This window comes from Aethalodelphis obliquidens, unplaced genomic scaffold, assembly GCF_003676395.1.
Source record: "Aethalodelphis obliquidens isolate GAN/ISIS:26980383/991018 unplaced genomic scaffold, ASM367639v1 scaffold33, whole genome shotgun sequence".
NCBI classification, from domain to species: domain Eukaryota; kingdom Metazoa; phylum Chordata; class Mammalia; order Artiodactyla; family Delphinidae; genus Aethalodelphis; species Aethalodelphis obliquidens.
In genome coordinates this window covers 10266333-10554690 of record NW_020837977.1, presented here as the reverse complement: position 1 = coordinate 10554690, position 288358 = coordinate 10266333, and the positions used below count along the sequence as shown (strand labels likewise).

The following is a 288358-nucleotide window of genomic DNA, read 5'->3' as shown; positions in this document are numbered from 1 at the left end:
GGCTCTTTTTTAGTTAATCAGATCTGTGTTCAAATCTTAGCTCTGTTTCATATTATCATCCGTTAAGCGCAACTGGCTTATTGATTCACTTTTCTCTCAAATGAGGATGATGCATCTCAAACAACTGTTATGAAGACAGTATAAGAGATAACACAGAAAAAATGCTTTAGCACAGTTTAGTAAGAACTTGATAATTCATGGCTATCACTATAGTCCAGTTAATGAAAAAAAAGAGATTTTTAATACCTATCTATTTATGATAACTTACCACATATTTGCCATTTAATATACAATAAAGTGACAGCAAGATTAGCTGAATTCCTCATCCTAGAATTTTCTCTCCATACCCATTTTCAACCTCCAGTTGGGAGTAAAGATTCTCTACCAATGAGGCAGAACGTGAAGCCACTACAGATCCTTAGCTAATTGGCAATAGGATGGTGGGTTGATAGACTGCAGGAGAATGGAAACACAGGGATATTCATGCCTTCACTCATTTTTTATTCCTCATATGTGTATTTACTAAACAGACATGTATGTCAGATACTGCTGGGTTCTGGAGTTAGAGCAATTTTTTTTTAAAAAAGAGAAAGAAAAGACAAACTTTTAGTGAAAGATTATATTCTTAAGTTTTTTGGTGCTAGGGGCTACTTATTGACCACTTTAGGACCCTATTAAGAAGCTCTCAGAAATAAAAACTAGTTTATTGCAGAAAGCCAATGAAAATATAACATCCAATAGATATTTTCTGGTCAAATATGTCTTTAACTAGAATTAACCCAGAGAATTAAATATCTTGAGAGTAGAGTAGACAGGATAAAGGAGAGAGGGCTTGCTGGGCCCTACCTTCCCCGGGGAGAATAGACTAGCTCTGCCCTGTAAGTGCAACAGGGAAGCAGATGCCTTGCAACAAGAGGGAAGCTTTCTCCATGATCAGAGCTGTCTGAGGACCGAAAGGGCAGCCTAGGAAGGGCTAAATCAATGGACACAGAAGCAGTTGGCTGACAAATGCAACTACCATTTTTTTTAAACTACCATTCCTTTCAACTCTGAGACTTTTTGGTACACGGGCCTCTCACTGTTGTGGCCTCTCCCGTTGCGGAGTACAGGCTCCGGACGCGCAGACTTAGCGGCCGTGGCTCACGGGCCCAGCCGCTCCGCGGCATGTGGGATCTTCCCAGACTGGGGCACAAACCCGTGTCCCCTGCATTGGCAAGCAGACTCTCAACCACTGCGCCACCAGGGAAGCCCTCAACTCTGAGACTTTTATCAATGAGATGTTTCACATTGAGAGGATGTTGCCTCCAAAGTTTATGCTGAGAAAATAGACACTTGGGATATATTTTTGATACAATATTAGACCCAGTATGGACAGTGGAATTACCCAAGCTGCCACATAGTGTCAGACAAAACGGAAGAGAACTGAGTTAGCCTAGCAAGTCTGTTAGGGCCCTCGGATCAATCTGGCACTAAGGCCCAAATAGAGTTAACCATCTAGAGAATGGCTGCTTTAACTCCGGCTTCATTATGGATTGTAAGCCTGTCACATTTCACTTGTTTCATGACCATCATCTACAAGCCACACTAAAAGTTAATTAGCGAAACAGAATCGTCACTGCGACTATAGGATGCAGAGTCTAGAATCAGGAATGTAATGTTCGCCATGGAACTATCTGGCGAGGCCACAAAGACAGGAGGAGTGCCTGACCATGAGAGGATGATGAATGAAAGTTCCCTAAGCAACTCTTCTGTGGTGAGCTCACAGTAAAAGAGGAAGAGCTGCGAGGGCCAGTCACAGTCAGCACAACTCCAAACAACGTGATCAAACTGTAGAAACAGGGCTGGAAGCCAAGCAGTACATCAATCAGAAATAGAGCAGCTAATGTTAAACACGTGACAGTTTTATAGGCAAAGAGCTTCAAGTACAGACATTGACAGGGCCTAAAAATCCCACGTGATTCCAAACGTAAGGACACTGTGGTAGACAGAGGCAGCTGCCAATGGTGACTCAGGGTCACGTCCGTGCTCCTGCCCTTCACTGCTCTCTACTAAGAGATCTTACCTCTCTCTGAGATGAGAGATGGCACAGGGTTGGGTTCATCACAGGGTACCTCTCCCACCCTGGCCATGATGCTGGTCCAGGGTTGGACAACGGCCAAACCCTTAACTAGGAAGCAGACTCCTTATTGCCTCCGGAATTGCAGCACTGGAGGCAGAGGATTCTGGAGTGGCCTGAGCCTTGTTCTCCACCACTGGGGAAAAGCTCCTGAGATACCCTGTGGAGGCAAAAATGAAGTCGACCTGTGCCCAAGTTCCAGTGGCTTTCAAATCTCAGACTGATCCTATGCCTGCCCTTTCTGCAGTTTGTCCATACGAACCAACGCATTCTCTTTGGCTTTAATTAAAGTTGGGTACTGTCCACTTGAAAGCAGCCTAATGTCTATCATATGTGTAACGAGTTTATGGGAGAGACACAGCTCTCTGGGGGAGTAAATGTAAAACATTTTTTTTAAACTATTGCCTTGAGCTCTACTGCATTGAGTGTCCCTCTCTTACCTTTTAAAGATATGGGCAAATTAACTGCCTTTCAGTTTTTACAGGGGTCAGAACACTTTTTCTGTAAAGAGCCAGATATTAGCCAAATAGCCTAATATTTTAGGCTTTGTGAGTCATATATGATCTCTGTTGTATATTCTGGTTTATTTTGCAATCCTTTAAAAAAATGTCAGGACTTTCCTTGCGGCGCAGTGGTTAAGAATCCGCCTGCCAATGCAAGGGACACGGGTTCAAGCCCTGATCCAGGAAGATCCCACATGCCGCGGAGCAACTAAGCCCGTGCACCACAACTACTGAGCCTGCGCTCTAGAGCCCGCGAGCCACAACTACAGAGCCTGAGTGCCACAACTACTGGAGCCCACGTGCCTAGAGCCCATGCTCCACAACAAGAGAAGGCACTGCAGTGAAAAGCCCGTGCACCACAACAAAGATCAGGCCCCACTCTCCACAACTAGAGAAAGCCTGCGCGCAGCAACAAAGACCCAACGCAGCCAAAAATAAATAAATTTATTTTTTAAAATAATAATAAAAAATAAAGAAAAAATGTCAAAACTGTGGGCTGGGGCTGGATTTGGCCCGAGGGTTATTAAAACACTTGTGGTTTTTTTTTTAATTGAAGTATAGTTGATTTACAATGTGTTAGTTTCTGGTGTACAGCAAAGTGACTCATATTTTCATATTCTTTTCCATTATGGTTTATTACAAGATACTGAATATAGTTTCCTGTGCTATACTGTAGGACCTTGTTTTTTATCTATTTTACATTGATATATAGTAAAAGTTTGTGTCTCCTAATTTATCCCTCCCCCCAACAAAACACTTCAGTTTTGAGCTTCAATCTCACTGTTGGGAGAGGCACCCTGCCCCCTGAGTGTCCCTGCACGTTTCTGCTGAGCGTGCTAGACTGGCAGGCTCATGTGTCTTCTGACACTGAGCACAGACAACTAAGTCACATGGACAACTGAGTCCAGGTGACTACCAGGTAGCCCAGCATGATGAGCAGAGCCAGGATTAGGGCGAGGCAAGCAAGGCACCCAGAGCACCAAATCTAAGGAGGCTCTCATGCTTAGGTGCCAATCCTGCATTTGCACAAGACTGAATCCTTCCCTAAATTGTGCCCCGTGGGTGCCATCCCTTGCCCCATCCTTCTCCCAGCCCAGATGAGCACCACCTAACGGCTCATTCTCAAGAAGAAGGAAACTGGCTTTCTTGCTCTTTCCTACAATGTTTACAGCTGGCTCAAAAAGCACTAGGTGTGGGCTTCCCTGGTGGCGCAGTGGTTGAGAGTCTGCCTGCTGATGCAGGGGACACGGGTTCGTGCCCCGGTCCAGGAGGATCCCACGTGCCGCAGAGCGGCTGGGCCCATGAGCCATGGCCGCTGAGCCTGCGTGTCCAGAGCCTGTGCTCCGCAACGGGAGAGGCCACAACAGTGAAAGTCCCGCGTACCGCAAAAATAAATAAATAAATAAAAGCACTAGGCGCTTGGCCTTGGGTCCTTCTCCTGGACCATAACCCACTGCATGTATCCGTATTACCTCAGCCCATGAATCACCCCCATGGGACTTGCGGGCAAGGGAAACCAACAGGGATATGCTGAGGTTCATGCTTTTATTGTGCGGTGAGTAATAAAAGCCATTTGTCTCTGCCACAGGAGTCTGATGTCTTCAGCCAGCAGACATGAAACCTATCAGGCTAACTTGTTAGCTTGCAAGGTAAAATCAGACCCTTCACAGCTACGGACACTCACATCTGATGCCAAACCCCCAGCCCATCCATACTCATGTGCATCTCAACCACAGGATGGGTGGCGGCTCTAGGACTTGTAACGGTATTGTCTCTCCTTGAAACCTTCTCTTTCCTTCTTTAAGGCTGGAGTTCAAGGCAAGGAGGATGGATTAGGGGGTTAGAAACATGTAACTGAACTGCCTGCCTGATGATGGTGTTAGGAATTCCTTGTTTCTCATTACTACTGATGAGACTTGGTTCTGTCTGATGCTGGTGGTCTCCAAAGAGGCTATGTGTGTTTCTTGGGCTACTGTCAGCCTCACTCAGCTCCTTCTTTCTGAGAAGCCCCTCAGGGAGGAGGAACCTAGACCCTCTCACCCATAGATGTGGTAAATGTCTCTTGATGGGAGTTGTCTTCTCACTCAACCTAGGTAATTATACAGTTCCTGCCCTTCTTTAACTTCCAAATTCCTTCCCAAGGATCCCAAAGAACCTCTAGATAACTCCTCCATAGCCTCTGAGAGCTGTGGAATCCTAGAATGGGGTGGCAGTTACCACCCTCCTCTACCTGGGCACTCACATCCTTCAAACTCTGCCCACACAGGCTGCTCTTGTAGATTCCTTGTCTTCAGAAACCTCCAGACAAAAGCAGATATTCATTTCTATGTACACATACTTCCTCACATTCTACGGATATATTTCATGCTCTCTCTAGGCTCTGACCTTGCTCCACTAAAGGGACAATGCAAGACGCACTTTGGGTTCAGACTGATTCTCTTAAAGCCCCAGCCCCTCCCTGGGCTTGAAAGAAACCACCCCCTCTCCTGCCCCCAGGAGGAGAGGAGGTGGCCACTGGCTCCAAACACCGTTTCCCCTATGGTCCCTCCTCAAGCTTCTCCTGACATAACTGTGGGTGAAGAAAGGGATTGCTAAAATAAATTAAAATTTGGCAGTGTCGGACAGTAGACTATGGGAGAATTAGCACCCTTAATTCTCAGCTTTGGGCCTTGCTGCAACTCCAGAATAATAAGGAAGTTCCTATTGAATATCCTGACACAGGTATTTGTAAGACATGGGTCTTTTAAAACCACGCCAGAAAAAATCGTAGGCGTTAACTTTGCGTCATTGTTAGGGTCCACTCTAAACTGGATCCACAACAGGAAACTTGGTACTATTTTCATGGGTTTTTAGTATATATGATGATAGCACAAAGGAAAGCTGGTCTCTAAGGGAAAATTTTCAGGAGAAATTTAGAGCCCATTCAAACATATTAAACAGAAAAGACAACTTCATCAACTGGAAAAACAAATGTTTCCTTACCAGAAGGATAAAACTATTTTCTGACTCGATAAGAGTGTTTACAGTTAACTTCAACGTTCAAATTGCTTTATTGTCTTGTGCACCAATGGTAACACAACCAAAAACATCTTCTTGTGTAGTTTTAGGGTTGGCCTTAAGGGGTCTAGATCTTTAGAGCAGTGATTCTCAAACTTCAGCATGCGTGTGTCAGACCCCTTTGGAGAGCTGGTTAAAACCCTAATTGCTGGACCCCAGCCCCGGTTTCTGACTCAGTAGCTACTGTTGGGGGCAGGGGAGGGAGCCTGAGAATTTGCACTGCTAACAGGTTTCCAGTGATCAGTGCTGCCGATCTGGGAATCACATATGAGAAACACTGCCTAGGTTATCATTTTCTAGCTCAGAGAGCATCCACTGTGTCCAAGCCAACCTGTCGTTTCTTTATGAAAATAGTTTTACGGTAATGCAATCACATTCACTTATTTACTTCTTGTCTGTGGCTGCTTTCTTGGTGCAACTGCAGAGTTGAGTTGTTGCAATAAACTTTAAGGCCTTCAAAGCCTTTTTTGGCCCTTACAGAATATTTCCTATTTGGTGCTTTATAGAAAAAAATGCTGATCTCTGGTCTACTACATCATCATCTAGCCCTAGTAAACCCTGCCACATCATGTCCTGGCCTGAGGATAATTACAGAGTATAATCCTATAAGGGTGTTGCCATGACTGGGGCCTATTTCACTAAATGTGCAATTTCATAAAATTTTATAACAACTTCGACTTTGCATGGGTCATTTTACAACTATATATAAACTAAAGATATTTGCTCAAAACCCTGCTTTATATTCAGGTCATTATTTTAATTCCTTGAATGAAAAGGTTTTTTTTAAAAGGTCTCCATACACCTTGGAAGATAAAGAACTATTGAAAATATCTATGTTACCCAGTCACAAAGGAAAATTGGAAGGATACAGCATTTATTATGGTGGAGTTGCATCTCGTGCAGAGTTATATACACAAGAAAAAAAATCTCATGGAGTCAAAATTATGCTTGGAAATCAAAGTCACCTTTAAAAAATACGGTATACAACATTTACAGACCATGTTGGAAGCAGATTCTCAACGTGTCCAACACAGCCAGTTTTTCCTTCAGTGTTCAAACAGATGGCTCAATCTTTGGGTGAGCACCAGATGAAATAGTTGGCTTGCATTTGAGGCCATCTTGTATAAAAAAATACTTATCTTTAAACACTAGAATCACACTCTGCACAGTGAGAAGCTCACGCTACAAGGCACAAAGAATCTATGACCAACTGAGGGAGCTCACTTAGTCTGGGGAGTATTCAAGAGAAATGGTAGTCAGAAGTGACTGCATGACTTAAACCCTCAACCTCTCTCTTTCCCTCTGGCCCAGCACATACACTTGGACTCATAAAACTTGAATGTGCCTCTGATGGGACTCCCCTATGTTCATGAAGACACTCGTAATAAAATAAAGGTCTTTGAGGGCTTCCCTGGTGGTGCAGTGGTTAAGAATCCGCCTGCCAATGCAGGGGACATGGGTTCGAGCCCTGGTCCGGGAAGATCCCACATGCCACGGAGCAACTAAGCCCGTGTGCCACAACTACTGAGCCTGCGCTCTTGAGCCCGTGAGCCACAACTACTGAAGCCTGCGTGCCTAGAGCCTGTGCTTCACAACAAGAGAAGCCACTGCAATGAAAAGCCCTCACACCGCAACGAAGAGTAGCCCCTGCTCGCTGGAACTAGAGAAAGCCGGCACACAGTAATGGAAGATCCAACGCAGCCAATAAATAAATAAATAAAATAAAATAAAATAAAATAAAAAATAAAGGTCTTTGAATGGTGGTTCATATCCCACTCCTGGTACCAGATTCTGTTATTGCTCTGCTCAGGTTGTAAATAAAAAACATGCCCAGCAGAAATAGAGACACAGATGTAGAGAACAAAAGTATGGACACCAAGGGGGGAAAGTAGCGGGCATGGGGGATAGGGGAGGGGGATGGGGGAGGGGGATGAATTGGGAGATTGGGATTGACATGTGTACACTAACATGTATAAAATGATAACTAATAAGAACCTGCTGTATAAAAAAATAAAATTCAAAGAAAACAAAATTACTTAGAGATAATGAAGATAAATCTAAAATACAGTCAACTAAAAGAGTTGAAACTGATGCCTCTGTGAAAGTCGAAATGGGGGAAAAGGTAGTGGACTGCCTTCTGTTTTCATAGAAAACCTTATAACTTGTTATTTCTTTAAACCATGCATATGTATAACTTTTGTTTTTAAAAGCATATAATAAGTTTCCTGATGGCACGGACCATGAGAGTATTGTTCTATTAAAATCCCCAGTGCTCTACCTGAAAAAAAAAGAAACATGCCCAGGTAAACTTAAAGGAAAATGATTTATTTTTAAGATATATCAGCATCACTAACGGCACTAGTACTTTGACAGTATCATCTCTGTTTATGTCAGGGCTTTTTAGCTCCAAATAATCCTAGCTAAAAAGCTTATTGGATCATTTTGTCACCATCCACCATCTCTGACCCATGACCATGGCAAAATGCAAACACTCCTACGCCATTTAGACAAAGCTGCCATGGGCTACTTTCCTCTGACAAAGGCAACTTAGCAGGCTGTCACTTTAAGGCCCCAACCTCATTTAGTACAAATACCAAATACCAAGCCCTTCCAAATGATCACAAAGATTGTTTAAAAGCCACGTTTATTCTTCACAGTAAGTTCACATGAAATTGTTTTTAAAAAGATAATACCTGGTTTAAAAAATTTTAAGTTTTTTTTTTTTATTTATTTGATCTTAGTTCCCCTACCAGGGATCAAACCCAGGCCCCCTGCAGTGGAAGCACAGAGTCATAACCACTGGGGCGCCAGGGAATTTCCTGTTTTAAGATTTTTAAGTCCAAGTTTACTTTCATTTCAAATATTAAAATATTGTCTAAATTGAGCCTCGCATAAATCTTGTGAAGATAGGTATTAACCTTACTTTGCATATAAGAAATTGAAGAGCATAATTAAGTCATATAACATGTAGGTTAGAGCTGGACTCTAAACCCAGGTCTCTTCTGATTCCAGGAAGCTGACTTGGTAGGTTTCTTGATAAGTAAATCAATGGCTAACTTTGGCATAATCATTACAGGGACATGAAAAGTATTTAAAATAGTACACAATTATTTTAATTGTTGAATGTGTAAGTCCAGAATAGGATAAGTAGCAGCCCGGGAAATAAAAATTTTACAGTTTTAGCAACGTGTGTAACAGGGCTAGTGAAAACTAGGAATGCCATCTATACCTATCTTGCTGAAATAGGATAACAAAAGTTTAAAAGGCTCCTGGTAAAATCGCCTTTCCCTTAGCATATTATTCATCTAACTAAAGCAAAAAGATCGAGTAAACAATCTGCATAAAGAATCACAAATATAGTTGTAGCTTAAGAAGTTTAGATTCATTAGATAAATGGATAGTTTAATGTGTGAATATAAAATTAATGTAAGGAATTAAGTATAGTTACTCATACATCATTATTTGACTCAGTTTAGTAAAATGTAATTGTTTCCTACATTTAGTGTTTATGAGTGGAGATTTTTTAAATTGACCAAGCCACATTGCATTATAGCATCTGTCAATGATTAAAGAAACATCTCCCCATTAGTGATTTAGGACTTCACGATCTCCTAAAGGCTACCATAATTTTCCTTTGAGATCTAATGAACATACATAACACAAAAAAATCTTCTGTCCCAATTTGTGTCAAAATCTGAAACTGCTCATTTATACCCAGATAAAATGTAAAATATCTGATCTAAATTTACATAATATTTTATTAATCAGTAAAGTTATGGTATTACTACCTACACACACTCGATATATTTATTACCTGCATCTCTACTTGCATTGAAGATCCTCAACACTTGGGACTTTCCTGAGCACTGGAGGACATTTAGCATCCCGGCCCCAGCACACTAAGTCCCAATAGTTCGGTCCATTACTATGACCATAACAAAGGGTGGGCATGAACCGTAAACGTGCCCCCAGACATTGTGAAAACCCTATACCACTCTCCTCATCCCCTTCAAGAACCACTGTGATATGGGCTTCCTTGGTGGCGCAGTGGTTGAGAATCTGCCTGCTAATGCAGGGGACACGGGTTCGAGCCCTGGTCTGGGAGGATCCCACATGCCGCGGAGCAACTAGGCCCGTGAGCCATGGCCGCTGAGCCTGCGCGTCCGGAGCCTGTGCTCCGCAAAAAGAGAGGCCATGATAGTGAGAGGCCCCCGCTTGCCACAACTAGAGAAAGCCCTCGCACATAAACGAAGACCCAACACAACAAAAATAAATTAATTAATAAACTCCTACCCCCAACATCTTCTTAAAAAAAAAAAAAAAAAGAACCACTGTGATAGATATTATAGCAGACCTGGACAAAGTTGACAAAGATAGCTAGTTCTTTGGAAGAGGTTTCTAGGAGACTAGATATATTCAATGTAAGACGTAGCTGGGAATTTTTTCTATACTAACGTATAATTTGACTTGCTGACTTCTTTACTATTGAGCTGGGTTTAATTTTGGAGTAATACATCCCTACGATATTGATTAGGAATAATGAATATCATTTATTCTAGTAGATAATTGTGTTCATTTAAGTTACAGAAGGGTTCTGAGTCAGAACTCAAAACTCGGGAATACTTTTCTCTCTTCCACCCCACCCCCAATCATCACACAGGACCTGGACCTCTTTTTAACTTGAAAGAATAAAATATAATGGAAAATCAGGCTACCTCTATAATTTTCACATATCATTTCAAAATTTTTCTTTAAAAAAATTCAGATTTAATAAATTACTAAGTCAAATATTACTGATTTTATAGAGGACATTTATATGTTAGTTTTAGACATACTTTTGGAAAATTGTTATGCCTTACATATCACAAATATATTACACTGCAGAGCCCTTGCACAATTATTTATAAGAACTACAAACCAGAAAGCCTTAACTGTAAGACTGCGTGGAGGCAACTATTAAAACACATGTGAATCTGAAATCTAAAAAGTAGGTAGAGAATCAATCTGCTTTCATCCTTTTTCTTCAATAGTTCATCTGCAAAAGAGGGGGTGGAGGTAAAATTTCATAAGAAAACTTTCAAATCTTCAGCTGAAATTGCAACCACTCCTGAGAGAGCACACAGGCACAGAATCTTTGTATTGAAAATAAACCAAAATATCCATTACATTTGTGTACTTGATAGTTATACATCATAATGTACATTATAGATCCCTGTATCTACATATGCACATAAACTGGCTATATTTACTTTAATAATGAGATTGCTGCTGTAGAGCAAATGATACAATAAACGTTCAACTATTTTGAATGGTTGCTATTTCTGTTTTAGAGTCTTCATATGTCTTCATTGTTTTGAAAATGTAGACAACTGAAATTAAAGTCATTACCATTCCTCTATGGTAAGTACTGATGACATGAACACAAACACTTATAAAAACACACTATGCATTCCTTTGAAACAGGTGAAGAAAACTAACAGCCATAACTTGCTAAAACGTCATGTAAGATAGCTGCCTTTCTCCTGATGAGTTTTGCTTCTACAGCTGTGAATTAATATTTTTTAATTTGGAGAATTTATAAATATACAGGAAATGTGTGACACCCATTAGCCAAGCCTCACCAACCAACATAATTCCATGTTTATGTAATAGTAGAAGCTGTAATTTATAACATATACCAAATAACAATTCAAGCTTATTACAACTATCAAAGGCTTCTTCATCCTAAAACATTTATGCTTTTGAATAGTTGCTAGCTCTAAAATGTTTATGTCCGTTTTAAGTATTCAATTGATTAAATTTAAACTTTCTCCCCGGCGGTGCCTTGAGAAATTTTTGAATTATATTCTTGCCCTTTTAATATATTTTTACTTGGAGCATGACCTAGATTCTGGGTATCTGGAGAATCCGAACATTTGTGGGTATATGTGTTGTCGAAATATTTTAAAACAGGTAATACTACTGGGGGCTGAAATAAAAAAGAATTTCAAGGTTAAGAAACTTCAAATCTATAAAGAATATCTGCTATCAAACAGGTGGCACCAGGCTGGATGCTATTTAGGGCACCCTGACATTTATAACGGGAAACACTTCAGAAATAAGCCCAAGGGCAAAATGAACACACTAAAAATCATACAAAAGCTGAGTAACTAATAAAACAGCAAAGATATTCAACTAAACATCAAAGGTTTTGTATATAAGCTTTTGCTCTGAATTTCAATTTGAGCAGTTTCTGAAACCAGCTGGTTGGAGGAAAGGGGCTTTCCTGAACTGAGCAAAAAGTAACATCTCTCACAAGACCTTTAGATCTTAGAAGTACAAGGACTAATTCATGGTTTTCAACCTTGGCTGTATATTAGCATCACCCCAAAGCTGTTAAAAAATACCCATGCCCTTGCCCCGTCCCCAGAGACTGGTTCAAGTATCTGGAGTGGGGACAATGTTATGTATTAAAAGCAGGCAAATAATCCTAATGTGCAGATAGGGTTGAGACCCGCTGAACTAGATGCAAGGATCAGAGAAAGCGGATCACAATCCAGGAGTCTGATGAGCTTTCACGGAAATAAACTCATCCACGCTAATATAAAAAATACGAGTGACTGGAGTATTGAGACTGAGCACATTCTCATTCTGGTTAATTCAAATGGGCTTAAGATAAAACAAACTCAACTTGTCTCTTTAGTCCACTAGGAATTTAATAAGAGTAATATAAGAAAATTCCTAACTGGCCAATCCAGCAAGTCTCTGTTCAGCCTTAGAGAAGGATCCAGAGTTCAACTATCAAAGACCAGTCCTTCCAGCCCTCCTCTGGACTACACTCGCTTCTGAACCTCATTCTACGTTAAATGTCTCTTTTCTATATCTTCTCTCTCTAGGATCCATCCCACTAGCATCTAAACATCTCAGTCTCTCCTGTCTTAAAGCACGCGTCCCTAGATCCCTCATCAACACCCTCGCCCACAATCCTATTCTTCTAGTGTCCCCTAGCTCAGTGTCCAACAAGCCCATCAGTGCAGCTGCTAAGGATCCTGGGGGTCTCCCCTCACAACGAATCACCATGTCCTTCTCTGAGAATGCATTAAAAAAACTCTCAAACGTGACACCTCTCTCCATGCCCACTGCTTCTTACCAAGTCCAAGCCACCATTGTCCCTGCATTGCAAGTATGGTAATAGCCTTATAATGTGGTACCCTCCAATCCATTCTTCTCTCAGGCCCATTCTCCACATGGTAGCCTAAGTAATCTCTTGGGCAAATTACCAATTACCAAACCCATGTTTCAGTCTTTCCTTCCTTCCTTCCTTCCTTCCTTCCTCCCTTCCTTCCTCCCTCCCTCCCTTCCTTCCTCCCTCCCTCCCTTCCTCCCTCCCTCCCTCCCTTCCGCAAAAGGGATCTTCGTTGCCGCGTTCGGGATCTTAGTTGTGGCATGCAAACTCTTAGTTACGGCATATGAGCTCTAGTTCCCTGGCCAGGGGTTGAACCGGGGCCCCCTGCATTGGGAGAGTGGAGTCTTAGCCACTGGACCACCAGGGAAATCCCAAATCCACTTTTTTTTAATTAACAGACCTCATAGAAGTATTGAGACCAAATGAATACTAAACAAGAGCAATTAGCAACTGTGAAGCATAATAAATGGTAGTTATTATTAGTTTATTAATGTACAAATACTTAATAGCAATTGAACTATTTGCATTAGTAGAGGAAACAAAATATTCAGGGACTAAAAGGGCCTACAAAGTCTTGTTTTATCTGGCCTCCACCAACATTTCCGTCTCATCTTGGACTCAACACATCAGCCTTACTCTTACTTAGCCTTTACAAAGCTGTTCCTTTTGCCTGGAATGCTCTCCTTGCCCCACCTGGCCAATAAATGCCTGCTCATCACTCAAGTTCTGGCTTAAACTTTAATTTCTCCATGAAGCCTATCCTGACTCCTCCATCCCCCTTCCCAGACAACATCAGGTCTCCCGAACCTCCTGTACTACTTCCAGGTACATCATATTTGTAATGAGCTGTTCCATGATCTTCCTTCCTTCCCACTAGACCATGAACCCCACAGAGAACCATGTCTATAACTCCATCCATCAGCACCATGACTGGGACAATATAGGTTTTCAAATGTTTAATAACTAACTTTAATGACCTAACTGAAACATACCCTTAAGCATCAGCATGAGTTGGTAATCGTTGGCATTTCTCCATCACTTTGTCTCCATTGAGCTTCACCAACCAGATTAAGGAAAGTATCTTCTTTTTCCTAGTATTAAACTTACATTTCTAACATAAGTTATGGAGGTGACAAACCATCTGCTTGGCCTATATTGCTATGACAACACTAAGAAATGGTATAATGAAGGAAGAAAGTGTATCTGCTCTCCCATCCTGTATCATAACTAATAGCTCAGTGATCAGGATCTTAATTTAGAATACATTTTTCTTTAACTCATTACCTCCTACCAGCCTACACTTGCTACTTACTATCCAATCAGAGTGAGAAAAAATCCCTGTAGATTGTCATCCCCAAGAGTTTTACTACATACATTTCCACAAGAAGTTAAATAAAATACTAGTAGTCCTTAATACCAAGCCCCATAAGTATCTTCATCCAGAAGTCTTTATACATTGTTTATCATCCTTCAGTAAAAAACACTCGTTTTTTACTGAATTTAACTCTCAGTGGGACCGGAAACACTTGGATTTCTTCTCACTAGGTACATCTTGCTTTAATTCCATGTGTGTCATGTGAATCTAATTTTTTTAAAAAGACCTTATATTGCCCGGAAGAATTTGATACATTAAAAAAATCAATAAAATCAAAACTAAAAGTATAAATGCCCATGTAAAGAAAGTTTTACAAAGCTTTATTTTTACATATGAATTTCCTTAAAGCAGTACACTTTTTCTCTGAGTTTCTACATGGAGAGGTAATGATTCTTTTTCCCTTAAAATGTTATCTCCTAAAACGGAGCCCTGCCTTCTAGCTCAACTCTTTCAGTCTGCCTTAGGCTTTTCACTCTATTTTTTCATTCATTGGTAAGGTCAGGGTGACTGATTTTCCATGTATTGCCTTTTTCCATTTCTTACCTACCAATCTTCTAGTGCATTTATCTTAAGCTAAAATTTTCCCTTTTTTCCCACCAATCACAAGATTACTTTTTCTTCTGAAAACGTAACTGGATATCTGAAATATCTGTGTCCTAATAAACTATCCTTCCACTTGGAATATTTAAACGTGAGAAAATGGATACTTACGCAACTCATATTTTCACATTAAAGTCCTTATCGGAAGAGAATAGATTAGAAAAGAACCTCGGGAAACAGGCTAGTCCCGAAGCCATCAGTAATGAGGAGGCTTGGAGCTAGGCTTCAAGGTGGGCTTGATAAGAAGGGGGCAGGGCAAGAGGAAGCACAGCTTTGAAAGTGACCTATGCTGTTGTAACGTACGAAATAAACACGCTTAGGAATGAAGAGACAAAAGACACAACTAAGTGGTCAAGGGTACAGCAGACCAGGTAAGCGCTGAAAGAGTTTAAATGGTTAGGAAAGATTGGCAACAGCCCAAGTGGGCAGAGAAGCCTCCGTGGAATAGCCTTGAAGAATAGATAGAATTTGGTCATTTGAGAAAAGAATGCATTTACTGACGAGTAAAGATGTCAATTCAACTAAAAATAAGAATGTCAGATCAATCAGAAGAGCAGGATAGGTTACAGAGAATATTGAGAACATCATAATAATTTAGATTTGACACAATAAAAGTCACTAAAGGCTTAAAGCTAGGAGAGTAGAAAATAAAAATATATAATTATTTTGGCAACTAATTGGTCACTAAGAGGACCTCTGAGATTTAAATCTCAAACCTGGGGACTTCCCTGGCAGTCCAATGGTTAAGACTCCATGCTTCCACTGCAGGGGGCATGGGTTCAATCCCTGGTCAGGGAACTAAGATCCTGTATGACACGCAGCGTAGCCAAAAACAAAAAAACAAAACCAAAAAAACCCCCAAACCTGACACTTATTTGTTATATTTAACTCCAGTTATTTTATTTTCAACCTTCAGTTTCCTCTGTAAAATGAGTACTAAAATCCCAGCTCACTGGACCGTTGGGATGATTAAAGGAGATTACACAAGTAAAAGCCCCAGTACATGGCCTGGAATGTAGTTAACGCTCAAGTAGTGTTAAATGTTACTAAGAAGCAGGTGGCAGTAAACCAGAAGTACAGTAATTAATCCAAACAAAAGAAGACTCAAAATACCAAATACCCACCCCCTCGACATGGAAATACTACCATCATTGTTAATTTACCATCATAACTCATTCGTAAACACTCCCCAGATGTTCGGCACACACAGTATTACACTCCATAGTGTGGCAAACACTAAGAAAACCTAAGAAATACTCCCTCCCCTTACAGATCTTGATCTCAATAAGAAGTAATATACTTATGGAAAGTAACGGACCATAAATGACAGGTCCCAAACCTAAGTAAGTACCATAGCAGTTAAGAGAAAGAAAGAATCATGGGGTGAAAAATGACCACAGGGGTGTAATGGATTTGAATAAAAAGCAGTGGGAAATACTCTGTACAGTGTGCAAGTTGCAAATATTTTTATTAAAGAAATGGGCATATCTCTTTAACGTGTTAAAGAACTTCTGTAAGTCCAGTAAGAAAAACCAAATCCTTCTCCCCCTACCAAAAAATGAAAAAGGACACAGACAACTCACAGAGAAAACTAAACAGCTCTTAAATACATAGAGAGCTCCCTCTCAATCATAAGAGATCCATTTTTTTAGACCACAAAGCGCTAAATATGAGATAACACAGTTGGAGAGAATGAAGGAAAGCAGGAAACCGCATAACCTGCTGGTGAGACAGGAAACTGGAATAATTTCTGAGGAAGCAGGAACTATCTAAATTAAAAGCCCTCACAGCCTTTGACGTAGCAATTCTACATCTAGGAATCCATTCTACAGATATACTTCAGTAGCAACATTTATAGAAGCAAAGGATTATAATCAAAACACTGGTTAAATAGACAGTGGAACATTAGAATGTTAACAATGTGAAGCTGTGAAAGAAGGAAGCTACTTTATACAGGGATCTAGAGTAATTTCTAAGAGACACTTTAAGTGAAAAAAGTAGGGTGCAGGGCGTTATCTTACTTGTGTGGGACAAAAACCATGAAAAAGTTGGTAAATTTATAGACTATCCTTGATGGGCACACAAACTTAGTAGCAACGGCTGTCCCTGGTGAGGGGAACCAGGTGACTGAGGTTCAAAGGAAGAGTCACTCATCACTGGATGCCTATCTTGAACATGTTAAAAAATTCCAAGTGTATACTTCCTACCATTCGAAACAAGAGAAATAAATTAAAACATTCACTGTTATCAATATTGTCCATTTGTAGGATGGACAGATGACTTGCATCTTCTTTATGCATTTCTATAATTTTCATAAGAAAATGTTTTAAAGGAGATGAGAGTGTAAAGGAGGAAATTCTAGATAAGAAAGAATATGAGCAAATCTAGAGGGGAGGCTGAATACAGAATATTTAGGTTATAATACACAGGCAAGCCTAAATAAAGCAGACTTTTAAATTAAGAGTTTTACAAACTTTATTGCACTGATTAAAATTCTAGGTCTCCATTTCATATTTCTAAAAAAGACTGTTTTTGAAACGAGATATACAACTGTGCCTCACATATAGAAAGGCTGTAGTAATGCTGCAGAACGTATGAAAGATTAGGTTGGGGGCTAAGCTCTCACGGCATTTTTGGTGCTGGACAGAGCAGTGCAAACTAATCCATAGGCCTTTGTTGACATTAAAGCAGAAAAACGACCAAGGTACTGTTAAGATTAATCTGACACAACAGAATGTGGCTACTCTACAAGTAAAAGTAGCCAATTTCTGGCCACAGGCATGTTTCTTGTGGCTCAGGTAGCGTTTTAAGGGTCTGGAAAAGCAACCAAGTCCAGAAGCTCTGATTGTTAAAAGCCCACAGTACACGTGAGGAAGACGTGGTTTCCCTCTTTAGACAGGCTGGGCACTCTCCATGTTTTCCTAGGTTGTGGCCTAAACAGACTCACTTCTTTCACGTACCTACCTCTTCTGGCCTCCAGACAGAGTTCTGGATTGCTAACAGACACCCGGGTGAAGTCACTGGACTGGAACGCTGGTGGTGGGAGACGGGAGGGCTCAGCAGGGGACCCAGGACGACGCAGGCTGCCCGTGAGAGGCAGAGGCCGGGAACTAGGCCAGGCCACGCAGTCTAGTCCTGGCTTCACCACTTATTAGTTCTGCGACCTGGGACTAATGAATTACTTAACTTCTGTCTCATTTTCCCCCATCTATAAAATGGAGACGTAACAGTACCTACCTCACAGTTGTTAAGGATTAAATGAACAAATATTTGGAAAGCACTTAGCACAATGCCTGGCACAGAATTAGTTTTTGTGAAATTTATTGCACGACCTCAGTTCTAAGAGAAATAAAAATTCACAGACTTTACACTTGACAGGTACAGCAAAGGAGAGGGGAACTCTCAAAGATGACAGTAAATGGAGATTTAGAAGGTATCTACACAGAGGTAAATGAAGACAAGACATGAGTTCTTCAAGGGTCAACATTTAGACAAAAATCAAATAGCTGAGGACTTAGCCTCAAAGAAAAAATCCCTCTGACTGGGTACAGAAAGATAAGTCACATAAAGTGTGACTAGAAAGGCACAGTGTCTTGCTTGAGAATCAAAGACAAGAAGAAAATCATTTCAAACTTTCAGTAACAATAATTCCATCTTATACTTGTACCAGTAATATATATATGTAATATTCTCCTAAAATAATTCTGTAAGAATCAGGATATTATAAGTTAATTTTAACTTCATTCAATGGAGCATTATACCCCTTTCTCCTGCTTTTTGAAAAAATAAAAACCAAATGACAAAATAAATAGGGCAATTTGCCTAGCATTAATCAGCCAGAAATAAACATGCCAGAAAAGAAAAAAAATACAGCCTGAAATTTTTCCTATTTGCCCAACGAGTTAAATAGTACCCTCCATTTATTTTTTACTGATTAAAAAAAAAAAATTTCTTTGTTCATTCTCTTAAAAAAATATTTGAGCATTAAATACGAGCCAGGTACTACTACAGACTTTCTCGGTTCTCAAAGAGCTAAGTAGGGCACAGACACTGGTAAATATAATTTTAATCTAATTACAATGCATATATGTACAGGGGCACTGATCCAAACCCAGGAAGAAGCAGGTGTGGTGCTGGGAAGGAGATGAATGGAAGATGCCCGGGAATTAGTCGGATAACACACTTGCAGGTAGTGAGGAGAAGGTGCCAGGCAGTGTGGATACAAACAGGCTTTAGCGAAATCAGTAATGCTTATACCACAAAAATGCAATATCCATTCAATTTTAATTATGTTACCTTTTATTATTTTACAATATATTTCAAAAAATGCTGTTACAGTTGCCTTAACTGCTCTATATATAAGACCTGGAATCAAAGAACACTGAGAATTAGAACACACAAACATCAAGCTGTAATACCTACTTGTGCTGAACAATTACTATCAAAAGGATGTCGTTTTTTAAATAAGCAGATGTGTGGCAATGCAAAATAAAATACAAACCTGTTAGAACAGTAAACTTTGTTTCAATGGCTATAGAAAGGAGGTGGGTTTGTTTTGTTTTGTTTTCAACACATCTGGTCTGGCAGCAAGTTGTACTATGCATTTAAAGCAATACATGCCCTGAAAGCTTATATTTTCAGTTGTGCGCATCACCTGAGTCAGAGGCCAGGTGAAAAAATATTACTCTCCATACCCTCAACACCCCTCCCTCTATAAGGTCACAATGTTCTTGAACTCAAGATTCTGGCTGGCGAACTATTTTACAATAATTCTTCTCCAGTGGCACTGGATGCTTTTAGTTTTCTCTAAAAGAGAAGCAATGAAAATGCAAGGAAACCCTCCAGGGTCCAATTTTCACTTCACATTCTCCAAGGAGTTAAATAGCAGCTCTACATGTTGACGAAAAAAGTTTTCGATTTCCTCCTATTAGTTTTTAATCATATTAGCATTAAACTTTATCTGGAGTTAGTTGGATTTCCAAAAGAAAATTTTTTGTTGCCAAATATTTCAGAAATTTAATAAAGCATTACATATATGTAATTAGCTCTTAAATCTATACCAAAAATATATATGTATATATATTTATATTTATTTATCTTACCTTTGCTGAAGTCCTGTTTTTTTCTGGCAGAAAGTTTAAGTGGACGGACAAATGCTGGCTTTCTTTCTTTATAAGCAATAATTTGAGTCTTTTTTCCTTTTCATTCAATATGACTGCATGTTCGTAATAAATTTACAAAAAGCAATACAAGGAAACACCTACTGAATAGGCATCTGCCAAGTAATTCATGTTTTAAGGTCAGACTCTACCAAATAGCACTATGGCATTATAGGCGTTCCATTTTTGTTTTCTTTTTTCAAGTTTGTCAGTTCTTTACTACTTTTTTTCTTCTTCTTCTTAGCAGGGGATAGTGTGTAATCACAAAGTAAGGCCTAGAGACCATTTACAGTCACTCCCAATATTAGGGTGGACATAATTCTCAAGAGCTGATATAAACCAAACTGAACAGCAGTCAACTAGAACCACATTTGGTCACATTCAAATGGTCTCCAATAACACTTTGCTGATATACATGTTTCCTTCTCGACTGATTTTGTGTTAATCTTTTAAAAATTATAACAACTAAGACTGCCAAGTTTTTGTAGAGTTGTATTTTTAGGGGTCTGTTACGTTGCAGTGAATATGTTTTAATTCACAAAATGTCACTAGTGACGTCCTTTCTATAAACATGGTTGGCAAAATAAAAAAGGCACAAAAGGGGAATTATGAGAAATGCTTTCAAAGCAAGTATCTTTTCATGAGAAAGAAAGAGTACCAAAGCAAGTATCTCTCATGAGAAAAGGCAAAGTGTTCAGTAATTCATGCACAACTTGAGCTAAAAAACAAAAAAACAAAAAAATCTTCTCTTCAGATAGGTCCTGAGGCTTGAGAAAACAAGTTTTCCTAATCACGTGCTTTGTGTAAAATAAAATGTAAAGCTGCACAAATACATGTTTGGTTTAATGGTGGACCCATGTTTTTTAAAAAGTGAGGCAATTTAAACAAAGGAAAACAAAACCAAAACACCTTCATAAACAAAGCAATTCCACCTGTAGCCTGTCCTTTTTACCACTTAGTGGGGTAAAATGTCCAGTAAAATGCAGCATTCTTAATCATGTAATCTAGAAACTTTTCATGATAACTTATTGCAAATTGCACTTGACAGTTCACCACAACAATGGAAAACTGGCCCCTTGTTCGTTTACACAGTCCTTGAGCCCCAAACTGAAGTCACCAGTAAAACGATCTGGATAAAAAGTTTGCAGCTGTGCTCAGCCAGCTAGCTCCACCCTCTGGGTGTGAGCCCACCCGGGACACTGCTTTGTCCTGCTCCTTTGTGGGACTCTCGTCCTCAGGCAGGTAGTCGGGCAGCTCTGTGTTCTGTTCTACTTCCACAGGCGTGTCTTGGAACGGGACCAGCATCTGATGCAGAGAGCACGTTAAGAGTTGTTACAAAGTCAACCTAATTGATATAGGTATATGTCAAACGTTAAAAGTCAACTTTACTTCTCATTCTCATCACCATATTTATTCTCAGAGGTTATATTCCTTTAAAAAGTATCCTCTTCTATGAAGGTAGGCCCAATTGTTGAGCACTGTGTAAGCACAGAAGGAAGAAGTAGACGTGAAAATTCTGATGCTTTTCTCCTGAGGCTCCAGGAATAAATGTTCAACCTCTATTTAAAGACGACAAAAACAAGCAACCGGCTGCTATGGGGCCCTGAAGGGCCAATGAACCTCCTTTCTGTGGAAACTCAAATGAGCTAAAGCCATACAGATTCCTCTTCCCTATCACAAAGCCAGTGGAAAGAGTAGCAAGATGCAGAGATTATCACTATATATACCTGCCCAACGATGGGACTGGATCTTTATTTTTGGACCGGCAAAACCAATTAAGGGTAAGAAAGTATTTAAAAACCAATGCAAGGAAACCACATATCCTTTATTTCCAAATAAAATCAGCAAGACATCTCCACTGACATCAAGAACAGAGTCTGAGAGATTCTGAAATCCACTAAAGATCTCTCTGTATTTCTAAAAGTGTTAACTGTTAACCAAAAAACATTAGGATAATCTGACTCAGCCACATCGCTATATACTCAGCAGCTGTTAGTCTAGAAATACTAGCAATCTGCTGGCCACAAGGGATAATCAAGAGGGAGTCAAGCACAAAGCAAACTCAATCGAGCTTTTACCTCTTCTCCACTTTCGCTTTTCACGACTTGCTGAGCCTTCATAACCTTGGTTGATGCTATCGCTGATGCCAAAGCCTAGGCCAGGATAGAAAGACAACAATTTTCAACACCGATGTGTTTACCCGTAACCTCAAGCATATTTAGCCATTTAAAATACCAACCTCTGCTTTCAGATCTGAACGGATTCGCACCACACATCTTTGAACAGCCATTTGAAAAGTAAAGCTAATAACGCCTTTAATTTTTAACAAAGCTTCTTCACACAGGTTTCTCCGAGTCTGAAAAAGTAAAAGCAAATTGTTATTAAAACTAGCAAAATAATAAGGGAATAAATCAAATCAAACAACACTGAACTAGTCTTTATATTTGGGGGAAAGGAGGGAACACAGGGCAAGGGAAAGCTAATGTCCCTTTTTCAATTCTACAATCACATATTTGAGGGCACAGAAAGGGTGGTGCTTAGTCAAGTTTATGAAAATTTATAAGATCCAACAAAATAGTAATTCCTGCTAGATTTTTTTCAAGCTTCATTACTAATATTTAATTTTAATCATTTTAATCAGAAATAAATTTGCCAATGTTAATTTAAATCTTAAACCAAACAGAATGGAAGAATAATACAGAAAACATGCTGAAAAGCAGAGTTTCCTCAAGCTCAAGGGTAGGCAAACTATGGTCCAACAGCTGTTTTTGTAAATAAAGTTTTATTGGAAACACCCACACCTATCTGCTTACATATTGTCCAAGTCTAGTTTCACCCTCTAGCAGAGTTAGTAGTCATAACAGAAACCATATGCCTGCAAAACCTGAAGTGTTTACTATCCAGCCCTTTAAAGAAAGGGTTTACTGACCCCTGCTCTAGCTTAAAAACCTCCAGGGATAAATTCTAACAGACTGAAGTTAGAATTAGTGAGCATTCAGTGTATGAGTCACTATTTTTTAAATCACTTGGTATTTATATCACCGCATCCCTCATTCATGGCATTCTCAGTGGTTACCACTGCATTCTCAAGGGTTATCAATATCCACTTTTTGGTTCTCATTTTCCTCTTGACAACACAATATAACATACGCCCTTCAATGCTTCTTTGACTTAATAATACATTGCCCTGGTGTTCTGCTTACACCACTGAGTATTTCATCTCTGTCTCATTTTATCTCCAAGGTCCAGTGCTAAAACTAAGTGATTTTCTTTCTACTTCATCCCTCAGTAAACTATTCAGATCACTTCAACCATCACTACTATGTAGAAGCACAGATGTCTACCTCCAATATGACTTTATTTTCATTTGTCTACAAACACATCCACGTGGATAACAAGTGGTCATCATATACACAAGATCCAAAGAGAAAATGAATTAAAAAGTAACTGCAGTTCTCCCCATCCCTCCCTCCCTCCTCCAACCCATACATCAAATCAACATCTCTAAATTATCCTGTTTCTGTATTGAGACCAGACTCCGATTCAGTACTTCTGAGGGGACAGGAATCAGCAAAGGACACCAAGTCTCTGGGTCATAGCCTAGGAAGCACTGCCTTCAATTACCTGATTCATTCTTTTCTATTGAATAAAATCAGTCTTCAAACTTATTCCCACATCCTTCAAAACAACTCACATCATTGTTTATCTCCTACTTAAACTATTTTTCCACTTCTGCGTTTCAACGCTATTCAGGCAAGGGTCTTGCATACAGTGGTGCATGGCAGCGCACGGGGCTCATGTACTGCACTGTCCCTTCTGCAAAGCGCCTTTGGTGGATTAGTGCCCAAAAGGTCCATGTTTATCTCTTCCACATATTCAACACCAGGTAAACTTAACAGTGAACGAAAGTTTACATAGCACATACAACATGAAAGTTAGGATACTACCAGTCTAATCTGTTTCCTTATTTTAAATGTGAGGAAACCAAAAAATATAAACGTTAAGCAACTTTCCTGGTTTATCACAAGAGTCTGACATTAAATTCCAACTATGTGTGACAGTGAAAAACCAGACTCATGATGCCAATTCATCTTTATTTTAACACAAATTAACACATTTGCAACAGGTAAAGGGGGGTGTCCAATTCCAAGATGTAAACATGAGATCTTCAACAGAGCAAACAGATCAAGAATTAGCTACAAAGGATGAGTAACTTCTTGATAGGGATAGAAGGTCAAGATTAGGTTTTAAGAATCATAAGCAGATAAAATTAGGAATTGGGCAAGGAGGTTGATGGGTCAAAGTTAACTGCCTGGCAATTGCTAGGAGAAGGGTCGGGGCGGGGGGAGAGAAGAGAGGGAGAAGGGGAGGGGAGCGGGAGGAAGGAAGAGGAAGAGGGAGGGGGAGGGAGGGAGGAAGAGGGGGAGGGGGAGAGAGAGTGTATGTGTATCAATTCGAAAGATGTAGATAGTAGCCTCTCTCCAATTTCTGAAGACTCCATAGTAGCATGATTTGCAGCTGAGAAAATAAAGCAAAGGGAAAAATGCTTGTGACAATCCAAAATCAGGAATATCTTTCTAAAAGCCTTGATACATACACTAAAATAATGTACACTGCTTTCATTACTAGTGAGAGTAGACACGTTTCCCTGCGTAGCTGTCCAAAGCAGCAGTTAAGAGTGGGGTTCTGCAGCTAGACCCATGCTGCCTAGATTCAAATCCCATGTCCTTCACTTACCACTTCTACACCAGGAAGCTATTTAAATTTGGTGTGCTTCTGTCTCCTCATCTGTAAACTGGGACTATAAGTAGACCTTATAGTTTTAAGAAAAATAAATGAGTTAACACACCAGAAAGTTACCTGCAAGTACTGCAATAAATGTTAGCTGATACTATTTACTGGAAATTACATCTCTTCCAGGAATTTCCCATTTTCCTGTTGGATTTTCTTTTGTTGATTTTTTTTAATATATATTTTTAATTTTTATTCTTTTTAACTGGAGTATAGCTGCTTTACAATGTTGTGTTAGTTTCTGCTGTACAACGAAGTGAAGCAGCTCTATGTATACATATATCCCCTCCCTCTTGGACCTCCCTCCCACCCTCTCCCCCCATCCCACCCATCTAGGTGGATCACAGAGCACCGAGCTGAGCTTCCTGTGCTATGCAGCAGGTTCCCACTAGCTACCTATTTTACACACGGTAATAAGGCCACTAACCTGATGTCAATTATTCATTACAAATATTTTCCTACTTGTTTTTACGTTTTAAGAATACATTTGACAAAGCAAAAACTTTACTGTTAAACTAGAGCTCTTTCCTAAAGCAATTTCTTCCACATCCTTTTATTACTCTTAGGTATCTTCTTAGTTGTCTATGTGTGAAGGCTTGACATTCATGGCTCCCTTTCTTGGGAACACACACTCTTCCACAGATATCCACTGGCTCACTCCTAAGTTTTGGCTAAATGTCAGTTTCTCCAAGAGGATTTTTAAACCATCCTATTTAAAACTATAATCCACCATCCCACCCCTTAGCGATCCCTAGCTACCTTCCCTTTATTTCTGTCCATGGAACTTACCACGTCTACTATACTATAAAACTTGACTTGTTGATGGTCTCCTCCAACTATGAGATTAGCTTAATGAAGTCAAACATAGGATTTATGAGAACTTTTGCTTATTTTGGTCACCGCTGTATCCCTGGTGCCTAAAATAGTGCCTGGCACATACTAGGTGCCAGGTTATGCCGCCAAAACATTACAGTACAGTTTCAGAGTTAACCTGCGTTTTTTTTTTTTTTGGATTTTAGCAATTACATTTTTAAGATATAGTGGCCTATATATATATTTTTTAATATATTTATTTATTTATTTACTTTTGGCTGCACTGGGTCTTCGTTGCTACACACGGGCTTTCTCTAGTTGCGGGGGCTACTCTTCATTGCAGTGCACGGGCTTCTCATTGCAGTGGCTTCTCATTGCGGTGGCTTCTCTTGTTGTAGAGCATGGGCTCTAGGCGTGTGGGCTTCAGTAGTTGTGGTGCATGGGCTCAGTAGTTGTGGCTCGCAGGCTCTAGAGTGCAGGCTCAGTAGTTGTGGCACACGGGCTTAGCTGCTCCGCGGCATGTGGGATCTTCCCAGACCAGGGCTCGAACCTGTGTCCCCTGCATTGGCAGGCGGATTCTTAACCACTGCGCAACGAGGGAAGCCCCCTATGTGGCCTATATTTTTGTGTGTGTGAGCTTTGTTGGGTTTTATTATTTGGTTTCTGCTAGCTTTAAAAAGGAACTGTACTGTTTTCATTAACATTAAACAAATGGTACTGGTGACAATTTATCCATCTTAATATCTTTCATTCAATTAATTTACATTTACCAGAACCTGCTTTCTAGAAACTTTTTGGGATCTTGTGGCCCCAGTTTTGATAAGATAGTTGTTAACTTACTTGGCAATGTCATGGATGATATGCATATGAAAAGTTTTCCCCAACCCCTGTTTACTGAATCCTAAATCCTGAGGGCTAGGTGCCCCAATACCACAACTAGAAAAAGCTGTGGATAATCCAATGTAACCTACCTGGCACAGCTAAAGAGATAAGTGGTAATCCACCAGTTGCCACCCCTCAATATGTGAAGGTATATAACTTATCACTGCTCAAGATAACTTCAGGGAGACCTGCAATTCCAGTCAAGATGGAGTAACAGGGACCAGATTTACCCTCAAGGCTTAAACAACTAAAAATACAGACAAAATAAAATGAATAAAACAGTGATTTCCAGGTGTTGGAAAGCAGATGCCCCCGAAAGAAGGAGAGCAAATGAAGTGAGGCTCACCAGCACAGCAGCGGATTGCCTGGAAAATTTTTAGGCTGCAACTCACAAAGCAGGAAGCCAAGCAGAACCAGCAGTCTCCCCAAGTTGAGGACACAAAGTTGAAAATTCAGGGAGGTCAAGGCAACTATAATTCATAGCACAGAGCAGGAGAGGACACAGTTGCACAAAGGGGGCCCCGCAGAGAGAAGACACACACCAGAGTTCGGCAATGGGTTCCCCTCTGGTTTTCAGCTGAGTGATGAAGGGTGCACGAATGTGAGGAAACAACCAGGCTGGAAGGGAACAGAAGGAACCATCCTGTGTACTCACACAGGGCTGGGAACACTTCCTGTCCCCATCAGCCAGAGCAGAGAAAACTGATATACACAGGGCATAGACAGAGAACCTAGAAGAGTATGGCCTCAGTAGTGTAGTAAAATTATCCCTAGGTTAAACGGTGCTGTAGTCTGCCTACCAGAGCTTAAAGGCAAGACTCAAAAACATCTAATGTTTGCAAGTAACCTAACTGATCCAGAACAGAATTCAAGAATATTTAAAGGCTTTGCATATAAATACATGCGGTATCCCAATATGTAAAATTTGTAATATCTGGCATCCAATCAAAAATTATGAGGCGTGCAAAGAAGAAAATACAACCTATAACTAGAAAAATCAACCTACAGAAACACACTCAAAAATAACACAGATGACTGAATTAGTTGACGAAGACATTAAACAGTTATCCTAACCATATGCTGTATGTTCAAGTAGACAAAGTATAAACTGTTAAGGAGATATAAAAAAGGCTCAAATCAAACTTCTATAGATAAATAAAATAATGTCTATGGTGAAAAAAAACACTGGTTGAGATTAACAGCAAAGTAAATACCGGTAGAAGAAAAATTTAGCAAATATAGCAACAGAAACCATCCAATATGAAAAAGAAAAAAAGAATGAAAATGAAATTAACAGAGTATCAGTGAGCGATGGGACAACTTCACATGGTTGAATATGTCACAGGAATCCCTGAAAGACAGAAAAAGTACTTGAAAAAATAATGGAAAAAATTGCCCAAATTTGCTGCAAACTATAAACCCAGAGATCCAAGAAGCTGAATAAACATGAAGAAAATAATACCAAGGCACATCATAAATAAACTGATCAAAAGCAATAATAAAAGAGAAACTATTAAAACAGGCAGAGGGAAAAAGTAAGATACATTACACATAGAAGAACAAAAAAAAGAATGACAGAATTCTGAATAGAAACAATATAAGGGAGAAAACAGTGGGACAATATTCATAAAGTATGGTAAGAAAATGAACTGTCATCTAGAGTTCTATACACATAAAAATATCTTTCAAAAGAAAAATACAATAAGGACTTTTCCAGATACACAAAACTCAAAGAGTTAGAGACTTCAATATCCATCTGACTTTTTTTTTTAATTAATTAATTAATTTATTTTTTTGGCTGCATAGGGTCTTCATTGCTGTGTGCGGGCTTTCTCTAGTTGCAGCGAGCGGGGTCTGCTCTTAGTTGCGGTGCACGGGCTTCTCACTGCGGTGGCTTCTCTTGTTGCAGAGCACGGGCTCTAGGCGCACGGGCTTTAGTAGTTGTGGTATGCAAGCTCAGTAGTTGTGGTTCGCGGGCTCTAGAGCACAGGCTCAGTAGTTGTGGCACAGGGGCTTAGTTGCTCTGCAGCATGTGGGATCTTCCCGGAGCAGGGCTTGAACCCGTGTCCCCTGCATTGGCAGGAGGATTCTTAACCACTGCGCCACCATGGAAGCCCATCTGATTTTCAAAAATGGATAGAACAGCTGAACAGAAGATCAACAAGGAAGAAGACGACTTAACACTGTAAACCAACTAAACCTAACAGACACTTGTAGAACACAAAGGTATATACATTCTCAAGTGCACATGGAACATTCGCCAGGATAGATCTTTAGGCCACAAGACAAGCCCCAACAAGTGTAAAAGGATTGAAATCATGCATATGAAATGAGATCAGAAATCGGTTAACAGAAGGAAATTTGGGAAATTTATGAATATACGGAAATTAAACAACAAACTCCTAAACAACCAATGGGTCAAACAAGAAATCACCAAAAAAATTAGAAAATACTTTCAGATGAATGAAATGAAAAACTACATACCAAATCTGACGGTATGCAGAGAGACAGTAGTGCTTAGAGGGGAATTTATAGCTATAATAACTACATTAAAGTAGAAGAAAATCTCAAACCAATTACCTAATATTCCATTTAAGAAACAAGAAAAAAGGGCTTTCCTGATGGCACAGTGGTTAAGAATCTGCCTGCCAATGCAGGGAACACGGGTTCGAGCCCTGGTCCGGGAAGAACCCACATGCCACGGAGCAACTAAGCCCATGCGCCACAACTACTGAGCCTGCGCTCTAGAGCCTGCAATCCACAACTACTCAGCCCATGAGCCCATGTGCCTAGAGCCCGTGCTCTGCAACAAGAGAAGCCACCGCAATGAGAAGCCTGCTTGCTGCAACTAGAGAAAGCCCATGCACAGTTACAAAGACCCAACACAGCCAAAAAAAAATTAAAAAGAAACAAGAAAAAGAAGAGCAAACTAAACCCAAAGCAAATGGAAGGAAGGAAATAATAAAGATTAGAGCAGGGGAAAAAAAGAAATAGAGAATGGGGGAGGGATGGATAGAAAAATCGATGAAAATACAATTTGGTTCTTTGGAAAGAGCAACAAAATTGATAAAGCTTTAGCTAGACTGACCAAGAAAAGAGAGGAAGAAGACTCAAATTACTAAGAGCAGGAATAAAAGAGGATATATTATGACCAATCTTACCAAAAGAAAAGGATTATAAGCGAATACTATGAACAACTGTATGCCAACACATCAGATAACCTCTATGAAATGATATATTCCTCAAAAGACAAAACCATAGGGCTTCCCTGGTGGCGCAGTGGCTGAGAGTCCGCCTGCCGATGCAGGGGACACGGGTTCATGCCCCGGTCTGGAAGGATCCCACATGCCGTGGAGCGGCTGGGCCCGTGAGCCATGGCCACTGAGCCTGCACGTCCGGAGCCTGTGCTCCGCAACGGGAGAGGCCACAACAGTGAGAGGCCCGCATACTAAAAAAACAAAAAAAACAAACAAAAAAAAGACAAAACCATAAACTGACTCAAGAAAATATGAATAAACCTATACAACAAGTAAAGCAACTGAATTAATAATCAGAACATTTCCCACAAAGAAAAGCCCAGGACCAAATGGCTTCACTGGTGAATTCTACTAAATGTTTAAAGAAGAGTAACACCTATCCTTCAGAAACTCATCCAGACACTTCCCAAATCCTCTTATGAAGCCAGGATTACCCTGACACCAAAACCAGAAAAAGACAGCACGAGGGAAAAAAAGACTACAAACCAATATCCTGTATGAATACAGATGCAAAATGCCTCAATAATATACCAGTAAACTGAATGCAGAAGCACATTAAAAAGGTTATGCACCATGACCAATTGGGATTTATCCTAGGAATGAAGGGCTGGTTCAACATACGAAAATCAACTGATGCAACATACGATATTAACAGAACTAACTCATCTCAAGAATAAAGACAAATAATAAGCAATTTTTTTAAAAAAAATGGACAAAGAATGAACAGACATTTCTCCAAAAGAGAAAATCTGTGATAAATTAAAGACATACACAATAAACCCTAAGTCAACCACTAAAAATGGCCAATAAGCATGTGAAAAGATACCATCATTGTAATTAGGTAAATGCAAATCAAAATCACAATAAGATACCACTTCACACCCACTAGAATAGCTATTTTTTTAAGAAATGGAAAATAAAAATGTTGGCAGGGATGTGGAGAAACTTGACCCCTCACACCTTGCTGATGGGAATGTAAAAGGCAGTGGCCACTGTGGAAAACAGTCTGGCAGTTGCTCGAAAAGCTAAACGTATCATCCAGCAATTCTACCCTTAAGAATATACCCAAGAGAACTGAGGACATATATCCACACAAAAACCTGTACATAAATGTTCATAGCAGAATTATTCATAATAGCCAAAAGGTGGAAATAAGCCAAATGTCCATCCTCAGCAGACCTGTACTACTTACTATAAGAAATGTTAATGGAGCCCTTCAGGCAGAAGGAAAATGATATTAGACGAAAATCTGTATTTACACAAAGGAATAAAGAGCCCCAGAAATGGTAAATACGTGGGTAGACAGAAAATACTCTTATTTTTTTTTTTTTTTTTTTTTTTTTGCGGTATGCGGGCCTCTCACTGCCGCGGCCTCTCCCGCCGCGGAGCACAGGCTCCGGACGCGCAGGCTCAGCGGCCATGGCTTACGGGCCCAGCCGCTCCGCGGCATGTGGGATCCTCCCAAACTGGGGCACGAACCCGCATCCCCCGCACCGGCAGGCGGACTCTCAACCACTGCGCCACCAGGGAAGCCCAATACTCTTATTTTTTAATGTCTTTAAATACTTGTAAATGGTTAAGATGGATGGTAATTCTATGCTAAGTGTAATTTACCACAAAAAATTTTTAATAAAAAAAAGAGAATATTTAATGTAGTAACAAAGTAGTTTGGGGTTTATAACATATGCAAAAGTAAAACATATAACAAGAACACAAAGGCAGAGATAAGGCAGATGAAAGTATAGCGTTATAAGTGTCTCATGGTGATTAGTGTTAACTGAAGCTAGACTGATAAGTTAAAGATAAGCCATGACAAAACGAGAGAGTGGCATGGACATATACACACTACCAAACATAGACAGCTAGTGGGAAGCAGCCGCATAGCACAGGGAGATCAGCTCGGTGCTTTGTGACCACCTAGAAGGGTGGGATAGGGAGGGTGGGAGGGAGGCAAGAGGGAGGGGATATGGGGACATATGTATATGTATAGTTGATTTACTTTGTTATACAGCAGAAACTAACACACCATTGTGGAGCAATTATACTCCAATAAAGATGTTAAAATAAATAAATAAATAAATACGATTAAAGACATGTTAAAAAAAAGTTAAAGATACAGAAAATAAACCCTAAATAAAATTCAAAAATAAAAAAAAGATACACAAAATAAACCCTAAATCAACAAACATAAAAGAAAGGAAGGAAAGAGAATTAACGCAAATAAGCTAACAAAGGAGATAAAATGCAATCATAAAAAACTTTCAATTACTCCAAAAGGCAGAAAAAGAGGAAAAGAGAACACATGGGACAAATAGAAAGCAATTAGCAAGATGGTTGTTTTAAATCCAGTCAAATCAATAATCATATTAAAGGCAAATGATCCCAGCATTCCTGTTAAAAGGTAGAAATTTTTCGACTGGATTAAAAAAGCAAGGCCCAACTATATGGTGCCTATAAGAAATCCATGTGAGATACAGACACAAATAGAAGATACACACTATAATCAAAAGAATGCTTGAGCAGCTAATATTAAAAGCAGACAAGGGACTTCCCTGGCAGTCCACTGGTTAAGACCTTGCCTTCCAATACAGGGAGTGTGGGTTCGATCCCTGGTCAGGGAGCTAAGATCTCACGTGCCTTGTGGCCAAAAAACCAAAACAGAAGCAATATTGTAACAAATTCAATAAAGACTTAAAAAATGGTCCACATTAAAAAAAATATTTAAAAAAAAGGGGAAAAGGTAGAATGAGTTGAGAAAAAACTACACTGTACAACTACTACTGTATAATACTTTAAAAAGACAGTACAATTGGTGTTACATTTTCCTTAAACGTTTGGTAGAATTCACCAATGAAGATATCAAGGCCAGAAATTGTCTTTATGGAAAGGTTTTTAACTACGAATCCAATTTCTTTGATAGACACAGAGCTATTCATTCAGGTTATCCATTTCTTTTTGAGTGAGCTTTGGCAATCCATCTTTCAAGAAATTTTCCTGTTTCATCTACATTATCAAATTTATTGGCATAAAGTTATTCAAAATATTCACTTATTTTCCTTTCAGTGTCCACATTAAAAGATCTATAGCAATGCTGTCTCATTTCTGATACTGATATTTTGTGACTTCTTTTATTCTTGATCAATTTGGCTAGAGGTTTATCAATTTAATTGATCATGTCAAAGATCAGCTTTTGATTTCATTTTTCTCTGTTTTCCATTCCACTGATTTTTTTGTTTCTTCTCTTCTGCTTACTTTGGATTTAATTTGCTCTTCTTTTTCTAGTTTCTTAAGGTAGAAGCTTAAGTCACTGAGACCTTTCCCTTTTTGTATATATTCAGTCATTTGGTGCTAATGAATTCCCCTCTAAACTCTGCTTTAGCTGCTTCCCACAAATTCTGATACTACATCTTTTTAAAAATATTTATTTATTTTTGGCTGCATTGGGTCTTCGTTGCTGCGCGCAGACTTTCTCTAGTTGCAGAGAGTGGGGGCTACTCTTTGTTGAGGTGCATGCTTCCCATTGTGGTGGCTTCTCTTTGTTGCAGAGCAAGGGCTCTAGGCACGCGGGCTTCAGTAGTTGTGGCACACGGGCTCAGCAGTTGTGGCTCACAGGCTCTAGAGCACAGGCTCAGTAGTTGTGGCGCACGGGCTTAGTTGCTCCGCGACATGTGGGATCTTCCTGGACGAGGGCTCAAACCCACGTCCCCTGCCCTGGCAGGTGGATTCTTAACCACTGCGCCACCAGGGAAGCCCCACATTTTCATTTTTATTCAGTTCAAAATACTTCCTAATTTCTCCTTTGATTTCTTCATTGACCCATGGATTATTTTAGAAATGGGTTAGTTTCCAAAATTCTTAGGGGGTTTTCCAGGTATCTTTCTGTGATTGATTTCTAACTTGCTTTTCATTGTGCTCAGAGAACACACTTTGCTTGGTTCTAATTCTTTTAAATCAGGACTTGTTTTATGGGACACAATATGGTCTATCTTGGTAAATGTTTCATGTGCACATGGAAAGAAGGAATATTACCTTGCTGCTGAGTGGGGCTTTCTATAAATATCAGTTAGGTTAAGTTGATTATTAGTGTTGCGTCTTCTATATCCCTGTTGATTTTCTGTATACTTGTTCTATTAATTGAGACAATGGTATTCAAATCTCCAGCTCTAGTTGTGAATTTATTTCTCCTTGCATTTCCGTCAGTTTTTGCTTCATATACTTTGAAGTTCTATTACTAGGGCATAAATATTTGCAATGGTTATGTCCTTTGAATAACTGACCCGTTAAGCACAAAATGCCCCTCTTTATCAGAATAAAATGCTAATATTAGGACTTAGTCTTTTCTTTTTAATTTATTTATTTTTATTTATCTATTTTTGGCTGTGTTCGGTCTTCGTTGCTGCATGTGGGCTTTCTCTAGTTGTGGCGAGCGGGGGCTACTCTTCATTGCAGTCTGTGGGCTTCTCATTGTTGTGGCTTCTTTTGGTGAGGAGCACAGGCTCTAGGCATGTGGGCTTCAGTAGTTGTGGCACACAGGCGTAGTAGTTGTGGCTCGCGGGCTCTAGAGCGCAGGCTCAGTAGTTGTGGTGCATGGGCTTAGTTGCTCCACGGCATGTGGGATCTTCCTGGACCAGGGCTTGAACCCGTGTCCCCTGCACTGGCAGGCAGATTCTTAACCACTGTGCCACCAGGGAAGCCAGGGACTTATTCTTAAAGACTGTTAGCAGGTGACACTGAGATAACCAGTTTACATGATTTCTCTCTCGCATGTTATGAACCATGTGTTTATAAAAGTCTTACCGTATCATCAAGACCATCTATATGCAAAACCACTGTTTTGGCACGTTTGTTTGTGGTTCCCAGAAAAAACTGAGCTTTCCTTCGACGTGAATTCATTTCATTGAAACTATCACCATCTGCCATATTGGAAGACTGAAGAATTTCATAGATTTCAGAGGCCAGCAGTTTTGTTTCTCCTGGAGTTGTAGTCCTTGAAAAGAAACATATAAATTAACAAAGTAGTCTTGCCACTTCTACTGATTCTGTAATTTTATTCCTCAACTTGGCAAAACCTTGTTTTCTTCATTCTGATCTATACTTTATTTCTAGAGTCACATAGGCTACATCTACTTAGATAAACAAAACAGGTACAGACCACAGACTGGCAAAAATGGTTATAGGAAATAAATACTCCCACCATCACTATTTTTAACTTCCTTTATTTCATAGTTCAAAGTGTCATCATTTTCATACAGTAATAAATTCCTTTCTGGAAGATTTTCAATTTCTATCTACTTAAAACCAAAAATTTTTTAAAGAATAACATAGTCAAATCAACATGATGGTCCCACTGTTGTTCTAAGTATGTTTTTCTGGTAGACCTCATAGGACTAATTTTATTGCTGCCCTTCCTACGAAACAGTTAAGGGAATACCTCTATAGACACAGATTTCCCTTAAAGCTAAGTAAAATTTTGTCTTAGGCAGAATGAAATTTGCAAAAGCATATAAGCAAAAATGAAGTAAAAAAGATTACAAAAAAATGGTTCTGGGGCTTCCCTGGTGGCGCAGTGGTTGGGAGTCTGCCTGCCGATGCAGGGGACACACGTTCGTGCCCCAGTCCAGGAGGATCCCGCGTGCCGCAGAGTGGCTGGGCCCATGGGCCATGACCGCTGAGCCTGCGCGTCCAGAGCCTGTGCTCCGCAACGGGAGAGACCACAGCAGTGAGAGGCCCATGTACCACAAAAAAAAAAAATATATATATATATATATATATGGTTCTGAAGAACCTAGGGGCAGGACAGGAATAAAGATGCAGACCTAGAGAATGGACTTGAGGACGTGGGGAGGGGGAAAGGTAAGCTGAGACGAAGTGAGAGAGTGGCACTGACATATATACACTACCAAACGTAAAATAGCTAGCTAGTGGGAAGCAGCCGCATAGCAGCTCGGTGCTTTGTGACTACCTAGAGGGATGGGATAGGGAGGGTGGGAGGGAGACGCAAGAGGGAGGGGATATGGGGATATATGTATATGTATAGCTGATTCACTTTGTTATACAGCAGAAACTAACACAACACTGTAAAGCAATTATACTCCAATAAAGATGTTAAAAAAAAAAACGAAGTTACTTCTTGATCTGGGCACTATATGAGGTATCACAAATATCTATGCATGTTGCTGTTCAACAAATTAATGATAAATAATTATTGCCTTATTTTTTAAAAATGCTTTTAAAACCAAAAAGCCAAGAGCATCTACAGATTTGGAAGCAGGTATCTTAGTCTTTAAAAAAAAAAAAACAACAAAAATTACTATTCAAATAATGTGATTCAAAACATTCAAGTACAAAAAGTCTAGAGTTATATGGTACAGTTGGCCATAAGCCTAAGAAAGACTGTATAATTAAACAAGTATTAGTTGCCCTAAGCTTCTTAAGCAAGTGAAAATTGAAAGAGCTGATCATGCCCTGGATTTAGTTCAGTCTTTAAAATATGACACCCGAGAAAAGACTATCTTGAAAAGCTCTTTCATCTAAATAATTGGAATTCTGCTCTCAGTAATTTACTATTCCATAATGAAGTATATTGATTCCTCACCACTTTTTCTAAATAGTTATCTATATTGAAAATGTTCAAAATGTTATTCATAAAACACAACTGAAAGGTGAACTCTGATCTTCATTATATATCAAGAATAATTTTCATTTTGAATGTATTTCCTCACTGGTCATAAACACCAATTCACTCTAATCCTATATAGATGCTACTAATATCATTTTATACCGCCTATAAAAGCCAGTTAAGACTTCCATATACTTCATGAAAGCAGTGAATATACTATTTTAATGTTAAAGACTTGCTATCATCTTTTGAAGATCTTCACAACTTTTCCTTTAGGAGTTGGTTTTGCTTTTTTTTCCTGTGGTGTTCACTAAAAAAAGTGTTCTTATAACATTTATGCAACTCAGAAAATCATCCTTCATCTTTCAATGCAAAACCAATCCTAACTTTAAAAGGGTTCTAAGAAGGCAGTCAGCAACTCTGCTTAGGTAACAATGAAGTCCAAAGGCAGGAAAACTATGATCCTTGAGCAAAAGTCCATCATTTACATATCATCTCTGGCTGCTTTAACCCACAAGGGCAGAGCTGAGCGCCACAACAGACTGTGAGCCCAACAAAGCCTAAAATAGTTACTATCTGGCTTTTTATTTTACAGAAAAAAAGTTGCCACCCTCTGTTCTAAAAACTTTACAAAAAACAACATAAAAATCAAGGCAAAATGGAGCAGCATTTTCAAGAATCACAAGAAAACAAAAGGTGAACCATGGATGCAGTCCAGTTTTCCTTCAAGTATCAAGGTTACAGAAAAGGAATTTTAAACATGAAAGAACTCAAGGAATATTAGAGTCTTACTTGAGCAATCTACTAGAGAATTAAGCTTCAACCAACAGACATGACTAGGAAAACTAGCAAAAGGACTGATGATGAGCATTTTACACATTTAACTGTAGATCTAAATTTAAAACTAAAGTGGAAAAGAGAATAGAATATATAAATGTTCTGATAAAGTAGAAATAATGCAACTTAAAAAAAGAAAGGAAAAGGGAGAAGAAAAGGGAAAAGTAGAAAAAGTCTGACTATGGGAGTGAAAAGATTACCATTAAAACTAACAAGCAAGATGGTGAAAGTTTAAATAAGAAAACAGAAAACTGAGAACATTTCTTTAAAGTATAAGTACAAAGGTAGCCACTATAACAATAAGACAAATCAGAAGAAATTTTCAAGATAAAAGAAGAAAACAGCAGGCACAGAAACACAACTATTATAATATACATGGTAATTACAACAAAAATGGGTTAAGATGAAATATATCAGTAACAGCAATAAATATAAATGGACCTAGCTCACTAATTTAAAAGATTTTTTATTTTATTTTTACTGGAGTATAGTTGATTTACAATGTTGTGTTAGTTTCAGGTGTACAGCAGAGTGATTCAGTTATACGTATACATATATTCATTCTTTTTCAGATTCTTTTCCCATATAGGTTATTGAGTAGATAGAGTTCCCTGTGCTATACAGTAGGTCCTTGTTGGTTATCTATTTTATATATAGTAGTGTGTGTATGTTAATCCCAAGCTCCTACTTTATTGCCCCCACTAAAAGATTTTCATTTTGACTCACAAAACAAGACACAACTAAAAGTGATTCAAAAATAAAGGAATGGGCAAGTGTAGATAAGGCAAATAGAAACAATGAGAACAGGAATTGTGTACTGATATCACACAAAGTAGAATTCCAGCCCCAAATCCAAGCATTAAACATGACAAAGGACACATTTTTTTCTCCTAAAATACATACTTCACAATGACTATATATAAGTTATGAAGACATATATACCAAACAACAACATGTATGGAGAAAGAATAAAGCAAATGTTAAAATAGTAAAACAAGGGACTTCCCGGGTGGTCCAGCGGTTAAGACTCTGTGCTCCCAGTGCAGGGGGCCTGGGTTTGATCCCTGGTCAGGGAACTAGATCCCACATGCTGCAACTAAAAGCCCGCATGCCTCAACTAAAAGACCCCTGCATGCCACGACAAAGATCTCATGCCGCAACTAAGACCCAGGGCAGCCAAAATAAATAAATATTTAAAAAAACAAAAACACAGTAAAACAAATGGTAAAATGTTAAAATTCGGGGACTACTGGTGTACTTATCTAGGCATCAGTGTACTGTTTGTACAACTTTTCTGAAAGTCTGATGTCATTTCAAACTAAAGTTTAAAAAACTATGTATGTATAAACATATTTAAATGAAAACATAAATGGCATTATGGATTTTCTTTTTTATATTTTTGAATTTTTATAAATAAACCACATACCGCATACTTGTAATAAGATTTTAAAATAGAATTTTAAAGAAAATAAAAGAACACAGAAGAAAGGCATAAAGAAATGAAGCACATACTTTTCATCCAAGATTTTAGCAAGAAGAATAGACCACCATTACTATGGCACTGTTTCAAAATCTAGAATTTTAGGAAGTTCTCTAGATGAAATGAGGTATTTTAAAGTTGAGATGCCACATTTTATTAAAGTGACTTTTATTTATAGCATACTTCATGTTAGATATTCACAAGTGCCTTTATAAAATACATTTTGTATCAAAAGTATTACTCCTGAAATACAAATTAACAAATGTCTTAAACTTCATTTAGATATCTTCCTAGACTGACATTTTGAAAATTCTCTTCACAAAGGGATCCAGGGTTAAAAATAAAATGTAAAGAGGTTCTAACCTCTAAGGACAAGTTTTCATTTATGGAAGATTAAAATTAGAACACAATGCCAGATTCATTTTGAGTGACAGAGAACTTAAAATTCTCTTCACAATTGAAGAACTGAAAGTAACAGTGACTTTGAAATCAATCCAACTGTTGATCTGTAAGCACCAATTTGACCTAAACATTAAGTCAAACCTGCTGTTGAATAACTTGCTAAAATCTCAGCAAAATTTTGTAGCAAAAAATAATTTGGTGATAAAAGGGCAAAAATTTCAATACACAGAATTTTCCCTATTTTATAAAACATTGCTCTCTGCTTCTCATGTTAAGAATAACCTCCACTCTCCCCACCTACTTCTGCTTTCTGGTTTCCCCTCTGATCACTCCAGATGAAGGTTTCTCTTCAGTCAATAAAGCAGCATCCCTCCACAATGGATTTTCTTTGTTCTGTAGGTCTCACTGGGGTATGGGAAGATCCTTTTGCTGCTTCCCTAGTTGTATAGTTCCACAGAATCATAGCTAAATCTCCCCTAACTCAGTACTCCTAAACAGAGAGAAAAACTGATCCGAATCCCACCCTGACTGCCTAGCTGTCATGGGGCAGCCACATCAATGAAAACAATTGGGGTATATAGTTTAGATCTCTTGTGCTATGGCTTACCAAGATGACCTATACAAGAATGGAATAGTGGTAAATCAATCATCTGTATCTGCCAACACAGACGTCAAAATGCAAAATAATGTCTGAAGAACATATTTCTACAGTGTCAAAACAATTATGCATATATAAAACTCACCCTGCTCTATATGATAAAAACTTTTCCTTTTGATTTTTTAAGAATTTTTAATACAGGTACCCAAAAGAAAAAAGTAAATGAGGAGAAAATAATAATGCCAGAGCAATCTAATTTCTTACAAAAGGAAAATGAGGGACTTCCCTGGTGGTCCAGTGGTAAAGAATCCACCTTCCAATGCAGGGGACTTGGGTTTGATCCCTGGTCAGAGAACTAAGATCGCACATGCCGCGAGGCAACTAAGTCCGCATGCCACAACTACTGAGCCCGTGTGCCACAAACTACAGAGCCCACGTGCCCTGGAGCGCCAGCATTCTGGAGCCTCCTCGCCACAACTATAGAGACCATGTGCCCTGGAGCCCTGCACCACAACTAGAGAAGAGAAAACCCGTACGCCACAACTAGAGAGAAGTCCACGTGCCACAACAAAAGATCCCGTATGTCTCAACAAAGATCCCGCACGCTGCAACTAAGACCCGACGCAGCTGAAAATAAATAATAAATTAAATGAATAAATATATAAAAAAAATTATGTCCAAGCCATGAGATAATTCACAACACAAAGCTAAACATGCTGAACCAAAACCTGATTCTAATACTTCAGTCTTAATGTTTACAAGCTAAAACACATAGTTCTATTGACCTTCTGATAACAGTAACTGATAAATTCTAAGATGATTATTTTAGTAAACAGAGGTGACTTTTAAGAAAGCTTGAAAGGTAACCTTCAAATCTGAGATCTCCCACAGCCGAACGAGCTGGAAAATATATATAAAAATTATTACATCATATCTCCACTTTTGAGGGGGGTACAGGACCAAATTATAATGGCGTATGCAATGAATGCATACCTGTTTTACTGCTGGAGGAGCCAGCAACGATCACCACAGTGTCCTAAAAAATATACATCATTTGTATTAAAGAGAAGCTGCTTGTGGCAACCGTGGAGACACACTGCTTTCCTCTTAAAGGGAGACACACTGATCTCCCTTTAAGAAGGAAACCTGCCCTTTGGCTACAGGGAGTAGAATAGTAGAGCCACCAGCAGTAGTGGCTTTGAGATCTCTCACACCATTCAATCCTTCATTCCAAGGCCTGACCGTTCCCAGGGAGACCCCACTCAATGCCTGGGCAGCAGGGGCACAATAGGGCCTGGCCATTTCTGCGCAATACAAGACTCATCTACAGGGTGATCCTCGCTTTGGAGCTCCCCCTCGAGCTGTCTGTCAGATTTGCATTGCAATCTGAGACTCCTTGCCCCATTCGGTTTCCTCTTCACTTTCCTTTTACAGATGTCAGATCTGCATTGCAGTCTAACGACTATAGTCCAATCCTTCTTCATTCCCTTCTACCTCTACAGACAATATCTCACAATAAACCTCTTCCATTTCTAACTCCATCTCAAGATCTCCTTCCCAGATGACACTGCAAGATAATGACCTGAGCTGACATAATACTTCTCTTATAAAGATACAAGTTGTTGGTCTTCCCTGGTGGTGCAGTGGTTGAGAAGCCGCCTGCCAATGCAGGGAACACGGGTTCAAGCCCTGGTCCAGGAAGATCTCACATGCCGCGGAGCAACTAAGCCCGTGCGCCACAACTGAGCCTGCGCTCTAGAGCCCGCGAGCCACAACTACTGAGCCCACGTGCCACACTACTGAAGCCCACATGCCTAGAGCCCGTGCTCCACAATGAGAGAAGCCACCACAATGAGAAGCCGGCGTACCACAACGAAGAGTAGCCCCCGTTCGCAGAAACTAAAGAAAGCCCGTGCACGTGGCAACAAACACAGCCAAGAATAATAAATAAATAATAAACTAAATAAATTTATTTAAAAAAAAAATACAAGTTGTCTCCCTGACGTTAAGATGTTACGGAAAACCCCGAACTTTCTGGCCAACCCAATATTTTAGATGTATCTCTCATTTACAGATACACACATACATATGCACATACCACAACCTTAGACAACCAAGCTAAGAAATTGTTTTATAGGTTAAATCTACAGTACCTCTAAAACTTGCTCTAAATGTTTAACGCTCAAATTTGAAGCATATTTTAATATCAACATTAACTTTTCATATAATTTCTTACATTTTAAAATTTTTACCACGTATTTTCAGCTTCAATAACCAAACCTGTTAAAGAAATACACAATCTTAAGTTCATGATATGAATAAAATAATCCTACAGAAGGCTCCATATTATGCTTAATCCTGTCACGATTTCCAAAAGAACATGCCAGTTAAAAATAATTACATGGGGGCTTCCCTGGTGGCACGGTGGTTGAGAGTCCGCCTGCCGATGCAGGGGACACAGGTTCGTGCCCCGGTCCGGGAAGATCCCACATGCCGCGGAGCGGCTGGGCCCGTGAGCCATGGCCGCTGAGTCTGCGCGTCCGGAGCCTGTGCTCCACAACGGGAGAGGCCACAACAGTGAGAGGCCCGCGTACCGCAAAAAAATAAAATTAAAAAAAAAATAATTACATGGCATTAAAACATACTAGGCACAAGAACAATGCAACCTCATATTTTATACAACACTTTAGAATTTACAGAGCATTTCTACACGTATCATCCCACTGAATCGAGCACTTTGACGTTGTTACTGCAGGTGTATGAATAAGGAAACTGAGGGTCAAAGAGACCATTTGTCTCAAGTCAGAACTGCAATCCAAATTTTACTAATGCAACTGACCTCAAACCATAGGTAATGATTAATACAACTGATGCCAGTCAATATTTTCTAATATTTATTCCTAACTGATCACCTGAATAAAAACAAAAAAAACCCTTCAGTCTCTAACTTGTCATTATTAAAGATCAAGACACCTATCAGGGGTAGCATGATTAAAAAAAAAAAGATTATTAAAATGAAATTTATCTAGAAGCCAAGAACACTAAAAAAAAATACACTGCCTTGGAAGTCAGTTTGGATGGCGGTCCACTGATATAATTTAACTTACAGTGCTTGGGAATTATAGAACTTTTGTGAGCACTCAAGCCAAAGAAACTGCAAGTTTTAAAAATCAGTAAATTAAATGGTTATTTATTATAGTCTTAAAGGCAGTCATGTCTTGAATAAGATCAAGATACAAAGTAAACTAAGATAAAACCTCAGAAAGCATAGTTTTTTTGCTTTCAGACACAGTGCAAATAACAAAACACTTAATCTTCAATTTCTAGCCTTCTACAAGGAAATCAGCAAGGCCTAGGAAAGGAGCAAAACCAGATGTTCCCAGAGGCAACACAGCTGAAGGACTACAGATAAGAAACTCAGCCTCTCTGTAATTTTCTCACCCATAAAACTATTATCTGTCTAACCTACCTCAAAAAGCTGTAAATAGCAAAATGAGATGATAGATATAAAAACCTTCCTAAGATGAAAGGTACAATTAAAAACCACCCATTTGCTAGAATTCAAATTAAACGGCCCTAAATCTCTAAGAGACATCGCAATGATTCTCAGGAAAATCTCACCAAAAGCCCTTTTTCTCATGATACAGATCAAGGTTCTTTGGAGTAAGACTGCGAGGAAGTAAGAAAAGAATTATGTACTATACTATAATGCTGCACATTTCCAAATGCCACCTGTGTTGCACTACTAGCAAATCCATTTACATCTACTTCACAAAACTTCATACAAGGTAGGACTGTCTCTTTTTAGAAATATTATTCATAAGTACAATGTGTATCAACATTTTAAATAAAATTTGAGCATTTTCATAAGGACTACTGTTAATATCAACGTTTAGAAATAATCACAACACTGACCATCAGAACATTTTTGAACATATAACCCACGAAAGTATGCCGTCACATTAGAGTACAAATTTCAGTAAAGTAACATGACCCACTTTTCTACTCCATTAGGAGACACTATCTATTGTACTTACTTCTGTATAACACTTTGCAAGCTTAGCATCATACCCAGCTCTCCTTTCATCTTTTCTCTGTTAGCACGGCACTCTGCCAAGTATCGAAGAGCCTACAGCGAGAGCAGGAATAGGTCAGTCCACATGCCAGACTACTCAAAATTAAACCCACTACTAAGCTACTGCGAGAGGAAAGAGTGAAAAACAGGGCTTTGCTTTTTAGAACCAATTGGTTTTGAATGTTTAGAAACTCTTCTTTAAATGTGATAAGCAGAGCAGTCCTCTAGGGGACAAAAATATTCCTTTGAGCTGCAGTAGCTGAATCTGCTCTTTGAAATGAAGGTTCCCAACTTATCTGCAAGGTCAAAATTAGGCTGTTCTGGTTTCATTTTCACCACTTCATCTTGACAAGGATACAAGGAACTATAGTCCATTTATTAATTTCAGGGAGCAGTTCCAATAGCCATCATTTCCCTAGGTGCTTTTGACATATTAATTAAAATAAACTGCTGAGAGGGACAAAACATACAACCCCCTTTACGGAATGAACTGTTTCTAGTTGTATAAAACACCTTTAAAATGACTTTTTTTTTTAAACTGAAAACCAAAAGATGAACTCACTCTCACAAATTCCTATCCTGTGAATTTAACTTTTCTAGGATGCTTTTCTCTTAAGATTTAAAGTACATTTTTGCAAGTATTTCCTTCACATGCTGATTCTTGAGGGATTTTATTAGCTGTTCTACAAACTTCCTAATCTCTGATCATTCACTGCAGACTTTAGTACCTGATTCGCAGGGGAATACCTCTGTGAACTACACCATCCAAAGCTGCCCCCTCAGTTCACTGACCTTCACATTTCCTACTAGTCCTCTACACTACATTTCCAAAGTGCCTGGTCCTTACCAAAAATGGTACTATCCATGAAATTACAAATCCAACAACCTGTCTCTGACTGCAATCTCCTATCCTTTCTGTAACTAGTCTTACCTTGATTTTCACTTTGGTCCATATAGGATTAACTGCCAAGGGAACTGCCCTCCCTTCATAAAAAAACTAACAAACAGGACAACTGGATGAGAAGCAGCATAGGACTGGAATCCCTAAGAGAAATGATGAGGCAGATCCTACAACTGCCCCATCTTACTGCTTTGGAAGCAGTTCCAGACTGCGGCACAGGGAGAGGGAAGCCCAGTGAAGTCCAGGGGTCTTGCCAAGCTAGGGAGACAGAGATGAGAGCTGGGGAGGTTAGGGTGGAGTAGTATAATAAAAAATACATGTCTGGTCTTCATCTAGTCCCTGGCATAGAGTTCCTAAAACCCTTGGAATTTTTTGATAGGAGTTTGTTATTCATACGGAGGCCCTTTAGATCACACTTGGGTGAGTTCATGTTAAAGAAGTGAGTTAGGCTGTGTCCCCTAGATGGCCTCAGGATGCAGCTCTCACTAGAAAGACCAAGTGACTAGAGGGTGGGAACTTTCAGCCCCACCCACTGACCTGGGAGGTAGGGAAGGGCTGGAAATTGAGCTCTATAAAAACTCTTGAACAAGGAGATTCAGAGTTTCTGGCTTGGTAAATACATCCACCTACCAGGGTGGTGTGCCCCAACTCCACAGAGACAGAAGTTCCTGCACGCAGGACCCTTCCAGATCCTGCCCTATGTGCCTGTTCATTTGTATCCTTTATAAAAATCTGGTAAATGCAAGTAAAGTGGCTTCCTGAGTTCTGGAGCCATTCTAGTAAATTACTGAACTGAGGAGGAGGTCACTGGAACACCCAATTTATAGCTGCTCTGTTAGAAACATGGATGACCTGATACTTGCAACTGGCCTTTGAAGTGAAGGCAGTCTTGGGGAACTGAGTCTTAAACCTGGGGAATTTGATACCTAACTCTGAGTGGTTACTGTCAAAATTACATTGTTGGTCACCCAGCTGGTATCCACAGAGGACACTGACTGGTGTCAGAAAATACCCCAGGCAGCTAGAATTTGCAGAGCAGAGTAACAGAGAGGAGGGATCAGCACAGCAAGACAGCTCCAGAGATCTACGGAGGGGTCCCCAAGAATCTATGGTTGAATGCTGACTTGCACATGCCTGGAGTAAAAGACCAAAGGGCCTGGGACTAAAACCACCAGAAAGTAGGGAGAACCATTCCTGGACCTCACACTGGGCTGAGAATAGTTTGTGACACCACCAGCCAGAAGTGAAAAGACCTCACAATGCAGGAGGAATCAGGGTGAATCCTCAGAAGAGCATCCCATTAGGAGTCTTGAAAGGATCAAACTGATCCCAAGTAACTTAAGGGCAACCAAGAACAAAGCTGAGGAATATTTATAGGGACACCAAAAACTCCAAAGCCCATACGATAAAATCTGCGATGTCTGGCATCTAATTAAAAACTACCAGACATGAAAAGCAGAAAAATATGACCTATAATCAAGGGGGAAAAAAAAAATCAATAGAAACAGACCAAAATATGACAGAGGCAAAATGAGAAATAAAAGCATTAAAACAGCTATTATAATTATGCTCCATATGCTCAAGGATGGGTAGAAACACCTAAGTATGGTGAGAAAAAAAATGGAAGATATTAAAAAGACCCAAATGTAACTTCCAGAGGACAAAACATAATGTCTAAAATGAAAACCACAGTGGATAGGATTAACAGCAGATTAGGCACTATAGAAAAAAACATCAGTGAGCTTTAAAATGCAGCAATAGAAACGATCCAAAACGAAGGACTGCGAGAGAAAAGAAAAAGACTTAAAGAAAAAAAAAGGAACAGTGACCTGTGGGACCACATGAGGTATCTAAAACACATACAACTGGAATCCCACGAGAGGAGTGACAGGGAAGAGACAGAAAAAACTTGAAAGAATGATGAATCACAATTTCTCAAAATTGATGAAAACTGTAGATCCAAGACCAACAAATCCCAAGCAAAACAAGAACAAAACCAAAACGCGAAGAAAACCATCCATATTAAGCACATCATAATCATTTGCTGAAAACCATTGATAAAGTCACAAAAGAAGCCAGAAAAAGGCTTATATATTATATGGAGAGGAACAAAGGTAAGAATCACAGCAGTCTGCTCATTAGAAATAATTTGAGCCAGAAGATAAAACAACATCCACGGGACTTCCCTGGCGGTCCAGTGGTTACTTCCAACGCACAGGGCACAGGTTCGATCCCTGGTCGAGGAACCAAGATCCCACATGCCACTCGGTGTGGCCAAAAAAAAAAAAAAAGAAACATCTTGTAAAGCCCCAGGGGGAAAACGCCAAGAGCAAAACTGCATTACAGGGCTTCCCTGGTGGCGCAGTGGTTGAGAGTCCGCCTGCCGGTGCAGGGGACATGGGTTCGTGCCCTGGTCTGGGAAGATCCCACATGCCGCGGAGCGGCTGGGCCCGTGAGCCATGGCCGCTGAGCCTGCGCGTCCGGAGCCTGTGCTCCGCAACGGGAGAGACCGCAACAGTGAGAGCCCCGCGTACCGCAAAAAAACAAAACAAAACTGCATTACAAAAAACGTTAAACTTCTTCAGGCGGAAAATAAAAGACACCAGTAGAAATACAAATCTGTATTAAGAAATGAAGAAGGGCTTCCCTGGTGGCGCAGAGAGTCTGCCTGCCGATGCAGGGGACTCAGGTTCGTGCCCCGGTCCGGGAGGATCCCACATGCCGCGGAGCGGCTGGGCCCGTGAGCCATGGCCGCTGAGCCTGCGCTTCCGGAGCCTGTGCTCCGCAACGGGAGGCCACAACAGTGAGAGGCCCGCGTACCGCAAAAAAAAAAAAAAAAAAGAAAAAAGGAAGAACACCAGAAATGGTAAATATGATGGTAAATATAAAATACACTTGATTTTTAAATCTTTAATCTCTTTAAAATAGCTTAGAGTAAGAGAAAATAAAATACTGTAGATTTTTTAAACATACACAGAAGTAAAATGTGTGACAAAAAATAGCATAAAGGATGGGAGAAGGAAATGGAAATATACGGTTGTATGATTCTCACATTATACATGAAGCAGACTGTAACAAGTTAAAGATGTATAATGTAAACCTAGAGCAACCACTAAAAAAATTAAAAACAAAAAGGTATAGCTAATAAGTCAACAGCGAAGATAAAATGAAATTATGAGAACACCAACATATTCTTCAACCTCTCTGGGAACTCTGAGCCCCTGGCTCCCTCTACTCTCTCCTTACTAGGTCCCTCCATGACTTGACTTCTCTTCCTATTTAGCCCAGCACCTACAGTCTACTGTTTCAACTACTCTCTTGCCAAAATCCTAAACTTCCTTAATTACCAACTTGCCTGGCCAAGAATCAACCTCAAACAAATCCAACTATCTGGCTCTCAGGGCCTATGGCAGGCCTGAAGCAGGGTGAAAAAGGCGTTTCATAAGCTGTAAGCCTCATATCAATTCAGCGTTAGCAAACTAAGCAGTCCCTCAACGCTTGTGAACAATCTCACCATCGTCCTCAGTTAGCAACCTTTCCCATTTTCTGTACCAACTGTGAGAGCCTTCTCCTCAAACCTTTCCCACTTCACCAGCCCCTTGCCTTCTGAATTTAAATAAGTTCAAGACTAGTCTATTTAAAATAAACAGCCCCCTTCAACCCCAAGTCTCTGTCAAGAGACCAACACACTCTCTCCTCTCACCCTTATTCCAATTCTCATTGAAATAGGACCCAAACTAGGGGCCACGCAAATTTCCCCATTTGTTACTACTGTTCACTCATACCAATGTCTGTTTTGCCTAAATAAACGTCATTCTATGAAGGTAAAATAGGAAATCTGTATTATGTACTTTGATTTCTGAAAAGAAACAGCCTATATTATTTTTCTGTATGAACTTGTGAAATTACACTAAATGGGAATTGATCATGGGTCCTTAAGTAAAGGACAATGAGTTTAAAATTTTCTATGACAGTAATTTTCTTTTAAACTTTTTGCTGTGAAAATTTCAGAAGACACAAAAGTAGAGAAAATGTGTGGTGACCCCCATGTATCCATCATTCAGCTTCAACAATTATCATCCACTAGGCAATCCTGTTTCATCCATCTCCCCCGCCGCTAACCACACTGGAGCATTTTATAGCAAATCTCACAGAACATAAAATTTCATTTGTAAATACTTCAGTATATCCCTAAGAAGTTAATGTTTTTTAAAAAATTAACTTAATGATAATACTATTATAATACCCTGCAAAAGCAATAAGTGGTTCTTTAATATTATCTACTGTCTTGTCCACGTTCATTTCAAGTTATCTAAAAAATATGTTTATGGTTGATTTGTTCAAATTGGGATCCAAGTCAGGTCCACATATTATACCTGGCTGATATGTCCCTTAAGTCTCTCTAAATCTGTAACAGTTACTGCTATGCCTTTCACACACCCCAACTGCCTTTTTAATGCAATTTATTGTTCACTGAACTGGATTATTTGTCTTGCAGAAATTTTCACATTCTGTATTTGCCTGATTGCTTTGTATTGTTCTTTATCATGTTTTTCTAGCCCCCACATTCCTCATAATATGCTAGTTCCTTGTACATTATTAGCTATGATCCTGTATATTTTCTCTTTTCTTCTCCTTTATCTTTCCTTCCCATCTTGTATTAAAACAAGTGCCACATCCATCTACTAATGAACAGATAAACAATCTGGCACACCTATATAATGGAATGAAGGAACCATAAAAAGGAATGAAGTACTGATACATGCTACAATGTGGATGAACCTTGAAAACATTAGCTCAGTGAAAGAAACAAGTCACAAAGACCATATATTATATGCTTCCATTTATATAAATATATACAGGCACTTTTGCCAGAGATATACGCAAATACAAAGAAACAGGAAGTCACGGCTGCTTAGGGGAAGAGAGTGGGGCTGAGAAACAATAAGAGCAGAGTTTCTTTCTGAGGTGATGAAAATGTTCTAGAATTGATGGTGGTGATGGCTGCACAACTCTGTGAATACACTAAAACCCATCGAATTGTACACTTTAGGTAAATTGCACGGTATGTGATTACATCTTAACAAAACTGTTACAAAAGAAAAACAAAACCGTAAGTGCCTCTTTGAGTGTCTTTCTGTATTGATATAATATAATCCTTAAGATTTCTTCTTAAGTGAAAAAAGGAAGTTGCAGAACATTCCATGCATGTAGTATGCTACCATTTGTGTCAAAGAATAAAAACAATATAGTATGCTACCATTTGTGTAAGAGGACTACACGTACATGTTTGCACATACAGAAATACATACAAACTTACTATTATTTGCTCTACACTTTTAACTTTTTACCATGTCATCTAATACTTTTTTCAAATTCTCCTTAATTGCCAAATTGTAACACTGAGACTGAAATTACTAAAGGCAACTTACAAGCAGAGCGGAGTGGACGACAGGGGGGTTGGGATGGTCCATAAATAAAATAAGGCCGGGCAGACATCCCTGATCCTGGACAATGGCTCTACGGTTTAATGGATCTGCTGCTAGATCCCGGAGCTGGTTAACTACCGAGAGAGCATCAGGTTCTTCATTCATGGTGGAGGAGGACGAATTCATCTTCTATGCCATACACGTGAACAAAATCTTCTTAAATTCTGTAGAAATGGTTGGCAAAATTAGTTCTAGACTGGTGAGGTGTATTATGGCATTTGTTAAATAATCAGAATCACAGCACTTTCAGAAAGAAACAGATGAATCTAAATCACAAAAACTTAAGCATTTGGCAATTCCAGTCTGAGAACATAGAAAGCTAACTAACAACAACAACAAAAAATCAAGTTATTTATGTGTGCACAATGTTTAAAGAACACATGTCATCCTCGTTATTCCAATAAACTTTTTAGCAATACATATTTTAACACCAAAGTCACAATAAACAAGGTCTTTACAGTTCAAACTTACAACCTTTGCTACACTTCTCAAACTGTAACACTGCCAGTGTTTTTTTTCCTCTAGAACACTTCTGGAGCCTAAGACAAGTGTCTCCGAGAAAAGTGGCTGGCTGACAGCTTTTTTTCTAAATCTTCTGTGAACAAAACCCAGTTTACTGGGTTTACAAAAGATAACATCCCTTAAGAAGGAGGGAGTCAAAGAAGGTCATGAACAAAGAAGCCAAGAAGGGGATCTTGCCCTGTGCCTCAGGCCAGTGGAGTCTGCGAGATCAGGGTGGATCTGAACCGAATCTAACCACACCTGTCCGTCCCTGAGTGGGCCAAACTCAGAAGAATGAAACAGATTTTGAGGTGAGGTAATTCATTTGGCAGATAAGGAAACAGTCACAGAGAAGTTAAATAATTTGCCCCAGGTGACAAAAGCCAGTTAGTATAGAACTGGGCTGAAAGCTTATTTATTATCTCCTAAACTGGTCAGCAGTCGTTCCACTTCCCATACCTTCCTTTTAAACTCAGCATACCTTTTTCCCACAAAAGTAAACAAGATATTTTAGAAAATGTAACATAATAAACATACAAGCGGAAATACAAAATAACAAGGAATAATTTTCACAGATGCAGAAAGTTAAAAATAGTAACTTCCATTAACCAAGTTACACGATATATTTCTTATTAGGAAGAATATAAAGGTGTTGGGGGAGGAATTCCCTAGCGGTCCAGTGGTTTAGACTCCGTGCTTCCACTGCAGGAGGCACAGGTTCAATTCCTAGTGGGGGAACTGAGATCCCCATGCCATGCAGCAGGGCCAAAAAAAAAAGAATATAAAGGTGTAAATACTTTCCACAAAGTAAAGAGTTAGTTTAATGCTAATTTCAAAAACCATGCCAACTGGGGGAGGTGGGCTGGGAAATTATTCTGTAACTCCAGACAGCCTACTAAAGTTATTTGGGAGGAAAAAGGTAATAAAGCTGAAATGGTCTTCCCATATATTGAAATATACAAAGATATAAAGAGTAGAGCAGTAGTACGGGGTGGGAGGTAGTTGAGAGACACTTCTCCCAGGAAAGCTGTTTATACTGTCCATCTAAGAAAGCAGGCTCTACGTGAATCAGACCCTGGCTCCACCACTTGGTAAATGTGATTTTAGGCAGATCACCTAAACTCTTTGTCTCAGTTTCTACATCTGTAAAATGGGATTAGTCATAGCAGCTATCAAATGGTATACTGTCCAGATGAAATAACAATACACGTAAAAGGCTTAGGTGACACATTCTAAGTGCTCAATAAATAATGGTTGCAAGTTACATGGAGTCAAAAATCGATGAAAAATAGTAAGATTATTCAATAAAGGGTATTGGAATAACTTCTAAGCAATTTAAAACCACTGCTAAGATCTTTAACTCGTAACACATGGGGAAAAAAATCGTATCCCAGATAAAATACTTTAAAAGTTAAATTTTTGAAGTTTTCAAGCAAGCATAAAATAAAGGACTCAGAGAAAACAAGGCTTCAACAGGACAGTATTTGGCAGATAATTTTCTCAAAATGAAAATACAGTTACTTCAGCAATTTTAAAAAGGATTTAACAAAAAAGCAATAGACTGAATACTGTACATAGAAATAAGACGGAAGGGTTTGCCTCTTAGGTGCTTCTATTATCAACATCCTGAATATTGCTGTTTACAAGCCAGCTTACGCATCATGAACTTTATGTCACCAGCACAAATCCTGTCAAAAATGAAAACTGCAGAACCAATCACTGGCCCAAAGGTCCAAGAACCAAGTCACATTTAAGAACCAAATACCCAGAGTAATGGCCTTTTGCTTACAACACTGGCCTTGAAACTGGAGCGCTCCATTCTCATCTAAGGAGTACTTAGAGAACCACTCAGTGGGAACGATTCTGAAAGTTATAGCCTTTCCTGCTCCTTTGAGATGAACAAAAGCCAAGAGTTAAAACTTCTAACCTTATCAGCCCATTCAGAAGGAGAGGGCTCAAATTAGGATCTGCCCAGGAAAATGTAGGGAACACAAGGTATACCTTTTACTTTCTCTTTTGTTTAGTTCAATTCGGGCAAACAAATCCTTATGACAATGAACGCACCCCAAACTTTAACAGGCACTCTGATCACCTAAGGGATCTTATTTTAAAAAGCCAATTCTAATTCAGTAGGTGGGGCGAGGTCTGAGAGTCTGCATTTCCAACAAGCTCCCAGGTGAGATCTATGCTGCCAGAATGACGCTTTAAAAAGCTAGGAGTTAAGTGATAGATGGGAGGCACCTGTAATTAGGCAGCTGCCTGATTTTCTTTCAGCCAAGATGTACCATTCAACTCAAAGAATTATTTAGCTCTCATATACAGAGTTTAATATAAATACACAGAGCTACACAACCACAACTTAAATCCATATTCAGTTAAGCGACTTTTTTAGAAAATAACGTAAGCAGTGACATCAAATCTGGCTTGCCCTTTACTAGCAACTAACTCTTTGGGAAGTTGGGTTACCTCCTTTGAGTCTCAGCTTCCTCTCATAATAATCCTGAGTGGTTGTCAGGATCAAGTAAGAACTTCAGATGGTGCTAACAGTACCAGCAATTAGCAAACAAGAACGATACTTGATCCTGTGGGAACCTCTATTTGGCCATGTGTTGGGGTACACACATAAGTACACTACCACGAAAGGAGGTGCTTAGGCACAAACGCCCCCAAGAACTGTTTTTAAAATACAGAGATGTGAACGCTGGTCTCGCTTGAATGAAGCCGAACCCAACCATGTCCTTCTGCTCTTAGTAGACACGCAGGAGCATAAAGCTAATAGAAAGTTACTAAACAACAACCTGGAGGGATGAGGAAGTGAGATGACACCCATTAATAATGTGAGGGTTTGTGAAAATCGGACGTGCAGGAGACGGGGAGGAAGTGAACAAAGCTAACATTTTCCCAGGACACGTGGGAGTAGAGCTTTAAAGCGCCTGGAGGGACGCACTGCCTCAAGGCAGGCAGCGCGCCCCGCCCAGGCCGACTGGCCGCCTGCGTGCAGGGGCCGCTTTCTGCGGCCTTCCCGGCTCCACCGCTTTGTCTGCCGTCGCTGGACCCTACTTACCGCTCCAGCGTTCTAGGAATCCGGAGACTGCCGCAGCATCAGGGCCACACCGACGGATAACGTAGAGGAACCCAGCAGGCGCGGAGCGAGTCCCTCCTTTCGCAGACGCGGCCTCGGCGATAACAAACGACCCTGCTGACTTTAGGAGCCATAAAAGCTAGGACGCTGGCAGGGAAAGGCTTTACGGACTCTCCCCCATGACTCAGCCACCTCGGCCGGTTCTGCCCTCCCATTGGCTAATACCATTCCACGGACTGTAAAACATCCAATCCGCGAAGGCCTTCTTAAACTAAAGCGTTCATTGGTGAACAAGGGACATGCCCGAAGCGTTGAGCAGGAGGGTCTAGGGAGAACCCGGGAAGAGTGAATTGGACCAAACGACTCTCCGTCCATTAAGCGCTAAGCAATGAAACGTGGTTCCCCCTGAGAAACCGCCGCGCTTTCCCGACTACAATTCCCAGCGTTCCTGCGGTAGAGGAACCTGTCCCCTCCGGCCTTCAGAAATTCAAATTGAACGTAACTTCTTCAGCAACTCTTTCAGTTCCAATAGGGCAGCTTTGTAATATTTCACTAGCTTCTGTGAGTCTTAATTCAGAATCTTTTCAAATTTTTTTCTTTTTACTGAGGACAGTAGCACTGTCTTCGTAGAAGCGCGAAGGTAGCAAAGTACAGTTTTTTGTTTCTTTTAAATAGAAACTTCTTTTTGGAACTTTTTTTTTTTGTAAGGAAAAAGAGCCTTATGATCAGGGAATTTTCTCAAATTCGTGAAGAAGTATTTTTAAAACATTGTCTTCTATTTAGTTTATCAAAGTAAGGGTTTAAATTCTTGTTCTATTCATGGCAGTCACTGAAGTTTTTGTTCTGTTTAGGTATAGGTTTTATATTCTTTAATATATCTCTAAATGTAAGTATAATTTAAATCCCACAGGCCAGTCTGATTATAATGCTTCCGTTGCACTCAATAACCTCACTGAAAAAATTCTGAATTCTCTTTCACAGTTTGATTCTGCCACGTACCTCCCATATTAAAGTCCGAAGGAATTTGAGAGGCCTCTAATGGAGAAAGAGTGTGAGTATAAATATCCCCGGCTGTACAGTAGTCTCTCCTAATGTTTCTCCAATACTTTGATTCGTCTATAAGTGAATTTAAAAACCAAACGGTTACTTCAGCCCAAATTCCTTTGCCTTCACTTGTTCTTCCTTATCCTTCTCTTCCTCCTAATAAGCTCAAGCAAAAAGGGGCAAAGTTGAGTAGAAAAGATCTCTTTCACACCGTTTGACCTATAGCAAAAACACATCTGGCTGGTTTCTACTTTCCAAAGTCACAAGAGAGAGTGGTAGTAAGTGAATACTGAATCTAAAATAAAAAGGAGAAGAGAGATGGTGCATGATGTCCAGTGATAGAAGCACCAGCCTCATTTGTAAAAATCAGCCAGACCAATTAACTGCTGAAACTGAAAAAAAAAAAAAAAGAAAGAAAGAAATAGGAAAAAAGGAATCGTAAATGTAGAAAACTGTAAAAAATATAAGAAGTACAAAGGGCAGAGTCAGGTTAAACATAGCCCATTTGACTGAGTAAATTAAACTTTGTTCAGTGTTGTTATCAAAAACAATAACCCAGGGAAATAAACTTGCTGTTTTTGCTGAGGTTAATTTGTATATTAGAAAAGGAAAATTTGTTTGGGGTTTTCCCAACTAATTATTGATATAGGTTTTTGGCACCAGTCAGAATATATGTTCAATAGAGTTTTTGACTTTTAGAAGTTCACAATCTAAAGTTAAATATAGTCACACTTCCACATATATACAATATATTACTCAGCCATAAAAAAAGAATGAAATAATACCATTTGCAGCAACATGGGTGGACCTGGAGATTACCAAACTAAGTGAAGTAAGTCAGAGAAAGACAAGTATCATGATATTGCTTATATACAGAATCTAAAAAAAAAAAAAGACAAATGAACTTTTTTACAAAACAGAAACAAGGCTCACAGACTTAGAGAATGAACTTATGGTTACCAGGGTGGAAGGGTCGGGGGAAGGGGTAGGTTGGGAGTTTGGGATTGACATATCACATTGCTATACTTCAAATAGATAACCAGGGACTTCCCTGGTGGTGCAGTGGTTAAGAATCCACCTGCCAATGCAGGGGACATGGGTTCGAGCCCTGGTCTGGGAAGATCCCACGTGCTGCGGAGCAACTAAGCCCATGCACCACAACTACAGAGCCAGCACTCTAGAGCCCATGAGCCACAACTATTGAGCGCACGTGCCACAACTACTGAAGCCCACACACTTAGAGCCCGTGCTCCACAGCAAGAGAAGCCACTGCAATGAGAAGCCCGTGCACGACAACAAAGACCCAACGCAGCCAAAATAAAATAAATAAATTTATTTTTTTAATTTTAAAAAATAGATAACCAACAAGGACCTACTGTAAAAAAAAATAATAAAAATATAAAATAATAAAAAAGTAAAAAAATAAACATTTGTAGCTGGAAATAAATAAATAAATATAGTCACACTTCTGACTTTACAGTATCAAAAAGACCAATTCTTCCTAGCAAAACTGCCATTACAGAGAGTAGGTGACTGACATTAAAAAGCAGGGAGGGCTTCCCTGGTAGCGCAGTGGTTGAGAGTCCGCCTGCCGATGCAGGGGACGAGGGTTCGTGCCCCAGTCTGGGAAGATCCCGCGTGCCGCGGAGTGGCTGGGCCCGTGAGCCATGGCTGCTGAGCCTGAACATCCGGAGCCTGTGCTCCACAATGGGAGAGGCCACAACAGTGAGAGGCCCGAGTACCACAAAAAAAAAAAAAAAAAAAAAAAAAGCAGGGAATGTTAGGGAAGGTGGGAGGGAGGGAGACGCAAGAGGGAAGAGATATGGGAACATATGTATATTAACTGATTCACTTTGTTATAAAGCAGAAACTAACACACCATTGTAAAGCAATTATAATCCAATAAAGATGTAAAAAACAAAAGCAGGGAATGTATTCACAAAAAGTAATTACCAGTTTCATAAGCACTACGGATTGTAAGCCACAGGAAAGTCTTTTAAGGTTTTAAGAATTTATATCCCCATATTAAAAATGTATGAACTCAACACCAGTGAAGTTATACTACCTGCCATTGTGAGTCATTGCTTGTGTTTAACCTCAGGCAGGACACAGCTGGAATGTCAAGTTTCTTAATGGCTGTGTTGCTTAAGACACATGAATCACCTAATGGCAGTTTTATTAATTCAATTATTTAACAAACATTTTTGTAACACATACAATGTGCTAGAGACAGTTTTAGCAATGGGTTCAAAGATGAGGAAGAATATAATCACTGCCCTCAAAGAGCTCATGGTCTAGTGCAGTGGTTTCCAAAACTTTTTGATCAAGCATCCCTTTAGGTTAAAAAAATTTTTCTGAGCACATAGCTCTGATATATGTATATGTATTTATTTATTCACAGATGCTATACATATACTGATGTAGACTTTAAAATATGTCAAAATAGAAAATTTTAAAGGATGAGAAATAATTATAAATAGAAGCACTGAATATAAAATTGTATCCATTATTACCTCATTTACCAAAATATTAAATTCCAGATGGATTAAACACTCAAGCGTAAAAAATAAAATATTAAAAATCCTTTAGGGGGGCTTCCCTTGTGGTGCAGTGGTTGAGAGTCTGCCTGCCGAGGCAGGGGACGCGGGTTTGTGCCCCGGTCTGGGAGGATCCCACATGCCACGGAACGGCTGGGCCCTTGAGCCATGGCCGCTGAGCCTGCGCGTCTGGAGCCTGTGCTCCGCAACGGGAGAGGCCACAGCAGTGAGAGGCCCGCGTACCCCCAAAAAAAAAAAAAAAATCCTTTAGGAAAATTTTGGAGACTACAGCAAAGAAGTAGGGGAGACCTTAAACGAAAGTGGGAACCAAGAAATTTTTATAAAAAAGAAGAAATGGTCATATTTGACTTGTTTTAAAAAAACAGGTTTTTTTGGTATGGAAAAAAGATACATAAGCAATGTCAATGATAATAGATTTGGGGGTAAATTTGCAACTCGGTGGGCAGATAGTAACATTCAAAAATTGATTACAAATTGGAAGTTCCCTGGCTGTCCAGTGGTTAGGACTTGGTGCTTTCACTCCCGTGGCCCAGGTTCAATCCCTGGTTGGGGAACTAAGATCCCACAAGACACTAGGCCAAAAAAAAAAAAAAAATTGATTACAAGTTGTCAAGAAGGTCGTAAATAACCCTATGGAAATTGGGTTAAGAATATAAATTGGTATTTAATCAAGAGAAAATCCATATGGCCAATAAACAAGAAAAGACATTTAAATTCACTTGTAATAAGGGAATGCAAATTAATATAACAATGGGAATAATCACTTGACGCTGATCAGACTAACAAAAATCAAAATGACACAAATTTGCTGGTGGGGATACTGGGTAGGAAGAGGACTCTCAGGTAATGCTGTGAAAATGTAAATTATTACAGCGTTTTAGAACGCAATCTAGAAAAATCTATTATTAAAAATAATTCATATTTGATACAGCAATTCATTTCTCAAGAATCTAAACCACAGAAACAAAAAGCACCGGTATATAAAGACAGTAAGAACAAAGATGTTTATTGCAGCATTGTTCATGTTGGAACAACAACAAAAAAAACCCTGAAACAACGCTGACAACATCCAACATCAAATGAATGCATATCAATAGTGGAATGTTTTAGTAAATGATGGTATAGCTAAAAAACGTGGACCATTATGAAAACTATATTAGAAAGTCATTAAGAAAAGGAAATTAGAGCTCTAGGAAGAGACACAATGTTTAGTGATAAAAGTAAGATGCTTAAAATTATATGTCGTATGATCTGATTTTTGAAAACAATAACAAATATCCTACACATGTTTATATATCTTTACATGTTATTGTGTGAACATGGAAAATATATACAGAGATATAATCTAGGTTTTCATCATATATTACATGAATAAATAGCGTAGGATCTGGGGGACTAGGAGCCCACCACACCAAGAAAAGCCAAAAATAAATAAAGTAACTTTGGGAATTCCCTGGAGGTTCAGTGGTTAGGTCTCTGCACTTTCACTGCAGGGGGCCCGAGTTAGATCCCTGGTCCTAGGAAAATAGGTTCCCACAAGCCACGCGACACGGCCAAAAAATTAAAAAATAATAAGGTAACTTTACTAGGGGGTTGTAAATGTAGTTTTATACATAATGCATAAATTTGCATTAAGTAAAATCATATATGTAATAAAGTGTATCTATGTGTTAGGTTAAAAGGCAAAAGGGTATTTAGCAGTTCCAAGGAGCTATTGTACTTTTGTAAGTATGAGAGTGACAAAATGGGGGTCACCAAACAGTCTGAGGAAGATACATAGGAGGCGGGAGGCTGGTGGGGCAACCAGTGAGCCCTACTTAGTGCCTCAGTGTCTGTAGGACCTAATTCAAAAAAGCTACATGGTGCCGTATGGTTCAGACAAATCTGAGTTTGACTACTTGCTGGCTGTATGACTTTGTACTAGTAGTCACTTTGCTGCTGAGGACCTCACTCTCTTCTAAAAAACAGAGATCATGGCACCTGCCTTCCAAGATTGCTGTGGAAATTAGTTAAAATAGTGTAAGTGAGAGCACCTAGACCAGTATCTAGAAGATGTTCCATAAATGTACATTTAGTCCCATGTCTCTCTGTAAAAAATCTGCTATCTAGAAAAGATCTGATAAAAGCTAATTTATAATGATAAAATTCAAGAGTGCTTGAATACTGGGGGGAAAAAAAAGAAATGTCACTGGTTACCTTTAGAGAATTTGAAGGAACCAACTCATTTTTCTGAAAACTGCTAAATAAAGAGAGAATCAAACCAAGCATTAAATTTGCCTTTCTTAAATGTACTACACTTCAGTGTAACAAAATTGTTGACATGAGATTATTCTGAAAACTGGTAGCTATTAAGAAATAAGCGTCAACCTGCTTTCCTTTACAAACATGCCTCAAGGTAACCAATTAGCTAACAAATGAAAAGGGATGATAACACATCCCTTTGTGTTACTGTTTTGCAAACCATAATCAGATCAGGGATCTAGGCAGTGATCATCAATAGCTGTTAATGTTACAAAAAGAAGCACGTGAACATTATGTAGCTTCTGATGTAAGAATACACCACCACATATGAAGTATTCTTGCCAAAAAATTGAGCCTAAATCAGATCAAGCCTTTATATCTAATCAGCAGTTTACAGAAAATAAAAGGAGACAAAGGAATTGTTAAATGTCGCCATAGGAATGCAATCAGCAGAGTCGTGAATGTGGGAAATTTCTATGGGACAAAATTCTCAGTTTCTTCACTAAAACAAAACAAGAAATAGTGGGGTGGGGGGGGCGTGCTATGTAGATTAAAACAGATTTCAGAGACTATCCACAAAATGTAATGCGTGGCTTTGTTTAACATTCCAATTCAAAGAAACCAACAATAAAAAAAATAAAAAATAAATGAGACAACCAGGTAAATGTACACACTGAATTGATGACATTAAGAAATAATTATTAATGTTTCAAGCCTGATAATAGTATAGATATGTTTTTCAAAAGACTCCTTCCTGGCTCTTTCGCTGCCAGGGGCCCAGGTTCAACCCCTGGTCAGGGAACTAAGATTCCGCAAGCCACATGGCGTGGCCAAAAAATAAAAATAAAAAACAAACAAAAATAAAATAAAAAGACTCCTTATCTTTTAGGGATACACACAGAAATATTTATGTTTGAAATGACATGCCTGAGATTAGCTTCAAGAGAATCAAAGAGTTTGCTTGTATGAGGCCTTGTGGTTTATTCCCTGGCATCACCTCTAAACAAGAAACAACAAAAAGAGTCAAAGAGGCCAAGAAAGAGCATAGGTAAAACCCGTAGGAATAGGTGGCTGGTTGTTGAAGCTGTGTGATGGATATATGAGGATTCATTGTACTGTGCTTTTTACTTTTGTGTACGTTTAACATTTTCCAGAATTACAATTTTTTTTAAATAAATTTATTTATTTACTTTTGGCTGCGTTGGGTCTTTGTTTCTGTGCGTGGGCTTTCTCTAGTTGCAGTGGGCAGGGGCTACTCTTTGTTGCGGTGCACGGGCTTCTCATTGCAGTGGCTTCTCTTGTTGTGGAGCACAGGCTCTAGGTGCACGGGCTTCAGTAGTTGTGGCATATGGGCTTCAGTAGTTGTGGCCTGTGGGCTCTAGAGCGCAGGCTCTGTAGTTGTGGCACACGGGCTTAGTTGCTCTGCAGCATGTGGGATCTTCCCGGACCAGGGCTCGAACCCATGTCCCCTGCATTGGCAGGTGGATTCTTAACCACTGCGCCACCAGAGAAGTCCCCAGAATCACAGTTTTAAAAACAAAACCATTTAAAAACATAAATAAGAGCTCTGTGGGTCAGTGTCTATCCCAAAATCTGGTTTACAGAAGGAAATATCACAATCTCTGGAACGCAGTGACCTTTTGACCTATTTGGATATACCTTTAAGGATTTACTGTACATCAGATCACTGATGTGATGTACACTGATCTGAGAAAAACAGTTTCAAGGCTTAGAATTACCAAATTTATCCAATAGTACATGATTAAATCACAATAGCTTAACAAATTCTTCATTGGACACCGTGGTAAAACACATTCGTTTATACTGAGATTTACATGACTGAAGCAGATTTAAACATTATTCTCTCTTAATACCTGCCTTGAAGCCAATAGCCCTGAACTATTAGGCATTAACCGGCATCTTCTGACTGTCCCCTAATGTGAGATGATGTTGGCCCACCAGTTAGCTCTGACCAGTAGTCCTGCAGCTTCATCTCTCCTAGACACATCCAGCCTCCCTTTGTCTTAAAGTGTCCCTCACATGGGTACTTCACTGTCCTACCCAGTGGTCTTTTACCAGCTAGGTTTTCCTAGATTCTAACTCAGGACCTCTTGAGGCCCATTTCAGTGTGATATATTTTTTAGAGACAGGCAATCAGAGCTGTCAAAAATCAGAACTAGAGAAAGGGTCTCGATTTCCAAGGAAAGTATTGTGTAAGGCTTGCAGCTTATTCAACCTGTCTCACCAAATAGGGCTGTCCTTAAACCTAATACGAGAAACAGACTGATGGACATATTTGGACATTTGTCTGTCCCTTACTTTACTAATATCAGGGTCACAATCATATGAACTGACTGTTTGTCCTTCGTGGTTATTAATTGGGGCCTTGTGATAAGGCATGCATTGCCCATTTATTTTATAAATGTTACACAATCAGTCTTCAGGGCTACCCTTTGAGGATGACTATTTTCCCCACTGTCAGGAGATTGAGGTCAGGAAATTGAGACCTGCAGAGACTTACAGTTGGTAAGTGCAGAGGCGTATTTGAATATAGGTCTGTTGGACTTAGAAGCCCACAGTCTTTCTACAATAGAATTCTGCCTCACTATCAACCAAAATGAACAAGTGGGAATCTAACCTCTTGTTAAATCTCTGCGAGGAAACTGGCCCACAGCTGGCCTTGGTCACCTTTCTATTGCCTAATATACACTTAACAATGATAAATCTCTTTGCCTAAATAACAGCATTATAATCGTTTAATTTCCTGTTAGGAATCTGGAGGCATATAAAGGTCAAGGGACTTTTTCAAGCCTGTATGTTGAGTAAGAGAGAACTCTGCTGTTTTTTTCTCCCCTATATAATAAATACTTCAACTAGCAGATGAAATTTCAGTTATTCTGGATTCTGCCAAGAAAGCTAAGCCATTAATTTGGGTAAAGAATTCCAGGATCAGATACACTAAAAAGAAAAGTCTATTGTCTTCTAAAATCCCCAAATGGATTGCCCTGTAACCTTCTACATTTTAAGAATTAGCTATACAGAACAACCACCTAAGTTTCTGGGAAGGAGCCTGGGTGTATGTATTTATTTTTTATTTTGTAATTTATTTAATTTTATTATACAACTTAACACATATTAAATATGCAAAAGTTATTGAAATACAGAAAAGAATACAGAAAAGTAAAACCATAATTCTACCACCCAGAGAGGAACACTATTGACATTTTGTTATATATATCCTTCCAAAGAGTTTTCTATGCATATTACAATATATTCATATTTGCTTTTTAAATCAATATGGAATCATATTTTATACATTTTTAATAATCATGGCTCTCTATGGGTATAGGTATTTTTAAACAAATTCCAAAGTGAAATTTAAGAACCACTGATCTTATGGAGTCAGAAACTGTATTAGTTATCTATTGCTTCCTAACAAATTACTCCAAAACATAGCAATTTAACACAGTAATCATTTATTATCTCATAGTTTCTGTGCATGAAGAATCCATGTGTGGCTTAGCTGGATGTTTCTGGCTCAGGGTCTCTCTCAAAGCTGCAATCAAGGTGTCAGTGGGGCTGCAATTATTTCCAGGCTCAAGTGGGAGAGAATCTTTTTCCAAGTTCACTCATACGGCTGTTAGCAGGATTCAGTTTCTTATAGGCTGATGTACAGATGGTCAGAGGCCTCCCTCAGTTTTTTGCCATGTGGACCTCTCCATAGGACAGTTCACATCATGGTGGATGGCTTCTCAGAGTGAATGAAGGAGAGACCGGGAGAGAGCAAGCAAGATGGAAGCTACAATCTTTTTGTAACCTAATCTTTGAAGTGACGTCCCATCTTTCTTACTGTAGTCTATTCATTAGAAGGGAGTCACTAGGTCCAATCCACCCTAGAGGAGAGGAAATTACACAAGAGCATGAATACCAGGCAGAGATCTTTGGGGGCCATATTAGAGGCTGCCTATCACAGGGATATAAACAAAGAATTAAAAAACAAGGCAGCAATATATGTGCACCAGGAGAGGTTAGATTCAATGATATCCCAGGAGCAACTAGTACACCCAATATCTAGATTTTGATTTCTAAATACCATTCCAGGACTCCTTGAAGAAATGGAGAAATGGCTGACTCTAATGCTGGGGCAAGAAAAGTACAAGATCAGCCTGGAGCCTCTTGTAGTTCAAGAAAAAAGATGATCAAAAAGCAAAAAAGGGGCTTCCCTGGTGGCGTGGTTGGGAGTCTGCCTGCCGAGGCAGGGGGACGCGGGTTCATGCCCCGGTCCGGGAGGATCCCACATGCCGCGGAGCCGCTGGGCCCGCGAGCCGTGGCCGCTGGGCCTGCGCGTCCGGAGCCTGTGCTTGGCGACGGGGTAGGCCACGGCATTGGGAGGCCCGCGTACCGCCAAAAAAAAAAAGCAAAAAAGGAGGGACTTCCCTGGCGGTCCAGTGGTTAAGACTCCGTGCTCCCAATGCAGGAGCAGTTCGATTCCTGGTTGGGGAATTAAGATCCCACATGACGCACAGCACAGCAATAAATAAATAAAAAAAAATAAAATTTAAAAAAACAAAAACAGCACATGAGCCAACCTAAGAGAGCTTCCAATGGTCAAGCTAGAACAATTTGAGCAAAAAAATAAAAATCATATATAGAATATAAAATGAAGTATAAAATAAATATACATGCATATTTATAAACAAATTATTGAATACAAATAAATAAATGGGGGTGGAGAGAGAGATGAATCTTCTTTACAGAAGAATTCCAAATAATTTGTATAGATATTCTACTCCAGGGGGTGAAGCTTAATCTCTTACTCTCCTTCAGTGTGAGCTGGATTTAGTGACTTGCTTCCAGAGAATAGGGAAAGAGGGGGAAAATGCCACTTTACAGTGGAGAAGCTAGCAAACACTACCATGGTCCAGGTGATTGGGGTTAACATCAGCAGTAATTAAGTCATCATGTACCCCTGATATGATGTGCTGAGAAGGGCATTCCACCTATATGGTATTTTTCCCAAAATTTATAATCCCAGTCTAATCATAAGAAAAAACATCTGACAAATTCAAATTGAGGAACACTATACAAAATACCTGCCCAGACTCCTCAAGACTGTCGTGGTCACATCAAGGTTATGAAAAACAAGGAAAGACTGAGAAACTCTGACAGACCAGAGCAGTAGTCTAAAAAGACATGATGACTAAATGCAGTGTGGCACCTTGGATTGAATTCTGGAACAGAAAAAGGATTAGTAAAAACTGAGTTAAGTCTGGAATTTGTACCAGTGTTGGCTCCTTAGTTTTATAAATGTATTATGATAATGTAAGACGTTAGCATTAGGGGAAACTGGGTGAGGAGTACACAGGAACTTTTTGTACTCTTTGCAAACTTTTCTGTAAATCTAAAGTTATTCCAAAATAAAGTTTATTAAAAACAAAAAGTAAAGCATCCTACTTATAATTTTTTTTTTTTTTTGCGGTACGCGGGCCTCTCACTGTTGTGGCCTCTCCCGTTGCGGGACACAGGCTCCGGACGCACAGGCTCCGGATGCGCAGGCTCAGCGGCCATGGCTCACGGGCCCAGCCGCTCCGCGGCATGTGGGATCTTCCCGGACCGGGGCACGAACCCGTGTCTCCTGCATCAGCAGGTGGACTCTCAACCAATGCGCCACCAGGGAAGCCCCCTACTTATAATTTTAAAAGTGTGATGACTGGAAGATTTCCCCCTAGGTTAGCTTCTGGCTGAGCTCATTTCAAACTCTCTTTCTCTTCCACTAGCTAAATACTTCTAGTGCTAGGTGCCACGGGACACATCCATTTGTGAGATGGAATAAAGCACGGCTAGGAGTATTCCTGGAAGCCATTCCAACACCGGGAGAGTCAGCAATAACTTAGGGAAGTGGCTCAAATTCATCTCAACTCTTTTTCCCTCACCCAGATTCCCCAAATGCCCACGGCCACTTCAGGGTACCTAGGATGAAGGGAAATGTGAAAGAAAGGAAATTGGAACGGAAAAAAGCCTTAACCAATCCCTGTTGAGGAGAGCTTTAAGACATCTTCCTTTTAAAAAGAGTCGAAAGCTACATGTGATAAGGTGAACTCGGTGCTAGGGGCCCATCTTGGGTCTTGGAAAGACCTGTTGCAAGTCCTGGGGCCCGGGCAGAAGCTTCATTAGCTTAGCAGAGCTCCACTCTGGGAAGATCTCAGGAGAAACAGGTGAACTTTGTCAGAAATGCCGCCATGCTTTGCTCCGCCCCTTTAGCTCAGGAGATGCTGCTCTTTCATCCCAGCCCAAGCATTAACTCTTTCCGGATGTGCTGAGAACCCGGGGCAGGCGTAGGCAGGTCTCCCAGGCCCCTCCATGTCTCCATTATAACATTTGGTTATATAAATTAAGTTTGTTGTTAGCCTGTAGGCTCACTGAGGGCGTGGTTCAAAGCTTTTTAAAATCTTTGTACTGTCATAGTGGGCCCCAACAAGCCCTTGTTGAGTAAATGAATTAATGCTCTTGCTGAAGGAGGGAAGCCCTCGCCAGGGAGAGACTGGGGGTCCCAGGATAAGAACATCGGCGCTCCGCTGTCTGCAGACTGACCTCTGGGATCAATTACAATGGGAGGGTAAGAGATGCAGCTAATCAAGCCAATCAGCAACAGCCTCTTGAAAGGCCATACAGAAATAGGTTTCTCATTCTACCTGTGAATCTTTTATCAGTACTACACACGTTACCATGCTTAATATATTGTTAGCTATAAATGTAATAATCATATTTTCATGACAGAATGGTTTGCAATCCAGAGTGTCCTAGGATATTCAGCTATTAAAAACCATGTGTCCCAGCTATTAAACAGATGCTGGAACTGAAGACTCAGTAAAGTAAAATCGTCATCCATCAGGCACTTTGTACAACCCCACACCGTCACTCTCTCTAAAGACAAACACACCGGGGATACAAAGTCTGTAAAAGGCAGCAGAAGATAAGCCGGGTGAGCACCAAGTCCCTACAGCGCGGGATGAAAAAGCTCCACACTGGTTAGCTTAACAAGGGCTTAAGATTCACAGCTTCTTTCAAGGTAATGCACACTTGCGGCTACATTCATCATGTGATTCTCCCTGCACGCCTAGAGCTTCAGGTTTGCAAGGCACTTCCCAGGGCAGGGAAGTGAAAACGAAAAGCAAGGTGCACGAGCAAAGCGCACGCCCCCAGCCGAGCCCCGCGCGTGCGCACACTGCGAAGGGCCGCTCCAGGCGCTTCCGGCGGTCGTCTAGCTTTCCGCTCCCGCTCTCAGTGCCCGCCTCAGGGCCGGAGGAAACCGCTGATTGGTCAGCCTGGCCCGGGCTCGGGGCGGAGATCGGGTGATTGGCAGCAACGCCCTGGGTCAGCCAAGCTGGAAGCCGGAGTTGCTGCAAGGGGTGCGTGGCTGCCGCGCGGCTGAGGTAAAGTGGGGCTAGCGACTCTGGAAAGCGGTCGGCGTGGGGTCGAGGAGGCGTCCCCGGGCCAGACGGCGGTGGGAAACCCTGGTGACAGGGTAGGCGCTGAAGGAGCCGGGCTCGGGCTTGCGGGGAGGCCGGCGGGCTCCGCGGACCGGTTGGGTGTCTGCGCCGCTGCTGGAGGGAGGCGGAGAGGATCTGGGGCAGCCAGGGCGGCTGAGGACCCGGGTGGGGCTGGAGCTTAGGCGGAGCAGAGGGAATTTGGCCGACTTGCCCCGAAGGCTGGCACTCACCCACCCCGCCGCTGCGCTTCCCCGTCCCCGGGCTTCGGTCGGTCGTCCGGAGCCCGCAGTTGGCCCGCTGGCCGTCTGGAAGGCCCTTGGCTGCGGTTCCCGTGGGTGTTGCTCTTTCCCGGGACCGGCGGCCGGACTTGGCGGGCGCACCTCCCGGCCAGGCCTCGGGGATTCGGAGGGAGGAGCACGCCTACCGGGCGGCCGGGGAGACTCAACCAGCTTCCGCTGACCGGCGTTACCGTTGACTTTCCGCCGCTCAGGACTTTCCCCATGTCTTCCTGACCAGGACCAGGATTTGCATTAAGCCCCAAGGGGAAAAAACAAAAATCGACCTTTGGACATTTAAAAACACATTTTTTTTATGGAAATCTGCAAACTCTACAGAGGTCGAGAGAATAGGGTAAAGAAGTCGGTGTACCCATCACTCAATTTAACCAATTCAACAAGTATCATTAAATGGCCAGGCTTGCTCCCTCTCCCCGGGTTATTTTGAAGTGTATCCCAGACATATCTTTTCATCTCTTTTACATATTTCTCATGATCAGTAATCATACTTTTCCAGTCATTTGCTTTCTAGAGAGGTTGAGTAAAGTGAGGCACACTTGAAGGCGTAGACAGCGTTAATTTAGTTTGCGCTGCAAGAATGTGGGCAGTTCTCTGACGATGCAGTTTCATTACCTGGTGCTCAGCTTTTCAAAATCACTGAAAACAAAGGTTTTCAAATAATCTAGTTTTGTCTGTAGCTTTACTGCTTTTGAGTAGCATTATGTATTGATTATTTATTAAAATCTTTTTTGTATTGATAATTTATATTTACCGAGGTTTTGATATGTATGAAGCACTGTGAAATTGTTTCCACCTATTCATTTAACTTTTACAACAGCTGTGTGAAGTAGGTATTATCCCATTTTACAGGTGAGGGGAAAAGAGGCTTAGAGAGGTTAAGCAATTTGCCTGCGATCACACTGATGTAAGGGGCAGGGGGCTGAAATTTAGGATGCTGACCCTGGTCACTGCAAAGTTCTTGCTCTTTTAACCACAATTGAATGTCCTAAGAATTGTGGAGTAAATTAACTGCTGTGGGAAATTCTGTTGAGCTACAAATCCATAATGGGGGGAGAAAAAAAAACCCTGGGTATTTATGCGTACAGTAGTAAGCTAGGTATTTTTGTTTCTTGGAAACAATAAAAGGTTAATACAATTGAATTTAAAGTTATGAGCAAAGTATATAAGTGTAGTTCAGTAAATAGAATTTAAAACATTTATTTTATAGAATATGTCCAGTTAAAGAGGAAGGGAAAAGGGAAAAAAAATATGTATCAATGAATAATCGCTACCTCTTTCGGCACTTAGCATATACTGGCAATGTATACTGGATCCTTTAATCTGTATCCCTCATCTTTTCTATCTTATATTACTTCTTAGAGAGCATCTTCATCTTCATCCAAGTAGTTTTAGAGGAGTAAGGTCTAGAAAGAGACAGCCGGGCTTGTTCGGAGGACAGCAGAGAAGACCTGTTAAACTGGAGTTTAGGATTCCTACTGTAGGGGAGTAGTTCAAAAGTCTAGAAGTAAGGTTAGACTCACACATGGAGGAACTTGAATGCCAAGTTGAAGGAGTTTGAATTTGAGCAAAGAAGTGACATGATCACAGTCTCATAAGAAGATAGTGAGCTGGTCCTGTCAAAAATGGCTTCACCTGAGATGTGAAGCAATTAGTGAATTAACCTGGTGGAAATAGAAGTTGGTAACCGGTGAATGTATGGATATAAGGAAAGGAGTGGAGAAAAAAAAAATACTCTGAAGGAGAGGAAGAGGGACTTCGCTGGAGGTCCAGTGGTTTAGACTCTGCACTCCCAATGCAGGGTACAGGGGTTCCATCCCTGGTCGGGAACTAAGTTCGTACATGCCCAGTGGTGCAGACAAATTAAAAAAAAAAGAGAGGGGAAGAGACAGCATGGTACAGTGGTGCAGCAGGTTCTGAAGTGCTGATAAACTTCAGTTTCTACCCCTTTGTTTTCTTGGTGATGAGTGTTATTACTATATAGCTGCTTTTTAAAATGTTAACTACTCAGCTGTTCATCTGTTCTTTTATGTTTATTTACTGTTGATACAACTTACACAATTTAGATAAGCAACAAATAGTGATACTGTAATCTCACCATGTAATGATACAGAAGTGCATAAACATAAAGAAGAAAAGGTAGAGAATTCCCTCACCAGGCCTCAGACACAAGCAGTGTTAAGCTTTGGTATCTTTTCTTTTGTGTACATGTGTACATAAAATATCTATTTCACCACTAGTTCTATGCTTTGTTTTATTTTTTAAAAACAGAATCACATATGTGTTAGTCATTTAGATTTTTATCATGAAATCCTTTCATATATAGCTTTTTGTTTTAATGGCCATAAACTTAGAATAAGTATGTTGAATTTAACTATTTCCTTATTGATGGACGTTTAGTTTGCCTCTAGAGTTTCTCTTTTACAACTGATACTTCAGTAACTACCCTTACTAGCTTTTAAAAACTAAACCTCTTTCTTGAAACTAACACAACATTGTAAATTAACTATACTTCAATTAAAAAAAATAAAAAGTATTGTTAAAATTTGAAAAAAAGTGAACACCTTTACTTATGAAGGTATAATTTACTGAATTTTTCCATAAGGGAATTTTTTAATACACATAATATGTAGGGGACAGTAATTATTACACAACTTATCAAAATCACGTTTATAGTGAATTTTCATCAATTTGCTTGGCCCAAGGAAGCACTTTTAGTTAGAGAAAAATATTATTGACTTCCAAGTAGTGTGAGTATTTTTTTTCTACTGATGTCCAGGACCACTTAAGATATTTGAGCAGTCTTTTCGAAAGATTGTTTTAAAATTGATGCCAGGATGCTTAATTCATTTGCATGGGAATACTTAAAATAATACTTAAAGGAAATTCCTATCTCATTCACAGGAGGGTTATGTGTCAGAGATCCTCACATGAAAATGGCACATCTTTAGTTCAAAAGGAAATATAAAGCTACCTCTAACTTCTTTTATAGCATACGGAGAGAAAGTTAACTTCTAAAAATGTTACAGAAAATGTCCTTTAGAAGTTTAGTTTCATATCTATAGCCCATTAACTTGAAAGAATTTTCATCAAGTTTTAATTAGGTTATGTTCTTAGGTTTCTTATCTAAACAGATTTTTCTTTTGTTTTTGAGAGATGTAGTACAGGTCATGAGATTTATTCATTTGTGGACTGAAAAAAGTTAAACTTATTATATGTCAGACTCTGTGCTAGGTACTGGGAATGTAGCAGTGTACTTAATTTGTATGAATAGTATAGAATATTAATTCAGAATATTGCCAGTAAATTGTACCCATAGGTTAAGTACTATGTCATTGTTTTATAGTGTGGTAAGTGTTCTGACTTAAAGTCTCAGCCCAGACTGACTTGAAGTATAGCAGTGGTCACTAGACCTGAATTTCAAGTTTAATTTCCAGAAAGCGTAGGGCTTTGACAACTTTTTTTTTTTCTGCGGTACGCGAGCGTCTCACCGTTGTGGCCTCTCCCGCTGTGGAGGAGAGGCTCCGGACGCGCAGGCTCAGCGGCCATGGCTCACGGGCCCAGCCGCTCCGCGGCATGTGGGATCTTCCCGGACCGGGGCACGAACCCTTGTCCCCTGCATCGGCAGGCGGACTCTCAACCACTGCGCCACCAGGGAAGCCCTGACAACTTTTTATTATAAGTGAGCATTAAAAAAAAAAAAATCAAAAGTAACATTCATCTACTGTCCCCACATCCTAAAAGAAAAAGCATTTTAATACTAAAAACGTAAGAAGGACATATTCTCAAAATAAAGGACAGTAACTTTTTTTTTTTAACATCTTTATTGGGGTATAATTGCTTTACAATGGTGTGTTAGTTTCTGCCTTATAACAAAATGAATCAGTTACACATATACGTATGTTCCCATATCTCTTCCCTCTTGCGTCTCCCTCCCTCCCACCCTCCCTATCCCACCCCTCCAGGCGGTCACAAAGCACCGAGCTGATCTCCCTGTGCTACGTGGCTGCTTCCCACTAGCTATCTACCTTACGTTTGGTAGTGTATATAAGTCCATGCCTCTCTCTCGCTTTGTCACAGCTCACCCTTCCCCCTCCCCATGTCCTCAAGTCCGTTCTCTAGTAGGTCTGTGTCTTCATTCCTGTCTTACCCCTAGGTTCTTCATGACATTTTTTTCCTTAAATTCCATAATATGTGTTAGCATACGGTATTTGCCTTTATCTTTCTGACTTACTTCACTCTGTATGACAGACTCTAGGTCTATCCACCTCATTACAAATAGCTCAATTTCGTCTCTTTTTATGGCTGAGTAATATTCCATTGTATATATGTGCCACATCTTCTTTATCCATTCATCCGATGATGGGCACTTAGGTTGTTTCCATCTCTGGGCTATTGTAAATAGAGCTGCAATGAACATTTTGGTACATGGCTCTTTTTGAATTATGGTTTTCTCAGGGTATATGCCCAGTAGTGGGATTGCTGGGTCAAGGACAGTAACTTTAAATTAAATAAGTTTTTGTTTTTTACTTCATGGTCCTTATTTTTCTTTTGCATCATTGTGTGCAGCCAGAATGTAGACTGTCGTTTGGGATGAACTAATATGGTTTACCTGTTCTCTTAGTTTTCTGAGAACAGGAAACCTTATTCCAATAATTTAGCCAACCAAATAACTAAGAATGTTCTATTAATCTTTTTAGACTCCTCGGACCCCAGAATGAAATGGTCACACTCTTCTGTTACATTGTAAAGATAATTAAATGGCCATTTCCTTGAATAGTTCCAAAAGACCTTATAAAAATAAGCCCCATGTACTGTTGTAGCTTTTAAAGTTTTTGGAATTTTAAGTTTAATGACAACTTTGGTATCACTGCTAACAGGTTTATTGTGAAACTATTGCTAATAACTTTTTTTATTATAAGTATCTTAAAAACATACACTGCATTAGTTGAAACAATATTATGTTGTTTTATCTTTGATTTGATTGCTCTATACTTTAATTGGTCTACCTGCACACACATAGTTTCATAGTATTTGTGGCGGGAAAAGAAAGTCTGTTTTCACAGTTTATCTGTTTCTCCTTTACTCTTGGTTTTCTCTTCTACTGCCTTGCCAGCTACCCCACCACGCTACTTCTGCACGATATTTCTGTATGTCTGGTCTACGCTAGAGTAGGCTCGACTATAAGCCTATACCGTCATCATATAATCCTAGAAGTTAAATTTTACAAACACACACACATATACATACATAAAGAACCTAGAAAACAAAGTGCAGCCTGATTCTTAGCTATCTTTTTTTTTTGCGGTACGCAGGCCTCTCTTGTGGCCTCTCCTGTTGCGGAGCACAGGCTCCAGACGCGTAGGCTCAGAGGCCATGGCTCACGGGCCCAGCCGCTCTGCGGCATGTGGGATCCTCCCGGACAGGGGCACGAACCCGTGTCCCCTGCATCGGCAGGCGGACTCTCAACCACTGCACCACCAGGGATAGCTATCTTTTTTTAAAACCTGTTTTCTTGTGAAGTATAACACACACAAAGTGTAACACAGAAAGATGCACAGACATAAATATACAGCTCAATAAATGATCACAAAGCAAATATCCATGCAGAGACCACCCAGTTTAAGAAATAGAAAGTTGTCTGCCCTCCAGAGAGCCCCTTTATACTCCCTTCCAACTCTTAGCCACCCCATCCAAAGGTAACCACCATTGTAACTTCTTACACTATAGGTTTGTTTTGCCTTTTATGATTTTCTTCATGCCTTTAAGATCTATAATGATGTCCCTTTTTTCATTCCTGATACTGGCAAAGTGCCTTTTCTCTCCTTAGTAAATCTCCTTAGAGGTCAATTCTTTTTATTAGTCTTTTCAAAGAACCAACTCTTGGCCTGGTTATACTTCTCTGCCTTAATAGTTCTCTGATGCTTTCAAATAGATGATTTTAAAAATATTGTCCCCTAGTTTACTTGTCCTCAGTGGGAGGAGGGTTTGTCTGAAATTACCTAGTTCACCTATAAATAGAAGTAAAATTCCTCTTAAGATATCTGTTTGAAATTGAGACAGTATAGAAAAGGCACTGGCTTGGGGCTTAGATGCCTTTCATTTAATATTCACATATTAACTGAGCAACTGTTGTATCCTATATGTTGTGCTACATGCTGCGGTCACTGTGATGAATAAGATAGAGTCTTTGCACTTACGGTGACTGAAGTGCCGTGGAGGAGGTAAGCAGTTTAGGTACATTGTTTTAATACACTATGTAAGAGAATACACACAGGAGGGCCCTAATCCTGGTTGATCAGGAAAACCCTCTTTATGACCAAATCATAAAGGACCTACTTTGGTATTGAGAATGGATAGAAAGGGATAGCAAAATCAGGGGAGGGGGTGGTGCAAATAGTGTAGTTAATAGATTTTTACAATAGTATAGACTTAGAAGAGCAGTAAGGGCAATGGAAATGGAATCTGATACATTTAGGAGGCAAAATAGAACTTGATTGTAGAAAATGAAAGAGAAAGAGGGAATAACTGATTAGGTGTGCCATTTTCTGAGGTAGGGAACATATAAGCAACAGATTTAGGAGGAAAGTTGAGGAGTTCAGTTTCAGATTTCTTTGGTTTAAAAGAAGATGGGAGAAACCAGAAGGTAGCATGTGATTGAATTTAACAGGGCAGAGGAAAGAGAATCCATGTAATACAGGATGGAGCTGATGTAATGAGACCTGTGGGTTGGGGGCGGGGGAGGGTATAATCCTGAGCACTTAGTTGGAAGGAGGGACAAGAGAGAATGGGGGACAGACTTAGAGGGACAGAATAGGTGTGGATGCAGAGATGCTGTGTGTATGGCATGTGGCGTGGCAGGATGTTCAGGGATTTTCTGTCAGAAGACTTCTCTATTATTTAAAGTAGTAAGCTTGGTCATCTGCTGAGAAATGATGGAGCAAGGGTTAGAGAGATTTGGGTAGCATGAAGAATGCTTGAAATAGCTGCTCTGGAGAATGGAAGAGTGGGAAGAGCAGAAAATAAGATTTTCCTGAACGCTAGGCAGCAGTGAAGGCCCAGTTGAGACCAGAGGTAGTACATTTGTAGCAACATCAAAATGTGAGATATAGTCTTTCTTCTACAGCCCAGTTGTAGGAAGTGTAGGCTTGTGGACTCATCAGGTTCTGGCTTGTAGAATAAACAAAACAGTAGAAAAAGGAGTTAAAAATTCTAACAAAGCAGTAGTTCAAGTGATTTGGGGCTTCATGAAGTAGATGAAAGTGAAAGTGGGAAGGGATTGGTTAGGTTGACGGAAAGTGCAGGGGAGGAGACTGAAGGTCTCAGTATGGTCCAAGGAATGTCTGAGTGAAAGCTGCAAGGTGACATATTTGGTTTTTGTAACTTCGATATTTTTTTTCTTTTTTTTTGGCTGCGCCAGGTCTTAGTTGTGGCATGTGGGCTTCTTAGTTGTGGCGGCATGTGGACTCTCAGTTGCAGCATGCATACGGGATCTAGTTCCCTTACCCGGGATCGGACCCGGGATCGAACCCGGGCCCCCTGCATTGGGAGCCTGGAGTCTTACCCAGTTGACCACCAGGGAAGTCCCTAGATTTTGTTTTTAAATGCAAATTAAAACATGTATTTTTGTAGCATTGTCTAAACAGTACAAACCATACAAAGAAAAATTTACTTCTACCCACTCTGGCCAGTTTTAATAGTTTGATGTATATCTTTTCATAAATGAAAAGGTTGAAGATTTTTTTTTTGTTTTACAGAAATGAAATCATACTTAGTATATTTCTCTTCCTGTAACATATATATACCATCAAGTCATTACATAGACTGTAACTCACTTTTAATAGATGCATAAAGTTTGTAATATGCATATACAGTAATTTATTTAACAGGTGTTTTATTGGTGAACATTTAAAGTTGATCCTAGTTTTGTGAGTAGAAAAAGCACTGCAGAAAATACCTTTATATATATTCTTTATGTATAATGCTTTTATTTCTGCAAAAGAAATTCCTGAAAGTTGCTTAACTTGGTCAAAGGCTCTGTGTATTTTTAAAACTTGTATTTGAAGCCTAACTTACATTAAGAAAAGTATCTTGGTAAGCTTTCACAGAGCAAACACGTGCAAGTATCTGCGTATGTCAAGAAATAGAACACTGCCAGCACCCTCAGAAATCCCTCTTGGGCCTCCTGCCAGTCACGACCTCTGCCTCCAACAATTGAAAACAAAACAAAAAAGACTAAATTAAAAAAAAAATTCATAATCTCTGATGAGATTGCTTTCACTTTTACCTGTTTTAGATCTTTATGTAAGTAGACTCAAACAGTGCTCTGTTGGATGCATCATCTCTGTGAATATTATAATCACCTAGCACCAGCAAGAATATATGTTTATTGGTGTACTAGTGCCAATGAGGCCAAAGTGCAGAATTCCATCTAGGAAAGGACTTGGAGTAGAGAAGAAGACTCGGTTGAAGTCATAGCTGAGCGATAGGGAATGATTGAAGTGTCCTTAAGTCAACCCTCATGAGGGACAGAGAGTGGTAAAGCAGTGCTTCCTAAGGAGAGCTTTTTTTTTTTTTTTTAAGTGAAGGTATAATTTACATACAGCAAAATTCACTCCTTTTGGCAGACATTTCTTTGAACACAGAGTCATGTAACCACCACCACAATCGAGATATAAACTACTTCCATTTTTCCAAAACCTCCCTTGTGCTTTGCTGTAGTTAATAACCCTGGTGACCACTGCTCTGTTTTGTTGTCACTTTAGTTTTGCCTTTGAGGGAGGGTTTTTCAAAGAGCTTAGAGCAGTAATTGATTGGAAAGAGCCTTGATATAAAGTAGGAGAGAATAAGCAAGCACAGGACCCTTTGAGAAGGCTTGGAAGCAGCATTATAAAGGGACAGCCAAATTTCAGTTCAGCGAGGGAGGGGATGCTTACCTTCAAACAGGGTTCCAGGGAGCACAGTGGAGAAGTTTGGAGGAAAGGGTAACTGTAGGCAGCCACCGACTATGTGACCTCTCCTCTGTGTTTACTGTTTATCAGTAACAAGAACCATTCCCCTTACTGAAATTTCCTTTTTTTTTTTTTTTTTGGTGACAACACCTCTCTCATTTTTCTATTACCTCTGATCATTTTTTTCCTAGTGACTCTTGTTTTCTCTGCTTGATGCGCAAGTATTTCTTGAGGCTTCTATTCGGGCTTCATTTCTTACTCTGAGTATGAGTTAGCCCATTCACTCTTAGGTTGCATCTCCTTTTTCTAAGCCAGTGCTTCCTAATCTTTATCTCTGGCACAGACTCTTTCCTGGCAAGAATTTTTTTTTTTTTTTTCTGGCAAGAATAATTTTTAAAAATAGCTAAAAAAAACGCAAAACTGTCTGCTTAAAAAACGAGGGAAAGGGACTTCCCTGGCGGTCCACTGGTTAAGACTTCACCTTCCAATGCAGGGGATGCGGTTTCCATCCCTGCTCGGGGAGCTAAGATCCCACATGCCTCAAGGCCAAAAAACCAAAACATAGAACAGAAGCGGTATTGTAACAGATTCATTAAAGACTTTAAAACTGGCCCACATCAAAAGAAATCTTAAAAAAAAAAAAAAAAAAAAAAGCGAGCGAAAGACACTTCTTAATGGAAGGTATCAAGATGCCCCCAAAACCTGTGGAAAAGCTACTAAAATTGCTAAAATTAGAAAGACTGACAATACCAAGTATTGACCGTTGACAATACCAAGGATTATAGAACAACTAGAGCTCTTGTATATACCTGCTTGCGGGAGTGTAATTGGTACAACCACTTCAGAAAAATGTTAGTTTCTACAGATTTTTCAAAGATTTAGCTATATCTCTATCTCTGTATAATCTGATGATCTAGCAGTTTTACTTCTGGGTATAGACTCAAGAGAAATTATTTCTTTTTTCATTTTTGACTGTGCTGCACAGCATGTGGGATCTTAGTTCCCAGACCAGGGATGGAACCCACGCCTCCTGCAGTGGAAGCGTGGAGTCTTAACCACTGGACCGCTGGGGAAGTCCCAAGAGAAATTAGTTCTTCTTTTTAAAATTAATTAATTAATTAATTTTTGGCTGTGTTGGGTCTTCGTTGCTGTGTGTGGACTTTCTCTAGTTGTGGCGAGCGGGGGCTACTCTTCGTTGCGTTGCGTGGGCTTCTCATTGTGGTGGCTTCTCTTGTTGGGGAGCACAGGCTCTAGGAGTGCGGGCTTCAGTAGTTGTGGCTCGTGGGCTCGGTAGTTGTGGCGCACGGGCTTAGTTACTCCACTTGTGGGATCTTCCTGGACCAGGGCTCGAACCTGTGTCCCCTGCATTGGCAGGTGGATTCTTAACCAGTGCACCACCAGGGAAGTCCGAGAAGTTAGTTATTATGTGTACCTTGCTATGTTATGTGCACGAATTTTTCAGCAACTTTATTTATAGTAGCTAAAAAACGGAAACAACCCAAATGTTCATGAACAGTAAGTTGGGTGATACAACACTGTAAATCAACTGTACTCCAATAAAGTAAAACAAACAAAAAAGCCCCCAGTAAACTGGGCAAGTAAATTGTGGTATAGTACCACAACAAAATACTGAACATCAGTGAAAAAGAACTGTGATTCACAAATTATGTGGATAAATGTCACAGACAATGTTGAGTGACAGAAGTCAGACACAGAAGAGTACATGCAGCCTGCGAAAGTGATAGGCTGTAAAAATTAGAGTAGTAGTTAGATAGGTGAGGCATGAATATCGACTGGGTAGAGGCCCAAGGGAGCTCTTGGGGTTCTTCAGATGTTTCACATCTTGATCTGGATGGAGGTTCCACAGGTTTATACATATATAAAAATTCATTAAGCTGGACATACTTAAAATTTGTGCACTTGCCTGTGTAAGTTATATCTCAATTTTTTAAAAAAGTGATAGGCTTAGGGCTTCCCTGGTGGCGCAGTGGTTGAGAGTCCGCCTGCCGATGCAGGGGACACGGGTTCGTGCCCCGGTCTGGGAAGATCCCACATGCTGCGGAGCAGCTGGGCCCGTGAGCCATGGCCACTGAGCCTGCGCATCCGGAGCCTGTGCTCCGCAACGGAGAGGCCACAACAGTGAGAGGCCCGTGTACCGCAAAAAAAAAAAAAAAAAGTGATAGGTTTTCCAATTACATAAAACCATCCTTTTTCTCTGACCAGTTTTTTGTCAGTCATCTCCAGCTTATTTTTGGCCCTTTGCACTTTTTATTACCGTTACCTCTCAGAATATTCATTCTTACAGGCAATTATAGATGTTGGTAATATTTAAATATATGTCTCACCAAAGTTCTAGCCCCGGCCATTTCTTAGTTATCAATAAATTATATGTCCCTGTCAGCGCTTAGAACTCTTTCATTGCATACTTTGATCTGTCCTTAGGGCTGGGCTCTTTCTAGTTCATGTTTCACCCAGCGTCTGGCGGCGTATTTGTGACAACTTTATCCCCACCCCGCCCCAATTCTTTGTAATTCTTCATCAAGTTCTCCTCAAAGTGTAGACCACAAACGTTATTTCTGGTCCACAAAGGGGTAAGCCTATATCAGAATGTCAATCAAGTATATCACTAAGTACAAGGGTCTGCAACCCCTGAGCCGCGGACCGGTACTGGTCCACGGCCTGTTAGGAACCGGGCCGCACGACAGGAGGCGAGCGAGTGGAGCCTCATCTGCTTCTCCCCGTCGCTCGCGTTACCGCCTGGACCATCGCCCCGCCCCGTCCGTGGAAAAACTGTCTTCCACGAAACCGGTCCCTGGTGCCGGAAAGGTTGGGGACCCCTGACTAAGTACTGCTTTTTTTTTTTTTTTTTTAAAGGCTTCCTTGACAAGGAAGCAGCACATTGATTTATAGTCTGGTGTAAACTTGTCGTGTTGGAGACCAACACTTCAGGTAAACTGGTTTATGCCATGTGAGCTCATAATTCTATCAGATATACAGTATATCGATGGGGAGGTGAAGAGGGTGAGCGGCAGGGGTTATAGTGCCAGTGAGTGTGGTTTGTTGTTATTTTTGACCTTCTGGCCTCTGAATTCCTGTTTTATGTTTCCGGAATTCCTTTATGATTTTGGTGAGAACCAGAATCGGCTTGTAACTGTAGCCAGGTAGGTTCGTCCAAGCAAATGCCGCCAGTATGGACAGCAACTCAGGAGCCAGTGGGACAGGAAAGTGGGAACTGGTAGATTCTGTTCTGTCAGGGGTGGCAGTAGCAGTTGCAGTGGTGTCTTCCAAGACCAGTTCTGCGGCAGTTTTGGATGTCTTTCCTGGCTGTGTAGCCTATAAGTTTCTTCTAAGATTGTTGTCTACTGGGTGTCTTTCCATAAATATATTTTCTACTTATGTCAGCCACAGTAGGTTTTTGTTGCTTCCAAGGTAGAACCCTGACTGGAAAAGAAATACTTAAAAAAATAAAAAAAATTGTACCATTAGTTTATTTAAAGGTGATCACAAGTAAATTTTTTTTCTTTTTTATTTTGTTTTATTTATTTTGGCTGTGTCGGGTCTTAGTTGAAAATTTTTTTCCTTAAGTAAACTTATACACACAAAGGTTTAAGATGTAGACTAAACTTACTTTGTGAGATGTGTTGTAGACAGTAAAGATTCTAAATAATAATTATTTCACTTTAGTATTTACATTTTAACATTTCAGTGTGCTTTATGGACCATGTGCTACTATGTATGCCTGAAGTACTTGAAATGCAAATTTGGAGAGACTTTGCCATCTAAATGCTTGGCTGGATTAAACGCCTAATTAGGATGGTTTTTCAACAGGTTGGAAGCATGCAATCGGTGAGTGCTTGAAATTCTTTTTTAAAATCCAGACATTGAGAATTTTTTCTGAGAAAAATGAATCTTATGTATGGCCAACTTATGTAGTATTTAATTTGCTTACTATTTAAATCATGGAAGTGAATCTTTACCCAGCATCCTAAGTAAGGGATGGGTTGGTTACATCGAAAACTTAACCAATATTCATGTGACTGGTAAAAGCAATGCATTTGTTATTAGTGAGGAAAAGGCTTAAATGTATATAGAAATCATTGAATAAAATATGTTTGACTAATGCTTGACAATTCTGAATGTTGTAGAACTGTTAATATTGAATGCTCTTATAATGTGGTTTATCACACAGCTGTTTAAAAGGTAAGTCATGTCTCCTAAAATATAACAACTGTAGATACAAAGGAAAAAATTAGTGTAATATTGTTATTCTGTGCCAAAGATGTTCGGATCTTGACATTTTTAAAAGTATTTTCTACTAATACATAATTTTTTTTTTCAGATCCAGTGTAAAGTTATTAGAGCAATACTTGTGCCAAGCATATTTTGTGGAATATTTGTTTCTCATTTTCACATTCAATGTCATTGGTGACATGGAATTACATTGTATTCATTAAAGATACAGGCAGGTTACATAATTTGAATATGGGTATACTTTTTAATGCACTACTTTTACTTTTTTGTTTTTATTTTGTGTCTCTTTGAATCTTGCTAAGAGAAGGTTGAACGTTTTGTTGCCCCAGTCCCACAAAGTTCCATCTATTTTCTTTGGAGATAAAAAGCAAAGAACCAAATAACATTTACCCGCCCCTCCCCCGCCCCCCTTCCCGCTTTTTTTTAAAGATTTTTTTTTTTTGCGGTACGTGGGCCTCTCACTGTTGTGGCCTCTCCCGTTGTGGAGCACAGGCCCCGGACGCACAGGCTCAGCGGCCATGGCTCATGGGCCCAGCCGCTCCGCGGCATGTGGGATCTTCCCGGACCAGGGCACGAACCCGTGTCCCCTGCATCGGCAGGCAGACTCTCAACCACTGCGCCACCAGGGAAGCCCCTAAAGATTTTTTTTGATGTGGACCATTTTAAAAGTCTTTATTGAATTTGTTGCAATACTGCTTCTATTTTATGTTTTGGTTTTTTGGCCGCGAGGCATGTGGGATCTTATCTCCCCGACTGGGGATCGAACCCGCACCCCTTGCATTGGAAGACAAAGTCTTAATCACTGGATTGCCAGAGAAGTCCCTACCCTTTTTTATATTTACATAATTTTGAGTATTATCTTTCGGATAAACAATAGGAAAATGGTTTGTAAAGTTAATACTTTCATCTTTTTCAGTTACATCTTCTCATGTTTTGAACTTCACTTAATGCAGTATACCACCTTTCTCAATTGCTACTTACCATCATTTGGCTGCATAGGGTAGGTTAACATTTCAGTACTGACAGCAAAATAATTTCTTTTCAGAAAGTCAGGAAGCTTTTGTTGCTAATGATTCCCCAAAAGTGAAACTTTACAGCTTATGATTCCTATTTATTTGCAATTTTAGTGAGAAGTGTAGTTGAGTGGAAAGATTGTAGGTCTTGGATTCAAACAAACCTGGGTATGAAATTTATCTCTGCCAGTTACTTTCTTCGTCTACAAATTACAGGTAGGAAGAACTACTCCTGCACAATGAACCTGTGGATTTACACGGCAGTCTATGTAAAATACCTATCACAGTGGCCTGTATGTAGTGTAGGTACATTCAATGACGGTTAATTTCCTACTGTTTTGCTCTGTCATCCCCCTGCCCCCGCCCCAAGTCAGGCAATGTGACCAGTGCTGATTGAGGCCAAAGTGCAGAATTTTGTTTCACGAATAGATAACACACTTTATTTAGCTTAGTTTACTTATTTAGCTTTGTTCATTTTGAGCTGTAACATGGGTGCCTTTCATCAAAGAATGGACCAGGTAAGAGAGCATTAACTTGCTCCCAATATTGTAATCACAACTGATTTCTACCAATAGATGGAAAGATCATTTTTTTATGTAACATACAATCATCACCTTTAATCAGTTAACTGAAAATCTATATAAAAATAAATTTTCTCCTAACATTAAACAATTTGACCCTTTGGAGTTATTTTCTATCTTAGTTTCTGGGATCTTTTAGCTTGCTGCTTAAGAGTAATCTGAATATAAAAAAAAACTTTTTAGTTCCATCTTTCAATGATAAATACATATTTCTCACTGCTTTGATATATAAATGAACTTGGTACTATATTTGAATGTATTCAAGAGCAGAAAATGTCTTCATTCTTTGCATATTTTATCTGCTTTAAAAAGAAAGTGCAGGTTTTTGAGATCTGCCTTTTGTTTTTGCCATTAGGCCCAGCTGGTGATGATTAGCTCTTTGTATTTTACCGTACACATCAGCACCATCATAATAGCTATCACTGATTGGCTTACTGTGCCCAGTCTTTTACATGTATTTTGAGTGTTCACTAGGACAACACCTTTTTTTTTAACAGATGAGGAACCTGAGGTTCAGAGTGTTTAACTGACTTGTGCAAAGTTATCTGACTAATAAGTGGCAGAGCTGTAATATGAACCCAATTTTGATTCCAAAATCTTCTTTTTAGTGTACTTTGCTACCTCTTATAATAGAAGGGGAAGAAGACAGTATTTATTAAAGTCGTATTATATTTAAATACCTTAACTCAGTTTTTTAAAAAAATTTATTTATTTTACTTATTTTTGGCTGCGTTTGGTCTTCATTGCTGCGCATGGGCCTTCTCTAGTTGCAGCGAGTGGGGGCTACTCTTCGTTGTAGTGCACGGGCCTCTCGTTGCAGTGGCCTCATTGTGGAGCACGGGCTCTAGGCGTGTGGACCTCAGTAGTTGTGGCATGTGGGCTCAGCAGTTGTGGCTTGCAGACTCCAGAGCTCAGGCTCAGTAGTTGTGGCGCACGGGCTTAGTTGCTCTGAGGCATGTGGGATCCTCCTGGACCAGGGCTCGAACCCGCGTCCCCTGCATTGGCAGGCGGACTCCTAACCACTGCGCCACCAGGGAAGCCCCTCCCTTAACTCATTTAAGGCTCAAAGGCTTATGAGGTAGATACTGTTCCCGTTTTATAGATGAGGAAAGGGAAACATAGAGGGATCAATAATTTGCCAGCTTTATACAGACAATAAATGGTAGAGCCTACTTTTAAAACCAGGCCTATATGCTGCCATGGTCTCTATGTTTTCTCTTCACTGCATTCCATTTGGCCTCAACATTTGTTTGAATTTAAAACTATATACAGTTGACCCTTGAATAGTGTGGGTTTCTACTGCTTGCATCCACTTAGATGCAGATTTTTTTCCATAGTAAGTACTGTAGTACATGATACATGGTTGGTTGAATCCGCAGATGTGAAACCCTGGATACAGGAGAGCCAACTGTAAAGTCATATGTGGATTTTGTTGGGAAAGTGGGGGCAGTGTTTGGTGTCCCTAACCTGAGCATTGTTCAGGGGTCAGCTGTATTCACATTTGTCCAAACTTTCTCCTCATTCTTTTATTACTATATTTATGCCCTTAAGTAAAAATGGTTTTAAACTAGAGAAAGCAAGCTATGAAACTAATGTGATTCTGGTTCATCTCAGTATTTTATGTTGAAAAGTTACAGCAAATATCTAATTTGTATTAGGAATATATTTCCAGTAATACTTAAGAATTGCAACCTTGTTTTCCTCTTCTGTTTTGGAGGAAGAATGTGAATGTGGCTAGGAGTTTAGATAAGGAAGAAGAGAACTGAGGGAAGGGTTGTCTTCAGTTGGGGATTTCAAAATTGTTATAGAATTTCATCTTCCTATCTCCACCCCCTTCTCCCCAACACATACTTTTTATTTTCCTCTGGTTCCCTTGGAATTAAGAATTTATACTTTGTTGGGTCCTAGACTCCCTAAAAATTTGATTAATGGTATGGACCTTCTTCCTAGAAAAATGTTGTATATGTACATAATTTTGTGTATAATTTCAGGGATATGCAAAATTATATATCAGAATAAGAACCTTGGGTTAATATTACATAGTTTTTTGAGAAAAATACATTTGATTAGAATTAAGTTTATATTTTTTCTTGCTAAATGGTGACTCTCAGATAGAAATATAGATTTAACTAGTCTCTAAGAAATGAATCACCACCGTATAAAGCTTGAGTGCAGTCATCATGGTGAGACAGATGACATTTTCAGATTCCAGCCTCACATTTCAGCACTTCGACAATAGCTTTTCACATTGTTAACAAAGAACAAATTGCTCTCCTGGTGTCATCCTCCTCCTTGCTGTCATCACTTACAAACTCTGTTGCCAGATGCTATGGACTGTCATTACTAGACTCAGACATGCAAACATGCATGCCCCACACAGATTCATTATTACATTATTTATCAGTACTTATAAATAAAGCAAAGCAGTTTTTTTGTTTAATAATAATAAATAGGGCTTCCCTGGTGGCGCAGTGGTTGAGAATCCACCTGCCAATGCAGGGGACACGGGTTCGAGCCCTGGTCCGGGAGGATCCCACCTGCCGCGGAGCAACTAAGCCTGTGCGCCACAACTACTGAGCCTGCTCTCTAGAGCCCGTGAGCCACAACTACTGAAGCCCGCGCGCCTAGAGCCCGTGCTCTGCAACAAGAGAAGCCACTGCAGTGAGAAGCCTGCACACCGCAACGAAGACACAACACAGCCAAAAATAAATTAATTAAAAAAAATTACTGTTACTTAATTTTTTCTTAATGGAATTGAATGCTTGTTTTTTTTTATAAATGTATTTTACTTATTTTTGGCTACGTTGGGTCTTTGTTGCTGCGCGCGGGTTTTCTCTAGTTGCGCTGAGCGGGGGCTACTCTTCGTTGCGGTGCGCGTACTTCTCATTGCGGTGGCTTCTCTTGTTGCGGAGCACGGGCTCTAGGTATGTGGGCTTCAGTAGTTGTGGCACGCGGGCTCAGTAGTTGTGGCTCACGGGCTCTAGAGCGCAGGCTCAGTAGTTGTGGCGCACTGGCTTAGTTGCTCCGTGGCATGTGGGATCTTCCCGCACCAGGGCTCGAACCCATGACTCCTGCATTGGCAGGAGGATTCTTAACCACTGCGTCACCCGGGAAGCCCAATTCTTATTTCTTAATGAAATCAAATTGTCTAGGAATGACAGTTTTCTCCCTGCCCTCTGTCTTAGATCTGAAAAGGTATTACTGACAGTTCATCTTTAGAGGAAGCCTTTCCTTCTCCAAACAAGTGTACTGACAAGACACAGTTCAGCCACCAGTTAGGGTAGGAGATGCACTTGGGCCGTACAGCCTCCCAGTGCACAGATGGTGACTTTCCATACCATCTGTTCATTATTTCTTCACAGCCATTTACAATTTCTCCCCCTCCATGAGGGCTGAATAGAAAAAATAAAGTTAAGACCTAGTTTTAGACTTCTTGGAAGTTAGCTGATCCTTCCCCTTACTTTTTCTTCAATCCACTGAAGGTTATGGCTCCTCTTCTTTCTAAATATCCCAGTCATTAGCTTATAAAGACTCTTGCTTCACAATTTTTGGTGCTAAATGTTATGCAGTTCACAAGTAACAGAACAACATCATGTTAGTCCACTGTGTATACTTGAAAAAATAATCACATAAGGCAATCTGTTCTTTTACTTTCCTTAACTTTGCATCAAAAGCCTAAATAGTCTACTAATTCTTTATAAGTAAAAGCTGAAGCTTTGGCCACTTCCCCTTGTTGAAGGCACCTGGTATTCTTTCCTTCTGATATAAAGCAGATGGGAAGATAATAGTTGAAACTTAGCCCTGAAGCATGCATAGCAAGGAAGGCTAAAAGCTGGCAGAAATCTTAGTTTCTGACCTTGGCAAGTCCTTTTTGAACTTCTCTTCGTGAGCTTTTTTGTCCTTTTCATCTGCAGTTAAGATCTTTGCTTACTGGAGGGATGGAAGATTCACATTAGACTATGTAATTGTCACATTGTGATGTATAAATAGCATTCTCCTACATCATAGGAGAGTTTTGACTTATGGCTAAATAGAAGACACGAGAAATGATTGAGTGGTGTAGTTACTATTGCCCTATGGCTATTTTTTTTAAAATATCGATGCCTATTAACATGTATAAGGTAAAGAGTTTGCTTAAATACTGTCTGTTTTATTTTTTTACATCTTTATTGGAGCATAATTGCTTTACAACGGTGTGTTAGTTTCTGCTTTATAACGAAGTGAATCAGCTGTACATATATCCCCATTTCTCTTCCCTCTTGCTTTTCTTGGCCTCCTATGTTGGGTTTGTAAGGCTGTGATTCTTCCCTTTTTCCTCTGGTCGGATGATTTTCCTCCTCTTGGTCCTCATGTGTTATTAACACTATTCATGTGATAATCCTCTGTATGATCATTGGTTTGAATGATTGCTTTCCTGAACTCCACGTAATTCTAAGCTTCACAGTAACTTTACCTCTTATATTCTTTGTTTAATATTCTTATTTCAGTATTGATGTCTTCTTATCTTTCCACTGACCAGTTTTCCAACCTGTCCATCCTTTTAATTTATATTTCTAAAGCAGGAGTTATAGTTTTTGTTGGTTATAGTAGCTAGTGTAGGTTATAGTACTTTCTGGAGCTCTCCCAGGTAAACAGTCAGTGAAACTTTGAACAATTTTTTAAATCCATTTAAAAAAAATTGAAGTATAGTTAATTTACAGTGTTGTGTGAGCTTCAGATATACAGCAAAGTGGTTCAGTTACACATTTATTTGTATTTATCTGTTCTTTTTCAGATTTTCTATTATTGGTTATTAAAAGACCTTGAATATAGTTCCCTGGGCTGTACAGTAGGTCCTTGTTATTTATCTGAAACTTTGACCATATTGATGATGAGAATTATATGAGCAGAGGCAGATGCCAGATGTATTATATATACCCCATGATCCTCACTTTGATTCATACTGTTAACCTTAAATTGGATTTGATTGCTAAAATCTAAGAAGTCAGATTGCTTCTATGCTCGTTTTACAAGTTGTGCATGCTTTTAGAATGGTCTAAAGGTCTAGTTAGGGTTATGTGTTGGAGCCATGGCTGTTTACAGTAACATTGCTTGGTCCAACTGTTTACAGTAACATTGTTTGGTCATACTGTAATTCCATTCTTTAAATTACAATGGGCATGGAGTGACTTTAAAAAGGGGTCAGTATCCATTGCTCAGAATACATGCCAGCTGATTTGGTACTATTTATTTAATAGTTTTAGGATGCAGTTGAATATCTCAGTTGAATGAATTAGTAAATAGTCATATCATTCTCATTCTTTTTTTTCCAAATTGCTTTTAATAGTATACCACCTCTCTTTACCTCTTCTGTCCAGGCTTTCAGGTATAGCACTCAAAACAGATGGATAGTTTTTCTCTTTAAGGAAAGAGCATATACTTGGGGAGAAGTTTCAAGGTACAATTCGTAATGCTTTAACATTCTGCCTGTGCATTTTTTGTTTGCTTTTTGCTTTGAGGTTTGTGTTTGTTTTTGCTTTAAGCATAGCATAATGTCCTCTGTGTATTATGATTTCATCTGAAAAATTCTGCTCATTAGGGTTATCACTAGCCTATTTAGTACTTTTGTATAAATTAGGAAAAGACACCTTTCCCCTGAGACAAGGCCTCACAAGTACAACTGGATTTTGGCCCCCACTCACCCTTGGCCAGGCCTTCTTGTGTAGCAAACAAAATGCAGCATCCTGCGTCATACAAATTCAGATTCTGAACTTTGTACTGATTTGCATTTGTTTTGAAAGTCTATTGTAAGTAGCTTGTAGTTTTGAAAAACTTATAGATAAAATTCTAAAAATATAGCAGAGGAGATAAAATAGTTTCCTCTGCAGAGTAGGATGAAAACCTAATGAAAACAGATGAGTTTTTACTCCTAATATAATTTTATTTTACAATTACTAGTAGTTCTTCTTTTTTTTTCTTCCTTTTGGCCATGCTGCATGGCTTGTGGGATCAGATCCCCAACCAGAGACTGAACCACCAGGGAACTTCCACTAGTTGTTCTTTTACATTTTTATATAATGCCTTACATTAAACTTTATTGCATTAGTAACAACCTGCTGTATATATTCTTTAATTTTTAATTGAGAAATATTAGCTCATTTCCCGTAACATAGAGCTTTGTGATCCCATAATTAATGTGTCAGCATGTCATGCAATTAACTGTCCAGTGCTTTGTATTAACAGTTCTGTAAGTCTTGTAATTAAACATTTGGTTTTTCCTACTTAGGTACTTTGGTCTGGGAAGCCATATGGTTCATCTCGAAGTATCGTAAGGAAAATTGGTACCAATTTATCTCTGATCCAGTGTCCAAGAGTTCAGTTTCAGGTACTGTACTTTATATATTTCAAATTTTATATTAATATGTGCATTGGTGATGTAAATAGGCCAGACAGCTTTAAAAGTACTTTTTGAACCTCTCCCCACTATTGATGCTGCTATCAATAAAATAAAAGAGGATAAAAACCACGGTAAAGTCTTTCTAATTTTAGTTCCTCTGTGAAGTGATTATTCAAGCTCTGTAAGACATTTATCCTTAAGAATACATACAGACTTAGAAGCATATAATAAGCCAAGCAGTTGTTAATTCCCAGGTGACCTTGAGCATTGTCTTCTAGCACCAAATCAGGAGTAGCTCAACTCTGCTTGGAGATACGTTCCTATTTTCTTGATTTGGGTTTTTGTTCCTTACGGTTGTTTTAGTGTGAGACATGTTTCACATAGCTTTATTCTTGTTTTTCAGTAATTCTCTACAGTAGTAATAAGAAAATCTTTTAGTTCAACGTTTAAGTATATAAAGTTCAGCAGATAATCTATACCAATTTTAAATAATAGATTAGCATGTGAAGTGTGGAAGATAAGTTTAACTCATAATTCAGAAGGTCAGAAGTGCCCCTGCGAGCTTATTAGATGTCTTACTTATAAATCACTCCTCCTTGTAGAGAGTTAAAAATCTGTTTCTAAGTAAGTGGTAGAAATGACCATTTGTTCAGGTTCACTAACAAGGTAGGTCATTGCTACGCCCACTTGCGGATTGACTGGCAAGACCTGTCAATCTAGAGATTGACAGATTGGAACTTTGCAGAAGTAATTTTTATCAAATGATGGGCTTTTTAAAAAAATCACAGTAGAGAAACCTATGATAGTAATTCTCTCAAGCACAATTTCTGAGAATTCAGTTCACTGAGACACCAATTGCTGATTGCTTTATTTGCCAGTTTCCTTCAAATAACTATTGTGTTAACTAAGACTTAGTAACTTTTCTTCTGATTGCTCCATTTATTCCATTAAAATTTTATCTGTCTGCTTAACCTTGTTGCAGGAGAACTTGCTTCAGCATTTGTGTTCACATAGCTAGAGATGTATGAAAGGACGTGGAGATAATCCAGCATTTTCTGGTAGCAACCCAAATCTGCCTTGACAGTCAGTGGGCCGAAGTACGAGGGCCAAGTTCATTTTCTTGGCAGGATTTTCTTTCTCAATGTTATTAGTCACTTAGAAGCATCTGAGCATAATAAGAGTTTTAGGTTTAGTACAGGAGCTGCATTTGAAAAGAGAAATTAACATAAAGGAGAGGAGTAAGGTAAGAGGAATGTTGGTGACCTACTTGAGAATGTAGTAGAAAACAGAAGACATTTGTTTATAGTGAGATTTTTTACTTCCAGGCAGTTTTGCAGCATGCTGCGTCTTTTCAAATTCAGCATCAATCTTAAAGTGAGTGTTTTATCTGCTACTTATTTAGATATTTTAAATCTGCTATCATTCTTCTGTATCTTCTGTTTTTTTAATTTTTTTTTACTACATCTATCAGAAATATAAAAATGTAGAGTCTTCAAAAAATATAAGGGATGCCGTTTAAGAGTAATAAAATTGAGAATTCATTTTTGCTATTTTTTTTGGCTCATTTGGAGGTTTGATTGATATGGAATGTATTTGGACTGTCCAGGAGTCCAACATGAGTAAATACTACTATAGAAAGTCTGGAACTGGGGAACCACCATGGGACCCAGGGAGGGAGAGAAAAGTTGAAATAGATTAAACTTGAGAATGAGGTGTTCATGGGTCAATTCAGAAGCAGGAGTTAGTAGTCAAAGCCGGTCCTTTGTTGTCCTGGGTGATTTCACTGTCTTTTGGAACTTAGTCTCATATTTTCTTTTTTTCCTCTGCTCCTGTAGACTTTCACTTCTATTCCTTTTCTTGTACCCAGCACTCAATAGGCATCACCTCAAGTTGGTCGCCCTCACAACAGTTTCACCTCCAAAATCTTAAGCCTCAGTGAGTTCCTTCTAAATCACACCATCTTTTCATTGTTGTCAGCTGACCCATATATCTGCAGACAAGTAAGACTCACATAAATGATGGGCAAGACAGGCGTGTTACTTTGTGTTTTGAGGGTTAGACAAGATAATCCATGCAAAGCCCTGAATATTGTAACTGGTACATAATTAGTGCACAATAAAAGTATGCTAGTGGTGGGATTTTATTGTTATTGCCACCTTGCAGCAGAATAGCAGATTAACTTACTTGGTTGTCTAAGTGAACTCCCTGGTTTTACAGATTGGATTTTTTTTTCTTTTGGCCGTGCCGCTTGGCATGCGAGCTCTTACTTCCCCGACCAGGGATCAAACCCGGGCCCCCTGCATTGGAAGCCTGGAGTCCTAACCACTGGACTGCCAGGGAATTCCCAAAACTTTTGCCTTTTTTTTTTTAAACAAATTGGATTTCTGTGTATTTATAGGTTCACAAATCAGAACACAGATCAGCACATTTATTTACACCTTCTTCCAGTTAATGGGCCCAATGAATATTGGGCTGGGAATAAAATGAGGTAATGAATGTTAAAAAAAATCATATAAAAGCACTCAATGTTTATTTGCTCTGTTTGTTGGAATGGAGTTCAGAGGTTTTGATGTGTAGTGGTTCTCAATACTGGCTGCATAATTAAATCACCAGGAGCTTTAAAAAATAAAATATCCACGCTCAGGCCCCATCCTCCAAGGCCCCAGCCTCCTCGCAAAAACACTTACGGAATGTATAAAGAATATAAGGTGTCATCCAAGGCTTACTAAATCCGAATTTCATATATTCGATTTTTTTGTTCATTTGTTTTTTAAAACCTCTTCAGAAGCTTCTTATGTAGCCGAGTTTGAGGACTTCATTTACAGATTGTGTTTTAGTATTTTGCTGAAGAAAGTTTACAGTAGTAACATAATTATCTATTGGCAAATTATGAAAGTAATCACTAAAACACCTTTGGGGTCATTTTTATAAATTTCAAATTTTATGAGTTAAAGAAAAACATGGAACTTAAGTGTGGCTTATTGGGATAATAAATACTACACTTAGAAAAATCTAAGGCAAAAAAAAAGTGCTCTTGCATACCATCAGATAAGGGGAGGGTGGGCCCTGTGCTACAGTAGTTTGAATCCCTGCTCAGTAACTGGCAGAACTCTGGGAAATTTAACCTGGATTACCTTTTTTTCCTGTGGAAACCCTGCCCCAGGCTATTTTCTTAGATTGCTAGGAGTGATTGTTGGAATTGGTGGTGGAGGGAATGTTCTGTAACCAAACAAGTAATGAATAAGATTCTCACTGAAGTCCACACACTGTGACTAAAGGTGGAAGTAAAACAGCTGCCTGCCACCTGGCAGCCCATCTTTATTCAGCAAATCAACTTGAAATCCATGCATTATGTTAGGTGCTGTTGGTCAGTGGTGAACCAAACAGACACGATCTCTACCCTCACTGGGATATGGTTCAGTTGGAGAGATATTAAGCAAGAAAATATGCTAATAAGCATAAAACTATAATTTGTACTAAGTGCAGTGAAGGAAAAATTGGTATAGCATGGGGAGACTAACAGTGGTGGTCTGGGAAGGCATCCCTGGAGGAATGACAAATAAGGATTAAAAAGAGCCAGCCCCTCAGTGAGTTAGGGAGAGGGATGGATGTGAGGCAGTGTTGGCAGAGAGAACAATAAGTGCAGAGGTCCTGAGGCAAGACAGAAGTTACTGTTGAGCTAAGACAAGGCCCCTCTGTCGGGAGCTAGTGGGGTAGTGTGGTATCATGGTCTTTGATGTCTGAGCCATCTGTGGATAAGTACCTGGATTCATACTAAAATTCATTGTTAAACTTCATATTTTTCCCAGTTACTGTCTGATAATCTGGACTATGCTAGCATGTGATGTCATACATGTGATGTCATACCATTTCTTGATATTTTTAGCTATAAAATGGCCCTTAAGGGTAACTGAATCCAGATATATATGCATTATGTTTTATAAATTTGGTAACATGGCATAGGAATTTGAAGCCCAACTCAGTAAATAACTGTTTGTGATGTTTTATTCATTCTCAGTAATTGACTTCTTACAGACTTGCTTTTCCATGGAGATACTGTTACTTACCTTCCTAGGTTATTTTGAGAGATACACACACACATTTCCTTCCCTCTTGTCTCTCTGGTCCTTTTTCTTCTCCCTATTCTCCCCTCACCTTCCTTCCCTCCCCCATTCTAGGTGTGTCATGAATAGGAAGGGTTAATAGATGCTCAGTTTTTTTTAAAGTGACCACATTACTCAGCAATATTAGTGCCTGTCTCAGCTAGAATATTTAGTTTGGTGTTCTTTACTCAGGTATACCTCTTGGCCTATTGGTGTCACTGTATGTCACTATATTAAAATGCAGAAATTCTGCTTTTACTTTTTCTTACTATGACAGGAATTGGTAGAAAAAGAGGAATAATTAAATCTGTAATTAAAAATCTAGAAGTTATTTTACTGTGTTGCTTTTAAGAATACATGTTTTGCATTTGGCTGTAAACAAAAGGTGGTAAAATAGACTGAGTATATTTACTGTTACACCGTTTTCGGCAAGAAACTGAGAGAATCCTAGTTCCCGGTGCCAGTGTGTTTATTTTATGAAAAGTCACATGAGGACAAAGTGAGCTCTTCTAATATTTTATTCTAAGTATTTCAACTTTTGTACAAGCTTTATATTTTTCTTTTATGCGTTTTATTAAATAAATCAATTTCTTCAGTGTAGTTTTACATTATCAGAATATTTAAAATTACCTAAAATTCAGTAAAATTCTAGAAATATAATTGAATCTTGGATAATTTACATTGTTTCAAATGTTGATTTGAATTTCTTAAGATCAGTAAAAATACAATGCTCTTACTGAATTTTGCTCTGAATGAAATGCTTTTCTTTCTGAAAGGAATTTGGATACTGATAAATCAATAAGCACTAATTTTATTTTAAATTTTATAATGCCCTTGATTTTGAAAAAAAAATTTTCTGTCGTTTTTTTTTCCCCCCCCCCTACTAACAATAGCTGTGGTAGGACAGGACCTTGCTGGAACCTTCAGTAAGTTGACCTTTTCTTTTTCAAACTTCCCATCCATCATCCATGCATGTCAGTAGTGGTGTCTAAATCATACCTCCAAGAATTCCATGCCCTCAGTCCCCTTGCCTACACTGACCTCACCTAAACTAGTACTTTACTAGGTGAACTGTACTTTCTGTTTCATTCTTATGCTACTGAGTGCCCATTTCGGCAACAACTGAAGTGGCCTTTTAAAAAAAGATTAGATTTTTTTCAGTTTTATTTTGTTTTTTGTATGAGTTTCCCCAGGGACTTTGTTAGGCTTCTTTTTTGGTGGCATAAATCACTGTTAAAATGTAAGTACGTGACTTAAATACTAAAACTACTTTGTTTTGTGGCGCAGGATGTCAATTAGAAATGATACAGGTATTATCAATTCTGGAATTGGTTCCTGACAGTATCATTAACATTTTCATCTCATTGAGTACATGTTATAGACATGGTATTATTTCAGTGATTAAATATAATCAATGCTCAGTAAGATTACAGACTAAGTCCATGGAATAATTTTTTTTTTAAAGTTTGTGCAAAAAGGAACATTTCATGTTTAATATGCGAAGTGTTACAGATGTAAAATTGAGAAATATTGTATGATCTTTACATTATAAAATAAAATACTTTGAAAGGCTGTCACAGAGTGGGTTTAACTTATATTTTTGAGTATTCTTAGAAAAGTATTTTGCTTCCTTTTATGAACAAAAATATCTGGGAAGAAAACAGCAATTTTTGTAGCTTTTATGGGAAGGTAAGAAGTCTTAAGGTCAAAACTAGATTTTTATTTATCTTAAATATACCTTTCTTCCTACCAACTAGTAAGTGTATTGGAACAAAATTTTATTTTCTAAACAAAGAGTTAGGTAACCAAATTGATCTTCATGAACTAGCACCTTAAGGAAGGGACCATTCAGGTTTTACCTTTATGATCTGTCACTTGTACAAAATAGCCCATTAAATACTGTATTTTCTAGGAGCTTCCACAGAGCTTGGGGGACCTTCCTGTTCCCTAATCTCCATGTAACCCACTTAGAATCTCCATTTTATAATGTTACGGGAGTATTAATATACCATTCTGTTCTTAGTAATGGATAGCAACAGAATATTGCCAGATTCGCAGGCTCTTGAGACCAGATGTGGTGCCTAGTTCATTTATATTATTTAAGTTGTACAGGATACCAATTTACTGAAAACTATTTTTTATTGACTTATTTAGATAAATTTCTGAAACATATAAGGGAGAAGTAGAAAAATCTTCTTTTTGGTTTTTCTTTGATTATATCCCTTGACAATGTACTTGCTGAAGCTTATACTTTTTTTCTCTTCTGACCACAGTTACTCCACTGTGTGCCTTAAAACACTGGTTTTTTTTTTTTTTTTTTTTTTTTTTTTTTTTTTTTTGCGGTACGCGGGCCTCTCACTGTTGTGGCCTCTCCCCTTGCGGAGCACAGGCTCTGGACGTGCAGGCTCAGCGGCCATGGCTCACGGGCCCAGCCGCTCCGCGGCATGTGGGACCTTCCCGGACCGGGGCACGAACCCGTGTCCCCTGCATCAGCAGGCGGACTCTCAACCACTGCGCTACCAGGGGAGCCCAGAACGCTGGTATTTTGAAAGCTTTTTCATCTTAATTCCGTTATTAGTTTTTTTGTTTTTGTTTTTGCCCAGTATTAAGTCCTTAAATCTCTACTCTTCTAATATACTTGTTTTCTTTCTTTCCTATACCCCCGTCCTTCCCCAAAGCCAGAATTTAAGGCATTTTAAATACTTGATATTCTTAGTATCTTGTTAAAATGTCAGTTTTCTAGTACTACTCTATGAAGTTGATAATGTTAGGTAATTATGGTATCTGAATGCGTGCACATACCAGGAGCCAATATGTTTAGTTAAAATTTTATTCTTAATATTAAAGATATATTATTTAAAAATTAAAGATACATTATTTAAAAATTTTAACCATATTAGTATTATGTGTTTGTATGGTATATTTTACAGTTGAGGAACAAATATTATTTAAGTGTAGCTTCCAAAAGCTTCATCTAGCAATGATAATAGTAAGAAGGTTCAAACAAAGCATGGGTTACTGTAGAAGCTTTCTGATAAATACATGTAAATCTCTTTGGCCTCTTAAACGTTTTTCTTCAATTAAAAAGTCTGCATTTTCTTTTTTATTTAAACCTTACTTCAACTTGTAGGAAGTATTACATTAATCTGATAACTATTATTCATTGGCCATCTGGCTCTGAGGCATTATTCTTATAACAAAACAAATTTAATTCAATTAAGTTATTTTTCCATTTTTTGAAGGTCAGTTTCAGAACTTGCACGCTTTTTCTTTGTTATATTTATTTCAGAATATTCTGTTCCTTCATCTAGGTGTTTAAGGTTAGCTAGAGAATTCTGTTCTGCTATTTGTATTTTTGGTTCTTTAATATAGTTAATACTTTAATTTAAAAATCAAGAGCTCTAATGATATTTGAAAATGTATTTTCATTATTGTAACAGTGTATCTATATAATATCCATTTAAAAATATTCCCAGATTTAGCACAAATTGGTCACTATACTTTTTACTAAATCTCTTCAGAAAAGAACTGATTTATAATGTTTAAATTCTAAAAATTTTCTTAATGTTTTAGGATGAATAGAGGTTTTTTTTTTTTTAATGAGTCTCATTTGACCTGTAAAATAAAAATTGAATGAGTTAAATTATAATTCAGAGATTGCATGCACTATTAAACAACAGTATAACATAACTAAAGGTCTCTTTCATGGAGACCTTCAGTGGAAATGCTAGAAACTGTCCATGTGTTTGTAACACTAGAGCTGATGATTTTCCTTAGGTAAGAAAATGTTTTATTCTACCATTTTGGTGCTAGATGAAGAACTTTCCCTATTTGTAACTTACAGCTTACCAGCCCTACAACAGAATGGAGCCCCAGACAGCCAGGAGAGGATGCAGTGGTGTCTTTTGCTGATGTTGGATGGGTAGCCAAAGAAGAAGGAGAATGTTCAACAAGACGAAGGTTAGTCTGGATGGCTATCAGAGCTGAGATGCGGTATTTAGTATTTTAAGATGATACATGTACAGTATTTCCTTTTATTAGCCTAATTTGATCTCTAGTAACCCAGTTCTTTTTTTTTTTTCCTGAGTGGTCATCTTTTCTGTTCATTTTAAACACTCAGCTGGTATTTGTAAAGTTCTTAAGAGACCTGTAACTGTGTCCTAGTCCTTAAGAAATACAGAATTCCTTGCCCTCCGGAAGTTTACATTCTAAAATGAGAAATCAGAAAGACCTATCATAAATACGTTTAGATAAGTAAGTAATTCTAATGGTCTTATTGAGGCAGAGGAATCACCGTGGATCATATTAGGAAATTTGTATAGTCAAGATAGTTTTTTTTTTAATAGATCTTCATTGGAGTATAATTGCTTCACAATACTGTGTTATTAGTTTCTGTTGTACAGCAAAGTGAATCAGCCATATGCATACATACATCCCCATATCCCCTCCCTCTTGAGCCTCCCTCCCACCCTCCCTATCCCACCCCTCCAGGTCATCACAGAGCACCGAGCTGATCTCTCTGTGCTATGCGGCTGCTTCCCACTAGCTAACTATTTTACATTCGGTAGTATATATATGTTGATGCTACACTCACTTCACCCCAACTTCCCCTTTCCCACTCCGTGTCCTCAAGTCCATTCTCTACATCTACGTCTTTATTCCTGCCCTGCCACTAGGTTCATCAGTACCCTTTTTTTTTCTTAGATTCCATATATGTGTTAGCATACGGCATTTGTTTTTCCCTTTCTGACTTACTTCACTCTGTATGACAGACTCTAGGTCCATCCACCTCACTACAAATAACTCTGTTTCGTTTCTTTTTATGGCTGAGTAATATTCCATTGTATAAATGTGCCACATCTTCTTTATCCATTCATCTGTCGATGGACATTTAGTTTGGTTTCATGTCCTGGCTTCAGGATGAGTTTTGATTCAAAGGAGACAGTATGCAAGAGTTACAGAAGTGCTTTCATTTATTTGATAGAGCCTGAGTAAATTATTGACTACTCTTCAATCTAATAAACACCTATTCAGCTTATTCAACTCTTCTTATTAGGCATCAAGGATACATAGATAAAATAAGACACAGTCCCAGCTTTCCAGGAATACTTGGAAATACTTGCTAGAGGAGATTACAAAACTAAATAAGAGTGATACTGGAAAGACTACTAAGTGAATACAGAAGGCCACTGTGGGATGAGAGGTTCAGCAAGGCTTCTCAGGGGGGTGGATGATAGAGCTGAGTGCTGAGGGGCAGTAGGAGCCACTGAGCTAGGAAGGCTGTATTCCAGGTAAAATGAATGTGATTAAAGGTACTAATCAGGAGGGCACATGGCATGTTCAGGAAACTCCAAATGGCTCCATGAGGCTAGAGAGTGGCAGGGAAGGGTAAGCTGTAGGAGAAGAATATGGAAAGTAGGTCGAGATTTAAAGGTCATACATGTTAGGCTAAGAAGTTTACACTTTTTCCTGAAAGCACTGTAGAGCGGTGGAAGAAATTTAAGCATCATAGTAATAATATCAAATTTGTATTTTAGTTAAATTTCCTTGTAAACAGTGTAAAGAATAGAAGGGAGCCAAGTCAGGAAATAGGCTAAATAAGAGATGATAAGAGTGTGACTAAATTAAGAAACCGACAGAAGGCATGGAGAAAAAGGACAAAATCAAGGGATACTCAGAAGAATGTTAAACTTTTTTAAGAACCTTTTTGGGTATTGGGGTTGAGAAAGGAAGAGTCTAGGATAACCCCCAGGTTTTTGGCTAGGATATGAGAATGGTGGAACAATTAATAAGAATATAGGAAAACAGATTTCTTTCTGGAGGGTGGGAGTAAGAGGTAGTCCAATGTGGAATATGCTGTGTTTGAGCTTCCTGTGGGACGTTGACATTGCTCTAGAGACAGTTTATGTAGCTAGATATTGATAAAGAATGCTTGCACTTCAACATGTGGATAGAATGGCTGGTACCCAGAGTACTCAAGGAGCATATGTAAGACATGAAGAGCATTTGTATCCTGGATAAAGCTGGCATTTGGGAGTAAATCAGGAGAAAAAAAAGAAAGAGAAAGAAGGGACTCCCCTACCTGCCAGAAGTAGCTCAAGAGGCGGAAGGAGAACCATCAGAGAGTGTTGTCATGGAAGCAGAGGTAGGAGATCTTCAGGGAAGTAGAGTAAACTTCCATCAGTGTCAGATACTTAGAGGCTAGGTAAACCAAAAACCTAGCAAGTTTCCATTTTGTTTTGCACTTGAAAGATTATCATTGACTTTAGCTAGAGAGTAATTTCATTTGAGTGGTATTAGCTGAATAAAATAAGAATTAAGTAATCCAAGAGCAAAAAAGGAATTTGATTTGAATGACAAGTAGGAGTGAGGACATAGCAGTAGATGAACAGACCAGATTATTGCAGGATTAGCAGGTAAAGAGCCTTTTTTTTTTTTTTTAAGTCTTTATTAAATTTGTTGCAATACTGCTACTGTTTTATGTTTTGGTTTTTTGGCCGCAAGGCATGTGGGATCCTAGCTCCCTGACCAAGGATCGAACCCGCAACCCCTGCATTGGAAAAAAATATGGAATGCTTCACGAATTTGTGTGTCATCCTTGCGCAGGGGCCATGCTAATCTTCTCTGTATCGTTCCAATTTTAGTATATGAGCTGCTGAAGCGAGCACAGCCTTTATTTTTTTTCTTTCGATACGCGGGCCTCTCACTGTTGTGGCCTCTCCCGTTGCGGAGCACAGGCTCCGGACGCGCAGGCTTGGTGGCCGTGGGTCACGGACCTAGTCGCTTCGCGGCATGTGGGATCTTCCCGGACCGGGGTACAAACCCGTGTCCCCTGCATCTGCAGGCGGACTCTCAACCACTGCGCCATCAGGGAAGCCCTAGCCTTTCTTTTTTAAGATGTTTATTTTATTTTTTTGATTAAACTTCTTGAGATAATTGTAGATTCTTCACATGCAGTTACAAGAAAGAATACAGAAGCATTTCCTGTACCCTTTACCCAGTTTTCTCCAGTGGTAACATCCTGCAAAACATGGTACACTATCACACCTAGGATATTGACACTGGTTAAGTCAAGATGCAGAACATTTCCATACTACAGGAACCCCTCCTGTGGCCCTGTTATGGCCACACCCACTTCACTTCCATCTCTAACCCCTCCTTAATGGCAATCACTTATCTGTTCTCCATTTTCACAATTTTGTCATTTCAAGATAGTTATATAAATTGAATCATACAATATACAACCTTTTGGGACTGGCTTTTTTCACTAAGCATAATCTCTAGTGATTCATCCAGATTGCTGTGTGTATCAGCAGTTCCTTCCCTTTTAGTACTGAGTAGTATTCCTTGGTATGGATGGACCACATGTTTAACCATGTACCAGTTGATGGACATCTGGATTGATTCCAGTTCTTGGCTTTTATAGGTAAAGTTAATGTAAACGTGTACAGGATTTTGAGCCAGCATAAGTTTTCATTTCTCTGGAATAAATGCCCATGAGGGCAATTGTTGGTTTATATGAGTCATAAGGTAGTTGCATGTTTAGTTTTAAAAAACTGACACACTATTTTCCAGAATGGCTGCATTATTTTACATTCCCACCAGCAGTGTATGGCTAATCCAGCTTCTCTGCTTCCTCACCAGCATTTGATGATGTTACTTTTTTTTTTTTGGCCATTCTAATAGGTGTGTATTGTACATCTCATTTTAATTTGTGTTTCCTTATTGGCTAATAATGTTGAACATCGTTTCATATGTTTGCCATCTTCATATGCTTTTGAATAAAATGTCTCTTCACGTCTTTTGCCCATTTTCTAATTTGGTTTTCTTTTGCGAGTTCTTTATATATGCTAGGTATGAGTCATTTTTCAGAGGTGTGGGTTTGTAAACATTTTCTCCCAAATGTAGGGCAAATAGGACAAGTTAAATCTTATCTTTTCATCTATTTAACAGGGTCTTTCACAGAGCAAAAGTTTTATATTTTAATTCATTTGTTTTTCCCTTTTACGGATCATGCTTTTGGTGTCAGTGTAAGAACTCTGTGCCTATGTTAGATCCTTTGGATTTTTCTCCTGTTTTTGTTTTTTTCAAGTTTATAGTTTTATGTTTTACAATTAACTTTCTGATTGTTTGTCTGGTTTTGGTGTCAGAGTAATACTAGCTTCAAAAAATGAAGCTATCTATTTTCTGAAGAGATTGTATAGAACTGGTGTTAATTCTTTAAACATTTAGGAGAATTATCCAGTGAACCATCCGGACCTGTTGATTTCTTTTTGATGAGATTTATTTATTTGTCTGTCTGTCTATCTATCTATTTATACATACAGAAAGGCATTTTATTTTAAACATAGCAGTGTGTACCTGTCAATCCCAAACTCCCAGTCTATCCCTTCCTCCCACCCTTCACCACTGATAACTGTAAGTTCATTCTCTAAGTCTGTGAGTCTGTTTCTGTTTTATAAGTTCATTTTAGATTCCGCATATAAGCGATATCATATGATATTAAGTGAAGTAAGCCAGACAGAGAAAGACAAATATCATATCTGTCTCTGTCTGAGTTACTTCACTTAGTATGATAATCTCCAGGTCCATCCATGTTGCTGCAAATGGCATTATTTTATTCTTTTTATGGTTGAGTAATATTCCATTGTGCATATGTACCACATCTTCTTTATCCATTCATCTGTCGATGGACATTTAGGTTGCTTCCATGTCTTGGCTATTGTAAACAGTGCCTGCAGTGAACACTGGGGTGCGTGTATGTTTTTCTCTGGTTATATGCCCAGGAGTGGGATTGCTGGATCTTATGGTAGCTCTATTTTTAGTTTTTTTAAGGAACCTCCATACTGTTCTCTATACTGGCTGTACCAATTTACATTTCCACCAACAGTGTAGGAGGGTTCCCTTTTCTCCACACCCTCTCCAGCATTTATTGTTTGCAGATTTTTTGATTGAGGGCCATTCTCACTGGAGTGAGGTGATATCTTACTGTAGTTTTGATTTGCCTTTCTCTAATAATTAGTGATGTTGAGCATCTTTTCATGTGCTTCTTGGCCATCTGTATGTCTTCTTTGGAGAAATGTCTTCTTAGGTCTTCTGCCCATTTTTTGATTGGGTTGGGTGTTTTTTTGTATTTTGAGCTACATGAGCTGCTTGTATACTTTGGATACTACTCCCTTTCTGGTTGCTTCGTTTGCAAATATTTTCTCCCATTGTGTGGGTTGTCTTTTTGTTTTGTTTATGGTTTCCTTTGCTGTACAAACACTTTTGAGTTTAATTAGGTTCCATTTGTTTATTTCTGTTTTTATTTCTGTTACTCTGGGAGACTGATTGAAAAAGATATTGCTGTGCAATTTATGTCAAAGGGTGTTGTGCCTATGTTTTCCTCTAAGAGTTTTATAGTGTCTGGCTTTACATTTAGGCCTTTAATCCATTTTGAGTTTATTTTTGTGTAGGGTGTGAAAGAATGTTCTAATTTCATTTTTTTACATTTAACTATCTGGTTTTCCCAGTACCATTTATTGAAGAGACTTTTCTCCGTTGTATAGTCTTGCCTCCTTTGTCATAGATTAATTGGCCATAGGTGGAATTGAGTTTTGGCGTGTTTTTAAAATTATGAGTTCAAGTTCCTTAATAGTTATGTGACTGTCTTACGAATTTCATATTGGAAGAGATGTAGTAGTTTTGTATTTTTCAATTAATTGGTCCATTTCATCTAACTGGTTAGATTTATGTGTATAGAATTGTTTGTAGTATTTCCTTATTATGCTTTTGATAGCTACGTGGTCTATAATAATATATCCCGTTTCATTCCTGATGTTAGTAATTTATGCCTTCTCTTTTTTAAATATTTGTCAATTTTATTAATCTTTTCAAAGAACAAGCTTTCTCTTTCATTGATTTTTCTTTTTTTTCTTTTTTTGGTTTTCAATTTTATTGATTTCTGCTATTATTTTCTTCCTTCTGCTTACTTTTGAGTTTATTTTGCTCTTTTTCTAGGTTCTTTGGGTGAGAGTTGATATTATTAATTTGAGACTTTCTCTTTATTTTGAATTTTATTTTATTTATATTTTATACAGCAGGTTCTTATTAGTTATCCATTTTATACATATTAGTGTATATATGTCAATCCCAATCTCCCAATTCATCACACCACCACCCCAGTCTCTTATTGAAGAGACTTTCCTCCATTGTATATCCTTGCCTCCTTTGTCATAGATTAGTTGACCATAGGTGTGTGGGTTTATCTCTGGGCTTTCTATCCTGTGCCATTGATCTGTATTTCTGTTTTTGTGCCAGTACCATATTCTCTTGATTACTGTAGCTTTGTAGTATAGTCTGATGTCAGGGAGTCTGATTCCTCCAGCTCCCGTTTTTTTCCCTCAAGACCGCTTTGGCTATTCGGGGTCTTTTATGTCTCCATACACATTTTAAGATTTTTTGTTGTAGTTCTGTAAAAACATGCCATTGGTAATTTGATAGGGATTGCATTGAATCTGTAGATTGCTTTGGGTAGTATCGTCATTTTTGCAATGTTGATTCTTCCAATCCAAGAAAATGTTATATCTCTCTATCTGTATCATCTTTAATTTCTTTCATCAGTGTCTTATAGTTTTCTGCATACAGGTCTTTCGTCTCCCTAGGTAGGTTTATTCCTAGGCATTTTATTCTTTTTGTTGCAGCGGTAAATGGGAGTGTTTTCCCTTAATTTCTCTTTCAGGTTTTTCATCATTAGTGTATAGGAATGCAAGAGATTTCTGTGCATTAATTTTGTATCCTGCAACTTTACCACATTCATTCATTAGCTCTAGTAGTTTTCTGGTGGCATCGTTAGGATTCTCTATGTATAGTATCATGTCATCTGCAAACAGTGACAGTTTTACTTTTCTGATTTGGATTCCTTTTATTTCTTTTTCTTCTCTGATTGCTGTGGCTAGGACTTCCAAAACAATGTTGAATAATAGTGGTGAGAGTGGACATCCTTGTCTTATTCCTGATCTTAGAAGAAATGCTTTCAGTTTTTCACCATTGAGAATGATGTTTGCTGTTGTACATGGCCTTTATTATGTTGAGGTAGGTGCCCTCTATGCCCACTTTCTGGAGACTTTTTATCATAAATGGGTATTGAATTTTGTCAGAAGCTTTTTCTGCATTGAGATGGTCATATGGTTTTTATTCTTCAATTTGTTAATATGGTGTATCACATTGATTGATTTGCATGTATTGAAGAATCCTTGCATCCCTGGGATAAATCCCACTTGATCATGGTGTATGATCCTTTTAATGTGTTGTTGGATTCTGTTTGCTAGTATTTTGTTGAGGATTTTTGCATCTATATTCATCCGTGATATTGGTCTGTAATTTTCTTTTTTTGTAGTATCTTTGTCTGGTTTTGGTATCAGGGTGATGGTGGCCTCATAGAATGAGTTTGGGAGTATTCCTTCCTCTGCAATTTTTTGGAAGAGTTTGAGAAGGATGGGTGTTAGCTCTCTAAATGTTTGAGAGAATTCACCTGTGAAGCAATCTGGTCCTGGGCTTTTGTTTGTTGGAAGATTTTTAATCACAGTTTCAATTTCATTACTTGTGATTTGTCTGTTCATATTTTCTGTTTCTTCTTGGTTCAGTCTTGGAAGGTTATACCTTTCTAAGAATTTGTCCATTTCTTCCAGGTTGTCCATTTTATTGGCGTAGAGTTGCTTGTAGTAGTCTCTTAGGATGCTTTGTATTTCTGCTGTGTCTGTTGTAACTTCTCCTTTTTCATTCCTAATTTTATTGATTTGAGTCCTCTCCCTCCTTTTCTTGATGAGTCTGGCTAATGGTTTATCAATTTTGTTTATCTTCTCAAAGAACCAGCTTTTAGTTTTATTGATCTTTGCTATTGTTTTCTTTGTTTCTATTTCATTTATTTCTGCTCTCATCTTTATGATTTCTTTCCTTCTGCTAACTTTGGGTTTTGTTTGTTCTTCTTTCTTTATTTCCTTTACGTGTAAGGTTAGGTTGTTTGAGTTTTTTCTTGTTTCTTGAAGTAAGCTTGTATTGCTATAAACTTCCCTCTTAGAACTGCTTTTGCTGCGTCCCATAGGTTTTGGATTGTCGTGTTTTCATTATCATTTGTCTCTAGGTATTTTTTGATTTCCTCTTTGATTTCTTCAGTGATCTCTTGGTTTTTTAGTAACATATTGTTTACCCTCCATGTGTTTGTGTTTTTTTACATTTTTTCCCCTGTAATTGATTTCTAATCTCATAGCGTTGTGGTCAGAAAAGATGCTTGATATGATTTCAGTTTTCTTAAATTTACTGAGGCTTGATTTGTGACGCAAGATGTGATCTATCCTGGGGAATATTCCATGCGCACTTGAGGAGAAAGTGTAATCTGCTGTTTTTGGATGGAATGTCCTATAAATATCAATTAAATCTATCTGGTCTATTGTGTCATTTAAAGCTTGTGTTTGCTTATTAATTTTCTGTTTGGATCATGTGTCCATTGGTGTAAGTGAGGTGTTAAAGTCCCCCACTTTTATGGTGTTACTGTCCATTTCCTCTTTTATAGCTGTTGGCAGTTGCCTCATGTATTGAGGTGCTCCTATGTTGGGTGCATATATACTTATAATTGTTCTATCTTCTTCTTGGATTGATTCCTTAATCATTACGTAGTGTCCTTCCTTGTCTCTTGTAACATTCTTTATTTTAAAGTTTATTTTATCTGATACGAGTTTTGCTACTCCAGCTTTTGATTTCCATTTGCATGGCATATCTTTTTCCATCCCCTCACTTTCTGTCTATATCTCCGTAGGTCTGAAGTGTGTCTCTTGTAGACAGCATATATATGGGTCTTGTTTTTGTATCCATTCAGTGAGCCTGTGTCTTTTGGTTGAGCATTTAATCCAATCATGTTTAAGGTAATTATCGGTATGTATGTTCCTATTACCATTTTCTTAATTGTTTTGGGTTTGTTTTTGTAGGTCCTTTTCTCTTGTGTTCCACTTATAGAAGTTTCTTTAGCATTTGTTGTAGAGCTGGTTTGGTGGTGCTGAATTCTCTTAGCTTTTGCTTGTCTGTAAAGCTTTTGATTTCTCCCTCGAATCTGAATGAGATCCTTGCCAGGTAGAGTAATCTTGGTTGTAGTTTCTTCCCTTTCATCACTTTAAGTATATCATGCCACTCCCTTCTGGTTTGTAGTTTCTGCTGAGAAATCAGCTCTTAACCTTATGGGAGTTCCCTTGTATGTTATTTGTCGTTTTTCCCTTGCTGCTTTCAATACTTTGTCTTTATATTTTTGCCAATTTGATTACTATGTGTCTCGGTGTGTTTCTCCTTGGGTTTCTCCTGTATGGGACTCTGCGCTTCCTGGACATGGATGGCTATTTTCTTTCCCATGTTAGGGAAGTTTTCAACTATAACCTCTTCAAATATTTCTCGGGTCACTTCTCTATCCCTTCTCCTTCTGGGACCCCTATAATGCGAATGTTGTTGCGTTTAATGTTGTCCCAGAGGTCTCTAAGGCTGTCTTCATTTCTTTTCATTCTTTTTTCTTTATTCTGTCCCACAGCAGTGAATTCCACCATTGTCTTCCAGGTCGCTTATCCGTTCTTCTGCCTCAGTTATTCTGCTGTTGATTCCTTCTAGTGTATTTTTCTTTTCAGTTATTGTATTGTTCATCTCTGTTTGTTTGTTCTTTGATTCTTCTAGGTCTTTGTTAAACATTTCTTGCATCTTCTCGATCTTTGCCTCCATTCTTTTCCCGAGGTCCTGGATCATCTTCACTATCATTATTCTGAATTCTTTTTCTGGAAGGTTGCCTATCTCCACTTCATTTAGCTGTTTTTCCGGGGTTTTATATTGTTCCCTCATCTGGTACATAGCCCTCTGCCTTTTCATCTTGTCTATCGTTCTGTGAATGTGGTTTTTGTTCCACAGGCTGCAGGATTGTAGTTCTTCTTGCTTCTGCTGTCTGCCCTCTGGAGGATGAGGCTATCTAAGAGGCTTGTGCAAGTTTTCTGTAGAGCTGGCTGTTGCTCTGGTGGGCAGAGCTCAGTAAAAGTTTAATCCGCTTGTCTGCTGATGGGGTGGGGCTGGGTTCCCTCCCTGTTGGTTGTTTGGCCTGAGGCAATTCAACACTGGAGTCTACCCGGGCTCTTTGGTGGGGCCAGTGGCAGACTCTGGGAGGGCTCAAGCCAAGGAGTACTTCCCAGAACTTCCGCTGCCAGTGTCCTTGTTCTCATGGCGAGACACAGCCACCCCCAACCTCTTCAGGAGACCCTCCAACAGTAGCAGGTAGGTCTGGTTCAGTCTCCCCTGGGGTCACTGCTCCTTCCCCTGGGTCCTGATGCGCACAGGTCCTGATGCGCACACTACTTGGTGTGTGCTCCCTGAGTGGAGCCTGTTTCCCCCAGTCCTGTTGAAGTCCTGTAATCAAATCCTGCTAGCCTTCAAAGTCTGATTCTCTAGGAATTCCTTCTTCCGTTGCCGGACCCCCAGGTTGGGAAGCCTGATGTGGGGCTCAGAACCTTCACTACAGTGGGTGGACATCCGTGGTATAAGTGTTCTCCAGTTTGTGAGTCACCCACCCAGCAGTTATGGGATTTGATTTTATTGTGATTGTGCCCCACCCCCTCCCCTCTCATTGTGGCTTCTCCTTTGTCTTTGGATGTGGGGTATCTTTTCTGGTGAGTTCCAGAGTCTTCCTGTCGACAATCTTCCTGTCTATGATTGTTCAGCAGTTAGTTGTGATTCCGGTGCTCTTGGAAGTGGGAGTGAGAGCGTGTCCTTCTACTCCACCTTCCTGAACCAAATCCTCTTTTTCTGATGTAAGCATTTAGTGCTGTAAATTTCCTTCTCAACATTGCTTTTAGCTGCATCCCACAAGTTTTGATATATTTATTTTAATTCAGTTCATTGTATTTTTAAATTTCCCTTGAGAAAACTTCTTTTAACTGTTGAAGTTAGAAGTTTGTTGTTTGGTTTAAAAATATTTGGAAATTTTGCTATTATTTTTTGGTTATTGAGTTCTAGTTTGATTCTTTTGTGGTCAGAGGACATAAACTGTACAGTTGATCCTTGAATAACACAGGTTTGGACTGTGTGTTCCCACTTATATGCAGATTTTTTTCTGTAGTAAGTACTATAGTCCTACACAATTTGAGGTTGGTTGAATCTGCAGGTGCAGAACTGTGGATACTGAGGAACTGTAGATATAGAGGGCGGACTATAATTTATATGCAGATTTTGGACCACGGGGAGGGTTGGAGCCCCTAACCCCTGTGTTGTTGTTGAAGGGTGTATTTCCATTTTTTAAAAAAAATTTTTTGAGGTTTTTTTTGGTTTTTTTTTTTGCGGTACGCGGGCCTCACTGTTGTGGCCTCTCCCGTTGTGGAGCACAGGCTCCGGACACGCAGGCTCAGTGGCCATGGCTCACAGGCCCAGCTGCTCCACGGCATGTGGGATCTTCCCGGACCGGGGCACGAACCTGTGTCCCCTGCATCGGCAGGCGGACTCTCAACCACTGTGCCACCAGGGAAGCCTTGTTGAGGTTTTTTTAATGGCCCAAGGATATGGGCCATTTTGGTTTATGTTCTATGGGTATTAGAAAAGAATGTGTACTCTTGTTGTTAGTGGAATGTCCTATAAATGTTAAATAGAAGTTGTTGGTTGATGGTGTTGCTAAATTCTTCTGTATCATTCTTGATTTTCTATTCTAACAGTTGTTGAAAAGGGGGTGTTGAAGTCTCCCACTGTATTTGTGGATTTGTGTATTTTTCCTTTCTTTTCTGTCAGCTCTTTTCATTTTATGGAGGTCTCTTGTTTGGTGCATACATATTTAGGCTTGCTGTGTCTTTTATCTTTTTACTGTAATATAATGTCCCTTTCTGTCCCTGATAATTTTGTTTGCTCTTAAGTCTACTTTATTTAATATTAATGTAGTCAGAACTGTTTGGTTGTTTTTTGGTTAATGTTTGCATAATATATCTTTTTCTATTCTTTTACTTTCATCCTGCTGTTGGTATTTGCCTTATATTTTGAGATGCTTTTTTGTTGGATCCATATATATTTACAATTGTTATATCTTCTTGGATTGATCCCTTGATTATTATGTAGTGTCCTTCTTTGTCTCTTGTGACAGACTTTATGTTAAAGTCTATTTTGTCTAATAAGAGTATTTCTATTGCAGCTTTCTTTTGATTTCCATTTGCGTGGAATATCTTTTTCTGTCCCCTCACTTTTAGTCCATATGTGTCCCTAGGTCTGAAGTGCGTCTCTTGTAGACAGTATATTATACGGGGCTTGTTTTTGTATCCATTCAGCCAGTCTGTGTCTTTTGGTTGGAGCATTTAATCCATTTACATTTAAGGTAATTACTGATACATATGTTCTTATTGTCATTTTGTTAATTGTTTTGGATTTGGTTTTGTAGGTCTTTTTTCTTCACTTCTATTTTTTTGTTTTCTTGTGATTTGATGACTATCTTCAGTGTTATGTTTGGATTCCTCTTTCTTTTTTGTGTGTATATCTATTGTAGATTTTTGGTTTGTGGTTACTATGAGGGTTTGGTATAGCAAAACCTCATAGTATGTGTATACAAGACTGTTTTAAGTTCCTGCTCTCTTATTTCAAATGCATTACCAATATCCTGCATTTGTACTCTCCTCAAGATTACTAGCTTTGATATCAGATTTGTGTGTGGATGATTTCCTACCTTTATTGTATTTTTGTCTTTACTGGTGAGCTTTCCCATTCGTAATTTTCTTGTTTGTAGTTGTGGCTTTTTCTTTTCCACCTAGGGAAGTTCCTTTAGCATTTGTTGTAAAAGTGGTTTGGTGGTGCTGAATTCTGTTAGCTTTTGCTTGTCTGTAAAGCTTTTGATTTCTCTGTCGAATCTGAACAGGATCCTTGCTGGGTAGAGTATTCTTGGTTGTAGGTTTTTCCCTTTCATCACTTTAAATATATTGTGCCACTTCCTTCTGGCCTGCAGTGTTTCTGCTGAAAAATCAGCTGATAACCTTATGGGGATTCCCTTGTATGTTATTTGTTGCCTTTCCCTTGTTGCTTTTAATATTAATATTTTCTCTGTGTCTTCAATTTTTGTCAGTTTGAATAATTTGTGTCTTGGTGTGTTCCTCCTTGGGTTTATCCTGTATGGGACTCCCAGTGCTTCCTGGACTTGGGTGACTGTTTCCTGTTCCACATTAGGGAAGTTTTCAGCTTTATCTCTTCAAATATTTTCTTAGGCCGTTTCTCTCTCTCTTCTTCTGGGACCTCTATAATGTGAATGTTGGTGTGTTTCATGTTGTCCCAGAGGTCTCTTAAACTGTCCTCATTTCTTTTCATTCTTTTTTCTTTATTCTGCTCTGCAGCAGTGATTTCTACCATTCTGTCTTCCAGCTCACTTATATGTTCTTCTCCCTCATTTATTCTGCTATTGATTTCTTCTAGTGTATTTGTGATTTCAGTTATTGTTCAATTGTTTGTTTGTTCTTTACATCTTCTAGCTCTTTGTTAAGCATTTCTTGTATCTTCTGAGTCCGTGCCTCCATTCTTTTTCCGAGATCTTGGATCATCTTTACTATCATTACTCTGAATTCTTTTCCAGGTAGATTGCCTATCTGCACTTACCTTAGTTGTTCTTCTGGGGTTTTATCTTGTTCCTTTGTCTGGAACATATTCCTCTGCTGTCTCATTTTGTCAGTCTTTCTGTGTTTGCAGTCTCTGTTCTACAGGCTGCAGGATAGTAGTTCCTCTTGCATCTGGTGTCTGCCCCCTGGTGGGTGAGGCTGGTCTAGAGGCTTGTGCAGGCTTCCTGGCTGGAAGGACTGGTGCCTGCCCACTGGTGGGTTTGTCCCTCTCGTGGGCAGGGCCATGTCAAGGGGCGTGTTTAGATGTGGCTGTGGGCTCAGAAAGACTTAGGCAGCCTGTCTGCTGATGCGTGTGGTGTGTTTTCACCCTGTTGGTCATTTGGTGTGAGGTGTCCCAGCACTGAAGCCTACAGGCTGTTGGATGGCCCAGGACTTGGTGTCAAAATGGCAGCCTCCAGGAGAGCTCACGCTAATGAGTACTCCCTGGTACCTCTGTCACCAGTGTCCTCGTCCCCACAGTGACCTACAGCCCTCCTCACCTCCCCAGGAGACCCTCTAAGACCAGCAGGTAGGTCTGGCCCAGGCTCCTCTGAAGTCACTGCTTTTTCCTTGGTTCTAGTGCACACAAGACCTTGTGTGTGCCCTCCAAGAGTAGGAGGCCGTCTTGTCTCCTCGCCTGTCTGGGGCCCACAGCGTGGTCGCAGTCACTGTCGTGCTGTAATGTGGCCTCGTTGTTTGGCCACAGACTGGCCTGCCTTCGACGCCCATCAGGCTGGAACGAAGCCCTGCCATTATTTTTTTAAAGTACTTTTTCAGCCTTGCCGTTTTACTCCTCTCCTTCTGGGACCCTGATGCCACAATTATTAGATTTTCTGTTGTAGCCACACAGGTCACCGAGACTCTGCTCATGTTTTCCCCTAGTTGGTTCATTTTTTGTTTTCCAGATTGGATAATTTCTGTTGTTCTGTCTCTGAGTTCACTGATTCTTCCCTCTGTCTTCTCCATTCTGCTTTTGTTCCTATCCGTTGTGTTATTTCAGTTATTTTCCTTTTTGGTTCTAAAAGTTTTATTTGGTTCCCCACCCCCCCCCCCTTTTTTTTTTTTTTTTGCTGAGACTATTATTTTCATTTGTTTCAAGAGTGCTGCTAAATGCTCATTGAAGCCTTTTTATTGTAGCTGCTTTAAAATCTGTCAGATAATTCAAACATCTCTTGTCATCTCAGAGTTGGCATCTACTGATTGTCGTTTTCCATTCAGTTTGTGTTCTTTTTGGGTCTTGGCATGAAGAGTGATTTTACTGAAATCTAGATATTTTGAGTATCTGAGACTTTGGATCTTGTTTCAGCTTTTTCTTTTAGCTGGCTTTCACTAACAGCAAGGGAGGAGTGTGTGCCATCTTGTTACTACCAGGTGTGAGCAGAGTCCAGGTTTCCCACTCGGCCTCCAGTCACCCCCAGGGCAGTGCTCCATTTTACTGCTGGGCATATTACTGCTAGGTGGTGGTGGGTGCCCCAACTCCCCACGAGGCCTCCTGGGGCACCATCCTAGCAGATAGGGGAGGCTGCTTCATTGATGCTGGATGGGGTGTAATTCTGCCCCCACACCCCACCCCAGATTGTCTCCACTGTCTTAAAGGGAGGTGAGTAAGTCCCTGCTTTCTCTGACACCATCTTGTAGGGTTTGAGGCATCTCATTACAGCCTAGAAAGGAGGGAAGTTAGCCTTGGTGGAGGTGGGGCCGCAGCATTTTCTGTGATGTCAGCTGGAGTAGAGCAGTTATTTTATATGTTATCTATTGTGGGAGGCTGCCCCTTTCTTGGTCCTTTGGCTAAGAGAGCAGGCTTTTGTTGAGACTCTTTCCCCTGCATCCATTGGCATTTCTGGGTTACCTGTTACTCCAGCGCCCAGTCTGGGATATATGAGGTAAAAGGAAACTCAAGGAACTCACTCCTAGGCTGAGGTTTTTTTTTTTTTTTTCTCTTTTTCTTTTGGATCCCAAGGTCCAACTCAGTCTGCCTTCTCTCTGCCTGTTTTATTTTTTTTTGGACTTCTTTTTCTTGGTTTTTTTTTTTAACTTTATTTTTCTGCTGTATTGTCTTTCTTTAAAAAATTAATTATTTTTTGGCTGCGTTGGGTCTTCATTGCTGTGCGTGGGCTTTCTCTAGTTGCAGCAAGCAGGGGCTACTCTTTGTTGCAGTGTACGGGCTTCTCACTGCAGTGGCTTCTCTTGTTGTGGAGCATGGGCTCTAGGCATGCAGCCTCAGTAGTTGTGGCACACGGGCTTAGTTGCTCTGTGGCGTGTGGGATCTTCCCAGACCAGGGCACGAACCCATGTCCCCTGCATTGGCAGGTGGATTCTTAATCACTGCACCAGCAGGGAAGCCCCTGCATTGGGTCTTTGTTGCTACATGCAGGCTTTCTCTAGTTGCAGCAAGTGGGGGCTACTCTTCGTTGCGGTGCATGGGCTGCTCATCGTGGTGGCTTCTCTTGTTGCAGAGCATGGGCTCTAGGTGTGTGAGCTTCAGTAGTTGTGGCACATGGGCCCTACAGCATGCAGGCTTCAGTAGTTGTGGCATGTGGGCTCGGTAGTTGTGGCTCACGGGCTCTAGAGCGCAGGCTCAGTAGTTGTGGTGCACGGGCTCAGTAGTTGTGGCATGTGGGCTTAGTTGCCCCGCAGCATGTGGGATCTTCCCAGACCAGGGATTGAACCCGTGTCCCCTGCATTGGCAGGCGGATTCTTAACCACCGCAGCACCGGGTAAGTCCGAAAGTCTTCTTACATTTGTTTTATATATGATGTCCAGAGATTATAGTTGTAGTTAGGAGGAAGAATAGTGAAAAGTTCATCTGCTCCATCTTCCTAGAAAAGTCTCTAAAGGGCTTTTAACACAAATGTCATGTTTGTACTTGATATGACATTATGGGGTAGCTATTATGGGGATTGTGATTATAGAGTAATTGAGTTGGCATAATGGATTTGGATGATGGATTTTGTCTATGATGTTGAAAGTAATTGGCTAAAGGATCTTTGAAAAGGTGCCTGGAAGCATTCTAGGTAAAGATAATCTGAACCTGAACAAAGTGAGAAGGAAACAGGAGACCCAGCTGGATTTGTGCAATGCTCTGGAGGAGGAAGTCGACAGACAGGTGGGAAGTGGTCCCAGAGTTCCAAGGTTAATGACACGGCCCATGTGACTAGAGAGATTGGGCAGACTTTTTATTTTGCTGTGTGGTGCTGTATCACCTTTTGCATCAGTTGTGATTAACTGTGGATGTGTATAATAAATCTAGATGGCTGGGAAAGGTACTCTGTGTTACGTTCCTGTGGCTGATATCCTGATAAACAGGCTGACACATCTGAGTCTCACCATCTTCCTAAGGACGGGAGCTTTGAGGAAGCTCTACTTGGTCAGTTTCACATACCAGATAAAGTGTGTTTTGTACAGATTGATGAGATAGCAGATTTACCATATCATGTATTTTAATCAATAGGACAAAATAGAAGGATGAGAGCTGATGGAATTTTACTTTGTCTTGACAATTATTTAATACTAGTACTCTTACCAGGCAGTTTGAGTCTTTTTTCATCTGTCATTTTGATATTAACTGCATTTCCATGGCAATATTTTATAGCTTAAATTTGTAACTTAACTCATAACTGTAACTTAAATCTTAAAAACATAATATGAAGTACTTTCAAGATTTATGTATTGCCATTTGAGTGTTTCCCTGCCTGTCACATTTATATTTATATGAAAGCCAAAGCTATTCAGTATATTTGTTTCTTATTTCCCCCTTGAAATTTGTTGATGGCATTTCTGTAACTGTTGGTTACAATGTTACGGTATTCTCTCTCTGGGAAAGTGGCATACACATGAGTCCTTAATTGGTTATTGTACAATTGATTTTTTTTTTCAAATACACTGAACTTCAGTTTTCTCATCTCTAAATTGGAAGCACCAATACCTACTTTGAGAGGAGAATTTTGAAAGATAACATGAGAAAACTTATAGCACAGTGCCATGCACAAGTAAGTCCTCATTTTGTTTTCTGTTCTGTACACGTTTTTATTTCCCTTTGAATTAACAGAATGGCCCCAGGATTGGAAAGAAATCTTCATTTTTATAAGAAGCATTGAGATCCTTTGAAAGAATCAGTATAACTGAGAGTCTTGTCTCAGATAATTAACTTGTTCTCTTTCATAATAGTAGCCTATGGAGAATGTGTAGTCTTTGGACATAGACACAGCATGACATTTGCACTATGTGTGATGAAATTAAAGACTATAATCTATGTGGCTTCTAGCAGACATCATAGGCATTGTCATCAAGTTTTGTGTTTAAAATAAATTTATTTTATTTATTTTTGGCCGTGTTGGGTCTTCGTTGCTGCACGCGGGCTTTCTCTAGTTGCGTCAAGTGGGGGCTGCTCTTCGTTCTGGTGTGCAGGCTTCTCACTGCAGTGGCTTCTCTTGTTGTGGAGCATGGGCTCTAGGCCCACGTGTTTCAGTAGTTGTGGCTCATGGCTCTAGAGTGCAGACTCAGTAGTTGTGGTGCACTGGCTTAGTTGCTCCACGGCATGTGAGATCTTCCCAGACCAGGGCTCAAACCCGTGTCCCCTGCATTGGCAGCTGGATTCTTAACCACTGTGCCACCAGGGAAGCCCCTGTCATCAAGTTTTTGATTGCTTTTGGAGTAGAATATTTTAAAAAAATTTTATTTTTTTAATTGATGTATAGTTGATTTACAATGTGTTAATTTCTGCTGTATAGCGAAGTGATTCAGTTATACATACATTCTTTTTTACATTCTTTTCCATTATGGTTTGTCCCAGGATATTGAATATAGTTCCCTGTGCTATACCGTAGGACCTTGTTGTTTATCCATTCTATATATACCATTTTGTATCTGCTAACCCCAAATTCCCACTCCATCCCTTCCTCACCCCCTCTCCCCCTTGGCAACCACAAGTCTGATCTCTTGTGAGTCTGTTTCTGTTTCATAGATAGTTCATTTGTGTCATATTTTAGATTCCATGTATAAGTGATGTCATATGGTATTTGTCTTTCTCTTTCTGACATCACTTAGTATGATAACCTCTAGGTCCACCCATTTTGCTGCAAATGGCATTATTTCATTCTTTTTTTATGGCTGAGTAGTATTCCATTGTATATATATACCACATCTTTTTTATCCATTCATCTGTTGATGGGCATTTAGGCTGTTTCTATGGCTTGACTATTGTGAATAGTGCTGCTATGAACATAGGGGTGCGTGTATCTTTTTGGATTAGAGTTTTCTCTGGATATATGCCCAGGAGTGGCATTGCTGGATCATGTGTCAGCTCTATTTTTAGTTTTTTAAGGAACCTCCATACTGTTTTATGTAGTGGCTGCACCAATTTACATTCCCACCAACAGTGTAGGAGGATCCCCTTTTCTCCACACCCTCTCCAGCATTTATGTATGTATGTATTTATTTATTTTTGGCCATGTTGGGTGTTAGTTGCAGCACGTGGGCTTCTCTCTAGTTGTGGTGTGCGGGCTCCAGGGAGCATGGGCTATGTAGTTTGCGGCACACAGGCTCTCCCATTGAGGCGCACAAGCTCAGTAGTTGCGGCGCGTGGGCTTAGTTGCCCTGCAGCATGTGGGATCTTAGTTCCCTGACCAGGAATCAAACCCACGTCCCCTGCATTGGAAGGCGGATTCTTTACCACTGGACCACCAGGGAAGTCCCTCCAGCATTTGTTATTTGTAGACTTTTTAATGATGGCCATTCTGACTGATGTGAGGTGGTATCTCATTGTAGTTTTGATTCGCATTTCTTTAATAATAAGGGATGTTGAACATCTTTCCATGTGCCTGTTGACCCATCTGTATGTCATCTTTGGAGAAATGTCTATTTAGGTCTTCTGCCCATTTTTCATTTGGGTTGTGTTTTTGTTGTTGAGTTTTATGAGCTGTTCGTATATTTTGGAAACTAAACCCTTGTCGGTCCCATCATTTGCACATATTTTCTCCCTGGAGTAGAACATTATTTAAGGAATATTGAAATGTTTCAAGTTTAACTCCACTTTGTTCATTCTTTATTAATATGTTAATTTCTAATTGTATCTAATTCTTAATTCTTAGTGCCCACGTACATATCAAACTGAGTATGTATTAAATAAGAATTTACAGGTTCGTAGGATTTGGAAGTATTTGAGGTAGCCCTTTTTCTTATACCAGAATGTTTGTAATCTAATGAATTAAGATGAATGTATTTACAAAAATCTGATATAAGAATAGTGAATAAAGTGAGACTGAAGGCTTTGACTAAAGATATCAAGTGTAAAATGAAATGTGCTGTTTTTTAAGGAGTGTCGGGGAAGAACCCCAACCTCACAGAGGATGACAGTGAGTAACAAGACTCCAAAGGAAATGACTCAGCAAGCAAGCAGGCTGGCTGGCCACAGCGCCATAGGTGCAAGTGTACACCAGGAGACACAAAGGATCAGGGCAAGACGGTTTCCTACTCACAGCACAGCAAACAGCAGGTGTTATTGATTCCCATTTTAATCTTAAGTATTTAACACTAGACATTAACTAATAATGCACATCAGTACAGTACTGCATTCAAGGAAGAAATGTGATTGCCACTAAATATCACTTACAGGAAGATCCAGCTTTTTTTTTTTTTTTTTGGCGGTACACGGGCGTCTCACTATTGTGGCCTCTCCCGTTGCGGAGCACAGGCTCTGGACGCGCAGGCTCAGTGGCTGTGGCTCACGGGCCCAGCTGCTCCGCGGCATGCGGGATCCTCCCAGACCGGGGCATGAACCTGCGTCCCCTGCATCGGCAGGCAGACTGTCAACCACTGCGCCACCAGGGAAGCCCAAGATCCAGCTTTTAAAATACAAAACGAGAGACTTGTGTTGAACAGAATCTAGAATAGGCGATGAATCCCACTAGTCATCTGGGTCTGCAGCCTCATGACAGTCCTGACTATTCCCCACTATAGTCCTTTCATGGATTACTTCCCTCAGAATAATTTCCCTAGTCCAGTCGTCTTTATCTAGCTATTTGCTCACTTTGAAAAATATTGTTAGCTTTCTACCCAACTTTGTGCTTTCAGGGAACTACATTACGAGTTGTCCTCCCTTCTCCGCACCCTATTGACAGTAACATGTATTTCTGTACCTTTCTAAGCTATTCTCTCAACTAAAACAGTGAGGGAGACTCAATAAAAGTCATCCGGGGAATACCACCTTTCATAGGGCACTGGGCTCATTTAAAAGAATCTCAGATTTTGTTTTCATTAACTGTGAGGTAAGGGGAAAGGACCCAAGAGGTACATTGTATTTAATTGAGGATTTTCTTTAAAATAGTCAGTGGAGCTTAAAAAGCCCTTCGTGTCTGTGTATGTTGTACTTCAGAGTGGCCGCCCTTGATACTAACATTGAAAAGGTAAGCGAGCCAGACACTTCGTGTGGATGGTACTCTGAAGGGGAGCCTGCACCCTTGTGCCACAGGCACTTCAGAGCCAAATCAAACAAAAAGGGTAGAAGTCTCGCCAGCACAAGTCAGTATGCAGACTGTATTTTTTTTTTAAACATCTTTATTGGAGTATAATTGCTTTACAATGCTGTGTTAGTTTCTGCTTTATAACAAAGTGAATCAGCTATACGTATACATATATCCCCATATCCCCTCCCTCTTGTGTCTCCCTCCCACCCTCCCTATCCGACCCCTCTAGGTGGTCACAAACCACCGAGCTGATCTCCCGGTGCTATGTGGCTGCTTCCCACTAGCTATCTGTTTTACGTTTGGTAGTGTACATATGTCCATGCCACTCTCTCACTTCATCCCAGCTTACCCTTCCCCCTCCCCATATCCTCAAGTCCATTCTCTAGTAGGTCTGCGGCAGACAGTATTTTTAAGAAATGATCATACTTTGGCTGTTTGTCTTCTGCTTTTGGGACATCCGTACTTGACGCCTCTTTTGTTCTTTTTGTTTTTATATTTGTTTACTTAAAATTTCTCTGAATTATACACAGATTTAGTGGAAAAGAGCATTTCTTAGTTTGGATTACTTTTGCCTCTATATTCTAGCTCTTTAATAGCCTTGTATTCCGAAGGATGGCAAAACAGATTGGTTCTGAGAACGAGTTATTTGTAGACTGCCTTATAAAACAGATGTCTGTGGGAAAAGGGTGTGTGTGTGTTTATAGTTTTAAAGGAAGGGACATGTATGAGAATTTTCATAAAACCTAAGCTTTTCCATATATAAGAATATTACAGAGCAACTCTTTTTCTTTATTTTTTTGCCTTTGGTTCTCAAGCTTCTGTAAATGTCAAATCTTTCTGTGTCTTTGAGAATGCATGATCATTTCAAGATTATTTTCCTTTTCCAGCTTCTAAAAATCCACATTTAAACTTCCACATTTCCTATAATTTGTTTGAACCCATAGCTGTCAACCCATAGCAGGGAAATGCAGAATCTATACCAAAGTTATAAAAATAGTATAGACATATAAAATATAGATGATCTGACACTGTCACTTAAATCGTTTTGCTAAAGGTCCTAAACTTTTTTCCTCTTACCCTGGCACACTGGTTTTCAAGATTAATGAGTGCTTATCCCTTAATTCTCAGTAGATGCAAAAACAAAAGGATAGAATTCATCTGGAGGAGTTATGGGGAGAGGTAGAAGCTTAATTCTTATTTTTCTTAAACAGTGTAGTTTGCTGTTAAGTATTGGTTAATTTCCTCTTACAGTGTATTTTGGCTGGAAGATATCTTAAAGAAAGGAAGCTGTTCAAACGTGCCTTGTAGTTGATCTCTTAATCCAAATCGCCCTATTATCTCGTTCCAGTTCTGGGTATCGAAGTGTAAATGTTCATGGGATTAGACGATTGGCTTACTTGAGTGATAACATTTTAAAACAAACGTAAAAGCATATAATACTTCTGGATCCTGTGATCTGGGAGGGTATACTCACTACTAAAGTGACTATGAGTCCTTGAAAAAACAGTTATTATAACATCATTTTTTTGTTTAGTAGCACTAAAGATTCTGGCATTCAAAATATATCTTTAGGGCTTCCCTGGTGGCGCAGTGGTTGAGAGTCTGCCTGCCGATGCAGGGGACACGGGTTCATGCCCCGGTCCGGGAAGATCCCACATGCCGCGGAGCGGCTGGGCCCGTGAGCCATGGCCGCTGAGCCTGCGCCTCCGGAGCCTGTGCTCCGCAACGGGAGAGGCCACAGTGGTGAGAAGCCCGTGTACCGCAAAAAAATAAAAAATAAATAAAATTTATCTTTATTTGCTGTTACAATATATAGTTTATGAAACCTCTGCACTCATACATAATATGAAAATAAACCATCATCCTTGCTTATGTTCCCAATAAAATATTCATTCTCTTAGGTAAGTTCAGATAAACAAAGCAAAATCCAACTTTCATGGAAAATGGGAGACGGTAGGGGGTAGAGGTGCGTCTTTACCTCCAGGCTCTCATGCTTCTCTGCTCGGCTGCACTTCCATCCACTTGTCACCCTCCAGGTGCTCCACCCGGCTGCCTGTGGCAGGGCGCCTGTCCTGAGAACTGTCTGCTTCTGATCCATCCCCTGCTCGAGACCCGCCGTCTCCGTTCCTACTAGTAGTCTTCCTCCTTTCTCCACTGCTGTTTCGAACAAGTGTGATACTTTAATTGTACATTTATTTGAGATTTCTATATTTTACCCAGATCTTTCCTCAGGACTAGAATTCTGTCTCTGCCAGTATCCTATCTACCAGTGGTTTCCTTAGTTCTTTCAAAACGTAATATTTTTAAAATAGTATTTTAAAACACTGTTTTAAAAGTAGTGTTTTAATGTTTTATTAGACAGTTGTCAAGAATATAGTTGAGGAACCATATTAAATATTTGACATTATACTGATTAAATAACTCTATGTAAATATCCCCCCAAAAAAACTTCATTCAGTAGACTAATTTCTGTCTTCTTGTAATTTAATGTGTTTATCGTATAGAGACGTTTAACGAAATTATTTGACCTACCCTATGAAAGGTAAGTAGAAATCAAAATTCAGTGTTATATTAACAAAAAGCCATAGTGATTAAAAAAAAATTTAATGTCTTATTAAAATTACTTTCTTTATTGCAGGTTGATTAGAGCACATGCCCTAATCTGAACTTATATAACATATAATCTTTCAAAGAACACATTAATGTATTTAATCAGAGCATCGGTATTGTTTCTTATAAAAGTTTTTACCTTTGTTTAATCGTCATGTACTTTTTTTAGACATTTCATCACCTGTTTCTTCCCCGTGTGGGGTAAGAAAGGAAATGGTAATTAAAGCTTTGCAAGCCCAATATATTTCCCTACCCCACAGATATTCTAAATTAAATAAAGTGAATGAGGTTAGTATTATTAAAGTTGGTTGCTAGCTAGGTAATAACGAGGACATTTATTCTCCAAATATTTTTGTTTAATAATTAATACTACAGGTAAAAAACAATTTGCAAGCAGCCTCTGTGTATGACAGTTTAATTAACAGGGCATAATCAAAATTAGATATGAAGAAAAACAACTGAATTCAGTGCAAAATACCGAAAGCTAAAGGTCCAAGAATTCATTCATTCAGACGCTAGGTAGAAGGAATTCTCGTAGCTCTCAAGCAAAACCAAAGTAGCAGTGTGCAGTTAAAGGAACGCTGAAACACGGTATAATGTTGGTGAATGTTGTAACAGTCAGTCTGAGTTTGACTACATCAAACAGAAGCCCAAAATAATGGTGATGGAAATTTTTCTCAAGTCAAAACCATCCAGAGTGGATAGTCTGAAGCTGACAGTGGCTCCACTGTGTCCTCAGGGACCAGCCAGGCTCTTTGCCATCCTTAGCTTTGGCTTTACTGTCAAGGTTAGCTTCTGTCCTTCAGCGACTCGCAAGGCTCTCAGAAGCAGGAAAAGTGGGTAGGGCTAGAGATGAAAGGACTTTCTTTCTTGTAGAGTTGAGTCATTGCCCTCTAAGCAGCCTTCTGAAGTGGCTCACCATCTTGTTAGACACAGCTCGGTCACATGACCACATGAGACTGTGAGGGAAACTGGCATATGTTAATTAACTTGATTGTGGTGATTATTTCAAAATGTATACACATTAACAAATCATCATGCTGTACTATATGTATATGTATATATGTATGTGTGTATATATATACACACACACACACAATATTTGTCAATTATTCCACAATAAAGCTGGATGAAGAAAAAAGAAAAGGGCTTAGAGGCTGGAAAAACCTAACTGTAGAAAATAGGAGGAAATGGATAAATATATAAATTGACAGTTGAAATCTGAATTTTATTCTCAACCTACGAAGCAGTGCATATTAGAAAACCTTTCTTTACGCTCAAGTGAAAATGAGACCATCTGTATAATTACTGCATGGGTTCAATTATAATTACTTTTTCCCCCTTTTCAGTTTCTTATGCTGTAATTTGGCCCATATTGTTACAGTGTGTCTTGCAGTTTGGTGTATTCTATCACAAGTGGAAAACACGGACATCGAAATGCAGAAACCAAGACCCTGGGGAAGGGCTAATGGATTACTGATTTGATTTGATTGTCAAATATAACCAATAATTAGTTTACATTTATTTATTGATTGATTGATTGATTGTACGCGGGCCTCTCACTGTTGTGGCCTCTCCCATTGCGGAGCACAGACTCCGGACGCGCAGGCTCAGCGGCCATGGCTCACGGGCCCAGCCGCTCTGCGGCATGTGGGATCCTCCCAGACCAGGGCACGAACCCATGTCCCCTGCATCGGCAGGCGGACTCTCAACCACTGTGCCACCAGGGAAGCCCTAGTTTACCTTTTTTAAAAAAATATATTTATTTGATTGCACTGGGTCTTAGTTGTGGCTCTGGGCTCCTTAGTTGTGGCATGCGAACTCTTAGTTGCAGCATGCATGTGGGATCTAGTTCCCTGACCAGGGATCGAACCCGGGCCCCCTGCATTGGGAGCGTGGAGTCTTATCCACTGCACCACCAGCCAAGTCCCAGTTTACCGTTTTTAACAGCATTAAAAGTTGCATCACCTTAGTTCAAACCACCAAAACAAAACATGAATTAGCAAAAACATCGTTGGAATCTGTGATTCCTCCGGATAGTGTTGGCTTGTGCATATAACGTAGAGATAAAGATTAAGGAGAATGATGCCAACAAGAAACCTGGCGTGGTGTGTATCTACATCAGGTTGATAAGTGCTTTGTTGTTTTGAAACTTACAGCAGGGGTTTTATGTAAGGTCAGCCTGAAAAGTGGTTCTCAGATGTTATGTTCTGCTGTGTTCTGATTGACTTTGAAATGATGATTTTTTACATTCTCTAACAAAGCCTGTGTGACAGCCAACCTTCTGTCTTCCTTGCAGGACAGAGATCCGGAAAAGGCATCCCCTCCAGGATGATCTTCCTTTCTTCGAGAAGCCCCTAGGCCGGCAGTTTTCCTTACCAAACCTGTCTCCGGAAGAGCCTCCACTGCAGACCATGACACTGGCCAATGAGGAAGCACTGCAGAAGATCTGTGCCCTCGAAAGTGAGCTTGCTGCCCTCAGAGCTCAGATTGCCAAAATTGTGACCCTCCAGGAACAGCAAAACCTCAGTGCAGGTCTGCAAGTCCTACATTTGTTTTAACCAGCAAACTGGAAATTAGGAGAATGCCACTAATTTGAAAAGAAAAAGGAAATGTATATATAGAAGTATAACTGAATCACTTTGCTGTACACCTGAAACTAACACAACATTGCAAATCAGCTATATTACAATGAAATTTAAAAGAAAAAAAAAAGTAACAGCCGTTGGGCTTGTTGGAAAATCAGTCCTCTGCATTGTCCAGTACAGGACCCAGTCAAGGTTAAGTAGTTTTTGTTTGTTTTGAACAATCTTAATGCCATCAGAGAGGATGATGAGTGTATTTTGAAAACACAAAATATACATACATTGGTAACAGTTGAATTGCTACTAGTGAATGCTGTGGTAAACTTAGTTTCTGTGATAATGGCACCATTCCATCAGACAGGAGGTAATCGCAAAAAACAACCCTGACAGGGTTGAGTGCTGTTTACTGACCTACATGTCCTGAGGCAAGTACTTGGCCTTTCTACCTCCCTTTCCTGCTCTAAAATGGGGATAGTAGTTACCTGTGGTAGGGAGTAAACGTGGAGATTATATACGATACCTTCAGCACATAGTAGATATTCAGTAGTCATTTTTCTCCCTCTTGCCCAGAGTGGAAACTGAATTCAGGTCCTTTGACTCCTGGACTACTACTGTTGCTTTTATTTGTGTGGCACTGTCACTCTGGAGAAGAAACTATAGCCTTGAAATCCTAGCCCATTAACCTGTTGGTAGGTAGTGGTTGTTTTTCCAAGTGTTGTTCCCTGAGTCCTGGCGAGACTCAGCATAAGCCAACTCTAAAGGTTAAAGGATAGGACAGTTATTCTGCCTCTGAGCCACTTTGCTTGTGGTCCTAGAGTTTAATGTAACCCCACATGGAAACCTCATCCAACCTGGGTCAGGCCAAGATGGGCAGAGGGTGAGTGCACTCCCCACACCTGGTGTTACTTAAGTGAAATTTGCATGTAACTTATGAAAAACCAAAGTCCTGCCCTTTTCTGTTTAACCTAAGAATTACATTTCTCTTTTGCTTTACCTCCCTCTTCTGGCAGACTAGAAAACTACTGTAAATTGTGAGATAATTTGGGGCTTTATGTTAGACTTCTATTTACAATCCATATCCCTTGGGTAAAACTCGTGTGCATCGAGTTCCCCCTAATCAATATAGTTCACCCCCAAAACAACTCTGTAATTTCCAATTATGCAGAAAGATGAATTTTTAGGTCCTTATTTTAGAACCACTTTAACTCTTGTAACTTGTAACTCTTGGTTACTTTGGAAATTAACTATAACTTTTTTTTTCCTCCCAGAAATTTGTTCAACAATAAATCTAAAACTTTAAACACACTTTGGTCAATGCACATTCTAGTTAATGCTCAATTAAATCTTCTATGTAAATATACTTAAAAAGAACCACGGAGTATCAAATGGTTTTTTCAAATACTTAACTCTAGTACTAAATTGTCAAACTGTATATACTGAAGATAGTTATGTGTGCAGTACAGATGCTCTGTTTCATCTAAAAGTAGCTACACACTTGGCAGCAGTCAGACTTGAACATTGGAGATCACAAAAGCGCCCTGTTAAGTTAAATGGAATGTTTCCATCTGGAGAGTTTGGGATTAAATGATACAGTGACTGAGATGCAGGCATTTAGATTCCAACCAAGTAACTGAAACTTCCTTTCTACTTACGTAACTTTGATTCTTTTTAAGGATACTGTTTTCAGATATGAAGTCCTTAACATAATGTTGCTTTTAAAATAGTTTATTTGCCTATTACCAGCAGGATCAAAATGACTTTCCCTTGTTTCTGTAGGTGACTTAGAATCTACGGCATCCGTTGCCCCAGCGCCACCCTGTGTCCCACCAGCTCCCCCTCCGCCACCTCCCCTCCCTCCGTCAGGGCTCCACAAAAGCGCATCTGCTATTGATCTGATTAGAGATCGAAGAGAGAAAAACGCCTGTGCTGGAAAGACTTCAGTCAAGAGCAGTCCAAAGAAATCTGATATGCCAAATATGCTGGAGATCCTTAAAGACATGAACAGCGTGAAACTTCGGTCAGTAAAAAGGTGAGGATATATTTGCCTTCTTTCTCACTTCCCTTGATTTTTTTGCCTAAAACCAAGTACTAGGTTTCTTTTTTTTTTTTTGAATTTTATTAATTTTTTTCATACAGCAGGTTCTTATCCATTTTATACACATCAGTGAATACATGTCAGTCCCAATCTCCCAATTCATCACACCAGCCCCCCCCAACGCCAGTTTCCCCCCTTAGTGTCCATACATTTGTTCTCTACATCCGTGTCTCAAATTCTGCTGTGCAAACTACTTCATCTGCACCATTTTTTTTGGTTCCACATATATGCATTAATGTATGATATTTGTTTTTCTCTTTCTGACTTACTTCACTCTGTATGAAAGTCTCTAGATTCATCCATATCTCTACAAATGACTCAATTTCGTTCCTTTTTATGGCTGAGTAATATTCCATTCTATATATGTACCACACCTTTATCCATTCGTCTGTCAGTGGGCATTTAGGTTGCTTCCACATCCTGGCTGTTGTAAATAGTGCTGCAATGAACACTGGGGTGCATGTGCCTTTTTGAATTATGGTTTTCTCTGGGTATATGCCCAGTAGTGGGATTGCTGGGTCCTATGGTAGTTGTATTTTTAGTTTTTTAAGAAACCTCCATACTGTTCTTCACAGTGGCTGTATCAATTTACATTCCCACCAACAGTGCAAGAGGGTTCCCTTTTCTCCACACCCTCTCCAGCATTTGCTGTTTGTAGATTTTCTGATGATGCCCATTCTAACAGGTGTGAGGTGATACCTCAGTGTAGTTTTGATTTGCATTTCTCTAATAATTAGTGATGTTAAGCAGCTTTTCATATGCTTCTTGGCCACCTGTATGTCTTCTTTGGAGAAATGTCTATTTAGGTCTTCTGCCCATTTTTGGATTGGGTGGTTTGTTTTTTTAATATTGAGCTGCATGAGCTGTTTATATATTTTGGAGATTAATCCTTTGTCCGTTGATTCGTTTGCAAATATTTTCTCCCATTCTTAGGGTTTACTTTTTGTCTTGTTTGTAGTTTCCTTAGGTCCCATTTGTTCATTTTTGTTTTTATTTCCATTACTCTAGGAGGAGGATCAAAGAAGATCTTGCTGTGATTTATGTCAAAGAGTGCTCTTCCTATGTTTTCCTCTAAGCGTTTTATAGTGTCCAGTCTTATATTTAGGTCTCTAATCCATTTTAGTTTATTTCTGTGTATGGTGTTAGGGAGTGTTCTAATTTCATTCTTTTACATGTAGCACCACTTATTGAAGAGACTGTCTTTTCTCCATTGTATATCCTTGCCTTCTTTGTCATAGATTAGTTGACCATAGGTGCGAGGGTTTATCTCTGGGCTTTGTATCTTGTTCCATTGATCTATATTTCTGTTTTTGTGCCAGTACCATATTGTCTTGATTACTGTAGCTTTGTAGTATAGTCTGAAGTCAGGGAGTCTGATTCCTCCAGCTCCGTTTTTTTCCCTCAAGACCACTATGGCTATTTGGGGTCTTTTGTGTCTCCATACAGATTTTAAGATTTTTTTGTTCTAGTTCTGTAAAAACATGCCATTGGTAATTTGATAGGGATTGCATTGAATCTGTAGAAGCTTTGGGTAGTATAGTCATTTTCACAGTATTCATTCTTCCAATCCAAGAACATGGTATATCTCTCCATCTTTTGGTATCATCTTTAATTTCTTTCATCAGTGTCTTATAGTTTTCTGCATACAGGTCTTTTGTCTCCCTAGGTATGTTTATTCCTAGGTATTTTATTCTTTTCGTTGCAATGGTAAACGGGAGTGTTTTTCCTTAATTTCTCTTTCAGGTTTTTCATCATTAGTGTATAGGAATGCAAGAGATTTCTGTGCATTAATTTTGTATCCTGCAGCTTTCCCAAATTCATTGATTAGCTCTGGTAGTTTTCTGGTGGCATCTTTAGGGTTCGCTATGTATAGTATCATGTCATCTGCAAACACTGACGGTTTTACTACTTCTTTTCCAATTTGTATTCCTTTTCTTTTTCTTCTCTGATTGCTGTGGCTAGGACTTCCAAAACGATGTTAAATAATAGTGGTGAGAGTTGACATCCTTGTCTTGTTCCTGATCTTAGAGGAAATGTTTTCAGTTTTTCACCATTGAGAACGATGTTTGCTGTGGGTTTGTCGTATACGGCCTTTATTATGTTGAGGTAGGTTCCCTCTTTGCCCACTTTCTGGAGAGTTTTTATCATAAATTGGTGTTGAATTTTGTCAGCAGCTTTTTCTGCATCTATTGAGATGATCATATGGTTTTTATTCTCCAATTTGTTAATATGGTGTATCACGTTGATTTGCGCATACTGAAGAATCCTTGCATCCCTGGGATAAACCCCACTTGATCATGGTGTATGATCCTTTTAATGTATTGTTGGATTCTGTTTGCTAGTATTTTGTTGAGGATTTTTGCATCTATATTCATCCGTGATATTGGTCTGTAATTTTCTTTTTTTTTTTTTTGCGGTACGCAGGCCTCTCACTGCTGTGGCCTCTCCCATCGTGGAGCACAGGCTCTGGACGTGCAGGCACAGAGGCCATGGCTCACAGGCCCAGCCGCTCTGCGGCACGCGGGATCCTCCCAAACGGGGGCACGAACCCGTGTCCCCCACTTCGGCCGGCGGACCCCCAACCACTGCGCCACCAGGGAAGCCCTGTAATTTTCTTTTTTTGTAGTATCTTTGTCTGGTTTTGGTATCAGGGTGATGGTGGCCTCATAGAATGAGTTTGGGAGTTCTGCAGTTTTTTGGAAGAGTTTGAGAAGGATGGGTGTTACCTCTTCTCTAAATCTTTGATAGAATTCACCTGTGAAGCCATCTGGTCCGGGACTTTTGTTTGTTCAAAGATTTTTAATCACGGTTTCAATTTCATTACTTGTGATTGGTCTGTTCATATTTTCTGTTTCTTCCTGGTTCAGTCTTGGAAGGTTATACTTTCCTAAGAATTTGTCCATTTCTTCCAGGTTGTCCATTTTATTGGCATAGAGTTGCTTGTAGTAGTCTCTTAGGATGCTTTGTGTTTCTACAGTGTCTGTTTTAACTTCTTTTTCATTTCTAATTTTATTGATTTGAGTCCTCTCCCTCATTTTCTTGATGAGTCTGGCTAATGGTCTTATCAATTTTATCTTCTCAACCAGCTTTTAGTTTTATTGATCTTTGCTATTGTTTTGTTTCTATTTCATTTATTTCTGCTCTGATCTTTATGATTTCTTTCCTTCTGCTAACTTTGGGTTTTGTTTGTTCTTCTTTCTCTAGTTCCTTTAAGTGTAAGGTTAGATTGTTTGAGATTTTTCTTGTTTCTTGAGGTAGGATTGTATTGCTATAAACTTCCCTCTTGGAACTGCTTTTGCTGCATCCCATAGCTTTTGGATCATCATGTTTTTTGTCATTTGTCTCTAGGTATTTTTTGATTTCTTCTTTGATTTCTTCAGTGATCTCTTGGTTATTTAGTAGCATACTGTTTAGCCTCCATGTGTTTGTGTTTTTTACGTTTTTCCCCCTGTAATTGATTTCTAATCTCAGAGTGTTATGCTCAGAAAAATGCTTGATACGACGTCAGTTTTCTTAAATTTACTGAGGCTTGATGTGATCTATCCTGGAGAATATTCCGTGTGCACTTGAGAAGAAAGTGTAATCTGCTGCTTTTGGATGGAACGTCCTATAAATATCAATTAAATCTATCTGGTCTATTGTGTCATTTAAAGCTTGTGTTTCCTTATTAATTTTCTGTTTAGATGATCTGTCCATTGGTGTAAGTGAGGTGTTAAAGTCCCCTACTATTGTGTCACTGTTGATTTCCTCTTTTATAGCTGTTAGCAGTTGCCTTATGTATTGAGCTGTTCCTATGTTGGGTGCATATATACTTATAATTGTTACATCATCTTCTTGGATTGATCCTGTAATCATTATGTAGTGTCCTTCCCTGTCTCTTGTAACATTCTTTATTTTAAAAGTCTATTTTATCTGATATGAGTTTTGCTACTCCAGCTTTTGATTTCCATTTGCATGGCATATGTTTTTCCATCCCCTCACTTTCTGTCTGTATCTCTGTAGGTCTGAAGTGGGTCTCCTGTAGACAGCATATATATGGGTCTTGTTTTTGTATGCATTCGGTGAGCCTGTGTCTTTTGGTTGAGCATTTAATCCAATCATGTTTAAGGTAATTATCGATATGTATGTTCCTATTACCATTTTCTTAATTGTTTTGGGTTTATTTTTGTAGGTCCTTTTCTTCTCTTGTGTTCCACTTATAGAAGTTTCTTTAGCATTTGTTGTAGAGCTGGTTTGGTGGTGCTGAATTCTCTTAGCTTTTGCTTGTCTGTAAAGCTTTTGATTTCTCCCTCGAATCTGAATGAGATCCTTGCCAGGTAGAGTAATCTTGGTTGTAGGGTCTTCCCTTTCATCACTTTAAGTATATCATTCCACTCCCTTCTGGCTTGTAGAGTTTCTGCTGAGAAATCAGCTATTAACCTTATGGGGGTTCCCTTGTATGTTATTTGTTGTTTTTCCCTTGCTGCTCTCAATAATTTTTCTTTGTCTTTAATTTTTACCAGTTTGATTACTATGTGTCTTGGTGTGTTTCTCCTTGGGTTTATCCTGTATCCTGACTCTGTGCTTCCTGGACTTGGGTGGCTATTTCCTTTCCCACGTTAGGGAAGTTTTTGACTATAATCTCTTTAAATATTTTCTTGGGTCATTTCTCTCTCCCTTCTCCTTCTGGGACCCCTATAATGTGAATGTTGTTGCGTTTAATGTTGTCCCTGAGGTCTCTGAGGCTGTCTTCATTTCTTTTCATTCTTTTTTCTTTATTCTGTTCCACAGCAGTGAATTCTACCATTCTGTCTTCCAGGTCACTTATCCGTTCTTCTGCCTCAGTTATTCTGCTATTGATTCCTTCTACTCTATTTTTCTTTTCAGTTATTGTATTGTTCATCTCTCTGTTTGTTCTTTAATTCTTCTAGGTGTTTGCTAAACATTTCTTGTGTCTTCTCAGTCTTTGCCTCCATTCTTTTCCCGAGGTCCTAGATCATCTTCACTATCATTATTCTGAACTCTTTTTCTGAAAGGTTGCCTATCTCCACTTCATTTAGTTGGTTTCTGGGGTTTTATCTTGTTCCTTCATCTGGTACATAGCTGTCTGCCCTTTCATCTTGTCTATCTTTCTGTGAATGTGGTTTTTGTTGCACAGGCTGCAGAATTGTAGTTCTTCTTGCTTATGCTGTCTGCCCTCTGGTGGGTGAGGCTATCTAAGAGACTTGTGCAAGTTTCCTGATGGGAGGGACTGGTGATGGGTAGAGCTGTCTGTAGCTCTGGTGGGCAGAGCTCAGTAAAAGTTTAATCCGCTTGTCTGCTGATGGGTGGGGCTGGGTTCCCTCCCTGCTGGTTGTTTGGCCTGAGGTCATCCAACACTGGAGCCTACCTGGGCTCTTTGGGCTAATGGTGGACTCTGGGAGGGCTCACACCAAGGAGTACTTCCCAGAACTTCTGCTGCCAGTGTCCTTGTCCCCATGGTGAGCCACAGCCACCCCCCACCTCTGCAGGAGACCCTCCAGCACTAGCAGGTAGGTCTGCTTCTGTCTCCTATGGGGTCACTGCTCCTTCCCCTGGGTCCCGATGCACACACTACTTTGTGTGTGCCCTCCAAGAGTGGAGTCTCTGTTTCCCCCAGTCCTGTCGAAGTCCTGCAATCAAATCCCACTAGCCTTCAAAGTCTGATTCTCTAGGAATTCCTCCTCCTGTTGCCGGACCCCCGGGTTGGGAAGCCTGACGTGGGGCTCAGAACCTTCACTCCAGTGGGTGGACTGCTGTGGTATAAGTGTTCTGCAGTCTGTGAGTCACCCACCCAGCAGTTATGGGATTTGATTTTATTGTGATTGCGCCCCTCCTACCGTCTCATTGTGGCTTCTCCTTTGTCTTTGGATGTGGGCTGTCTTTTTTGGGGAGTTCCAGTGTCTTCCTGTCGATGGTTGTTCAGCAGTTAGTTGTGATTCTGGTGCTCTTGCAGGAGGGAGAGCACGTCCTTCTACTGTGCCATCTTGAACCGATCTCCCAAGTACTAGGTTTCTTGCGAACTTTGTTTTATAACATGACTACATGAGTAGCTCTAAGTTTTTAGTTTAAAAATGATAGTTAACTGTGTACGGGAGCCTAAGAGATTAGCAGAATAAACACTTGCAGGTAACTTTCCAGTTTCTCCCCCAACTGCATTTGAAGGCTTTTCATTACTGTGCAGTCATTCATCCAGTGAAGCTGTATGCATCCCTGCTATGGTAGTCACCAGGCTTTTGGAGAAGAATGGAACCCTAATTTCCCTGAAGGAGCACATAATCTCTGCTCCTGAGAGGACCTGAGGGACTGTTACTGGGCACTTTTGTGCTCTTTCATTGAGCTTTAAATCTAGGTTTTCCACTTCGCCGCATCAGTATGTGTCAGTGTCTTTGTCACGTGTATTGATGCCAGGGAAGTGCCACCAGGCTCCCCGTGTGCTTCCCGGAGGGATCAGCGCCCCCTTGGTTCATGTTCATTTCTCTCAGGTCAGCACAAGACACGAAGCCCAAACCGGTGGATGCTGCTGACCCTGCTGCCCTCATAGCAGAGGCTCTGAGAAAGAAGTTTGCTTACCGGTATCGATGTGATAGCCAAGGTGAAGTTGAAAAAGGAATTCCAAAGTCTGAATCAGAGGGCACCTCAGAAAGAGTGTTGGTGAGTACTGGGCAGAGTTCTCTCCAAGTACAGCCTGGTAGTTCACTTCACTGCTGCACGCTGCAACACATTCAGCTGTGTGCGCCTGCAAGATTCAAAAGGACGTATGCTACAGGATTTAGTCCCTACCTACAGCTAGATTACCTATTATAGAAGAGCACAGAGAAGGAAGCAAAAGTTAACCCCTGGTTTCATTGCTTAGTGTCTCCTGTGTTAAATTTTTCATGCTATTTTAAGTATAATGAAGTGAAATTCATTACAATAAAATTTATATCTGAGGACAATAAAAATGCTGATATAGCAAGGAAAGATCATTTTCTCTTAGGGCACCTGTGAGGAAGTCTCCTGAAGAGGGAGAGACATTTGACCAGGGGCTTGCAGGCTGTGGGCATGCCGAAGGTGGGGACTGAGCAGATTCATGGAAGCTCTCGAATATATTAATTTATACATTACCTCTATTCTGGGTACTGTCATGGGGCATATGTGTTTATTCCAGAGATGTAGATATCTTAGAAATTCTAGCATCTCTGAAAGTCTTCAGACATTGAAAAGGAAACTCTGTACCTTCCTCCTTTTATTCGGAGAAGTAAAATTGGACTAAGCTAGGCTCTTGCTAAGGTAATTATAGTTTTCTAGGGCGTAATTTTGTTGTCTCTTTGCCTTTCACTCTTTTGATGTGTCATGTTTATAACAACTTGTCAATTCATAAAGGTTTTAATATTACGTAGCTGTTTGGTTTTTCATGAAGAACATACCTTTGATCCATGATTGGGAGCGGGGCATATCATTACTGTTACATGAACCAGTGTCTTTTTTGTTTCTTTTCTAGTTTGGGCCACACATGTTGAAGTCTACAGGAAAAATGAAGGCTTTAATTGAAAATGTTTCAACTTCCTAATACTGAGCTGAGAAAGACTGTCCTACTAGTTCAGCTGTTAGTGTTGATTTCTATTAGCCGAACAGCCCTAATACACCATTTGGTAAATACCTGAATTTAGTGTCTCCTTTTAAGTCTCAGAGGATTAAGCTGTAACAAAAGCACTCTAAGTTTGTTCGCTTTTAAGAGAAGGTCCGTTCTGAAGTTTTCCATAACATATTTATATTCTGATGTGTTTTTAATGTGTAGCCAAGATGTTTAGATTTCCAGTCTGGAAAACAATTATATAGATTTCAGAATAAAGAAAGGACCTTTGTAGATGTGAGTTTTTAATTCTTAACACTAATTTATCTGTACAAATGTTTTATGTGCATGTATTCAGGACGTAAGATTTAGCAAGGGGGTGACGAGGGTGCTGACAGTGCCATTTGTTTTCAGTGATCATTTCTATTCAGTGATGGAGCAGGTGGAATAACCAGGTTGTTGGAATGAAATGGTTTTGAGATTGGAATTTCTTACCTTGAACAGAACTTTTTATGTTAGATTCTCTCTCACGTTTTCTTGGATTGGAGATGGAGTTTGAGTAGGAACCAGATAATGTTTGCTGCTGAAATTACATAATGCTTTCCTTTAAAGAGGGAAGTCAAGGATCATGGAAACCGTTTTCACTGTAGTGCCATCCAGTGCTGAGGAAGGAAATGTAGTTTTCAGATAGTGAGGAATCAAATGATTGAATTAAATCTCTTTTAAAGTAAAAACTAGAATATACCATCTTTTTCTTTCAGTTTAATAAATGGCATGAAGATAACTTGCTGCTAATACTTCTGGAAATGTCAGCATAGTGGAGTTAAACATTTTTAATATTGGTCCAAATAGTAGCTTTATAATGAAATATTGAATAGGAGAAAGAATTTTCTGTAAGCTGCTTATCATTGGTCAGAACGGTGTTCTGCTGAATTATATTATGTAGCATAAACCTTAGGTGCTGTTAGGAAGTAGACAGCTGCCTTTCTCCTCTACGACTTCTAAGGAATTGCTACAAGTGATCATTTTTAAATGCATGTATCTTCATGATTTTCTATATTTCTGTTAAACACACATAGTTTAATGTCAGAACCTCCTACTATGAGTAAATATTTGGATCTATTATTTAAATCTAGTGAAAAGAAAGTTGTCCTTCCTGGGGGGATTAGGAGATGTGAAGACCCTTTTAAGTTATTGAAAATACGTGCAGTGTTCTAAATAACAGCAAATATTAGTTGGAGGTGATTTTCATGGTTTGGTTATTCAGCTGAACTTTGAACTGTGGCTTATTTTACACATGTTGATACATTGTTTCTGATTGTTTCCTACGGTTTAAAAATTCTGCCTTTAAAAGGAATTCAGAAAATTCGCCTGATACAAATTTCTTAGGAGGTCAAAGTATGTATTCTATTTGTATCACTGTTGAATTTTGGGCAGTGCTCCAATTACAAGGAAGTTACTGTTTTGAAATAAACTTTTACTTTCCTTGGGCCATAATGCCTATACAAATGCTTTCATTTTTTTTTTCCACAATAGGCACGATTCTTTTATATTATACATGCAGCTTCTTTAGAATTATTTGCTTTCTGCATTTTTCAAGGGGAAATATATTGCCTAGAATATATCACCTCTCATTCATCTTTCTCTTAAAGGAACTCCATCATTAAGAAGAGAAAGGCAGTCACTTGGGATGAGTTTCCTCAGGGTTCTCAAGCCTATAATCCACCTCTGGGACTGGTGAAAGCTCTTTCCTCATCTTCCCCTACACCCACCTCATTCAGTTTCTGGTTCTCCCACCCAACACGATAGTTGGGTGAAAGATCTTAAAAATAGTTCAACTCTACATTTTACAGCTGAGGCTCAAAAAGTTAAATAACTGGTGTAATGTTTTGTCTTCTGTGATTCTGACTAGTCTAGGGCCTCACTCTTATAGAATGGACCCTTGAGAATGTGGGGGGCGGGACTTAGCCTTCCAATGCAAGGGGTGTGGGTTCCATCCCTGGTCAGGGAGCTAAAATCCCACGTATCCCTCCTGGCTAAAAAGCAAAACATAAAACAGAAGCAATATTGTAACAAATGCAATTAAAAGACTAAAACTGGTCCATATCAAAGTTTAAAAAAAAAGAAAACGTGGGTGTTAGGGGCACCGACTCCCTCTCATCCCCAGTCGAAAATCCACACGTTGCCATCTCTGCCTCAACAACAAATGAATTGGTAAATGACTCACCCAGGGGTGGGCAGGAAGCTGAAACAGTGTGGAGAGGGTCAGGACTCAACCCTTAGTTTCTTTGATTCCATGTCCTGTGATCTCTGGTCAAACACTCACTTCTCCCCATATGTACCTTAAAGATCTGTAAAATGAAAATACAGGTACTATATTATTTATTGAAACACGTCCACATGTAAGTGGACCCATGCAGTTCAAACCTGTGTTGTTCAAGGGTCAACTGTGTACGTAATGAGTGTGGCAAAGAGTGCTGGACTTGGAGCTAAAACACGACCCACGTATGTGATCCTGGCCAAGTCACACCTCTTTTTAAAATGAGACTAATGCTCAGTCCAGAAAACTAGGATTAAATAATGATTCTGAACACGTTCTGTACATGGCAGCTTGCTAAGTAAGTTACTACATTATTTTACACAAGGTCACTGTAGTGCCCAGTAGACGGATTTCTCCAGTGTTCTTGGCACCTGGAAAAGGTGTCATTCTGTGCACAGGCCTGGGTGGAGCAGTAGGTCTTAGTCTTCAGTTCTGGTTGTCCTCCCAGTCGTAGGCCCTTCTGCAGAAGAATACTGTCCTCATTTTTTCTTTTTTTAAATTTTTTGACCACATTGCATGGCATGTGGGATCTTAGTTCCCCGACCAGGGATCGAAACAACAACCCTTGCATTGGAAGCCCAGAGTCTTAACCACTGGACCGCCAGGGAAGTCCGCTGTCCTCTTGCTGTATTAAGAGTTCCTATGAGTCTGTGCCTCAGTGGTGAAGGAAGAAAACATGAGGTAACAACTACTGGAAACAAACCATCCTCTGGTAACTTCTCCAAAAAACACAAGTTTTCTGTGTAGGTTAGATCTGGCAGATACAAGTTTAAATTTTCAGGCGTTAGCCCAGTAGCACCCGCTCTGGGATTGCCAGGCAGAAGGAGGCACTCGGTTTTACAACAGTATCACTGTTCTGCCTGTTACTGTCACAGTCTTTCCCATGAGCCTTTAGCCATTCCCGAGTCCTCTTCCCCCTTCTCATCCTAGACTCAGCATTCTTCTGAGCTACCCCACTGACGCTTTTTCTTAAAATTCTTATTACTTTTTCCTTGTAAACCTTGTAAGCAGGCTAGTTCTTGGTTCGTACTAGTGTGATCACTTGAGAACAGATAGGACAATAAAATAAAATAATAAAAATAGCATACCCATGGAAGGATCCAGAAATCTTGGATGTTTCCCCGAAAGCTGTTGTCGTTAGTCCACTTGGTAGGGGCTGGAAAACTTAATGTTCCTCTAGCTGGAGCTTCTCAAACTTCTCTCCCCTGGAAGATTCTCCAACCTCTTCTAAAGGTCAGAGAGCTCCTTCTCTAAGCTGAGAGAATAACACGAGTGTAATTTAGACATTACCAGGAAGCTAAAGAAGATGATCCAAATAGCACCTCCCATTCCATCCCAAACTGCTGTGGCCGCTACAGGGCAGTCCTGTCCCTCCTAACCACTGTCTTCCCAGCTGGAAAAGCCGTAATTTGGGGAGAAAGACACTCTTCACAACAGGATTTTTACCAGAGTTGTGAACAGCTTTCTGTTCACATGGCCTAGGAGCCGTCCCTCTTCACTGGCCAGTCATGCTTGCTATCAGAGGATGAAAAAGGGTGAGAAGCAGGTGTGATCGGTGACGGTGGAGAGCACGTGACACTCTGCACGATGATCTCTCTGACGCAGCTCCGGAGCAGACTGCCTTCTGCAAGGGGAGCACCAGCCAATGCAGAGACATGTGTGACTCAGGACGCAGCCCTGACGAGCTGGTCCAAGTCCTCCCTTGGGAATCTGAATAGGAAACCTTGAGCGAGGGGCACAGTTGGTACCTGGAGCTCAAATAAGCACGCCATGAGGTACACGTGTACCCACGATACCCACGAGCAGTTTATACAAAACAGATGACGAGGACACGAACAAGGACACTGGGACTGAACCGTGTGTCAGGACATTACTTTACCTTCACGAGGCAGACATGTTATAGGTTAGGGAGCCACGCAGAAGATGAGGTGACGCGCTAATACATGACCAAAGACCTTAACACAGTCGATCTAGCCATAAAGACAACACTTTAAAAACTTCACTGCCTTTCTAAGCAGACACTCCAAGGTAGAGAAGAGAAAGGAAGAGGAGAAGTGTGGGAAGAAGCAGACGCAGCAAGAAGCTACATCTCAGAGTGCTCAGACCCCCAGGTTCTGCTTCTGCAGCCTTCATGGGGTTTGTCTCATTATCGTGAACATGAATCCTCAAGATAAAGCTCCAGTTACCCTGCAGTGATCTGAGTGAGACTCTGTTCCCTACAATGGAAAAGTTAACCCCTATCTTGTGAGGATTCTTAGATGGAAATTCAGAAACTTTCTTGCAAATGTTCAACTAGGAACTTTAAACACATCCCTTTATGATACTTTCTTCAAAAGATAAAGCACCGGGCTTCCCTGGTGGCACAGTGGTTGAGAGTCTGCCTGCCGATGCAGGGGACACGGGTTCGTGCCCTGGTCCAGGAAGATCCCACATGCCACGGAGGGGCTGGGCCCATGAGCCATGGCCGCTGAGCCTGCGCGTCCGGAGCCTGTGCTCCGCAATGGGAGAGGCCACAACAGTTAGAGGCCCACGTACCGCAAAAAAAAAAAAAAAAGACAAAGCACCTTGGGATACCATGCAGCCTCCCGATTCTTTATAGGATGCGGCTCAACAGTAAAGAAACACTTCAAATTTATGCTCAAAAATCTCAAACAATGCATAGCTTAAACATAAATGTAATATAAGGTGAACTTTCTTAACAAGACTATTGATGGGACCAGTGGAAAGCTGCAATAAACCAATAGGTCACTGTGCTTCAGTTTTAAAATACAGCTAAAAAGAATCTAATACTAAAAATGGGGGTGTTTCTCTTTCCCTGACCATTCTACCAGACTTCAGGATAGGTTCAGGATGACTTAGCATAGCTGTAAAAGTAAAAAAAAAATGTTACTGTGATTGATAAAAGTTATTAGTATTTTACGAGAAGTATCACAGTGAACATCTAAGACTTATATTTTAGAATCAAACTTGAAAGCTAAATGATTTTACCAGTCACGGATGTTAGTAAGATTCAATAATGACTGGAAATGGTGTCATTTTCATCATTAACCCAACAAAATCATTCATTCTCGACAATACCCCAACACTTTACACTCATTTTGTGCAATACAGAAACCTCCCATGTTACATAACAGATGCTTTCCACACATCATCTTGTCACCCAAACATTTTGAGAACAGAGACCCCGTCTCGGTATTTAGTTTTAATACCTTTATTACATCCAGTGCAGTTCTGCACACAACAGGAACTCGGATACTGTGACCACGTGACTTCGCCATCGACAGACTAGTTTCCACATAATTGCTCATGATGGTAGACTGATAGCTAAAAAGGAAACAATTCCAAGTTAATTTTTTCAACATTTACTGACGGCACAGTTCACGCTAGCCCTACGCTAAGCACAAGAGAAAAAAAGGTGGAGGAGATGGCTGTGCACCCCTGGCAGTCCCCCGCAAGTAGCGGTCACTTCCCCTGGAGACAGTGGACAACTGGGGGCCTTCCAGAGGACACAGGTTGTCTGCAAATCCTCAGCAAACAAGGAATGGCTCAGGCTAAGTCTTGCACATATCTGGATAACTCTGTGTTTCAGATACATGCTGCTAGTATGGTGATTAATGTCACATTTATTTAAAAACATTCCTGAATGCAGATTAGCTGTCGGTCATTGTCCCAAGCGGGAGATACTGATTGGGAGGAGATTTAAACAAAATATTTATACATTAAAAAAAGTACACATGGGGCTTCCCTGGTGGCACAGTGGTTGAGAGTCCGCCTGCCGATGCAGGGGACACAGGTTCGTGCCCGGGTCCGGGAAGATCCCACATGCCGCGGAGCGGCTGGGCCCGTGAGCCATGGCCTCTGAGCCTGCGTGTCCGGATCCTGTGATCGCAACGGGAGAGGCCACAACAGTGAGAGGCCCACGTACCGCAAAAAAAAAAAAAAAAAAAAAAAGTACACATGAAAACACTGTAAACCTCCAATGTGAAAATTTTAAAGTTTTAAGAAAATCGAAAGCTTTAAGAGTCAAGAAAGATTTTTGGAAAGAAAGGCTGTTACAGGAATCTTCAAAGAATTATTTGCACCTCTAACCTGTACCTAAGGTACAAACACATTGCCCAGGTTGGACAAAGGACATAAAATACTCACTTCTTTTATGTAAAGAGGATCATTATAAACCATCACACTTACTGAGTGCAGATACTGACCAGGAACCAGATTGTTTTTGTTAAGCTAAGGCTTACCACAATTTTCTCTCCGAGGACCTTCAGCCTAGAGCAGAGGAGCTGCCCCCCCATGACTAAGGGCCGGCCCAGAGCCCCAAAGGGCTGCTGCAACGCTCAACAGTTCTTTGAAGTCTCCTGTTTTATCTTAAAAATTTGTGAATTTTGCATTCTCTTCTATAATGTTGAATTACTCATTTAAACTGTGACCTTCTAAATTACTGTACTGTTTCCTCAGATTTTTCTAGAAAACCGATGTTCAAAGAATATAGGTCCTGTTGAAGAAGCAGGGCTATAGCCGGTAATACCACATATATGTAACAAAACATACCTTTGCAGTGGGTTTATTTTATGTGTAGGCAGGAGATGGGAGCAACGCTCAGGTGTCTCCCCCTGAAGAATGGCAATAAGAAGACAATCCTCTGAATATCCAACAGTGAGAAACATGTAACAGGTCAAAGAAGAAGAAAGCAATCATACACTGGCAGATGGAGCCCAGGCAGGCTCAACTGATGCAAGGCTGAAGGTCTGTCTGCTGGATGTGCCAATCACGCAGGCGTGGAGAAGCAGCTCCTGGCGGAGAATCTGTAGCCTCGTTCAGGGGAGCCGTGGTCCACAAACGAGTAGCAGCAGGTACGTCCCTGCAGGATGCGTGAGGTGACTTGCTTCCCTTGCTCAGAATCCATGCTCAAGCAACCGGCTGATCGTCGTTTGGCTTCCCGAGAACGTCTGCCTAAAGGGAGAGAACGACTGATAGTTATATTTCTCACTGTAAATTGAACTATTAACGCTTTAAAAAACCATCAGTTTCTGTGAAATTGGTTAATGTGAGTTTGCTATGAGATACAGTTCTACTTTCCATGTGCTGACATGCTAGGTGTGTGAGCTGGCAAGTTTCCTTATCAGACACTGGATGCGTCAGATGTGCCAAGATGATACTCCTCGTATAAGTGGCCAACTGACCTTCCCCACATAGCCCTCGGACTTCTGCACCCAGCTGTCCAGTGTGGTGGCCACGAGCCACATGTGGAGACCGGGCACCTGAAACATGGCTGGTCCGAACCGAGACGTGCTGTAAGCATAAAATACACGCCAGATTTCAAAGACTCTGTAACAGAAAAGAGAATGTAAAACATCTCAATAGTTTTTTATAATGACTACATATTGAAATGATAAAATACTGTGGATATGTTGGAATAAATATTATTAAAATTCCAGCTGTTTCTTTATCCTTTTTTTTAAACGTGACTCCTCGGAAATTGACAATCACTGACTCAGCTCACACTGTATTTCTATCCGACATCACTCTTCTATGCAAATAATGACTATGTTTGAGTTCAAAGTTTACACGTATCCCTTCTAATGAAATGGACTCGAGAGGATCCAGGAGAGGCCCAGTGGTACCTTTCTTACGCTGATACCGAAAGTAATATTAAGTGGCCATTTTATTACTTGACTTTTAAAAGGCCAATACGAGTAGTATTTTAGTACCTGCAAGGCCTGAGGTTCCCGCCGTGGGAACAAAGGGCTGTGGAGTCAAGAGGCTGGGCTCAGAGCCGACTTCTCCCGGCTGTCAGGACTCTGTCCACTACGTCCCGGCCTCAGCTTGCTCACCCGTGAGGTGCAGGCAGCACACGAGCCCGCAGGACTCCGCCTGCGCCCAGCTCTGCCTGAACAAATGTGTGGCGAGCGAATGCCGGAGCCGACAAGCGAATTCTTTGCTTCCCTAGTAATTTAGTGTCGTGGTTTCCAACGGACTGACTTACAGGTAAATATCAAAGATGAAAATGTGAAAAGATAGGTTTTTATTCGTCAAAAGTTAACAGCAACAGGCACGTATTAAAATGAGTATGGCAAAGCCTTTTACAAATGGCTTTACACTCAAGCTTTCTCCCAAGAGAATGACTGTTGCAACAAACTTGTAAACATAATTAATAAACAGTCCTTTACAGTAACAAGGGAAATACAATTGAACTAAAAGAAAGCACCGGTTTCTCTTAAAACTAGATTACAGTTGTGCTTACTACACATAAAACATTTTAAAACAAATTACAAAAGTGGAATGTTGTAAGTTTAAAATTAGTCCTTAGATTTTGTCCTAGAAAACATCTGTTCACATCAAAAGGCCCATCAAAGGGTAACGTTTCATCAAAGGGGGAGGGACAAGAAAACAATGCACTTTTTTCAAATCAAAACAAGAAGTTTGGTCACTTAGCTTTGTGCATAGTTTAAGGCATCTGGAGCGATCTGTTACGGCTGACCTCCCTTCCCCTCCCCACGTGTGGCTGCCCATTATGTCACATTCTAAAATAATAAATAAAAGCTGACGTTCCCAATCCTTCCCACATGGATAAATAGAACACATGCACAGTCACACATGCACGAGCGTGCCCCACACACACATCCGCACACACACAACACACCTCTCACTCCCTGCAGCGAGAGGGACTTTAGTACCCTTGCTCTGAAGGACACACTTGCCCATCCCACTTTATTTCAGATTGGCAATACCCTGAGCTGATTATGGTGTTTTAAAACATTCCACCCTTTTCTTGCATGTGCAGGTCAAGTGTACATTAGTGAAAACAACATGCAACGTCTTCACTGCGGAATCATAATACAGCTAGGACACTGGGGTTCTGCCCCTCCCGCCCCAAATTAAAAACTAAGAGTTAAAAAAAATTGCATTGCCCAACAGCACTGGAGTGAAAGCTCGGCGGCACTCTAGGATAAATGCTCAGTTTCCAGTGCACAAAGTAAAAGGAGAGCGAATGGGAGGCTTTGGTGGCATCCAAAGGAGAAGAAAGGCAAACCGGGGGAAAGGGCTGCAGTTTAGGTTTGATCTTTAAAATTCTTAGTGGTTCCTTCACAATCGTGCTCCAAGGCAGATTGAGAACCAATATTTCAGAGTTGGTCTGTAAACATCAAGTCTGGCCAGAGGCGCAGAGGCTGGGCACTTCACATTTCCATTTTCTCCGAGAGAACTTAGTGGAAGGTACAGATACACACTGTTGCATCAGACGGGTTAAATTCCAAAGATTTCTGCTGAAGGCTTCGGTTCAAGTTTCATGATGCTTCGAGAAGCACGAGGGCCACCGCAAAACTTCCTGCAAAACTTTGTTATTCCCTTCGGTTCGCTCCCACTGGGCTTTGCATATTCAAGGTTTCACACGAAAGCCAAATGCATATTGCTGTGTTCGGGTCTTGTAATTAAAAAGTGGGTTCAAATGATCCAACAGAGGAAATCTTGGAAATAAATAATGCTGGCGTCATTCACTTCCCTCAGCAGCCGAGAGTAAAGTTCTCTCACCTCAAGACCCCATTCACATTTCTAACGAGCTCCAGAGGCAGTCTGCCCACTGACTTGGGGGACGGTTTAGGATAACCGGTTCTCCTGAGGTAATAACTGTGAGTTCAGCTCCTCAAATGCAGCGTCAGCGTCCTCGCTGCTGGACTGTTCTCGCTGCAGTCCCTTCCAGCTGGCTTTGTTCAGCCCCACGTGTCCGAGCATTGTCTGGGACAGCCTGGTGTTGGAGAACCGGGCCCATTCTGTGAACAGAGGCTCCACGAGATACGTCATAAAACCTGAGACAGCAAGAGAAAAGGTATTAGTGGATGTTCTGAAACTTTACAACGTCGAGGTAGTGTTTACTCTCTTAAGTCCTATTCCAATATTACCTCTTATTTTTCAAAAGATGTGTGTGCAGATTTACATATCTTCTCTGAAGAATCTATTTAGGCAACTTACTGAAACCTGAAGTAAAGGTGAACTGACAAACACAGCCCATCTCTTCTGACGACTCCTCTCAGCTGCACCAACCATATCCTTCTATTTCAGCAAACCTGCGGCGGCCCTCTCAACCCTGAGGAGCAGGGCACAGTGTGCCCAAGGCTAAGGGGGTCCCCCCGGGGCTGTGGGTGACGAGGCCGGACTGAGGCGCGGCTGCCCTACCGTCCGGGCTGGTAATCGTCACACCTGGTCATGAGCACAGTGGGCCCGCTATGAATCTCAGGATTTATAAAGCCAAAATGCATGCCACAAAGTGTGAGTCTAAAACGAACAGAGGAGATTAGTTTAGACAATTAGGAAAGTGAACATCGAAAGTGTACCAGGGGGCCTACTTTACAGACACTTCCTACAATCGATCTCCCTTAATTCAGTCAGAAAAGGAGAAGGAGTGGTCTCGGGCCTGTCTGCATCTCTGGGTTACACAGCACTCGAGCTCACATTACAGCTGACTTAAAACTACATAGTGTCTTACACAGGGTGAAAGAAGCCTCACCTTAACAATCAGATCACATCTATTAGGAGAAGCAAATAACATTGTCTTCCTAAACTTTTGATCAACGACAGGAAAATGTACATTCAAATTCTATCACTGTTTAACAGTTTTAAAATTTTCTTCATCTCTAACACCTTTTCTTTTCAGCAAAAGACCACATGGACCACAGACAACACAGGTTCCATTTAGCTAACAAAAAAAAATCTCACTGGAAATAAAGCACCCACTACTTTTAATTAGAAAAGTCATATACGGTCTGATGATTGAATTTTTTCAAGTGTACAGATTATGGTATCTGAAGTAGTAACGATATTGGAAATAAGGCTTTCTTCCATCTCTTTTTTTAAAAATTTATTTATTTTTGGCTGCGTTGGGTCTTCGTTGCTGCGTGCGGGCTTTCTCTAGTTGAGGTGAGCGGGGGCTACTCTTCGTTGCGGTGCACGGGCTTCTCATTGCAGTGGCTTCCCTTGTTGTGGAGCACGGGCTCTAGGTGCACGGGCTTCAGTAGTTATGGTACGCGGGCTTCAGAAGTTGTGGCTCACGGGCCCAGCCACTCCGCGACATGTGGGATCTTCCCGGACCAGGGCTCCAGGGAAGTCCTCCATTTCTTTCTTTCATCTCTTCCATCCCCTCCACACATGTTAACTGAGAACCTTCTAGATGCCAGGCACTGTTCTGGGGTGGCCACGGATAAGCAGTGGACAAACAGACAAGATGTGCTCTCCACGAGTTACGTCTGGTGAGGAGAGAGAGGACACGGGAAAACGGCATCACTGCAGTCAGAGCTTCTGGCAGCCAAGCCACCCCCTCAGCCCCGGGTCAGGCTGAGCCAGCCGCCAGAGCCCTGTCTTTTCCAGGTGCCACAGTCAAGTCGTGAGCAGCCGGAGTGTTGCACCCAAATGCAGAACCTTATTACCGCAGGTTTCACGCAACCCATCTTCTTTGATTCTCCCACTGTCGCAACTGGTTGAGAGCTGCATCCTGCTTCTCACATCCAACAAATCAGCTCTCACTTCTGGCTCTATGGTACCCAGGATTCTTTTAGGTCTTAGGTACCTGATAACAATGCACGGGCCGGGCCGCAGACACAGCCAGGTGGCAGGACGCTACTCGTGAGCTGCTCATCCACCCGTGAACCCCCTTAACTGTCCCAGCCCATGCGCCTCTCTCTCTTCTCCTCAGATACCACAGGGCGCTGTGTCAATGCCTCACCCTCACCTGGTATGTGACAGGACCTAGTGTTCCTACCAAAGAAGAAAACCGTGTTAATTAAACACGACTGCTACCTGCTGACCACATGCTGGCTCCGAGTAACTGCTGCTGAGCACGGAGTTCATTCTAATCGTCCCCTGACTTACCCTAGGAAGAGGACCTCTGCAAGCCCCGTTTTACCTAGGATTTGATGTCAGAAAGACCAACACCTGTTCTCTGTATAAACTGGGCAAACTATGTGGAAAAGAACACCAGCAGTGCCTGTGTCCTAGGGTGCCATGAGGGGTCAGCCCACGTCAACTGTCACCGCCTTCAACCTTATCCCTGCCCCCCGGGGGACCGGGTCCACAACTGCCCAACGCTGACAAGGTCAGAAACGACAAGAACGGCTTAAGGGATCTAGCTTCTTGTCCCTTTTAAAAATTGCAGTTTTTTAAACCTCCTTTGCAACCTCTCTCACGAATCACGGGAGTAACGTACTGAGGCACGAAGTAAGCTGGAGTGAGTGCACGAGCCAACCCCTGCTCTGCGACTCGGCCCCCTCTGCCCACATTTCAGCTGTTCTTCCGCATCCGAAAGTTATGCCCTTGAGGACCAGGCCAGAGCAGACAGGCTTCTTGTCCCGTCATCCCCTCCCCTCCCACCTCCCTCTCCCGCGCTCCTGGCCAGTCCCAGCTCCCGGGGGACTCGGCGTCCCCGCGCTGTCCCCGCAGGCCTGGGCCTCACTCTCCCGCATCTCTACTGCTCCCTGTGCAGCCAGATCGTTACTACCCACGGCCTCCCCCTGAGGATCCTCTGCAACTGTTGTACAGTGTCAGAATTCTGTTTCTGAATTTCTGACCCTCCAGCACAGTCCGCTTTTCCGGGTATTAGCAACCACAGTATTGTGCTACCTTCCGAATTTCTAGAAACTTTCTCTCTCCGAAGTTTCTGGACACACTTCACTATTGTCAACCGAGTCCTGAGAGGTCCTGCTCAGTATTGGCCACCAAAATTACGCCCGTCCCTCCATATCCTTCTGAGTGACCCCCACTTGGCAATCCACCCACCGCACCCCAAACCTGGCCCATCTTCCCTCGGCTCGTCTACGAAAAGCTGCACGTTCTTGAATCACAGCCCCTTCATCGTGCTTTCTCGTACCGTCACAGTCCACTCAACAAGCAGTTCTCAAGTGAGCCCGCCCTGAGGGGCAGCACTGGCCTTGGGGACACACACCCCTCCAAAGGCCAGGTCGGCACCTGGAGCTGTGACGACAGGCATCCAGCGCCTCAAGAGGGGTGATGGCTGCCTGGAGAAGAGTGAAAGGTGGCTTCTGGGGGTGACATCTGAGGTGGACCCTCAAGGAAGAGGAGGCTATGAGGCAGAAGGGGGGCCTGGCGAGGCACAGAGTGAAGGAGCACCAGGGATTTGGGGAGCCCCAGGGAGTCCCGAGTTGCTGTAGGTAAACGAGGAGGAAGGTGTTGGGGAGAAGACGGAAGAGACAATTGGAGGCCAGCTTGCAAGGGGCCTGTGTGAGGTGCTGAAGAGTTAGCTTCAACCAGCAGGCAGCGGTGAGAGAAAAGCCGGCAGTCGTGGAAGCCGGTCTTCCCACGACCGTCAGGCCCAGCGGTCCCAGAAAGACGCCAGTGAGGCTCCCACATGGGAAAATGATGCATTCTTTCCAGTTCAGAACAGAAAGTTATTGCTACCTGCTCTGCTTTTGAGGAACTAAAATCAAATGAGAGTAATTTATAAGAGCCAAAAAAGGGGAAAAACCAGAATAAAATTTCTTAAATTATTTAAAAATTAGAAATAAGCATAATTTTAATACTGATATTTCAGATGTACCTCTCTTCTTGGCAAACTTAAAATCAGTGGCATTTTAAAAACCAGTTATATCTAAGTATGCATAGTTACCAATCTGGATGTTGGCAATAGATTCGGTCTGACGATCACAAAGTGGACTCACACCCAGATGATACTTTTTCTCTATGTCTCCTAGAAATGGAAAAAAGAAAAAAAGAATTCTTAATGCGGAATATACCTATTGGTTAAATATATAATGAAAGTCTTCATCTTACCTGTAAATTCCTTAGGAATAATGTAACACAATCCTCATGAGAGGATGCCTTCTAAATTAGCTCTTTTTTAAAATTTTTTTTTGGCGGTACGCGGGCCTCTCCCTGCTGTGGCCTCTCCCGTTGCGGAGCACAGGCTCCGGACGCACAGGCTCAGCGGCCATGGCTCACGGGCCCAGCCGCTCCGCGACATGTGGGATCTTCCCGGACCGGGGCACGAACCCATGTCCCCTGCATCGGCAGGCGGACTCTCAACCACTGCACCACCAGGGAAGCCCTAAATTAGCTCTTTTTCAAACTTTAAGTTATTCATACATAGAAAAGGCTGCCAAGCCAACATCCTATTTTAAGTGGAGACGGTGGGAAACTTTTGCTAGGTGTTATCCCAAGACTGTAACTCTGTCAGCATTTTAATTTAAAACTCAGATTTCTGAAAGGAAGGTGCATGGAACGAAGATCCTTGGTTCCTGGCTTTAAATCACAAAACATGTCTTACATGGTCATATGGCCACACCCTCCACACAAGACAAGGATGGAGCAAAGGCAGGAAAATCTTTCTGTACAGAAAACCTTCTAGCCGGCTCCACGTCTAATTCATAAATGCCTACACACACATCGGATCATTTCAAAAGAGAACTGCTGATTTTCAAAACAGATGCTCAATTTGTGCATTATTGGTTATATGTACATCCACTATGAATCGTCACTAAAACTATCAGGCACCTTCTGCTAGACTCTGCAATTGTCTGAGTTATTTTATTCATATGATGCTAAAAAATGAACTGACTAGACTATCACTCAATACTGTAACTTGCCTTGATGGAAGAACTCCTCTGTTACTTTTTCACTCCACTGCTTGCTTAATTCCCAGGTCCGACATGGGTTACAAATATCTGCACATTTCAAAGCCATCTAGCAAAAGCAAAATATGAAAGTTGTCTTAAGAAGAAGGTAAAATTTCAATTTTACTAAGCTTAATATACGCTAATAGTGGGGAAAAGAACACCTCAGAAAAGAAAAAGAAAACGTTGCAACAGGAAATTTGTTATCCTTTATACTGATTTTACGATACTATTAGTTGTAACAATCATTTTTGCAGAAACACTGAAAGCCTACTAAGCAAATTATACACGCTTGGTAATTCCGGAGAGGCAGGCATAGGACTGTACTAACCAGAAAGCTACAAAGGAATCAGCCACTTCTCTCTCATTTTTTAGATATGAGAACTTATTAAAGTGAAATGCTTTCCCTCGGATTTAACCACTCAGAAGACTACACGAGAATATTTCATTTTTATTCTAATAGTCATGTGATTTGCTCTAGAAATAGAATCTTTCCAAGCTCATTTTACCTGCAAAACCAAATGCCTATGCCTGATGTCTTCCAGATGTAAGTCGCCTTTGTCCAGATGGGCCCTAAACAAGGACAGGTACTCGTTCTGCCGGCTGATGTCCGTGGCCAGTATCAGAGCGCCTATCTGAGCCTCCATCTGTTGTCTGGAATTAGAGAAACATAAAGAGAAATACAAGTCTTTCAACTGAATAGCTACTTCTTGATTATTTTTTCCTTAAGTCTTAATACTCAGAAAGCTTTACAGGGCCCTAAGATATTCTAACTGCCATTCAACTTTTAACCTACCAAAAAGATGGATTCAAAGAATGCATTTTAAAAACCTACTAAAATAATCAAAACTAAAACCAAGAGAGTTGGTAGGAAAATACCAATATGCAAACACTCCAAAAAGAATGCCTAAAGGTGGAATTATATGCCTAAGAAAGTCTATGTAAGATTGGCTGGGATGCAGTGAACAACTTTGGACTCTTTTTTGGTGCCTGAGATCTGAGAGGCAGAAGGAGGGTCAGATGGAGGAAGAACAGCCCATTCCCACTGACTTCTGCAAACTTTTGAAGATGTCTGACTAAAACCTGATGAAGTTCCACCAATTTAATAAAGTTTAGACTCAACTATGCTTTCAGGGCCGAATTCAAGAATTAATTATCCAAATTTCCTGGAAGGGAAAAGGTAACATGTTACTACAAATAACAAATACATTATATCATTTAAAAAACCGCCTCAAAAACAAATACCGTATGCTAATGCATGCGTATGGAATCTAAAAAAACTGTACTGATGAACCTAGTGGCAGGGCAGGAATAAAGACGCAGACATAGAGAACGGACTTCAGGACACAGCTGGGGAAAGGGAAGCTGGGACGAAGTGAGAGAGTGGCATGGACATATATACACCACCAAATGTAAAATAGCTAGCTAGTGGGAAGCAGCCGCATAGCACAGGGAAATCAGCTCGGTGCTTTGTGACCACCTAGAGGGGTGGGATAGGGAGGGTGGGAGGGAGGCTCAAGAGGGAGGGGATATGGGGACAGATGTATACATACACCTGATTCACTTTGTTATAAAACAGAAACTAACACACCATTGTAAAGCAATTATACTCCAATAAAGGTATTTAAGAAAAAACTGTTTCAAGTCAAATAAGAGAAATGTTAAAAAAATTCCTTCTGTTTCAATGGGCCATCACAAACATTATCTTTGTATAATGATCAGTAAAGAGCAGTCAATAGATTAAAAGGCTCTAAAGATGGTTTTTTGGAGACCCTAGTCCGCCATCTTCTTGGTCTGCCGACTTTCCGAATAAAGTCGTATTCCTTGCTTCAAAAAAATATAAAATAAAAAAATAAAAGGCTCACAGTATTGAACAGTAAATAAAACAAACCCTAAGCAAACATAAAAGAATGCTATTATGCAGTATTCCTTATTTTCAGTTTTTATTTGTATTAAAATATGAGAATTCAACAGGGTTAATCATCAAATGCAAAACACGATAGAAAGGGAATAATGAAGCAAACAATTTAATCTGCCTTAGTCAAGAAAAAGAGAACTTATATATACAAACACTGTGTGGTTTAAGCAGTTTTTATATTTGTACTATGACAAGAAACAATTTTACTTACCAGAAGTACTGTCATAACTCCAAACGGTATCCATGAATACAGATTTAAAAAAATAAAAAGTCCAGCTTTTTTCTCACGGACATTACCAAAAACATTTTTGTGTTTTTATGAGGTTGTTTTAAATTGTGAAAGGGAGAAAGGAAAGAGCAATGACAGTAACTTAAATCTTGATACCCACATGTATTTTTACGCCTCACCTTTTTTCTAGAAGTAGGTGGTTTACATCCACTGACATGGTTTTCCTAAGTGCACCTTCTCTTGGGGAGGCATCGTTAAAAGCTTCAGTTTGTGGACCCATGACATGAGATTCTGTTGACCACCACCATCATTATCATATTGGGCTCATTTACATGAATGCTTTTTATTAGCCTTTCAAATGGCCTGCTCAACATCAAGTGATATTTTCTAAAAAAAATGTAGTATTTTCTGTTCTTTCAATTCATTATTTTATCCTATAACTCTAGCAGTGACTCTAGGACTATGCTGTTGAGGATACAAAGCATTCTTTTCACGTCTTATCGGTTTTGAAAACTTCCTGGAACAGATTTTAATGAATCTGTTTCTTATACAGATTGTTTACTTTCTATCCAATTTACCTTTACAGCTAGAACTTATGGTTTTATTCAAAAGAGCATAAAATGGAAATATGTAATACCATTTACATAAATAAGCAGTAAACCATGACTGAGCCACTGTGTATTTGGAGTGGATTTTATAGTATCTATGAGTGATCCTTCATAAAAATTCACTGAAAAAAATTACTACTGACTGTATTTCAGAACAGGTTTAAATTATTAAAATTTTGATGTAAATTTGTAAAATAAGATAATTTACCTGAAAATTGTGGAACACCTGAATATAACAACATAATTTTAAAAACTTTATACGGTTGTTTTTGCAACTTAATTTCTACAGTTCATAACTAATTAATTTTGTCTTAATCCAACCTACCTGCTTTCTAATGGCATATGTGAGAATAAACCGGATTCTCTCAATAAACCCACTGCAGATCTCCAGTGGTGATTTTCCAGTACTGAGGTATTCTACAAAAAGAAAAGGGCATCTCTGAGTAAATGGTAAGTCTTTTTCTGAACATAAAGAATTATTTGTAAGTAATATTAATCTGATTAAAATCTGAACGTTCATGGAGAATTTATTTACTCCTTTCACTTCTTTAAACATGACACATTTTCTAGAATGCAAGAATATTAAATTTTGAGGATAAAATTGCACTAACCTTGTACAAAGTTGCCAAGTAATGGTTAGTTTTAATAAGGAAAGGTTGATTAACACCTGGATGATCCAGATCATGAGTGGCAGCTGCAATTAAGCTCAGCAAGACGTCCCAAGGAGTTACAGAATTGGCAAGCTGGAGTGCGGCAAGGAATAACTGATTACAGACATATTTGAAACACGCGCTGCGCCATTACAGTAGCTGTTCTAAGTTAGCCTCGACTGAGTGTCGGCGGTCTCCTCCCGCCATGTTTCTCGGGCCGCTCATCCAGGCCACGGAGTGCCTGCCAGCGGCGGGTCTCCTCACGACCCTGGCGGCAGGCGTGGTATAATGGTGTCCCCGCCCACGTGGAGTGCGTGGATGCAGCTCATCCTCCATTGGAAACTAGCATCATTAAGATGACAGCTAAAGTATAAACCACCTTTTTGAGAAATAAAAGTTTTCAAACAACAAACAGAGATTTGAGTATTTCTGTTAATGTAGTCAGAGACGGCCTATGAGGTTTTAAGAACATTTTTATCATGGTGAGAACACTTAAGGTGAGATCTACCCTTTTAACAGATGTTTAAGCGTACAATACTGTAAACCTATGACTGAGCGTGTGTGTTTACCAATAAATTGGTTACTGGGTTTCAATCAAGGATCCAAATCCAAGGTTACTTCTGAGGTCCCAAATGTTGAAGGAAGCTACTGAGTAATCATGGAGCAGAAGTTTACGTCAAGTTGGTAGTGAAATCCTCTCCCCATGGATGGACAGTTCAGGACAGCATACGCAGTGTATTCATCTCAGGAAAAGCCATCCTGTACACTAGCCATTGTAATTTTACTCTCAACAGTCATTTACTATTCTTGATAAAATAATCACAATAAATAAGCTTATTTACCTGACTGAAGTTTTCAACGACAAAAAACACTCACCTGGAGTGTGTCGCAAGCCCAGCTCCACCAGCGCCTCCCCAGCCCACCTCCGTTCTCCGCCTGCAGCCCAGCCCTCGCCCAGCCCCCGCCCACAAATGACTGGCTGCGTTCTTGCAGCACATTCCACATCCTGCCACACCAACACTGCCAGAGCGCAGCGTGCGCCCGTTTAGCTTTACCCTGGGGCAGTGCTCTCTAAACGTGTAGGGTCCTGTGCCCTAACAGCAGAGAAGTATTCTGAGCATAGGCCACCCACGTAGGTATACTTACTTACAGATTACAACACAGAGCCAACCCATACTGCACGTGGTAAAACACGGATGAAAATCGAAAAGTTTTAAAATATGAGATAAAAGTATTTTTGATTCAAATTCTAGTATATTCTTTCTATGCCAGAATGGATTTTTTTTCCATCCCCTGCGCCAAGTTCATCTTGGTCTGAAAAAAACCACTGTCGGAGGGCCTGAATCCACTAAAATAGTGTAAGCTGTTTGAGGGCAGAGAATGTAAATTATTTATTTTTGTATTACCTGTAAATGGTATATAGAGAAACTCAATGAATGGGTAGAAGACGGTGAAGACAATTATTTCCTCTTTAGGAGAGGTAAAAGCATTTAAAAAAAATAAAAGATTTTAAAAGTGCTGCTTGGACTTCCCTGGTGGTACAGTGGTTACAAATCCACCTGCCGATGCAGGGGACACGGGTTCGAGCCCTGGTCCGGGAAGATCCCACATGTCGCGGAGCAACTAAGCCCCGTGAGCCACAATTACTGAGCCCACGAGCCACAACTACTGAAGCCTGCGCGCCTAGAGCCCGTGCTCTGCAACGAGAAGCCACCGCAATGAGAAGCCCGCGCAACGCAACGAAGAGCAGCCCCTGCTCGCTGCAACTAGAGAAAGCCCGCGCGCAGCAGCGAAGACCCAATGTGGCCCAAAATAAATAAATAAAGAGTGCTGCTTACTAATCAAGATGAGCAGAAGGCGCACTCCATGCAGCACCCTGCACGTAAAGCCACGTCCCCTCCTGACCTAAGAATGCAGGCGTGGCTGTGGATATATTATGACCATGCGATTTGTTAAGCAATATTCAGAAGTGTTATATTCTTACGATAACTTTGGCAGAAGAACAGACGTGGACCAGCCTGGGAGAAGGCAATAATCCAGAATTGTTAAAAATTAATGTATGATTTACACATGACCTCAAACAGTCTCAGGCAGATTAAAGAGTTAACTATTAAAAATAGAAACATGAGAAGCAGCAGTTGAGCTGTTAAAGTTCTGTGAAGGAAAAGTAAGTTCTAAGTTTGAAAACAAATCACACATGCAAAAAAAATTTTGAATAAAAATGCAACATTTCTGCTTGTTACAAAAATCTTTCATCAGAAAAAAAAACTTTATGAGTTTCCTAACAAAGACAAGGAAGTCAATGACATTAATGCAATTTTTAAAACTAGATTTTTTTAAAAAAGACAAATGTCATCCCCATTTCTGACTGTTGCTATTAGGTGCCGTTAGGCTCAACTGGAACAAAATTATAATCTATATTCTGAGGTTCAGCTTTGAGGACATAAAAAATAAATACTAAAGTTAGAGCTGATACAAGTACACACCAAAGGAACTTTCAATAATTTCTTGGTTTTCAAATATTTTTGTCTTTGCCACCTGCCAATGTGGATTCCCCCGTGCAGGGGACACGGGTTTGAGCCCTGGTCCGGGAAGACCCCACATGCCGTGGAGCAACTAAGCCCATGCGTCACAACTACTGAGACTGCGCTCTAGAGCCCGTGTGCCACAACTATTGAGCCCACATGCCACAACTACTAAAGCCCACGTGCCTAGAGCCCGTGCTCCGCGACAAGAGAAGCCACTTTAACGAGAGGCCTGTGCACCACAAGGAAGAGTAGCCCCTGCTCGCCGCAACTAGAGAAAGCCCGCGCGCAGCAACGAAGACCCAACGCAGCCAAAAATAAACAACAATAAAAAAAACCCAATAACAGCACCAATCCATAAAATAAAAGCTGGTGTTTAAACAAGCGAATGGAAGCAGGTTTCCCACTGAACACTGTATATATGGCTTTCTCTTCACGGTCCCCTCTGCACCTGGATTCTTCTCCGTGGCCGTCTCCTTCTCAAACACTGCCTCTCGGTTTACATGGTTCCCGACCACCTGTCTGAAGTTGTGAGCTCTCGCCAGCCACCCAGTCACTCCCCAGCGCATCACCCTAGTAAATGACTTCACAGCAGCACTTACCACAGTAGAGGTCAAAGTTCTGTTCATCTGTTTAAAGACCGCCCCCCTGCCCCCCACTGGGAGGGCAACTTTTTGAAGGCCAGGGACCTTTCCTGTCTTGTTTACCACTGGATTCTTAGCGCCAGGAAAACGGACAGAACAAATGAATGAACACACTCGACAATACGATGCCATGTAAAGGACCGGGAAGTAAAAGAGGTACAGTCAACTCTGAGTGACTCCATTTCTATTTTCTTATCTCTATGATAAGGGAGGAGGGAACTGCTGTATTTTAAATTTTAGTGATTTTATCGGTATCCTTAACTGAAGCTTTGACTGAAGAGTTCACTGAGTATGTTAAGAAAAGTGTTCAAAGTAAGAATGATCAGAGCTACATAGGCAAAAAGTGTTTAAAACTAGTGCTACCAGAGCTGCATGGGTAAGACAGTGTCTGCACCACGTTCGCCCTGCACTCTCTGCCCCTCTGGTCCTGCTGGGTGCCGGCGCTCCCCAGCCCTGGCTTTGGGCTGGGCGTGGCCAGCCAGCGGGTGAGGCCTTCACAGCCCCATGGACTAGGTTTATCTCCTCTGTGTCCCATGGGGCACTTAGCTCCATCATTCCACTTCCCTGGCTGTATGGTGATTACTTACCAATTTCTCCCGCAAGACTGTTCAACAGAGACACTATAGGCTTGGCCCAATGTTTGTTTTAAACTTTAATTAAAAAATTGGGGTGCATGGGCGTATTCATTTATCAAAACTACACACATAAAATGTATGCATTTTACTACTGCATATAAATGATGCCACAATACAGTTAATTTTTTTTTGAGTCATAATATACTTTAAAAATTGGGGTACTTTCACATACTCCACATCTCTTGAAAAATCAGGAGACTGGCAACCACATGGCTATATTCTCAGAGCATCAACTAGCACCAACTGGCTCAGTCAGCCTCCTTCCCTCCCAACATCCGGCCGAACTAAGATCCCTGGGGAGGCGAGTTTAGAGGCAGGGCTAAGGGTGGCAGATGTAACTTTACAGCCTCCAGGAACAGGAAACGCCCATGGGCAAACACGGCTTCCATTAACATCTACAGCTGGTCCCCAGCTCCGATTTCTCTGCTCTGCTTCAGACTCCTCTCCAGCTCTCTACTAGACCCCTGCATTCGGATATGGCGCGAAGACACTTAACCGCACGCGCCCACAATGGAGCTCATCCTCTCTGCCAGCCCTCCCTCCCTTCCTACATTCTCTCCCTCACAGCGACTCCCACCTGCTACTCAGCTGCCGGGGACAGTCTCCACCGACTCCTCTCCCTATTTCACCCCCCTAGATGCATCCAGACACCACATCCTCCATGTTCTGATTCCCAAGAGACCTCACCAAGCGTCTGCCTCTCTCCTGCCCCAAGGCTATCGAAACAGCTCCTGACGGGCAGCGTGCATGATTCTGGTCTTGTCTGAGTTATTCTCCCCCCACAGCCAGGATAGCTTTGTAAAGTCTCCTGCTTCCCTTCCGGAGCTTCCTATTCATCACGGGATCTGACGAGTGTCATCCCTGCCCTCGTGGAGCTCAGCGTAAACGCCAGGTGACCTGACATGTGTGGCCGGGCCGTACAGCCTGACCCTCACTTGGGCTTCTCCAGCCTCATTCTCGACAATCACCCCAGCTCTCTAGCTGTCAACTTACAAATACAGCCGCGCCTGGAAACCTGATCCAGCCACATCTCATTCTTGTGAAGGAACCTTCTGATTTTAAGTCTGATGAAAACATTAACTTAAGGAAAAGTATCTGAAATTAAATCAAGGGCATTTTCTCAGGACTTTCACTGACTGTAAATGCCAACACCTTACCTTAGGTTCTTTTAGGTAACAGTGCATGGCCTGAGTAACATCTGCAGCGTGGACTGCATTGTGGTAAGGGTTTTGACTGTGGTAATCTTCTTGGATCATAACTGCGTCAAAGAAAAAAAAAAGACCTCAGATTTAACTGCGAACAGGAGGCATGTACAAATACAAAAATTGCAACAATTATGCATTCTCCACTTACCCTTCTCATGTGGCTATCAGCTAACTGTTCTGATTCGGGGAGATGATAATCACTTATCATAACTCACATGTATACCCAAGGCATCAACACCACTTTGACTCTTGTTCGAAACTCTTTAAATGGCATGAAGGTATTCATGTCAAAATTATAAAATTTTTTTTTCCTTTTCTTCTCTTTTAAAATGTCAATCTATCATTGTGGCCCACTCCTCTGACTTTTTTTTAATTTAAAAAGAGTTTCTTAGTTTAATAAAAACTGTACAATTCATTCAACAAATACTCATCGTAGTAGATACTGTTCTAGGAACTAGGAATTCATCAGAGGACAAAAATCATTATGAGGCTAAAATAATACAGATATTGGGGAATGTGAACACGATCCTTGGGATACTCCATCAGTGAGGTGAGTTTCAGATCTGCAATTAGTTTTTCAGTAGTAGGGAAGGATGATGTGTTAATCCTGCCTTCTCTGCTCAGTGTCTGTATCATGCTACCATGAAAAAGTAGACTAGGATGAGAGGGTAGAGCCGTCCCCACTGCCACCAAACCCGCACTGTGGCCCTCACAGCCCATCACTCAATCCAGTGATCTCCAGGTATGGTGAGCCAACCCCAAGGTGGTGAGCTACGACTCACTGGTGAGAGGCAAAGAGCATTAGAATTCTGTATGTACTTTGATCCCATCCTTTAAAATAGTTTTCTAAATACTCGTGTTAATATCTATTTATGTGTTTTATAACAGATATTAGCAGAGTATTGCAGGCATACAATTTGTAAATGAATATGCATTAGAAGTTTCTCAACGTCCTAGGTAATAAATTTATCTTAGTTTTGCTAATTAAGAGGAAAGAAAATATCACCTTCGTTACAAAAACAAGAATCCTCATGCTAATTTTCTTCTAACGTTTTCCTTTATTCGGTGAAAGACTCTAATTTTTTCCCTAGCAGAGTGCTCTTAAGTATCACTCTGCACATGAAAACGTATCCAAAATAATCTTTGACGTTTACTGTCAGGAGGTTTCTGGGATCAGAAAAAGGGAGACCCAAGTGCAATGGACCTGGATCTTTTAAGGTTTTAGCCTTCAAAAAGTTAGGAAAGGACAGAAACTGTGTCATCGTTGCGAGAAAGCCGGGGCTGACGTGGGAGACTGACAGCAAAGCTGACCCAGCCCCCAGCGGCACTGGGCCTTCGCGGCTTCCCCACCCAGAGGTATGCCCCCCCCCCCCCCGCCCACCTGACGGGCTCTGGCCACCGGGATGCGGCGGACAGCAAGGCGAGCCAGTGTCCGGGCTGGGCTCGGGGGTCTGGATGTGCCAGTGCTCTCCTGCCAACTGGCCACTGCTCTCTGAACAAGCTTGGCTTGTTGGAAAATAATCTTTTTCCTTTTTTGTTTTTAAAGTGGCTTTATTATGGTGCCAAACTCCTCTGCCTCCTTTTAATTTAACAGGAGATCATGTAGAGCTGAGCCGGGTCGGGCCCAGTGTCCCAGCTGAGGCCCACGACGCCGCAGTGCAGCTCACTGGGTGTCAAGGGCGGGGGCACGAACAAACTCAGCCAGACCAGAAGCAGCGCTCCACAGCCCTGCAGACTCAGGGCTAAATCAATGTGTGTTTTCTTTAAGCCACGAACTTTGGGGTGATTAGTTTCAGAGCAACAGCTGATATAATTGAGAGACAAGTTAAACAAGTACCAGTACAAATCTTATTACTGTTAAATGGGTTAGAATCACTTACCTAAAAATCTACGAAGTTTCATCATATCTAAATGGAAGTACTCAATTAATCCATGAAGACTAAATAAATGAAAGGTTAAACTTACTAGACTATTTCCTAAAAAGGAAGAAGAGGAGATATTAGCAGGAATACAAGCTTATGTAACTGCACTGTACTTCCAAATATAGGTTTGAATACAAAACATAAAGAGTACTAAGTCCTACTTTTTGTCTATCTAAAATTTACAACTTATTTTAATTTTACCAGTTTAGAACTTTAAATATCACATGTTCTTTCTATTCTAAGAAAAAAGGATTTTTTGGTTTTATTTTTCTAAAACCAAACAACTGGAAGATAAACATTTTTGAATAGATAAGTTTTCTTTTTAAGACACCAAAATAATTAGAATTGATAGAAAACTTTGAAAATTGTCCACACTGAGTATGTTTAATTCAATTTCCCAAAGCACCTAAAACATGTGCACTCACCTCCTCATAACCATCCCTCCACCACACTGCTCTGAATGGGGGTGTCCCAGAGCAGAGCGCCTTGGCTGCATATGCTATGTTATTTAACAATTAAACAGACTGTAGGTTTTAAAGGTGTGTGAGCTTATAAGTTACTGCCAGCATTCAGACAATAACAATAACATAAACATGATTCTGGTATTCTCGAAAAAAATCTATGATTCTTACAAACATGTATAAAAGACCCAACTAGTCCCACAATGAAAATTTGTAGTAATAATATTTATGAAAAATTACAAAGAACTATCAGGCTAAACTAATTATCCAAAACTGCCTGAACAACTGTTTAGAAGCCCACAGATGAGGAAAAAAGTCAACGAACTGGAACAAGGTTTGCATAAGCAACAGTGGGAAGGATGTGGCAACCAAGAGAGAGTCTTCCTAAAAACCATCCGACACATCACCTTCACACAGGAAGAAAAAACCATTTCAGATCTTTTCCCTTTAAGGAGTTAAATGTAAACATGCACTCCAATCCTAGTAACACTCTACTGGTAAAAACATGAACCCATGGGGTCTAGAATCACTTGTGAAGAAGTGAGCTATGTTTCTGTCATAACCACGGTTAACAACCAACTTTTCTTAGGGCATATATAGAGATATTTCAGAATGTATATTCAAAAAACAATCTGGTTTTAAAAAATGGGCAGAGAATCTGAATAGATATTTTTCCAAAGAAGACATACAAATGGCCAACAGGTACAAGAAAAGCTGGTCAGCATCACTAATCCTCAGGGAAATGCAAATTAAAACCACAATGAGATATCAACTCACACCTGTCAGAATGGTTATTATCAAAAAGACAAGAGATAACAAGCGTTAGCCAGGATGTGAGGAAAAGGGAACCCTTGGTGCACTGTTGGTGGGACTGTAAACTGGTGCAGCCACTATGGAGAACCATGGAGGTTTCTCAAGAAATTTAAAGTAGAACTACCTTATGATCCAGCAATCCCACTTGCTGGTATATATCTGAAGGAGATGGAATCACTATCTCAAAGAGGTACCTGCGCCCCCATCTTCACTGAAGCATTATTTACAACAGCCAAGACATGGAATCAACCTAAGGGCCTATCGATGGACGAACAGATAAAGAAATCGTGGTGTATATGCAGTGGAATATTACCCAGCCATAAGAAAGACGGAAATCTTGCCATATGTGACAACATAGATGGAGTTTGAGGGAACTGTGCTAAGTGAAGTAAGTCAGACAGAGAAAGATAAATGCTGTATAATCTCACTTATATGTGGAGTCTAAAACAAAAACAACAAAATCTCGAGCTCAAAGATACAGAGAACAGACCGGCGGTTGGTTGTCAGACGTGGGGCAAGGGGACAAAATGGGTGCATTGGGTATTTGAATGCTGCCGAGAGAAGGTCTTAAAAATTCTCATCATAATGAATAAAACCGTGACTATGTACGCTGACGGAATGTTAACTAGACCCCCTGTGGCAATTATTTTGCAGTACATACAAAGGGCAGATCATTACATTGCATGTTTGACGCTAACGTAATGTTCTATGTCAATTATGCCTCAATTTAAAAAAAAGAATGTATATTCATTCTGTGTATTTAGGTAATCGCAGGATTCTCCCCAAATTGTTTCCCAAACCTAATGAAATACATTACCAATTTCTAGGATCTAGAATAAGTTTTAAGAAAGCTGCAATCAAATGGTAAGATACCCTCGTCTGGAATCCAGGCGAATGGCAGTAAGAAACGCATGTTAACGTCCTCCACCAAGAAGCCTGGGGGAGTGTGACAAGAGCCAATCTAACAAAGCGTACCGCCCATATCAAAATGAAAAACTGTATGCAACGTTTTTTCTCACTTTCAGTTTATAAGATACCAACTGACTTAATACCAGTAAATAAGAACACAAGTCAACGAAACATTTCAAAGCAAGTGATGATGCTTAGCTGATACGTTAAACAAGAAACAGGCATAGAAGCAGTTATTTTATGTGAGAATGGAAACACCTTCTTGGAAAAGAAAACTGTACTTATAGAAAAGTTACCCTTTCTATAATGATATATGAAAGGACAGACCTGCCTAAGGTGTTACGGCTCTCAACAGGTTTTAGGATGTGATTCTCTTCAATACTTGGGAGCTGGCAGGACTGGGCTACGGCTATAACACAGGCCTGGCAACGAGGGTCCTCATGCGCCAGGTGACTTTTGGGGGAGACAAGCCCTATCTTGCTATCTGATGTAACCTAACTCATTCCTGCAAAGGCAGCATCAAATATATCCTACCAGATAGAAACCACTTCCCACTTTGCAGTGGACAAGCTGGGAATCAGAGTTTTGTTTCTTCCCTGCCTTCCTCACAGTATCATGTGGGAAGTCACCAGAGGAAGAAACACAGAACACACCAGATCGACAGCAAGAAGGGAAAACTATATACTTGGATACTATGTACGTATATCATCCAGAATTCGTTTCAGGCTAAGCAGCTTTGAAAGGAAAGCAGATCCAATTAAATAATGAAAGTTAAAGGACTTTTCTCCTGCCCACTTGTTTCCCGATAATATCCCTTCACGTACAGAATTCCTGTAACTTTTGGGTGACTGTAGTGAACTGAACATAGATATCACCATCTGTAAAGGCACAGGTGGGTGGCTAACCGTGGGTGGTTTCTACTAACCCCTAACAACTGCAAGAAGAAACCATTCGGCCACCTTCTCCACAAAAAAGGAGTGAGATGATTGAAGGGAAGCCAAGGTCTAAGTTAACGGACGTAGACTAGTGGCCATGACTTCTGCCCATGCTGCACCGTCACCCTCATTCCACTTCTATCGCCACGTCCCCTGACTAGCAGGTATGTTCTTTTTAAAAATAAAATCTAGAGAAAAACAATCAACTATTTCAGTGGGTGACAAGTGTCTCAGGAGACTAAGAATAGGCTATGAGCTCTTAGTGTTTATGTGAGGCTAGACCTTGAAGGTGTTAAGGGCGGCACTGTCTTATCTATGTTTACCTTGAGATAATGACTAAAGCAATATTTGTGTTGCATTAGGAAAGGGGAGTTTCCCAGATCTAGAAGAAGCTGAGGCACCTATATTTTCAAAAAGGGGATGGCTGCAAGGAAGGACAGCTGATAGTAAGAGCCTCCGATAGGCCCTAAATGATATTAGAGCCTTTTCTGTGTGGACAGGCCCAAGTGGGGGCAGGGAGAGGAACAGACACTAGTCACCAGAGGGCAAAAGAGAGGTGAGTAGGAACAGAAAAGGGGGAAAAACAAAAGGCAGGGAAGCGGGAGGGAGGCTCCACCACTGAGGAGAACTTCACTGTCTTTACACCTGTGCCTGGGTCGCTCCAGTTTATTTTCGGTCAGCAGTCCACAGACAACCTGAAGGTGATCACAAAGGTATCCTCACTATGCCTGGCCATATAGCTCAGAGCGAATGACGTAGTGATACTAAAAAGCTAGACCCATGCTGTTCTCAAGATGCATACAGTTCTATTTGCTTGTCCATTTCCCATATTTGGCTTTCTTAGGAAAGGAGCTTTATTCCAAAGTAAAATAAGAAAAAAAAAGTGATTTCAAAGTATAGCAGTGAATCACATATTTATTTCATTCTCAACCAACAGAACTGACTTCCTCTCAGTGAACTTTCCACTCTGCTTCATTTAAAACATATTAAGGCAAAAGGGGCAAAGTCTAGTTGGACAACAGGTACCACCTTTTTTTTTTTTTTTTTTGGCGGTACGCGGGCCTCTCACTGCTGTGGCCTCTCCCGTTGTGGAGCACAGGCTCCGGACGCGCAGGCTCAGCGGCCATGGCTCATGGGTCCAGCCGCTTCGCGGCATGTGGGATCTTCCCGGACCGGGGCACGAACCCGTGTCCCCTGCATCGGCAGGCGGACTCTCAACCACTGTGCCACCAGGGAAGCCCACGTTTTTTTTTTTAATGCCAAAAATTTCACACTAAATAAAGAATGATTCTCAAAGGGAATTCTGTTCCCATTCCCAAACAGAATAAAGAAAAATGAACCCTTCCTGCAAAGCAAAACGAAACTCAGAAAGAGGTAAACAGATCAGAATCACCTGTCTTGGGGCTTCCCTGGTGGCGCAGTGGTTGAGAGTCTGCCTGCTAATGCAGGGGACACGGGTTCGAGCCCTGGTCTGGGAGGATCCCACATGCTGAGGAGCAACTAGGCCCGTGAGCCACAACTACTGAGCCTGCGCTCCGCAACAAGGGAGGCCACGATAGTGAGAGGTCTGTGCACTGTGATGAAGAGTGGCCCCCGCTTGCCACAACTAGAGAAAGCCCTCGCACAGAAACGAAGACGAACCACAGCAAAAATAAATTAATTAATAAACTCCTACCCCCAACATCTAAAAAAAAGAATCACCTGTCTTTTTCAAAGTACTCATACTTTCCGTAGATTCTGATACGCCCCCTCAAGAAGCCATGAGCTCTTCCCACCCCACCCGACCCCGCCATGGAGAAGCAGTGCCAGGAGGAACCACTGCTGCTGATCATTAACACACCATCTCTCAAGTGAGCAGAGAAAGGAAAGCCTAGGAGCCAGAGCTAGAAGAAAAGCCATCTCTCAAAAGGTCATTCATCTACCACATATCTGGGGCTATCAAAACTGGAATACAAGATCAGAGCATGTCACTGTGACTACAGTACAAAAGAAACCAAAAAAAAAAAAAAAAGAAGAATGATGAGATAGTGATGTTCGCCTTGGGTTATTAACAACAGTAGCATTAATAAGGGACGCCCAAGTGATGATGACAGTGGTTAATTTTGATTACTACTAAGAGTAATAATCAAAAAATAAAATTTTAGATTGATTCTCTAGGCTTACAAGTCAGTCACTAAAGAAGCAACACAACAATGCTCCCTCTGCCAGCAGAGGGCTCCTAACCTAAGTAAATGAAAGCAGCAGCTCACCAGCGGCTGTACCTTCAGTGCAGCAATCTCAAGAATACATTAACTTGAGTAAGTCAAATTCTTCACTTACCATTTGTTAGTCTATCAAATAGAAAGATATCAAAATTCCAATTTCCAACTTTTTCCAGCATACACTGAAATGAAAACCAAACATTCCTACTGTAATTTAATTTCAGTAACATTCTCTATCTTTTGTAGACAGTCCACAGGGAAGTTAATGAAAATGGGAAGTGGTTGATTTACTTTAAGGAATGTTAAGTATCATTCTCCCTTTAATCATGACCTTTCCAAACGGCTCCAAAATATGTCCAGAGGGATAAACTCCATTTGAAAAAACAATTATTATTTTGTCTTCCAGTTAATAAATGTATAGGTAAGGTTAGTGTTCCCTTCAACTTATTCCTATACTCCCATGAACGGTCAAGAATTCTAATATAACTTAACATCACAGAAGTGTGGTTCATACACTGCATGGTCTAGAAACCAGATTTTTAAAATCGAATAAAAGTAAATTATAATAGCCGAACACTTGCTATATCCCAGGCACTGTTAAAAGTGCTTTACTCACTCTTACTCTTCATGCCGACACTATCAAGCAGGCATTGTTTTCAATCCTCATTTATAGATGGGGAAAGAGGCAAAAAGTTCTAACTTGCTCAGCAAGAAAGTAACAGAGCTGGGATCTGACGTCAGGTGGTCTGATTCTGGAACCCAGGCACCAGACGCTTACACTGTACTACACTCAAATTATTTGTTATTCGTTTTCTGAAAATACACTCCCAATTTGTGGGTATTTATTTATATTCTTTAAATATCCTTATAAAAGAGTCAATAGCACTTAACATTAATTTTTAGGTTGATGGTTGTTTCAGCCAAGTAAATAAATCCCACAACCCTAAAACTCAAATAGATATTTTTACACCATATATTTGTAACCTGAAAATTTTGTGGACTTTATTTTCAAGAAAAAAATTTTATTTTGTATCCAAAACTTCACTGTCGTATACATTTATGACCTAATAGACATAAGCAACATTAAGGTACTACTGGTTGAGATTATAATACTAACAGCCAATGATACACACAATATTCTCATTCTAAAAAGCAAAACTTGTGAACATTTTAAAATTTAAGGAAAGCATCAGTACTTTTTCACTGATTTGTTTTATCAAACTGGGAGGCAAATTTTTTCACTTTAGTATAACCGTAGAGTGGGTACCCCGACCCTATCTACACAAACTGACAACATCTGGCCTGTAAGTATTAAGTCAAAGAATACTTTTACAAATATTAGAAACATAAGATTATTAAAAAATCCTCATTTGGTCAAAAACAACCTCAACTAACTTCCACCTTCATTAACATACTTCTTTTAAACTATATAAAGAAAACAATGCACACAATCACCAGGTTTAATTTTTAAAAAAATCTAAATCTTCCAAAAATCTCACTGATAACAAGAGATTATGAAAAATCATTTGACTGAAAGTCATGAGTCTTCCTGTGCTGGGTTTACTTCGAACCAGCTGGGGGAGCTCAACCAAGTTCCTTATACTATTTAGGCCATAGTGTTCTGTTTTTTTTTTTTTAAGGCCATACTGTTCTTAGCTACAGAATACAGAAATTAGATCAGACAATCCATAATATTCTTCCCAGCGTTAAGTGTGATCTTATAGCTTAACTTTCTATTGATCTACTTGCTGTTATAATAAATTGAAAACATTTTCATTATTTTAGTTACTTCAGAAATGTTCCTTGCTCTGTAATACCTAACTATAGAATGAACAGCTAGCTGCTCTAAAGGGAAAACCTGAAAAATGGGTTCAACTGATTTCACATACAAAAAAAGCCTCTATAAATCAGTACCATATGGGAAAAACAAGGCTTCGTTAAACTTATCTAAAAATTAATGTTTTCTTGAAAAAAGCTATACACACCTTGGCTTGTCCATTATAATCATCATCTAAAATGTTTAGAGAATTCGAAACGCTGGTACCACGGAAAAAGCGTGACGATCTAAGATACCGCTGGAAACTTAGTAACCTTCTGATATTCCTTGCAGACACAGAAACTTCGATTTCAGATTGAGCTGAAATAAAAGGAGTAAAAGGTGAGTAGAGCGACTCAAAACTGTGCATACCCTATCTTTGTTGTACCCCTTCTAGTTACATACAAATATGTCTTAAAATTAATCAGCTTCCATGCCATATTTCTAGAAGAGAAGAGGTACTTTATTTGTACTTTCAATTAAAGAGCTGAGAATGAAGGGGCAAATTGCCAATTTTATCAGCATTTAGAAAGCTAATGAGGAGTGTGGTTAGATTAATAATCAGTTTTTTTTTTAACTTCCTAAGAATTATTACCTTTCACTCCATCGCTTCAATACACTATACAAACACTATGAAGCAGAAAGACAAAATCTAGTTTCAAACTATCCTTCATACTGAGAAGCCAGGTCCCAAGTTATATATGAGACTTTGAGAATTAATTATTCAACTCAAACATCTCAAATCCTAATGAGGTATCATTTCAAATCTTTCCTTAAGAGAAGTTTATTCAGAGGAAAAGGAGATGGAATGGAGAATAAAGCAGCTTATACCCTGTAAGAGTTCTAAAGGATAGGGATAAAAATCCTGCAAGATGAAAAAGTCTAGAAAAAAAAATGTGGTTCCACATTGGATATGGATACGTTTTCCTTCCATGAGTCTACCAGTCATGTGTCCCTGCAGTGTTAGAATAAACCAAAGTTTCTGGGGCACCAGACAAAATAAAAGACATTGGTTACAAGCTGTCTTGTAGAGCATGAATGTTATCTTTAAATTCTAGAATCTAACTAAGTTAAGTGAAATGTTCATACTACGAAACATCAAAGTGGAAGACTAAGGAGCAACAGACCATCATCTCTCATCTTACCTTCCATTAACATCCCACTGGTGGAATGACAGGTAATCAAACACATTCTCTCTTGTGTGTCCAGTCACTAACTGTTCTATTAACCTCTATCACCCAGTGTTTTCTCATCTATAAAATAATGGCAATAATATCTAGTTCAAAGGGTGCTGGATTAAATGAGATAATATACACACGAGTCAGTTATATAATAGGTATTAAACAAATGATGGCAATGTAGAGGATAATAAAATTGATGTTGATGCCACTGCTTGGAGGTATGCATCTAGGTAATTATCCTAAGTTCCACATCTGTTTATGTTGCTCTAAATAAAAATATTCACTGATCCCTCATCATTTTAAAACGAACTCCATCTTCTTGGCCTGGAAGAAAAGGCTTTATGCTCCAGGTTCTGGCTCTCTCCAGACTCAACTCAGATGACACCTTCCCTGGGAAGCACACCTGGACACCTATATACACATTCCCCATCTCGGAGAGATGGGAGGCACCTCCTCTGGGTTCTCAAGGCTACCCGTGCAGACACCTATCACACTACTTTTGAGGCTGTTATTACAACTACTTATTTATCTGTCTCCTTCAACAAATGATGACCTCCAATACAGGCACGGATTATTTTTTTTCATCTTTGTATTCCAAAGCCTAATAATAGTGCCATGTAGGTATGTATAAAACATACTGAGTAAATGAACAAATGCATACCGTTTTTGAAATACCTGATGAGTTTTGAGGTTCCCATATACTGACATAAGCCAGAAATAAGATAACGCACAGTTACGTGGGTTTTTTCTCATTTTTCATCCCAGTGGATCTAAAATAGAGTATCTAGAACAACTGTGGAGTTAAATTTTTATCTTTATCAATGTAACTTACATTAAAAGGACTAGAACCAAAATGGTAATGTTATTAATATCAAGCAATTATGTTTGAACTAGAATTAGTATGTTTGAGGAAATGAGGTTAGTTTAATAAGTTCAGTGAAAGTAATGTTCCATGTGCTTTAAAAAAAGCTATCTAGGGCTTCCCTGGTGGCGCAGTGGTTGGGAGTCCGCCTGCCAATGCAGGGGACATGGGTTCGAGCCCTGGTCTGGGAGGATGCCACATGCCGTGGAGCAACTGAGCCCATGCCGCACAACTACTGAGCCTGTGCTCTGGAGCCCGCAAGCCGCAACTACTGAGCCCGTGTGCCTGGAGCCCGTGCTCTACAGTGGGAGAGGCCACCGCAATGAGAGGCCCGCGCACCGCAACAAACAGTGGCTCCCGCTCGCTGCAGCTGGAGAAAGCCCGCGTGCAGCGGCGAAGACCCAGCGCAGCCAAAAATAAATAAATAAAATGAATTTTAAAAAAAAGAAGAGGTATCTCATCTAGCCCTCAACAATGTTAAAAAAACAAGTATTATTATCTTCCACTTTATACAGGAGCACAGTAAATCTACAAGAGATTATATATAAGATCACACAGCCGAGACAGGGTGTATATATTATATATAACATATATAAGATCACACAGCCAATATAGGGTGTATATATTATATATAACATGTATAAGATCACACAGCCCAGATAGGGTGTATATATTATATATAATATATATAAGATCACACAGCCAAGACAGGGTGTATATGTTATATATAATATGTATAAGATCACACAGCCAATATAGGGTGTATATATTATATATAACATATATAAGATCACACAGCCAAGATAGGGTGTATATATTATATATAATATATATAAGATCACACAGCCAAGACAGGGTGTATATATTATATATAATATATATAAGATCACACAGCCAATATAGGGTGTATATATTATATATAATATATATAAGATCACACAGCCAATATAGGGTTTATATATTATATATAATATATATAAGATCATACAGCCAATATAGGGTGACAACTAGATTTTTTTTTTTAAATAAATTTATTTATTTTGGCTGTGTTGGCTCTTCCTTGCTGCGTGCGGGCTTTCTCTAGTTGCGGCGAGCAGGGGCTACTCTGCGCTGCGGTGTGCAGGCTTCTCTTTGCAGTGGCTTCTCTTGCTGCGGAACACGGGCTCTAGGCATGCAGGCTTCAGTAGCTGTGGCACTTGGGCTCAGTAGCTGTGGCTCAAGGGCTGTAGAGCGCAGGCTCAGTAGTTGTGGCACACAGGCTTAGCTGCTCCGTGGCATGTGGGATCTTCCAGGACCAGGGAATCAAACCCGTGTCTCCTGCACTGGCAGGTGGATTCTTAACCACTGCACCACCAGGGAAGTCCCTGACAACTAGATTTTAAAACACAGATCTACTGACAAAGCCTGTGTGTCCACAGTATTACGCACAAGTTTCTTATTACATCTCTACAGTATGGTTTATTGACTGTTTATGATAAAATTCTGTGTATACCATTATTCAAAATTGTCCTTATTTAGATGAAAGTATGTACAGAAAGAAACACAGAGGGAAAAAAGCTAATGTACAGAAATAAAAGTATTCAATTAAATACATATTAATTTTATGTATTTGGTTGTGCTGGGTCTTAGTTGTGGGCTCTTAGTTGTGGCATGCAAACTCTTAGTTGCGGCATGCATGTGGGATCTAGTTACCTGACCAGGGATCGAACCCAGGCCCCCTGCATTGGGAGTGCAGAGTCTTAACCACTGCACCACCAGGGAAGTCCCAGAAATACAAGAATTTAATATGACCCTTCTAGTCTTATTCCTAGAAAAGACTGGACCTGGAAGGGCCAGAGTGGAATAACACGAACACATGGGGAGCAGATGAGAACTAATTAATACGAGTACTGCCATCTCTGCATTTACAAGGCACTTTACTGTTTTACAAAAAGCACATTCACATCTGCCATCCCATTTAATAATCACAACAGTCCTGTGAAGATGGCAAAGATTATCATCCCCATTTTACAAATATAACCTTAGAAACCAAAGTAGAAATGCAGTACAATTAACGCATTAGAGCCAAGGCATTTAGAAAGCTTCTAAAAAATGTTGCAGAAGACACGTATTCTATTCATTATGGAAAAGCAACCTGAAAGAGTTCAAGGTCATAAGCATGACTTCATAAGCATTCCCTTCAATTTACTATCTTAAATCACACACAAAAGGTAACAATTTTATCACTGGCAATTCCTCTGCATCCTGTGTGTGGACACTGACAGTAGGATCACTGCTCCCAAATTGTATGTCCAAACTAATCCACCCTTGAAGTAAACTTGAGAATCTCTTTGGGAGGATAATTACATAAGGTCCAAAAAATTAATAAGCCTCGTTTGAAGGGGCTCAATCCACTGTGCTAAGTCCCTACCTCAACATGGCAGGATTCACACTGTCAATGGTTAAGACAGGTGGCACTGTCTGGGAGTCAGGGCTCTACCCACGAGATCACGGCTGTACCTGCCCCTGCCTTATTCCTATCTTCTAGGTGACTTCTCACAGGTCACAACTTCTCAATGTCTCATTTTCCTTGACTGAAAAAAACTAACCATAATTCGTCTTTTTTCCTGTTTCACAGAGCCCTGAAGTTGGGACTCATTATCAAGAGTTCTGTTTTGACCACATTAAGTTGAGCATGAATATTAGATATTAACTGAAGGGGAAAAGCTCACTCATCATAGGAACCCAATGCCTTCCAGCAAGACTAATCCCACAAATAACCTATACAACAGGATAAGAAACAGACCTTCACTTAGTGATAGAACCAGCCTTAACAATTACTGATTATTTCACATACAATCTAAGAAAGGACAGAGAACCTGTCCAAATGAAATGGCAAATCATCCAGTGAAAAGAATTTTCTTCACCTAAGGGGCCTGAGGAGCCTATACCTAAGAAGATTACATTCCAGAAAGAACTGAAAATCCCATAAGACTTTGCAGAGATGGTAATTAAAACTACCTCAAAGCTTTGCCTGAGACTTAGTATAGGACCCAAATGGGGGGAGGGGTGGGACCAAAATGGGGGGAGGGGTGGTATCTGATTTTTTTTCATTAATCTAATTTTTAATATGTACTGCACTCACGTTTCAAAAATGAAAATCAAGGAGGGAAAGGAGGAGGGAGGGAGAAAAGAACACAGTGAAAAACCTCACCCCTACCCAGTTTCTGATCCAACCAAATGCCAAACTCTCCCCTAAAATGATCACCTTTTAAAAGTTTTGCGGGTATCCTTTCTCAATTTTTGGATCAAATATATGGAAACATCATTATATACTATGTTTCTACTTCTTTTACGTAAATGGCAGCATACCATATAACCTGTTCTGTACTTTGTTTTTTAATTTATCTTAGAGCTCTTTCCCTATCAGTACACAGAGACCTTCCTCATTCTGAGGCTACAAAGTATTCCATCATATGGATGGACCATAATCTATTTAACCAATCCTCTACTGAAGGGCACTGCTACAACTTCACAATTTGCAAAAATACCTTCATTTTATTAAATATGCTTATATTTCCACTACTTGTTTTCCACTACTTGTCAGCTTTAGATATCATTCTTTAATGTTTTATTATTACAAACAGGAAATAACACTATACAGGAAATCACTCTATATCCCATCTTCTTTGCCTTTTCCTCTTTCAGTGTTTGTTAGTTGTTAGAGTGCTTTTTTCCCCCTTTCACTCCAATCCCCATTTGCATTTTAAGTTCAGCTCTAGCATTAAACATATTCAATATTCAGGTGCTTATACCATGGTTGCCCCAGTTATCTTTCTTTGCCTTTGGGTTTCAATTATTTGACTATAATGCATCTCTGTGTGGATCTCTTTGAGTTTATCCTGCTTGGAGTTCACCGAGCTTCTTGGATGTGTATATCCATGTCTTCAGATATGGGAAGTTTTCCACCATTCAAATCATTTTTCTGCCCCTTTCTCTCTTCTTTCTCCTGCTGGGTCTCCTATGAGTCATATGTTGGTACACGTGATGATCCCTCCACTGGTTTCTTGCGCTCTCATCATTTTTCTTCATTCTTTTTTTCTTTCTGCTTCTCAGTCTGGATTATTTCAATGTTCTTATCTTCAAGTTTGCCAATCCTTTCTTCTGCCTGCTCAAATCTGCTGCTGAATCCCTCTAGTGAATTTCTCATTTCAGTTATCATACTTGTCAGCTCTGGAACTTGTTGGGTTCTTTTTTATAATTTCTATTTATTGAGATTCTGATTTTGTTCATACAACGTTTTCCTGATTTCCTTTAGTTCTTTCCCCATGGTTTGCTTTAGCTCATTGAGCATTTAAGACAGTTGATTTAACATCTTTGATTAGCAATTCCAATGTGTGGGCTTCCTCAGGATGGTTTTTGTGAAGTTCATTTTTTCATATGTATGGACCATACTTTCCATTTTCTTTGTATGTTTTATAGTTTTTAATTGAGAACTGGACATTGTGAGTATTATGCTGCGGCAACTGGAAATCTAATCTCTCACTCTTCCAGGGCTATTTATTTCTGCTTGTTGTGGGCAGAAGCCATCTGTTTTGTGACTATTTTGTGACCAGACTATTTTTGTCTTTGCATATCTATCTGACTTTGTTTATTCCTTGTTGTGTGTGGTCACTGAAATTCCTGCTACAGTATCTCTGCAGTCAGCCAAAGACCCAACACAGATTTCCCTTATATGTCTGGCTCCAAAGGCTGGGGGGTGGGGAGAGAAGTACCGATTCTTTAAATCTTCTGGTAGATGCTTCTGGGCAAAGCCTCTGCAGCTGAAAGGGCTGAAACCAAGGCAAACGTCTGTGCCTAACCCTCAGGATCTGCCAGACTGACGTCAAGAAGCAACCCCAAATTTCTGGAGGACTAGGTCCCCACTGCCCACCTGGCTTCAGCAAGTCACTAAAGAAACATGGGCCACTCTCCCCACAGGTCGAGGGGCTGAGGAGCGGGGGATGATCACTGGTTTGTGCACACTGCTTAACTGCCGAAGAACAGCAGCCCCTCCCTCATCAAGCACCCCCCTGGCTGTTGTAAGTGTCCAGTCAGGGTCCAGAGTCCTGAAATAGTTAATTCTGCCATTTTTTTTTTTCCAGTTTAGTGGTTGTTTTGATGGAGGAACCAACCCCTAGAGCTTCCTACCCTGTTATTTTTATTTTTATTTTTTTTGCGGTACGCGGACCTCTCGCTGCTGCGGCCTCTCCCGTTGCGGAGCACAGGCTCCGGACACGCAGGTTCAGCGGCCATGGCCCATGGACCCAGCCGCTCCGCGGCATGTGGGATCTTCCCGGACTGGGGCACGAACCCGTGTCCCCTGCATCGGCAGGCGGACTCTCAACCACTGTGCCACCAGGGAAGCCCCCCTACCCTGTTATTTTTGAGCCACACTGTCCCTTTCCTTTAAAAGCTGTTTTGCCTGGTCCCTTCTGGGAGTAGCTGCCCTAAGCCTTCTCTTCCGCTCAACCTGGGTTTGAGAATGGGCACAAGGTGCATGGAAAGGCTTAGCAGTCCAGAAACAACACCTATCAACAGCCTGGTGCACTAGGTATTTTTCTATGAATTATTTCCTATATATGCATAAACATACAGGTTCTCTTTTATCCCAGACAGTTCACAGCATTTTTTTAACTTAAGAATCCACGAACACCTTTTCAAGTCAGTAAATGGCACTTACATGAGCCATCACTTTTACTAGCCACATATTATCCCACAGTATGAAACTATCATAATTTACTAAATCTTTCTGCTCTTAGGCTGCTCCTAACTTTCATTTTTCTTACCAACAACTCTGTAGTGAACATTCTTATAACTGAGTCTTCGCACACGTCCTGATTCCCTTACAACAAACCCTCAGAAGTAGAACAAGCACATAGGAGCACATTTCAATGGCTTCTAAAACACACTATCAAACTGGAGGATAGGTTTTCTAAAAGAAAATTGGAGAGGTTTCCAGAACTCTCCTAGAATAGCTTCCAAAATATGATCTAAGAAAAGGGAATCAGTAACTATGAATCAAGGATGAAGCATGATGAGATCATGTTAAGATGGAAAATTTTAGTTTCAGGTTTGCTTCACCCCACCCCCAGCCTTCCTCCACACACAGATACACACTGATTCCCTACAATGATTAAAAATAAAATTCCTATACTGAAACAAGCAAGTAGAGGCCACTATTGAGAAGGTATCAAGTTGAATAAGTAGTATCATTTAGGAACAGATAAAAAGAGGATACATGGGGAACTGGGAACAAGAAAGAGTGATCCTGAGAACTTAACTAGTACTTTCATTCAGACAGTTAAATGGCTAAAAGGCTCACCCCCTGACCATATTACATAAAATCTGACCCTATTAACCAATATTCTCAAGAACTCATTTTGTGACATGAGACACACCAGTATTTATTTCACAGCATAAAAGACAACAGATTAAAGTTGTCTTTATTCAAGCCCAGCTTCCACCAGGCTAGGACTATTTAAGTCTCGGGCTTGTTCTAGTTTACATGGTTACCTACATTCCAATCCAGCTTAGAAAGCCGACAGGGCTCAGTGACTTAATCAAGTTACTATTAAGAACTGCTGGCGCTGCTGGTTCTTGTCTAAAATATCACATTACCTCACTCTGTGATCACGAACAAACTAATTAACCCACCAAAACTAAATGAGCATCGTTACTTAATGAACATGGGAATTACTTCCAGTCATCCACTCCTGGCTTCTCTGAGCCAGTACTGAAATGTGGGATAGCAGCAAATTTAGAAGCCATGTTTTTCTCTTGCTTTTCTCCTTCATATCAGAAAGTGGACAGAAAAAAGAAATAGAGGTAATAGGTTAAGGAAACAAAAGGGCTGGAAAATCAACACGTCTTGAGCAGTATCACTCTCAACTCTCCTACAGACCCTCTTCTCTGTCTGTCATCCAAACGGCATGGCAAAGATGTCACCGATATTATTAGACAAAAGAGGTTTTTAACAGAAAAGCCTGTGGATCTTGAGACTTGACCACTACTTGCTTTAACTGTCCACAAGAGGGAGTCCTGCAGTCACTATACCTGCTACCTTAAAACCGTAACAATCATTTAGACGCATTAGCATGAACTACCCTTGGAGACTGTCATACATTTTTTTTTTAAATTCAGTGCTGTAAGGTGTTAACTCTAGTCTAGGGCAAGGTCATATTGAATGATAACTGAATAAAAAATATTAAGACATTCTTCGTTCCAATCTCCTCTTTAATTTTCCTTAAAAAGAACGGAAGCCATATCAGAAAGCCTACTGTTAATACTGAATAAACACATTTAGCTACATCTAAATTCAAGTTTTCTTGGAAGAATTTTTACATTTAGCATGCATGGATAAATGGAGAAAAAACAGCTAGGTGTTCAGAGCAATGGTCTTTAGTAGAGTAGCTTGTTCTGATATGGAGAAGCAGTACAGCAGGGCAAATAAAGACATCAGCTTTGGAGTTACATATCTGATTTTGAATCCCAGCCCTGCCCCTTTTACTAGTTTTGTGATATTAGGAAAGCTATTTAAGTTATTGAACTGATTGTCAGTTTCCTCACTGTAAAACAGGCCTTACAGAACTGTTGTAAAAATCAAAAGAGATAATACAGCAATATGTCTTTTTGGGCAAAGAATAAACACTAACATTAATGGCTATAGTTATTACAGATATCAATTCTTTTAAAACAATATGTATAATTGACATATAACATTGGTTTCATGTTTAAATATTTTTAAGCACATGACTTCATACTATTTATTTTAACAAAGCCAGATTTATTCTTCATGACAGCATAACTTCCTTCTGAAGACCACTGTATACTTTTACATACTGTAGAATTAAATGCACACATTTAAAGATTTCAAAATATGCATACGTCATTACTTTAAAATAAATATATAGACATTCCAAGCTTCACTACAAACCAAAGAAATAAAGGAGCTACTCATAATCTAAAATTACATCAATGTTAACATGAGAATAAACTAATATTCTTTCCCTTAAGCAATTCTTATAACTTTAGTTTGCAGTATTCAATATTCACTTTGACAGGATTTGATAAAACAGTCAATATAAAACCCTTTTTAAAAGATTACTCTTATTGTTATGGATTAGGCATTTCTTTTCTCCTTCATATTAGAAAGTGGACAGAAAAAAGAAATATAGGTAATAGGTTAAGGAAACAAAAGGGCTGGAAAATCAACACGTCTTGAGCAGTATCACTCCCAACTCTCCTACAGAGACGGGATACGTGACATGTTGGGTCCCTCTTACGCTCAAACGTAGGACTTGAACACAGCTCCTTATTTGTTACATTCCTAATTCCCTTATTAGTAAGCTGAGAAAAAAAGAAGGAAAAGAAAGCACACAAGCCTTACTGTATAACATACAAAATAAAGCTTAAGGTTAAATCTCCAATTCTCCAATTCCCCAAAGGTCAGGCAGAATTAAACTGTCATTAAATTTTATTAAGGTTAAGGTCCAAGCCATATCGGTTCCCTAATTTATGCTATGAAGTTAGAGAAGGTATCTAGGAGATATTCTTTCAATTTGAGACAAAAAAGAAACAAAAATCAGTGGTTTTTCAAATGCAGGCACTTCACAATCTCCTGGAAAACTAGATACATTTAAAAAAATGCATACAGGGGGGCAGAATGCTCTGTTTCCTAATTCGATTCAGCACAGCAGTACTCATCTCTACAGGCACTGCTTGGCAAGGGGACTGTTATAGGAAGGAGGCAGGAACACGCATGATGAACAGACAGGGGAAAAGGACATGAGATTGTTTCCTGTGACTATGAACTATTACAGAAGTGTTTCTGAAACAACCAGATATGACTTCAAGATAAATGAATGACTGGGAACAAACTAAAATTTAATAGAAACTCCAGACAGATATGACCTTAGTCTATAATACCAGAACTATAAGTAGAGGCTGGCACACTCACAGCTGAATGAGAGACTAAATTACAAATCATGGACAGCCACCTTAGCAAATCAAACAAATAATGGCTAAAAAAAAAAAAAAATACGCTTGTAAATAGGAAAGTGATGACCAGGCAGTACAGTATGAAAGATAATAAGAAAAACAATGTAACACAGAAAAAGTCATGGCTGAGGGAAACGCCACGCAACAACTTCTATTCTTAAAGGGAAGAAGCAGTAAAAGCTTCGGAATATAAGAGGACCTGAGTTTGTGTGGGAGTTTACTATACATTAAAGACTAAGATAAACTAAGACAATAAAGTCAGTATGACATAAGCGTTTAAGCTCAAGATAAACGCAGAAACAGATGTTCTTTCTGATCATGTCACTAAGTATGAAACAAGTATCCAAGTCTAACACAGCCCTGTTAGGAAGATAAGAAACAACACAAAACCAAACGCACCTGAGGGTCTAAGGCAGCACTTAATAATTTTGTCTGCTTTCAGAGTGGGTCATTATAATAAAGACAACATGAGACATTTGATTCAACAGAAGGGCAGTAGCCAGCCTGAATTCAGTTTACAGCTAATACAGATCATACTTAGAGAAATACAAATGGGACCGTATTAAGTCCAACTGGTAGAAGATGTGCAGTTTTAGTCAATTTGATGCAACAGGAATATATTCAATCTCTACAATGAGCCAGAGGCTGCCAGAAACCAGGAACAAAAAGATGAGTAAGGCTAAAAGCCTTTTAGGCTACAATGTAAATATCCTGAAAGGTTCCCTAGTATGGGGTGGAATAAAGTGCTAAAATGAATAAAAAGGCTCAAGATAATGGGCAAAACACATTTACATAGAATGGAACATTACCATGTGTCGGGAGTAAAAGAAAACGGAAAACTGCGTTTGTGTGGACATGAAAAAACATTCTCCTGGTATTACATCTTGTCCAACGTTGGCAGAGAGACCATGGCTTCCAGTCTGGATGACGTCAATGAGCTTTGGTGAATTCCATGAAAATTTCAAGCTGGCAGCTTCCCTTACTACTTAATACCCACGCCAGAACCTTGCAAAGGAAGGTATCAGTGCACATGTGGAGCAGAATTATAATAATGCTTTTATGTTTAAAGATATTAGAATTTGTTACTATATAAGCTAAAAAGAATGTGTAACTAAAAGAATAATTCACTAAATTTAGGGGCATCAAATGTATAGCAAACAAGAGATGAATTCTGACACAAAGTCAATATGGAATCCATTTCATTAAGCCCAACTAATTTAAAAGTCAAAATATTATATTTCAAGAGACCAGGTGTACGGCCAATTGGACATAGAAAAATATCTGTAGGAAAATTTGGGGCTCGTAATCCACCCTACGGAAAGCTGGTTACTGAAGCCAACATACTCGAAAGGAGGAAACTCACAGGAGGGAGGTTCCTGGTTCTCTCTCCACAGAGAGCGGAGTGAAAGCAGAACTTGAGAAAGCCCGCGGAAGGGGAGCTGTCACGCTAAGGAGAGATGGTCGGGAGCCACGGGGCCGCGTCAGGGAGACCCAGCTCTAGGGCACTTTTCAGTCCGCACCACCCAGCCAGCAGCCTAACATCTCTGCCACTCTCTAATCAATCAGCTTCTCTCTCCCCAGCTTTCTTCTCTACCCCCATTACCTCTTTCTCCCCATTTGGTAGTGTATATATTGCTCATCATTATCAGGTGCCTCAAACCTCGAATTTTCACAACATAAGGTCAGAAGACTAAATAGGTTAAAATTAGTTGAATGCGGGACATCAAGAATCAGTTTATTAAATGCTGGAGGACCAGAAATCTGGACCTCAGTGGGAATAATTCCTAGATAGGGCAGGTCTGGAAAGGTTAGGGATCTTCTAAAAATGGGATGAAAGCTGAAGTTTTTCAGTAGGTATCAAAGAAGTATTAACGTTAACACTGAAGTTTAAATATTTGTCAGAAACTAATCATCTGCCTATTGAGAAAGTGGACCAATCCTTAAAAAAAAAAAAAGTTATATAAAATGATCAAATGCTTAGAAGAGCTAGCTGCATTATCTGCTAGTAATCCGATAGCCCTAAACACCATTACAAGATTCCATGTACAGCTCTGGGGGACAGACAAGGGACAAGGAGGTTAAGTAAGAAGCACCAATCTTAGTTTTTTGTTATCTAAACAAATAATTAGTGATTAGCATACTGTGAATACTCATGGACTGTCATGACACCTTTTAAGTAGTATAACCAGAAACTGCTTTCTATTCAATAAGCAATTTCACATCTCCTTTTGGGCTGAATAAAAATTTCTGACTTAACATGAGCATCTGAAAATTTCAGCAGTATCTTTAATGAGCTAAGATCTTCCAAATTTCTTAATAAACACAACCCATCATATAATTCCCACTGATATGCATGTTCTATCTAAATTGCAAAATGGAACACTCCCCAGAGAAGAAAATATTAGTTTGAAAAAACAATGTTCCAAGGAATGTTTCTGATCATCCTAAAATAATGTCAACAATGACTTCCTTACATGAAAAATCGCTTTCTCAAACTCAAACTATGTAAATATGTATGATATATATTATCTTTTGTACCATAACATAGGTAATAAGAACACAAACAAAGGTAAAAGAATGCTTCATAGGGCTTCCCTGGTGGCGCAGCGGTTGGGAGTCCGCCTGCCGATGCAGGGGACACGGGTTCGTGCCCCGGTCCGGGAAGATCCCACATGCCGCGGAGCGGCTGGGCCCGTGAGCCATGGCCACTGAGCCTGCGCATCCGAAGCCTGTGCTCCGCAACGGGAGAGGCCACAACAGTGAGAGGCCCGTGTACCGCAAAAAAAAAAAAAGAAAAAAAAAAGAATGCTTCATAACATCTCTTCAGTGAGAGATGATATCTGGGAAAATTTGTTTTCTTGCCCCATAGAACCAAGATAATAACACCTGATAAATTCACAAAGAAGTTAGCATGAACAGTCCACTTAAAGCAGCAGAGACCAAAAAACGAACAAACAAAAACCCCCAAACAACAAAACCTAGCTAAGAATGAAAGCTTCTGTGTGACGACTTAAAAATTAGAGTAGAATTTCTTGATTAAAGCAGAATCTGTGACGAATTGCCAGGCTAACCCTGGCTGCAGACTTACACCAGGTCTTCTGCAAACACTTCCTGGCAACGAGGATTCATGATCTTCCAAATCCCCCCACCCTCTGTAACCATGAATACAGGTTAGTTTCAAAACGTCTTCCCAAAGTTTGAATTCTCCCATTTCTTTATAAACAACCACAGACCTGGTCTAATACCAGTTAACAAATCTGCACTCCGACTATAAACCCATGCTTTTTAATAAATGCATAATTTCATTACCATACTTTAAAAACTTTTTGTTTAGAGATATTTTGAAATACAAATAAAAAATGCAAAAAGCTGCAAAACTAAATAGTACAGGGAATACCCTTTATCACTACCCTTTACTCAGATTTGCCATTGTTAACATTTTATCCACCTGCTTTACCATTTGTACTGTGTGTGTGTGTGTGTGTGTGTGTACGTGTGTGTGGTGTGTACTTGATTCTTTTTCTGAACATCTGAGGGTAGGTTATAAACATCCTGGTCTTTTACCCTCAAATACTTCAGTGAATAACACCACAAGCTAATACATGTTCCTATTATAAATAAGGCCAATGTGAGTGTCTTCACACATACATTGACATTTGTGTACGATTATTCCCTCTGCATACATGTCTCGTGCTGAAATCAAAGAGAAAAAAAATGCTTACGACTCTCGATGCATCGTGACAAACTGCCTTCTAAAAAGTTTGTAATAACGCAAACTTCTATCACTAGCACCTTAGCTGATCGTTTGCTTAACTTTCTAAATTTCATAGGAATTTGTTTAGTAGTGAAGTTGAACACTGTTTCTGTATTTAATGTACTCGTGTGTTCAGCTGATTTTCTTCTTTTGCCTCTTTATACGCTTTCAGAAAGACTCACAGTCAGAACTTGCCGCATGATAATGCCCATGGCAAAGCCTACTGTGAAGATCCATTTCTAGGCCTCACGAGAACGAGAATAAGGATTTATGACAAAAGATAATCCAAACCACAAAAACTCAGGGCAGAAAAAACCGCAATATTTACATAATAAAATTATTATTGAGGTCTCACTTGCTAACTTTGGAGCCTGTAATTGTTCTCTAACTGGATAAACAGCTAGAGGAGAATGCACCTTGGGATGGTAAACCCAAACACTGTTTATAATAAACCGTATATATAAAAGAATCGTTCAAAAAAAGCTCAATATTACAGTGTAGATGTCTAATTTCTAGGCAAATTTAATAAATACAATTATGTTCAACGTGGAGAAAATCTCAATCCAGAAACAAGTTAAAACTATTCCAGCACCTGAACACACATCAGCAGCACCTCACAAATAGAACGCATGGAAGAAATACAAAATTACAGACAAGCAGTAGTTATAATGTACTAATGGTATAATATATGTTTCTAACCTGTTGATATGCATTTTCTCCTGTATTTTAAACTCTCTCTCTCTTTAAAAAGACCCTGCCCTGGGAGGACAGATTACAAGACAGAATCCTACAAGTAAGGACAACAGTTAAGAGACCACCAGAATAACCCCAGACTGTGGTAACAGAGGTCTGAATCAAGCAGGATAGGAGATAAGGAGGACAGAAAGGAGAGGAGAATGACAGCTATTTTCGGTTACTAAATACATGGGACTGAATGCAGACTGGCTGTAAGCAATGAAAGAACTGAGAGAGACAAGAATTTTACAACAGGGAAAGTTAACAGTGAGTTTAAGGTAAAGCCAAAGAGATGCACAGAAGGCGTGGGGTGAGGAGCTGTACACAGAGAAAATTCTAGCTTCAATGAATTTAATATACCTATCCAGAATTTTGTATTCAGAACATTCTAGAAACTATTTTAACTTCAGCATGCAAATATTTATGTCACTGTGAAAAATAAAATCATATTTTTAATTGTATACAAAGGAGAGGGCACATTACTGAAGCCCTACTGCTCAGGCCCTCGAGGGATTACGCCCACCCCGCAGCGCTGGCCAGGTCCGCGGGACACAGCTGAAGGCGGCACTCAGGAGGCTTCAGCCACAGCTCGGGCATGCGCTCACCCCCTGATTAGATCACATTTCATAAAATAACGCTCGATGAAAATTTTTTCTTTTCAGAATTCTGAGCTGTGTGATAAACAGAACCTACGACACGAGTAGGAAAGAATGACTCATTTTTCTCTATTTAAAAAACCCCTCCAAATTACGTTATCATTTTGGCTTAGAGAGATACTCTTGTTTTATAATAACTACAGGGTCAGTTCCACAGTGACAATTTCCAGCTACAGCCTAGAGTCTTAGAACATCTGTCACGATGGGGTCGTGAAGAGAATCTGCATACCTAGAAGCCGAGTGGCCTCTGCTGTCCTGAGACACCAGACCACAGAGGCTCCACGTTAGGATGCAAGTGCAGATCCCCAAGCCCGAGACTGCTGCACACTGCTTTCAACCATTTCTTGCCACTAGGTTTCATTTTGCACCCAATCTGAGCACCTTTATCTCTTAGAAGGAATATTTTATCCGTTTACCTTTACTGCCATCATTGATACCTTTGCTTGTACTTTTCTCATTTTGTCCTTAAGATTTTACATCATTTGCTCCTGGTTTCATAATGATTTAGAAGATAAACATCCTATTTGAATTCCATGAGAGAGTACCTCCAACAATTTGGTCATTTCCAACTTCCCTCCCCCACAGAAATGTCCCATTATGTCTCCTATTTAAGACTTCCAGCATCTTATAACAATTATAATTTTCAAATCCTCTCTTTCACTAAAATGCAGTAGAAGACAAGGGGTAACCTAGAGACTCCCAATGCTTTTCTTTAGGTCAATATTGAGACTTAACCATTTTACTGATATCCTTACTCAGAGCCAATCTTTGTATATTACAATATTTACAAACAATTTTATTTAAACTTTTCAGTGAGTAATATGTTCACATGAATCAAAATTCAAAAGGGTGTAAAACAAACAGCTTCTTTCTCTCTCACGTCCTCAGGTCGCCCAGTTTCCCTCCTGGAGGCAACCCATGTTACTAAGGTCTAATGTGTTGTTACAGAAAAAAACGACATATTGAATCACCCTCGCTTCCTTCCCCAGACAAACCCACTAATCCTGGAGTATTATTCTTTTATGCTGTTGGTATTCCTTTTGCTAATATTTTTTCCAAAGATTTTTTTATAGACATTTACACTTAGAGTATTACATTTGCCTCTTGAAAGTTATATTTGCTCTATAAAAATAGCTCTGAATGACTTCTTTTTGTGTAATCTGAAAGAATTTAAAGTGCTGTGAAACTAATTATCAGTCTCTTAAAGACACTGAATAATTTGCCTGTAAAATCTCTGGACCTCATGCTTTTAGGGGTAACTCTTGTGTAGCTTTCTCCAACATGTTGACCCCAGAACTCTTCCACACTCTTAAAATTATTCACTGCCCCAAAGAGCTTTAGTTTATGTGCGTTGTATCTACGGACATTTTCCATAATAGAAATTAAAACAAAAATTCAGAATACTTATTTACCATTTCATTCAGAAACAACATAATAGGACTTCTGGTTTCTGGATCTGCATATAAGGAGCTTAGAAGTTGCCATTCTGTCCTAACAACACATGAAAAGCTGAACAGACTGCAAAATCAACAACTGTTCTAGGATCCACTGAAGACGTGAGGACACAGGGCAACTCACTGCCCCAAGACTGGAGAGACAGGCAAAGAGAGACAACTTACTGGCCCAGAGACTCACAAATGGAAACCTCCTTGGGAACCGGTGCCGGGGCAGAGAAACCTGAACTATAATCGATGAACTTCTGGAGGCTTCTCTGAGAGTTAAAAACTCCAGGGAAATCCAGTCATGGGGTGGGAGGGGGAAGCAGAATTTTGTGAGATTTACCTCCAGGAGCTTGACCAGGTTAATCCCACAGTAAATGTCTGCCAGAACTCACACAAGGAGAAGGTGCCAACCTGAAAAGGCCCATCTCTATTAAAGAAATTGAATCAATAACCAGCAACCTTCCAAAACAGAAAACATCAGGCCTAGAGGGGTTCACTGGTGAATTCTTTAAGGAAGAAATTATACCAATCCTCTAAAATCTCTTTCAGAGGCTAGAAGCACAGGTAACACTTCCTAACTCACTCTAATCAGACATTATAAAAAAAAGAAAACTACAGACCATTCTCTCTCATGCATATAAATGCAGAAATTCTCAGTAAAATATTGGCAAACCAAATCCAAAAGAGTCTCCTTCCTCCGAAGAAGATTAACACTTACTTCTAAGCAGGTGCCTTAGAGGCACTAAAATCATAGACCACCTTAATCTAATCATTATTTGAGAGAGTTTAAAGCTGGGATTTTTTTCTAATATAAAGCACTTTGGGTCTCTGACTGAAGCATAGAGAGTTTACCAGGACAATTCCCCAACCTTGGTGAACTACAAACACCTGTTTTTGTTTTTCTGGCCTCAAGTGTCCAACAAAAGCTCTGCTCAGCTTCTCACCCACTTTTCCCAGCATCAGCAGATGCCACTAAGGGGAAAAGTAGCCTGAAATGCCTGCCTCGTCCTTGCCTCAACAGCACTCTGATACACTCAAATACACGTCTTTTCTACTGTGTCTAGTTTTTCTAATTTTTTCAATTGTATTGTTAATCCAAATAATTTATCCAACATGACCAAAAGAGGAACTCCTCCAAAAACAGATTTAATATGGTTAATATTTAAGGGTTTTAGAAGTCCTGTTTTTTCCCTTTTTCTCCCATTATGCGCCGGAACCAAACAATATTTGTTTTCGAAATACGCATTCTACCAAACATCTTTCAGGGGTATGTGTGTTTTTAAATAAATCCAAGGGATATATACCTTGTTAACTATGAGATACCTTTATATAATGTCACCTGCACAAAAACATTTTATCTAGAGTCGTGAAGACAGAACATTTAGAATAAAACAACTTTTTGAACATATAGTTTTTAAAAAGAAAAAAATGTACCAAAGTAATTTCACATTTAAATAAGAAAGAAGAAAAACCATACCAGCTTTCATATTTTGATACTTTCCAATTCTCCTTGCCTCTAAACATTTACAAGTATTATTTAGAAATAAAGTGTCATTTATCATGACCCAGTATTTTAAAAACATTTTAAACATAATATGTTTTTCCTTGTATTCGCTTTCCCTTGGAAAATTACATAATTTTATGAAGATCTTTTACTGGAAGTCTGAGAGAAACACTGTATCTGCTAACACTTACCGTGAAAAATACGAAAATCAATATATGGATGAGAACCTCTCCTTTCTGATTCAAATCCTGCTCGACTCCTTACGCGTACATCTCCTGGACAGAATCAGGAATAAAACGTAAGCTTAGAAGGCTGCCGTTCAGGAATAAGCTCCCACATGCAATAAAGGTCTATGTGGGATCAAACCCATAATTCAGGCTACTAATGATATAAATGGAATAAGTAGTTAAGAGCTGATTTATTTGAAAGGGTTTACAAATTTTTGGCACTGAGTTATAAGACTAGATGCGGTTTTTTTGTAACCTACCCCTCTAATAATTATAACCACTATTTTAGAGTCACCTTCTGAAAGATGATTCATGTATATGATAATCCAACCTCATATCTTATTACTCACTTGGAGTTAAAAAAAATCCTCAGCACAAAACTTTAAAAAGCCACAATGAGAAGCAAATATTTATTAAGTGTCTACTCTGTGCCTAACACTATACTATAAGGGATATAAAGAAATAGAAAATATATTACCTATTCTCAAGCAGCTTATAATTTTTTACATGTACAGAAAATTAAAATGTTAAAGATTTTGCCTGAAATGTTTAATTTGGTCAATCTTTTTTCTCATTGACAGTGGGTATAGTCAAGGTCTTTAGTTGGGTCTTAAACTTTGTTGTTTATAAGCTCAGTATTGTTTCTTCCTATATTCATATGACTTTTGGATCTACTTCTCCATACAGCAACATAACCACTGCAATCTTCTGCCAGGTGCTCTTTTTCTGCCTTGCAGACATTATTTCATTTAATTCTCTAACCAAATCTGAGAGATAGGAATCTTAACCCCCATTTTCAGATGCAGAAACTGAGATTTTTAGATGTTTAAGAGCATGCATATGCCACAAAGCTAGTGTAAAGGTGTGCCAGGGTTTAAACCTAGCTCTGCGGGCTCCAAAGGCAGCACCTTTCCCACTACACTTCCACAGCCTCCGAGTTTATAACCTTTAAGTCTCCAGTCCCTATTCCTGTGCCCTCACAATTCCGCTTGCCTGGAAGGCTCTCCTGCTTATTCTTTGTTTCAAGGTGCCTGTCATCCACCATGAGTCCATCCCACAACGATTAATCCCTTCTCTCATGTGGCGATGCCTTCACTCTCTATTGGATGTTTACTGAGCACTCACTACATGTCAGGTAACACAGCAGTGAGCAGAATATATAAAGTCCCTGTCTTCATGAAGCGCACCCTTTCATGGAGTGACACAAATAATAAAACAAACAAATAATTTCATTCTATGGAAGATGGTAAAAAGCACCATGCAGAAAACTAAAGCAAGGAAAGAAGAACAGGGAGGAGGAGTCGGGGAGGAGTGATTCATGGCTGTGGTCAGAGACCTCAGCGAACGGGAGGCATCTGAGCAGAGGCCTGGAGGCAGCGAAGCAGTGAGCCACACGGCCACCTGGATGAAGACGGGTCCAGACGTAGGGAGAGCAAGTATGAATACCCTGAGACGGGAGCATGCTTGTCACGTTCAAGGTCAAGCAAAAAGGCCTGCATGGCTGGAGTGAGGTGAATGAGGGGAACTGGTAGCAGGTGTGGTCAGAGAAACAGTAGGGCCACATCACACTGGACCTTCAACGGGCCATTGTAATAGCTCTGGCTGTTACTCCAAGACAGAAAACTATCGGAAGATTCAGAACAGAGGGGTGAGATGGACTTAGGTCTGAAAAGGTTCACTCTGGCTGCATAGACTAGAATCAAGTAGAGACGCACAGGCAGACACAGGGAGACACTTAAGGAGTGAGTGCATTCAACGAGGCAACAGCTATGGCCTGCGGGGAGGGGGATATGGGGAGATGCTGGTCAAGGGGGTAAAAAGTTTCAGTTACGCAGGGAAGTTCTGGAGATCTAATGTACAACTATGTGACGACAGCTACCGATAAAAAACCGGGTAACTGTGGTTCAGTTAGGGATGGTAACAGCATTGTGGTGGGGAAATCCTGGATACACTTTGGAGGTATCAGCCAAGAGGATGTGGTGATGAAGTAAACGCAGAGGAAATAAGAAATAAGAGTCAAGAATGACGCCAAGGTTCCTGACCTGACAACCAGAAGAATGGAGTTCCATTTTCTGAGACGGTGAAAGAATGCAAAATCACAGACCTGGGGAACACAAATCTTTTAACACATATGTCAAATGTGAGGTACCCATAACCATGTGGAGATGCTCTACAGAGTGAAGAAGACAGGAGCCTAAAACTCTGTTTTAAGGAGAGTAGAATCCTGACATGTCTACAGAGAGAGATGGAGACAGTAAAGAAGAAAAGGCTCAACATTCCCGGGGGGAAATATGTGCTAGAGTGGAATGGGACTAGGCAGGTAAGATACACAAGGTAACTTAAAGAGAGAAAAAGGGAAGAGCAAAAACAGGACACTGGAGAACACACAGGCCTAAGACTATGAAAAGGAGTTAATGAAAGAGGCACAAACAAACAAACAAAAAACCCCAAACCAAATCACCACCCCAGAAGCAGGTGAAGAATAAGGATGACTAAATATCATAGAAATTGAGCGAGGAATTCTGAGTATAAGGAGAGCAGTCATGAAGAAAAGACAGTAAGAAAAGATGAGTAAAGGTGCCTACTGGAATCTTTATAGTATGTTTTTAATAGTATGAATTAAAGTACAAGGGATCAAGGAGTGCGTGGATGAAGAGAAAAATCTGGCAAAGAGGGAAAGAGAGAAACTACACACATATATGTATGTGTGTGTATATATATATATATATATCAATTATACATGTATATATACACACATCAAATTCATTTTACCCTCTGGACTTGAGTAATACATTAAAGATTTAAGAACTGAGACTAGGAGAAGACAAATGGCCTTCTCACCTGCCAACTGAGAACAAACACATCCAGTGACAGGACTATGCGATCAGGTAATTCACGGTCTCGTCTTTGTTCGTGTTACCGTTTAGTATTCAGCAACTGTACAAATCTAAGACTCTTTTTATGAAGAATAATCAGGACGCAACTTAAAATTGTATACTAATCACAGAGTCCCAGTTATTAAGCCAGAGATTTCTCAATTACCCAAACTCTAAGATGCCCCTCTTTATTCACATCATATTAATTTTGGCTTCTAGACTCAACTTCAAAGTAATAGGTCATTTCTGCTGCAAACAGTGATGAAAAGCTACCTAATGAAAGATATCTCGATCTTGAATTAACAGCAGATAACAAAATTAACTGATATTGGTGCAAAATAAATAATTCTTACCTAGCATACGAATGTACAACGCAGTCTGATCAGAGCTGTCATAGGAGATAGCTCCACGCCTCTAGAAAAAAAAAACAAAAACACATTTTAATGCATGATAATTTAAAATGTGATATAAAATTCAATTCAACAAACATGTATTTATTATTTTTTGTGACGCACTGTGCAAGAGAAGTTGGGATATACAAAATGAAATTAAATACAGCATTTGCTCTTGAAATCTCTAGTTGTGAGGAAGACAAATAATTATAATACAATATGATTAAGCATTGTTGGAGAAGTGGATACAGAGTGAGGAACACAGTAGGTGGAAATTTAATGTCAGAGTACATCATACAAGCCCACTTGAAGAGAGAGCTTCTGCAGAGGTAGTCGGAATTGCTGGAGAGACACAGTTCAACTACTTCACTATTCCCTTCACTTAAACATGAATGAATAAGCAAACAAGAATCATCAGACATTTGAAGAAACTCTTTAGCTAGAAATAAATGGAACAAAATGAAAAACCAAATGGCCCAGAAGCTACAAGAAATAAGAGAATTTAAAAAATGTAATTAGTGTACTCAGAGAAATCTGAGTAAAACAAAAAATGGGGTGCACTGAAAGAGAACAGGTTTAAAAATATATTTTGAGCTTAAAAATAAACAGGTATAAAAAGTATCTTGCAACATTACTCATAATGGCCCCCAACTGGAAACAATCCAAATGTCTACCAACTAATGCGGTATAGCCGTACAATATTATTCAGTATTCAATATCTAGTGTTGTTATCCAGACATAAAAAGGACTGAAGTACTGATACATGTTACAACATGGTTGAATCCTGAGAACAGTATATTGAGTGAAAGGAGCCAGTCACAAAGGACCACAAAGCATATGTTTCCAATTATATGAAATATCCAAACAGGCAAATCCACAGAGTCAGAAAGTAGACTGGTGGTTGCCTAGAGTTGGGAGAGTTGGTGGGAACTGGAGAGTGAATGCTAATGGGCACAGGGTTTCTACCTGCAATGATGAAAGTGTTCTCAAATTAACTGTGGTGATGACTGCACAACTCTGTGACTATACCAAAAAGCACTGAAATTAAAAAAAAACCACCCACTTTAAACGGGTGAATCGTATGGTACATGAACTATACCTCAATAAAGGCATTTATTAAAAATAATGAGTACTGCAAATATTTTAAATATAATTACCAAAAAAAACCAAAAGCAAGAAACCAAAAAACACCTCTGTAAGACCTGAAACACCCTCAGCAAGTTCTGCCAACTCCACCTTCACACCCATCTCCCTTCCTCGATCTCCACTTCTTCGTTCTGTCTCAGGCAATAGCATCTCTCACCTGGCCTCCTGCAATGTTCTGCCCTGCTGACTGGTTTTCCTGCTGCATCTCTTGGCCCCCAGTCCATTCACGCAGAAGCAAGAGCGAACATTCCAGCTACTGCTCAGAAGTCCTCCAATGGCCCCCACTAGACTTGGAATAAACTCCAAACACCTAACTCTCCATGATCTGCCTACCCCTCAGTCCTCTTGTCCTACCGCCCTCTTTCTACCACTGAGAGCCAGCCACCCTGGCCGCCTTGCCCTTCCTCAACCACGCCACACGCACAGCCTTGATACCTGCTGTTCTGTCCAGGATCACTGCATCATCGTTCCCTTCTTACCTCTCAGGTTCCAGACGAAATGTCATCTCTTCAGAGAGGCAGTCCCAGACTACCAAACCTGAAGTCACCAGAGAGTCACCCTCCCCAGAGTCCCTACGTTCATGCTCTGTACAGCACACCTAGCTGACCTACTCTTGTTAGCTTGTTCTAAAACAAAAGCTCCACAAGAGCAAGAACCATGTCTGACTTATTCACCACTTTGTCCTCGGCCCTAAAAACTACTATTATTTAGTAGATACTAAATAAATATTTGGTAAATAAATGATAAATGCACTTATTGTAAATAAATTAGTGAATAATCATTTACAAATTAAGTTGATGAATAAATTAATGAACAACAGAATTGATATAAAGACAAACTAAACATCTAGAAGATAAAATTAACCAAACCTCATACCAGAATCTAACCTCTGTGGAGGCAGAGACTTTGTTCAATGCTGTCTCCCCAGATATAGAATAAATCCCAACATTTAGAATAGTGCCCAGCACATTCTAATGTAATCAATAATATTAGCTGAATAAACAGGCAAGCAAATTCTTAAAAAACAGTAATAAATAGAACTAGCGTCATGAGCTATTATAAAGTAGTGTGACACCACAGAGAATCTAGAATCAAATCCAAGAATACACAGAAATTTTGTATATGCTAAATAAAGGATCTAAAATCTGTGGAGAGGAAATTCCCTGGCGGCCCAGTGGTTAGGACTCAGCACTTTCACTGCCGAGGGCTGGGGTTCAATTCCTGGTCAGGGAACTAAGGTCCCACAAGCTGTGTGTACACGGCCAAAAAAAAAAAAAAAAAAATCAAGTTAATTATTTGATTTAAAATGCTAGATTAAGTGGCTGTTATCTGGAAAAACATAAGGCTGTATTATTACCTTCCTACTCCAAAATAAATTACACATGGAACAGAAATTTTAATGTAAAACAACAGCATGAAAATATTAGAAGAAAACATAACTGTATTAAAAAAAATCTCAAATAACAACAAGGACCTACTGCATAGCACAGGGAACTATATTCAATATCTTATAATAACCTATAATGGAAAAGGATCTGAAAAAGAATATATATATATATGTATAACTGAATCACTTTGCTGTACACCTGAAACTAACACAACATTGTAAATCAACTATACTTCAATAAAGTTTTTTTAATTTAAATAACGACTCAAAAAGAAATCTTAACTAGGAAAGGCCTTTCTAACTGTTCTATAAAATCCAGAAATCATGAAAAACAAATCGATTTGGCCACATAAAAGTTAAATTATGTATGGCAAAATATACCATAAACATAGGCAAAAGACAAACTCCAAATGAAGAAAAATGAGTTCAACAGATACGACAAAGGGCTAATTTTTCCCTGCTACACCTAAAAATGAAGGGAGAAAAAAGAAGTGTCTTACAAATCAATTACAAAATGAATAATAGTGTAGAAAAACAGGTAGGACATAAACACACTACTCACAGAAAGAGAAATAATAAACTAATAAACACAAGAAAAAATGCCTGACTTCATTAACAAAATACATATTAAAGAAATGAGATGGTATTTTTACATACTAATGATCTTCTTTCCTCACAAACCCCTGGCATGAAATTTACAACTCTTCAACATATACCTAGAAATCTCAAGGAAAAATAATCATGTTTTTTTACTGTTATTATAAAGAAAAGTTACTGTATTTAAAGCCCTCATTTGGATTTAGTATGCAAAATAGCTCCCCAAATCATTGTTATTATCTCCTCCGTGCTTATCATTTAAGAGAAAAACATCAATTAAACTGCTATGACTTAATGTATCCTTAAACAAACAAACAAAAAACCCCACCAGTTCAGGAAATATAAAAGGAACACAAGTCACAAGCAAAAATAAAATTCTAAATTTTCAACACTGGCTGCCTCCAGGGAAGCTGAAGGACAGATACAAGGGTAGGAAGAGGACTTTTCAACGAATATCTTTTGAATTTTGTAGCACGTGTAGTTATTATATATTCACAAAATACATCGAACTAAAATTTAAAGCTACAGTAAGAATGTACTACAAAGAAATCTACAAAGAAATGGATGATCTCAAAACCCAAGGGACTAAATCATACAGAACACACTCCTGGCAGCATCATGCTTAATAAAGTTAGTGTCTTCCACCAACAGAAGACCCTGAGCCTCCTGCAGTGTTTCATGGTAAACGACTTATTCTGGAGCAAACAGCCACTGTAATCACTTGGTATTAAAAGGCACGACTCACACCTGCTGTTCCCATCTCTACCCCAAGATATTTATCTTGTTAGATTTCAAGACTCCCCTTAATACCACCATATTAGAGGAAAACCCAGTAGTCTGGAGAGCACATATGTGGAGATAAATATTTCTATCGGCCAAATCATATTCATGAAACCACAGATATAATTATGTAATAGTTTGTCATGGTCAGGACCTATCAACCCACTATTATCCAATCAAATTGGGTAAACAGCTTGTTAAAACACATTTTAACCTGTTATCTCTAACAGTTCTCTTCAGGAGAAGGGTTGCCTTTTTTTTTTTTTTTTTTTTTTTTATGAGGGGAAGGGTATTTACTAAAAGAGCCACTAATTAGAAAGGTAAAGTCTCATTTATCACTTTAAGGATTGAGAAAGACTAACATCAGCTGTTAAAATAGTATAAGTAAGAAGCTGGGTAATGAACATAATCTAGATTATAACTATGACACTAAATTTATTTTAAGGTAATCACTTTAGACTTAGTTATAGAGGTACTAACTTAGGGTCTGTATTAGTTAACCATTACAAAAACTTGGCAAAAAGGGTAGAATTTAATTTTAATATATTTTAACAAATTACTTTGGGATGTGCAAAATATTCAGGTTATTTTATTCATTACTAATTTAAGGAAGCCTGGTCCACAAATACTTAGCTTAAATGCTATCCTAACCTGCAAGTGACACAACTCTCATGAAACAAATCCAAATGAGATAACAGAAAAAATTTTTTAAGAATGGACTTAAAAAAAAGGTGGATCCAACAATGAATACATTCCGAGTGATAATTTACTCATGTGTTGCCTCACAGACCAAGATTTAAGTGAATATTATTAAACTGTAAACAGTCTAGGTAAAATAATCTAAAGTAACTCTTTTTGGATAAATATACTATATATTATAACATTAAAAATTTGATTTCCATGTTAGAATGTTACTTTAAAAAATAATTATATGTGCTTTATACACCAAGACTGCAGCACAGACTTAACATATATCTTTGTAAAAAAAAAAAAGACTATCATTTTTAAAGCCATATACTAGTAAAATTGTTTTTAGTAAAGACAGTAAAACAAATTTAATCAAATTCCCGTGTCACAGTGTCAGTCATAAAACACTCGGGGCTATCATCCACATTCCCACCTCACCTCACCAGTGAATGGAAACAACTGAGAAGCTTCTACTCGTGACTTTTCTAATTTAGCCATCCTGGGAACAGCTCGTAAAGCAAACTAGTGTAAGTCAAACCACGGGTGAGGCCCAGCTAATCAGAAACTGACAGCCGCAGCACAAACAAGTTAAACTCTAAGGTTCCAAAGGATCCGCCACCACACAGACGGGAGTTCTGAGTGCCCTGGTAAGACACTCAAGCTTGCATCGGGGTGAATCGCGGCTCTTCCGCAAAAGATCTGACAAGGTAAATGACAAAAGGCGTAAAAGTTGTTCCTGATATTGGTTAATACGTAACTTTTAAAGACAGACATGTTTTTTTTGGGTTTGTTTTGGCGCAGCTTATGAGATCTTAGTTCCCCAACCAGGGATTAAAACCCGCGCCCTCGGCTGTGGAAGCGCCGAGTCCTAACCACTGGACCGCTAGGGAATTCCCAAGACAGACATGTTTTAAAACTGAGCAAAGATATCTTAAGTGCTATGGTTTTTATCTTGTTTGGGTTTTCCAGTAAAATAATCAATTGTGCAAAGGCGTGTGTATTTCCCTTAGATGGTGAAGTAATGATATATTAACTCCTTGCTGAGCTCCTACTCTGCCAGAAAATGCTCCAGGCGCTTTCATACAAAACCTCACTTACCCGCACAAGACCTCTGTGAGGCAGGTCTTATACGCCGGGTTTTGGAGATTAGTAAACAGGTCACGGGGCTTAAACACAACAGCACTAAATACATTTTTGGGTAACGTTACAAAAACGGTAACACGCTACAAAAGAGGAAGCCCAAAGTTCTGAAAGCAGTTTTCTCTGATGCAGTAAAGTGAGCTTTTTCAGACCGTATTCATCTTAGGTATGCTAGGAAAGCGTTCGCACCTGAGTGCCTATCTAAGTACGAATCCATCCATTGAACACTATCCTTCCCAGTCCTCATCCCTATGCAAACAATATATTAAAAAAAAAAAATCACACTCTTAAAACTAGCATTCTTTTTGTTTAAAAACTTAATTTAAATTTTTTGGTGGTTATAACAAAAGTAAAAAAATCTCTGAAAACATCCACAATTCAACTAATGCATTATTAACATTAACTTGACCTTCATTCAGTAACTTGGCAAGCTAATCCTTTAAAAACAATTAGTAAATTGGTGTGAGTGAAACAAAATTCATTCTTAACTTACAAAACACAAGATTTTAAAAATCTGAGTGCACTGTTTTTAAGAGATTTCTTCAATCGTATTCACTAAGAAAACAGGACTGCTTCAAGAAAAAGACAATTATGCTTAAAACAATATGCTTAAATGTGAAAAACATTACATTATCAGGGATTCAAACCTCGCTTGAAGAAGAAATATAAAAGAAGCTTTTGTGTTGCTTATTAGCAAACAATGATGGCCTTATACATTTTAAGATACTATTCACACTTTTCAATTTCTTAATAAAGGAAGACAAAAGCTGCCTGGTGGATGAAAGACCATCATTTTTATACAAGTATAGAAAAATAATTTCAAATAGTATAATCTTAAGTATTTCCTACTTTGGACTCTCATTCGGATGGCAAATGGCTAGCATTCTAGCAAGCATTTCTTTCTTTTTTTTTTTTAAATCATAGCATAATTTTAATAGGGAATAATGAAGACAACTTAATACGGAATGCTAGATTCAGTTGATGAAATACTATAGCAAGCATTTCTTAAGCCCGATATTTGGAATCCAAATTTAAAAACAACAGATATATAATAATCTTACTCTTTTCAACATATTAAATAAAGTAAGGCATATATTTCCACAGCAGGAAGACCTTAAGTGAGAACATGAGAGACAGTGGTATTTAGTTTTTAAAAAGTTTTTAATTGTTTAGAAATCCTCAATAATTATACTTTAAATTTATAAGCAACAGTAAATTTGCTATCTCCAGAAGAGAATGTTTAAAATACGTACACCAAATGTCTAAACTGTTTAGTTCCATAATCTTAAAAGTTGAACTTCTTTAAGTGTAAAAACTTCTTTAAAGGAATGATCCTGAGGAAAGCTACCTCGATACCAAGGAATGATACCATAAAAAGCCCTTCAGGAGGAATAGGTGGGAGAAGAATAAAAATCACAGGCAGTAATCTCAAGCTTCTCAGCTGACAGGTAAAACGTGTAGCTCTTTTAATCAGAGAAATAACACTGAAGCAAAAGGAGAAGAAATTTGACTAGCAAGTTCACTCCTACCCATATATGAACTAATGATTAATGTCACAATCCTAAAAATAAAGATGGCCTACCTTAGAGGCGATCCACTTGATAAGAACCAAGGCCAGACACCAGATCAATGTAATTCCCATTGGATCAATGAAAAGCCCCCTGCATAGCCTCCCTCCTCTCCCAGAGGGCAATGAGCAAGGAAGATTTGTTAGGATCTGACAATAACCAGCTGTCCCGAGGCAGAAGAGAGGGGACACTGCCTGCCTTGAACCTCACGCAGCTGCCTTCAAACAAGGGTCACCTGACTCTCTGAGAAAATGCTGCCAGCCGGCCTTCCTACCAGCGCGTGGTTAATGCCACAGCCCAGGGCTGGGGAAGGAGAGTCAGTAAAGCTGGAAGAGGGGAGGAAACACCTTCGTGAGCGCTGACCTAACAGTCTCACAAAATGTAGGCAAACGAGGTCTCCAGCTGGCCCCAAGCACATCCCCGACCTTAACACCAGGAATGCTTTCAAATAACTTCCAAAAAATGTTTGGCAGTACTAAAAATTTCCTCATTTCCTCCACGTAGACCGGTGTCACAGGTATAATGTCCTGGCATTTAAAAATATTAATGCATTTTACTCTATTTTTTCAACTTTAAATACTGAATTGGTCAACTCTATTTCCTTTAGAGCTAGGATTACTTTATGAATGCTAGGGGCTTTCATAGATAATGTTGTGCTATTTAACATTATAATTCACTCATTATGGATTTATTGACAAAGGCCAGTCTATCTGCATTTTTCAAGCAAGTACACTATTTCTAAGCCCGACTTGCAGTCTAGCTTACATGATAATATTTGTGTTACACGTCTCATTCTTCTCTCAGCTGTGAGTGAGCTCGGTGAAAGCAAAGTGGGTCTCTATTCATCTTCATGATCTCTCACAGCAGCCAGCAGAGAAAAAGCCTTTCATGAAACTTTCATGCGAGTATTCATTAAGCTGCAACTAGGTACCAGGCCCTTTGCTGGACGCCAGGGGTATAATCTTTGAGTGAAAACGGAAAGGGCTCCTGCCCTCCCGAAACTTACAGTTTAGTCAGTCTACGTTAATCGAAGTCTGCAAATAAATACAAAACTGCAACGGAAACAAGTACGACGGAGCTGCGACGGGAACCGCCAACAAAGCCCCGGGTCTGACCAGGTTAGGAGGTCAGGGGCTTCTTCCCAGAGGCCCTGAAATGTCCCTGAGCTGAACTGCAAGGGCAAGAACACGAAGAGGATGGGAAGAATGATCCTCACAGACATGACAACGCACAACAAAGACAAGCAGAAGATTCGGGAAGAAGAGCAGAGGAGGCTGCAGTGCAGGCTGTGGGACCCCACAGTGGAGGCCCCGAGAAGGGGCTTCATCTGCATCCTAAAAGCCAATCCCACCCTGCTGGAGACTTCAGCAGGTTTTGGTCAAGGGCAGCTCATTGGGGTAGGGGCTGGGGGGCGGTCAGGAGGCCACAGAGGAGGCCCAGGAGAGGCGCTCACGGACTGTGCTGGGGGGAAACGTGGACGGGCTGGGAAACACTCCGGATGCGACAGGACTACGTCATGGGCTGCAGTTCATGGTGAGACAAAGGCATCTGCCTAGTGGCGGTACCCACATGACGGTTCTAAAATATTTGAAAACAGCCCAAATAGTTCAAATACCAATGCTGTTTTCATTATCCAATCCTCAGTAGGAAGAGTTTATTTTTTTAAAAAAAGTTAATTCTCCACCTGTCAAAATGAGGCATAAACTCAAATTACAGATGCACATCACAATTTTTCTAAATTGAAGCTATACATAACATATGGCCATACATTTCCCACTACACCTTATACATTATACACACACACACACACACACACACACACACACACGCACACTTCTTTCTACTGAACTAACAAGTTGTAATGCTAATCCTTGCACAAATGGAGATAACTTTTTTAGTCTGTCATGAAACTAGGTGTGGCATGAGATTGTCAGGGTCTTGGATTACTCTCTGGGCAGTAAGGTTCCAGCCGGCAAACTCAAAGGATGCCCAGGAACAGGTCAGAGCAGCCAAATGTAATCAGCTCCACCCTCAGGAGAACCGCTGGCGGTCATCATTCGTTATCTGCCGCACTAGCCTGGGCTGCACTCTCCAAATTAGCCTACCACCTCGATGCCCAGCCCAGAAATACTTCCCATCTTCACAGCTCCCAGCCAGTCAGCTGCTGGAAAAGTTGAGTTCTACGAAGCAAACACGATCCTATTATTTTTGGTACGTTTTGATAAATGCCCTTTTGGTTAACGGTGGTGAGGTCAAGAATCTCAACTTGCTTTTCGTCTAAAAGTGGAGGACTGGGACTTCCCTGGTGGTCCAGTGGTTAAGACTTCGTGCTTCCATGGCAGGAGGCGCGGGTTCGACCCCTGGTCGGGGAACTAGATCCCACATGCGGCAGGGCGGAGCCAAAAAGAAGTAAATAAATACAAGTGAAGGATTGAACAAGGGAAGAGGGAAAGAATCAGAACTGAGACACACAGGGAAAAAAGAAAGGCAGTCCTAAAAATTCTCTCATTTATATGAACTTCTGTCGAGATTATCCCACCATCTCAAAACTCCACTGGGAGTCAAGAGCCTGGGTTTATTTCCCAGCTATACTGCCAAGAGCTGAGTGAACCTGGGTGAATCACCACCTGTAAGGGCCTTGCTTTCCTCCCTTCACAGGAGTTAAATAACATCTGTAAAAGAATACCTCGCTCATAGCAGGCTCTCAATAACATTTAGCCAAGTCCAAATTAAATAATTAAGACCTAACAATGATCATGACCTAACCACTCCAGCTCCACCCCAACTCTGGGCTTAACTGAAATCACATGGCTCATGAGGGCAACGTGTGCTGTGCTTGCCCAGTGCCCTGGGAACCTCTCCTGAGGCCTGGTACGGCTAAGGTCATTTTTCACACCAGTGAATATAGGCTGGCTCCCTAAAATGGTTCCCCAGCATCCTCCTTCTTAAATACCTACTGTATGTCTGACACTAAAATACAGAGATAATCAAGACACAGTCCTTCCAGATCAGAAATTTCCTATTTGAATAGAAACAGCTACTAAGTTTATGCCTAAAATCATAGCTCCTTCATTGCTGATGACACATTTACATCACTCAAATCTCACAAAAAACTCAGGCAATACAAGTTTTTCTTAAAACAGTACACTCACCTTTCTTAATGGCACGGACCTAATGGCTTTAAAACTTTTTCCTATTCTGAGATATGAAGTATTTATCACTAATTTATCTTGATAAAGTATAAGACTTCTCTTAATAAAAAATTTTCAATAAGACGAAATAGAAACAAAAGCTGTCATCAAATTGTATTAACACTCCTTTACAATATTATGTCTATTTCTTAGAAAATTATCTTAAAATTAATCTTTCTAAATATAAAATAATTTATTATCCCATAAAGAAATAGTTGCCTCTTTTACAATAATAACAAATGTATTCTTTTACGTTAACTTTTCTCACCTGTCTCAAAGCCTTAGTGAAACATGACAGAGCAACAAAAAAAATCACTTGATTATACTAGAAAAATTAATGCATAGGAGACAGCTAAGCTTTATGAAAACAGAATTTAAAACTATAAGAAAAAGGTATAAAACTCTTTACCTTGCTGGGGCTTATAAAAGTAATATCTGAACAGTCAGGGTATTAAAAGCAAATCTCACTACTTTAGGAGTATGATCAATAGAAGGAAAAGGTACAGCTTTGATCACTGTGTCTTAAGAGAAGTAATCCAAGTACAAATTTTATCCCTGGGGCTCTCTGCCACTCACAGGACACCTGTCAATCTTGGCAATAGCCTTTAGCTATCCATATAGAGACTCAGCATGTCCTTCTCTTGACCAAATTAGGCTAACCTCAACTGCATTGACATCAGTGTCTATAATTTTGGAATCCTGTTGACAAGAAGAGCCTATCCCAGAGTTCTTTATACAAATGTAATGTCTGTTGGAAATTATAACCAAATTTATAATAGAAAAATGTGAATACTATAGTCTAAACCTTCCAACTGTGCTTTTATCATTTTGAATTCCAACCAATTTTAATACCAAATAGTAAATCTGGGCGGGTTTTTTATTTCTATTACTAAAAACCACATATCGGAACTTATTATTTTTCAAATGTTATGAATTTCAAGAGATATGAAACTGACCAAAAAAATTAATCCTTGATAAGTAACAAAAATTATTTTAAAACTATGGTAACATGGGAGTTTTACCACTTAATTAAGACCTTTGTGTCATACTGATTTAGAGTTCTGAATTAAGTTTTCTGTTGGACAGTAATTAACGGCAATGAACATGTGATTAGTCTTGGTATGAAGTATTCAATAATAAAAACACCCTGACCTTTTACAAACATTCAAGTCTTCTGGTCCAGAAAACTACATTTTATGATATTAAAAGAACTCAGAGATTTGCTTATTGAATGACTGTTCACAGTATCTCACACCAGTCAGAATGGCCATCATCAAAAAATCTAGAACAATAAATGCTGGAGACGGTATGGAGAAAAGGGAATACTCTTGCACTGCTGGTGGGAATGTGAATTGGTACAGTCACTATGGAGAACAGTATGGAGGTTCCTTAAAAAACTACAAACAGAACTACCATATGACCCAGCAATCCCACTACTGGGCATATACCCTGAGAAAACCGTAATTCAGAAAGAGTCATGTACCAAAATGTTCATTGCAGCTCTATTTACAATAGCCCGGAGATGGAAACAACCTAAGTGTCCATCATTGGATGAATGGATAAAGAAGATGTGGCACATATATACAATGGAATATTACTCAGCCATAAAAAGAAATGAAATTGAGCTATTTTTAATGAGGTAGATAAACCTAGAGTCTGTCATACAGAGTGAAGTAAGTCAGAAAGAGAAAAACAAATACCGTATGCTAACACATATATATAGAATTTAAGAAAAAGAAAATGTCATGAAGAAGCTAGGGGTAAGACAGGAATAAAGACACAGACCTACTAGAGAATGGACTTGAGGATATGGGGAGGGGGAAGGGTAAGCTGTGACAAAGTGAGAGAGTGGCATGGACATATATACACTACCAAATGTAAAATAGATAGCTAGTGGGAAGCAGCCGCATAGCACAGGGAGATCAGCTCGGTGCTTTGTGACCACCTAGAGGGGTGGGATAGGGAGGGTGGGAGGGAGGGAGACGCAAGAGGGAAGAGATATGGGAACATATGTATATGTATAGCTGATTCACTTTGTTATACAGCAGAAACTAACACACCATTGTAAAGCAATTATACTCCAATAAAGATGTAAAAAAAAAAAAAATTATGGGAATTTGCTCCTCGCCATGTCTTTTCACAAGACTTTCAGGATCAAGTGATTCCCAGCCAAGAAACGAAAGCAGAATCGTACCATTCCCCAATGGATTCGAATGAAAACTGGTAATAAGATCAGGTACAACTCCAAGAGAAGACATTGGAGCAGAACCAAGCTGGGTCTATAAGGAGCCTTGCGTATGAAGTGGCACACATATTTATGCTGTGTCAAGGTCACTTCCATCTTACCATATCACTGAGAACATCACTACTATCTGAACAGCTGGATGTGTTTTATTGGGAAAATGATTTTTCTCTTTGTGCTTCTGCACTAGTGCTTTGGCTCAGTACTAAATATGTGAGACCTTTTGTCGGAAAAAAAAAAAATTATGGAAAAGTAGAAATGGTCACAATTTCCAGAAGGAAAAAAAAAAAAAAATCAGTGGTGTAGATTTGACAACTGTAGAGTTTGGACTTAGGCTGCTAGTATATAAGACCAGCGGAATGTCACAGACCCCGGACACTTTAATTTCAGCAAGGCTGCACACAGAGTCTCTGGAGGCATCCTTGAGAACAAAAGAGAGCAATGTTAGGCTGACTCCTAGCTGACTGAACAAACATAACCAGAGTTCAAGTACCGGATGTCAAGCTGGTGGAAGAATTCTAGAGGTCGCTGACAGAACTCTACATTTGACTTTGTCTTGTTCCACAGTTTATTTATTGGGATGCAGATCGGACTAATGCATATCATATCTGCATATAAAACACAAAGTATAAACCACCGTGCTTAATTACAAAATAAAGAGAGAATGAAGTATGAATTTTAAAATAAAATAAACTGCATGCATATGGAACAATGGAAATGGAGTTTACAAGTTTCCTTAAAAAAAAAAAAAAAAAAAAGGCCAGAATGTTTAAACTGTAAATTAATAAGAGACAGTAAGTAAAGGCAATCTTAGGAAGCACTGAGAGTCAGATAAGTATCCAAATCCAGGCTCCTCCACTGTTCTCAGTACAGGCCACATGGATAAGACTGAATTCAGTTCTCAGTATTACGCTGGAAGATGCATACATACATAACATCTTTAAATGCAGATAAGGATAATATATAAACTGCTATAAGATAAAATAAGCCAAGGAGTTCAGCTTTATTCTGTGAAATTATGAAAGGTGGAAGTAGACCAATGGGCACAAGTTTGTGGAAAACAGAATTTGATTCAATATTACTTTCTAAGAACTTTCTACAGTTAGAACCATGGAAGTTGAAAGCTGCCGCCTCAAACTAGCCTCTGTCAAGGCGGTTGTGGAGCAGGCTAGAAAAAATGACCTTCAAGGTCTCTGCCAGTTCTAAGATCCCACAATACTATACCCGACTCGATTTCATAATCAAAGAAGCCTTTCTAAGAAAGCTGCCACCACACCCCACAGACCCAGCCACACTGATTTCCTCAGAGTTACTAACATCTAAGTGGTTACTGGTATTTATCTCAAAAGGTAATTTTTAAATGAGAACTATTTGTAGGTAAGGAAAAAAACTTCACACTAAAAATACTACTACGAACTGACCACTACTTGTGGGTAAATATATATCAAAATATTTATAACATAAATACTAAAGAAGAAAAATACTAATCTCTCAGAGATTGGTCAAATTTAAAAAGGAAACGCCAACTGTCAACAATTGTTTCCCTCTCCAAACCAATGAGAGTAGAAGCCCAAAAAATTTCTGAAGTATACTTGAGGCACACCGAATAGTACTGTTTCATCTCCACATATAGTACTGCAAGGGAAAGGAGGAGACGCACAAAGAGATTTTGAGATCTCCACTGTGCTGGGCATGAAGGATATAACACAAATGGACACAGTCCTTGCCTTCACACAGCTCAGATTTTTGTGGGGACTACAAACAATCATAACAAATAACCACGATTACAAGCAAATGTAAGATGCTCTGAGTGCCAAGTATGACACTTAACCCAGGATTCAGTCGTAGCTAGGAAGACCACTGGGGAAAAGTGACACATAATCTGACTCTTAAATGATTTCATAAGAGTTTGTCACACAAGAGGTGGGGGAAAGAATTCCAAGCACAGAAAAAGCAGTATTTGCAAAAACCCGAGGTAAGCAAAATCACGGCTTGTTTATAAAAATATAAACAAGGTTCAATAAATGATAGGACAACTAGTAGTGGACTAGAACTCCCATCATGAACAACTAGAGAACTAGGCTATCTATGAGAAACACTGCTTTCAGATGTTAGACAAGTAGGATAGGACTTTGATCCCTGAGAGAAGGGGGAAGAAAACAAATAAGGTGAGACCTGTAATTGCCTAGGTTTCTTGAAAGCAGTTACCAAACCCCAAGGCAGAGCAGAGTAACCCTGCAGAGCAAGAAGTCTCACAAAGTTGAGGACTCAGAGACTGGAGTTCAGGGAGGGTACAATACTTGGATTTTGCAGGGCTGAGTACCAGACAGGAAGAGCCGTGAAGATAACAGGCTCCAGAAGCCTGAAAATGGGTCTCCTTGAGTCTCTGGCTAAATACTAAGCTAGCCATGTGTAGAATGAGATACCATGAGGCTGGGAAAAGAACAACTACAGGGGAGCTGGGAAACATCTGGTCCCCACCAAACACAGTGAAGAGCTCTCACACGATACCTGGGACATTCCATAGCGACCCAAGAAATGCCAGAGCACAGGAGAAGGGCAAATGTAGCCCATCAATGCAGAACGTTCTACTGGCCAGCATTGTTCTGGACCCCCACTCATGATGCCTAAAATATGCCTAAAAGGATCAGGCTGATCCACAAGTAACTAAATTGCTTATCAGATCAAAACTCAACACTCTTTTAAAGATGACAAGTGAAAAATAACGAATTAGGAGAATAAACAAGAAAATGTGACCCCAAACGGGGTGATGGTGGGGAGTCAATAAAAACCCAGAAATGAACAAGATGATGGAGTTGGTAAATTAAGGACTTTTACAATGCTACTGTAAATATATCCAAAGATTTTAAAGAAAACATGCACACTGAAAAAAGAAACTGAAACTTAAAAAAAAAGGATCACTTATAGCTAAAAAACATAACATCTAAATTAAAAATTTGCAGTTGGGCTTAACGGCAGACTAAATGCTATAGAAGAGATCAACAGAAATTACCTAAACATTTTCCAAATTTGATGACAACTATTAATCCAGATATCAAAGAAGCTCAGTGAACCCCAAATAGGAGAAACACAAAGAAAGCCACACCAAGATACATCACAATAAAATTACTAAAAAAAACAACTGATACCAAAACCAAAGACATTACAAAATCACTCATAAACATAGACACACAGATGTATAAGAAAATATTAATAAATCAAATCCAACAATATATAAAAAGGAAATGCATTATGACTAAGTGGAGATTATCCCAAGAATCCAAAATTGGTTTTCTGTTCAAAAAAAGCAATAAATGTAATTCAACATATTAGAATTAAAAAAGAATCATATAATCATTTCAACTGATAAAGAAAAGGCACTGAACAAAATTCAACTCATTTATGCTAAACACTCTTACTAAACTAGGCATAAAAGGAAACTCCCTCATCTGATAAAGGACATCTATTAAAAAACCTACAGCCATCATCATACTTAAAAATTAAATGCTTTTGCCCCAAGATCACAAAAAAAACCAAGGATGTCTGCTTTACATCTTTAATATGGTATTTAAAGTCAGAGCCACTGCATTAAGGCAAGAAAAAGAAACATACAGCATACAAATTGGAAAGAAAGTAGAAAAACTTTTATTTGCAGACAATATTATCATCTATATAGAAAATCATAAAAACCCTACAAAAGAATTTCTGGAACTAATAAAAAGTTAGCAATGTCACAGGACACAAATTTGATATATAAAAATCAACTGCATTTCTCTATACTCGTAAAAAATGATTGAAAAATGAAATGAAAAAAATACTACTTCCAATAGCATCCACAAACATCAATACTTAAAGAAAAATTTAACAGAATATGAGCAAGATCTGTACAATGAAAATTATAAAACATTTTTAGGAGAAATTAAAGACCTAAATAAATGGAGAAATATATCATGTTGTTACAAGACTGAATTGTGTTTTCCCCAAAAGATTTGTCAAGGTCGTAACGCCCAGTACCTATGAATGTGACTTTACTTGGTTCCTTGCAGATGTAATCAAGTTTAAGATAACAGTATACTGGGTTAGAGTGGGCTTGAAATCCAGTATAACTCATGTTCTTATAAAAAGAGAGAAATCTGGACACAGACACACAACCACACAAAGGCAGAGACTGGAGTAATGCATCTACAAGCCAAGGAATAACAAGGATGGCCGGCAACCACAAGGAGCTAGAAGAGACAAGGAAGGATTCCTCCCCAAGAGCCTTCAGAGAGAACATGGCCCTGCTGACACCTTAACTTCTGACTTCTAACTTCTAGAACCACGAAAAGAAATTTCTGTACTATAAGCCATCCAGTTTGTAATACTTTGTTTTGGCAGCCCTAAGAAACTAATACACATGTTTACGGATTGGAAGGCTCAATATCGTTTCCAATTTTTCTCAAGTTAATCTATAAATCCAACAGAATCCCAATTAAAATTCCAGCTTTTTTTTTTTTTTTTTTAAGAAACTGAGAAGCGAATTCTAAGATCTATATGGAAACACTGAAGATCTAGAATAGCCAAAAATGTTTTGGAAAGAAAAGAGAAGACTGGAGGACTTGTACTACCTGATTTCAAGACTTAATTTAAAGCTACAGACAATGTGGTTTTTACATAAAGGCAGACGCAGAGCATCAGAGCTCAACAGAGAGTTCAAAAACAGACCCACACTTATGTGGTCAATCGATATTTGACAAAGGTGCCCAAGTAATTCAAGGGAAAATGTAATCTTTTCAACAAATGGCACTGGAAAAACTATATAAACTTATGAAAAAAAAATCTCAACGTGCAATCTCATGCTATACAAAAAATTAACACAGATCATTATATCTAAACATAAAGGCTAAAACAATAAAATTTCTAAGAAAAAGTATGAGAATATATTCATGATTTGGGGTTAAGTAAAGATTTCTAGATACAAAAACACTAGTCATAAAAAATGTTAATTATGCTTAATTATAATTAAAAACTTCTCTTCAAAGACAGTGTTAAGATATGAAAATGCAAACCACAGACTCAGATATTTGCAATATAAATATCTGACCAAGGATTTGATCCAGAATGTATTATACATATATTAATGACAACTCATATCTTAATCACAACTAATTCAATTTAAAATATAGGCTAAAAACTCGAACAGTCACAAAAGAAGATATACGAAGATATATGCATAGCTAATACACCCACGAAAAGATGCTCAACATGTTTAATCACTGGAGAAATGAAAATTAAATGAAAATTAAATTTAATGAAAATTAAAACCACAAGATACCACTACACACCCAACAAGAACAGCTAAAATTAAAAAGACTGGCAATATCTAGTGTTGGGCTGTGGAGCAATTAGAACTCTGCAAATGAAACATATGTCCCCAAAATGACCTGAACATGAATTTCATAGCTTCATTCATACAGGCATCCCTCAGAGATATTAAATGTTCAGTTCCAGACCACTGCAATAAAGCAAATGTCACAAAAAAGCAAGTCCCATGAATTTTTTGGTTTCCCAGTGCATATAAAATTATGTTTACACTATACTGTGGTCTATTCAGTGTGTAATAGCATTATGTCCAAAAAACCAATGTACATACTTTAATTTAAAAATACTTTATTGCTAAAAAAAAATGATAACCATCATTTGACAATGCAGGGTTGCCACAAATCTTCAGTTTGTAAAAAATACAATACCTGCAAAGTGCAATAAAATGAGGTGTGCCACTAGTCAAAGCTGGTAACAACACATGCATCCAACAACTAATTAACGGATAAATAAACTGTGGTATATCCATACAATGGAATACTGCTCAGCAATAAAATGAAACTACTGATATGTGCAATGACATGGATAAACCTCAAAAAACACTGTGCTAGGGCTTCCCTGGTGGCGCAGTGGTTGAGAGTCCGCCTGCCGATGCAGGGGACACGGGTTCGTGCCCCGGTCCGGGAAGATCCCACATGCCACGGAGCGGCTCCACCCGTGAGCCATGGTTGCTGAGCCTGCGTGTCCGGAGCCTGTGCTCCGCAACGGGAGAGGCCACAACAGTGAGAGGCCTGCGTACCGCAAAAAACAAACAAACAAACAAAACAACACTGTGCTAAGTGAAAAAAAAATCAGGAAAAAAAGACTACATTTTGTATGATTCCATTTATATGAAGTTCGAGAACAAGCAAAACGAATCAGTAGTGGTGGTCTGGGGTAGGAGCCCAAGGGAGCTTCTGGGGGTGATGGAAGAGCACAGTATCTTGATTGGGATAGTAGCTGCATAGGTGTACACATTTGTTAAAACTCATCACATTGTATAAATTATACCTCCATAAAGTTTAATTTCAAAAAGAGGAGCAAAATCTATTCCCTCCCACCCACAAAGGAAGTTTAGTACAGGTTACAGTGTAAAGTGAAGGTGGGAGTGGTAAGGGATTGAGACTAGAGAATAAGGACTGTCAACAATACTGACAGTCTGAATTGTGTACAAAGGACAAAAGGAACCCACTGAAAGGTTTTATTTAGGAGAGTGATGCATAAATTATATTTTGGAAAACATACTTTGGGTGCCAGTGGATGGAATGGATTAATACAGTGGAAGACTTCTGTCTTCAGGAGCTCTGTAAGAAGGCTACTGCCTTAATCCAGAATAAGACGATGGCTGAGATTAGGGGAGCGGTCACAGGAACAGAGAAAGGTGACAGGATTCAGGAGACTAACGTGCCCTGTTTCAGGAGAGGGCTCAGTGCCCCAAGGACAACTAAGTGGAAATGTCCATCCAGGAGTCTGGCTTGTGGTGAGCTGAGGAAGGGATTTGGGAGTAATCCCCTCCCAAGCACTGAAGACCATGTGGCAAGATGACTCAAGGAGAGAAGATAAGACGGTTAAAACCAAAATCTTCAGGCTTACAAACAGGAAAGGACTGGGAGGGCAAAAGACCAAAACTCGCCAATGGTAACTATTCAAACTAAACAGCACATCCCCACGCATTTATTTTCTCTCACACATAAATATAAATAACATTCCCTCTTACACCTCTGTAACATTAAAGCCAATAAGAAACAGCTTTAACTGTAATACAAAAAGCAAGTGACAAGAAGGCCAACGCTCAACAAATTTCAAACTGCATCCCCTGTAGGGCTTGTTAATAGTTTCTTCCAGACCTAGGCCAGAGAAGGAACTTTTGGTTCAGCCCCTTTCTCCAATCTAGGCTCCCTTAGTTCCTTTACAAAATGAAAGCAAGATATAGCAGATAATATTAAAAATTCTGCCATCCAGTTCTGTAACAGACACTGATTTGGAAGAAGCAGCCAAGAATAAATTATAGCTAATAATCAAGACAAAACCTGTGTTCCTATTCCTATCGTTATTTACCTGGTGGCTGTAATGATTCGGTTTAAGTCTCTGACATCACAAGAGTCATTTGATCACAGGATCATTACCAACAGCAGACTAGTTTAGAGAATGGACCCTACCACTGAAAACAACTGAAAATGCTGGAAAATACCTACTGAAATGAATCCATGAGCTGGTAATAAAATAAGGAACACTCAGGCAAAAACTAAGTAAAGGCAGGTATGCATGAAGGCGGGCAGAGTACTGAAGCTGGCTCTCACTGCAACGTCAAAGTAAAGTGGGTGAACCTGAACTCTGCGTTTTCCACAACCTCCTGAGTATATCGAACAAAAGAAGCCCAAAGCCCAGGGTCTGGACAAAGTACAGAGCACCTCCCAGTAACTATTGCTAATGGAATACAATGAGCAATAATAATAACATTCTGTGCTCATTTAAAAAAATAGCTTGAATCAAATCATGTGCAATTTGACATCCATCAGCTAGGAGAACATGATACAAATTTACGCAGGCTAGCGAAAAGACTGTCCTCTTTTGAATTTGCCACCATTTCGATGAACTTAATTGCAAAGGCAATTAAGACTGATGCTACCTTAAGGAGCTGGAACTGGAACAATGTATAAAAAGCAACTTGGTAAAAGGTTCAGAAAAAAGAACTATGTTCTCTTAAATTAACACCATTGGTTTACATTTAATAAAATGAGAACACCAAGGCTTCTGTACTTCGCATATGTAATTATAATATTTTGTTTAAAATAGAATAGGCAAAGAATTAAAAGGGCAAAAATAACTTTTAACTTACATTGAGTACATGGTACTTCTTTGTTCAAAAGAAATGCCTTTATAATCAACACTCTACAAAGAAATTTAAAACTTAATTTATATCATCTAACATCAACAAATTCTCTCATTACAAAGAAATTTTCTTCATAGACACAAAAAGCACAATAAAAGGGAGAAAAAGTAGAGGGAATTAGTAGAAGTATGAGGAAAGAAAGAAGGAAAGGAGGGAAGGAAGGAAGGAAGAAAGAAAGAAAGAAGCAAAGAAGGAAAGAAGGAAAGAAAGGAGGGAGGGAGGGAGGAAGGAAGGAAGGAGGGAAAGAAGGAAAAAAGACAGAAAGAAAGAAGATACAGTAAAAATAAAATAAAGTATAATAAAATTATTGAATTAAAAAATTCTTATTTAGGAAAAAAAAAAAAAAAAGCACAATAGAGGTTTCCAGAGGCTGGGAAAGAAGGGACTAGCAATTACTGTTCAATGGGTACACAGTTTCTGTGCGGCCAATGAGAAAGCTGGGCAAATGGACAGAAATGATGGTTTGTACATCTAAAAATGGTTAAAATAATAAATTTTACGTTAGGTGTATTTTAGTACAATTTAAAAAGTACAGAGGAAAAATATTTTCATCTAATTTTCCTCAAAGTCTGGAATTCTCTTAAGTTTGAAATTCATGCCAACAACTATCTTCTCATAATTGAACCAGGAGAGCAGAGACTTTGGATCACGTACGTGATCATGGGTTCAAATCTGAGGTCTACCCTTCCTATCATGGAGTCTTGATACAAAAGTCACATTCTAAAAGCCTTGGCTTCCTCCAGCTGGATAATGGGAAAGTAGACAGCTAAGGTATGCTTAAAGATAATCCAGGAACGTCACCGAGGTGTTCTTACCCAATTCTCCAACACAGTCCCAGGGAAGGGTCATTAACTAAAACTTATAAGCCTTTAAAAATCATTTAACACCCTCTAACCAGAGCTTTAATATATTCATGCACATCAAAGACTCAAATCAAATTCTATAAAATGGCTTTCCCCTCTCTACAGAGCAGACAATCAACCTAGCTCCTACTTAAATTACCAGGTTCTCTAAGTTACAATGTAAGACAGCCATGAAATTAAGAAAAAAAAAAAACTCATTAACTTACTCATTGGTTTTGCTCATGGTAAAAGCTTGACCATAATGCTCCCCTTATCAAATTTTTGTCAGTCATTACCCAATGGTAATAGTCCATTTTCAGTCAGTGGCATCAAAAACAGGCAGGCACGTAACAATCATAAATTTGCCCAAGTAATTCAGGGTCTAAGTCACAATTCTACCCCTTTAGGAGATCAGACATGGCGGGCATAGGCGGTGGTTAACCTCCTAAGTGTCCAATAGTCCGTGCACCCCACACGATACGGGTTACTCTTCTGACATCCTGCACTGTGTGTAATTTTATACCATTATTATCTGCATATAATGCTGTTTTTTTTTCTTTTTTTCTTTTTTTTTTTGCGGTACGCAGGCCTCTCACTGTTGTGGCCTCTCCCGTTGCGCAGCACAGGCTCCGGACGCGCAGGCTCAGCGGCCATGGCTCACGGGCCCAGCCGCTCTGTGGCATGTGGGATCTTCCCAGACCGGGGCACAAACCCGCATCCCCTGCATCTGCAGGCGGACCCTCAACCACTGCGCCACCAGGAAAGCCCTATAATGCTGTTTTGACATCTTAAAAACCTTTCTGACTGGGGAGACTTGCCCCTCCATGGGATAGCCAACTCTTAAAGATAGCCAGAAGCATGTCTTTGATTATGCAAACCAGCCAATCCAGAGCCGGACCTCCATCAGACCCTTGCATCTCAAAACAACTAATCATCCCAACTAATCATACCAGGCAACTAGGGACCACTCCTGTAGCCCAAAGCCTGCAAAATGATTCAAAGTAACCAATTCTGAACGATTCACTCTGCCCCGCCTTGCCTTTCTCTAGGAAACCTGCATAGAGGCCATGGCCTAACTTTCCCTTCACTCCTGTCTTCTGACCACCCTGGAGTTCTCCCACGTGGCCCTGTGTGGCGTACCAGGGCTCCTGTCTCTAGGACCCGTGAGCATAATACACCTTGTTTCTTCGTGAGCTTTTCCCATGTCTCCTCTGTGGCTGACTAATGTGACTGACCATCTCATAAAAGAATACAAAACATATGCACTGATCGAGAAAATACAAAATGATCTAACACTGAGAGTTCAGTAGTTATGTGTAAATGAATTTTATTTAATCACAGGTATATCTACTTATATTTGAAAAGTAATAATATATATATATATGTATGAGTCTGTTTTTTTAAGTTTACTATTGCAAATACATGTGGATTCATGAATCCCTTGCCCAAATCCGAGATTCTTCTGGGATTTGCCATTATCAATTAGGCCAGGTGTGCGTGTATGCATGCCCTTCCCCCTTCCTCCTCATCCTCACCCAAATACACACACTTCTGAAAGAGATGTGCCCCCTTCAGCACACCATCACATCGCTTAAAAAAAAAAAAACCCTGATAAAACTGAGGGGGAAAAGCTGATATGCGAAAAACTGATATGATAAGAAAAACCTATATGATCAAGGTTAAAAGGGGTGACACTCCAAAGAGCACAAAATCTTTAACCCTCTCATCAAACTGCATACACAGCACCTTATCATACATCCTCCCCTATACCCTATTAGCAGCATTTTTTTTATTAACAAGAAGATACAGAAAACCAGTTAATATTTGCCTTTTATGGCACAAATTTAACCTTATTATCTCATTTTCACCCTTTATGTACCCCAATTCCAACCAAATAATTTGCTCACAAAATTTCCTGATCACAGCCTGGACATGACAACTGCCACACCTATACCCAACTCATTTCCTTTATCTGGAATAAATTCCCTTCCACTTGGGAAAGCCACATCGGTTTTAACACCTCCAACATGTAGTTGTATAAAAAGAAAAATAAACAGTCATTTGGGCCATCCAAATGGCTTATTTCAAGATTTACTGAGGAAGCATTAAAAAAAAAAAAAAACTGAAATATGTAATTTGATACAGCTGAAGGATTTATTGTATGAACAATTAAGAGCCAGTTACATAAAGTACAGGCAATTTACAACTGATGAATAAGATATATTTAAAGAGTTTCTTGTTTTGAACCTGGAATACAAACTGGTACTATGCAGCTGCATTCCTAATTTGAGGTAATGTTTCAAGTAAAATTGATTTAAAAATTATGACTCCTGTTCACTGAAAAGTTTCTGAAGTGTTGAGGAGAAAACAATTTTCAAAATTAGACAAGTAAACATTTAATTGAAAGGCAGTTATGAACCTCTCTCCCTATATACAAATTTAGTTACTTGTATTATTATACTTTACAACTTACATGAGTCTTTCTTACATTACTGTTTGAGTATAAATTGATATAAGCTTTCTGGAAGGTAGTTTGGCAATGTTTATCAAAAGGCTTTAATCTACACCTAATATTTTAACTAGTCATACCACTTCTAGGAAATAATCTTAAGGAAATTTCCGTAATGGACTGACTGGTTGATTACTAAAGTGAAATATGGACTACCTACAATCATTTAAAGTGAATGCTATAAAACATAAATGTTCTGTCTTCAAAAAGATTTAATTCTTGGATACTTTTAACTATTTCAAATTTGTAGTAAAAACAATGCACATATTCCATATGTAAATACAGAGAGAAAGCAGATGACTAGTTGCAGGGGCTGGGAGGGAGGAGTGAGGAATGACTGTGGGTAGAGTTTCTTTTTTAGGTGATGAAAATGTTCTGAAATTAGATCGTAGTGAAGGTGTACAATATTGCAAAACTTTGTGAATACGCTAAAAAGCACACTGTACATTTTAAAAGGGTGAATTTTATGGTATGTGAGTCATTGCTCAAAAAATGCACATATTCAAACATTTAAATGTTAACTCTTTGGGGACTCCTACCAAAATATTAATTTATGCTCCCAGAGTAACATCTTTTCACATGTATCTTAAATTAGGCCATCCTCTGGCGTCTCTGTGTATGGATATGACTGTTTCATACACGTGCTACTGATTAGAAAAGTTTGGGCTCTGAATTAACCTCTTTTTCCATTTGTGCCTGTGCATGGCTCCTTGTGTAAAACTGTGCTCCACCAAAGGAACCAGGCTCCATAAGCAGCTGCCAGGCACAGCTCAGATGCATCTGTTCAGCATATATTTTCATTAAAACGAAGCAGCTTTATACTAACAGATGAACATGTAAGAACACACTGGGGTTGTATATTATTATTTTAATGCTTAGTACAACTTTGGCTTACTTTTCTGACTTTACATTTATGACAAACAAGATGGACAAAATTTTAGATATTATTGCTGACAATACATTGAGACTAACATTTCCAACTATTTTTCCTTCAAAATTCTGGATCATTAATTTAAAAATATTCTGAAACTGCAAGGAAATCTCTAAATAAAATGCTGTTAAGATTTTTAAAACAGCTTTCTTGAGATACAGTTCACAAATAATACAATTCCCCCATTTAAATACACAGTACAATGGTTTTCAGTGTAGTCGCACATATGGGCAACCATCACCACTGTTAATATTTTTCTCATCCCACAGGAAGCCCCATACTTATGAGCAGTCAGTCCCCATTCTCCCTCCCCCAGCCCACAGCAACGACCTATCTTGTTTCTATCCTTACAGCAATCCAATTTTTGGATATTTTATATAAATGGAATCACACCCAATGTGACCTTTTGTGTCTGGCTTATTTTGTGTCTCGGCATGTTTTCGAGGTTCACCCAAGTTGTAGCATGTATCAGAAATTTATTCCTTTTTATTGTTTAATAATATTCCATTATGGACATAACACTTTTCGTCTGTTTATCAGTTGATGAACGTTCAGGGTATTTCTACCATTTGGTTATTTAATAATGCTGTTACTGATATAAACATTCATGTACAAATTTCTGTGGGGCCCGGTTTTCCTTTCTCTTAGGTATATACCTAGAAGTGAGACTGCTGGGTCATGGGGTAACTCTACGTTTAGCATCTTGAGGAACTGTCAAACTGCTATCCCAAGAGGCCGTGCCATTTCACATTCCCACCAGCAGTGCACGAGGGTTCTGATTCCTCCACACCCTTGCTAAGACTTATTATCTTGATTTTTTAATTCTAGTCATCTCCCATTGTGGTTCTGATTTGCATTTCCCAGATGGAAAAGATGTTGGAGCATCTTTCATGTGTTTTTTGGCCATTTGTATATCTTCTTTGGAGAAATGACTATTCAGACCCTTGGTCCATTTTTTAATTGCATTATCTTTTCTTTTTTTAATTTATTTATGGCTGTGTTGGGTCTTCATTGCTGCACGCGGGCCTTCTCTAGTTGCAGCAAGCAGGGGCCACCCCTCGCCGTGGCGCGTGGGCCTCTCATTGTGGTGGCCTCCCCTGCTGCGGAGCACGGGCTCCAGTAGTTGTGGCACGTGTACTCAGTAGTTGTGGCTTGCAGGCTCTAGAGCACAGGCTCAGCAGTTGTGGCGCACAGGCCCAGTTGCTCCGTGGCATGTGGGATCCTCCCGGACCATGGCTCGAACCCGTGTCCCCTGCACTGGCAGGCAGACTCCCAACCACTATGCCACCAGGGAAGTCCCTCGAGTTCCTTTTCTATCCTAGAAATGACTCCCTTATTAGGTATATGATTTTCTCCCACTATGTGGGTTGTCTTTGCACTTTCTTGATAGTGTACTGTGAAGTACAATAATTTTTAACTTTGATGAAATCTAATGTACCTATTTTTTTCTTTTGTTGCTCATGCATTTTTCAGATCAAAGAATCCTTTCCAAATCCAAAGTCATAAAGATTCACCCTATGTTTTCTTCTAAGCTTTATAGTTTTGGTTCCTAAAATGAGATCTTTGATCCATTTTAACTTATAAGGATCAGCTTCATCCTTTTGCATGCGGCTAGCTATCCAGTTGTTCTACCACAGTTTACTGAAAAGGTACTCTTTCCGCATTGAATGGTTTTGGCACTTTTCTCAAAACTCAGTTGATCAAAGACACATGGATTTCTATCTCAACTCTCAATTCATTCCATTGATCTATATGTCTATAAGTATGAAAGGTAAGTACTGCAAGCTTAAGTGCCAGTACCACACTGTCCTGACTGCTGTTCCTTTGTAGTAGTAAGTTTTGAAATCAGGAAGTGTGAGTCCTATATTGTTCTCTCTTTTTGAAAGATTGTTTATTGTTATCCTGGTTCTCTTGCAATTCCATATAAATTTTCAAGTCAGCTTATCAATTTCTATAGAGAAATAAGCTGAGATTCTGGGCTGAAACTATAGATCAACTTGAGGAGTACTGCCACCTTATCAGTATTTCATCTTTTGATCCATGAACATAGGGTATTTTCCCATTTATTTGGATTTTTGATTTCCTTAAATGTTTTGTAGTTTTCAGAGGATGTTTTGCACTTCTTTTGTTAAATTTATTCTTAAGTATTTCATTCTTTTTTTTTTAAATTGAAGTATCATTGGCTTACAATATTATATTAGTTTCAGGTGTACAACAGAGTAATTTGGTATTTTTATACATTACACATCAAAGTTATTAAAATATTAACTATATTCTTTGTGCTATACATTATATCCTGTGACTTATTTATTTTATACCTGGTACTTTGTACCTCTTAATCCCCTTTACCTATTTTGCTTATCGCCCCACCCAATTCATTGGTTCTCTTTATCTGTTAGTCTGTTTCATATTTGTTAATTTGTTTTGTTTTTTAGACTCCCATATATAAGTGAAAACATACAGTATCTATCTTTGTTTGTATGGCTTATTTCACTTAGCATAATACCCTCTAGGTTCATCCATGCTGTCACAAATGGCAAGATTTCATTCCTTTTCAGCACTGAGTAATATTCCACTGTGCAGCACATACACACAACATATATATATGTATCTATGTATAAAAATAAACACCATGTTTTCTTTATCCATTCATCTGTTGATGGACACTTAGGTTGTTTCCATATCTTGGCTATTGTAAATAATGCTGCAATGAATATTTCTGTGCATATATCTTTTCAAATTATTGTTTTTGTTTTCTTTGGATAAATACCTGGAAGTAGAATTGCTGGATCATATGGTAGTTCTATTTTTTTTTTTTTTTTTTTTAGTACTTATTTATTTATTTGGCTGCTCTGGGTCTTAGTTGCACACGTGGGATCTTCAGTTGCAACATGCAGGCTCTTAGTTGTGGCATGCAAGCTCTTAGTTGCTGCATGCGGGATCTAGTTCCCCGACCAGGGATCGAACCCGGGCCCCTGGCATTGGGAGTGTGGAGTCTTGACCACTGGACCACCGGGGAAGCCCCTGGTAGTTCTATTTTTAACTTTTTGAGGAACCCCCACACTGTTCTCCATAGCGGCTGCACCAATTTACATTCCCACAGACCCTTAAATAAATCGCTTAAGAGTTTCCTTTTCTCCACATCCTCACTAACCGTTGCTATTTCTTGTCTTTCTGATGAAAGCCATTCTGACAGGCATGAGGTGATATCTCACTGTGGTTTTGATTTGCATTTCCCTCATGATTAGTGATGTTGAGCATCTTTTCATGTGCCTGTTGGCCATCTGTACATCTCCTTCGGAAAAATGCCTATTTGCGTCCTCTTTCCATTTGTCAGCCAGATTGTTTGTATCAAAAAAACAAGACCTAAGAATAAATTTATCCAATGGGGTAAAAGACCTGTGCTCTGAAGCTATAAGACATTGATGAAAGAAACTGAAGACAACACAAATAAATGGAAAGATATACCATGCTTGTGGACTGGAAGAACTAACGTTGTTAAAATACCCATACTACCCAAAGCAATCTACAAAGTCAATGCAATCCCTATAAAAATACTAATGGCCTCTTTCACAGAACTAGAACAAATAATCCTAAAATTGGTGTGGAACCACAAAAGACCCCAAATAGCCAAAGCAATCTTGAGAGAAAAGAACAAAGCTGGAGGTACTATGCTCCCTGACTTCAAACTACACTACAAAGCTACAGTAATCAAAACAGTATGGTATCAGCACAAACACAGACACACAGATCAATGCAACAGAATAGAGATCCCCCAAATAAACCCATGCATGTGTGTTCAATTAATCCACGATAAAGGAGGCAAGAATATACAATGGGGAAAAGATAGCATCTTCAACAAATGATAGTGGGAAAACTGAACATCTGCATGCAAAAGGATAAAACTGGACCATTTTTTTTTTACACCATATACAAAAATAAACTCAAAATGGATTAAAGACTTAAATGTAAGACCTAAAACCATAAAACTGCTAGAAGAAAACAGACAAGTATGTGATGTGACATTGGTCTTAGCAATATTTTTTTGGATCTGTGTCCTCAGGCAAAGGCAACAAAGGCAAACATAAACAAATGGGACCACATCAACCTAAAAAGCTTTTGCACAGGAAAGGAAACCATCAACAAAACGGAAAGGCAACCTACTGAATGGGAGAAGGTATTTGCAAATGATATGTCCCATAAGGGTAATATCCAAAATATATAAAGAACTCATACAACTCAATATTAAAAAAACAAACAACCTCAGGATTTTTTTTTAATGTTACTGTAAATGGAATTGTTTTAATTTCATTTTCAGTTGTTCTAGAGTATAGAAACAACTGATTTCTATATATTAACCTTGTATCTTGCAACCTTGCTGAACTAATTTATTAGTTCTAATAATTCCTTAGTATTTTCTAAAAAGAGGATCATGTCATCTGTGAATAGTTTTTCTTCTTCCTTTCTGATCTGGATGCCTTTTCTTCTTCTTGCCTAATTGACCCGGCTAGAACCTCTAGCACAATGTTGAATAGAAGTAGCATGACTGGACATCCTGCCTTGTTCCAGATCTTATGGGGAAAGTTTCACCATCAAGTATGATGTTAGCTATGGGTTTTCATAAATACCCTTTATCAGGTTGAGGAAGTTCACTTCTATTCCTAGTTCTCTGGGTGTATTATTATTGATACGGTTATTACGTTAATTGAATTTTGAACATCAAACCACCCTGCATTCCTGAGATAATCCCACTTGGTCAGGCTGTATAATTCTTTATATATGTTGCTGGATTCAGTTTGTATTTTGTTTAGGATTTCTGTGTCCACATTCATACGATATATTGGTCTGTGGTCTCCTTTTCCTGAGATGTCTTTGTTGGGTTTTGGTATCAGGGTAATGCTGGCCTCACAGAATGAGTTGAGAAGAATACTGTTAATATTTGCAATTTTTCTCGATGAATGAAAAATTTTATCACACAGTCAAAATAAAATAGAAAAATAAATACCGAAGCTGATAATATGATTGGAAGGGCCATCCACAATCCTGTGCAGACAACACTGTTGGTTGTATGTTCAATATCCACCCCTCCTTCCCTCCTTCCTAAAGCAACATTTTGTTCAGGTGTCTGGGCAGCCATGTGCTTCCGGGAAGTGCGGGCAGCCTCAGCCCTGAAGAGTGGGCCCTGACTGGTCCAAACCAGTCATAATGGGTCCATCTCTCTTGCCAGAGACTGAGTTAGACATGGCCACGTAAAACAGGTGTGACGCAAAGTCTGCGGCGGGGCGCCTCATGGGATGGGTTTCTTTAAACTTAAAATGAGACAAAAGGGAAGATAGCCCATTTCTTCCTCTGGAAGCTGTTATGTCTGAATACATGGAACTACTAAAGCCACTGTGCAGCCATGGCATGAGCACAACTCCAACATACTGAAGCTAGCAAAACAGAAAGACAGAAAGAACCTGGGTCAGTAATGGTGATACTGAGCTGCTGAATTAACCAAATCTGGAGCCACTCTTTTTTTTTTCATTTTCTAGACATGGTTTATTTTAATAAAAATACAGCTGAACATTTATCACAGATTACATGAAACTATACACAATGACATTCTCTCTGCATAGTAATCAACACTGATGTGTGTAACTTGAATTTTTAGATGGATTATTTATAATCCTTTCAAGTGTAATTTATTTAAGGGTTTAAGCAAATCATAGGATAAAGGATCTTTCTAATAAATGAGTAACATTAAAAAGATGATATATTTGGATAAATCTTTGGAAAATCAGAACTGATTTTGCCAGATGTACTTGTATTGCATAATAACCCACCCCCACAAATGCCAAACTTGACTTAATTGCTGAGGATTAAGAAGATCCTGTAATTGGCAAGAGCTTTTTCTGATGTCAACATTTTTTTGTCCGTTCGATACATACTAAAAGGAACTAAGAATCTAGAGTAGTTCCTTTAGCAGCCCTGAGTTCTATAACCACAATGGAGTTCCTGTTTGAACTTAAGAGACTGTTACGAACTTTTCCCATTCTACTTGAAGGGAAAATGAAGAACTTAGTTGCTTCTCTGACTCTCAGCGACATAACTATGCTTTGGGCTACAGTGTTAATAATGTCTAGGATGAAATTAAGGTAGCAAAAATGGGAGTTATCTAAGAAATAACCAGAAAATGCTTTAGAATAGAGAAATGAACCATGAGAGGAACGTTTCTAGGAGCTGTCTGATGGTATAGGAGGGACTGCAACATGAAGGCCATTCACCGCTGTGACTGTATATTGTCATTGTTTTTGTTTTTTTGTCCACTTCCTTCTGTTGGTGGAAATAACTGATTCCAATATGCTGCTGCCACCAAAAGATGACCATTAGAGGAAGAGCAAGACTCCTTCACAAGCGTAACAAAGGAGCAAACTATTTCTTAAGGCAGCAATGCCAGCCTGACTTTATTCTACCTGAAGACTATTTCCCTCTTGAAAAGCCTCTTACATGAGCATCTGCGAAGTCGTATGTGACTGTACTGGCTCAGCAATTATTCATCCAGATAGAGGGTACTTTAGGGGTTGGAGGTGGAAGGAAAAACAAAACAACTTTTCCCTCCAAGTGTAAACACAAAGCTTTAGCCGATCTTGGGAGCGTTATGATCACAGGTTTCGGCTTTCCTCCAAGTTCCTTTTTGGAAATTCTGGTTGGAGCTGAGTAAGGCCCCTCGGCTCACGCCATTCACAGCCTGGGGCGGAAGCTGTGTGGGCGCCTCTGTGCTCACAGGAGGCAAGGGAGCTGCTGGTGGCGGAGGCGCAGGTGGAGGAGGTGGGGGTAACGCGGACATCCCTGGTGTGGAGGGTGGAGTCGGCGATGACGGGGATGTGAGAGGTGAGCTGGCCCCAGATCCTGCTGAATTACTGGAGTTGCTGTATTTTGCTGAATGCTCTTCACTATTTTCAACAGCAGATCGTTTTGACTTCTTTCAAGCTAAGATCTTCCTCTTTTTTCTTTCTTCTTCGGATCCATGGTGAGACTGAGCTCTCGTCAGTCTTCGATGCTGGTGGATCTGTTTCTGTTCTTCAATTAGCCTCTTTTCTATACATTCTTTGGCAATTCTCAATGCCTCTTTTAACTTTGTGGGGATCTTAAACTGTGGCTTTTTGGAAGTAGTTAGCAGAACATCACTGAATAATGGCATCTGTAAGAGCAGGGAGACGGTGGGCATGCCATTTTTACAGGCTTCACAAGACAGCGTAGACTCCAACATGGCCACCACAGCCACAGACGGTGCAGGAGGGAAGGAGTGTACAGGCACTGAGTCTGGCGGTCGTCCGTAAGTCATTTCATACAGTAAGTGGCCAAAGCAGTGAACGTCCACACCCTCCAATGTGTTGATTTTCCTGAATTGTGAGAAATAAGATCAGTAGAAGGAAGGAAGGTCCAACAAGGAATTCTCAAGGTCCAGCAGCTGGCAAGCGTCCCCTTCCAGCATCACGTTGGAAGCATGAAGATGCCCATAAGGGAATCCCTTGTCGTGGAGAAACTTTAGTACCTCTAATATTTGCCACCCATATGTTTTTATTTGCTGAAGTTCAAGGCCTTGAATCTTCTTAGGGCTGCAGTACTTCCTTAGGAATGGCTCTTTTGGTTTTGCCTTGTAGATCAGGTCCTTCAAAGTTCCTTTTTCATTAAACATTCTAATTAGCAATGCTGAGGATTCGTTAGCTGTGGCAAAGGTAACACGATAGATGTAAGGGTGCAAACAAGACGGCAGAAGTTTGATTAGACACTGAAAATCTTTATCTGACAGATACTTGTCAGGACCAAGGCCAGCCCAGCTTAACACTAGCCGTTCCTTTGGCTGATTTTTAATCTTCACCAAGAAATATTTCTTCCTTATCCTCCAACCTATGTCTTTCAATGGTTCCACCACCTCCCACTTTGGTTCTGATCAGAAGAACACGGAAACCTGTTGTAAGGCAATCTCAGTATAGCTTGCAGAATAGTTGTTTGGATCTAAAAACTTCTTAACCAGCTCACAATTAAACAAGATATGATTTGTGGTGATAGAGTTGAGAGAGCGCTGAAGACCTTTCTGCCTCTCAGCTATGAACTCATGATCCATGTTACCAATCAATTTTGGGGGAGGAAGAGGTAGACTTAGGCCTGCAATCTGCAAGCTGCTGTTCCGCAAATCAAAGTCGCTGTATCTCCTAACCATCTGCCAGCTATTTTCTACAGAAACTCCTCTTTGTACCCGAATGATATATTCCGTGTGGGACTGCAGGCTCTGGCTCGCCTCGATGGCTGCTGTCAGCGGCACCGTGTCGTCCAGCAGGACCTTGCCGGCTGGCGGCTTCTCCATGAAGGCCATCCCGGAACGCCCGTCCACCACCGCCTCAGGACCAGGGGCAGACACCAGAGGTGCCGACTCCCGTCGCCCGCCGGGATCCGCCGCCGCCCTGGAGCCACTCTTGAGTCTTCTTGGTAAGTCTTTTGTTTGCAGAAACTGGAATTAGTTTTTTTGCTACCTGCAACTAACAACACTCTATCTGTATAACGAGTGGTGAGCTGGAGTCTGCGCACACTGGCTCAAGACAGACAGTTCTGCACTTGTCCCAACATCTCATTCATCGATTTTACATCGAGAGCTTCATATCAACCATGCTAAGAGTAAGGACACTACAGAAACTGGCAAACACCACAACTCAGAGATCCAGTCGTTATAAACACTTCCCAGCATGCCACTGGATACAACCCAATTTCAAATTTTCTGTTCATTAAACCAACCTTTTTATTCCCATAATGAAGCTATAAATTAGCATTTACCAATGGAATACTGCATATATTTGGGTTTCTAATAAGGCTTTATTTAGAAAAAAAAAACCTCAAGTATCTGAAATACTGCTATAAAATACTCCATATGAAAAATTACTGATAATGTAAATTTAAAAAGATTATAAAACATTATGCACAGTAAGAGACAGAAAGAGAGAATATATTTAGATAGACAGATACTAGGATTGTTGAGCTCGACACCAATATGTTCACACTGTCATCTCTGGGTGGTAGAATTACAGATGATTCTTATATTTTTTGCATGACTATTTTTTTCCCTAAATTTTCCATCATGAACATGTATTACCTTAGTAATAAAGAAAAACACAATTTATGCTTTTAAAAGGAAGAAATTTAGTGTTTTTTGTTCATGAACACAAGAAGACACTATTTTTATTTCATTTGTATCCAGGTAGAGCCTATATAATTCTCTGCAGGTAGGAAGATAGTTCCAGTTTTTAAATCGGATGATTCTGTGCTACTATCTATAGTACAAAGTTATAACCTTGTTCTCTGACACTACCCCCAAGAAGATGTTGCAGACAGAAAATGAATTATAATATGCATTATAAGAAGAGTGCTGAATTCACATAATCATTTTGAAAATAAAATCTAAGCCAAAATCTCTCCCATTTTGAAATACGTACGTGATATGACCCGTGAAACTGCATTAACTCTATTCTTAAAGATAATGAAGTAAAGGAGCATTGGCCATGAGTCAAAAGATTTGGTTTCTAGGTCTAGAGGTCAACCTTATCAGCCTTATGCCTCTGGCAAGCAGCAACCTCTCTGAACCTAAACCTTCACATTTGTTAAATGGGGCTAATACCTACCCATTTCTCTTCACAGTATGAGACAAAGTAGATGAAAGAACTATTAAGTGAAAGATGGTATTATGTGCCACCACTTCACTACAGACACATCATAAGTCTTGTAACAATTGTATTCTGTTCCACTCTGATACAAAAGACATCCTTATAACTAGCAATGTATGATGCTAGTTTCCCTGGTAACCAGTTAACTTCCTCACTGCTTTAAAAATCTTTGTATTAAAAAAAAATTTTCTTTTCTTTGCTGCCTTACTGTTTTTGACTTGCCTCAAAAAATACAAGAATGATACCAATAGAGTACTATTACTGCAACATGATACTGGATGGGGAGAGAAAGCTATAGATAATTTTCTGTAAGGGATATTGCTACAAAAGTCCTATAACAAAATACTAGCAAGTAGAACCAGTAAAAGAATAATATACCTTAACCAAGTAAGAACCATTCTAGGAATATAACAGTAAGTTAATTTTAGATAATTTAGGATAATTTACCAAATTAGTAGATCAAAGGTGAAAAACTTTAAGCATCTCAAATGCCCCAAAATGCATTTGAATAAAATAAACAACCATTCCCAAATAAATACTCCCAACGAAGTAAAGATAAAAGGGCAAAGTTATCATTATTTGCAAGTGATTATGAAATAAACAAGAAAAGGTACTGAAAAGCTACTAGAAAACTCACTATGCAGCTGACGACAAAATTAACATACAAAAATCAATAGTTTGTCTATTTACAAACAGAAACCATAATGAGAGAAAAGATTCCATTTACAATTGCAACCAAAGAGAAGTAAACCTGAGTATAAACAACAAAAATGACAATGGACTCTAGTTTTCATCTCTATTGAGGGATCTCAAAAAAGACTAGAATAGAAAGATTCAGTATTAGGATGAGAGCAGCTGTATCAGTCAGGCTCCTGGCAGGAAAACTGATGACACACTTCAAGGAGTAACTGAGGAGAAATTCATGAAAGAACTATTTACTAAGGACTGGGCAGGGTGAAGCTCCCAGAGGGTAGCAACAGCAGCAGGAAGCTGTTACCACCGTTACTTCCAGACCCTAGGGAGGACTCTGACTATGGGCAAGGAAACATCAGGCAGAAGGTGAGCCTTCGGGAGACAAACGGTGCTAAGAGGGTGACAGGCTGGGAAATACACCCTAACCTCTCTTCCCTCCCACCCTCCCATCTCCTACCAGTCCTGCCAAGTCCAACAAGAAGCCAGTGGCAAGACAGCCCTGATGAGGCCGTCCATAAAGGTCAGCCCCCTGAAGCGCAGAGCAAGAGGGAGGGAGTGAATACACTGAAAGCGCGGAAAGTACATCCAGCGCAGCAGCTGGTCTCTTCTGACTGTTTACTCTCTGCCAGGCGCTGCTCTAACCACTTTATCTGCATTAATTCTAATAACGCCAGTTTGCCCAAACAACAAATTCCAACAATCCCAGTAAAAACACCCACAGGATATTTTACGGGTAGTGACAGGGGAGTTTTTGACTAATGATAAATTCTTCTAGGATAATAACCATGCATGCACAATCAGGTAGGAGAGAAAAGAGGGGAGAATAGTCCTATTACATATTTTAAAATATTATTAAGCTGTAATTAAAACAGTTTAATCCTGGCACATGAATACGCTCACTGAAACACAATAGAGCCCAGCGATAGACCAAACAGACACAACAACTTCACACACGATAAAGGCGGCATTTCAAATACATGGGGGAAAAGGTGTGTAAGTTGATAAACAATTTAGGGGAAACTGGATAATAAGGAGAGGAAAAAAGCTGGATTTCTGCCTTACTCCTTACACCACAATAAATTCCACAGATGGAGCAAAGATCAAAACATGAAAAACAAACTGTGGGGGCTTCCCTGGTGGCGCAGTGGTTGAGAGTCCGCCTGCCGATGCAGGGGACGCGGGTTCGTGTCCCGGTTCGGGAAGATCCCACATGCCGCGGAGCGGCTGGGCCCGTGAGCCATGGCCGCTGAGCCTGCGCGTCCGGAGCCTGTGCTCCGCAACGGGAGAGGCCACGACAGTGAGAGGCCCGCGTACCGCAAAAAAACAAAAAACAAAAAACTGTGTTAATAGAATTATCGAAAGAATAATGTAACAGACTGCAGGAGAACACACGAAAGACCTGTTATCTTGAGGCACAGCAGATAATACTCTATGACATAGAACCAGAAGCCTTAAAAGGGGAAAAATTATACATTTCACTAAATAAAACTACCACACACAAAAAATTACCATAAAAAGTAAAAAGAAATTCGATAAAATGTTAGTAATATTATAAAACGAATTTATTTCCCTAATGGTGGAAAATCACTCTTATGATACAAGAAGATATGTTACATATTATTTTAAAATATAAATGTCATTCAAATAAAAATATGCATAGTATCACTTATAACTAAAGAGAAGCGAAACAGACCTAAGGAGACACCTTTTTATTTTAACCCATCACGCTATCAAGGACAAAAACATTGATGATACCTCACTGCCAGTGAGGGTGTGGAGATGACAGAAGAAAGAAACAGCTGGAATTCTGCATTATTCAAACTCTCTAACCATCTAACTCAGGGACCAGAGTATGATCAGTTTTCAGATGGACCCTTCACTGTCCAGGCTGTCCCGACTCTGGCCATCCAAATCTCAGGAACTAAACAGAGTTCAGTAACACCTCATCTTTCACTATTTGAACTCATTGTACAAACTCTCACTATGCTAACTTAAGAAAAGATCTGGGCAACAAGGAATACACTGTGAAGTATACACAGTTTTGCAGTGAGAATGTCAATTGATGCAACCCTTTTGGAGCTAGCAAAATTGTAAATGCATGTAGCTTTCGACCCAAGTTCTTCCCCTCACAGAAATGTATACCATGGACATACGTTGGAATGTAAAGATATGTGCACAGGACATTCACTGCAGCACTGTTTATAAGAGGCACAAAAAAATACTGTTAGCCTAAATATCTTTTTTTTTTTTTGGGTGCACCAACGTGGCCTGCGGGATCTTAGTTTCCCCACCAGGGACTGAACCCAGGCCCCTGCAGTGAAAGCACTGAGTCCTAACCACTGGACTGCCAGGGAATTCGCTAGCCTAAATATCTTAATTGACAGGGACCTAAGTTAAAGTACATCCATGCACTGCAATTCATGAGTTCCTAGTCTTCTAGAGATGACTGATACTGGGGAAAGGCCACTTAGTGAACTCTCTCAAGCTAAGCACCAAAATGTAATTATAAAATTGAAAATAATAACTGATTTTCAAGATTTTGACTTGAAAAATAACAAATATAAAAACAAGTTTAAGTTATAGTTAACAAGATGTAAGTTATAATTTTAACTATGCACAAATTCTAAGAATAAAAAACAGAATCGTGTTGACTTTACCTTTTAGTGTAAGCTTTTCAACAAAATTGTATGATAACATAATATAATACAACCTTCATGTTTTTTTCTCAATCACAATGATCATCTTTTCAAAAGTACTGAATGGCTTCATCCATTTTTCCTAAGGGTCTCTCTCTAATCATTTGCATCAAAAGTCACTGCAATCGAATCAGGCTCCCTTAAAAAACAGCTAGCATGTTATTATGACCCAGTAATCCCACTACTGGGCACATACCCTGAGAAAACCGTAATTCAAAAAGAGTCATGTACCACAATGTTCATTGCAGCTCTATTTACAATAGCCAGGACATGGAAGCAACCTAAGTGTCCATCGACAGATGAAGGGATAAAGATGTGGCACATATATACAATGGAATATTACTCAGCCATAAAAAGAAACGAAATTGAGTTATTTGTAGTAAGGTGGATGGACCTAGAGTCTGTCATACAGAGTGAAGTAAGTCAGAAAGAGAAAAACAAATACCATATGCTAACACATATATATGGAATCTAAAAAAAAAAGAAAACAAGGTTCTGAAGAGCCTAGGGGCAGGACAGGAATAAAGACGCAGACGTAGAGAATGGACTTGAGGACACGTGGAGGGGGAGGGGGAAGGGTAAGTTCGGACGAAGTGAGAGAGTGGCATGGACTTATATACACTACCAAATGTAAAACAGATAGCTAGTGGGAAGCAGCCACACAGCACAGGGAGATCAGCTCAGTGCTCTGTGACCACCTAGAGGGGTGGGATAGGGAGGGTAGGAGCGAGATGCAAGAAGGAGGAGATATGGGGATATATGTATATGTATAGCTGATTCACTTTGTTATAAAGCAGAAACTAACACACCATTGTAAAGCAATCATACTCCAATAAAGATGTTAAAAAAATAAAAATAAAGACATCTAGTATGTTATCATCTTAGATCTTCAGTTGGCAGTCTGTCAATAGCGTTGAATTTTTTAATGTCACACCCATGAATTTTATGAAAACCTGCATACTTTTTGCAAGATAAGCAATTTCATTTTGCAGCTGATTTTATTGTATCTGACCAATAAAAATATTAATAATGCATCAGGAACAATACTTAAGTGGGAACAAATTTTAAAAGTGGTACTTTATTACTAAATTTTTTTCTTCCAATAACCAATCTAGTAACATACATACTAGGCAGTCTCTAAGAGAATGACATACCTACTATACTGATACAAAGATGCTCAAGATTTGTGTATTTACGGAACAACGTTTATTATGATCCCATGTGTTTAAAAAAGATTTTCCTATGTATACTTGTAATACATATCAAGGTGTTTATGTGACCAAATTTGCAAAAAAACCTTCAAGAAACTATAAACACTACTTACCTCTGGGGAACTGGGAAGGAAAGGTTTCCTTAACTGCATTCTATACCCTTCTGAATTTTTTAATTTTACCACAAGGAGGTATTACTTTTACAATAATGATGGTGGTGATGATGATGCTGTAACTAAGCTTTAAATCAAGTCCCTAGTAATGATAGAGAAAATCTGTGATTCCAGCTCCCAGGAGTTTAAACTAAGTCCTAACTTAGAAATCTCAAGTGCTAGTTAATGAAAAGCCTTTCAAAAGACATTCTTATGCAATACTTGATTACCCTAATAGTTTTTTCCCAAATGTATTACTTCAGAGAGCAAACTTTTTATTCCATTATCCTTTAAACAGGAATGAGTTTTAATGAAACGAAGTTTAATGTAACAATGAATCAAAAAATTCACTGATAATGTTTTAGATCCCACATTGCAACTAACTTCTCAGAAACTACCATTTCTTGAGTTCTGGTTCATTTCAAAGAAAACTATCCGCAATTACAAGGACAGGCTACGACAGTACCCCTCTCTTTTCCAACGAGCGGGGCCAGCTTTTCTTCATGTACTTCAGCCAAAGCAACAAGTTCCAAGCAGACTGTCTGCTATTAAGCCCAAACTAATGAGATTTGCAAAGTGTAAATCAATGCCACTCTCCTCATTAACTTTCTTTGCTTTGGAAAATATAGATTTTTTTCCATTAAAAAACGTTATGTTAACATGCAATTGGTATTACAGTTATTTTTAAATGAACAGTATTTGAATTCTTCTATTTTATTTTCTAATACAAAAACACATCAATAGACGAAACCCCTATAAACAAAAGCTCTTTGGAGTTTTCAACAAGTTTTTAGAGTGGAAAGGGGTCCTGAAACCAAAACTTTTGAGATCGTACAGACCAAAAGGCAAACAGCTGGGAACAATTTGTGTACAACTGGGATGAATGAATTATAACATGGTGGAGGTGGGGGGGTGGGATGAAATGTTACAGGTACTTAATTTGTTTTTAGATACAATTCAATGCCTTTTTAAAAAGTTAAGAAATGGGAAAAAATGTATTTCAAGTTTTCATATTAACCTACATATTTAGATTTCCAGTGTCTTCATTTCATCCTGTGGAGCTGAGTTACCATCTGGTGTCATTTCCTGACAACCTTAAGAACTTCTCATATTTCTTGTAAGGCAGGTCTGCTTGCCACAAATTCTCTCAGTCTCTGCACAGGAATGTATTTCACCCTCGTTTCTGAATGATAGCTTTGCTAAATATAGAATTATTCACAGACAGCTTTTTCTCTTTCAGCACTTCAGGTGTGCTGTCCCACTGCCCCGAGTGTTTCTGACGAGAAGGCAGCCACTGATGATCCTCTGTATGCAATGAGTGCTTTTCCTCTTGCTGATCTCAAGGTTTTCTCTTGTCTTTCAACAAGATTGTCTATGTTGTGTCTAGGCACAGGTCTCATATTTATCCTACTAAGATTCACTGAGCTTCTGGATGTGAAGTTTAAAGGTTTTCATCAAATTTGGAAAGCTTCCCACAAGGCTATTTCCCGCACCTTTCTCTCTCCTTCTGAGACTCCCATTACGCCTATGTTGTATGCTTGACCCTGAGGCTCTGTTCATTTTCCTCCAATCATTTTTCTCTGTTTTTCAGATTGAATCATATCTACTGGTCTGTCTTTAAATTCACTGATTCTTTTTATTAGCATCTCAAAACTGCTGTTGAGACCCTCTAGTGAATTTTTCATTTCAAGTATTGTAGTCTTCAAGTCTAGAATTTCCATTTTAACTTTTTTTTTTTTTTTTTTTTTTGTCGTACGCAGGCCTCTCACTGCTGTGGCCTCTCCCGTTGCGGAGCACAGGCTCCAGACGCGCAGGCTCAGCGGCCATGGCTCACGGGCCTAGCCGCTCCGCGGCATGTGGGATCTTCCCGGACCGGGGCACAAACCCGTGTCCCCTGCATCGGCAGGTGGACTCTCAACCACTGCGCCACCAGGGAAGCCCAGAGACACTTTTTTTGACCGCTCCTTTTTCCTGTGCACTAGTCACACTTTTTTTCCTGTTTCCTTCCGTGGCTTGTAATTTTGTTGTTAAACCTATGGATTGTATATAATACAGGAACTCTGAATTCTGATTCTTTTCCCCCTAATAGGTATTGTTGCTGTCTTACTTTAGTTTCTGTCTGGTATCACGTCTGGGCTAAATATGTGAACTCTGTCTCCCTGTGATATGCCACCACTGATGTCTCTGCTCAGTCTTGGTTTAAATGTATCTTTATTTTTAAGCCTGACTTCCTGAGGGGTTGCAGCTTTGCATAATTTCACGGTCAACTTGTGACTGGACAGAGGTTATGCTCAAACACCTTTAGCCAGTGAGGCTCCCACCTCTGCTGATGGGTATGTGCGTGGGTAGGGGAGCTCCTGGGAAATTCAGTCTGTTTTCCAGTTTGCCCCAGGTTTATCTTTCCTCAGGCCCTTTCACATCTCCCAGGTGCATGCACAGAACTCCAGGGTCAGTCTAAAGTATATGAATACCGTGGGCCTGCTCAGATCTTCTCTGTGCTTATGCTCAGCCTCATCCAGGAATACGTGTGCCCCAAACAGTACTGCAGTCTGCTATATAAGCGGAGCCACTGGCCCTCCCATGCACCTCTGAAATCCACATCCACAGAAAATGCCACTGAGCAACAACACCCGCCACTCCAAAGAGCTGAGCCCTCTTCAAGGTGAGGTCTTCACAGCCTGCTTCTTGCTGGCAGAACCTCATGCCAACCGAGCTGAGAGAGAGTAGGGTGGAATGTGCGTAGCCCCAGCCAAGAATGCCAGAGATTCCCATTTTTCTTACTCCAAGTTCGACAGCATTACACTTTTCAAAGCTTTATGCAATTGGCCTTTGGTCAGTCTCCAGAGTAATGAAATGGCTGCTTTACAAAAGTAATGTAGAAATAAATATTCTATTCAAATGTTCGTACTCTTTGGACCAGTAATCCCAGTTCTATAAAAACCACCCTAGGGAAGCCCACAATGTGGAGAAAGCTGTGCACAGCACGTTCCTACTGTGTTATTTCTCCCTTCCAGCCTCCTGTGCGGCTAAGTGGAGCCACGTAGTTCTCACCAATGCGACAAGAGTAGAAGAGATACCACAGCTTCCTGCCCACCTCCTCGATGTAAACTGCCCTGACATTCCTCTCTTCCCCATCCCCACAGACTGGCAGCAACTCACAGACAACCATGACAAATGAAATCCCTGTATTACTTCAAGGAATGGAATCACTTCACCAGCCTGTATCTATTTTCAGGCTACTGTATGACAACTAAATAAAAAGGTATCTTATTACTGAGTAACATTACAAATCCACATTTTAAAAAGTAACATATTCTAAAAAGCTACAAAATTAAATGTACCCGTTCATCACAACTACCTTAAAATACATATAAAAACATGGCAACTGCATAAAAATAATAATGCTATAATGGCAGGATTATGGGTGATTATTTCTTTCAAACTTTCAATAATATTAAGTTAGTCTGATAATTTAAAAAGTTGAAATTGTTGAATTAAATCTGCTTTGAGACATTTTCCATTCTGTTTTAAGACTGTCTTAAAAATGGTTTCAAAACAGATTTAAAGGATTTTTTAAAAAATAGATTTTCCCTATTTTTTATTTATTTTTAATTTTTCAGCCGTGACAAATGTGGGATCTTAGTTCCCTGATCAGGGATCCAACCCGTGCCCCGTGCACTGAAAGCGTGGATTAGTAACCACTGGACTGCCAGGGAAGCCCCAGATTTAAAGGATTTTTATCCTATCCACTTTCATAGTGGTATAAAGCATGGATCCTCTGGCCAATGTTCACATCCAAGGTACCTGGTCTGCAATCCTGTCATTGTGTTCTTTCTTTAACAATGCAGAATTATTTACCCATGTTCCTCTAGGGTACTAGCTAACAGCCTTACCCAAACAAGACTGGCTTCACATAACTAAACTATTTCTACTTTGTAAAAAACAAACAAAACACACACAAAAACAACAAAAAAAACCCTTTTGCTTCATCTTTCACATTTGTATTTCTTAGAAGAAACAAAGTCTAGTCTCCATGCGTGCAAGGGGATATACAGAACCTGAACCAACAAGAAGCTTTATGCCTTTTCTCACCAGCAACTTCCCTCAACCTAAAAAAATCTTTCTGGAGAAGGACAAGAGCTGGCCCCACTATGAAAAGCATAGCTTTTAAGACTGAAGTCCCTACACCCCAGAACTAGGAAACTGAAACAGCCAAGCCCAAAGAAAGCAAAACAGAGCTGCTAAAAACTCCGTCGTCCTCTCATTTTTCAAACTACAGTAGTCAGCAGTCCCCTCTTAGTTCAGGTTCCGCACTCCATGGCTTCAGTTACCCCCGGTTAACCGCAGTTCGAAAAATATTAAATGGAAAATTCCAGAAATAAACAATACACAAGTTTTAAAATGTGCACCCCTCTGAACAGCAAGATGAAATCTCGAACTGTCCCACCTGGGACATGAACCATCCCTTTGTCCAGCGTATCCTGCCCAATAGTTACTTAGTAGCCATCTCAGTTATCAGAACACCACCGTATCTCAATGCTTGTATTCAAGTAACCCTTATCTTACTTAATAATTATTCACTTAATAAAGCTTCCAAGTGCAAAAGTAGTGATGCTGGTGACTCATATGCCAAAGAGAGGCCGTAAAGTGCTTCCTTTAAGTGAAGAGGTGAAAGTTCTTGACTTAAGAAAAAAAATTGTATGCTGGGGTTGCTAAGATCTGTGATAAGAACAACTCTTCTATCTGCGAAATTGTGAAGGAAAAAGAAATTTGTGCTAGTTTTGCTGTCACACCTCAAACTGCAAAAGTTATGGCCACAGTACATTTTAAGTGCTTAGTTAAGATGGAAAAGGCATAAGATTTGTACACTAAGATTTTGAGAGAGATACATCCACTTAACTTTTACTACAGTGTATTATTATAATTGTTCTATTATAATTGTTCTATATAATTGTTCTGTAATTGTTCTATTTTATTATTGTTGTTAATCTCTTACTGTGCCTAATATTTTTTTAAATTTATTTATTTATGGCTGTGTTGGGTCTTCGTTTCTGTGCGAGGGCTTTCTCTAGTTGTGGCAAGCGGGGGCCACTCTTCATCATGGTGCGCGGGCCTCTCACTATCGCAGCCTCTCTTGTTGCGGAGCACAGGCTCCAGACGCGCAGGCTCAGTAGCTGTGGCTCACAGGCCTAGTTGCTCTGCGGCATGTGGGATCCTCCCAGACCAGGGCTCGAACACGTGTCCCCTGCATTAGCAGGCAGATTCTCAACCACTGTGCCACCAGGGAAGCCCACTGTGCCTAATTTTTAAGTTAAACTTTATCACACGTGTGTACAGGAAAAAACAGTATGTACAGGGTTTGGTACCATCCACAGTTTCAGGCATCTCCTGTGGGTCTTGGGACATATTCCCCGCAGACAAGTGGGGGGACTACTATATACAATCTCTCTAAAAATGCAGCTAACTTATACTGGTATCTTGGTATTTCCAAGCCTAATAAGTAAACAAGGTTTGAATAAGGGAAATGTACAGAACCCCATAAAATGTAACAACAAATGTGTCTAATTATAGAAAAAAGAGGTGGCCTTGACACCCTCTAACAAGATGTACTATAAAATATCATTATTTCTAGAGCCACGCTGTCCAGTGAATCAGTAGCCACTGTGGCTACGGAGTGCTTGAAATGGTGCTGGTCAGAACCGAGATGTGTGCTCCAAAAATACATAAAATTTACCACTAACATCTTTTTTGTATTGATTACATGTTAAATTAACAATATTTAGGATAGAGTTGGTTAAATAACATACATTAAAACTAATTTCACCTGTTTCATTTTACTGTTTTAAATGTGGCTACAGGAAAGTTTTAAACGACATACATGGCTCACACTGTATTTCTATTGGGCATCACTGGTGTTATACCTGAACCAACCAGTCTAGTTTCTAACAAGAAAAATTTTATAACCATTTTCTTTTGGCTAAGCGTTCTCTAGTTACACACTTGTATGCTAAAGAATAAAGAAGGTGGGCTTCCCTGGTGGTGCAGTGGTTGGGAATCCGCCTGCCAATGCAGGGTACAGGGGTTCGGGCCCTGGTCTGGGAAGATCGCACATGCCGCGGAGCGACTGGGCCCGTGCGCCACAACTACTGAAGCCCGTGCACCTGGAGCCTGTGCTCCGCAACAAGAGAAGCCACCGCAATGAGAAGCCCGCGCACCGGAATGAAGAGTAGCCCCCGCTCATCGCAACTAGAGGAAGCCCACGCGCAGCAATGAAGACCCAACGCAGCCAAAAACAAATAGATAAATAAATTTATTTAAAAAAAAAAATAAAGAGGGTGTGTTGACCTGGGGCTACATCCCACAGTGTACTGAAGAAAAGGGCTACCTATAGTCATCACCTGGTTACTCAACAACAAGGGTCTATAATCCATTAAGACAACCAAAGCCCCAGGAGAAATCTAGATACTTTTTTTTGGGGTAATTTATTTTATTTATTTATTTATTGGCTGTGTTGGGTCTTTGTTGCTAGGCGCTGGCTTTCTCTAATTGCAGCGAGCGGGGGCTACTCTTTGTTGTGGTGCGCGGGCTTCTCATTTCCATGGCTTCTCTTGTTGTGGAGCACGGGATCTAGGCATGTGGGCTTCAGTAGTTGTAGCATGGGGGCTCAGTAGTTGTGGCTCGCGGGCTCTACAGCACAGGTTCAGTAGTTGTGGCACACAGGCTTAGCTGCTCCGTGGCATGTGGGATCTTCCCAGACCAGGGCTCGAACCCGTGTCCCCTGCATTAACAGGCGGACTCTTAACCACTGCACCACGAGGGAAGCCATAGAGACCTTTTATAAAGTCCTCAAGGTTGAAAGCCTATCCCTGATCCTGACCATGTCATTTACCAGCTTTATATGAGGGGATCTGAATACTACTACCACTTTGAGGCCTTCCAGAAATCCTTCAGTCGTCAAAGAATTAAGAGCGGCCACCTTGAGATGGCATAAGACCCTTTAAGACAGAAATGACTGTTGCCGCAGCAGCGTATGAGGTGGCATCGTGGGAAGGGGGAAATAGGAGGGAGTGTGGGGAGAGCAGGAAGCTGCACTCTGTAGGGTGGGTCACTGACAGGACTTTATAAAGGTTTGACGCACTCTTTTCATTTGCTAAATATCTACTTTGTATGAAGCACTGGGCTGAACAGAGCTAAATACACAGTGACCACTCTTAAGGAGCTCATAGTTTAACCAAACTGAAATCAGGACAGATAGGTACACAAGGTGGCTCTTCTAAGAGTTAACCCTCGGCTGGAACCTTAAGGATGGAAATCAGAGTTGGTTAATAACATTAAATAAATTAGGGCTTCCCTGGTGGCGCAGTGGTTGAGAGTCCACCTGCCGATGCAGGGGACGCGGGTTCGTGCCCCGGTCCGGGAGGATCCCACATGCCGTGGGGCGGCTGGGCGCGTGAGCCATGGCCGCTGAGCCTGCGCGTCCGGAGCCTGTGCTCCGCAATGGGAGAGGCTACAAAAGTGAGAGGTCCGCGTACCGCAAAAAAAAAAAAAAAAATCTGTTTGCCTAGCAAATTTCTATAATCCAAATACCATGGACCTCATGAAATTGTCTTTAAGGAAAAAATTTTAAAAATTAAATAAATCAGTAGACAAAGAGCTGCGGCTAAGTGCACTCAGGAGGCAAGGCAGGTTATGGTTAAACAGGAACGCGAGTATTCTAGAGGTATGATGGACGGACTCCAAGAACGCTTTGAAATGTTGTGTATGTTCCTGCATGACCTGTGTGTGTGTGTGTGTGTGCATGCACACACGTGCGTGTGAGAAATACATTACAATCAACAGATTCTCTGATAGTAGTCTCCAAACTTGGAATGCATTTATTTATGAATTAGATACATATAATTTTATGTACTCCATGTAACATAAATAAAATTAGGAACTGAAACAATAAGGTTAAAAATAAACATTCTAAAATTTTATTTTTACATCTTCAATGGCTTTTCTTGCACAGCCCTCTTGAATCCTGCTCTAAGAGACTTAACCAACCAAACAAAAAAACGACAAAAAGGAAATTAAAAAACACCACCGATGTGGAAATAAATGTGGAAAGCCTTGAAAAAGTTATTAAAACTACACCTCAAATGGAAATGAACTGAGGCCAACCACAAAAAATTCTTGAAGTCACTTCTGGAAAGTTTTTCTCTGAAAATGATTTTGGAGTATTTTCACTGTGATGAAAGAAAAATGAAAATGTTGGTTCTACACACTGCAGGTAATCTATGTTTTTGCTTTTATCTTCAAATTGTCCTCTTTTATGTTAATATTATAAGCCATTAAAAATCCTCTTAAATGTTTGTAAGACATAAATTCTCTCTAAAATTTTAGAGATTTTAGAAAAGCCATGTAAAATGGGTCCTACGTTCCATTTTTCTTAGTACAAAATTTGAGTTACTATCACAAAATTAAAAATGTTTGCAGGAGGGGGATAGGTTACATGCCAATTGCTTTAGTGGTGAGAATGCTTAGAAAGTACATTCAGAAGTTCTCAAGTCATTCATTTTCAATATATTTTCCAAGCATAAAATTTTTCCTCCAATTTCACATTCTTGGTTCTATTCTGGAAAAGTACTTATGTAACCTTCCTTTTACAATATATTTAAAATACAAAGAGATAATTACCTATAATTTGTTATTGACAATTAATCCATACAACTTATTAAAATGAAAAAGATCTTTATCAAATTAGTACGCTGAAGACAAAAAGTTTGTGTGGAAGAATTTAAAATGCTGAAAACTTTTATTAACAAAAATTCCCTCTGATGACTACATCATTAAAGAGATAAGACTTACTAGATAAAGGCTTAGCAGTACAGGTAGAACATCATTTTATTAAAAATAAGTCAAGGGACTTCCCTGGTGGTCCACAGAGGTTAGGAATCTGCCTGCCAATGCAGGGGACATGGGTTCGAGCCCTGGTCCAGGAGAATCCCACATACCGCAGAGCAGCTAAGCCAAAACTACTGAGCCTGCGCTCTAGAGCCCGCAAGCCACAACTACTGAGCCTACATGCCACAACTACTGAAGCCCGTGCGCCTAGAGCCCGTGCTCCGCAACAGGAGAAGCCACCGCAATGAGAAGCCCACGCGCCGCAACAAAGAGTAGCCCCTGCTCACCACAACTAGAGAAAGCCTGTGCACAGCAATGAAGACCCAGTGCAGCCAAAAATAAATAAATAAAATTAAAAAAAATAAAAATAAGTCAAAAATGTGGAAGTTTGCCACAAATATGACAACATTTTCATTATCAATGTAAAATTTAAAAACTGATTTAAAATATACTAAGCTGCCAATAGAAAAATAGGCAATGGATATAGACAATTCCAGGATAGTTAGTAGGTAACTAATAAACATATATTCCAAGTTTAATATCAAGAAAAATCCAAGAAGTGGAAACCAAAAATATTGAAAAGGTATGAAAAGGCACTCGTGTGCTGCTCACGGAAATGTAAATTGGGGTCACCTTTCTGGAAAAAAAACTGGCAATATGCTTTGATCTAATAATTACATTAGGAAATTATTTCAAAATTCAGAGAAAGATTTATGTAGGAAAATGACATAACATTATTTTATTTCTGCACAGAAAAATATTGGATAAAAATGTTCTAAAATGTTAACAGCAGCTGTCTCTGGGTGGTAGACTACTGATGATGTTTACTTTCTTCTTTATAACAAGCAAATTAACTTTAGTCGAAAAAAAATTAAAGTTACTTTTTAGAATTCCTTTCAACAAATATCGCGGAGCTCTTTTTATAGAAACAAATAATAAGTGTTTGCTATTTCTAGTCCAAATGGACAAGGCTCCTATTTTAATTCTGGATTTTTACCTCCCACTCACCAAAACCCTCATAGGAGAACAACCAGAAAGGCGCTCTAGTCAGGGAGAGATCTAAGTTCAAATCCTAGCAACACCATTTATGGCTGTGTTACTTTGGGCAACTTTTCTAAAACTCAATGCATCCTTAAATAAGATTACACAATTTTAGAAATTAAGATAGCTCCAATACCACAGAGGGCAGCTCAGAAAGGATATGAAGATGAAGGTGCAATTTTCGGGGGGAGGGAATAGGCTGGGACTATAAAATGAAATTATAAGAATACAGTTTGGGATTCATCCCAAAGAGAGTCATGGTGACATATGATCTGACATGATAAGCGTGAGACTAAAAGAGTAAGTTTTTCTTCTTTCTTCTGTACTGAACATTTCCTATGTGTTGTACACTAGGGACACAGCAGTGAACAGTACAAGCAGCGAACAGTATAAGCAGCGAACAGTATAAACAAGATCCCTGCTTCCAGACCACACATTCTATGGTGGCAGGGATGCAGGCTGGAAGCGAGGCAGAAATAGACAAATCCAGTTAGTGGTATGTGCCATAAATAAAACAAGGTAATAGATAGATGGGGGAGGGGGGCTTTTAAATAGGGTGGTCAGGGAAGGCTCCTCTGCAAAGAGGGAGCCGAGACTTGAAGGAAGAGGAGCCACGGAAGATCCTGGGTCTGAGGGCAGAGCAGGTGCAAAGTCCAAGATGGGAACAAACCTGACAGTGTTCACAGACAGCAAGAAGACCACTGTATAAGGAGATGCGACTGAAGTTAGGAGGGATCAGATTTTATGGGGCTGTATAATGAAAAGGAGTTTGGATTTTATTTTCATTGTGATAAGAACCCATTGATGTTTTCAGCAGAGAAGCATGATCTGGTTGCATTTTTTTTTTTTCTTTTTTTGCGGTACGCGGGCCTCTCACTGTTGCGGCCTCTCCCGTTGCGGAGCACAGGCTCCGGACACGCAGGCTCAGCGGCCATGGCTCACGGGCCCAGCCACTCCGCGGCATGTGGGATCCTCCCGGACCGGGGCACGAACCTGCGTCCCCTGCATTGGCAGGCGGACTCCCAACCACTGCGCCACCTGGGAAGCCTGATCTGGTTGCATTTTAAAAATTACTTCGGGGAGTTCCCTGATGGTCTAGTGGTTAGGATTCGGCGCTTTCACTGCAGAGGCCCAGGTTCAATCCCTGGTCAGGGAACTGAGATCCTGCAAGCCATGCAGTGCAGGCAAAATAAGAAAATAAAAATTACTTCGACTGATCTGTGGTGAGAGAATTCTAGTAACAGGATGCTACATACCTTGAACTAGGTAGGAGTGATAGCACTAGCGGTGGCAGAATCAAGCAGAATTCCCACAGAGGTTGATTTCAGCTCTTTCATTCAAACCCACCATAAAGGTCTCTTGTAAAACCATCCCTGGTTCTCCCAGCTCCACTGTGCCACCACTGAACTTCACACACAATCCTAGTCCAGTACTGCAGTCACGTACTTACATGGCTGTCCTTCCTGATGGACACACTCTAGGAATGGAGACAGGAAGCACGTCTCACTTATCTCTGATATACCTAGCCAAGTGCCTGGCACGTAAAGAGTGCTCCGTAAACATCTGCTGACTGCAAGAGCGAACAAACACATTTAAAATATTCAAACCCATTTGTATTAGTTTCCTAGGGCTGCTGTAACAAAGTACCACCAGCTGGGTGGCTTAAAACAACAGATTATTCTCTCTCAGTTCTGGAGGCCAGAAGTCCAAAATCAAGGTGTCGGCAGGGCTGTGCTGCCTTGGAATGAAGGCTTTAGGGAAGAATCCTCCCTTGCATCTCAGTAGTTTCTGGTGTATCCCTGCAATCTTTGGAGTTCCTGGCTTGTAGCTGCATCGCTCCAATCTCTGCTCCCTCTTCAAATGGCCTTCTTTCTTGTGTGTATGTCACAGGCTCTGTGTGTCCTCTCCTCTTCTTAGACAGACTTCAGTCATTGGACTTAGGGCTTGCCCTAACCCATATGACCTCATCTTGACTGCATTTCAAAGATCCTCATTCCAAATAAGGTCACATTCTGAGGTTCCAAGTAGACATGAATTTTTGGTGGACACTATTCAACCCATTACACCTTTCAACACCAAAATGGACTGCCTTATAAAGTGGTAATCTCCTCATTCCAAAAATGTTCAAGCAAAAACTGAGCAGCCAAAATCACGATGTTCAACAGAAAAGACTTCTGGATTGCCCGGTGTGTCCTTTAACCTCCTTGGTTTCAGTTTACTTATCTGGATGTTGAGGGGGCTGACTTCCACAGACTCTTCTAACATTGATGTTCTATGATTCCAGGTCATAAATATTACAGCAGAAAGCTTACCTTCTCAGCTCTGAAATAGGCATAATATTTTTTGTAAACTATCTGCCTCCAAACTCACTTCATTTTTCCATTAAAAATGCAGTGCAGGGCTTCCCTGGTGGCGCAGTGGCTGAGAGTCCGCCTGCCGGTGCAGGGGACACGGGTTCATGCCCCGGTCCGGGAAGATCCCACATGCCGCGGAGCGGCTGGGCCCGTGAGCCATGGCCGCTGAGCCTGCACGTCCGGAGCCTGTGCTCCGCAACGGGAGAGGCCACAACAATGAGAAGCCCACATACTGCCAAAAAAAAAAAAAAAAAAGCAGTGCATTCCTCCATACATCATTCCCCCACTATAATTCCATTTTAATAAACCACTCTGAATACCTACGATGTGCCAGTGAATAACTCGTTTCTGACCATCCTATAATAAATTATTTTCTAACTAGACCTAAGTTTCTTCATAACTTTATTTCTACTTAAATGATATTCCACCTGACAGCGTGTTACTTTTTAATGTTGTTTTTTTAAAAAAACTGATTTCTCTGATTACAAAAAAAAAAAAAATACAACAAACCACAAAAGTACAAAAATAGTAAAAGTTACCAGAAACCCCAGTACCCAAAGATAGCCACTGTTAACATTTTGCTGAGCGACCTTCCAGACTTGTATGCATTCATATACTGGTGTATACAATATCCTCCATGTTTTTATTGACAAATGCAGATATTACATAGAAAGTTAAATCAACAGGCTAATATATACATGCCACTTTTCAGCTAAAATGTTCCCCATTCAAACTGTTACGTATACCTTTCCAAGACAAATATGGATCTGTGGCATCATTTTACTGGATATAGACTTTTACGCTGAATTAAAACACCATATTTTAACAATATCCAATGATGAGCACTGAAATAACCTAAACACCCATCAATATCAATACTGCAAATTGTTGCCAAAAATCTATGCACATGTATCTTAGCAAATTGTTCTAACTGTCCCTTTGGATAAATTACAGGACTGCAGAAAGGGTAATATTCACATTTAAAATTTTGATTTGTAAAGACCTACTGTATTCCCAAAAGATTGAACCAAATGATGCTCCCAGCTCCATTTATAAGAATACCTATTTTCGGGACTTCCCTGGGTGGCACAGTGGCTGGGAATCTGCCTGCCAATGCAGAAGACACGGGTTCTAGCCCAGGTTCAAGAAGATCCCACGTGCCGCTGAGCAACTAAGCCATGAGCCACAACTACTGAGCCTGCGCTCTAGAGCCCGTGAGCCACAACTACTGAGCCCAAGTGCCACAACTACTGAAGCCCACGTGCCTAGAGCCTGCGCTCCGCAACAAGAAAAGCCACTGCAAGGAGAAGCCCAGGCACCACAACGAAAAGTAGCCCCCGCTCACCGCAACTAGAGAAAGCCAGTGTGCAGCAAGGAAGACACAATGCAGCCAAAATTAAATAAATAAATTAATTAAAACAAACAAAAAAACAAAAAAAAAGACCGTTTTCTCACACCCTGCTAAGATTGGGTTTTGCCAGTCTTTGCCAGTAAGAAAATGTTTCCCCACCCCCCAAATTTTTAAAATTTATTTTATTTTGCATCTCCTTTATTACTAGCAAAGCTGAACCTGTTTTCCTACATTTGTATTTCTTCCTGGAACTGAGTGAGTCTTCTGCTAACCTTCTGCTGAGTAGTCTTAATTTTTTTCCTATAGATATTATTACATTGCCCTGTTAAAAGTAAAGAATCCTTCAAGGACTAAGGCCACTCACCACTCCTTTTCAACATCATATTGGAAATCCTTGCTAATGCAATAAGACAATAAAAGGAAATAAAAGGTATATCGATTAGAAAGGAAGACATAAAACTCTTTGTTCACAGATCGCATGATCATTTATGTAGAAAAATCGGAAAAAAACAGACAAAAAAACCTCCTGGAACTAATGAGTTATTACAGCTAGGTTGCTGGGTACAAGGGTAATATACAAAGTCAATCGCTTTCCCATATACCAGCAATGAACAACTGCAATTTAAAATTAAAAACACAATTCCATTTACATTAGCACCCCACAAAATGAAATATTTAGGTATAAATGTGTACAAGATATATAGGAGGAAAACTACAAAACTTGGATGAACCAAATCTAACAACTAAATAAATGGAGAGACATTCCACGTTCATGGATAGGAAGACTCAATATTGTCAAAATGTCAGTTCTTCACAACATGATCTACAGATTCAATGGAATCCCAATCAAAAATCCCAGCAAGTTATCTTTTTTTTGGGGGGGTGGGGGGCCTGCGCCATGAGGCATGTGGGATCTTAGTTCCCCAACCAGGAATCAAACCCAGGCCCTCAGCAGTGAGAACACAGAGTCCTAACCACTGGACTGCCAGGAAATTCCCCCAGCAAGTTATCTTGGGGGATATCAACAAACTGATCCTAAAGTTTATATGGAGAGGCAAAAATCTGAGAATAGCCAACTCAATACTGAAGAAGAAGACCAAAGTCAGAGGGCTAACACTACCCGACTTCCAGACTTACTATGAAGCTACAATAATCTAGAGAGTGTGGTACTGATGAAAGAACAGACAAATAGATCAATGGAACAGAATGGAGAGCCCAGAAATAGAGCCACAGAAGTACAGTTAATTGATCTTTGACAACAGAACAAAGATAGTCTGGAGCAAAGATAGTCTCTTTAACAAATGGTGCTGGAACAACAGGACATCCTCATGCGAAAATGAATCTAGATACAGACTTTACACTCTTCACAAAAATTAACCCAAAACGTAGATAACTAATAAGAACCTACTGTATAGCTCAGGGAACTCTATTTGATGCTCTGTGGTGACCTAAATGGGAAGGAAACTCAAAAAAGAGGAGATATGTGTACACGTATAGCTGATTCACTTTGGTGTACAGGTGAAACTAACACAACACTGAAAAACAACTATACTCCAATAAATTTTTAAAAATTAACCCAAAACGAATCATAGACCTGAATATCAAATACGAAACTATAGAACTCTTAGAAGAAAACACAGGAAAAAATCTAGATGACCTTGGGTATGGTGATGACTTTTTAGATACAGCACCAAAGACACAGTCCACCAAAAAAAAAAAAAAAAATTGAAACTGATAAGCTGAAACTTCTGCTCTACAAAAGACAATGTCAAGAGAATGAGAAGACAAGACATGCACTGGGAGAAAATATTTGCAAAGGAGACATCTAATAAAGGCCTATTATCCAAAATATATAAAGAACTCTTAAAATTCAACAATAAGAAAACAACTCAATTAAAAATGGGCCAAAGACCTTTAAGAGACACTTCACTGAAGAAGGTATACAGATAGCAAAAAGCATGTGAAAAGATGTCATCAGGGAAATGCAAATTAAAACAATGAGCTATCACTACACACTTATTAGAATGGCTAAAATCCAGACCACTGAGAATACTAAATGTTGGTGATGATGTGGAACAACAGGAATTTTCATTCACTGCTGGTGGGAACGCAAAGAGGTACAGCCACTTTGAAGATAGTTTGGTGTTTTCTTACAAAACTAAATATACTTTTACCCATATGATCCTACAATCACACTCCTTTGGTATTTACCCAAAGGAGTTGAAAACTTATGTCCACACAAAAATCCAGCAGATGTTTGTAGCAGCATTATTCACGGTGCCAAAACCTGGAAGCCAGTTAAGATGTCCTTCAGTAGATGAATGGATAAATAAACTGTGATACATCCAGACAATGAAATAGTATTCAGTGCTAAAAAGAAATGAATTACCAAGCCATGAAAAAACAAGGAGGAACCTTAAATGCACATTACGAAGTGAAAGATGCCATCCTGAAGGCAGAGGACTGTATGAATCCAATTATGTGACATTCTGGAGAAGGGAAAACTAGAGAGAGAGTAAAAACGTTCAGTGGTTGTTGGGAACTGAGGGGTAGGGATAATTAGGTGGAGCACAGAGGATTTTTAGGGTAGTGAAAATTCTCTGTATGACACTATACTGATGGATACATTTCATTATACATTTGTCCAAGCTCACAGACTGTATAACACCAAGAGTGAACCCTAATGTATATACATAGTATGGAATTTGCATGATTATATCAATTTAGGTTCATCAATTGTAACAAGTGTACCACTTTGTTGGGGGGGAAGTTGATCATGGCGGAGGCTAAGCATGTGTAGGGACAGGAGATACATGGAAAATCTCTTGACATTCCTCTTAATTTTACTGTGAAACTAAAACTGCTCTTAAAAAAAAGTTCGCTTTTCACAATAACTTCATTGTTTTTCTTAAAATATACGTGCACTATGAAGAATTCAAGCAAAAAGTAAAATGAAGTAAAAAAAAAAAATTCTACCACTCACCCTTTCATACATAGTAAACACATAAAAGGTTTAGAGAGTGAGCTCTTTGTATATCAAGAATATGCTTTTATTTGCTAAAATTCTTTTATTCCCTAAAGTGGAAAAAAAAGTTTTATTCTTAAGTTAATTTTTAAAATACAGGTGAAATATGTGTTCCTTTTTAAAAGGTTATTCCTGCTGAGTTATACATAAATCACATTTTAACAAATATCTTCCTAACAGGCCCAATACACTTTCAGTAATGGTTTTGCTTTATCTGACTATATTTTAAGCAGAAGTAACTCAGACATTTTAAAAATTGAGTGTGTTTGTCCTTTAACTTGTTCAAATAATCACTGGTCTATCAGCAAATGCTACTCAAAGGAATAATGTTCAGTAAAGAAAGACTGCTACTTATGGAAATCCTATAAATCAATCCTTTTATAAGGAAGTAGGGGTATAGTGAGAAAAGCAACAGATTAAAAGTTGGAAGAACTAAGTTTACAGCTTTAATTTTTCCACTTTCTAATTGTGTGATCTTGGAGAAATCCTGACCTTTCTGAGTCTCGACAACCAAATCTTCAAACTGTTGAAGATAAATTACTTATAAGGTCTCTTTCAAGCATTAATATTCTGATTCCATTCCTAAAGAAGGCCTAAAATGATTAAGTATGGAGATCCAGGATTATGAGCAAACAAAATCAGGAAAAAAAAAAGCACCTGATGCGTAAGGTATTATTTCTGTATGCCTATGGAGAACAGTAAAATACAGCAACAAGGTAATAAGGTGAAATACAGTAAACAGTGTTCTACAAACTGGGTCATGCATACATACCCTGAGGAGCACCTGGGCATGGAAAGTTTCAAGGGAATTGATTTCTAGGTCTTCAACTTCCATATGTACAATTTTCTAGAACTATTCTACTGACACGTCAGTTTTCATTTACCTCCTCTCCCCTTTCACCTCTCCTCTTCTGCCCTACATAAATCTCTACAAGTCCTGAAACTTACTGTGGAGCTGGGGCCTAACAACAGCTGAGGAGCCAAAAGGAGAGTTTCAAATATTAATGCTGAAAAAGGTAATTGCTCTCCAGACTGGGTATCAAATTTTTTTCAAATCAAATGGTCACCAGCTCCTATTTCCATGAAAATGGAAGGAGAACCAAATCCATTTGCTACTCGAGAAAGCCTTAAAAGTATTTTTGATTGTGGATCACTTTGCTGTCAACTCAAAAGAATGGGTGATACTGCTAAAATAAAGCACTTTTTATTACCATCTACTAAATTTGTGGACAAGATTTCTCAATACTTCAAAGTAAAAAAGGAAGAGAATCGGTGCAGAACCTCATCTTTTCTAATAATACTTATAAATGGCTAAAATAGATTTCTAAATGATTTAAAATAAACAAAATGCATTTCCAATGAAATTTTTACTATTTAATACTTATTAAATTTAATAACTCACATGTTGTTTTGATTGTCTACTGGTTATCATTGTATTGGTAACTCAATCCAAAATAAATCTGACACAGCCTTACAGACACAGGAAATTTCAAATGTTTTAAATTATAACTGTTTTTGCATAGAACTCAGAAGAACTGGGTGACACTGCTTAAGTACTTTCTATTTCCATCTACTAAATTAATGAATGAATTTACTTTTGTTGTAGAAAAGTATGACACTGTGATTGACAAAACGCTTTCAAATATAAAAGAATACGTTAGGATAAGAATATGTAGAGACTGTCAAACAGAAATGAGTTCAAAGAGAAAAATAAGGAATGCAAAGATTCTGTTAAAATTAAGAGCTTGCTCACATTTTATTAAAACAGATGATGGGCATATCAAATTTTAAAAATTCCCCTGGATGTATTTAAAACTGTGATTTAAATAATACACCAAAATCTACATCGTTTACAAATACACTTGGAAGAAAAATTCTAGATATGTAAGAAGGTATCCAGTTTTTTGTGGGTTTTTTCCCCTAGTTTTTCAAAGGGATATGTGAGCAAAAAATGTTTGAAAACCCTTGTAGTAGAAGTCAAAATATGTCATTAGTCTTAACCTTCGTCCTAAGATACTGCCTACTGGACATCCCAACTGGAGGGCTCCCAGACACTTGAACTCAACATATTTAAAAAGTAAACTTATAATGTACTCCACCACCCTCCCCCAATCCTCCACACACATACACAAAAGAGGAAAAGAAAAAAAAATAAAACCTGCCTCTTCTTCCTTTTGTATTTTTATTACTAGCTTCATGATCTACCTGGTCTCCTAAATTTAAAAGGTGAAGTTTTCTGTTTGTTTGTTTTTAACCTCTCAAATCAAATCAGTTCCGAGGACCTAACTCCTGACTTCCTATCTCTATTCCTTCCACCACTGCCACTGTTCAAGATCTCTTCACATGCTATCATCAAACAGCTCTCCTTTAAAACAATAACTATACTTAAATTTACTTCCCAACATCTCCCATGGAGAGTGAAGCTACTTTATCATTATCAGAGCTATACAAAAATACCTGTCATGCATACAGCTGAGTTACGCCAAGAATTATAGAATCATGAGGTCAGACAGAACCAGAAAAGTCAAACCCCTTGACAAGAACCTCATCCAAGTATCTTTCGGGAATTTTTAATCTCATGAGGCAGTGTACTTCCTCTCTGGACATCTCTGTCAGAGATCTGGGCCCAAATACAACTTGTTTGACTTTTTCTAGGATTATTGTAGTTAAAACGGAGATTCATGTTAAAAGAAGAACACGTAAAATTACACAAAATTCTAAACAAAAAGTTAAAAATTACTTATAATTTCAGCATCCACAGATGGCTTCTGTTAGCATTTTGGGATATATATTGGCTTTTCTTCCTTCTGCAATCATGCACAGTATGTGAATATGTATATATTTTGTGATTTATTTTTAAACAAAATCGGGATAAATCTGTAAATACCCTGAGGATTTTGTTTGTTTGTTTGCTAGCTTAATGTTGTAAGCAATTCTTCATGCAATTAAATATTCTTCAAATTCTTCCAAGTATTTTAGAAATAGTAGAAAATACTAAAATTTATTTAGCCATTTGTGAACTATTTACACTATACATACTTTAAATTCTTCAATGCATTTTAGTGGTCACACAATATAAAAATAAATACCATATACTCACAATAAGAAATACTATAGTAAACCATTTATAAATTATTTGTTTTCAATTTTTCAGTGATAAATACATGATGAATATCCTTGAAGATCATTAATCTTTATCTACATTTCTAGTTATCTGCTCAGGACAGATACCCAAAAGTAAATTATCAGGCAAAAGTATTAATTATTTTATTCAATTGCCAAATTACTTTTCAGAAAACATAAAACAATTAGACTCCTACCAGCATTACGTGAGTATAATCTTCAAGCTATACACTTATTTTTTTTAAATTTGCCAATCTGAAAGCAAAAATCAGTATCATTCTTTTAACCTGCATTTCTTTTATTACTAGTGTGCTTAAACACAAGATCTCCCTTTCTATTTCTATTGTTTCTACCTATTGGTACTTATCTACCCTCTGAGGTAACATCCTTTTTCCACGCAGTAAGAGGAAGTAGAAGAGAATGCATGGGCTTTAGGGTCAGAATGACCCAGAGTTTAATCCATTTCCAGTACCTAGTTGTGTGGCCTTGGACGAGTGACAACTTTAAGCTTGGATCTCTTCCTGTGTATTAGCAACTGACCTCACAAAGTAGGAAAAGGGTATAGCAATCAAGAACATACAACCAATCAAAACCTAAATTAATCCTCTTCTCCTCCCTCTCATTCACATAGCAATCCTTCAAATACTGGAAGACAGCAATGCTCCACCATCTCTCACCAAGCATTCCCCACCTCCATTCCCACCCCCGCTGGCCCAAAACCTGAGTCTTTTTTCTCCAGACTAAATGTCTCCAATTTCTTCAGTCACCTGTCAAACGATACAGTTTTCAAATCACCTCATGACCTTGGTCACTATCTTCAGAGTTTGATTTAGCTTAATCATCTCCTCCTAGAACATGGCATCTAGAACAAAATATTCCAGATATGGTTTGAAAAGACCAGAGCGAAGGTTATCATTTCAAATAATCATCTCAAATCATCAAATTTGTTTTCTTTATCAAGATCCATGAACCAACAAAATCTATAATCCGTAAACCTAAAAGTCTAACTATATTCCACTCACCTTCACCAATGAGGGAGACCAGTTTGAAAGTAAGGGTGTGGAACATGACAGGCTCTTCTCCAAGATCTCGCCTGATACCTCAGACAAGCGATTTAACTTGCCTGTAAGCTCAGTTTACGTACTTCTTGGTAAAAGTGGGATTTAATGTCTCTAAGCTCAGTTTACTCACTCCTTGGTGAAAATGAGAGTACTGCCAATTATCTCATAAAGCAATCTTTTGTAAAGATTAAAAACATCAATTACAGTATCTGGCATGTAGAAGGTCCTCAATAAATGGAAACAAATAATTATAATTAATATTGAAGCAAGACTACTGCATCTTTATTAAGCACTGTTTACCAAGTACTTTACATGGTCCTGAGCTAGAGTTTGGTCTACTCAAAACTTCGAGAAACAGTAGGTTTTGCCGAAATTTAGTTATCTGATTAATAATTTTTCTTCCCCAAATTATGCCCTGCCTTTGCCCTCTCCTCCCTCTAGCCATCATCTTCAGAAAACGAAGAGCCATCCCTACCAGCAGGTGGAGGCATGGAGCAATAATCCAAAATTCCTACTCAAAATTATAAGCAAGAGATTCTCTGATGACAGCCACAGGATCAGCGGCATAGATCCCTTCAGAAGGCTTCCTGCCAGCAGCCAAAATGAAGCCCCACAAGCTTAGAAGGCTCATCTACAAATATAGCTATTATTCCTTTCCCCACATACTGACCGCATGAACACTTACACCTGAATGCAACCATGCAAAAAGTATCATTTACTTGTGAATAACCTTTTGAAAGGCATATTTGGCAACAATGTAAAAATTAACAGTCTACCTTATTTTCAGGCAAGAACAGGCCATTTAAATATGGAAGAGAATATACACTTAATTTTCTCTCAATTCAAAATAATCATAAGATATGAGCAATCTGTAGCCAGAAAAAAATATTTTGAGTTGTTTTTAAATTAGAAGATTAAAGATTAATTGTTGAAGTTTTCTGGAGTGGCCAAAGGGAATGTAAGAATGTCCAGAAAACTTCCACTAAAGATATTGAGTCAAGAGACTTCTAACAAAATTAGAAAGACTTTATAGCCACACAACAAATGTGATACACACAGTCTTTAGTACAGAAAAAGAAAAAAATTAAACTCATTAAGAGGATCTGCATGCAATGAGGGTTCTTTATCATCTAAATTTCCTAGGTGTTTTTATGACTATTAATGATCCCAGACAAAAACTGAGTTAAGCTAAACTCTGTCGTTTCTCTTTCTTCAGCTCTCTTCTTCCAAGCCTGTCTCTATATCCATCCCCAGAAAAGAAGTCAATTCTTTAAAACTGCTGTAATCCTTTCTGAAAAAAGAAAAAAGGAATAAAGAGAGGAAGGGAGGGAAGGAGGGAAGGGGAAAGGAAGAGTTGAAATTTACACTGAAGTGTTAGCAGAAGTCTTATCAAACTGCCTCGAACAGAATGGACAGTACATCCCTCTCCCTCTTTCCACCCAAAGTGGGCGCCCTAATCTTCCTAACTCCTGCAAAGAGCTTAATATTTTACCTCTCACAGGACATTTGTGTTTAAAAAAATTTTTTTGAGTAGACAGTATGTACAACTGACAGAACTCTAGGCATTGCAACAAAGCACCAAAATCTGGACATAGGTCTAAAACCTCTCAATTCACATCCCACAGACTACACGTATTCCTGATGACAACTTATAAACCAGTAATTTGAACACCCTACTCCACAATCAAATCTGCAGTCCAAATACACTATAAATTTACATTAATATTATGTTTGAGCATGTTTTTTGAAATATAGTATAAATACATATTTGTTCTGAAGTATAAGCCAAAATATGGTAGTACTGAATTTAAATCAAAATACGAAGTATTTCTGAAAATAGAAAAATGAAACCAAGGTCCCAACCAAAGGAGTGTCTTGGGAGTGGGCAGGGAGGAAGGTGTCAGGAACAGAATCACTCCCCTGTTCACCACTGTTCACACAACCCCTGTACTGGCTTCTGAACGCAGGCTTGTGAAAAGGCAACAACTATGCTAACAATATTTGAAATGATGCAATTTACAAACTGATATTAGATATATAAGAGCCTCCATAAATAAGCACAGGATATGCAAATGAAATGTCACAAAAGAGGTAATGCAAATGTACAAAAAACAGTCGAGAAACTGTACACCCTTACTGCAAGTGAAAACAAACTCGGTGTACCACAGCACATCTACTGAAGCAGTAAAACGTTTATATAAATGTTTATAAAATGGTTATTTAACATATAAGTATTACAATTTAATACTATGTGATTGGAGATGAAAGAGATATGCTCATTCATCTTTGCACTGTAAAAGAAAAGAGAATTCTAGAAAGCCAGAAAGTATTCCTTCCTACCTGTCGACCCAATCTAGTGCTTCCACTCTAAGGACTTTATCAAATTTGCATGAAGGTATTAAATGAAGTTTTGCAGCCAACAGCAGCAACCTGAAAGTAGCTCTCATGTTCCACATCCGGAGAACGTGCTACGGACAGATCAACATGACATCACTACTAACCATCATTAAGCACACTACACACCTGCTCTGCCAATACAGTAGCCACCAGCCATATGGAGCTATTTAAACAAAACTGTATTTAAAATTCAATCCCTCAGTCAAAACTAGTCATATTTCAAGGGCTCACCTAGCTATATGGCTAGTGACTATTATCTTAGGTACTGCAGAGAACATTTCCATCATCGCAAAAACTTCTTTTGATGGTGCTTTTTGATCTACATAGCTACCTGCGCCTCCCCTCTCCTCCTCCCCTACATGCACCCATTTACTAAGAAACATCTTCTTAACCTTCAGGCCTTAGCCTAAGGCTCAACTACCACGTGAGGCTTCCCCTGATTTACCCAGGAAATTTAGGTATACCTTCTTGTAGTCTCATTAGAGCTTGATAACCCCAGTACAAAAATTATGTCATATATAAGCATACCATTTTCCCCACCACAATCCTGTAAAAGCTTTTTCAAGGAGAAACCAACCAACTTTTATCCAAGGGGCTCTGAACTGTTCTGGCACATACAGGACCTCGATAATTTGTTATATTCTTAGAACGTTACCAAAGACACCAGAGATGTGGACTGTGAATACAGGTGAAAAATGTTTATGAATAAGGAAGGCAATGCTTCAAAGAAAAACTTGGTTAGGTTGGCAGGCTCACAAGTGATTTTTTTTTTAAACTACTAATTCTTTACATTTTCTCAGCACCTAACACAAGGAGCCTTGTTCACAGAGGTGTTCAGTAAATATTTGTGGAATAGTTTCTGGATTAAAAAAAAAAGACACCAAGAATGAACCCTGTGGTAAACTATGGACTCTGGGTGATACTGATGTGTTAGGGAGGTTCATGTACTGCTCATGTAGGAGATACTGATGATGGGGAAGCTACGCATGTTCCAGGTGAGAGAAATCTCTGCGTGTTCCACTCAATAGTGCTGTGAATCTAAAACTGCTCTAAAAAATCAAATCTATTTAAAAAAAAAGATACAGATGCTAAATTAGAAATCAAATTTAGATTATTATGGTATTAAAAGCATATGTTTACATGTTAGATCCCCAAATTTTGTTCAATAATAATACATATCATAGATTTATGTTAAATTTTAAAAATTAAACCTCAGCTTTCTAACCCAAATAAGATTTGTTTCCAGTGTATAGAAAATCTGACTGAAATCATCCCAGGTGCGGTGTTTTGGCATGCTATCAATACACTAGCTCAACTTCCATGCTTAATAAGCACCTACCTATGCAAAGCACTGTGGCCACAGTGGTGAACAAGATAATTTCTGCTCTCACAATATTTTTTTCCAAATAAGAAACGTATTTTGCAAGATGAATGTTTTTATACTCAACTATCAACAACAGATATCCCCAAAATGGTGAAAACAATCAACAACCATCTTCTATTATCCTTATTTTTCAAATAATTAAAAAAATTGTATTAACCATTTGAGAAAGTAGTACATGACCTGATTTAAAACAAAAAGTTAATGCTTCATTTACTTGGCATCCTTGGGAGACTTGGTGCTCCACATAAATGAATCTTCCAGATAACTCGGGCTTGTCCATTTAAACACCAACACTTAAAATGTTCGGCATGGAGGTTTTTTTTTTTTTAAAACAGCACAAATCTTTCAACTTTTAAAAACAGACTCCATTAAATGTTATTTTGACTAATGTCAAAAACATAACTGTGTTGTATAACACTCAAGATGCCAAACTTTATGTCCTTTTTAAAAGTTTTTGGCTTTGAAGAGCGTTTCTTCTGACCCCGAGCTTTGGGTGCGTCAGCTGTCAACTTTTGCTGCTATCAGTATGAACCTGACTCTAGCAGCCTCCCATCCCCCTTCAAATCTGATGCTACTTGGAAAACAAGTTCGTCAGAATTTTGCCTAAAACACACTGGCTTTGAGAGGATCTCCAAATCTACTTTGGTCGCTCAGAGTGTTCGCTTACTTCCTGAATCTGTTAAAGTCTGGAGAGCCAAGTCTTGGATAAAAGAGTTACCGCTTTACCTGGATGAAAGTCCTTTCGTTGATGTCCTATTTTCAACTGATGCTCAGTCAGAGATAAAACTTAAAATTTCATTAGCCATTCACTCATTCAACCAATATTACTAAGTCCCTACTAAGAACTGGGCTCCCATATTACAATGAAAATGGAAAAGACTGCTAGTTGAGAACATATTTTAAAATACAAGTACTCTAATATAAATAACTGTTCTACTAGTGCCTAAGGAAAAAAAAAAAGAAAAAGAAAAATAGATTTCTTAAAGTCTTTTAAATGAAACTACAAAACCACCCAAACTTTTTATAATTCCTTTAACTTAAGACTTAGAAACTGAAGATTCAAGGGTAAAGAAAGCTTTTGATTTAACCAAATATTTACTTTACAGAGCTCTGAATAAGATTCCAAGATTTTCTACCTCTTTTTCAGTCTATTACAAATTCCCATCTGGCCCTAAAGAAATCACTATGACATATGTTTTAGTATTAAATGATAATCGAAGTCTTGATAATGATAAATATACCCATTCAGCATCATGGTAAGTTTACTGTCATTTTAATATTGTGCACCGCTAATTTGAAAAAAGTGTTAGTTCAGGAAAACTTCTGTCCAAGTTTTCATAAGTTCCTATACACTTCACTTTGGGGTACAAACAATTTCTTTTAAGTTTTAATAGTAAGTATGGTGTGGCTATACAATATTTGCTTTATCTGCCAATCATATTTTTAAAATTCCATTACCCATTTAAATCTAAGGCTAGGAAATGAGCCAAGAAGGAATGGAGCTTAAAGTTGGTCTCTGTGGATTAATTAAGACATCAGGTAAACTCCCTGGCATCAGCCTTACTTGTTTTAACTCCCTTGGAATCTCCCATCTCATTCATTTTCTCCTTGGGGAGCACAAGTAACTTTATTCACATTTTATAATTTTACAAATGAGTACTGATTGCCTTGATTATTTAGACTGAACCGGAAATGGGTATTAGTCATGTGCTGCTGATATAAGAAATGAAAAAGTTACTACCATTAAAAACCTTTTTAATGCATTAGTATCTCTTCAGTATTAAATGTGGAACCTGAAAATGCTTTAAGCAGTACTGTAAAGGCAGATCACGGACCTAACTTTAAAAGTAATTATGTAGCATTATTTTTAGATGTCACTTAATATTATAGTAATCTTTACAAGTTGACTCTGACCTCATTAGCATACCACCTTGTCCTGCTAAAGAAGTCTGATTTTAAATAAAAACAATTCACAGAGAAACCCAAATATAGGCTACTGCTCTCTCTCTACAAACAATTTAGGCAAAGAAGCAAATGGCAAATATTTACTGGACACACCTACTGTAAGTAAATCTCTACCGGGTGCTATCCACATTACCAGTAAAACCCAAAAGAAATACAGACCGGGCTCAAGATATTTACAATATAATAGGAGAAAAACATATACCCCCATAAAAGACGCTAATATTAATCAACAGGAAAAATAAATATACGTGATTTAAAAAGTGATCGTGAACATGTGACGTTCTGGCAGCAGAAATGGAGGGCACTCACTCAGTTCAAATGTAAACAAAACAAAATTCTTTTAACCTCCCTATTTTAAATCCGGCAATCAAAATCAGCCAGAAGTAGAAGCTGGGCCAACAGCATCACCACAGAAAAAAACAAAACGCGAAATTCTCAGGAGCAACCGGTATTGGCCCATTCAAAACAAAGTCTTCCTGGGAGTGCTCCAACAGTAGTTTTTCTCTTAAAACCTCCTTATCAAATTAAAAACAAAACTAGTTCCTGGCTATCAACTTTACGAAAACCGAAGCTTCGAGGAAGCACTCTGGAGACCGATACCACTTAGGGTCCATTCACATCATCGAAGGAGTCGGGGAGAAGAGCAACCGGGAATCGGCCTATTGTTCGGAGGGCCGCAGGACCGTCCGAGCACCGCAGGGCGCGCGGGAGCTGCGGGAGGCGAGGCGCGCACCCAGCACAGGTGTGTGGGCGTGAGGGTGGCCAGGTGTGCCCAGGGCCACCGCCGACGAAGAGAGTCCCAACTTCCAGACCGAGACGTCGAGAAAGGGAGGAAAACAAAGTCATTCCTGAGTCTTAAGCCGCTGAGCACGGAGGGGGGCGGGCCTGGGAAGGGTCTGCAGGGCTCCCAGAGCCCACCCGGGTCCAGGCTTGAGCAGGCCGGGGGGCTGAAGCCCCGAGGGTCAAGGAAAAGGCTCCCGAATCGAGGGGCCAGACTAGGAATCCCCGAACAATGGGCAGTAGTGGATCTGGGGTGAACGGCGAGGACTGGGGAGTAGGGGTCGCGGAGGTGAAGCCAGGTGGGAGGGGGGTAACAACAGAGAAGCCCCCAGGCGTGGGCCCCCAGTGGCTGCGGCGGCGGCGGCGCTTACCTGTGATAGCTGCCGGGGATTGGGGCAGCCGAAGAGCGCGGAGCTGGAGCTGAAGCTGATGGCCCCTCGGCGGCTGAGGACGTGCTGGGGGACCGGCCTGTCCAGGGGCAGCACCGGCAGCTGGTAACATACTTCCATTGAATACGCCCGCCCTGCCCCCGCGCGGCGCCCGCCCTGCCGCGGCCGCCGGCCCCTGCGCTGGGAAGGGGCCGCGGCTCGGGGGCGCCGGGCCGAGGCGGGGGCAGGGCGGGCGGGCGTCGACCCCTGGCGGGGAAGCCGCGCTCACGCCTCCCCCACCCCAACACTCCACCCGGGTTGCCGGCGGTAAGGCGCTGCGGCGGCCGCAGCGACGGTTACGAAGAGCAGCGCGCTCCCGGCTCCGGGGTGCAAGCGGGGGCAGCACGAGCCAAGTCGGCGGGGGAACCCCGGCGCCGCCAGGCTCTTCGGCCGAGAGGAGAGGGTCCGGGGCCAGCGGCGCAGGAGCGGAGCAAGGACAGAGCAAAGCGGTGCAAGAAAAGACTGCTGGAGCCAGCGGCGAGACTCAGGGCGCGCGGGGCTCGGGTGCAGCCACCAGCTCCGGCCGCCGCCGCCGCGGTCCTGCCCCTCCCCTCCCCTCCCCCGGAGCCTGACTTCACTCCGCCGCCAGCGCGAGCCCGGCGTAATTCACACTTTGCAGCCGCGGACCCTGGGCCAACCACCGCCGCCGCCACCGTGACGTCACGACGCTGCGCCGCAGGCCCCGCGCCGCCGCAGCGTCCAGGGAGACCGGCTAGCAGCGGAGGGGTTGAGCCGCCCTCCTCCTGTGCCGCACCTTGGAGCTCAGTCACAGTCCTCTCCCGCTTCACGCTGCCCTCCTCCCCCACCAATCCTCGTCTTGCAGGCCCCCCAGCCAAGGCGCGTGCGCACGAGGCCCCACCGTCTGGGGACATTCCCCTTATCGCTAAACTCTGGCGTTCGGGCGCGCTGAGGGTGTGGGGTGGGCTCAGCCTACACTAGAGGCGCGGTTCCGGCTTTTCGGCTCCAAAAACCCAAAGCACGCGGCCCACTCGCTGCGCTCAGCCGCGACCGCGGGGTCACCGCCGTGTTTCCCTCCTCGAATTCCCATTCTTGGGCTTCGCTCGGGACCGCTGCGGCAGTGACGTCAGCGGGCCGCGCGGACACCGTCCTCCCCGCTACGTCACTGCCAGTCCCCCGGCGGGGTCGGGCTGGGCGCTCCTGTGGCAGGTGCGGCCCCGGGGCCGTCCCAGGCGGAGGGGCCAAGAGCGGAGCCGAGAGCGCGGGCGTGGGGAGGGGGCGAGGGGTGGGGGAGGGAACACCGAGACTGAGAAAGAAGAAGTGAGAGTATGCACTGGAAAACATGAGAAGGGGAGGATGAAAATGAGAAGCCAGAGCGGGAAAGGAGACTGCATGCCCTTTTACCAAAAGTGTTTTCGTTTCTTGGCTTTGATTTGTAGAAGGCAGGAGAAAATAACTCTTGACATGGTTTGTAAACTGCAGGTTCATTTTGTTACATTTCCTCCCAAACCATCAAAGCTTTTCAGCTGCAACCCTTTGTTTCAAGTACATTCCAGCCTCTGGGACATCAGCCTGAACAAGCTTTCCCCTGCTGGCAAAACTGATTTGGCTCTGCTTTCAGGTCACCCAAGCTTCCACTTCTGTGCTATGACCAGCCACTGGCAAGGTGGCAGGTCTCTGAAAGTACTGCATAGCCAGTACCGATGAGATCAGGTAACATGTGCTGTTGATCCCATAAATCAACAGACGTCTACAAGACCTTTTATCGTCTTTCCATGACATCTGTTTCTTTTATATCACTTAAAACTTTCTACCTTCTCGTGGGCATTTTTCTACTTGTCTGCTTTCTACTATTACAAGGATATCGCTTCCAATGTGGTTTCATGGATTTTTGTCTTCACTAGATGGTAAGCTTCCCTTCAGCGCAACTGTTACCAACAGGGGTTCTTGTACTCGTTACTAAGAGGCCAGACGGGAAGCTCAAGCAAGGCTTTATTGGGCCTCTTGCTACTGCAGGAGGGAGTGAAAACAAATAACAGGTTCCCTTGCTAACTGGGCGGGCGGGGGGGAGGGGGGGAGGTCCTGAGCTGGTCCCTTAGATGGGGTGAGGGAGGGGAGGATCCTGGGGTCGTGCTGGGGGGGTGGCTTAGGTAGTCTACCCACCCCTTTGACGGTGTTGTGTGCAGGGATCCTGCACAGTACCCTGCTTTTGCTCCGGACACCTCAGAAGTGTCAGGTGGGTTTTTGGTCTTTTTGTATCTTGTTCATAATTTGCCCCAGCTGTGTATGCATGCATTTATTTTTAGTCCCTTATTGTTTCTTTGTATTCTCTTGCTTGAGGAGCTGTTGGTCCAGGTGTAAATACTGCAGCAGAGGGTCTCAGGTCCCAGCCTGTCTCCCAACAGCTGACCCAAGTCATCTCTGAAACCCTAATTACTCCCACGACGTCTAGCAGATTTGAGCATCCTCTGTATACTTGTGATTAAGCTGAGTTCTCCCTCGTATTTACATCTGACAAAAACCCCATGAGGTAATAGTTTCTAAATTGAAAGGAGGCTCAGGGAAACATGACTTGCCTTAGATCTTCCACAGATAAATGGCAGAACTTACCTCAAATAATGTCTGAATTCTGTGTTCATCTAAACACCCAGAAAGCAGCATCGGTGTGATATCAGACAGTATATGCCAAGTAACTCTGTCATATTTAATAACATCTAAGAGACTTGATGAAATCATTTAACAAGACTCAGCTCTCCCTCAGCAGAGAGGGGAGCTAACATTTACTATGCACCCACTGTGAACTGTGATAGGTATTCTATATAATGTTTAACTTAGCCCTGTGCAACAGCTGCAAAAGTAAAAACTTGATCCCAACTCTACAGATGGGGAATCAGGTTTCGAAGCCATAAATCATTTGTGCCACTGGACTCTGTTCTGTATGATTTCAGAGCCATGCATTTCCACCACACCGTGTGGTTGCTCAAGACCAGAACTTCAGCTGTTTTCAGCGTTCTTTACTGTATTGGAGAGTGTACTAGGGTTCTTCAGAAAAGCAGAACCTATAAAGTATATACAGAGCCAGGGAGAGAGAGCGAGAGAGAGGGAGAGCAAGATTGATTTGCCACACATGTTCCTCCTCCAGAGGTCAGAGAAGCTGGAGGAGCTGCCCCCTTGCCAGTGAGGAGAGCTAGTGGATCATGTGCAAAATCACAGTGGTGCCTGGGACCCTGCAGGGACCTTTCAAGTGTAATGGCTGGTGCTTCACTTCACTTTTTAATTCTTTTGCAAATTTCTATTGTGGCCAACCATAACCAAAACTATTGGTTTTGGAAGAGAAGGAAGAGAATTCTGGGAAATGTAGTTCCAACTTAGCTAAGCTGTCAGAACATAACCACCCCAGTCCAACACTTGCCAACTTGACATCCATACACACTCTTTTAATCGTATTTAATTTTCAAATAAAGACGATAGCAAAATCATGCCTCTGTCCATATGATGCAACTCTGTTTCATATAACCCAAAACAGCTCCCTCCTTCCCCAAGAGGATGGAGTCTTTGAGTGATGTTAATTCCTCTTCTTGACGAGTCACAGTATATACCTTGGCTATTCTGCAACTTATATACTAAGATATAAGTTTACCTACTATTAACACATCATAGGGGAATGAGAGAGGAGTAAAAGAAAATAATTGGTTAATACACAGATGTAATAAAGATAAAATAAATAAATACACAGATAAATTCATATCAAAATTAGGAAAAATGCTCAGAACTGTTATAGTCCTTGTATCTGCAACTGAAAACATGATCATAATTACTATTTATAACTATTTTCTTGCTCCCATTACCTGTCTCATATCCCGTTTGCCTTCAGCAAGCATCTCAGCTGAAAATGATGTGGGTCACTCCACTTGCCTTGTGGAGTGACCCAAACCTTCATTCCTAAAGGATCTGGGCCAGCAGAGGTTCTACTGCTATCAGTAAAAGTATTCTTGGTTGTAGTTCTCCACTGTCATAACACGGAGCATTGGAGTACTAAGAGGCACCCCCAAGGCCTCTCCTGCATTCCAGCCATATTCCTCCCTTTTCCCATTGTGTAGCAGCAGCTCAAAATCTGCTTAGTAGCCAGGGTCAATCATCCCAGGCAGTAGAGTAACCCCTTTCTTTGCATGTTGGTTAACTAGCACAAGGTTCCCCAAATGGCCAAATGGCAGTCTCAACTTCCAGTTTAATTGAACTCTTGCTGTGTACCCTGGTGGAGACATTCTTCTTTGAGAACGAAGACCTCTTTGGGCTCTGGACCAGGAGAGCCCAAAGTTGCAGGAATGGGAAGCAAAATTTTGCACTAGGGGTAAAAGTAAGAGGATCTACTGCCAGTCCCACTCCTTGATTCCTGGATCATGGATATACATTTAGATTTAGAACATACTCCAAAACCCAGAGAATATTATCCTCGCTACATGAGGTATTGCCACCCAGTTGGTACGACGGATTATTGAGTCTTCAAAAGGCCATTCCAATGAAGCTTAAAACATGCTAAGTGAAAGAAGCCAGATACAAAATGCTAAATATTGTATGACTCCATTTATATGAAATATCCAGAACAGGCAAAACCATAGAGACAGAAATCTAATTAGTGCTCGCCAGGGGCTGGGGAGAGGGAGGAATGGGGAGGCTGCTTAATGGGCATGGGGTTTCCTTTTGGAGTACTGAAAAGGTTCTGGAGCTAGATAGAGGTGATGGTTGCACAGCATTGTGAATGTCCTTAATGCCATTGAATTGTACATTTTTAAATGGTTAAAATTGTAATTTTATCACAATGAAGAGAAAGGCCATTTGACCATCCTATTAAGCCAGCTACTTCAGGGTAATAGGCAACATAATAAGACCAGTAAATTCTATGAGCAGGAACCCATTGCTTTATTTGCTATAAAATGAGTTTCTTGGTTAGAAGTAACACTGGGTGGAATAGTGTGATGGTGTAAGTCCATGCATGGTGGTTTTGATAGAAGCATTGCAACCGGGGAAGGAAACTCATTTCCAGAATAAGTATGTATTCAGGGAGAAAAAAAGGGCTGCTTCTTCATAATGGAAGAGGCTTAATGCAATGTACCTGATGGCTAAGTGATACCTCCAGGAAATGGAAGCTTAGTCTTACACTCTGCTGTAGGCAACTTGAGCACTTAAGCAATAGCTGTAGCCAGATTGGCCTTGTTGAGTGGAAATCAATCCTGCTAAAGCCACATCTAACCCTCATCCTGCCACCATGGCCATGTTGTTCATGAGTCTGTTGGGCAAGGCCAGGGGTTGATGGAGGAAAAGACTGACTGACATACACAGAATGTATCATCTCATCCACCTGATTATTATGATCATACTCTAATGAGATTCCTCTTAGGAGTCACATGAGACACAAATATATTCACACCCTGCCCATTCAGTCTATCCACATATACACCTTTCCCAGACCTCCTTATCACCAGTTGTCTAATTATGTTCCTTCCAAGTTCCAGACCATACAGCCAAATGGTCAGACACTGCCTGTCAGTATGATCTGCAGATCTAGCTACCTCTCTTCAGAAAAAATGAACAACCAGGCGTACTGCTCCAAGTTCTCCCACTGGGACTATTTCTCTTCACTACCTTCAGGACTACCCCCGAAGAGTGGTCATAGTGCTGGAGCTATCCACTTTCTGCACCACAGAATACAGAACTATCTGTAAGACAGTCCCAAATAAAATCTTTTTCTTCTATCACTCAACAGTAGATAGGGGGCTCCCCATGATACCTTAGATGAAAGTTGAGAGGGAGGAGACATTGTAGTAGTAATAGGAATGATGGGCATCTGGGCCACTAGATTATAAAATTGACCTGCACCTCAGAAGACCTGCTTGAGCCTGATCTCAGGTATACCACTTCCACTTGATGGAGTGCTGCTAGGCACGACCAACTTTATGGTTTGGTGTATCAGAATACATTTAGTACACTTCGGGTTGCTCAGGTCACAAGGTCATTTGATAGTTCGTGATCAAGCATTTAGTTTCTACTAGGGCCCAGCGGAAGCAAGAATAATTTCTCAAAAGGGGAACAGTTATGTAGAGAAGGTGACATAGCTTTGTTCCAATATCCTAAAAGGCTGCACTGATTCAATTATAGAGGATCACCAAAGGCTTTATATGGTATCCCTAACCTATCACAGCAGCATATCTGCTGGGTCATATGGCCCAAGTGACAGAGAAGCTTATATGGCAGTATGGATTCCTTACATACTCTTCTCTTGCTCTGAGCTCCACCCAGCCTTTCATTTTTTTATTGTCGTAAATATAAATAACATAATTTTTACCATTTTAATCACTTTTAAGTGTAGAAGTCAGTAGCATTAACTACATTCACATTGTGCAGCATAACCACCACCAGAACTTTTCATCATCCCAATATGAAACTGTACTCATTAAACAATAATTCACCATTTCCTCCTGCCCAGCCCCTGGTAACTAGTATTGTACTTTCCATCTCTATGAATTTCACTACTTTAGGTACCTTATATAAGTGGAGTCATACAGTATTTATCTGATTGTATCCACCTTATTTCTCTTAGCACAGTGTCTTCAAGGTTCATCCATGTTGTAGCATATAACAGAATTACATTCTTTTTTCAGACTGAATAATATTCATATATATTCATATATAATATTCATATATCTATATGTAATTTATCCATCTGTCAATGGACATTTGGGTTGTTTCCACCTTTTGGCTACTCTGAATATTACTACTATGAACATGGGCGTATAAATATGTTTGAGTCCCTGCTTTCTATTTTATTTTACTTTATTTTTAAATTTTATTTATTTATTTTTGGCTGCGTTGGGTCTTCGTTGCTGCGCGCAGGCTTTCTCTAGTTGCCGCCAGCGGGGGCTAATCTTTGTTGCGGTGCCTGGGCTTCTCATTGCGGTGGCTTCTCTTGTGGTGGAGCACGGGCTCTAGGCACACGGGCTTCAGTAGTTGTGGCTCCCGGACTCTAGAGCACATGCTCAGTAGTTGTGGCACATGGGCTTAGTTGCTCCGTGGCATGTGGGATCTTCCCCAACCAGGGCTTGAACCCGTGTTCTCTGCATTGGCAGGTGGATTCTTAACCACTGAGCCACCAGAGAAGCCCCCTGCTTTCACTTTTAAAACATATATCCAGAAGTGGAGTTGCTGGATAATATGGTACTTCTATATTTAAAATTTGGGGGGAACTTCCATACTGTTTTCCACATCAGCTGTACCATTTTACATCCCCACCAAGGATACACAATTGTTCCAATTTCTCCACATCCTTTCCGACACTTGTAATTTGTTTTTTGATAATAGCCATCCTAGTGGATGTGAAGTGGTATCTCATAGTTTTGGTTGGCATTTCCCTAATGATTAGTGATGTTGAGCATTTTTTCATGTGCTATTTGATCATTTGCATATCTTCTTTGGAGAAAAGTCTATTCAAATCCTTTCTTCATTTTTGAATTGAGTTATTTGTAGTTGTTTTAGTAGTTCTTTATATGTTCCAGATATTAATTCCTTAATGATATGTAATTTGCAATTATTTTCTTCCATTCTTTGGGTGATCTTTTTATTCTCCTGATAGTGTACTTTGATGCTCAAAAGTTTTGAATTTTGATAGAGTCTAATTTATCTATTTTTCCTTTTAATGCTTGTGCTTTTGGTGTCATAGCCAAAAACCATTGCCAAATCCAAAGTCATGAAGCTTTCCTCTATGTTTTCTTCCAAGAGTTTTACAATTTATGTTTAGGTCTTTAATCCATTTGGAGTTAATTTTTGTATATGGTGTATGGTAAGAGTCCAATCACATTCTTTTGTATGTGGATATCTAGTTTACCCAGCACCATTTGTTAAAAAAGACTGCCCTTTCCCCATTGAATGGTCTCAAGATTCTAATATCCTTTGTGATTTATTTTTTGACCATTGACATTTAAGGATGTGTCAATTTCCACATATTTCTGAATTTTCCGGGTTTTTTGCTGTTGATTTCTAACTTCATTTCACAAGGGCTGGAGAAGATTCTTTTGTATAATATCAATCCTTTTACATTTATTAAGATTTGTTTTGCAGTCTAGCATTTGATCTATCCTTGAGAATGTTTCATGTGCACTTGAGAAAAATGTATGTTGTACTGCTGTTTGGTGGAGTGTTCTGTGTGTTATGTATGTCTGTTAGGTCCAATTCATCTATATTGTTGTTAAAGCCATCTATTTCCATATTAATCTTCTATCTAGTTGTCTATCCATTATTGAAAATGGGGTATTCCAATGTTCATGCAGCGTTATTTACAAGAGCCAAGACACGGAAGCAACCTAAATGTCCTTTGACAGATGAATGGATAAAGATGTGGTATATATATATACAATGGACTACTACTCAGCCATAAAAAATAATGAAGTAATGCCATTTGCAGCAACATGGACGGACCTAGAGATTATCATACTAAATTAAGCCAGAAAGAGAAAGGCAAATACCATATGATATCACTTATATGTAGAATCTTAAATATGATACAAATGAACTTATCTATGAAACACAAACAGACTCACAGACATAGAAAACAAACTCATGGCTAGGGGGAAAGGGGGTGGGGGAGGGATAAATTAGGAGTTTGGGATTAGCAGGTACAAACTACTATATATAGAATAGATAAACAACAAGGTCCTACTGTACAGTACAGGGACATATATTCAATATCCTATAATAAACCATAATAGAAAAGAATATTTTAAAAGATATGTATATATCTGAATCACTTTGCTGAACATCAGAAACTAACACAATATTGTAAATCAAGTATACTTCAATTAAAAAATTTTTAAAAAAGAAAAGAAAATGGGGTATTGAAGTCTCCTTGTATTACTGTGGAACTGTCTATTTCCCCCTTGAGTTCTGTTAATGTTTACTTCATCTAACTTGGATCTCTGATGTCTGATGGATATATGGTTGTAATGGTTATATCCTCTTGGTGAATTGTCTCTTTAATAGTGATATCATGTTCTTTATCTCATAACAGTTTTTGTCCTAAAGACTATTTTGTCTACCATCACCAAAAAGTCTACAAATAAGAAATGCTGGAGAGGGTGTGGAGAAAAGGGAATCCTCCTACGCCGTTGGTGGGAATGTAAATTGCTGCAGCCACTATGGAGAACAGTATTAGTTTTCTTAAAAAAAAAAAACAAAAAATAGAACTACTGTATGATCCAGCAATCCCACTCCTGGGATTATATATCTGGGCATATATCTAGAAAAGATGAAAACTCTAGTTCAAAAAGATACATGCACCCCAATGTTCATAGCATCACTATTTACAATAGCCCAAGATGTGGCAGCAACCTAAATGTGCATTGACAGATGAATGGATAAGGAAGATGTGGTATACACAAACAATGGAATACTGCTCAGCCATAAAAAAAGAATGAAATAATGCCATTTGCAGCAACATGGATGGACCCAGAGATTATCACATTGAGTGAAGCAAATCAGACAAAGACAAATATTAAATGATATTTATATGTGGAATCTAAAAAATGATACAAAGTAACTTATTTACAAAATAGAAATAGACTCACAGACACAGAAAACAAACTTGTGGTTACCAAAGGGGAAAGGAGGGGGCAGGGATAAATTAGGAATTTGGGATTAACAGATATACACTATTAAATATAAAACATTGGGTTGGCCAAAAAGTTCGTTCGGGTTTTTCTGTAACATGAAAAACCCGAACAAAATTTTTGGCCAACCCAATAGATAAACAACAAAGACCTACTGTACAGCACAAGGAACTATAGTCAATATCTTGTAATAAGCTACAATGGAAAAGAATCTGAAAAAGAATCACTTTGCTGTACACGTGAAATGCTGTAAATCAACTATACTTCAATAAAAAAACGATTTTGTCTGATATTGATATAGCCACCCAGCTCTCTTTTGTTTATTATTTGCATAGAATATCTTCTCCTATCCTTTCACTTTCAACCTGTGCGTTCTCTTAGAGCTAAAGTGATTGTCTTGTAGATATCATATAGTTGGATCATGTTTTTTAAAGTCTATTCTGCAAATCTATACCTTTTGTTTGGGAATTTCAATCCACTTACATTTATAGTAATTATTGATAGGAAAGAACTTACTTTGTCATGTTATTTGTTTTCCCTATGTCTTATGGTTCTTTGGACCCCCATTTCCTCTAAAACTGCCTTCTTTTGTGTTTAATTGATTTCTACATAGTGGCATGTTTGGATTCCATTCTCATTAGATATTTTCTTTGTGGTTACAAGGGGGATTACATATATCATCCTAAAATTGTAACAATTAATTTTGAATTGATACCAACTTAACTGCCATCACTATAAAAACTCCACTCTTGTACAGCTCTCCTCCCACTTTATGTTATTGATGTCACAAGTTTTAGCTTTATGTATTGTGTACCAGTTAACATAAATTAATACTTATTTTTTTAGGTATTTATCTTCAAAATCCTGTCGAAAATGGGAAGTTTAGTTACAAACCAAAATTACAATAATACTGTTTTTTATATTTGTCCATGTATTTACCTTTACTGGAGATCTTTATATCTTCATATGGCTTCAAGTTATTGTCTAGTGTCCTTTCACTTCAATTTGAAGGACTGCTTTTAGCGTTTCTTATAGGACAAGTCTAGTGGAATGAACTCCCTCGGCTTTCACTTATCTTGGAACATTTTAATTCCTCTCTAAATTTTGAAGGACGATTTTGCCAAATGTAGAATTTTTGGTTGGCAGGTTTTTTTTTCTTTCTTTCAGCACCTTAAACATCATCTTACTGCCTTCTGGACTTCAAGCCTTCTTTTGAGAAATTGGTGGATAATCTTAATGAAGATCTCTTGTATTAATATATCAGGAATCACTTTTCTCTTGTTGCTTTCAAAATTTTCTCTTTGTCTTTGTCTTTCAACGGTTTGACTATAATGTGTCTCAGTGTGGGTCTCCTTTATCCTAGTGGAGTCCATTCATCTTGGATTTGTAGATTCAAGTTTCCACAAACTTGAAAAGTTTTCTGCCATTATTTCTTCAAGTAACCTCTCTGCCTCTTTCTCTCTCTTCTACTTCAAGGACTCCTGTAATACAGGTATTGGTCCACTTGATTCCCTTAGTTCCATAATTCCCTTAGACTCTGTTCACTTTTCTTCAACCTTTTTTCTTTCTGCTTCTGAGACTTGATGACTTCAAATATCCTATCTTGAAGTTCGCTGACTCTTTCTTCTGCCTGCTCAAGTCTGCTATGGAACACTTCTGGTTATTTTTTTCAATTCAGTTACTGCATTTTTCAATTTCAGAATTTCTATCGGTTTCATTTTATAATTTCTACCTCTTCATGGATCTTTTCATTTTGTTCATATATCATTTTCCTGATTTCCTTTAGTTGTTTGTCTGTGTTGTCCCTTAGCAACTTGCATGTATTTAAAAACAGTTGTTTTAAAGTCTTTGTTTGTTAAGTATGATGCCTGTGTTTTTTTCAGGGCTGGTTTCTGCCACTTCATTTTCTTCCTTTGAGTGGGTCATGTTTTCCTCTTTCTTTTTATGTCTTGTGATATTTAATTGTTGATCACTGGACATTTAAAAAATAGCCACCTATCTCAGACTTTGTAGACTGGTCCTGTGCCAGGGAAACGTGTCACTAATTACCTGACCCTCGGTTCTAAGCTTTGGGATCAGTCCAAGGAGAAATCATAAGGTCTTTACTGCCCGTGCATCTTGCTTGGGGCTGTGTTTGACATTTTTGATTTCCCTGTGTATACAGCTGCTTTTAATTGTCTTAATATCCCAAAGTGTCTCTTTTTGGGGCCTCTACCCATAATCTCTTACTCCAAGTATCTGTGGACCAGTTTCCCTTTAATTTTCCTGAGCAGCATTTACTGCTTCTTCCTGCCTGAAATCCAAGTTAGACAAAGCAGAGACCAGTCCTTCAGGCAGCCTCAGGTAGGTTAAAATGTTAAAAATAATATATGCTCTGCTCTCTCTGGCTTATAGTTTTCTTTTTTTTTTTTTTTAAAACGTTGTTTGGCTTTGGGTTTAAGGTAATGTTGGTCTCATAAAATGAGCTGGGAAATAAACCTTACTCTTCTATTTTCTGAAAGATTTTGCATACAAGTGGTATCATTTTTTTTACATAAATATCTGATAGGATTCACCAGTGAAACTATCTGGACCTGGATTTTTCTTTATGGAGGATTTAAAATTATTAATTCAATTTCTCTACTTAATAATGCTTATAAAGTAAGCTCTGTATATTCCCTCCAAATAGTCCCCAAGGTACATCCCCCAAATGTTAGAAGTGGTCGGATTATGGTTTTTCCTTTTCTTTTAAAATGTTTTCTTGATCAAGTCTATTTGCCAAGTTTTCTAAGATAAACATGTCATTTTGTAACAAAAATTAATTTGTTAAAAATATAAACTATGAATAAAAATAAAATGTTTAAAATGCAATGATGAATGTTTAATGAAATAAAAGACAATTGAAGGAAGTTTTCACCTGCGGGTTGGTTGCTCTAGACTATTTAGTAGCTCAACACTAATTGACAAGCACCTTTCTTGGTGGTACACTAATGAATAATCAGTCAGAGGACATCTGGCTAAACACAGCAGATTACAAACATGCATCCATCATTGTTCCCTCCCCAAACCCTAACTAAATGACAATGAAGGAAGAAAATAAGGCATAAACCCAGAAAGACAAAGAGAAAAGAAGGGGAAATGAAAACTGACAAGTTTGTCTTCTAGAAATTGAAAGGGAATGGACAAGTTGTACATGTCTCCGCAGAACAGAAAGCTAAAACCTAAGCTTACAAATGGGGAGGTCTATATCCAGCCAATTCCTGCTGCAAAGACCCAGAATAATTGCAGAAATTAGAGGCCCTAGCTGTTTTGGAAGGCAAGGATGTAAGTGGGCTGAAAAAGAGACAGATCAATTGAAGTTCTTTAAAACAAGTGGTTAGAAGCCCAGATCTCCTCCACAACCTCGTGCTCTCCTTCACCTCAGCAGAAGATTGGATAGATTGAACCAAACAGGCTCTGGACATGGGTTCACCAGGCAGAACTGAGAGTGGGCTTAGAGTACCATATGGAAAGCAGTGGAATAAATGAGAATCTGTCTACTTGTTGACAGCCAAGTTAATATCCTTGAGGCAAGGGGTTGGAAGATTTCTCTTTTAGAAAGTGAACCTATTGAAGGCAAAAGTTTTACAGGTTCTATCAGTTTGGAGTCTTCCAACCAAATAAGTGGGTCCACACATAAATCTAAGGTAAGTCCTACCCATATACATGGAGTTACAAATAGCATTATCAGTGTCTCATTCTTAAATGTGAAAGAACAATCAAGCATTACCAGAATTTGAATAAATATCATAAAATGAGAGACAATAGAAAAAAACAGAAAAACAAACAAGAAGAAACAGAAACAATAGAGAGAATCCTCCCTCCAAAAAAAACCCCCAATAATATCTATTAATAGATAATATCTAAAATTGGGATGTGAGTTAATAATATGGAGCTAAATATTGTTAAGAGCAATTTAAAACAGTGAACCTTCTTGCCTCAGCAGAGCAGGAACTGGTAGAATACTGAGATGGAACAAGACGCTCCTAGGTTTATTATAATATAGTAGAACTATTGAACTCTAAAAACTATGTATTATTTTTCTCATTAAAAAATTAAAATAGGGCTTCCCTGGTGACCCAGTGGTTAAGAATCTGCCTGCCGATGCAGGGGACACGGGTTTGAGCCCTGGTCCGGGAAGATTCCACATGCCGCTAAGCAACTAAGCCCGTGAGCCACAACTACCGAGCCCACGTGCCACAACTTCTAAAGCCCACATGCCTAGAGCCCGTGCTCTGCAACAAGAGAAGCCACTGCAATGAGAAGCCTGTGCTCTGCAAGGAAGAGTAGCCCCTGCTCACCTCAACTAGAGAAAGCCCGTGCACAGCAACAAAGACCCAATGCAGCCAAATATAAATAAATAAATAAATAAATTTATTTTAAAAAAATTAAAATAATTATAGTGAGTTCAACTGTGTTCCCCAAAAGATATGTTTAAGTCCTAACTTCTGGTACTTATGACCTGATTTGGAAATAGGGTCTTTGCAGATGTAATCAAGTTAAGATAAGGTCATATGGGATTAGGGTGGGCCTGACACCCGACAACTGGTGTCCTTATAAGAAGGGGGGGATTTGGAGGCCCACATAAACACAGGGAAGAAAGCCACGTGAAGACAGAGACTGAGATTGGAGTGTTAAGTCTACAAGCCAAGGAACATCAAGGACTGCCAGCGACCAAGAGAAGCTAAGAGAAAGGAATGAAACACACTCTCTTCTAGAGCCTTCAGAGGGAGCATGGCGTTGCCAACATCTTGCTTTTGGACTTCAAGCCTCCAGAACTATGAGAGAATATGTTTCTGCTTTTCTAAGTCACCCAGTTTATGGTCATTCGTTACAGCAGCCTAAGGAAACTAATACAATCGTGTTACTCAACTTCTGTGTATCTGAATTGGAGCAGGAGAAGTTTGACAGAGGGTCAATTCTTCTAAGTACATTTCCACACTTGAGGTTAAAAAAAAACTAATCAAGTTAGCTGGGTTTTTTTTGTTTGTTTTTTTAGGGCACAGTATAAAACCCATCTGTTCAATTAAGGGACGTGGGAGAACTGGCAAATGTGAAGCACGAATTTTGGTCTCTAGTTATAAATATTTAAGTGTACGCCTGCCTGAGATTTACTTTCTGTTTTTTAAAATACCCTTCTCTCCTGCTATCTCTGGAGAAGAATAGTTATAAAGGATAGGGCCCTCTTCCTTCACACCCTGCACAATAATAATGTAAAATGTTGAACAGAGTGAACATTATTCAAAACAGCAAACTCTTTTTTTTAATTAAAAAAAAATACTTTCTTAAAATTTTTGGCTGCATTGGGTCTTCATGGCTGTCCATGGGCTTTTCTCTAGTTGCAGTGAGCAGGGGCTACTGTTCGTTGCGGTGCGCGGGCTTCTCACTGTGGTGGCTTCTCTTGTTGTGGAGCATAGGCTCTAGGTGTGCAGGCTTCAATAGTTGTGGCACGCGGGCTCAGTAGGTGTGGCTCTAGCGTGCAAGCTCAGTAGTTGTGGTGCATGGGCTTAGTTGCTCTGCAGCATGTGGGATCATCCCAGACCAGGGCTCGAACCTGTGTCCCCTGCGTTGGCAGGCGGATTCTTAACCACTGTGCCACCAGGGAAGTCCCCAAAACAGCAAACTCTTTTAAAGTGGACCTGAAAATTGATTACTTAAACATTTTATCCAACTAATAAGTATCTCTGAACTTGTTAACTGTCATTTTTGTATGAAATAGTAACAGATTTAAAGAAACCACTGGTGTTTTTTACATTTCCTACACTTTTAATTCCAGTGTCTTGTCTTAGGGTCCAGTACCTTCTTAAAAATAATGAGATATTGAAGATCTTAAAGCAGTTGGTTACAGGGTGTTATGGGTTGAATTATGTCAGTTCCTCCCCACCTCTTCACACCCCCCAAAAAAAAGATACATTGAGATCCTAACCCGCAGTATCTCAGAATGTGACCTTATTTGGAAATAAGGTCATTAGAGATACAGTTAGTTAAATTAAGATGAAGTCATAGTGAATTAGGATGGGCCCATAATCCATTATGACGGGTGTTTTCATAAGAAGACAGCCATGTGAAGGTGGAGGCAGAGACTGGACAGAGGCATCTACAAGCCAAGGATCACTGGCTGTCACCAGAGACTAGCAGGGAGACATGGAACAGAGTCTCCCTCAGAGCACTGAGAAGGAGCCAACCCTGCAGACACCTTGATTTTGAACTTCTGGTCTCCAGAACTGTGAGAGAATAAATTTCTCTTGTTTTAAGCCACCCAGATTATACAGCATAACATAAAATTTACCATTAGCCACCCAGTTTGTGAAACTTTGAACGGCAGTCCTAGGAAACAAATATTCAGGGCTGGGACTTCCCTGGTAGTCCAGTGGTTAAGAATCCGCCTTCCAGTGCAGGGGACACAGGTTCAATCCCTGGTGGGGGAAACTAAGATCCCACATGCCGCGGGACAACTATGCCTGTGTGCTCTACAGCCCACGTGCTGCAGCTACTGGGCCTGCATGCCACAACTAGAGAGAAGCCCACACGCTGCAACAAAGAGCCCGTGTGCTGCAACTAAGACCTGATGCAGCCAAATAAATAAATAAATAAAGCAAGATGTCCAAAAAAAAAATATTCAGGGCTTTTATCAAAATTATAATACCTGGGGTGAAGGAAAGAGTCCTTTAAAATTTTTTCAATTCCAGTTTTTTCATTCGTTTATTCATTAAATAGTCGTTGAGTGACTACTATGCGTTAAGCCCTCCTCTAGTCACTAGAGATAAAATAAGACTGAGAAAGGCCCCTGTCTGAATGAAGTGAGAACTCTAATGGAGAAGAGTGGTAAACAAATAAACACATAGCATCACGTAACAAGCGAGTTTTAGGTGCTGTGAAGAAATATAAAACAGGGAAGTGTATTAGAAAGTGCTATTTGGAAGTTTATGGAAGGTATCATTGAGAAGATGACATCTGAGTCCTGAATGAAGTAAGGAAGTAAGCTAGGCAAGGATCAGTGGGTACAGAAGAACTTTCTTGATAGAGGGAAACGGTACAAACACCCGGCACATGAGTAAGGCCGATGTCGAGGGAATACAGTGATTGAGAGGCAGGGAAGGGAGATGAAACCAAATCAGTGTAGGCTCGGATAGGCCTGGTCAAGGATTTGGATATTATTCTAAGTGGGACGGGAAGCCACTGGAATGTTTTATTGTTTTGTTTTGTTTAATCAGAGAAGTGACAGCCTCTGATTTATATGTTTTAAAGGTCTCTCTGGGTGCTCTGTAGACAATGGTTTCTTGATAAAAAGTGGAAGCAAGGAGATCAGTTGAACAGCTTTTAAACAGCCTGAAAGAGAGATGGTGGTTATTTACAGATAACCGTCTGAGCCAACAAACATTATCCCCTTTTCAAGCTAAAAATCACAGAATCATGGGGTTCTTCCACATCCACCGAACTTCGTTTTTTTTGGCCACGCCATGCAGCTTGTGGGATCTTAGTTCCCCAACCAGGAATTGAACCTGGGCCCTTGGCAATGAAAGTGCAGAGTCCTAACCACTGGACCACCGGAAAGTCCACCCATGAACTTCTTTAGAGCAGATGCTAGCCAGAGTTTCTGAATAAACCAGTTAACATCCATTTAGAACATCTTATTCACAGCTCAAAAACAAAATACCTGTAAAGTTGAGGAATAAGAATGAAATTGCTAATGAAAAATCTCAGCATTAATTTTTTTTTAGGTAAACAACTTATATAATTAAAAATTTACAAGGTATAGCAAAATATTATGTATATATTAGCAGTATCGAATCAATTTTTAAATGCAACCAAAATAATTCTTCTACTTACAGTATTTAGAAATCTCACATTGTCTAAGAATTAGTATAACTTCACAATTCTCAGAGTGAAAGGAGTCAGTATTCAAAATTCAGTTAAGTTTAAAGTAAAATTTGTTCATTTGGAAATAAGTGAATATAATTAGTAATAATGGTCATTAACTCTAGGAAATGAAATGATCCAAGATCAAAGCTTTAAAAAAATTTTCCCAGGACAAACAACTCAGTTTAAAAATGGGCAACAGGACTTCCCTGGTGGTACAGTGGTTAAGAATCCGCCTGCCAATGCAGGGGACAAGGACTCGAGCCCTGGTCCGGGAAGATCCCACATGCCACGGAGCAACTAAGCCCGTGGGCCACAACTACTGAGCCTGCGCTCTAGAGCCCACGTGCCACAACTACTGAAGTCCGCGCGCCTAGAGCCCGTGCTCCGCAACAAGAGAAGCCACCGCAGTGAGAAGCCTGCGTACTGCAACGAAGAGTGGCCCCCACTCGCCACAACTAGAGGAAGCCTGCGCGCAGCAACCAAGACCCAACGCAGCCAAAAATAAATAAATTAAATAAATGAATAAAAATACCTCTGGATCCACAAGAAACAAGTTGCTTTTACTTTAGATAAAGTTCAGTCTCATGAAAGAGATAACTGGAATAAATGTTTTCCTTAATCTGTGTAGAGTTTCAGGGGCTTCCCTGGTGGCGCAGTGGTTGAAAGTCCGCCTGCCGATGCAGGGGACGTGGGTTCGTGCCCCGGTCCGGGTGGGGGTCCCGCGTGCCACGGAGCGGCTGGGCCCGTGGGCCGTGGCCGCTGGAGTTGCGCGTCCGGGGCCTGTGCTCCGCGGCGGGAGGGGCCGCAGCGGTGAGGGGCCCGCGTACCGCAAGAGAAAGAAAAAAAAACCAAAAAAAAACCCCCAAAACATGCCAATTGTTCTGGAAAACAAGTGGCCAGAGATGGCAGTGAGGGGAGAGAATGCTCTGGCTTCTGCACAACGCACATGACTTGGAGTCTTTGGAGTTACTGGTATCCTCACCGCCCTCACTCTAGCATGTCTAAACTGCTGCTGCCACAAGTGCCCTGCCCTTTTGTCTACACTCTTTGCTCACGCTGTTCTCTCTGAATTGAGGACCCGTTCCTTCCCACCCAGGTTCCCCAAGTTCGAATCCCACATATCATCTGATGCAGTTTAAATATCCATCTTCAATGAAGCCTTTCCTGAATTCTCAGCTGGAAGCAATCTCTCTCTTAGGAGGTCCTGTAAGACCATCTGTACTTCTCTCTTTTTTTTTTTTGAAAGGATTCTATTTATTCTTTTTTTTTTTTTACATCTTTATTGGGGTATAATTGCTTTACAATGGTGTGTTAGTTTCTGCTTTATAACAAAGTGAATCAGTTATACATATACATATGTTCCCATATCTCTTCCCCCTTGCGTCTCCCTCCCTCCCCCCCTCCCTATGCCACCCCTGCAGGCGGTCACAAAGCACCGAGCTGATCTCCCTGTGCTATGCGGCTGCTTCCCACTAGCTATCCACCTTACGTTTGTTAGTGTATATATGTCCAAGCCTTTCTCTCGTGTACTTCTCTTAAGGCACTCCCATTTCTGCGTGGTATGATTTTATTTATTGTGTGCATAAATGATCTCTCTGGACTTCTAAATATAGATGTTCTCCAAAGATCTCTCCTGGACCCTATTCTCTTGTCAGTCTACACTACTGACAAGAGTGTAGATTCACACACTCAGACACACATAGCCCTCCACCACGGCCATCTCGCCACTGCTCCAACTCTCTCTCTCCTCTATGAATGTGACTCCCAAAGCTCCATTCCCATCTTCAGTCCTCTGGTTCTCTCAAGTTTCAGCCCCTTATTTCTGACTGCCTGTGAGATTTCTGCACCAAGCTGCCTCTTTAAACCTTAAACTCACTAACTCTACGGTGGAAATGATCATCTTCCCTGCCCAAATTTCTTTCTCTGTTCTCCTTATGCTAATGACACCACTGCCTTTGGGTGCAAACGACCCAAATGCACCTGTCCAAACCTCTCATGAAGTCCTGCTCGCTTTTATGTGACAAAGGGTATTAAGTCACGGAGAAAACACTAGAATAGAAGTCGGCAGTTCTGAAACCCACCGTGGTCAGTAACTGATCATGTAGTTTCAGAAGAGTTTTTCATGTGTCTAGCCCTCAGTTTCCTCATCTGTAAAATAAGTTTGGAGAGATGATCTCTTTAAGTTCCCCTCCAGCTTTAAGAATTCCCCGAAATCTATAATCAAAATCCAGAGTATGTCCAGCGTCTTTTAGCAAAAACTGTGAGTTCTGGAAATATTCATGATGAGTTTTTCCTTCCATCTTTTTCTTGCTCTTGCCCAAGTATAGCTGCCTCTGCTATGTTATTCCAATCAGATCTTTTGCTTTCCCAGCAAAATCCTGGTTCTTCTCTCTGGAATTCCCTTCCTGACTTACAGCGGTCATCTGCTCAAAAACTATTATCAGAGGACAGTCTCTGCAAGGCTGGATAGGTCAAGTTTGATTATTACATAATGAAGTTACCCATTTACTGCAGTCATTTCTATGTACTCGGTACTTTGTTAAGTGCTTCGTAAATACTATCTCATTTATTTCTCACAACCACCCAATGAAGTAGGTATTTTTACTTACATTTTACAGATGAGAAAACAAGCCTCAAAGAGGGTTAGTGAACTGCCCAAGACCACACAGGGCATTCTCTAACATTTTAAAAATTAGACATAAAACACTCTTAACAATACTGGTTGTCCTTCTAAGCTACGCTGCTTAGAAACACATGTCTGGCTACCACATTGTGACCTTGCAGTGTCCAGTTCTGACCCGAAGATATCCATAAGACCTACATTGCAAGCCAAACTGGTTTCCTTTTTGCTTCAAGGAGAGAGTTGTGGTATTGCTGATAACAGTCATTAAGATTATTGTGGCAGATCAGTCTGTTTTCATCAGACTGCCTTTAGGTCTAAATTCGAGTAAAGCAGTGAAGATTGGTGTACTTTAGACACTGTCTTTCCAAATGAAACCTTCTAGAAATGGCACAGCAAAATTCTCAAGAATAATCTCCTCTCAACCCTTGGGATTCCATTCCAACTGCTGATTTTCCAGATCCATGTTTTGGTGGACTTCAACATAAAGTTTCTTTCAAAGAGGGTTTGGTTTTGTTTTGGTTTGCTGGGAAAGGTTATTATTTCTGTCTCTACTTCCAGAATGTACTTTGTTTTGATTTTGTGAGTTTTACTTTCCTGATTTCATTTACATTTTAGCCAGTTAAGTATTTTTGGCAGAAATTCCATTAAAAAATTATTATGCATTGAAGATGGTATTTGAATCATTTGGGCTTATTGCTTTTGAAATAGAATTCAGTGTCATAAAATTAATTATTTTAGTAGAAAATGAAGAGCCATTGAAATTGTCCATTCAATTAATCAGCCTTAAAGAAGTTATTATCCCAAGGAAAAGCAAATTCTCACTCATCAAAAGTTAGGATATTTCGAGTTACAACAAGATACAGCTGGCCCTCCATATCTGGAATCCCTGGATGAGAAGCCAGCAGATATGAGGGCTGACTATAATACAGCCATTGACATAAGGGACTTGAGCATCTGAGGATTTTGGCATCAGGCGGGTCCTGGAACTAAACCCTTGCGGATACTGAGGGTCGACTATAATTCTATGAAAGAGAATCTGTTGACTCTTATGAGCAGAGTTACTGCTTTTTCAGCATCATGCCAGAAGCAACTTCTTTCCTATAAGGGGTAATCAGCCTTCAATTTTTCTGTCATCAACTTCTCATTATTTCTCCCTTTTAGAAAATTTCCTTTTCCTTACCCTGTAGATGATTTATTTCCTCATCTAATTTTCTCTATTTTTTTCTTTTCCTGAGGCCCTTTCCTACAGACCCTCCCCCAAGTTTTCTTCCATATCTTCTATCAATTTTAAAAAGCTTACAGTTTTCTTACTAGTTTATATCAACTCAAAAATTGGAGCATGTAGAATAATGATAGAGCTCTTAGGGCTATTTAGCTTTCTTTTTGTTACTTATTAAAGTAAAAGAGAAAGGAAATAGGTGGCTTAGACTGGAATACTGAGTATCAAAGGCTGCTAAGAGAAATTTCAGGCTATTATTTATGTGATATTTTTCTTACATGGAACTCAAAACTCTTTTGTGTATTTGTCCTTATATATGGTTTTGCAGAGAAGTTCTGGCCTGGCATCCTACCTTAGAAGATCTTTGGGAGATCTAGTCTCTACAAGAGTAATTACTATGGAAAACAGTATGCAGGTTCCTCAAAAAATTAAAAGTATAACTACCATATGACCCAGCAATTCCATTTCTGGGTGTTTATCCAAAGAAAGTAAAAACACTAATTCAAAAAGATATCTGCACCCCCATGTTCACTGCAATATTACTTACAATAGCCAAGACATGGAAACAACATAAGTGTCTACCAACATATAAATGGATAAAGAAGATGTGGGGGGTGTGTGTGTGTGTGCACGCACACGTGTGTGTATGCACACAATGGAATATTACTCAGCCATAAAAAGAAGGAAATCTTCCCATTTTCACTTAGCATTATGCTAAGTGAAAATGTCAGATAAAGACAAACACCATATGATCTCACTTATATGTGAAATCTGAAAAAAAAAAAGGGGGGGATCATAGATCATAGATAAAGAGAACAGACTGGTGGTTGGCAGAGGCAGGGGGTGGAAGGCAGATGAACTAGGTGAACAGGTTGAAAGGTACACATTTCCAGTTATAAAATAAATAAGTCATGGGAATGTAACGTACAGCATGGTGACTACAGTATTACAGTTAATAATACTGTACTGCATATTTGACAGTAGCTAAGAGAGTAGATTTTTTTGTGGGGGGGAGCCACATTGCACCACATGCAGGATCTTAGTTCCCCAACCAGGGATCGAACCCATGCCCCCTGCAGTGGAAGGGCAGAGTCCTAACCATTGGACCGCCAGGGAACTCCCAAGAGTAGACCTTGAAAGTTCTTATCACAAGAAAAAAATGTAACTATTTAAGGTGACCAGTGTTAACCAGACTCATTGTGATCATTTTGCAATGTATACAAATACTGAATGACTATGTTGTACACCTGAAACTAATACAATATTATATGTCAATTATATCTCAATTAAAAAAAAAAGAATCTATACAGGATAAAGTCAGATCTGACAAGTCCCAGCTTTAATGAAAATTTCTCCCTGTCACAGACTTTAACTGCTAACAAAGCCATAGCATGAATCCAATTTTCTGGTCCCTCAGGAAAACAGATAGAGAAGAGATACTTGGGAAAACCATGATAAATAGGTCGGTAGGTAGACAGACAGATAGATAGATAGATAGATAAAAAGATAGAAAGGAAGGAAGGAAGGAAGACAGTGGGACAGAAAAAGGAGAGAAGATGGAAAGAATAAGAAAAAGGAAACTCAAAAGCACTGCTGCTCTAAGTATATCATCTTAACAAGAGATAAAATCATCAGAAGTGTTCCAGAAACAGACAAGACTTGAAAGGCAAGCTATACACCCAACTCTGAATCTTTTGTGATGTCAAGGTTCTCTAATTCATTAAATATGTTTTAAACACAGATATCATTCCCTTGTCTCAAGTCTTAACTCTTCATTATAACAATTAAGCATTTAGAGGAATGCTGTTTTTAAATTCAGAATTAGACAAATGCTTTATTAAGGTGGTATGATGCCATTTTTACCTCAGTGCTGTCCTCTCTTTTCTAACCGTTAAAGAATGAAACTGATAATTTATTATTTTACCAAAGTCTCACAAAATCCTTGAATTTGTAGATGACTCTCTAAAACTTGGAATTCAGGCCCACATGGCTTCTGTCATAGATAGCTGTCACTAGGAGTGGGACAAGCTTTCTCTTTCAGAGCTAAGAAATAAAAAGAAACCTCTGGAGCAGGTTGGGGGAGAGGACTCAGCTGTTTATTGTCTAGCCCTTTGTCTTGAGAGGTGTTAAGCTTATAAAATGATTTCTGTTACTGCTTCCCTCGCAGTGGGGTATGGAAATAAATTCCCAGATTTAGGCTTCCCTTTGAGAGCACAGCTACTGTCTTGTTGGCTTCCAGATGCACCAGGTTGAGAGGTCGCAGGCAGCAAAGCCAGACTACATGATTCTCTTCTTTTAAACCAAACGATGCACCCATGGTTCAAATCATTATTATAGAGATGCTGAGAGAACAATGAGATTAAAAACTTTTTTGAAAAAAAAAAATTACTCTCTTACCCCTGACGCTCCAATTCTTTTCATTTTTGCATGTTTCCTTCAAGTCCTGTTGATAGGTAAATATATATTTGTGTGGTTGCAATTTCAGATCCTCTTTCTTAAAATAATGGCATTATTCAAAAGCTCATTTTTCAAAAGTCATTGTTGCCATTTACCTCCTTGGGTGACATTTAACTAAGCCTGGGTTCATAAACATCAAGTGAGAAGGGCCAGAGAGGAAAGCGTTGTTGTTACATAATCTTAGCACTGATTACTCAAATCTCTAGCATGTTATCTGACCTGCCCAGTTTGGCCTAAATTTCATTTTCTGCTCATATTTTAAAGTATCCCACCCCCAATATTTCATTCAATTTTGGGGGAAAATAAACAGATATAATATCTGACATTTTAAGGAACTATATAATTTTTTTTTAAAATACAACCAAGAATTTTGTAGCTTATTTACAATAGACTGACAAAGCGTTGCCATGGAAGATGTGACATCACCAGGACAATGAACATGAGAAAATTGTCGAGAGTGTCACAATTACAAAGGAGAAATAAAAGGAAAGGAAAGCTTTAACTTGTCAGGAGGTCGAATCTCCTAGGAAATGAAAATATTAGGTACAGTTGAAGTCCCATGATTTTTCTAATTTAGTGTTCTAAGGATCATTAAAGCTGTAATATTTATCTAGAGAGATTGCTGCAAAAGAAGTGTTGGTTTTCCTAGCTTAATGGTCTGTTATGAATTCAGATTTTACATATACTTAATCATACTTGTGAAAATTCTGTCATATTCCTATTCAAATAGAAATGGAAAAATTAATTGAGAAGAACCTAAAGAAAATACATTAGAGAATAACATTTCGGTGATTTTTCTATGGTATTTTCAAAGCACATTTAAAATCATCTCACTGCTTCTTTTCTGTTTTCTCAAGTGGGAAAATTATAACATCTTAAATATTGAAAGGCTTAAAGAGCCTATAAGATTTATAGAGCATTAAAAGAATAGTTTTCAAATCCACACGTTTGGCATTCATCCTCCCCTGAGAATAAATTTTCATCCTTTTTTCATATGATATCATAGATTGATGACGAATGCTGTAAGAAATCATCTAATCACTCCTGCTTTCAGGTACAAATAGGTCTTGATCTAATCTGGAAGGAAAGTTTTTTGTAGGGAGCTAAAACGCTTTTCTCAACACTGCTGGTTTTCCTTCCGGTTGTGCCGACCTGCTGGGATGGCCTCGGGTTCTGCATCTAGATTTCTTTTAGGGCGCCTGGTAAAATCTGCCCCAGGCATTAACTCTGGAGATAGCCCCGTTCCTCTTTGATGTTCCCCATTTCCCCTAGTGGGGCCTCTTTTCTTCCAGGCCGTACCTGGTGCCCTGCCTGGCTCACACCCGTGAGGACAGCCATGGGCTCGTGGTCTAGGCAGGCTGGCTGGGCGGGCACTCAGAGGATTCTCCCTGATTGAGCCTGGGTTTCATTTCCATGGTATTTGGTCCTTATTCTCTCAACTAGGTAATTTCCCTTCATCGTCCCTAGAAAATTCTACTGAAAATTCCTGAAGTCTCAGAGAAATATGGCTTCAGTTAGTTGTCAAGTTTATTCGCTATAATAGGAAGTGAACTTCTTTCTTCTGGAGAAGCAGACTACCTTCTTTTAAATCATGATTTATTTCTGTGTAGAGATGTATGTGCTTCTCCATGTGTGGCTCGCCGGGTGAGCATTCCAGAAGTGAGATAAGATGGGATCAGGAGGGCTTCCCTGGTGGCACAGTGGTTAAGAATCCACCTGCCAATGCAGGGGACATGGGTTCAAGCCCTGGTCTGGGAAGATCCCACATGCCGCGGAGCAACTAAGCCCGTGCGCCACAACTACTGAGCCTGCGCTCTAGAGCCCGCGAGTCACAACTACTGAGCCCACGAGCCACAACTACTGAGCCCGCACACCTAGAGCCCGTGCTCCGCAACAAGAGAAGCCACCGCAATGAGAAGTCCACACACCACAACGAAGAGTGGCCCCCACTCACTGCAACTAGAGAAAGCCCGCGCGCAGCAATGAAGACCCAACACAGCCAAAAATAAATAAATTTATTAAAAAAAGATGGGATCAGGAGCAGATGGATTAAAGTAGGGGATGCTGAAGCTTCAGGTCCTCTTTTTACACCAGCCTTTCCAAGGCTTTGGGAAAGGCCTAAGCAATGTGTTCACGTGCCATATGTTTTTGCAAAATTTGTAAAATGAAGATATTTAAGCCACCCTCAGTTGACAGTACTCTCTCGCCCCTTTGACTTGCCCCCTGTAGTGTCTGTCCTTGTGTTAGGTGTGCTGGAGTGGCTGTGGACATTACAGGATCCTGGTAAGTGGAAGTTAAGTTGGTGATACTGTTAAGTTTAGGTCTCATAGGGTATCTTTATGTGGTTTGCAGTCATTTCTGTGGTAAGTTAAGTTATAGCTAGGTGTCCTGGTGAAGGAATAGCTTCCAGGAAAACTTGTAACTCCCATTATGCTGAGCTACCTGGCGCCATGACATAAAGGGGCAGAGCCGGTTTATACATCATGAATGGGTCCTATCACACCTCTTACCAGGATTGTGTAGGCAAGTGGTGGAGAAACGTGTTTGAAATGTCCTAAGCTAGTGTGTGGAAAATTCTTCCAATCATCAGATGTATAAAACTGTGAGTAGAGGATTCAGTTTGCATAGAAGCCTAGGCATAACCATGGCTTTCCAGTTGGAATATATATGATGATGTACAATTATCAACGCACCATATATGTCTTTCTTTTATGATGAGAATTGTGTGAAATAGAATTGATCAAAATTCTTTTGATTTTAGGGTACAAACTTGCAGCAGTACTAAAAACAGCAAGTATGTCTGTGTATGAGGTTGTGATGATTTATGCATCCCAAGTCTCAATATGTAAAACAAATTTTGATCAACTAGACCACAAGAAAGACTGAATTACTTTTCTATTCTCTTTATAGAAGATGATATTACAAAACAGCTGTTGTATAAAGAAGCTACCGAAGTGCATTAAACCAAAAAAATGTATAAGAAAAGTAATATAATGGTATGTCAGGAAGTTAATTAATAAAAATATCATGTAATTTTCCTGGAGTTTTTATTATTAATGGTTATTTGTCAGCATTAGAATGTTTTTAACTTATTGTAATTTGTATTATCATTCTAAGTTTTAACCTCATTTTGCATTCATAATTTTGTATTCTTTGTTTTTTTTTTAAACAGTTAACTTAATTTTTTAAAATATTTATTTATTTATTTGGCTGCGCCTGGTCTTAGTTGTGGCAGGTGTGATCTTTAGATGTGGCACACGTGATCTTTAGATGCAGCATGCGGGATCTAGTTCCCTGACGCGGGATCTAGTTCCCTGACCAGGGATCAAACCTGGGCCCCCTGCATTGGGAGTGTGGAGTCTTAACTGCTGGACCACCAGGGAAGCCCCATAGTTTTGTATTCTTCTATTTAAAGAAGGGCCCCCAATTATGTAAGCTTGCATCTGTACAAAACCTGAATCTGCCTCTGAATGAAATGAGATGATCTAAGTTAAGTTGATCCCTGGCATCTGACACAATGAGCTAATCAAATAAGAAATGAAGTTAGTAAGAAAAATAGTAAAAATAAAAATAGTCAAGGTGCTATAAGCTAGGTAAGGAGCAAGACGTATCTTTTTTTAAAAATAAAAACATATTTTCTCTTGGTGGATATGATGGTCATAGGTTTAGATGAGATTACATAAGGGAAAGTATGTGACTTGCTTCTATATTTAAATTTTTACTGTATTTTTTGAGCTTCACTTCTCTCCTATTCCAAAATATACTATTAGTTGCTTAGCACTGGAGGAATATTAATGTTAAACATTTTTTTAAAAACTTAGTTTTGAGGGTGTTTTTGTCACCAGAATTTTTTATGAATTCTTCCATTTATATTAGAGGAACTTTCTCTAAACAACACAAGCCCAAAACATATATGTAAGGTACTCAGTGGATTACTGAATTGAATTGTCTTTCCTACCTACTTAAGCAGGGTTCTGTCCAGGGGAGCCTACTTTTCATTTCAAGTGTATGTACAAATTCAGCTCCTTAGAAAGTGTAACTAAGTGTCAGTGACATGTCAAGCTATAGGTTATTACAGTGTCTTAGAACCAGTTTTCTTGGTGCTGCCTCTATAAATTCTTGTTAGGATGATTAGTTAGTTCTTGCTCTTCATTCCAAAGGTCTGAATTTCCGGGGCAAGCAAAGGCACATTGTTGGTGGTAGATTCTTGTGTCTGGAATTTTCATTCCTTGTTATCTTTTTGAGATCTGGGAGTTTCTGATCCTATCTATCCCAGACATGTACCCAAAGCCCTCAAAAGTGCTATTCACTCTTGGTTTCCAATTGAGCGACCTTCATAATGAAGGGTAATGGTATTGCAGGAAAAGCACAAAGAAACTGTCTTCTACTTCTGTTGCTGCTTGAATTTTTATCTTTTCATTCTGGAGTTAGATCCTTTTCTCTGGAGTATTTATTATCAGGTTTTAATTCTCCAGTATAAATCTTACAGGCAGTATGTAGTTGATTAATGATAATAACTGGATTGAGACTCTTTTAAGATCCTGCTCTGTCTGCTTTTCTCTCTCTTTTGCTTGAGCTCTGCTAAAAGAACTACTAGACAATTTTGCTCAAACTGTGATGGAGCACAACAAAGCATTTAGAAAATCCAATTATGGGAAACAGATTGCATCTGTCATGTTTTCCACACATCCTAATGCAACATGGATGTATAAAAAATATTACATCAGGGACTTCCCTGGTGGTGCAGTGGATGGGACTCTGCGCTCCCAATGCAGGGAGTCCAGGTTTGATCTGGGGTCAGGGAACTAGATCCCACATGCATGCCACAACTAAGAGTCTGCAAGCCACAACTAAGACCCGGTGCAACCAAATAAATAAATAAATATTAAAAAAAAAAAAAAAAGAAACAGTTACCAAGGTCACTGGCCTCTGGGCCAAGACTTCAGGAAAAAAAAATATTTTATCAAAAAAGTTTTGAGAAGATATACAGAAGTTGCATTAAGCTTCATTTAAAAAAAAATTTCACAAATTTTATCCACTCGAGGAACTACATTTAATCTACATGTTGGTTTTATTGCCATTAAGTATTTGCAATTAGTTAAATCTATTGTGTTCTTTGTGTTGGAAGAATGACTCAATAGAGGTTTGTGAACTGCTAAGTCAGTATGAATGGCTTTCTGTAGACTGTTATACCAGGTCAGAAAAATCAGTCCCCAGAAGCATGGCAGCAAATCTGCAAATGGCACAACTTGGTGCTTATCAAGTCAAAAGCCTTTTCTGTTTATTAAACTGTTCAAGGATTGTGAGGAGAATATGAACCATTACACCTCTACTGCATTTTACTCACAAAAAAACAAATTTCTTCCAGGCAAATGCTCCATAATCTGAAAATACTGATAGTGTAACACTTTTATTCAAACATTCCAGCAAATCATTAGCCGTTGCCACAGAATACTCAGATTCTATTTGGCCAAGTTTGACCCTGACAGTATTTTAAGTAAGTTTTTATATATGTCTATTATTAAATGTATTATCTAATAACTATATTATATAACTTATATACACATATAGGTAATCCTTATACACAAAAAAGATTTTAACCCAAACCCCCAAAAGATGAACTACAGAACTGGAAATCAGAAGACACGGATTTTCTCATTTTGTTTTCTTATAGTTTTGTTTTAATTATTAAAGCAAAACATATATGTAAAATGCTCATTTTAATAATAGATGAACATAAAGAAAAAAGTTAATAGTCTTTCCCCGCTTCCTTTCCTAAATCACTACCTTCTAGTAACTAAAACTAACAATTAGTTAGGTATTTTCTCATACCTTTCTCTAAGACAACACAGCTCTATAGATCAGATTTTGCCCATGACTAGCTGGGAAACAAAGCACGAGACTCAAGACTTGCTTCCTCTTGCTAAAAATAAGAATGATTCAAAACCACAATGAGATACTACTTTAAACTCATTAGGATAGTTAAAACAAAAAATACAGGCAGTAACAAGTGTTGGCAAGAATGAAGAGAAATTGGAAACCTAGTATACTGCTGATGGGAATGTAATATGGTGCAGCCACTTTGAAAAATGGTCTAGCAGTTCCTAAAAATATTAAACATAAAGTTAATATATTTAATACATTTTAGATATAGTGTTTAATATATTCTTTATATATATGTATGTATATCATATAGCATATAATGTGTTAGAATATGACCTAGCAATTCTACAACTAGGTATACATACAAGAGAAATGAAAACATGTCCACACCAAAATAAATGTTCTTAGCAGCATTGGTAATTATTGCCAAGAAGTAGAAACAACCTAACTATCCATCAACTGGACAAACAGAATGTGGCATCTCCACACAACAGAGTATTATTCAACCATAAAAAGAAACAAGATACTGACACGAGCTATAACATGGACGAACCCTGAAAACATATTGTATGATTCCATGCATGTCTGGAAATGTCTGGAATAGGCATATCAGAGACAGAAAGTAGATTAATGGTTGTCAGGGGCTAGGTTGTCAGGCTTCTTTTAACCCACAAAAATGTTTTATAATTAGATTCTTGTAATGGTTGTGCAACTCTGTGAATATACTAAGAACCACTGAACTATAAACTTTAAATGGGTAAATTTTATGGTATATGAAGTATATCTCAATAAAGCCATAAAAAAGAAAAATAAGACTGTTTAACTTAGTTGCCCTACAACATCTCTTTAGATAACAGAATTTCTATCTCTTACACAATGTGAAGACACTTCCATGTTGTTTCTTACTTTGTTGACAAATTCATTTCAATATCAAGTTCTTCACCTGTTCATTGGAATCACTACATTTCCTCCATTCTCTTAAAATAGTTCTTTATATTTATGCTAAAGTTTAATATTTATTCTATGCCATAAATAAACTTGACATGAGCTTTTATTTAGGACAACATAGAATCCAAAATATCTTGGTAAAGAGGTAAATAAAAGTGAGTTGTCATAACTAATGTCCTTCTGGCTTCATATACCCAGTAGGGTCTGTTGTTCGTCCTAATAATTGATCAGAGAGTCAAGAGAGCAAAATATTGGACCAATCCTGTATGTATGGGATATCAAATTTTAGTTTCTAATATTTTTAGTACAATTATCATAGTTTGTAGCCTCAAAACAAAATATGCAAATAAACTTAATTTAGCTGTCATTCTGGCCAAGTCAAATGTCCAACAAAGGAACCATCCCTGTACAGACCTTCAGTGACTGGTCTCGGATATCTCAGAAGGCAGGGGCTTCTGGGCTGCAGCCTGTCGCAGTGGGGGAGGGGACCAGAGACTACATTTGCAAAAGACTGAGGAAGCTCCAAGTGACCATTTATGTCCACACACATTACAGGAAGATGTATGACGATTAGGGTGGGTCAGGGGGAGCGGGTAAAGCCTGTCCCCACCCTTTTCTTGGTGCTGGTACTGGCTTAGCATTTTCTCAGTACTAGCAATAATTTTCTCCTTGCCTGTACTTCCAAGGTAGAAAAGTCCTCTATCCAGACTCAGAGAAGGCAAACCTGAGCATGACCCTGACTCCTAGACGGTAGCCAACTAGACCAGCGTTGGGCCTTTTATTTAAAATAAACTTATAGGGCTTCCCTGGTGGCGCAGTGGTTGAGAGTTCGCCTGCCGATACAGGGGACGCGGGTTCGTGCCCCGGTCTGGGAGGATCCCACATGCCGCGGAGCGGCTGGGCCCGGGAGCCATGGCCGCTGAGCCTGCGCGTCCGGAGCCTGTGCTCCGCAACGGGAGAAGCCACAGCAGTGAGAGGCCTGCGTACCGCAAAAAAAAAAAAATAATAAATAATAATGATAATAAACTTATAACACTCTCTCTTAGAACTCTCACTTCTTGGAACTGAAGTCAGTGAGGTCATATATTTGACTAAAGTAAGATACAACTTAAAGTAAGGGAGACAGAAAATAGTTCAGAAAAGTAAGTTGAGGTCGGGTTGTAGAAGGCACAGCGTGCCAGATTAAGGAGTTTGAATTGCGTCTTAGAGGTGAAAGGGAGAAATGAAAGGTTTTGAATAGGAGATTGGCAAAAGTAAAGAAATGGTGCACGGGAGAAGCTGATGCAAGGCGGACTCTGAAGGTAAGTCTCTGCAGATGACTGCCATGGCCCTGTTAAAGGGTCTGGACTAGAACGCCAGAGGAAGGGGTGAAGAAGGGGGAAGAGGTTTCTGAAGCATCGAAGGTAAGAGTCAGTGGAAGTTTGTGGCAGATCAGATATGCGAGTAGAGAGATGAAGACAAGGAATTAGCAAGCATGAGGGTGATGTTAAATCTCAGAACGGTGAGGCTGCCCATGCCGTAACATAAACAGGAAGTGTGGAGGGGGAGGCATTTTGGGTCTAGATAAATGGTTTAATCAGCAATTGTCAGGGCCAGACATGTGAAATGAAAAGTCCAGCAGGTCACCGAAGCCAGGGAACTGGAGCTGAGGAATGGTCCTTGTTACACCTTGGGTCTTCATAGTGTGACAGCTGATGCCGTGAAGCTAGACAAGATTTCTGAGGGAGGGCTTGGGGGGGACAGGAGCAGAGGGCTGACAGCTGATCCTCGGGGACCCACCACTGTCCTCGGACAGGAGGAGTCCAGGAAGCAGCTGCCAGGGAAAAAGGGGGTATGCCAGAATCTCACTGCATCTCTGAACACCAGGAAGAAAGGGGTTGTGAGGAAGAGAGCGGGGAGTAAACTATTTCAAAAGCTGCTAAGAGAATGGGGATGGAATTTAGTGAGAAGTTGAGCTTAAGTACATAGTTGCAATGGAATCCTCGGGCCGGAATTCATATAATAAGGGAGTAAAAGGAGAGTAGTGGAGAGAAAATAGAAGCAGAAAGTAGGGTCACTCCTTATAAGAATTTAGCAATGAAGAAAGTAGAAAAATAGTAAATTATCTGGGAGGAGTGGAAGGGGTTAAAAGAAGCATTGCCTTGTTCCACTTTCTCTCCACTAGAGAAGAGACCTGCATGTATGAAGATGGCCAGGAGAGAGCAAAAACAGTTAAAACTACTTAAAAAGAAAAAAATGAGAGAGAAAGGTCCACATATTTCAACGTTTTTCAGGTTCTCTTAGAGCTGTTTCTTCAAATCAGTCTCACAGGGAAAACTAATATGTAAAATAAAAGTGGAGCTGCTCTGTTGAAGTTTACTCTGTGTGTGTGTGTGTGTGTGTGTGTGTGTGTGTGTGTGTGTGTTGGCTGGGAGGTGTTGCCTTGGGGTTCACTTTCTTCCATGAAAATCAATGACATGCCTCATTTGGCCTCCACATCAATGGGGAAGACATTTCTATTGTTCCTAGTTTACACTTGAGGAAAATGATTTAGAGTGGCGTAGTGACTTATTTAAAGTCACACACCCGGTATGGGGCAGAGTCAGGATTAGAGCCCAGATCTTACAGCCCCAAATCCCTGTTCTTTCTGATACACCACTCAAAATGCCTTGTTCTTTCTGCTACAGCAC

The 288358-nt window shown here is 39.7% G+C and overlaps 3 protein-coding genes, 1 long non-coding RNA gene, 2 other non-coding genes and 2 pseudogenes across 12 annotated transcripts; 3 read left to right on the top strand and 5 right to left on the bottom strand.

The window, feature by feature from the left end:
• Window positions 1–19092: 19092 nt before the first annotated feature.
• On the bottom strand, window positions 19093–53872 carry ARMC1 (armadillo repeat containing 1). The gene is made up of 7 exons (XM_027128001.1): window positions 53685–53872; window positions 50063–50283; window positions 43692–43783; window positions 34516–34705; window positions 22215–22331; window positions 22054–22128; window positions 19093–21280 (listed from the first exon to the last, which is right to left on the bottom strand). Exons 2-7 carry the CDS (start codon window positions 50243–50245, stop codon window positions 21089–21091), a joined length of 849 nt encoding a protein of 282 aa, XP_026983802.1. The 5' UTR covers window positions 50246–50283; window positions 53685–53872; the 3' UTR covers window positions 19093–21088.
• A 12980-nt stretch (window positions 53873–66852) lies between these two features.
• MTFR1 (mitochondrial fission regulator 1) lies at window positions 66853–134022 on the top strand. Of its 2 annotated transcripts, none has more exons than XM_027127999.1 (8): window positions 66853–66978; window positions 79986–80125; window positions 88390–88488; window positions 96448–96563; window positions 122585–122820; window positions 124647–124899; window positions 131448–131616; window positions 132446–134022. In XM_027127999.1, exons 2-8 carry the CDS (start codon window positions 80063–80065, stop codon window positions 132512–132514), a joined length of 1005 nt encoding a protein of 334 aa, XP_026983800.1. In that variant the 5' UTR covers window positions 66853–66978; window positions 79986–80062; the 3' UTR covers window positions 132515–134022. The 2 variants fall into 2 exon arrangements, with proteins under 2 accessions (XP_026983800.1, XP_026983801.1); XM_027128000.1 differs by lacking the exon at window positions 66853–66978 and adding an exon at window positions 87482–87561 and having other exon boundaries at window positions 80026–80125.
• On the bottom strand, window positions 99165–99271 carry LOC113631592 (U6 spliceosomal RNA). Its single transcript, XR_003437453.1, has one exon. It is a non-coding gene; the product is annotated as a U6 spliceosomal RNA (small nuclear RNA).
• Window positions 134023–134067: 45 nt separating the features above from the next.
• On the bottom strand, window positions 134068–138356 carry LOC113631501 (uncharacterized). 2 transcript variants are annotated; one of them, XR_003437354.1, is made up of 4 exons: window positions 138047–138356; window positions 136284–136461; window positions 135926–136092; window positions 134068–134868 (listed from the first exon to the last, which is right to left on the bottom strand). It is a non-coding gene; the product is annotated as an uncharacterized LOC113631501 (long non-coding RNA). The 2 variants fall into 2 exon arrangements; XR_003437355.1 differs by lacking the exon at window positions 136284–136461.
• Window positions 138357–140841: 2485 nt separating this feature from the next.
• PDE7A (phosphodiesterase 7A) lies at window positions 140842–255635 on the bottom strand. Of its 5 annotated transcripts, XR_003437353.1 has the most exons (14): window positions 255008–255253; window positions 187531–187591; window positions 184266–184349; window positions 165092–165243; window positions 163225–163288; window positions 157746–157841; window positions 155818–155918; window positions 150818–150949; window positions 150532–150623; window positions 147961–148105; window positions 147425–147521; window positions 146449–146529; window positions 142736–143108; window positions 142526–142642 (listed from the first exon to the last, which is right to left on the bottom strand). XR_003437353.1 is itself a non-coding variant. In XM_027127995.1 (13 exons), the coding sequence occupies exons 1-13, from the start codon at window positions 255143–255145 to the stop codon at window positions 142434–142436; spliced, it is 1452 nt and encodes a 483-aa protein (XP_026983796.1). In that variant the 5' UTR covers window positions 255146–255635; the 3' UTR covers window positions 140842–142433. The 5 variants fall into 5 exon arrangements, 4 of the variants coding, with proteins under 4 accessions (XP_026983796.1, XP_026983799.1, XP_026983798.1 ...); XM_027127995.1 differs by lacking the exon at window positions 142736–143108 and having other exon boundaries at window positions 140842–142642; window positions 255008–255635; XM_027127997.1 differs by lacking the exon at window positions 142526–142642 and having other exon boundaries at window positions 142735–143108.
• LOC113631500 (60S ribosomal protein L39 pseudogene) lies at window positions 200195–201414 on the top strand (annotated as a pseudogene).
• Window positions 218337–221595, bottom strand: LOC113631493 (PX domain-containing protein kinase-like protein pseudogene; annotated as a pseudogene).
• Window positions 238281–238352, top strand: TRNAE-UUC (transfer RNA glutamic acid (anticodon UUC)). Its single transcript has one exon. It is a non-coding gene; the product is annotated as a tRNA-Glu (tRNA).
• Window positions 255636–288358: the final 32723 nt, after the last annotated feature.

Excerpts from the sequence above, each read along its gene's own strand:
- ARMC1 (XM_027128001.1), bottom strand. The coding sequence starts at position 50,245 with ATGAATTCGTCCTCCTCCACCATGAATGAAGAACCTGATGCTCTCTCG. Across the intron at positions 43,784-50,062 it reads TCGTCCACTCCGCTCTGCTT|GCTCTTCGATACTTGGCAGA; the intron begins GTAAGTTGCCTT and ends CTCTCGCTGTAG. Across the intron at positions 21,281-22,053 it reads AAAGCGAAAGTGGAGAAGAG|ATGCTGGTCCCGTTCCAAGA; the intron begins GTAAAAGCTCGA and ends TCTCTGCATCAG.
- MTFR1 (XM_027127999.1), top strand. The coding sequence starts at position 80,063 with ATGCTTGGCTGGATTAAACGCCTAATTAGGATGGTTTTTCAACAGGTT. Across the intron at positions 88,489-96,447 it reads GTCCAAGAGTTCAGTTTCAG|CTTACCAGCCCTACAACAGA; the intron begins GTACTGTACTTT and ends TGTAACTTACAG. Across the intron at positions 131,617-132,445 it reads GCACCTCAGAAAGAGTGTTG|TTTGGGCCACACATGTTGAA; the intron begins GTGAGTACTGGG and ends TTTCTTTTCTAG.
- PDE7A (XM_027127995.1), bottom strand. The coding sequence starts at position 255,145 with ATGGAAGTATGTTACCAGCTGCCGGTGCTGCCCCTGGACAGGCCGGTC. Across the intron at positions 163,289-165,091 it reads ATTATAATGGACAAGCCAAG|TGTATGCTGGAAAAAGTTGG; the intron begins GTGTGTATAGCT and ends TTTTCATTTCAG. Across the intron at positions 150,950-155,817 it reads GTTACCTAAAAGAACCTAAG|CTTGCCAATTCTGTAACTCC; the intron begins GTAAGGTGTTGG and ends GCCGCACTCCAG.